The sequence below is a fragment of the Amyelois transitella genome, chromosome Z, assembly GCF_032362555.1.
Source record: "Amyelois transitella isolate CPQ chromosome Z, ilAmyTran1.1, whole genome shotgun sequence".
Lineage (NCBI taxonomy): Eukaryota > Metazoa > Arthropoda > Insecta > Lepidoptera > Pyralidae > Amyelois > Amyelois transitella.
Window position 1 is genome coordinate 10,011,707 of NC_083535.1, and position 243,793 is coordinate 10,255,499.

Consider the following 243,793-nt stretch of genomic DNA (forward strand, 5'->3'; position numbering starts at 1 on the left):
GAAAAATCTACGCTCGTGATACTAAAACAGAACACGGTATATTTCGAGCCGCTGTCTTCAAAACACAGGTTACGTTAATGATTGCTGACCTTCAAAATTTGAAGTGCAAGAAGAATTAGGCTATTGGAAATGCGATTATTACTATTACTTCCATGCTATATGCAATTAGTTTGTCCTGCTGCTGCTTTACTTTCCGTGCATATTGTTAAATTCAATCAATGCAAATGCTTATAAAGGCAATGGGCTATCTAGAAACCGACAAGCTTGCTTTAAAAGAATTATGAATGTGGATGAAGCAAAAGAAAAATATGCAGGGATATTGTATGATATTATATAATTTAAAAGATCGTACCCGCGGCAGTTGCGAGTCCAAGATCAAATTTTCCTTCGACGTGCATTTCAGGGTAGCCTTTGTTGAATCACGACCCAATTTGTTGGTTGCGACACATTCATATTCACCTGAATTTTCTTCATAACAATATAGAATATCCAAAATAACAATTCCGAAGTCATGGAAAGTTCTGTATCTGTGACCGTGTGGCAGTTTCTTGCCATTATAGAACCATTCAACTTTTAGATCTGGATCATCTACGGGTACCAATCGGGCTTCAAAGTGAGCACTTTGACCTTCGACTAATTTTGTAACGTCTTGTATTTGTGTCAAGAATTTCGGTGGTTCTGCTGAAGCAGTAGATTGAGTTTGTTGCTGTACCCCTTGCAGACTTTCCAACTCCCTGATCTTGGTCAATGAGTCAGGCTGTAAGCTATCATAGTAAACTCCACTCCTGCCGTAACAGTTGATAGTTGCTTTAGTAAAATCTTCTCCATATTTATTGTAAGCTCGACAAACGTATTCTCCTGTGTCATGATTCTGAGTATATGCTATGTCGAGAACTACAAAACCGAAATCAGAAACTGTTTTAATCCTGTTCGAGTGACGTAATGGTTGACCATTATGATACCATTCTATCTTCATATCTGGATCATCTACAGGAACAACTGTACATTCAAAGTGAGCTGACTGACCATCCTTAAGTCCATCAATACTCTGAATGTGAGTAGTGAACCTTGGCTTCTGTCCTTTACTTTTATCGACACACTCAAGTTTAACGCTTATTTCAGCCTGACCCCAACGATTGGTAGCTCGGCAAGAGTAAGTACCAGAGTCAGTAGTTTTAGTTCCAAGAATTTCCAGGACTACCATGCCAAATGCATATACGGTTCTAATCCTATGACTAGCTTCTATAGTCTTTCCATTATAGAACCATTCAATGGTCATACTTTGGTCTCCTGTTGGTATTAATGAAGCTTCATAATGAGCTATTTGGCCTTCACTTATATCAATTATGTCCTGGAACACAGTTGTAAATTCAGGTGGCCTACCAGTATCGTCATCAGCTTTTTGACCTGGCTCTCTACGCAGAGAATCTTCGAGGTTCTGAATTTTCTCTAAGCCTTCTGTTCCCTTTGGATGTTGAGTCCTTTCAATAAGATTTTCTTTACTACTGCAATATATTGTAGATGAAGTAAACGCTTCGCCTCGCTTATTGTATGCCTTACATGTATAGATGCCACTATCTCGTTCATAAACGTCTATCAAATCAAGAGTAACAAAACCAAAGTCGCTTGTCAATTTAAATCTAGAACCTTGTTCTAGTGCCTTTCCATTGAAATACCATTCTATCTTTAGATTTGGGTCATTTTTAGGTTCAACTTGCCCTTCTAAATGAAGTGCTTGTCCTTCAATCAACTGGTGCTCGGCAGCAATTGGTACAACCCACTCTGGTTTAGGATATTCAGCATCAGGTACCGAGGGTCTCCTACCTTTAGATAATCTAGCTTCTTCTGCTTGTTCAACAGCATCTAGACCAGCTTTACCTTGTGGATGCTGGGTATCCAAATAAATGTGTTTATCACCAGTACACCTAAGAGAGCCTGAAGTTGTGGCAGAACCTTTGCTGTTTGTAGCCTTACAAGTATAGATACCGGAATCCTCTTCGTAAGTATGTGTAATATCCAATGAGACGTAACTGAAATCATGGGTACTCTTGTACCTTGTACCAGAGGGTAATGGTTTATTATTAAAGAACCATTCGATTTTAAGTGTAGGATCTCTCGATGGTTCTACATTACATTCGAAGTGAATATTGTCGCCTTCTTTGCATAATATATTATTTAAGTGTGAAATAAATACTGGCGTCTCGTAAACTGGCTCAGGAGACTCTGGTTTGAGAGCTTTAGGCTGTTCCAAAGCGCCTATTCTATCTAATGACTCTGGATGAAGAGACTCTCCTAAAAGCCAATGACGATCTTCAATCTTAATTGAAGCCGTGGAAACAGCTTCTCCCGCAAGATTTGTAGCTTTGCAAGTATAAATACCGGAATCATCAATTCTCAAACCATTAATTGAAAGAGTCACAAGGCCAAAATCAAACGAACTCTTTAAGCGTGACCCAGTAGTTAAAGATACTCCATTTTTGAACCACTCGATTTTTAAATTAGGATCGGTACGTGGTTCAACCTGGGCTTCCAGATATACATGTTGTCCTTCAACCAATTTATCATAGCTCTTGAGGTGTGTTGTAAAGATTGGAGCTTGTTGAACGCCGCTGTCTACAAACATCTCTGGAACTTTATTCATCGCCGCTTCTTTAAGTTGAATTTGTTCCCAAGATTCGGGTCTCATTGCTTGGTCAACAATAGTTGATTTGGTTTTGACTTTAAGAGAGGTTGAAGATACTGTACTGCCTGCTCTATTAATGGCTTTACACATATATAGTCCAGCATCTTGAGCGACCACCGAATTAATATCTAATGTGACAAATCCAAAGTCATGCGTTGTACGGAATCTAGACCCTGCAAAAAATTAAGTCGAAGATTTTATAAATTATGTTCATTATTTATTAAATATTCTTGTAAGATTGTGCAGATGTTGTACAAATACTTACCCATCTTAAGTTCTACGCCATTTATATACCATTCGAAACGCAAGCTTGGGTCACCTACGGGAACAACGCGAGCTTCATAATGTGCATGCTGTCCTTCCCAAAGTTCAGATGGTCCTGTAAGCACTTGTGTAAAAATAGGTTTTTCAAATTCGCGGTCAGGCTCCTCGCGCCTCTTAGGTTGGGGTTCCTCCAGCTGTTGAATCTTTCTCATGCCCTCTGGGTGTTGGGTATCCAATTGAATAGCCGCTTTAGCTGTTGAACGAAAGGTATATATAGCTTATGTTATTTTATGTACTACTATTACAATATAATAAATAGAACACGAAATGTTCCCACATGCAAGAGTAGAACCCTATGGTTTCCGGCACTTTAGAATAGATCCACTATATCTTTCCCATGGATATCGTAAAATACGACTAAGGGATGGGTTAATAAACTTGTGATTGGTCTTGCAGGCGATGGGCTAGCAACCTGTCACTATTGAAATCTCAATTTCATTATAAAGCCATACAGCTGAACGTGGCCTTTCAGTCTTTTCAAGACTTTTGGCTCTGTCTAGCCCGCATGGAATATAGACGTGGCTATATGTATGTATGTAGAAAAGTATCACTTACTTTTTATTCTCATAGCGGCGGTTGTGACGGCCTCTCCTAGTAGATTGGATGCTCTGCACATGTAAACACCTTCATCTTCATCACGCACATGGGTTATGGTCATAGATACATAACCAAAGTCGTGTGTTTTGGTTATTCTAGAACTATCTTCAATAAGTTTTTCATTTCGGAACCATTCTACTTTGAGTGTGGGATCACCAACAGGGATAAGTCTACAGTCAAAGTGTGCAGTCTGTCCTTCTTGAATGTTGTCGATGTTTTGAAGAGGCTGCGTGAAGACAGGCCTCTGCCTTGTAACTGGTTCAGGTATTTCGGGGCGTTTAAATGGTTCCGCTGATTCTAGCTCTCGTATTTTCTCTAGACCTTCAGGACGTTGTGATTCCGATATAATACTACCTTTTGCGGTTACAGTCATAGATATTGCTGAAGTGCACTGTCCAAGAGCGTTAATAGCCTTAACTGAGTATTCGCCGGCATCTTCAGGTACACAGTGTTGAATATCCAATGACACATAACCAAAATCAAAAGTGATATGGAACCGTGACGCAGATTGCAGGGCTTTGCCATTATGATAAAATTCTATACGTAGATTAGGATCTTGTACAGGCTCAACTTGACATTCGAAATGTGCTGTTTTGCCTTCGAATACATGAGTTGTTCCTCTCAACTCAGTAACAAATCTAGGCGGACTAATCTTAGGTTCTTCAACTTCTAATCTAGTATGGTGACCTTGTGCTTCTAACTGTCTTATTTTTTCCAAGCCATTCGGATGTTGAGTGTCGAAGATGATACTTCTATGCCCTGTATATAAAGCAAATAAATTTGAGAAAAAATCCTTAATTAAATTCGTTTTCTAGGTTGGACATTTTTCGCTTTAAGAGTTTCGTTAGAGCTAACTAGAAACCTAAGAAATTAAGACATATTGGCCTATATGGCCTTGTGCGATCTAGCACAGGATCATAAAAAATGGTCTTTAAAATCATTTCTAATATTTAACCCTAAATAGATTGTACATTACCTGCAACCTTCAACGTGCATGTATTAACAGCTTCTCCAAGTTTGTTTGTAGCTTTACACATATATGTTCCCGAGTCTTCAGAATAAGAGTACAGAATATCCAAAGCAACATAACCAAAATCATGAGTGGTTCTGTATCTATGGCCTGTTTTAAGTTTTTGACCATTGAGGAACCATTCGATCTTCAAATCGGGATCGTTAATCGGTTCAACTCTACACTCAAAGTGGGCATGGTCACCCTCCTTTAAGTTTTCTAAACTGGTTAATGCAGTGAGGAACACTGGCCTCTGCCCTGGTTTTTCTTCTTCAACAGCTGTTGGTCTCTCATACCGCTCTAGCTCTTGAATCTTTCTTAATCTTTGTTCATCCAGAGTGTCAAGATAAAGCCCAGATTTAGCTGAAACAATACACATTATATTCGGCCACGTGTTTATTATATTTACCGCAACGACGCCAAACTTTAAGTAAAATTTTTATCTATATCATCTTTGTAGATTTATACATTGTTCATTAGGTGATTTGGGGCCAAGGGAGAAGACTAACTTCTCACTTGGCCCCCAATCACCTAATGAGACTCAAGACCCATTGTATAATTATTGTATACCCATTATATATTTATCAGTATTTTCACTATACGTACCATTTACTTTCACTGAACTTGTGGTTACAGCTTCACCTACGGCATTAGTTGCTTTGCACATGTAGGTGCCAGTGTCTTCAGCATAAGCATATAGAATGTCGAGCGCCACATAGCCAAAGTCGTAAGTGGTCTTGAAGCGGTGGCCTTGTTGTATTGGACGTCCATTGCAGTACCACTCAACACGCATTGTTGGATCATTGACTGGTGTAAGAGTAGCCTCAAGATGTACTGGTTTTCCTTCAGCTACTTCTGCGTTTTTGAGAGGCTTTCCAAATTGTGGTTTTTCAGCAACAAAACTTTCATCACGTACAACTTTTCTGTATCTGCTGTCATCTTCGAGATACTGAATTTTTTCTAACGCGCTTTCGTGTTGAGTGTCCCTTATAATCGATTCCTTGGCTGAAATTCAAAGTAAAATGCCATAAATGCAATTACAATTAAAGTGTTATGTTTTAGGAACTTTTCAAATGAGAACTATTTATTTTACTTGTCGCTATACTCACATTGTACATTCAATTTTATGGACGAAATAGCCTGTCCCAAATTGTTAATGACCTTGCAAGTGTATTCACCAGAATCTTCTCCATAAACTGTAAGGATATCAAGAGCAGCAAATCCAAAGTCATATGCTGTTCGGTAGCGGTGTCCACTTTGCAGTACTTTTCCATTAAAATACCACTCAACACGCATGTTCGGGTCTGGATAAGGTTCGATGCGACATTCATAGTGTGCGCTTTGGCCCTCTACAAGCTTTGATGGCCCATTTAGTTGAGTGACAAAGCGAGGAGCTTGATTAACTGCAACATCAATGTCTTCTCTGCGCTGATAACGTGACGAATCTTCCAGTTGCTGAATCTTTTCCAATGCACTTTCATGTTGTGATTCTAATTGCAAGGATGCTTTGGCTATAACGGAAAAACATGTGATAAATAAAATCTGAATGCAAAACAAGTATAATAATCTGAAAGTTTGAATAATCATTTTTATTTTCATTATACTTACATTGAACAAAAAGCGTGGATGAGGTGACAGCTTCTCCTAGTTCGTTAATTGCCCGACAAGTATAAGTACCAGAATCTTCAGGATTAACATATTTCATGTTGAGAGCTACATATCCAAAGTCGTGCATTGTAGTAAGCCGGTTTGCTAAAAATATAAAAAAAGCAACGTATAAAATTAAGCACTATAGCTGCCCGTACTCTAAAATATTAAAGTTAAGTTTACTTACATGCTTCAATTGGTACGCCGTTGCGTAGCCATTCTACTCGGAGTTTTGAATCTCCTACAGGAATAAGTCTTGCTTCAAAGTGTGCAGCTTGATTTTCAGCTACTCTTATATCTTTCATTGGCATTGTAAACACAGGTGCTTGACTTATCATTTCATCCTGTGCACTGTGTCTTTGATATCTAGAAGTATCTTCTAGTTGATTCAGCCTTGTCAGAGCACCTTCATGTTGCGACTCTAAGTAAATAGATTTCTTGGAATGTACGATTGCTATACCAGAAGTAACAGCTTCACCGAGAGCATTAATAGCCCTGCATGTATATGTACCAGAATCTTCAGGTAAGCATGACATAATATCTAAGGCAACAAATCCAAAGTTGTTTGTTTCTGTAAACCTGGATCCACTCTTAAGAGGTTTATTGTTGTGATACCACTCCACCTTCATCGTTGGGTCAGATACTGGTATAAGTCTACATTCAAAATGAGCTCTTTGACCTTCCTTGATTTCAATGTTTTTCAAAGAAGTAGTAAATATTGGTGCTTGTGTCGTGACTTCGTCAATGACATCAGTTCTCTGGTATTTAGATCTGTCTTCCAGATGATGGATTTGTTCTAATCCAGCTTCGTTTTGAGTTGCTCTTACAATATCAGCTGTACTTCTACAATTCAATTTGCAGCTTACTTCGTCTGTACCTACTAAATTTACAGCTCGGCATGTATAGATCCCTGAATCTTCGGCAATCAAGTCTATAATATCTAGAGCCACGTATCCAAAATCATGTATAGGTCGGAATCTGTGACCGATGGTGACTGGTTGCCCGTTCTTGAACCACTCAACTTTTAGGTTGGAATCTGTAACTGGTTCAAGTTTGCATTCAAAATGAACATGATTACCTTCGATAACATTATCAATTGATTTAGGTTTAGTGATAAAATGAGGTTTAATATTGATAGATTCATCAATTACTTCGGACTTTTTATAACGCGAAGCATCTTCTAAGTATTGAATCCTCTCAAGTCCAGATGGATGTTGCGAGTCAAGAATTAAATCCTTCTTTGCAATAACACGAAGAGCACAAGATGTCACTGCTTCTCCAAGCTGATTAGTAGCCTGACATGTGTATACTCCCGAATCCTCAGGATAAACACTTAATAAATCTAGTGCCACATAGTCAAATTCATAAGCAGGTCTGAATCTGTGACCTGTTTTAATGGGTCTACCATTACAGAACCAGTCAACTCTCATGGTTGGGTCTCCAACTGGTTGTAATCTGCATTCTAAGTGTACATTAGTTCCCTCAACTGTCTCGATGTTATGTAATGCTCTGGAGAACTGCGGTGCTTGTTGAACTGTGATGTCCTCTTGTACTTGTCTATTTCTTCGTGCAGCGTCTTCGAGCATCTGTATTTGCTCAACCGCTTGCTCATTTTGCGTTTCAGTTAGAATGTCGGAACGTTCAATAACGCGTACCATTGCTGATGTGTGCGCTGAACCTAGATGGTTTACTGCTCTTACAGTATATTCTCCAGTATCAGAAGATGTAGCATGAATAATGTCCAATGCTACAAAACCAAAGTCATAGTAAGTTTTAAATCTGGAGCCTACTGTAATTGCTCTGCCATTGTGGAACCATTCAACTCTCATAGTTGGGTCACCCATAGGTTCAAGCCTACATTCAAGATGAATGTTTTTTCCTTCAGATACGGGTTTAGGATCTGATAAGGGTTGTACAAAAATTGGTTTAGATTTCGAGATCTCTTCGATCTGATACATAGGTTCCACAAATTTAGATTCTTCCATTTGCCTTGTTTTTTCATATAAACCACGATGAATACTTGAAGTGTCGATACTCGAACGTGCTGTAACAATTAACAAATAATTGTCAAGATTTTTTTGTGTTACGAAATCAGTAAAAATTATAATATTAATTACAATTAATTATATTAGTAATTACTTACTTTCCACCGTCATGGATGCACTAAGTTGAGCTTCACCAGCGGCGTTACGAGCTACTACTGTGTAAACACCAGTATCTTCTGATCGTACGCTCGAAATATCTAAGGCGACATAACCAAAATCGTGGTATGTCTGTATACGATTAGCAGTCTTAATTACTTTTCCATTGAAGTACCATTCAATTGACATTGTTAAATCACTCTGTGGCTCTACTCTTGCTTCAAAATGAGCACTTTGTCCTTCAACAATTTTGTTTGTGCCTTTCAAAGGTCCCAAAAACCGAGGCTTCTGGGTCACTTTGATATCTTCCTCAGCTCTTCTTATATATCTGCTGGAATCTTCAAGGTGTTGAATTTTTTCCAACCCACCAGGGTGTTGTGACTCAGCAATAATATCTTTCTTAGTAACAATTGAAAGATTTGCACTAGTCGTTGCTTGCCCAAGTGCATTATATGCTCTGCAAGTATAGTGACCTGCGTCATGAATGGTCACTGATTTGATAGTCAATGCGACATAACCGAAATTAAAGAACGTAGTTATTCTCGAACTAGCTTCAACAGGACGTCCATCCTTTAACCATTCTACTCTTAATGTTGAATCTCCTACTGGCTCCAAACGAGCCTCAAAGTGAGCGAAACCTCCTTCCTTAATATTAATTTGATCCCTTATCGGAGTTTTAAATTCTGGTCTCTGTGTACTTTCAGGAACTTCTTGATAATATTTTTGGTGTTGTTGCTGTTGATAAGCTTCTAGTTGCTCAGTCTTCTCAATGTATCGCCGCTGTTCTGGAATACCTAGATCAGCAGTCACAGTACTTCTAGCAGCTACTTTGATGGAAGCGGTACTGATAGCTTCACCTAATTTATTAACAGCCCTCACTGTGTACGAACCTGCATCTTCAGCCCGTAGGTGCAAGATGTTAAGGGAGACGTAACCGAAGTTGAAGATTGACGTGATTCGCGAGCTGGCTGTAATTGGTCTGCCATCTTTATACCATTCCACTCTCATAGTAGGATCACTGACCGGAGTCAATTGAGCCTCAAAATGGGCATTTCTTCCTTCTTGTAGCTCACCTAAGTCTTGTAACGGCCTAATAAATTGAGGCCTCTGTGAAGATTGCTCTTCGAGTGATTCTTGGTGTTGATATCTAGAATAATCTTCTAACTGCTGAATGTATTGCAAACTTTCTGGATGTTGACTAGTTCTCTCGATTGTAGCTCTCGGAGTTACTTGTAATACAGCTTTAGTCTCAGCAACTCCTGTTGCACTAACAGCTCTACATGTATATTCTCCACTATCTTGAATATTTAGACTGAGCATATCAAGAGAAATATAACCAAAACGGAATACTGAAGTAAACCTTGAACCTGCGGAAAGTATAGAGATAAATAACATTATTGTATTGCATTCTTAGCAGTTATTTAGCTATCGTACAGTAACATAAATGTTTACTTAACATAAATTTACACAGTTGAAGTAAATAAAAATTATACTTACTTGCTTCGATACTTTGACCATTCCTTAACCACTCTATCTTCATCGTTGGATCGCCGACCGGCTCTATCCTCGTCTCAAAGTGTATTTTGCCACCCTCCATTTGTGTTATACTTTTAAGTGGCACGATAAACTGTGGCGGAGGATAGACGCGGTCTTCCTCTCCTGGAGGAACGTAAGGTCTTGCTCTTTCCACATGCCTTAAATATATAACTTCTGGACCAGGTGCAATCCTAAAATGAAAGTAAATCTTATACTGAAGTAGACTGCGTGTTTTCGAAACCTGACAATTTTGTTAACAAGAGGTTCTAGTGGTGGTCACTTTATTTACCTAATTCTCCCCACTAGCAGATCCAGGTTGGACTCTTAGGGAGTGCAACCGAAACAGAATTCCATGATATGATAACTTTTATTTCTATTTTTATACCAGTAGGTATAAAAATGTGTCATCGTGTTAAATAAAAAAGGTGTACAAATCGTGTTTAATAAAATTGTGTAACCGTTTTTTGGAATTCATAAGAAAATTATACATTTTACTTACTCAGGTTCAATGATCTTCGTAGGCCGGGGTAAGTGCAGACGCTTTTGCTCGGGCGGAGGCTCTTTTGGTACTTCTACATAGAGCCTAGCCCGAGTAGCGGTGGAACCTGCGACGTTTTGAGCGGTGCACTGATACCATGCCGCATCCGACGCCTTGGCACGCGAAATATCCAACGTCGAGGCCCCACCATCGGTATTGATTCGTAACTCGGGATTGGGTATAACTTGTACGCCGTCCTTCTGCCATGTGATGCGTGGTGTCGGTGTACCCACTGCTCGCGCATTCAGCGACACCGGTTCCCCTTCACGAACGCTGATTGTACTGAAACGTTCTATGAACTTGGGCGCTACAACTTGTTCCTTTTCAATAACATTCAGTCTACACTGGAACGAAGTTTCTCCAGTCTTATTGCGGGCAACACACGTAACCACACCACTATCTCTAAGTTCGACGTTTGTAATCATAAGTGCATGATTACCTGACTCGTTTACTAATATCTTATGATTATAATCGTCTCGTATTTGTCTATCGTTAATGAACCACGTGACTTCTGGGTAAGGTCTGCCAGTGACGCGGCAATCGAATCGCGTCATTTTGCCCTCCGTGACATCGCGATCTTGGCAGACTCTTACAAATTGTGGAGCGAGAGCTTTTTCAGTAATTTCGACTCTTTCTTCTATTCCTGTTTGTTGTGAATCAATGATATACTGTGATTTATCTTGAACATATGTTTCTTGTGGTGATTCTACAGCGAGGTAAGCAGAAGTAACAATGCATCCATTAGGGTTTTCAGCTAACAATGTATAATGACCGGAATCAGACTTTTGTGTGTTTCTTACCCTAAGTGTCGTTTGATTGTGAGTCGTAACGATTTCGTGTTTATTCGAATTAACTATTCTCTGCCCATTTTTAAACCATGTCACCCGCGGTCTGGGGTTGCCCGACAGCTGCACTTGGAACTGTGCATCAGCACCCTCCTGAAGTTTGGAGTTTCGAGGTTTCTGTGCAATCTTTGGTGGAGCTACAGCACCCAGAGACCTGTCGATTTCTGTGCTCACTTGAATATCAGTCTCACCAAAATACCTCTTTGTGATAGATTCTCTGAATGAAACTTCTCGCAGGAGTCTGTATTCAAAAGTATCTACTTTGAAATCTTCTGTGGAAGAGTAATCATTTCCATTTGTGTAGGCAACTTTCTGTGTTTGTCGGGACTGTTCTGTACTATACCCCTGTGTACCGTAGGATTTATGTTCCACACTTTCGCTAACGTGTCGGTAGCTTTGTTGCTGTGATGCCTGGTGTGCCGGTACGGGGACGCCCTCAGGTTGTATATAAACTGAGCAAATAGCTTCCCCATACTGATTGCGGGCTGTACATGTATATTCACCCTCATCACCAGGTCCTATCTGTTTGATCAACAACGACACGTCACCTGTTTGTTCATTATAACTCATACTGTACTTATTGCATTCTACCAACGGTGCCTTCTTTCTTGTCCATGATACTACGGGTGTTGGGTTTCCTCTCAGTTTTCCTTCGAATTTAGCATTGCCACCTTGTGCGAACCTCGCATTTTTGAATATTTGTTCAAAGATCGGCGGTGACGGGTCACCGGGCCTCCCCAGGGTGATAGGCAAACGATCACCAGCCGAGCTCTCCACTGTAACAATAATAAATAATTCGTTTACATTTTATTCAATCTTTGTTTTACTATATTTAAGAGTTGACATGTCAAGAGGATTTCTGGAAAATACCATATGAATGGAAATTGATAAATTTTGGGCGGACGGAGCCATGATTGTCTAGTATTTTAAATAAGAACAGATGCCAAGCTTATGTGTGATAGTATGGGCTATATTTTTAACTAGCTTTAAAAAGTAGCCTATGTTACACCTGACGGTTTGATTATAAAATATCATCAACATCGGTTAAATAATAACAAATTAATTTAATAACCACTGGAGCTACTTAAATTTATTTGTTACAAGATTATTTACAATGTTAGTATGGATTTTTAAAGTATACCTTTTGATGATTATTTACAATTCGCTAATTGCTATGAAGAATCTCACCCTCGCATTCGCATAACATCTAACTTATTTTTGTAAAAATTTCATAAATCAGATTTCATTGGATATGGTAATCGCCAATTTTTCCTGTTCAATATCGTTAAACTACTTATATACTTACTTATGTACCTCTTATATACTTTCATTAATTAATTATTAACTTCAAATTGTTTAATAAAATTGAATTTGTCTTGTGTTCTTGAAGGAGTATTTGTGATTATGTTTAAGTAAGCGTTGCAGGAAGGACACCCCGGGATCTGAACCATGGAACCGGAATCCGTGCTGGCATTCCAGCGCGCTGCGTGAGTCACGGCTAGCTGGCACGCGCGCTCTCTTGCGCGGCTATTTCAGTACCTCTTGGGATCTTGTTTCGGTGCCCATTTTTAACTCACAATACCTCATTCATAACATCAATACTCCTACATCGTATAATATTTTTATACAACGTTGATTGTGTAATGCCGAAGAAATGTAGAAATACTTATTAGAAAGATTTTTACGAAATAAGAACGTGGGGAAAATCAAAGACCAACAAGGCCGGTTGTAAGGTCGGTTTTTAAGTAGATTCATTCAGACTTCATTTGCCTAATAAAAACTACCTATGATTTTAATTAATAAAATGTTTTAATTTTCATCTTTAACTTATCCGCTTTGAAAAACAAAATTATTATTTATATCATGTCTTCAGTTTTCCTAAATACCTTTACTTTGCACGTACACAAAATATTTCATGATTCGGATCTGCGATACTCGATCGTAGAAACGCAAGAAACATATGTACATGGGTGGTAACTGGTTTTGTGGACATTAGCTACTGTCGTAAATTACCACTAAATATTATTGGTAATACTTAATTGTGTTTATTTTACTTCTAGGTAAATATTTTGATTTCTGAAAATAATGCTGATTTCTACCTTCATTTTTCAAATTTTAAGAATTGATTTTAAAAATAACTCGATATAGCAATTAAAATAAAACCTGTTATGATTATAAACGTTATGATCACGTTAAGAATATTTGTTTACAAGTCTAAATTTCTAGGTCAAGGTCATGCTTTAAGCACTATAAATCAATCTTTTCAGAAACCATAATTTATTAAGTACATTGGTACTTATTTTTTTTAAACCTATAGAATGTTCTTTTTTGCAAATATTTTTTCAATAAAAAAAGGATAATTTAAAATAATAATAAGGTATTATTAGTATTAGGTATATTTAATATAGAGAAATAAATCTTTATGTATTTGAAATGTTTGGCTACGTAGATATCCTATCACAATGTGCGTTTACATGAGGCATTAGATATAAGAGTTTGGCAGACGACCAAATTCAAACAGACACTGGGTCATACGGCATGCTTATATTACGAAACACCTCTGCAGATCCTTATTTGTGGATTATGCAACACCTCTTTTTAATAATTTCTAACCAAATAATAGAAGGCATTCGTGTATTTAATTGGTTTGTTAACGAGCGTGTTGCTAGTAAATGCAGCTAACAGAAAAATATGGTCAATTTAAACTGTCCAATGCGTTTTGCCCAATTCATTACATTGCTTTAAAAATATATAAGGTTTAAAAAAATATGTAATAAAGTGCCAGACATCTAAAGAATTAAATTATTCTATTATTTTACTGTTTTATCATATGTATTGATTGATACCTGGCATAACTGATTATGATTAAAAACTTTGGTTTCTATTTTGAATACTTCTCGTTTGTAGAATGGATGAAATAATAACGCAAGTAAACCAACATAGGTGTAAAACCGCAGACAATAATGTGCCAACGTCACCGCATATTGGAAACGCACGGTTTGTTATCATGGACATTTATTATATACACAAATAATAACCACAGGCGGCATTACTCCCGTAAACGTGTTTATACTGCTTATTTATCTACAGTTCAATGGGCGTAACAAATAAAACTTTGCTATAACTGTACTTGATATTTTGAGCAGATAATATAATTATCGCGAAATTCATTGTTTATTTTTTTAAATTGAAATAACTTTCCTTTGCAAAAAATGGGTTTGATTGATAACTTGCACCACTGACATTTCTTTATTTTGCTTTATTTTGCTCGTGATCTTCCTGCTAAAAGGCGCCTGATTCGCATTGGCACAGTTGTAGCAAGTTTTTGAACATCCCACCAGAAAAAGGAAAGTATATAGCCGGTTAATTGTATATAATCTAAAAAGATTTCTGCCTATTCGTATAAAATACGTTATATGAGGCATTATAAGTTTAATGGAACATCGAGCATGCCAAGCCACGGGCGCGCCTGACCCACTAGCGCCATATGGTCAGTGCCCCTCTATGAATCACGTAGCTGTACTGTATTAACAATACAGCCTTCGAGCCACACACGGCGAACCAGACAACTAGTTTGGGAATATATAACTGGTTTTAAAAAACGTATTCAAAAAAATCCTGAAACCGTAATCTTATTCTAATACTTAAACATAACATAAAATCACGCCTCTTTCCCGGAGGGGTAGGCAGAGACTACCTCTTTCTAATACTTAACTTCTTCCTAATCCTAATATTGAAATCGTAGACATTATGATAAAAATACAATTATATATTAAAAATAGTTGTGGTAATTTTCCATTTACCCGGAAAAAAGCACCCTTATAGTTTCTTATCGTCCATTTTTGTAAAATGTATGGTGGTGTATGCAGCGAAAAAAAATATAGGTACTCCTTATATGATTCAATAAAAAGTTTACCGAAATGTATTTTGGACAAAATCAATCAATTAGTGTACATCATCGGTTCATAATATCGTCCTCGAAATTAGCACTGTTCATCCATAAACGTTCAATAATTTATTAATAATTATTCACTCTCTTTTCCAGGTACACATTATGTCCTTTCTTCGGGTCTGCACATGGAGTGGCCACAACATTGTATGTAATAAGGGTTTTAAGACTGTGTGAATTGATCAGAGACTGTAATTGATTTACTGTGCTGCTAAATAATAAAGAACTTTCTTTCTCTTTAACGTACATACTTACTTACAGGGTAAACCTCAAGGTTAGAGCTTACAAAAGAAAAGAATAAAGGCCACGTTTATCTCAAACATTTAATAAACTAATGGTTTTCTAGTTTTCTCAAACGGCTCTTCAGTTTGCCTGATACCGAATTATCATGTTGTTGTCTGACGTTGGATAATGATCAAATCATTCACTCACGATTGTTTGTAGTGTGATGTGTGAGGGTATGACGCGATCCAACCTAATCTACAAGTTTACGTTTCATCCATGTTGATGCATCACATGCCTAGTTTATCATTTTTCAGTCATTTATATTTACTAAAATTGGTCTCACTTTTAATAAAATACAAAAAGGTTTTAAAAACAAACTACCAGACTACATAAAGAAGAAATACATTTTTGAACCGTTTTTAGTTTAAAATTACTTTATACTATTGTCAATTTGTCTAGTAACATAAGGTTAAACATATTAAAATGCCCATTAATCAATATTTACTTTTTTTATTTTTTCAAATTACTGCTCCAAACTGATTGAAAGTAAGCTGTGTTTTGATCGACACAGATAATAAATAATATCAGAAAATAAAATCGTTTTGCAAAACTATTCTTTCCGCCATTAGCTTCAAGTTAAAAAAAATAAACTTTCTACTTAGATACACCCACCCAAAGTGATATTTATCTTCAGAAGTCAAATAAATCCCGACAGTACATAGTTATCTTTTGATGCCTGCCAGTAATCATTTAATTATGCCGCGAAACCACCGGTGCGTTAACATAAGGCACGGTGGACGCACACAGGGAAGTACTTTCTTACGCTTGTATAATCTCTCATAAAGTTTTCTCATTCAATTCTTACAAGAGTAGCAATCTAAGGATTTATAACAATATCATCGACTAAAATAGTTGAATCAATACTTGATCTTTTATCGTTAGTCGATTTGCAGTTGTTAAAAGTATTAAAGTGGAAGAATTTATAGTATAAAAGACTTGAGTAAGTTGATTCGTATCCAGTAGAGGTTGTCGATTATTAAAATGTCAAGGAAAGTGATGTCGAAGATGAAATAAATTACAAAAACCAGACCTCACAGTTAAGAATATTATGATATTTGTGGACAAATTAACCTTTTTAAATAGCTTACTGTTCATGTTATCTTAAGTGGCGATCGGGTTTTTATCGTTTATAATTGACGCTCGCTCGCCGCTGAAGAAATGGGAAACGGTCTCGAGGCAATATATTTGTTTTTTTTTCGCCTGCCTTGGCCAACTCGCTACCGATATAATTATCGGTATTATAATCATCAACCGTTAACGACTGATCCAATTTCATGATACAAGCTATATTTACAGCAAACCTCTGATTACCGATGCGCTTGTTACAAATTCAAAAATTTAATTGTACTAATTAGATATCGACGATGCTAACTTACATTTTTTTGTGGTTTTCTGTCGAAATTTGATAGTGATGCAAAATACGATCGTTTAATAATTCTTTTTGCAAGTTTCATTTTATGCTTTAGTGTGTAGTCCGCAGCTCCACCGGCGCGTTGGTGGTCGCTTTTCGCGTAACCTATGGAACGTACAATTATACAAGCCTATATTGGATTTATAGTTAATTTTATAGTATCCTATCCCCTTTTCTCAATAGAAATATAATAGATATAGAATAGATCAATATCTATATACTAATAACATAACTTCTTTTCTCTTAACCGATTTCGACGAACAAAGTTTTGCCGTACTAGCGTAGGCGGGTATCCTGCATTTTGTTTGCTACGTAACGGAAATAAAGGCTGCAGCGAATACGGTAGCTCCTCACGCGGTCCTTCCGTGAAACTCCAACACATCTGTAGGCAACCTTCTTTATATACGCCATAACAACGGTTGCCATGATGTTGTTTGATAGAAAGATGTCAAAATAATTTTTATGGTTAGATGTTCTTAATTTTATGTTAAAAAATATAGTTATTTTTAACTGATTATTTTCTCCTCTTTTCCCCTTCTATCTTCTGTAGGAATTAAATAACTTTATAACTATACTTCCTACACATCCAACGCAGCATATTTATTTCCTAGACACGCAGGATTTGCTCGTGTTGCTTCAGCACTTGCCACGTCACGATGCCATACCACAGGCCAGGCCTAATAATGGATTTATACACCTATCATTTTAGTCTAACCGGCTTTCTGGGGTCACAGACGGCCCAAACCGCTGTTATGCGGAATTTCACGTCGCAATCGATGCCCCCAGATGCATGGAACACAGATCCAAGTATTTAAAATGATATGTACGTTTGACCAGGTTATCCCCTATCGTCTTCGCCACATTAAGCTTCAGACCGCCGTTTTACGCGATCGATGTTATATTTATTGACGATGTAAAAGTTTGTTACTGTGTTTGTCGGTCCGTCTTTCACATCAAAACCACTGAACCACTGAAACTGCTAAGTACGGTAAGGGACCTTTCACGCGGGCGAATCTGTGGACGAAAGCTAGTTTCAACATATCTTAATTAAACTTAGATCGTTTGTATAATCTCAACTAGAAATATTTCTTTTGTAGGTTTAATCACCGTATTGTGTTATGTTATTGGCAGATGAGAAGTATAAACGTACTCAAATGGTGCTGTCAGGGGCAGCATTTTGATACAAAGCACTCGACAACCGCTGCGGACCGCCCGCTGTTTGCGCTTCAATGAAGATCAACTAAACTATGATAAATAGCGTTTTATTATTTAATATGTTTAGTTGCGTTAAATATCTATATTTTCAGTAATTTCACCTAATTGTCCATTTTTTTAGGTAATGAAATAAAGGTAAAAGAAAAAGTAATTCATTATGGCATTGTTTTCATAGCGAATAAACAGGTATGTGTAAAAATTCAATTTTTACAAAACAGATATATACCTACATACTTGCAAAACAAAATCATGCCTTTTCTCCGCTCTCTTCATCTTTCCACTTGGTATTGGCATAGCTCTTTTGTTTTATCCATATTCATCATGTAACTTCATCGATCATGGACAACGAGCCGAATTGATCAAAGAGGTATCTGTTCATCTAGGCCATCCCCTTCCACCGTTCCCATTCACATTCTCCTTAAACATTTGTTTAGTCATCCTATCTTAACCTACTGCAACGTGCTTTATCCACTTATCTGTTCGTACTTTACGGCCACTTTTGTATACCTAGCTAATTTGTATAACAAAATTTCCAAAAATCTGTCGGTAGCCAAAAAAAAATTTGTGATACAATAAAAAAAAATATGCATGAAAATGGTAGTTACAAACTCTTCGCGCAAGTATAGTAGCCACTTTTTAGAAAAAAGCATTTAATATACATATAATGTACAGATATTTTAAGGCAATGGGTAAATATCACGCACGCGTGACACTTATGTATGTTGTGCGTGAAATAACTCATTCAAGATGCATCAATAGAGAAACTGATTTCTACGCACGAGAATTGCGAAACCAAGATGCCTTTTGAGTAGTGTTTTTACTGTTGGACATCTTGAATTTAAACCAATCGGAATAATTATTTCGTTGATTTAAAAATAAACTGTAATTTCGTTGTAATAAACTCTGCATTTACACATACAGGCTGTTGACAGTTTTTTTGATATCTTTATTTATTCACCACATTCGTTTGTTTGCCACGTTCAGCTATTTGGCTTTTTGACAGTATTTGATAGAATTGAGATTCAAATAGTGACATGTTGCTTGCCTATCGCTTAAAAAAACCCAAGTTTATAAAGCAATCCCTTAGTCGCCTTTTACGACATCCGTGGGAAAGAGATGGGGTAGTTCTATTCTTTTTTCTATTGGTGCCGGGAACCACACGGCACTTTCAGCTTTATTAAGGGAATTTTTTCTTTGAGACATGTCAGTACCTACTTATTAAGATGAAGTCTCGGACCATCCTTCCGGAAGAGAGACGTAACTTTATGTAGATGTATTACCGGATCTAAAACCCTACGATGTAATGAATGGAATTATTTCGTAGAACATGACACATTCAAACAAGCATAAACCTCACCTGATTTAAATCTGTTACCGCACCCTTATTGCGGTGAAATTAAAATATTTTAAGAGATTATCCCATAGTTATGCTGTTATGTAATAGTTAAGTCTGTATTCATTGTTATCGTGTGAACGCAATTGTGGAGCGTGCCTAGCTGCCGATTGTAGTCACGATCTCTAAATGTTGACATTCCAAAAGGTGCTTTCGATTAAGTAGGTCCATGTTTAGAGTTTCAATGTAATGGTGTTCGGTTAATTTTTTGCTCTTTATGGAGTATTGTCTTATAAACACAATGTTTATTTTGAATTTAAGTACGCAATATGAGTAATTAGGGAAACAGAATGTGTTTGTGAAAACTTTTGTGAAATTAAAAATTAAATGTGTTACTATTCCAACTGGTTGCAAAGTTAAAGCTAGAATCTTTTTTATGATCAACAGTCGTTTTCGAAAGTTATGTTCGTTATCGATATTGAAACGTAAAAAACCAAAATTTCGTCAATATTTCCGAAGATTACCAAATGAACGTTTCGCTAATTGCTTCGCCAACACGAAATCCGATATAACTTTTTATCATCAGTGCAATCATGCAAATTACTGATCCGAACTGTAAATGTATTTATAACATACGAGTCAATAAATACAATAATTGTAAATATTTTGTAGATTTACATACAAACACATAATCACGTCTTCATCCCTAAAGGGATACCCAGAGTCTCGAAAAGACTGAAAGGCCATATTCAACGCTATGGCTTCATGATGAAATTAATAATGGGGGAGGGAGAACATAATTTTGAACATCTTTAAGTAAATTTAATGTAGCGCACATTAACTACTCTAAGTAGTTGAAATAATCGTTATCTTGTTGAACATTTTTATCACAACATCATACATTACTAGGTTTTTGAAAATACCAGTCCCGCTCATATATGCAGTGGTAAATGTTTCTCAGCTGGGGTCTGATACTAATTATACCCGCCGTCGTGATCCGACAGACAACGCTTGGCTGGGGGCACCAGCAACTTGTACCGGTCCACAAAACAAAAAGACGATGTTTTGCTGAGTGTAAAGTTGCCACATGCACATACCGCATGGGAACAGGGGAAAGTAGTCATTCTTGCATTTTTAACGACGCGGTTGTATTTTTAAGATAAAGGCTGGTAAAAGTAACTTCGCTATAAACGTCAATAAAATACATAGGGTTGTACCTTTATACACATATTTCTTGGCCAATATTTACAAACAAACTTATAATCACGTCTTTATTCTTAACGGGGTAGACAGAACCAACTACTTGGTAATCAGCTTAGCGTTTCGATTATATCTTTTTCATAAAACTCATTCATTAGGCATAGAACAATGGCAATAACGAATTAACTAAACATATGACCGCAACATTTCTGATGCTCGAAATCGACGCTAATGAATGATTCAGCATTAAACTAGAACTTGCTGGATAATTTCACTTCGTTCCAGTGCGGCCGAAAGCCTTAACTTGCGCTTTCATTGTGAAACTTTATTGGCATGACCAGGCGCGACCGCGCATGATGACAGCGATATAGCAGTTTTAACCTTTGTGTGTGGCGTCGACAACCATGAAATCTCGGTGGGTGAGCAGTGACCGAGTCTGCAGATTAGGTTGTTATATTTTTCTTGTTAGAGATAAGCCGAGGGCAGGCACCGCGACGTGCTACAGTTAGTGTTACGTTTTAATGAGCGCCGCTCCAGCTACGCGCCAGACGGAACCGCGAGAGATGACCGACCATAGCTAGCTGTTTTGTCGGCCGATGCCCAAGACGACGTAATTTCAATAGATCTATCTAGTTCTCTAGGAAAGTTACTTGTAAAAGCAGATGATCAGATGATTACGTAGCTTAATATAAAATCAGCAACAGTAGGTAATATTTGCTAGTATTTTACATGCTTCATTTAAAAAGTAGTTTTAAGTGACCCTAACGTACGCACTACATTACACTCAATGACTACTGTTTATGCAAAAAGTGAATGTGGTACGTAAACAAGTATTATACAGTTTCTATTCCGCGCCGATCGCGAAGAAAGAGTGAAAACGCATCCAATGTCATTTCGCGTGCGTTTTTCACGTTGCATAGTATAATTACGCTATTATTGTGCAGTTCTCAGTCTAACATAAAAATAGAAAACCATCAATTAAGCCGATGATGCGCAAAAAGCCGCCCCGTCTTGTATTACCTAAGCTCTGTTATATCAATGTCATTGATTTCCATTTCCTCGTTCATAGCGTTTATTCCTTTAATTGATTTATTCGATTTTCTTTATTATTTTCGTTCATTTTAATAATAATATTTTGCAGACATTTTCCATAATACTGCACTGCAATAAGAAAATATAGATAATAATAAGAAATAGTGTAAGTATTATTAAATACTTATAAAAGAAATAACGAATAAAAATAAGTTCCCCAATGAGAAAATAACGAATTTTAATGTCCATGTTTGTTTTAGGTCAGTCATTAAACAACCTGATTAGGTACATATTATTACTTTATTATTACAGTACGACTTTTTTCGAGTATTCAAAAATATCTACTTACTTCGACTATATTGACAAGAATTAAGATTATGGCTTAAGTACATTTTGATGGCTTACACTTTTTAGTATTGTAGACTCTATTTAAAAAATAAGATATCAGAATCATTATGTTCTTTATTTTGTTATAGAAAAGAAGATAATTGTAGAAGCGCTTATTAATTGGGTCAGAATTATCCTAACTTACAAAGATCTAAAACAAATTTGTCCAATTGGCATTGGAATTTCCATGAGTCATAGTATTCGTTCTGTATTTTAGTAGTATAGTTTATACAACTGCTTGGCTCTGCCTTAGTGTTCATTGTTTTGACTTTAACTGAAATATTTTTTATTAAATAGCAATTGAAAGCATTTTAAATCTAATAACTTCAATAAAATTTTAAATATATCAATTTATGTTAAATTTATTAACAATTCTATGTAGACAAAATTTTTATTCGAAAGGTTTTAGTCACTTTGTAAGCTATAGAATTGAGAAAGCCAAGTGCGATTGAATTTAAATTGAGGTTTAAAATGTAAAGATCATTGAACCTGTAGTTTAATTAAACAATAATATAATGAGCATAAAGGCCAAGTTAAATTATATATTTTTGATAATTACTAATATATCAGATCGTATGAGGAACTCATTCAGAACTTTTTGATCAAGATCTAAAAGCCAATTTTTATTAACGTGTTCTTGTTTATCGTCATATTTTTTTTCTATATTAGTGAAGTCGCTCAAATGTGATGTTTCGGGTCTGATGCGTTTTGCTTATCAATTAGCGGTTATCGCCTTTCGTGAGATTGCTCTTGCATACCGCCACAGAACACCGCTGTACGTGGCTTCACCGTACTCTTGGCTTTGTGCGATCATAGAGTCAAATTGTTTGATCAATTCATATTTTTTCTTTAAATATATATTTATTAATTATTTAAAATATTATTGTCTGTTGAAGTCAATAAACGTTTTTTCTTCTTGTTTGCTATTACAAAAGTATAAATGGTGGTCACAAGATCTTAACGTTGACCCAGTTGCGCTTATTGGAAATTTATAAAAATAAATCCTTAAATGGGCACATATTCGTTCGACAACCATATAGGGATTCATGTTTGCGCCTTATAAGTAAACATGTTGTCAATGTGTGAGTTCGCGCTGCAACCTCAATGGGGAGGCCAAGAGTACTCGCTCGACACCGTCCATTTAGGATATTCCATAAAAAGCATCGGCGGCCAAGCGCCAAACGCAACCTCAACTTTTTATTATGAAAGTAGCGAGTTTACTCGTACCCGATGTTTATGTCAGTGAAATTTCGCCTCTAATTTTTGAAAACGCCGAGCGGAGACAGTGAGATCATTTCTCAAATTGTAAGAAGAAAAATAAGCGTGAAAAATGTGCGAATGGTAGCAAGAGCGCATTCCTGAAATCCGGCCGGGCGGCGGCAGGCGGCAGACCCGGCGCCCACGCGAGCCCGAGAATAGCCCCGCTATCTCGCTCGCCGAGGAAAAGCGCTATGCACAAATAGAGTTACGCACCAGGAAAGTATAGGAAACCAAAGACACTCGCAGGCGGCTCGTCGCGCGGGCAGCCTCGCCGAAGCTACCGACTACATCACTAACATGCGCTGAAGGGGTTGTTTAATGACGGTGACCTACCTTAAATCAAAATCATTCGCTTTGCTAAACTATTTGAATTTGAAAATACAATGAATATGAAATGGAATGGATAAACATATATATATAAATAAGTGAACACCGACCTTGTTGCTGTGTGAGCATCTGCCGGGTGTAGTGGTGTTCGGTGCGCTGCACGCGCTCCTGCTGCTGCACGAGCTGCTCGCGCCGCTCGGAGCGCTGCTCAGAACGTTGCTCAGAACGCTGCTCGGAGCGCTGCTCCGACCACCTCGACTGCTTCTCCATCACGCCGCAACCGGCAGCACAACGCACAAAAAAAACTGTCACTCGACGTTACTGGTCCTTATATAAACGTCGTAACGGCGTTCGCCTAATAAGTAATAAATACGCCACTGCGAAAAACTTATACTAGTCCACGGGTTCATTTAGCAGAAGTCAAGTCATTATAACCCAAGTCTAACAACCAAGACGTCGGTCGATTGCGAATAGTTAGCGGATAGTGCGCAGCTGAAGGATCGCGCACTGCGCCGGCGGCGATCGCTGCGGCGGGGGGCGCCACGACCGAAATACGCAGGTTATTTCGAGACGAGCGCACTCCCGCGCGCCCTCCTCCAGCGCTGCTCTCCGCGCGCGCTTCAATCCGCGCAACCTCTCCTCGTCCCGCTTATTTTGCATGCCTCCTATCTCTATCTTCATGTTCTGCAGGACTCATACTACGTAATGCCAAGTATTCCACTCATTACACTTTATCTGCAATCAATCATATCAATGTTGAACACTGCGGTAAAGATGATTAGGAATCTTAAATAATCTACATTTCGAATTAGAATCTAAATTTGAAATTGGTACACGGCAATTGAAATGTGAGTGACGGCAAATGGAATGGATGCGAAATGGATATTTGCGTACAAAATGAACGGTATCGAACCAAATGAAATGCGGTAGACCTATCGGAACTTCAATTATCGGATGATGCTCTGTGGTTTAGTGACATTTGAACACAAACGTAAACTACGATTCATGTTTAGCATGGCAGGAGGCGCCAGTTAATCTAAATGAAATATTGAAATAAAAAACAAGAAAGTAAGAAAGTTTCTTACACAATGCTATGTCACTTAGCGTGCCGCCGAGGTCTTAAGAATATAAGTCGTCACAATTATCCCAGACCTAATCAAACGTTGTAGTAGCATACCACGACGGAAAGTTATACAGGCTATTGCAACATATGTATGTGTTAGTTCTTTATTTTTTCTTTATACTCAGAAATATAATGCTGAAATGATTGAAGATTCAAAAAGATTTATTATATTCATCAAGGCACATAAACAAATAAGGCTTAGACACTTAGATGGCCGAGCTCAACCGCATTGAAACGGAAATTAAAGGGTTGGGATCCGGGAAAAAGGAAAATATGAACTATGATTGACGCGAGCCGTGATTATATTTCTGCAGTTTTTTTCAACTATACCTATAGTACATGCGTCTACTATAAAATTAGGTCATATGGAATCGGATAAAAGGGCTCTTTTGTTATATTTTTTCTGCACAGACTTTACACAACTACCTACAAGAAATAGTACATAGTATGAAAAAGAAATAAATCCGAGAAATAAGGTAAGTAACCACATTATTTATAATTAAGTTTATAGCTACATACACAAATTATACCATAAGTTATAAGTACCTACCTACTCTATTTTTATTTCAAGGTATTAATGAGCCCGAGTGTGACAGAATAGTACTGCTAATAGTTAATTCCAGACAATATGTGGCTGTATGAATAATTTTGTTGTTATTCTATGTATATGTATGTGGCGTATGGGTAATGAATGTAGTGGCATACTGAAAATAATGATGAAGAAACTTGTATTTCGCAGAAATCCCTTCAGAAATTGTTGCGGCAAGTAAAAGAACTAGTGGTACTAGCATTAAAGAAGTTATAAGTTAAACGAAAAAGAATGTCCCTATGCTTTTTGATCAAGTAGAAATGGAACAAAACTTCTGCTATACTTTTTTTAAATACATTGAATTTTTACTTAAAGAAAATCATCTCATGATTGCTAATACTTGCATAGCTGCAACATATTATGATAATTTATTGCATTCAATATCAATCACGCGCAGATCAGATTTCGTAGCTGCATGCTTAAAAATTCCAAACATTACATTCTAACTACTAACGATAGATGTGGAGATTTTACAGCTAGTCCACTTTCCGCCACGTGCAGTTGATGCCAAATGAGAAAATACTTCAGAGATTACTCTTTCTGTAAAGCCTGTACCAGTATCATACCTTACCTGTCCTTGTCACCATTTTAAACACTAGCAATTTACGCTCGCTTTTCGCGTAACCTGTGATAACTACAACTATCTTATCCAGACCTTTAATAAGCTTATTGTTAAATCTATAGTACCACATTCGCGTGCCAATTCGATAAAGACTGAAGTATGTTTTTGTCTTTATTGAATAGAAAAAAGTTAAAGTAAATTTTAAATTGACCATTACTTCTTTTTACTCGAAACAAAGTTTAGACAACGCTCCTTTAAATTATTAAACCACTTGTAAACCGTTCAAATCCGTTAAGTAGTTTCAAAGTTATAACTTACCAGCAGACAGACAGTCAAAGCTAACAAACTGTTTTTGGAAAAATCTTTAATGCACATTTTGGTTTTATACTCGTTCTTATACTATCTTATTATATGTATTGATAGGGAGGAATTCTGCATATACAACAACGTCAGGACACTTGATGTGTAACCATGATCCGATAGGGATAAGGACTCGTCGAGAAATGAGACAGGAGTCGCTTTGTGTAAAACCTGAATTACCTAATCTAGGATCGTGTTCAAAAGCGCACCCCGAAAACCTCTACAGAGGGGTGAGGATGTAATCAAGACTTATATCAGGAACTTTGCAGGTTGTGAATTAGATTTGTCATAAGTTTTAAAATAGGTGTTAGTTAACACTTTCGTGACTCCTAATATCTTCGGATTGTTTGAAATATGTACTTCTCCACATCTTTAAGGCGTCGTGCCGTGTGGTTCCCGGCACCAATTCAAAAAAGAATAGCACCACTCCATTTCTTTCCCATGGATGTCGTAAAAGGCGACTAAGGGATAGGCTTACAAACTTGGGGTTCTTTTTTAGGCGATGAGCTAGCAACCTGTCTCTATTTGAATGTCAATTCTATCATTAAGCCAAATAGCTGAACGTGGCAATTCAGTTTTTTCAAGACTGTTGGCTCTGTCTACCCCGCAAGGGATATAGACGTAACCATATGTATGTATGTTAAGGCGTCAATAAGAAAAGATAAAGTTGTCCATTCAGTCAAAAACCATATAAATAACCATGTTTATCTTATCATTAGAAATCTGAAAATTTATTTCATTCCTTCTGTTAATAGAGTCGAATTTCGATGATTCTGATTAATTATGTGTTACAGAAGTAAAACCTATTGCTTAAGCTTGAATTGTTGTTTGCGCCGTGCCATCAGATTATATTATTCCTGTTCCGAAGGTATTTCAGAATGTGAACACACGTTTTCCGATAACCCGGAGCAAACAGTTCAAAGCCGGCAATCAAATGCCGGCTGCCTGGTCACACTGATCCAAATCGAATATTGCGGCCGCCTGGGCTGATTGAATAGAGTATCAATTATTGTTGCTTATTGGGTATAACGAAAAGTTATTACAAAATATAGTATCGTTGAGTCCCATAAACGCAAGTTCTGAACTTTTTCGGGGCAAGCTATAGCTCATCGTCTATGTAATTTTTCCCGTATAAATTTATTTATCCACTAGAGGCCGCCCGCGACTTCGTCCGCATGGAAACCCTATCAATCCCGCGGGAACTCTGGGATAAAAAGTAGCCTATGTGTTATTCTGGGTCTTCAGCTACCTACATACCAAATTTCATGGTAATCGGTTCAGTAGTTTTTGCGTGAAAGAGTAACAAACATCCATACATCCATACAAACTTTCGCCTTTATAATAGTAGTAGGATACTTCCATTCTTATATTTTGCCGTAGGGATTCCGGCACTTTAGAATAGGACCACTCCATGTCTTTCCCATGGATGTCGTAAAAGGCGACTGAGGGATAGGCTAATAAACTTGGGATTCTTCTTTTAGTCGATAGGCTAGCAACCTGTCACTATTTGAAGCTCAATTCCATCATTGAACCATACAGTTGAGCGTGGCCTTCTAGTCTTTTTAAGACTGTTGGCTCGGACGAACCCGTAAGGGATGAAGACGTGATCATGTGTGTGTGTAGTACATAGATATAAAAAAAGACCTAGAATTGCTGAATATAGAAAAAAACGGTAAGTTGTAATATAAAAGTTTCAGTAAAAGTAGTTTTTGTACTGATAGCTGTGATTATTCTAACAAAAATTGTACTTTGTAGTATATAGGTACACACCACAAGTCCTCCTCCCTTATGGATTAAACTTAATCATTGTTATTTAAATCATTGTTACACCAAAGAAATTAATTATCTGTTTATTGATACAAGATAACAGATATTATATCAAATTGGCTTCTACCTGCAATTCCGCCCGCGCGACTTTAGCGCCACCTAGGTACATAAGAATGCAGGTCTTTCGCAAATCCCACGGGAACTATAGTTTTCACCGAGATGAAAGGTACCATATGTCCTTCTTAATTATATGGACGCGAAATTTCAAAAGGATTAGTTCAAAAATAATTCGTAAGGAAGTAACAAACAAATTTACTTTCGCATTTAATATATTAAATATATAATATATTAAGTACCTAGTTGGGATGGGCATGGGCAGACTCTGTCGCACTGCAATCTTTTCCCGGCAACCAAAGTGTGTAAGAGAGTGATGAAGATTCAAGCGACAATCATCTGACAGAAGGGCAAATATCGTCGGCGCCATAAGCATGACTCAGTATGTAACCCTTTTTCAACAAATGCCCTTCATATTTACTTATACAAACAGATCCAAAAATATCACCGCGTCAACGCGTGAAATATACTTGTTGCAATTGATTCATCGCTCGGTCACTGTAGAAAACGAAATTATTCCTATAAGTAAGTGTGGAATCATCTCTGACGCATATTTTGCAGTTATTTTAAGCCCTGCATGAGTCCAGGCATAACAACGTGTGACACTGCATGCATTAGGGTTTTGTTTCTTTTTTCGATACAAGTTTTTCTCGTAGCTTCGGGGAATGTGACAAATTTGAAGCCATCTACAAAAACGCAACGAAATTAAAACCACCTACAGTAAACAACGAATTAAATGCCACATAAAAAAGGCTACGAATTTAACACTGCCAAAGAATACAGGTGTTTTGCAAATCTCACGGAAACTTAAGAGTTTACCGGGATGAAAGATTAAAAAAAACTCTTTCTTACTTCAGACGCTTGATTATATAGATATATTTAAAAAATATAAATTTAGTAGATAGCACGTGAAAAGGTAAAACTAACAAATAAACTCACTTTTGCCTTTACAGGTAATATTTCTTGAATACAAATTTATTAAAATTTATGAACAATTACATACACAAGAAAAGAGATAAAGGGAACGTTGGAATGAGAAGGCATATCCGAACGCGATAAATCCCACTAGTCCTAGGTATTGTGTTGGTACATGGTAGGACAAGACGATTTTCATCCAGTGTAGTTCTGTTCTACGTTCTAATCCCATCGTTATAAGTAATATGTAGTGTTTATGACGGAATCAGAACAATTAATTGGCATGTCTGTTTTATTAATTAAAATAACATATTTTCTTTATTCTGTGTATCCCGCTAGTTAAATATTTTGGATATGCCACTGGTCCCATGGTGGGAGAGCTGAGACGATTTCATTAGTGTCACTAGTCCCATTAGTCCCAAATCCCATAGACCCCATAAGCTACTGGGACATAATCGTCTCACTGGTTCCACCATAGCACAACTCAATGGTACAATTGAAATGTACCATCATCAAAACAGCAATACTCTTTACCGACAAGCTTGCATGGAAAAAAAATGGACAAGCGAAAAGATAAACCTCTGTATACACTTTCGCGAAAAGTGCACCATCATCATCATCAATCCTTTTCAGGCCGCAGGCAGCATTGCTTTTTTAATAGATTGTAAGTATTTGTTAATTAAAACGTGTAAGAAATCTCTTGGATGCATTAATATGTTAGTCATCACATTAAAACAAATATGCAACATAAATTAAGACAACGTTAGACATTTATTGCGGTAATAATAGAGTAGTTTACGTTCATATTACCTATATGTACTTACACCTAGGATTGGATTAAATATGTGTTAATTTAAATCAAATATTTTTTTATAAACCACAGAATTATGAATTCTTACTACTAACGTCAAGATAATGTAAAAACACCAAATTCATTTTGATTTAAGTATTTATTCATTAACTACATGCCATTTGATCTGCGTCTCTCTCCGTCTGTTTTGTGAGTATGATCAAAAGGATTTGTGTATATACTAAAATTCTTATCTTAAGATAAGAAAGAGCGGAACAATTAACAAATCTGCATCTGCACAATCAACGCCAAAATAGTGAAAATAAGTAGGGGTCATCGCCAAATACATTCAGAGTACATCATACACAGAGTCAGTCATTGTAACTTCTATTTTCAAATAATGAATAATGTATGTCAAATTATTTTCATTATGAACAAAATGACATTGGAGCCCCGCCCAGTGCCCAATACACAACAGCTGACCGCCGGCCATTTTTACATTACTCGTAAACTAGTGACTCAATTTGAGACAAAATGATGCCAAAAAATAGCCACATAACAATGGCTAGAGGTATATGTTTAGAAGCTATAAGGAGTAGGGATGACTTACGCTTCATGACCTGTCTGAGCCAAGGGAAGTGTAGTTGCGTTTCAGAAAGTAAAAGATATAATAGCCGTCTGTTTTTCGTCAGAGTAGAATATGACTATTCAATTTTTTTATGTGATAAATGCACTAATTGTCATGAATGATCTTTATAATGAATGTCTTTTATGAATGTGGATGAAGCGAAGGAAGTATGCAGAGATCGTGGCACGTGGAAAGTGGTAGTCTCTGCCTACCCCTCCGGGAAAGAGGCGTGATTTTATGTATGTCTTTTATGAAAAACCCCGTAAAGCTAAACTGTGATGCAATCAAGAATAAATATAAGCTACGAGACGGGGTATAAATTTCAGGCGTTTAAAAATATGACAAGCTCTGCTGCATAGGACAATTTGTAAGAAAATTGCATATCCCATATATCCAGACGGTGATTTCCATAATTTTTCAGGTAAACCTTAGAACATAACACCTGGTAACGACGCCTTATTACATAACCTGTTGTTCCAGGTAGCGTAATTCTTGGTTGCTAGGTGTGCGGTATTAATAAGTGGGCTATATTAAAATCTCTCTGAATCACGGCCCGCATCGTGTTACAATCTTTGTTTTTCCATTTCATTGCAATGTGTATTTTCATCATTTAACTCATGTAGCTGAAGATGCACACACAGATCTTAAAGAATTTGAGAGACATTCTCTTCATCTTCTTTCACCTGTAGCAGTCCTTTAAGTTTATTTTGCTGTAATTTGTCATATTAACATTCGTGTCATGCAAATTATTACAAATACTGTGAAATGTAAACCCAGGTTTATAAACTCAACTAGATACATTTTCCGGCTAATATTTTAATTGTTATTTAGAAAACGACTTTTTCGATAGTTTCCGAGATTTACCTATAAAAATAGGAGCAACATTACAACAGTAATATTTTATTACATATAATATAAAATATATGGTGGCAGGATATGTGTAACACAAATCTAATTAAAACACTCAAAATCATAAAGTGTGATTGTGAATCAGCTTCTTCAGGACAACTTATTTGGCAGAATAACAATATCATAATATGAATACTACATGGTTTACGGAAATATCTCAGCCAACCAACATCTTATAGGCAACTACTATAATTAAAAACAAGAAAATGTGCTACCCACTTTATTAAACTAAACAAAAACTTGATCTGCAATTATTATGGATTGGAAATGAATTTGACATGAAAGGTGTTTATAGTTTCAGCAAACTAGCAAACTTCAACAGGTAGGAATGCGTTGTTGGCAATATCCGACTGTGGGTGGGCAGTATTCTGGGCAAAAACTGAAAAACAGCATCGCCCACCACCCCACCGACACCTGTGACTAACAGGCGAGCTTGCGTAATGCTATCTCCGTGACACCTCGAGAATTTCAAATTGATTCTCTTGAAATCTAAGACAAGTGTTTTTTTTAAACATTGACAATGCTTTTAAGATTAAACTCAATTTTTTTATTGCGTCAACAGTGTTTTATCGTTTCCCATCGTCAAATCAAGTCCCGATTTTCAGCGAAAGTGCGATTATATCCAGCAAAAAACTAATAAGCTAAAGTTGAAATATGAACCAGCTTGCTAGCTTTTCGCAGCTGGATTTATTCTTTACTTTAATATCTAACATATTACAACTAATTTTACTTTGAATGCCTATAAAAACTATTTCAGAGAGATATGAAGTCAAAAGTGCAATTCTTAGGTTTTCAACACATTTCTTAAATAAAATAATTCAAAGACAGAACCCAGCATATAAGCAAATGATTTGTTTGAAATAGTTACAAAATGAAACTTTAATTTTGTAACTAGTTAAGTATATTTCGTTATTGTATTGCAGCCACATAAATCCACATAAAATTTAATCTATTATTTGAACACTGACTAGAAAAAAGAATAGGACCACTCCATCTCTTTCCCATGGATGTTGTAAAAGGCCACTACGGGATAGGCTGTTAAATAGGCTAGCAATCAGTCACTATAAGAAATTCAATTCTATCTTAAGCCGAACAACAGCTAAACGTAGTCTATCAGTCTTTTCAAGACTGTTGGCTCTGTCTTCCCCGCAAGTGATACAGACATGATTATGCATGTATTATTTAAACACCATCATTGTATGTCTCAACAAATACAATATGTAAGGAATCGGACAAAATCGTAAACTAGAAGAGAGCTCCCAGAAATAGATATGTTACAAAAAATTGGTATTTGTTATTCTAACGGAAATAGAACTCGTACTTGAGGAAAGCATTCTAGAAACCAATCGCCAGGAATACACAACTGTGTGAAGCTGACAAACGAACTGCTATTCAGGCTCTGTTGCAACAAGCTATGCGTCGTCACATATTTCAAGCTATATATAGCATATCTTGTTGTCTTCAGACACATGGTCACGTCTATATCCCTTGAGGAATAGACAGGGCCAACAGTCTTGAAAAGACGGAAAGGCCACGTTCAGCTGTATGGCTTTATGATGGTATTGAGATTCAAATCCTGTTGTCTAACCTATAAAAATTTGTCACCAAGTTCCTTGTTCATTCATTCCTATATATATGAAATTTCATTAAATATACTTAGGTGATTTCCTCTTAAAGGCGATGGGCTAGCAACCTGTCACTATTTAAATCTCAATTCCTAAGTAGGTGTATTAGATACTATTGATAATTGTTACACGAATGTTGAATACAGATTCATGATTATTTTCCAGCTTAGTGTGGCCGTTCAATTATTTTGGAACTGTTGGCTTCTACAGGATGTAACCGGGGGATTGTAACGTCAAAGAGGTCCGAATCAGGTATTTTTCTTTGTATCCAAAGCAGAAAAATACCTAATTCGGACGTTTGACGTTGACAAGACAACAAATGGCTAAATCTTTTGTGATGAACTTTTAGTGCCTCAGAAAGTGGCCAATTACACAATATTTTTAAAAATTTTCATTACATACAAAAATATTTTTCAAACCTAGCCTTAATTTATATATATTTCTCATAAAAATATGCATTCAGTAAAGCTATTAAATATTACTATCATGCGAATCTAGGACAAAAATATTAACGAACGAAAATTATTATGCTCTTTGCGTCAAACGTCAAACGCATTTCTGCGCAAAATCTTTTGAAACAAGGCTCCGTTGACACTCGATTTTATTATGGCACGTTTTCTGTCGCCGAAAATAAATTTAGCAATGACAAAAATATATACACTTTACAAAACAAAGAAGCAATTGTTTTAGGTAATACAATCTCAGATTTGTTACACCATTTTAATTATTTCAAAGTATAAGTTGTCGTTTAGTGTACACTAAGAAAATGGACAAGCAGTCTAGTCTAGACTGAAATAGTGCTTTTCGAACTGCCAATGTCGCTTTACCGCACTACTACCGAGTGAGAGTAGGCACGATTATAACAACCTTATTAAAAACCAAAGTCTGCACCCTCATATTATCTTTATTATATAGAAGATAAAATTGCATTGCGGACACGAATTTATTGTTTCCTAGAATCTACAGCTTTTAGTACCGGTTGTGCTTTTTCTGAGTGGAAAGGTCTTCGCAATGCACTTTAACTGCAACCATGCACAAATGATAAGACACTTTAACCAGCGTGGGCTGGAGATATTTCCCAATTGTTGCCAGGGGCAGTTTAAAGGGTCTAAAAGTTATCCCTAAGAGCTTACCTCGTAGTTACACATTAACGATATATTACAAATTTCGACATAATACGTTTGTTGCCTTCTTATACAGAACTCGCATTGCAATAGAAAACCATGAGAATAATAATTTTATTATTTCAGTGCTTAACCCCTAAAATAGTTCTATTGCGGTTGCAGTGGTTTAGTAGTTGCGATTTCCATTGTTTGAACTTCGTCGAAATAAACTTTGATGTGGCAGAGAGGAAGTTTGTCAGCCTTGCGCCCGCTATTGATAGTCACATTAAATTATTTTAGATATTAGGTAAATATAACACAATACAAATATTTAGGTTTGGTTGGAAAAGATACTACAAACTGCTTTTAACATTGTCATATTATTATGTGCCGTGTGGTTCCTGGCACCAATAAAAAAAAGAATAGGACCGCTCCATCTCGTTCCCATGGATGTCGTAAGAGGCGACTAAAGGATAGGCTTATAAACTTGGGATTCTTCTTTTCGGCGATGGGCTACCCAGCAAGGGATTAAGACGTGATTAAATGTATGTATGTTTGTATGCATATTATTATAACATATGATGAAATGATATTGGGACTTTTATTTTAAAAGAAGAACAATTTTTAGACACAATGCCTTGTGTCTAAAAATTGTTGTTTTTTGTCAGAGTAGAATAGGACCCCTTCCTTTTTCGATCCTTTTTCAGTGTTCTATCTGTAGAGACTACTAAGAAAAGAAAGCTCCAACAAGTACAAAGTTTAACAGTTGACCGTACCTTAGTGGTAAATACTATGCTGAAATGTTTACCATGTTTTTCACTGCTATTTAATAAATCAATGTTTCAATTTAAAAACAAATTTGTACTAAATGGAGGATAAACAACTTCAAAATGAAAGTTACAGCAAATAACACCTCAATATAAAAAAAAATCGCAAACAAACAATTTTGTGTTTATTCTAACTGGAAGTTTTCACATTAATTGGTGCAACATGACGCAAACACGTAGGCGTAGCGAATAATATTTATTGGAGAAATATTAGCAAACAGAATCTACAAGAATAGGCACGGTAACTTATTTTTGTTGTGTCTGTGTAGATCAAAACCATTTGTGTAAAATGAAAAATGCTGTATATATTAAAAAGTATTTGCACTTCTTGAATGCTACAAAGCGTTCCACTTTGGGTGGGTATTATCCTTTTTATCAAGAAATCGCATGTTTGTCTGATTTCTTACAGTAAAAGTTTTTATCCTAGATCAAAACCTCATATCGTTGGAAATCTGCCCGTAAGGTTGGCATTTGTTCAAAATGTTTTGCGTTGTACTAAGGTGGTCTTCAAAAATGTGATATATTCTAGGAGTGATAATATAGGAATCTGAAGGATCGCTAGCTGTACTGAGCTTTTTGATAACGCTCTTACCAAATATACATTTTGTTAATTAACATGTAATTACCATCCATATCAATACTTCTTACTAAAAATAAATAAAAATAGATTTGTGTTTCCAAACAAAACCTCAAAAAAAAACTAAATCAATTTACATTATATTTGGCATAGACGAAGGCCAAACTTTTTTTTCAAAAAATGTACAATTTTACTTCTGAAAGTTAGTCGTCTTAGGATATATAGAGCAAAAGCTAGTCGTCTTAGGATATATAATCCGACTGGATTCTAATATTTCATTATTGCCAGGAATGCCAGGATGCAGAAATTCATATTTCTTAGCGAAAATTTCAATATGATGAAATACGAAATGGAAATTCACGTATGATTTGCCAGGCGCGCTCAAATCAGCCAATTTAGAACTTATACGAGAATGAAGGTGTAGAGGACGCAGTGAACCGAGGTAAGTATCAATCTGGTAGGATTTGCTGAGAGTATTTTATTAGAGATACTAACCTACGACAATATTTATAGGAAAATAAATAATCATCTTAGACCTGTTTACATTTTTATTTTATTGAAAGAACTAGCTGTGCCCGCGACTTCGTCCGCGTGGAATAGTTATTTTGGTCATCATTGAAGCCCTCAAGGATGAATAATTTTCTCAGTTTATTTTCACATATTCCATTATTTCTTCGCTCCTTATAGTTGCAGCGTGATGTCATGTAGCCTAAAGCCTTCCTCGATATATGTTCTATTCAACGCAAAAAGATTTTTTCAATACGAACCAGTGGTTCCTGAGTTTAACGCATTCAAACAAACAAACAAACACTTCAGCTTTATAATATTAGTATAGATGTTATTAGGTATAATGCTATCGTACAATGATAAATGACTTTGAATTTTAAATTTCTTGAGTTCATTCAAACGACGATAACTTTTTTTAGTGAACCGATTTTGATGAAGCAAACTTTAAATATTTTTCTGAGTTTAAACAAAGCAATTGGTAAAAGTTTTAAGTAAATCGGTTTAGTACTTTCGGAGATAAGCGTGAAGAATCATACATCATACATAAAGAAAGTGAGACAAAAAATAAAAAAAAAATTGCTTTCTTTTATTCATTCTAAGTGTCCCTCTATCCATTTCAGTCAAAAATACTAAATGTACAGATAAAATATTTTTAACTGTTTTATTATACGTAAAGATTATAAACGTGATAATTGGGGCGTACATTGAATTCGGAATTATGTAACACTAGAAGGGGTAAGTGATAACCGATGATAATCACCACCGTCAGTCACCATAACGTATCCATCTTATTTTACAGCTTTATAGCTAGCTTTATATCTATATACACAGGCAGATGAACTACGTAAGTACGTTGCGAGACGGCGGCTCATCATTCCCATTGTGTCAAGTAAACATGACATTTCTTAGGTATAAATTGTCCTATATTATTCCGAATTCAATGTACGCCCCAATTATCACGTTTATTATCTATACATATAATAAAACATTCTTTAAATAGGTACTTATTTTTTTTTTATATATAAAAACACGAAAAAACGAACCAAAAAGATATGTTTTTTATTACATTTTAATTGCTGATTTCGTTAATATTTGACCAACTTTCTGGATGCACGTTACATACAGCGGCAGTCCAGAAATACAGGAATACTTGCAATAAGTTACGGCTTCTAATGTGAAGTCTGGAGGCGCCGCAGAACTGTGAAATAAATTTCCTCACTTGACGAGCTCCGGGTTAAATTGTAATTGCGCATAAATTTTCCTGGACAAACTCACAATAGTGCTTTTAACAAGAATAGTTGACAGGTTAGTACGAGTAACTAAGTAAGTGAACAACTCTACATACAGATATAAAATCACGTCTTTATCCCTTGCGGGGTAGACAGAGCCAACTGCCTTGAAAAGACTTATAGGCCACGTTCAGCTGTTTGGCTTCATGATAGAATTGAGATTCAAATAGTGACAGGCTGCTAGCCCATCGCCTAAAAGAATAATCGTAAGTTTATATGAGCGTATTTATACGAGTATATCTGCTGTTACCTTCTTTCATAACTAAGAATCCGATTGTAATAATGAATTATACTTTTGCCTCTGTGGCGCAGCGGTAGTGCACTTGTCTGTGACACCGGAGGTCCCGGGTTCGAATCCCGGCCAGGGCATGATGAGAAACGAACTTTCTCTGATTGTCCTGGGTCTTGGATCTTTATCTATATAAGTGTTTATTATAAATATAGTATCGTTGACTTAGTATCTCGTAACACAAGTTTCGAACTTACTTCGAGGCTAATTCAATCTGTGTAATTTGTCCCGTATATATTTATTTATTATTTATTTTATTTATTTGCCATCCTGGCGTTGGACAAGCTTCTCTGGGGATGAGCCTGAGATCCGTCTTTATTACCGATCAGTAATTAAGTAAGGTATACATAAGGCGCTGCCATCTGACCTTTGCAAGTCTCAATATAACTTAGGATATTGGATTATGAAACTTCAGTTGAAACGTATAGATTTCCTACCGTTTTCTTTTTCACCATAACGGTATCGGTTAGAAATGGAATTAATGTAAATAACTCAGAAATGGAGTCACTGGTACCATACATTGCCGCGGTAGCGGTTGACCCTGTGTATGATACAAAGCGTGATGCTTCTTTATATTTGGAACAAATGAAGATTTTTTTCGTTTATTTGTTAGGATTAGGATTCGCGTGAATCAGTGCTAAAATTGGACGAGGCGGTACGTTAAGTCAGGCCCACTCGCGCAAAGCTAATTTTAGGTTCCGCTGTAACTTGAGAATTATGTGTTTACTGGTTTTTCAATGATAAATTTTCTGAAATTGTATTTTATTAAGTAATTAAACAATAATTACGTTCACACTTTTAAGTTACCTTTGTACGTATCTACTTACTTATTGTGCCTGTTCGATCGTATGGTTATTTTTTGGTTTAAAAGGTAGATATCCCTTCGACATCCACGGAAAAGCGGTCCTAATCGAAAGTGCCAGGCACTACATTACATATTCATATGAAGATTATCTCTTACGGGATGGATAGGGTCAGTTCACAAAACTTAAAGGACACGTTTAACTGAACAGCTTAAACTTAATGGAAACTACATACTTAGTACATCGATAAGATTGGAAATATAATGCCCTGAAAGAATTTAAACAACATACATACATATAATCACGACTATATCCCTTTCGGGGTAGACAGAGCCAACAATCTTTAAAAGACTGATAGGCTACGTTCAGCTGGTTTGGTTCAATGATAGAAGAGGTTCAAACAGTGACAGGTTGCTAACCCATCGCCTATGAGAAGAATCCCAAGTTTACAAGTCTATGCCTTAGTCGCTTTTTACGACATCCATGGGTAAGAAATGGAGTGGTCCCATTCTTTTTTTTATTTGTGACGGGAACCACACGGCACAATTATAACAAAAATGTTTATTTTATGATATAAACAAAAATTGATCTCTGTATGCAGATAATCCCAATGAATAACTTTAAAACTGGTTTCTTTAAAATCATTTAAGTATTAATTTATGGTAAAGAATCAAAATTTGTAGATCACAAAGAAATACAAAGCGATAGGTTGCTTTGATAGGGATTTCAAAAGAAGAGTTTTAGAAAAAGAAAAGCGGAAAAGAAAACCATGTCTTTATCTGTGAAGGTAAGGGATGATGTAATGAGAGATAGCAATTCTCTCAAAAAGTTTGATTGTAGTCAATTATTGATTTATTCCTCCCCTAAGAAGACCGTCACCAAACTCCTGCATCTCAAATTAAAACTCCCTGCGAAGAATGCATGATCTCTTAAACCATAAAATTTATTATCTTAGAATACTAAATGTTTATGTGTGGTAAGTAAGGAAAAGGGCATTATAGGGCACATATCACGCAGGCAGAGCCACGGTAGGAAGATAGTTCTAAATATATTTACAAATTATAAAAAAGCGTAGAGCGGTAGCCTATGTTGAAGTACCTAACCTACATTCATACACACAAATCATTATGATGAATCTCGAAGTCATATTACAATAACGTATATTTTTAAACACTGACGTAACATAAAGATTGGAACTGCTATGACTCTAAACAATTGTAGTAAACATAAAATTTTCTTTTGCTATTAATATTTTTAGAGAAATTAAGTAGTGAATCGTTATCCTGTACCATGCTTACAATTATTTCCTCTCTCATTTTGCCGTATTTTTGTTTGGTTCCACACTCCTCTGCAATATTTTGGCTCCGACGGCATAAACCCGATCCTTTTATTAATTTCATACTAAAGAAACATATTATTCCCTTCAGTAGGTACTAATTTATTTTGTCGTTAAGACGTAACGTGACTTTTTAAGGCAAATGTTAAATTTCTTTCTTTTTCGTACTCACATAATATTATCTTAACAAAACCCCCGCTCGCAATCATATTCGGTTAGTCCGCAGCATACTGATTTTAAACAAATTGTAAAAGAAAACTCTCGCATCACAGCACTGGTGTTGCGTTGTTGCATTCTTCAGGGCCAGGTCAATAATTATGCCCGTAGATTTTGAAGCAAAGTCCTGGTTGGTCCTTGATCCTCATGGTCCAACTACATGTTTTCATCCAAGTGGATATACGGAAAACTTAGCATGCGTTGTGGCAGAATAATAATAAAAAGCACACATGTTGTCATAACACTTTTGAGCACAGATTAAACCAAACCGAAGAAATCAGTGGTCAGTGTTAATGATTTTTGGGAAAATTGTTTAAAAAACTATTGTTATCTTAGTCTTTAAAACAAAGTGTTGAGGGTTGAAAATAGCGTGGGCGTCGCTAAGTCGAGTTTATGCGCAATGTCACCTTGAGCAAGCGGTATAGTTTGGTATTTGGGCGCTGGCACTCGTCCAGCGGGATTTAGGTCGGCTGCGCGAGAGCATCGCACGAGATCGACAAAAAGCATAAAGTTGTATTTTTGTTGAATTTATTATTCGCTCACTTCAACAGTGTCATACATTTGAAAAATGTGTCCTCTACCTTAAAACAACAAAACTACCTTAGTGCCATTGTAAATAACTATTTATACTATACTATATGAATATTCATTACAAAACACAATTTGCACTATGACTGTCTTTTTTATATTTAGCGAACTCCAAATTATTTTTAATTACACTGGCCTACTAGAAGCATTGGTGTTGTCATGTTAAGGAGCCTTCCTTCAGATAACACACTTCATACGAAACATCTATATATAAATCCTTAAAACAACTTTTGTAGAAGCAATAAATTAAGAAGACTAGAATGTTCTCCAAACAATGATGTCCTCGGGCGTTGTTGTGATTGTAGAGCGCGATAAATATCCACGACGTTAAAACGGTTATAACTTTGGGATCCGCCATTATAACGTTGTTTATACGCCGGTCAGAAACACAACTAATATACCACGCAAACATAAATAATTATCTCCCTCATCGTGTCTTATTCCTGGTGCATCTTCTCTCAGCTTTTTGTTACAAAGCCCAAAGTGTAAAAATTTTAGATAGTTTAAGGAGCGTTTGGTTGAACAGTTAAGATGCCTGAATAAAAAAGCGTAATATACATCTTCAAATCTTACGGCGGCCATGTACAAAGATACATCCGAATCACTGCCAAATCCAAAAAGTTTACACGTTCTGTCGTTATGTATTAATATCATTAATACATATAATAATACAATAAATAAGTATTAAGCAATATATAATAATAATAAATAAGTATTTTTCAAAAAAACTGACAATGGTCGATTAAGGAATTATAACCGAAACCAAAAAAGAATCGTATTTTTGTCTGTTTGTAGGTCTGTCTTGCTGTCGTTATAACTTCGAAATCACTCAACGGATTTGTATGCGGTTTGCACGAGTGAATAACATATAATTTGAAGCGTTGTCAAAATTTTATTTAGTCAAAATCGGTTAAGGTAAGAAGTTATGACCAATCGGATTTTCTTTAAGCACTGCTTCAAAACTTAAACAAATATGAATGCTACATAAAACTATTTAACTAAGATTAAATTATAATTTCTACAATGATCGAAATAAAAAAAAGCAAAAAACACTACAGCCTCTATTAAATTTTAATAAATTAACATTGACCCTGGACGTTTAATTTACTTACATAAATCTCAATTGATCCTAAGCATGTTTGTAACCTCTTAATGCTTTTTACACTCAACCAATATTTATCCTTTGCATGTAGTTAATAAGGATTTTTTCTAAACGCGTAACTTTTCAGGAATCCGTTAATACCGCAAAAATTCAATACATAACGCATACTTGGGACTGCAAAGTTATTTACTATTGCCGAGGGTAATTTTCGCGAAAGAACTCGCGGATAAATTTTATTCCAATAATTTTTACTTATAAGAAATAAATTTTTCCTTATCAAATGAAAAATATGTCCCTTTGAAAAACAACGCAAGAGGTTTACAGTAAAATGTAAATAACCCAAAAAAAGAGTCATTGGTAGGTTAGGTACTCATAGCCGGTGTAGGATTTGAACTTGTGCCTACACATGCACTGTTCGCATACCTACTCAAATAAAAGTCCCTTTCCAGCGCATCGTTTAATTATAGCGCGCAGCGCAGCGCATTATTTAAGATATTATGTTAATTCGATGTACAATGTTGACGACGCTTAAAATATATACTGCTCGGCTTAGATTATGCGGATGGAAAAGTATGTAAGATGTTTACAGACATAATTTTTTTCGGAAATTTAGGTTTTCACACCTGTTTCCCCTAGGTGAAGGCAGACAAAAGAAAAAGTAATGAAGACAGATGGCCCCACGTTGATCAGTACATCCCATTCCCTTTCGAAATCCCGCTTGAGCATCCCATATTTTGTCATCAGTTTCATTCCTGACTCTATTAATCAATACCTTAGCATACAATTTGCCGACGACGCTAAGCAGGCTTATACCACGATAATTTTTGCAGTCCAGCTGTGACCCTTTTCCTTTGTAAAGTGGCACGATAACAGCCTTACACCAATCTTTTGGTACTCGGCCGCTTCCCCAACACAAATTGAAAAGGCAGTACAACTGACTAGCTACTACGCCTTTTCCTGCTTTAAGCATCTCGACCGACACTCTATCACACCCAGCAGCCTTTCCCGCTTTCATACTCTTAAGTGCTTCCACAATTTCGAACATTTCAATTTCGCCTTCCATCTCATTCTCTTTTTCTTCGCTATAGCAGAAATCTTTCTTATTTCCTTCCTTTTTTTCAAATAAACTTTCAAAATAGTCCTTCCATATCTTTAGTACACATTCTTCTCCTTTCACAACGCTACCATCCTGGCATCTGATCCTAGTCAGCTCTCTGGTTATAGTATTTCCTCGGGCTGACCTTACGGATTTCCAGAATACTTTCAGATTTGACTGAAAGTCTTCTGATAGCCTTTTATCAAAATCCTCTTTATACTCTTCTTTCTTTCTAATCACAGCTTTCTTAACCAAATCTTTCATTTTCTTATATTCCTTACGTGCTTCATTCACATCTTCATCTATAACCTCTTGCATTCTTAAGTTAGCTTTTGCTGCTAACAAATCCAGCCATGCTTTCTTCTTTAATCGCACAAGTTCTTGCACATCTTTACTCATCCACGCATTTTTGTGATTTTTTCCTTTCCTTCTTCTACTTACACCACACACTTCAACAGCTACTTTCACAATTCTTTCTTTAAATTCCTTCCATCCATCTTCAATATCGCTCATTTCCTCTAAATCTTCAAATTCATCCTTCAGTCTATTAATATACTTCTTACCTACATCCATATCTTGCAAATTTTCTACTTTTACTCTTTCCAAAGCGCTGGTTTGCTCCCTTACCCTGTGCCGCCAGCGATTGAAGATACCCCTTATCCGGGATATCACCAGTAAATGGTCCGAGTCAATGCCAGCACCGCGATATGCACGGGTATCCAGCACTTTGTTCTTCAATCTTTCATCTACAATCACAAAGTCTATCATACTTTTTAAAATACCTTCCACTCTTGTGTAGGTGTGGATCTCTTTATGTTGAAACATTGAGTTCGACACAAAAAGATCCCACTCTAGACAAATTTCTAATACACTTCTTCCATTATCATTCACCTTTTCGTCACCAAACGCACCAAGCACCTTTTCATATCCATCACGCTTTACACCCACCCATCCATTAAAATCACCTAACATAATAATCTTCTCATTTGGCTTGGTAACTTTCAATACTTCTCTTACACTATTCCAGAACTCCTCGTTTTCGCTTTTTGCTGATGTTGTACCCCTCGAACCCACATCCCAAGGTGCATAAACACCTAGAACGAAGATCCGAGTGATTCCAACTTTCAGCCTAATCCATAGCAGACGAGGGCTGACACACTCATACTCATTCACGCACTCAGCCATTCGTGCAGAAAGAATTAGACCGACCCCTTGACAGCCTCGGCTGGTACTGGAAATTCCAGACCAATACGCCGTGTAAGGGCCGTGCTGCGTCGCGTCGCATCCTTTCCGCTTCGTTTCATTCACGCACAACACATCCAAACGTCTTTCATCCATCATCTGGCATACTTCCTCAATCTTATCCTTCATTCCTCCTCTTACATTCATCGTCGCAAAGCGGCTTTCAGCAGACCGCATACCGCTCCCGCCGGGAACGAGACGTGATGGGGTGCGGACACCATCGCCGCCATTTATATGCTTTTTAAGGTTCATAATGCGATTCCCACGAGACGCTAGGGAAAAATTTTGTCCGCCCCAGCAGAGCCCCGCATGCCAGGGTAAGGCTAGCCATTACCTGGGGGTCGCCCAACCCCATGGCGGAAGTGGCACGCTCGAGACTAGGCTCGCCCCTAGCCATGCATCCATCGGCGCGGCAGACCTTAGATTGGCAGGGATTTACATTAAAGAGGAATCCCAAGTCTATCCCTTAGTCGGCTCTTACGACATCCGTGGGAAAGAGATGGAGAGGTCCTATTCTTTTGTAATGGTGCCGGGAACCACACGGAACCACACTAAGCGTTAAAAATTTATAAAAACCCATGATGCAGTGATAATGTCATCGTACCAGTAGTACGAACTAAATTAAATGTTCCTACAGCAAAAATATTAACATGTCGGTCACATTTTCTTTCTTCTACATTTTATTATTTTCGCCACCTGTCGTGATTCTCACGTGAAATTTAAAGAAAAGTTAATCACGAATCTCTTAAACTAATAGAAGTTCCGCCTAGTTTGTAAGTCCACAGCACTAGGAAGTTACCGCGATACCTCGAGCAAGTCTTAATCTAGTTATAAGTTAGCGACTTGTTTTGCTATTTCTTCTAAACAACTAACTTTGCTACCGTAGGAAGTTTCACTTGATAACACAAGATAACTTGACTTCTCAGTAAACTTTCTTAACTTGGGGTCTAGACTAGTTCATCGTAATTAAATTAAAATTGAAAGACGAAGTCGAGATTGTGTAGAGTTTTACTGTGCACCAAACCTTAAACCAGTCTTTCGGACTTCCCTCTCCATCTCCAGTATTACTCCTAATACAACAAGTACACATTTACTTTCATATTGCACCTACTAGCGCCATCTACCAAAAACTCATAACACTACAAACTTAATGCCAGTTAACACCATCTATTGAGAAAACTAAAATAAACGGATTTGTACTCAGATTCAAACCCAATACTTTTTCACTGCTGCTTTACCTCTATTGTTGCAGTTAGGAAACAAATATAACATATTCCTTTCTCTTGGCGAAAAATGACCTAATGACGTAAAAGTTGGACTGGAGACTAATACTCGTATCCACGAGAAAGTTAAGCCAATATTTTACGTAATTATACACAATCATTGAAAATCACATGAAACAGGAGATTAATTTGGCAATAATGTTTGTTTATTTGTGCATTATTGATGGTTTTTAATAGCCAAAGGTTGGGAGGAATCGGCGGTCATTAATGAAATCAATCGATCACACGGATCAAGATCACATCCGGGCGAAGTGCGTCTGCGCGGTGGCGGCGGTGCGGTGGTGCGCAGAGTTATTCCCAGAGCGTTCGGCGCGGCGGGCGTGCGGGCGGGGCGGGGTGCGCGGGAGCAGCGCTCAGTGTGTCGGCGCGCGCCGCCGCCGCCATGGGCAATCAACACTCCGCCGCACACATTGCTAAGCCCAGGAAGAACGTGCACTGGAAGTCCGCAGGTAAACACCCTCTGACCTTTAGCCTTGCCGCGAATCCGGTACGACCGCCACTAAATATCACACCGCATTCGACACGAACCGAGGCCCCTGACTACGTTGCTATTTTTAAAAAGACTGCGCGCTGCGATTCCTAAAGCGTGGCACAACAAAACAAATCGTAAGAAAGACTGTTCGCTTTCATGTAACGACTATCGGGCGTATAATTTTGTTAAGAGATTTATGCCAAATGTCTTTATGTCTGCAGCCGGGTGCTTAACTATAATCAAAAGTATACCTTATTCATTGATGTTTTCTATAATTTCAGGGCGACCAGCACCGCCTGGAAAACCGGATATCATTCCTATACTTACTGACGATGAGCCGAATGCCATTACTCTACGGTGGGCGCCCGCAGCGCACGATGGAGGCGCGCCGCTGCAGGGGTACCAGGTGGAGTGCAATCGCCTGGGCTCGCCCGACTGGATCCGCACTGCACCGCCGATTGTTCTTCGACCTGAGCTCGTGCTTACGGGGCTGGAGCCTCCACATCGCTACCAGTTCCGTGTGGCAGCCCTGAACGCTGTCGGCCGTTCAGAATACAGCGAACTCTCCGACGTACTTACGGTTAGCTTCGAACGAGGCGCTCAGGAAGCGCCCGTCTTCCTCCAACATCTCGACGATATTACTGCCCTTGAAAATGATAAAACTGAATTCCGCGTGTCATTTACCGGCGCGCCTACTCCTACTATAGCCTGGTTTAAAGATGACTATGAAATATTCAGCAGCCGACGAACAGCTATTACGACCGATGAGTCTTCTAGCGTTTTGGTCTTTCACCAAACTCTGGCTAGTGACGAGGGTGAAATCAAATGCACGGCCACTAATCGCGCTGGACACGCTGTTACCAAAGCGCGGCTGGCCCTCGAAGCCGCACCTAAACTACGCTATCCGCGACAGTACGAAGACGGATTACTCTACGAAATAAACGAAACGGTTTTCTTAAAAACTACAATCGTAGGAAAGCCAACGCCGATAGTCGAATGGCGACATGATGGTCAACCGATAATAGTAGACGACCGCGTAGAAATTACGAATACACCTAAATATTCTGTGCTAAAGATTCACTCGGCGCGCAGAAGTGACCGAGGAGAATATCAAGTGCATGCAAAGAATAATATAGGCGAAGACACAGCCGCCTTCTTGGTAACGATAACGGCGCCACCAGACCCACCTAAGCGCGTGTCGGTAACACGACAAGTAGACAAATCTGTCACACTGGACTGGGAACCACCGGAAGACGACGGTGGTTGCCGCATAGGAAATTATGTAGTCGAGTACTACCGCACGGGATGGAACGTATGGTTAAAAGCGACGACTAGTCGAAAGACAAACGTGACGCTCTTCGATTTAATCGAAGGGAGCGAGTACCGTTTTCGTGTGAAAGCCGAGAGTCCTTATGGTATGAGTGCACCGAGTGTAGAGTCGGCGGCTGTCAAAATACCCGGACGCGCTGTGGACGTAGAATTCCTGGCGATAGAGTCACGGATTATCAATGAAGTATTAACGAAAGAGGAAGGCGAGGTGCCTCGGGTGTCGCCGGTGCCGCGCCGTAAACGTGCAAACACCGCACCGGAGGCGGCCCCGCCGTCCAGGATGCCTCGTACTGATTCCAAAGACCCAGCCGGTAGCAACGAATTTATGCTCGTATTGTATCCAGACAAGGACGATAAAGCGGGTAACTATCCAATTTTATTAATTTTACTTAATAGCACCTAAAGCTAACTGACAGGCTCTCTCATCGTGTTTTATGCCTGTAATCTATGTTGGGTTAAGTTCGCCTGGGTCACGCAAAGTAGACGGAACTCAATTCCTGATATAACTTACAGGAGATCGTGGTCATAGGCGGATAAGACAATAGGTGGACACCAGACTCCTTTCCAGGATGCAACCAAGACAAACATCAGGGCATCAGACAATAGGCGGTTGCTTTGTTTTTCTGTCGAAAGACCAGACTTTTCTCAATTCACTTTGTTTACCGTAATTTCTGATAATAGCTAACAGATTCAGGCGATTGTTTGTTTTACGTTTTCTATGAATAAAACTTGCCAAGCGAATCTAGACTGCATAAAATTGAGTAAACAAGCCTTGTTTTGTCTTTATTTTTGCTAGTAGATTTACATGCTAAGCGAAATGTGCATATCTTATGTATAACAGACTGATTTATTCGTATCAATAAAAAAGGGTTTTATTCGCCACACACATCTCAAGCAAAATGACCACTGAAATAAGTATTTAGGGATCGTGACATGTTCTGGCAGACTTTGCCAGTTTGCCCACTCGAGTGTCTTTTTACCACTATGTATGGTAAAACGACACTGCTTTGTGAAGATTTCTGAGGAATCAAAATCCTTTAAATTCTCAAAGATTTGGTTATGTTTATATTCTTCTAGACTACGCCCGTGGCTCCGCCCGCGTATTATGAAAAGAACCTACATGACTAGAATTTTAAATCTCTATAAGCGGTTTGGGATGTGCGTCATAATGTCAATCATATAGTCAGCATTTCCCTTTATGAAAAATGAACTTTGTCACAATTAATATTGTTGCACTGGCTTCCACTAAGTTTCCTTTATTATATTTTATAGGAAACATATTATATTTATTTTTTTGGCTTTATAATTATAAAAATTTCTTTAAGTCCTTAAATTTATTATAATTTTATTGTATGAATTCTGAACTTTGTAACTCTGCGTCGAGTTGACTTTAATTTTGCATGACATAAATTGTCCGTGGCTTTATGGATAGAACCCGGGTCGTGGCGTGCGCATATTTAAACTATAAATACGCGGCGTCGCTCTAACTACCCGGAGGTTACGGAACTTTGTGCCGTATTGTTGATCGTTTGCAGCGACTAACATTTTTACTGATACTTAAATGGTCGTTTATTTGACTAGACTTATAGAAAATGAAATTACCTTATTAGATTCATTACTCTGCATTAATTTCTTTCAAACATCGATACAAAATGCCTAGAAATAAATGGTAATAGGACTAATATGAAATAAAAATTTAAATCTGATTATTGTGTTATAAATTATCAAATCAAATCATGTTAAATAAGCTTTACAGCTTCTACTTAATCAATCTTATTATACGCAAAACTGATGATGTAGAATACAAATCCCTTCAATTGACATGAAGCCAAATAAACGACTGCAATTACGACATGATGAGTAATTAATTTAGGTATAAGGCGAATTGTGTACATTTATTTTGGCAGCTAATAGCTCATTGGATTATTTGAACATGCAAAAGCGAATGATATTATTTGAACTCTATTACGAGTGAAAATTAAATATAAAACAATTATTGTTTTCAGAAAAAAGGAAATCCTTTCAACTGGACCTGGAAGACGCGCTGTCTCCGCCGCCGATATCACTGTCAGCCCCGGAATTGAGCTCTCGCTGCATAATGCCATTCAAGGCGCTCCGAAATGCCGTCAGCTCTACGGAACTCCTCCACGAACGAGCAATGGCCCGCTTCTACAAAGCTGTGCAAATGAAGGAGGAACAAACAAAACAAAAAGATGACAAACCCTCCAAAATCGATATCAACACTGACATTCCGTATACTAGCCACGCGAAGACCTACGACGTTCCAGAAACGAAAAAACTCATAGCAATACAATCGATACCAAAAACACCAGAGATTTTTATCAAGACAGATTCAATCGAAGATAGACACTACAAATACAACTCGAGACAAGCTTCTCACGATTCCGAAACTTCGGAAAACAGATGGCAGCAAAATATGTCATTTGATGAAGATTACACGGCCAGCACTGTTTCGACAGATGGAGAGTATTCAGATGAGGAGGGAAGTTACAATGGAGAGCTTGATAGAAGAAGTCAATATTCAAATGAAGAAGATACCTATAATCCAAGAAATAAAATGGCACGCCATTCACCTTCTTGCGTAGCAGAAGAAGTTGAAGAAGAAGAATCCGAAAAAGAGATTTTGAAACCCTTACCTCTCCCTGATCCTAATTTTGTTCCTAAACCAATATTAAAAAGAAGAGAATTAGATTTACCACCACAGACTAAACAGATGCAACCAAAAATTGATAAAGGGATGTCAAATTCAATAGATGAAAAATTTAAACCTGTATTGAAACCCAAGAAAGATGAAAAAATGTCTATGTTTAAGAAATTTACAAAAATGCCCGTACAGAAACCTTTTCAGTTTCCAAAGATACTTTCTAAAAAGGAACCTGAAAAGCAAAAAGAGGAAGAATCTCTTCCAAATAACACAAATAAAATGCCTAATAAAACAGAGAATATTCGAGATAAAGTAAGTGATGAAGGTAGAACTGTTATAGACTATTACACTAATATAGTCAAGGAATATGGAAGTCAAAAGAAACCTACTACAACCCTTTACACTACAACTGAGGACCTTAAAACTGTAGCGGAAATACAGGAAAAAACAGAAGTAGGAACAAAGGATCCCATGCCTGGCGGAAAGAAGGTAGTTAAACAGAAAAAAGCAAACAGTAAAAAAATAACAAAATCTAAGCAATTAAATTCAATCGATAAAACAAATTCGAAGCAGATTTCTGGTAGTGAAAGACCTAAAGTCGTAAAAAAATTAAACTCTACGCCACACGCGCAAGAAAAGCCAGTCAGTTTACAAGACCGTAACAAGAAGTGTACCCAACAAATAGTTCTTAAGAAAACCGAAAGAGCAACGATCGTAATACCAATAGATTACCAAGAGCTAGAACAAAAAGCTAAAGTAACTGTAAGATCCGCCATCGACTACACAGTGGACATGTGTCTGTTACTCTTGGCGTTCTGGGTTTACTTTTTCAAAGATGAACGGCTCGCTATCCCCTTCCTCATTCTCATTATCTACCGACAACTGCAAGAAACCTTCCTGATGAACATCCCCGACTGGGTCAGGCGCCACACTCCCAGCTGGATCAAGAAAAAGATTTCTTGACCGATTCCAAAAGACATATCGTGCGATAATCTGATTGAATTGTGAACATTGTATGTTGAGTGAGATGTGATTTACTTACTTTAATATTTAATATAAACTTCTTTGTGTTTACGAATTCCTACTTTAATTAAAATAAAAAATTATCTAAAACAAGTCGGTCATGAAGTCATAAATAAGCCAATTTCTTGAAAATCTGTTTGTTACAAATCACAATGTTAGAATCCCGTTTGTTTACATATTTTTTTCCTAAATTAGCACGTTCAATATCAGAATTTAGAATTCCATGTACCGACTGTTTACTAAATGGGCCGAAGCGCAAAGTTGTTGACCCTAAGTTATGTCATATTCGAGATAAAGGACTAGTTCTTGGTGTGTATTATAATGAAAATATTTCAGTCGGTGAACGTGCAATCCTTACTGCTAGTGCCCAAAAATATGACCAGAAAGTAGGTGGCAAATTATGGAAAGTGCTTAAACTAGCCCCCATACCGAGACTTGGTGAACACAGGGTATTTTTCGACCTTGACTCAGATTATGCTTTCGTAGCTGTGGCCGGTCTAGGCTCCGAATGTCTAGCATTCAACGAGACGGAGCAGTTAGATGAAAGCAAGGAGGCCATACGAATAGCTGCCGGCATAGGCGCCAAGGCGTTGCAACAGATGCACCCGAGGCATATTGACGTCGAATCATTCGGCAACGCTGAAGCCGCCGCTGAAGGCGCCTCTCTGGCCACATGGCAATTCCGCGAGTATCGAGCTCCAGACCACGCACGCAAAATACCTATAACAAGACTACATCTTTATGACGACTGCGACTTCGTGGGTTGGAAAATGGGCCAAGTGAAAGCTGAAGCACAAAATCTAGCTCGTTTTTTACAGGAGATGCCTGCAAATTTACTTAACCCCACAAGTTTTGCGAAAATAGCAGTCGATTTACTATGTGAATTGGATATTAACGTGGAGGTCAAGACACAAGGATGGGCGGCGAGTCGAGAGATGGGTGGATTTGTCGGTATCGGTAAATCATCAGTGCAACCTCCACTTTTTGTAGAAATAGGTTATTTCGGTGGAGGACCATGTTCCCGGCCCATAGTGTTAATAGGTAAAGGTGTAACTTTCGACAGTGGAAGTCTAGATTTAAAATCGGCAAAAGATTTAAAGTACATGAGAGGTGACATGGCGGGGGCCGCTTGTGTGTTAGCGATCACGAGAGCTGCCGCTAGATTGAAGTTGCCGGTGAACATAAGAGGTATATTACCGCTTTGCGAAATCATGCCCAGCGGGCGCAGCCCGAAGTTTGGCGATGTGTTTTCTAGCGCCAATGGCAAATCCATTCACCTTAGATTACCTTCCAAGGAAGGGCGTCTAGTCATAGCTGACAGTTTGGTATACGCCAGAAAATACTGGCCACGATTCATCGTTGATATTGGAACAATGTCAAAAGAACTGCTAGATACATTAGGCGGTGCCGCATGCGGATTCTATACGAATTCGGAGGAGCTCATGTGCTACACTCAGTCTGCTAGTAGCCAAACGGGCGACCGGATCTGGCGGATGCCGCTGTGGAAATACTACGAGCAGCGTGTTCTTCATTGCAGTACCGGTGACGTGGAGAACACAGCCGCACACAAGTTCGGGGATTCTCCCAATTGTGCCGCTTTTCTCAAGCAGTTCATCTGCGACAGCAACTGGATGCATTTCGACACTTACAACATCATGTACAGCAAGGGCCACGACTTCGCGTACCTCGGCCGCGGCATGACCGGACGCCCCACCCGCACCGTCATTGAGCTTATGTGTCAAATGGTGGCCGATTCTAAATTGTAAGGTGAACTGTTGTAAAACTATTCGTCTACTTTGTAAGAAACAAATTTTCGAAAATTGTCTTATATAGAAGTTGTTATTAAACTATAAACCATTATTAATTTATCTTATTTCTCCCGTTTCCCAGCGTACTAATCATAGGAACACCTACTCAAAATTTGACCACTTTAATGGATTTTAAAATAATTATCTGACATTATTTCCTAATTCGCCACAAAGATGCATTGCTTTCATAAAAAAATATTGTAATCTTTTTTTTTTTTTTTTTTTTTTTATAAATAAATATATAAATATATACGGGACAAATTACACAGATTGAGTTAGCCTCGAAGTAAGTTCGAGACTTGTGTTACGAGATACTAACTCAACGATACTTTATTTTATAATAAATACTTATATAGATAAACATCCAAGACCCAGGCCGATCAGAGAAAGTTCTTTTCTCATCACGCCCTGGCCGGGATTCGAACCCGGGACCTCCGGTGTCACAGACAAGCGTACTACCGCTGCGCCACTGAGGCCGTCAATCTTATAAATTATAATTACTCAAAATATTAATAAATACGGTGTCCAGGGATATTATTTATTAAAATTATTTCAATATAAGAAACGTATATAAAATATGAAGCAGCATTATTAAAATCTGTTTGATTATTTCTTAACATATTGGTAATTTTGCGGCGAAAATGTTTGAATTCCCTTATATTGGGAAATCAGTTGCACTTTTTGGTTGAATATTCTGATTCGATCACATCAATTGGTTATGCATAACTCTTATCCTTGGGCATGTAATCGCTTTCTGGTGTGCGTGCGCGCACATGCCGACAATCTGTCTACTGCCCGACGACAACACAACGTTTCCCCTGCATTACATGCGTAGCACTGTTCTACAGCGCGTCGCAACTCTTCGCAAGGATTACTGAACTTAGGAATTTTCTCAATAACAATATCAGCTAAAGCATCTAAAGATGCAGCCGTATGCCGCAGCTCATTATAGAAACATTTCAGTTTCAAAGCGTTCTTACGAACAAGCGCGAGCTCACAATTTTTACTATTAAGAGTGCCGTCGATTTCGCCCATCGTATTGAAAAACTTGTGAAACTCTTCGCAGTCACACATCACTAGAATTTTGGGAGTTTTGTACTATTATAATAATAAATTTTAATATTACGAAATGTCAGTATTGAATTGTCGAAATCATAGTGGCAATGAAAGACATTTAGGCTTCACTGATCCAGACTATATTTATTTAAGTAGCAATTATAATTAGAAAAATATATTTGACAAGATTTTTATGGCACATAGTGATTCGCTTAGTCGTTTCTAAAACAAGAACTTATACTACATTTGTTATAAATATGTTATTATTAGGTCAAATGATAAAAATAATATGTTTATATTATATACAGAATATACGACATACAATCAAACATATAATCAATTTGATAACAAAAAATCCATATAAATCTGAATAATATTACAGATTTTAAAACATTCAGATTCCTATGGTTACGACGCCTCGCAATAGATTTGTTCATTGTTTTATTAAAAAGATCATCTATATGTCATATGCCACATATGCATTAATGACTATATTTGAGCAGTGACTATCTTGATATAATTATTCTTACCATATTTATTACTTTGTAAAATTAATTAAAAATAAAGTATAGGAATGAGTCAATGTTCCGCTGCAGTTATCTTACTAAGCTTAAAAGATTCGTCAAAACCACGTATTCTTTACCTATGGTTAAAATTTACTAAAATAGTAACAAACATATATTTTTTATCAGTCATGTGAGTATTTTAGGGCAACGAATACCGTGAATAATAAAAAATACGAGCAGACACCGCAACCACATCTGCAGACTTCAACCAAATTTGCAACAAATGCGTCACAAAGTCCACTACATATTTCGAAATTCTAATATCATAATCTGATTCAACCAATATGAAATATATTAAAAATATATTAACTTTATAAAAGGTGTAACAAAATATAAAAATATATTAAATGCATCATATAGTTAGTTTTATTAGGAACTATATTCTCAACACTCTTTCTCTGTGCTATCGCCGTCTATATAAATATATTAGACAGTAATTACTGCACAACGACTTGTTAATTCGTCGTTAAAACATCTAACTACGGATACGGTTATATAATATAACAATTTCATACCCCTTCATCTTTTTCTAATTGGCCTGATTTGAAAGATTGTATGGCAACAATTGTATGGCACAATTATTTCTCGACTGGTATAAAAGTCATACAAAATCTTTCTAACAGATTAAAAATCATTATTTAAAGTTGACATATAGCTGTTGCACTGTATTAGTCCAAACATTTGTTTGACACACAATTTTGTAAATGTCGTATAAAAGTAAAAATTTTCAAGTAAACTAACAACTGGTACTAACAGCTCACAAGTAAATTAAAATCTAACTACTAGTATAGTCAACAACTTAATAAAGTGCATTGGTTATGGTGTATGAATATATCATTATTTTACCATATCAAACGACGAATAATATACATAAAAGCGAATTCTTAAAACATATTAGCAAAAGCCATCATTTTATTATTTTTCAACAGAAATATAGTTTAATAAATATGCGAAAAAATTTTAAATCGTGTTTTTAGTTTATGTTGTTGACTGTACTAAAGTGAAACTAAAATCTAACTACCAGTACTAACAGCTCACAGCTCGTTGTGTAAGTCTTCAGGCAGTTGTACTATATCCGAATTCTCTGTGTCGCTGATGTAACCTTCCTCTCCGGTGTAATACGTAGGATAGACTAGAAGGGGAGCCGCTGACAGTGCTATGAGGTCGCGCTTCGGAAAATGAGACTTCCAAGTGTCACTGTGGAATGGTAAATCAATGTATTTATTTTTTACATAGAACATACATATAATCAAATCTAAGTCCCTTACGGGGTAAACAAAACCAACAGTCTTAAAAAGACTGTAAGACCACATTCAACTCTTGTGACTTTGTGATGGAATTGAGATTCAAATATTGACAGACAGTCTAGTGCTAGCCCATCATCTAAAATTATTTATTTCTATGCACAAAATACAACCTACCTATCCATTAGGAGGACTTAATACAGTAAGTATTACGTACAGTCAACCACATATACAGTTACCCTATACAACCCTATGACGCGGAAACAAAGGCGAGTATGCAATCAATTTGGGAAGATTAATATACAAAATTCTAAAATATTATTTATTATATTTAATTGTTGTTGACTATATCAGTGAACATTGGATAAAATATAAAAGTGTTATGTATAGCTGCGAAATTATATGCCGAGAATCATGTTAATTAAGTTGTTAATATCATATTCCGCCATGAGGATGACTATGATTTAATCCAGCCAATAAGACCGACTATAGTTCACAGCTTTAATGTTGCTAGTTAAAAAATTCTGTTATCCTTTTCCTGCAAACTAGATTAGGTACAAACATTCCTAAAATTAGTTCGAAGAAACTCACTTGGGATGCTGATCGAACATGATAGGCAGAAACTCGTCGACGGGCAGCATATTCTCTTTGGGACCGGCAGCCATCAGTTTCTTGGCACCGCGTTCAGTCACTATATAGCCTAGAGTCCAGTACGAGTAGAGCGGCCGAGTGGTATGCTCCGTTATGTATTCTTCGTCTCCACCAAGCATTACTTTCCGGCCTAGATATCTGTAAAAACAATTGTTCAAATTACATATAACAGCTGTCATTTTGTGTTTTTTTTTATACTATGGCCCAGAAACTGAATGCGAACAGCTATAGACCGAGTTACATGAATATACATACATGAAGTCATATTACCTTAAAATGGTAAAATAACAGTGCACCAGAGGTGAAGACAAGGAGTTATGTTAGGAAATATAAAAGACACGGCAGTCTATATATATTATAAATAGTGTTGTTAATTCTTTTACGTAGTGTATGAAATTCACTCATTAAATTCATAAATATCTTCTTCTTTATCTTGGGGTTAATCTCGGTTACATCCTTACCCCTCAGGAGAGGCCTGGGGTTCGCCTTTACACCACGAATATACCCATATGCATGAAAATTTGTACACTGCATATAAATATAGCCTTTGTGAACGTAGCTGGAGTGAGTTTCTCGAGACTCAAGTCACAATAGGAAACACCTTCAGCCAATTGGAAAACCATTGCTAAAAGCGTGTTCCGTTTTAGCCTACTATTATGCCGTAGAGAGTTTATTAGACGTCGCCACAACTGCTTTGCGTGATGACGAAGTGTACGAAGTATTTATCAGATATTACTTACAGAAGGTCCCAGTCGATATCCTTGACCTCGTCCATGAGCCCGAGGAGCCGGTGCCGGAAGTACGGCACGAAATGTACGTCATCTTCAAGCACTAAGGTTTTCGCGTACTTATTCTTTATTATCTGAAAAATCAGTGTGATGAGTTATTATATTATTAAGTATACAATATTTCTAGGACGTTAAGTCATAAAGAATAGGTACTTATATTAAAAATAAATATTACCTCTTCCCAAATGTAATAATGGCTCAGGAAGCAGCCAACCTCGCCAGCCTTCATCGGTCTGGAAATATGGTTAATGAATTAAGAAATTGTAAAACAAGAAAGTAATAAATCCCTTTTAACTTATATTGTTGTCAACTTGTTCTGTATATGGAATCATCAATGAATAGATAATAATTTATGTTAACATACTAAAAAAATACTCCATTAAGTATTAATTTTACGATAATTTATTTAACATTTTTTCATACCTTTTGTGATAGGGATCTTCGTAATTAGGCATCAGAGTAACAGAGTATTCTCTTAGATCATTCAAGTCCAATTTTCTGAAACATAAAGTTAAATCTGAAACATAAAGTTTATAAAATTGTTGCGAAAAATCAGTCTTAATGTCAAGACTATTTGTAACTTCCATCATGTCCAATATCCCGAATCCTCAATATCTCCGTAAAAAAATACACTATAAATCAACTAGAACTTTAAAAATTCCCATTGCATGTCAATATTAAGCAGTACCTGCTGAAAACTTATTCTTTTTTTTCCAACATGTAAGACACAAAAGCTTATCTGTATTTAAGAAATGCTTTGACAGTTCCTTGTAAAAATACAGATTTAAATATAAGAGTGAAGTAAGGAGTTAAAATTAAAATAATATATACCTTCCGTCAACAGCTTGAAACAGCTTAACGTCCATGCCGAGTTCTTTGAAACTAAGCTCCATCAGCTGTCTTCTCTCCGGTCTTCTTTCCAGGTTGATCATATAAATCTCATCTAACCCAAACTTCCACTTCTCCGGATATTTCACATAATTCTGCAAGGGCGGGTCCACGGTCAGCGGTATACTGCGACCAATAGCTTCCAGCTTAATGTTGAGGAGCTGTTCATTGTCTTTTGTAAGGTCGTCTGTTTCCTCGAGGGGAACCAGGACAAACCCGTAGAGATGGTCGTTGCATATGTTTAGGGTGACTCCTGTCGAAAATACAAGTTTACATGAATGAATCATGATTAATGGCTATTTATGGCACTTAAGAATAGGACCACTCCATCTCTTTTCCATGGATGTGGTAAAAGACTAAGGACCTATCCCTAATAAACTTGGAATTCTTCTAGTACCTATGCAATGGACAAGCAACCTGTCACTATTTGAATCTCAATTCCAATATAAAGACATACAGCTGAATGTGACCTATCAAAGCCTTTCTTTCAGCCAATGTGGTCTTTAAAAAAAATAACTTCTACCTCTACTTGTTGAATCATATGCAATAAATATACATATACGCCCAAATCAGCTTTAAATTGAGCTTTAAACGTATGTAGGCTAGGCTACCAAAGTGTAAAAACATGGTGATTAAAATCTGCAAATAATAAATAGTATTTACCACTATTCCTAGCACTTATTGCGAATGCTATGATGTCATCCTGCGGTCCGTCGTACTTTTCTATTTTATTAGGGTCGTAGGTCAGTTTATCCGCAACGTTATGCCGCAGTGATATCAATACCGCCGTGTTAACCATTGGCACCTCGTGACATGACTGGTTCTCTCGCCGCAAGATAGGCTGGTAGTCGTCTGTTCTTTGGTAATAGTAATTCGCGGTCATGCCACACCTGAAAACAGTTAGTTAGTTGCTAGTATTTTCTAGGATTTAAGGCCAAAGTCCTTCCCAGCCCAAAGTGACAACTTTCTGTACAACAAATAATCAATAGGTAGTAGTAACTTGTGTTGAAGAAGGTTGGCTTACAAAGGTTGGGGAAGTTCAACGGAAAACCGGGTCGTATAGGGCTCCTTTCCAGATAATTCAGTACGCAAATGGGACGAATGTCCGGAGGGTGAATAATTAGAAAGCCCATACCATCGTCGCTAAACGATAGAATTGGGAACATGTTGTTGAGAAGAAATAGAAAATTTATGTCTTCCTATCCCTCTTTTCACTTAATTTGGCTTCATACATAGAAATATACATGTACCCTTAAAAAATGTGCAGAATGTGCTCAGCAAAAAAATTAAAACATTGAAATGAGTATGACATATCCCTTGTTGTGTAAACAGAGTTAACAGTCTTGTAATCTCTAATCACAACTAGCATCATGTCATAAATATATGTATAAATAAATATATATAGATAATACCAAATGCAACTCGCTCATGCAAGTGAAATATATTATGCAAAAAAAATTCTGTTCAATTGTGCTAACTAGCCATTTGGTTTTAATATCACCACTAGTCTTGTTGCTAAATGGCAGTGTTCAATCTAATGGCTTAATGCAAATTAACAGCTATTTTAAACACTTGTATGCAACAAACGTAAATCTGTTACGATCAATATAGTTATTTCGTGCAATTCCAGTGGCCGTGCTCCAAGCCAATAAAACGGTCATGTTTATGAACATACAATAACATTTGGTGTACATAAGTACATTATAATCAATTCCATATCACCTGCTGAGTAGACAGAGCCAACAGTCTAACAGTCAAAGGCTGAAGGGATATGTTCAGCAGTATGTCTTTATGATTGAATTAAGATACAAATAGTGATACGGATTACTAGCTAAAAGAGAAAAAAAAATAATAAAAAAAATCTTAAACTTGGATTTTTTGTTAAGCTTTTCTCTTAGACGCCTTTTAGGACATCAAAGAGAAAGATATGGAGTCCTCCTATTATAAACTGAGAGGAATCACACGGCAAAATGTTCTACATACAAATAATTGTCATAAGAGCAATTGAGAACAACTGCAAATAAATTGATAAGTGAAATGAAATGATCAACAAATGGTGTAAAATAAAAAAAGATCAAATAACAAAAGCACCTTTTGCTACAGCATGCTCAAGCATTACATAGACAGTGCATGCATGCGGTGCTAACCAAAAGTTGGAGTAGAGTCCGTCAGACAACAGCATCGGAGATATTATAGTCATGTTCTTTCTCACTAGCCTCTTCAGTGCGTGGATATCCGTCAAAAACACGTCTGCATCAATCATCTGAAAGAGGATTAAAAATGGTACCGGAATATGCAAGATTTGCAATTTATGACCAACTAGCTGTTGCCCGCACCTTCATCTGCCATTGGTCTTTATACTTTTGTAGTACATTGTACATACATGTAATCAGTTCTATAGCCCTTACAGGAGAGACAAATCACAGTCTAGGAAAGATTTGATAGGCCACATGCAGCTGTTTGGCTCAATGAGAGAATTGAGATTCAAAAAGTGTCAGGTTGCTAACCCATCGCCTAAAAGTAGAATTCCAAGTTAATATGCCTACACCTAAGTCGCCTTTTATGACTTCCATGGAAAAGAGAGTGGTAATATTTCTTTTCTCTTTGGTGACGGGAACGACACAGCACTTTTTTTGTACACTAGCTAGAATTTCAAAAGAAGCATAGCATTTACTTTTTTTTCTAGAAATTCCCACAAGAGCAAAATGCCAGGTTATGTCTTGTATTTTATAAAATCCTAACTAAAATGCATGAGTTCAATAGATTTCTAATTTTTTTATAGCTCTTATCAACTTTGTCTGCAGGAAAATGAATCATACAAAGGCATGGTGAGTTTCGTATGTCACAGGTTATTGAACTCATAAATTCAGACAGTTGACCCTTACAGATTTTATCAGTAAACTAGATGCTTTTGTTATTACAAGTATATTGGATGAAAAGAAAGAAATGTAATATGTATGTTATGTATGAATAAAAAAAATTGCTGTATATACAATTACTATATAATTAAAAAAACTAATAATTAGGTAATTTATTTCTGTCAGTTACGTCAGTAATTGAAGTTTTGTATATAGATTGTTATGTCACACTCATAAAGCATAATGGCCTTAGCGGCATGCTGTCGACTTCGTCTGTCCTAGGTCTGACTGTCTTGGGACAAATTGGATTAAATGTGTATAATAAAATGGCACAGAGCAGCGTGCCACCAGTCATGTTATAATTATTTATAATTAAACAGCTGGACAATACTGTACATATGCTACAATCAATGGTAAAATAGGTCATAATTCAGTAATTTTATTACTTTTTTAAAGAAATTTATAAATACATACATTACATACATACATATGGTCATGTCAATATCCCTTGCGGGGTAGACAGAGCCAACAGTCTTGAAAAGACTGAATGGCCACGTTCAGCTATTTATAAATGTTGCTATTTTATCTAAACTATTTATCATATAACATTGTTGACCAGTTGGTTGCCCAGGAAATGGTGTTTCATTATTTTATTTTCTTATTACATGCTCTATCAAATTGAAAGCTATTTTGCCACTTTGATATTGGTATCAGTAAAAGAATAAAGAGATTGACTAGACCTTCCGAAATCAAGCAATTTATTTTATACAGTAAACATAGCAGGACATTGTTTTTAGCAGAGATATTGTATACTTACAAATAAATAGTCAGCCCACATTCTTTTGGCAAACTCAAGTGCTTTTTCCCTGAGTGCAATAATGTGACGGAATCGTGCTTTGCTCCAGTGAGTTGGAGATTTCTCCTCATAGTGCAGTCTCGCACTTGTAGAATTTTTGGTAATATACACACCATTGTATTCACTTGCATAGTTCTCTGCCCACGTCTCTAGTATTTCAATGCTGTTATCTTCATTATAATCACTGTACATCCTGTGGAAATACATAGTGAATTACTGAAACAGATGTTGATAAAATAACAAGTGCAATGGCCATTAGATGCAAAGCAATTGCAAGAAAAGTTAGTATAGTAGTAGATACTTATATTAAAATAATCTTTATGTAATAACTAGTACTTTAATATATAGATTTTCTACGAAACAGGAAGTAAAACCGCCAAATAGGTCACCTCTGGAATCCAGTTGCCTACTTTTCGTAGTATAAAAACCATTTATTACACCAAGGTCTGAAACTTTTTCAGCATTAAAAATAGAAGATCAACTTACCAAATGTATACTCGATCCTTGGGATAGTCTAGATTGCGTAAACAAGTTAAAAAATAAGGTAAGGTGTGAGCTTTGTTTCTTACAAGAACAGAAATGCCTATTGTAGGCCATTTATAACCAGAATCATGGTCAAAACACTCATAATAGTTTATTGAATAAATTCCTAACAGAGCAATAATAGCATATATACGCATTCTGGTCTGCACGATTTATTAAATAACAAAACACTACTAAAATTAAATTTCTTGAAGTCCCGTCCGGTCGGCAAACAATAAATCTTGTGGTCTTGGACTGTCATCTCGTTCTAATTATCAACAACAACCGCGAATATTTAAATCGACCAACCAAAGAGAAGCACCAACTCTCAAATAAGTAGTGACAGCTAACAGTTACAGTTTAAATGTAGACGATTCTTGAATTAAATAAATTCAGGCCGCGATATGAAGCATTTGCAGCCAGATTATTTTCAAATTTACAACAGGTTTTAAGTGCATTAAGAATACCTGCGAAACCTGACACCTATATTTTTGGTGCGACAGAATGCAAAGACCGTAGGTGGCAAGTGGCAAAAATATTTTAATTAATGGTGTAGCCTACCCTATTTTACGAGAAAGGTAAAATTTTATAAATATGTAAGCTACAAATATTTTTAAAATCTGTGACATATTTAATACAACAACATATTTAAAAACATTATTCAACATACTTATGTACACACACAACATATTATGTATTTTATTTATTACAGTACAAAGACAACAAAAAATCCCGAAAGGTAATCCTTGGGTTCCACTTTTACCTGTAGATCCCACCCATGAAGTCAACTAAACTTTATAAAGATTATTTGGCGGAAACCCTAACTGCATATTGTTTTGTTGACTAATAGCGACATTTTACCTGAAAATAAAATGTTTATTAAACATACTTACCTTATTCGAAGCTTATTATATGAGAGAGGGGCAGCTATTTCCGGTCCTAGTACTAGTCTTGACTTCCGGTTTAGGTCCACGCATCCCTCCTTCCGTCTCCTACCACGCCTCCCCCCACCAAGCGACACTAGCGCCACCACAGGCAGTTGGATTTTGAAGTCCAATATTTTCCTCATTGAGTAGTTTTTATAACACCAGGTAGATGTATAAACTAAGCTTCGAATAAGGTAAGTATGTTTAATAAACATTTTATTTTCAGGTAAAATGTCGCTATTAAACAGTACTGTACCGTTATTCGAAGCTTATTATATGAGAGATTTGTCTATTATCGCCTGGTGGTCGCTAGGGAACGTCAATGTGATCAAAAAGACTTTAAAGTCATCGAATCTATATTTTTATTAAAATATAGGTAGATGGTATAGGTGCCAGCAGTGACGAGGCATAGGTGATTATTAATGTTTTATTGTAAATCAACACATTGTTACTATATGTAGACAAATATATAAATTATAACAAACAAAATTATGAAAAGAAAATATGAAATCTGAGCATATGATTTTCTAATTTTGTGTATTAATCAATCATCTGTAGGAGTAAACAAAGCGGAAATAGAGTGAGCATGTGCTGAGGAGGGTGTTAACTCTCTCCGATAAAATCTAAAGAACGTATTAGCAGATTTCCAGTTTCCCCTGGAAAGTATGTCTTCCAGTTGGAAATTTTCTATCCAACTCTTAGATGCAACAGCTGATCTCAGACTTCCTGGAGTGGCTTCTATTCCCGCGTCATTAAGTAGTTTCTTCACCCAGCCTCCGATAATTGTACGCGAAGCGGGTTTAGGGGTTCCTGTTATGGTTACAAAAAGACAATCACTTTTAGCCCGGGATCTTCGTTCTTGCGTAAGGGCAATTAGATGTTTTACCCAGTATACTGGACAGAGTAGGTTATTCTCCTCATTCGGCATCAATTTCCAATTGGATTGTCGTCTTTTATCGGTATCGGTTTTAGAGCCGAAGGCAGGTGTGAAAATTATTGCATCTTCTGACACTGAGTAGTATTCAGGTGAAATTCTTAGTAATGTGAGGTCATGCACTCGTCTTCCTGAACAGAGTAGAAGAATGGTTGCTGTTCTTTTTGCTGCCTCTAATATCTCAGATTGACCGGTCGCCTTTATGCTCAAAAAGCGAATGAGGATATCCGTATCCCAAATGGGTGGTTTACTAGGTCTAGGGGTCGCTAAAGCAACGGCTTTTAGCACTTGCTTTACCAGGCTATTAGAGCTTAACTTCTCTTGGCCTTCTGGGTTGACAAATGTAGAAATAGCAGATTTATGGACAAGAATAGTGCTAAGTGAGAGCTTTTCTTTTTGGTGTAAGTCGGCTACGAAACGCGCAAAATCAGATCCCGATGGATTATACATATCAATACCTTGTTCCTTTGCCCACTTTATCCACCTCTTCAATGCGGGCCGATAAGTGTTAAGCGTGGACCTACGCCAACTTGATGACAGCAATTCACGTTGTTCTGTTGACCAATTGGTTAAGTGTTGACTCCACCCCCACATTTCCATATCTCCTAAGTCATTTCTAATGCTTTGGATGGAGGTAGTCCTGTCGATAAGTCTATCAGAACTTAGCGTAGATTTATTACGATGAAGGGGACAGTCAGATAATTCGCTGATGCGTTGTTCAGATGTGATGGAGGAAACACCCATGCTAGGTGGTAAGTCCATGTTTTGTTGAATGCATCGTGAACTTGCGCTCTGTCGAGCAATGTGTAGGGAACTACGTGAGCCCGACGTGATGTGAGTAGATCGATTACCAGATAGCCCCACTTTTTGAACACCTTCAGAGTCATAGCAGATTGAAGGTGAAGCCATACTGGGGAGGGTGCACCCCGTGACAGACAGTCTGCTTTGCAGTTGAAACTTCCTGAGATGTGGTAAATATTCAGGTGAATATAGTTGAGTAGTTGAATTGCTGTTAAGCAAGTAAGTTTTATCAGGGCTGTGGATTTCGTTCCCCCTTCCTTGCGGAGGTAGGAAACTGTTTCGTTGTTTCATTTCATGGCCAAGGTCGTAGAGTTCAGGTGCCGACCGTGATCTTTTAATGCATTGATAATAGCGAGCATTTCCTTCGAATTGTAGTGGAGATGCTGCGGGTTCGGTAACCATGTACCTTTGAGCAAGTCCAGTGCGAATGTTGTCTGGTTGCGTAATAATGCTCGATCCTGATTTACTAAAAGGAAGTCGTTTAGATACACTAGTACTAGAGTTCCTTCGTTTTTCAGTTGTTGTGCGATCCAATTCGTCATTGTTGCAAACACTTTTGGAGCAGAACTGATCCCGAAGGGCAAGCAGACCATTTGTAGGAGCTATTTGCAAAAAATCAGCCTTAGGAACCGTCTGTGACTCCTGGCGATAGGTAAGTGGAAGTAGGCGTGATGAAAATCGATATTCATCATCCAGTTGCCCGATTGAATGAAATTTGGTACCTTTTGAATGTTTATAAGTCTGAACTTTCCCGGACAAACAAATTTGTTCGGGTTTTTTAGGTTGAATATGGGCCTTGACGTGCCGTCGCCTTTGGGGCATGGAAATATTGTCGACACAAAGCTGGGTGTAGACTTTACCGTTTCCAATACTTTGTTTTGCTCTAAAAGCTTTTTTATAATGGCAGCAGCTTCGCCTATGTTTCGAGTTTGACGTCGGAAACTTGGCATTCTCGGTGTAGGCCTTGATCGAAGTGGTATTCGATAGCCTTTTAACATGTTGAGGATGTGAGGCGGCGCCCCTCGATCCTGCCAGTGACGAGGAAACAGACTGAGCTGACCGGCACGGAAGGCCTGAGAAGAGTCAGTATCTTTTATTTGAGTCTCTCCTATCCCGGCGGGATGAGGGAGAGAAGGATCTGTTACTCCTGGGTTTGTCCTTGGGTCCTTGTCCTGGGTTTCCTCTTTGACTCTTATTTTTTTCCTGAAAGGAATACTCTTTTGTCTTCTTTGACTGTGTACCTTTTTGCTGGCTGAATTGAGGCTTTTTCTGGGTTGTGCCATGCGCTGATGTCCCGGGACCGTTCTGCGGAGCAGAGTTGCGATCCCTGGTTTTCTGCCAGAAGACTTTCCTGATGCCGCCAGCTTTTTCCAAAGCGGAGCTAAATCTTTCAGTTTCAAATAAGTTCGAACTTGATGGAGGTATTTTCCGTAGACAGCTTTTATGAAGCGGATCCTTCACCAAAGAGAGGATATTTTCTCTGCGTTGCTGAATAATCTCCGCTCTATGCCCACAAGCTAATTGCATGGTCTCGTTTGCTGCTTTACTGTAACCACTTTCTAAAAACATGCTGTTTAATTTTTCGTGAATTTCGGTGTATGATAGTGAACCATTTTGACTTGCTAGTAAAAGGAGATTTTGCATCTCTATTTGTAAGGCCTTACCTTGTTGTAACAAAGCAAATGTGATGCCTGCAAATGCCTTCTCCATGTTGACATATGATCTGGAATTGTCGTATTGCTTTACCTCATCATTCGCTTCTAAGCTGGTAAAACCCGGAGAGTGCAAGCAGGTTCTCTGTACGTCAGCATAACGCACACTGTTCCAGTCAGAGCTGTTAAACCGCTGTAGTTTCATTAATTGTTGAAGCATATGATCAGGGGTGTTAGGGATAGAAGGTTCTTTGATTTTAGTGCTCAAGGTAAAATTGAGCTTTGCTTGGTTAGAATCTGGACAAGAACCATGATGTGATTGATTGTCTGACTCATATAATTCCCCACTGACATAAGGGTCAATTCTATCATTACAGGATGGAGTATTGTGTATGTTAGTTGTAGAGGCTACGTGGCTCTTAAGTTCATTTACCTCCCTGATCAGCTTTTTAAACATGCGGTTACTCACGTTAAGCCTCTGTCTTTTCCTCTTTTTGCGTCCATGATCATTTGATGAGCTAGATGAGGATGAACTGGAGTCTGAACTCGATGATTCAGAGTGCTTCCTTTTATTTTTCGCTTTCGGGCGATCGTTTCCAATTTCACCAACAGTACGCTCTGTTGGGGTTTCTTCATTCATACTGAAAGAAACTCTGAAAGAAACCTTAACGAATTACGGGCTTTGAACCCGTCCGTGGACGTTAGATATGACAAAGGAAATAAGTTAAAAACAATTTACGAACAAAGCGTTTGGAAAAATAACCAAATGAACTGACAAAAATATTGAAGGTAGTTTTATATTTTATTAGATAGGTAAACCAAAACACTATCTATGAACTGTATCACAGTTAGAATATCTGTTGTTTCGAACAGATACGGAAGTTTTAAGGAGAAATTAATAATTTAAAAGTACTCACAGTTTTTTCGATATGAAATACCTTTTACAATTTCTCAAATATTTTTCCTTTTACAATTTCTCCTAGAATATTTGACTAGTACCGATTATGCGGTCACAAATATGCGTAATGCGTATTGTAGAACCGTCTCGGACGGAAATAAAAACGCCAATGAGGAAAATATTGGACTTCAAAATCCAACTGCCTGTGGTGGCGCTAGTGTCGCTTGGTGGGGGGAGGCGTGGTAGGAGACGGAAGGAGGGATGCGTGGACCTAAACCGGAAGTCAAGACTAGTACTAGGACCGGAAATAGCTGCCCCTCTCTCATATAATAAGCTTCGAATAACGGTACAGTACTGTTTAATAATTATAAGCGCGGATTGTTGATTATTGTGTTTATGTATGTATGGACAAGTGAGTTTTGGAGAGTGCTACATTATTGGATATAATGACTTCTGATATTGTCTGCAGTTCTGCACCCACAGCTAATACTAAAATAAAATTTGTCTAAACATGACACTGGTAGAAATAACCTTATGAAGAATTTTGATTGACAAAGGCAAAATCAAAAAAAAAGGAACATGAGATTGACACTAATGACAAGACAACATAATTTACTTTTTGACTTCACTTCCAATTCAAAACAATTACCTATATAGATTTTAAAATGTTGTAACTATGATAAAAACCAGCAGCAAAATAGTAAAGTTATGAATTTGACATAAAAAAATAGTAATTTGGGCCAAAATGTATTCAATAATTTTGTTTCTGCTTTGTTCTACATCTGTTTTTTGTGACTACGATGAAAATACTACATTTCCATTAGGTATATTACTTGTACTTACTGTTCATCACATTTTATACATTATTTAGAAAAAGTTGTACCTGGTATGAAGGAGTAGGTAGAGTCTGATAATTCATAAAACAGAACAGCAGCAGTATGCCCTTATGATGTTAACAGTGCCCCATTGAGTGCCATTTGTTGTCCTCTGACACAGGCCAAAACAAGAAAAGCATTAACCTTTGGACTCTTTCAGTATTCTTCTCCAAAAGGCGCAAAGTTATAAATATTTGTGCTGTTCATAGTTTTGTGCTGCGGCCTTTGGACAATTTATTATTATATTATTAAATATTTTGTTTGTAGAGGACTTCAAATGCTCTTTGCCTGATGTCACAAGTGTAGATTTAAATTTGGATATCACTAGATTCAGATCGGATTTCTCCAAGATATCTGAAGTGAGTTCATTGTTTTCCTACCTGGCAGTCTTTATCAGCTTTGAAAACTTTTTGTGTTGTTCAATCTGAACATTACTATTTCTCATTTCTTTTACTTTTTATATATTGCAGCCTTTTATATTATTCAGGATGTAGCCCTCTACTCTTACCCTGTACTCTTATTCAATCTCTTCCTTGCCTTTTTCATCCATCTTATTGGGATAAGTATTTTGAGTAAGATTTTCAATTAAGATTTTTTATTCATCAATTTAAAATAACTGACTTTAATATAACTATGTACTAAATATAATCACATAGCATTGACATCATTTTTAGTTTGGTATTGCAGTCTGCAGGCACAAAAGCAGACATTATTTTTGCTTGGCAAATTGTTTTCAGTATATACCTACCTTGTAGTGCCTGTCTAGCATTTATTATTATTTGTTGTTCCCTTCTACATGATCAAGAGCATGAGAGGCTTCTTGTTTCATGAAATCTTGCCAGGATATAAATACTTCTTCCACAAAAAAGATATTAAATTATTTGTTTGCTCTTGTTGTATTTAATAAGAAATATGTGAAATAAATGCAAGAAATAAAAGTTCACTTTCTTAATGTTATTTGTTGTTCTATTAGTTTTATGCATATCTAGCATGCAATTTCAGTAAATATTATATTGCAATTTAGAAAAACCAATCATTCATTGAGTCTGACTGAGAAAATAATGAATAATAAATAATTATTGAAAATTGAGGATCACAGTTTATTTCAGGTTAAATTCCCGGGATTAATTGGCCCTCTGAATGAGCGGCTGATATGTAAAATCAAATGTATTGATGGAAATTGGGTTGGACCTTTGTGTTCTACATCTCCAGGTGAGTGAAACTGTTCCTACAAGCTGAATAAAAAATTGACGAGATAATATTTCCAACGAATAATATAAAGCTATAGGGCTTCTCACAATCTTTTCCAGACCGGGCTTTTCCACCTATATATATGGAGATGCAAACTTGTATCACCAGACTGTTTACCCTGAAAAAATGATATTAAAGGCATACATAATATTTATATGAAGTTAAAGATATAATGATTATATATTTCAGATGGCCGATTTCAACCAATTTTGCGAGAATGCCTTTACCGTAATGATCATCCTCTTTTGGCTATCTCCTTCAAGAATTCTTCAATTGATGTAAGTTCATTCAAAAATTATGTATACTTTGTTAAATTAGTAAGAATAATTAATTAGTTAGAATTGGAATTTAATAAGTATTTAAGTTTATCTATTAAGCACATAGAGTCACATTTTTCAAATCACAACATCTTTGCAGAAAGATACACATTTCCCGCATGGCTCTGTGATAGTAGCCCGCTGCAGGCATTATGGACTGTACAAATTGAAAGGAGATAACTTGTTGCGCTGCGAGAACGGGGAATGGATGCCGAAACTTCCAGAATGTGTGCCCACGACCCTAGTGACAAATTTTACTGGTAATTTCTTTTGTTGAGCTGTCTTCTTGTCGCCTACTCTATAAATTTGATTAATTATTTCGAAATTGGCGTTTTCTTGATGTTACCGTCTAAGCATGGTATCTGCTGAAGGATGTATTTACAGCTTAAAAGTATTTGACAAAACATTTCACTGTATAACCAATTAATATAAAAACATTTTTTTTTTTTAAATAATTATTAACATCACAAAACACTCCTTAAACTTCACATAAACTTTGTTCTGTTTTTAAACATAAATGTATGAATTTAGGTGACGCGCCCCCAACAATCCAGTACACAGTGGTGAGTGGATCAGCAGTGGTGGAGCCGTCTGGGGAACTGTTCGTGTACCCGGACAGCACAATCAGACTCGACTGTATGGCCCCTAGGGCCCTGGGCGAGCCAGACTGGAGTTGGACGCAGGCTTTGGGCAAACACAATGCTGGTAAACATACTTTATACTAAATGACGTTGTAAAGAGATTATTTTTTAATGTTTCTAGGCTAATTAGGAATTGTTGAAAAGTTACTTTACTTTCCTTAAATGCTGTGAAATGATTTGGTTGGTTTCGCCGATGGCTGCTTCTCTAGTGTCCAGCTGTAACAACTTGTTCTTCCTGGCTATAGTTTCGGTTGCATCCTCACCACGCCTGGATTGGATGAGTCAGGCTCAGTCGGGTTTGAATCCCGGCCAGGGCATGATGAGAGACGAACTTTGACTGATTGGTCCAGACCAATCTTGAATTGAAGACCCAGGTCTTGAATGTTTATCTATATAAGTATCTATTTATTATAGAGTCGTTGGTTTAGTATGTCGTACCACAAGTCTCGAACTTACTTCGAGGTTAAGTCAATCTGTGTAATCTGTTTAATACATATTTTAATACATTTTCTGCTTTATATCCGCAGCGTGGTCACCTGACGAGGGCGAAAAAGAGACCCACTACAGGCTGACCCTAAGCAAGATGTCGGCGAGACACAGCGACCAGTACACGTGCACGTCAGCGGGCGGGCACACTAACACTGTACTCGTTAAAGTTGTTAGTGAGTCCTATACTGTTTGCATTATAACATCAATAGACAATAACAGCACAGTGTTCCCATGGAATTTTGCATTTCCCCAAGAGGTTGGGATTGTTCTTTATAGGGAAGGGCTACCAAACTGTCAATATTTGAATCTTAAAATTGTCATGTGTGTGTGTGGTTCCCGGCACAAATAGAAAAAAGAATAGGACCTCTCCATCTCTCTCCCATGGATGTCGTAAGAGGCGACTAAGGGGTATGCTTATAAACTTGGGATTCTTCTTTTAGGCGATGGGCTAGCAACCTGTCACTATTTGAATCTCAATTCTATCTTAAAGCCAAATAGCTGAACGTGGCCTATCAGTCTTTACAAGACTGTAGGCTCTGTCTACCCCGCAAGGGATATAGACGTGATTATATGTATGTATGTATGTAAAATTATCATTAAGCTAACCTACATCGTGGCTTTTTAGTTTTTAAGAGACAGTGGCTCTGTCGACCTCGTAAGGGATAAGGCCGCGATCCCCGCACCTCTGTTTCCCGATACATACAACTTGGGGATTTTCAAGGCAAGAGTGAATAGGCGTTGTTTGAGTTTGCTTGCAACACCTTAGGCCTTATCTTGCTTTCCATCAGGCTGATTGAGGTCAAACGCACTCAAATTATTAAATAAATAAATACGTGTAGGTATATGTAGTTTCGTATCCGCGATATATAAGTTGAATCAAAATGGCGGCAGTTTAAGCAGATGCTATTCGTCGAACACCATACTCTCATACATACATACATAAAATCACGCCTCTTTCCCGGAGGGGTAGGCAGAGACTACCTTCCACTCGCCACGATCTCTGCATATTTCCTTCGCTTCATCCACATTCATAACTCTCTTCATGCAAGCTCGGCGGTTTCGGGTACCCTAATAACTGAAGATAAGATTCCTTTGCCAAGCAGTTTCGGCTGTGCGTTGTTGGGATTGAGAAAACGATTGTTGCAATGTGTACCACTGCTATACAACGGGATTTTTTTTTCCCATTGAGTAACAGTGTTACAGATCGGGGTGTGACTGAATGGGAACAAACCACAGTTTCATAGTTAGTTTTATCTTGTTTATCTTGTCTCAACATTCAATAAAACATGCTATTTTCAGATGTAGTGTGCCCTCCGGCCAACATTTCCTCAGCCCACGTGCGTCAGTTCGCACAAGGCAACAAATTGGGACATTCAGTGCACTTCAGCTGCCAACCGGGGTACCACCTCAACGGTTCTGCTATACTCACCTGCATGGGCGATGGTGAGATTATTTCTTTTTTTTTTTCATTAGAGTCTAATTTCATATCTTGGATAACCCGTCTGTTTTCTTGTTCTACGAATCATTACTACCCATTTAGTAAAATAGAAATCAATTATTATGTATTCTTTCCCTCTGTTCCTCACGTTAAATGTCTCATAGTTTTTTGAGAGATAAATATAAATAAATATCGTTATCCCTCTGACATTTATCCAGATTGCATCATTCTTGGTTAACGAATGCGCCTCTGGCAATGATTATCATTCAATAACGTTTACCATTCTTCCTGGTAAAACATTTATAAATTTCAATTTTCCTTTTGAACGAGAACGTATACGTTTACGTGTGCAAAAGTCGTGTGGTTCCCAGTACCAAATAGAAAAAAGATTAGGACCACTCCATGTGGGTGGCTGTGGTGATAACTGGGCATGCCATATAGATTATAACTAAATTAAAATTATCTAAATAATCTCTTTTTACTTAATTGGTCAAACCGTGTAAAAATAAATTTTCTAAATAATCTCTTATAATGTCATTGGTCAGCCTTATCTCCTACTTGCGAGGAAACATTCCGTCTCGCTGTAACCTTCTTTGGCCCATAACTAAGAATGGTTTAGTTAATCCTTGTTTGGTTCCATACTGATTAAAGTTGTCTAAACAATCGCTTATAGGTCATTCGAAATAATTTTTATAAACAAACAATCTCCTCCAGGTCATTGGTCAGCCTTGCCCCCTACTTGCGAGGAAACATTCTGTCCCGCTCTAACCTCCTTAGGGCCACAACTAAGCGTGGTGGAATACAACTCTTCATTCGGGGGGCGCGCAGTGTTCCAATGTTCCTGGGGCTACCGCTTGCTGGGAGCCCCAGGCCTGGAATGTGAACTGGATGGAAGGTGGTCTGGTGGAACACCGGTTTGCATACGTGAGTGTATTGATTTTCTTTATTATTTAATTATAGTACAGATATTCAAACGAATATCTATGGTTTTTGACGACCGATGTTACAAGTTTTTTTAAATAACTTCCAATTAATTTCAATCTCAATTCTATTACACGATAATATGGCCCGGCTTCGCACTGCTGGGATTTATAGATATAAGCCTTCTTCAGAAAACCCTCTTTACAATTTTCAAACTGGAACAAAATTTGTTTACCTTCCGAAATTAGCACATACGTACAGACAGAATAAAAAATAGGGAGACTTTATAATATGTAGTGTAGTAGTAACGAAATCTGACAATTTTCTCCACAGCTATATATTGCCCCGACCCTATAGTCCCCGAGAAGGGTATACTCCTAACGGAACCATCTACCAAGCACGGAAAATATGTGGTCGGTGACCTCATGATCTACTCCTGCGAGGAAGGATACGAAGTGGTGGGGGAATCGTCTATTGTCTGCACAGAAAACGGCTTCTGGTCCCATCCACCCCCCTTCTGTCTACCACCATCGGAAATATCCAAGTCTGATACCATATACATTGAAAACACTACTCTTGTACACTTTGAAGATTAGTTTTATCATTCCAAATTTATTGTATTGATATTAATATAAAAAGTTGAATTATATATAAGTATATTGATAAAACCTTTACTCACTGTTAAATTATAAGTTAGGTTCTTACAGTATTGCAGAACGCAATAATAGAATGTGTTAAGTGTGAAAAATGATGGATTCTGAAATATGTAGATCTCCTTATTATGTTACATGTAATAATTATCGATCATGTGTGTAGAGTGATAAGCGTTAAGGAAACGAGTGATTAGTAATGATCACAGCAAGTGAAAATCTAGTATCTGCCTACCCCAATGGCAAACAAACATGATAAAAAGTATTGAATGCTAAGTGGACAGTGTCGCAACTGCAATAAGTTATTTTTTGAAAAATAAAAATTACTGTGTGTTTCTTACCTTTAAATCGAGGAAAACGTGATATGAACCACCTCACATGGCATCTTATGCCATTCCAAAAATATTGTGCGATTCAAAAGTTTAATACCTCGTAAGACAAGAGAATTAATTTCTGTTATTAAAATTCTCTTGCGACTTGTTTGACTACCAACTAAAATAAGCGTTCAAATGTTTTATTTCATTTTCTATGTGGTATGTTAAACAAATGAATAACCAAAAGTTGTTAGGTATAATATCTAATTAATTGTAGGTAAAAATGTATTCAATAGTCTGTGTTATAAGTATTTGAAGTTTATATTTGTTATTTAGTGTAATAAATTTGTTTATCTTATTATTTTCTTTGATTTTCTCATTTTTTCTACATCTATTTTATGAATCTTTCTAATATCAAACTTTTTCATTTACGTTATCAGCAAAGATTAAAAGGTTTTGTGTTAAACAGCAGAGCATTAAATGCTTTAAGCATCTACAGTATGTGCGATAATAAAACAAAATACATAAGTTAAATATTTGTCTTTAATTCGTTAACGGACAACAATCGGATGTAATTGTTCATTCAAAATATTAACAGTATGACAAACAAGGAAAGAAAGAACGAGTTAATCTCACATACATTTAAATTGGGCAATAGCTCCGGCCCATTTAACATCCTGGGTGTGCTATACTACATGTGCTGCGGCGGAACTTAAATCTAGTACATCTATCATATATTTCTATGCTCTTTCGGTACTTATTTTGATTCGAATATTGAGATCGATTTAAATGAACAAACTTTAATTATGAAAGCGAAAGACAATGATGATTTATTTATTATACACCTTACCAAATAATAAGTACCTACTTATAAAGTGACATGATTTTCTCCTTATATTTTCTGTTATACGAGCTTAAAGTTGGGTCTTAGATTTAGAGTCGTATGTTAGTCATTTTATATATAGCGAAATATATATAAAAATATTTAAACCTTATACAATTAAATTATAAGAATAATGTAAGGCTGTCGATATCGTGCGCGATTTTTATGTTAAGTAGGTAGAATTATGTATTACCCACAAAATCGATATGACATTTTATTAATACAAATACATCCAAAAATAAATGAGCACGATTCTCTGAAATTTTTTTCACTAATTTCACGTAATCGTCATCCACCAGACTGGCATTTGCCGTGAACAGTTAGCGCACGAAATTGACAGCCCATATCAAACTAGTAGACAGTTACTGATTAAAAAAAAAATAGAACAGAGATTGTGCTTTTGCGTTCATTTTTGTCGATCCAAAAGGTTAAAGCAGAAAATTTTAAAGTTCGATTAGTTATTAACTTTAAAGTTTGTTATACTTACAACGTTATATCTTATTGTTGCACATGTACCTACGTTGCACAAACAATAGTAAATATTATGCTTATACAAAACATTCATTTTTATAATATTTTATGCATATCAAGAAATATAAATTTATAGTGAGGCAAAATATTCATAAGTAGTTTTTAGGCACTCGTAAAAATAAATATCGGTATTATGTTACACTAATCAGTCTTACGATAGGCACCGCATTATTCACAACAATATTATTGGAAAAGGACTAAGTGTTATACAAATTGTTACTAAACAGACTTACTGTCATTACTAGTTCCCAAAGCATTTGTTTCTTACGCAATGTAAATAAATAAAAAAACTACTTACAGCACAGATTACTTTCGATGAACTTATTATTAATAGTAATATTATTTATTCAGCTTGTATTCCGCACTTGAAGACATTTTTCTTAAAGTTTTGACTAACATTTTGTTCTTATAAACGGTATAATTGTTTGGCCTAAACAATTTATGCGCATAATATAGTAATTATATATGTAAGTTTAAACCTTTTTTATAAATATATTGTCATTATTTTTATGTATGCTTATATATAAAAATAATGACTAAGTATTAAACAGTTTTCTTTAATAGATCATCCTAAAAGCTAAACACAAAAAATAGTATGACTTTTTTCAAATTATTTGAATAGGTACCAAGAACTGAGGCCCATTTATCTGAAATACAGCGGATTAAAGCACAAACAAAGCAATATTTATAATACGAGTATAAAGTTTACATGTAAAAAATTTATACAACAATTATCCAAAAAAAAATTTATACATTAACAACATAAATGATTGATTAATAATAAATTTTATTGCTTATTTAGCGGATAATTCCGTCTGACCTCTATTGCATTTGTTTATAAAGTCACGAGGTTAGGTATATATTGCCCCGACTGTACAATTCAACGTCATACAAGAAAATATAACATGTAATACACTTGGCGGCGTAGACTGAGTGTGCCTGGTACATAACGATAATTAGTTTAACACATTGATAATCATGAAATAATCATATTATCTGCTTCTACACTAATACTTTAAACAGGAAACATTTGTTTCTTATCTCGTTTAGTCCTGGTTTCGACCTCGCCAGAGAGGAGTCCAGTTCGCCTCAGACCGTGATTCTGGATGGGGTAAGTCATCCTATTACACGGAACGAGGCCGACTGGCCTCTGCGACCCTGAATAGGGATCTAACTTCAATCATGGTTACAGATCTAGTTGCCTGGTTACAGAGCCAGTACAGGTATCTGTACCTTCCATCGCCATAAGAGAATAGGTTAGCATTCAAACTAATATACGCTATATTATTGAAAACCTCATTCAAAGATTGTAATTATGTAGAAAAAAAATTATGGAATACCTATTAAAATTAAGACAAACTCATAAAATTTACTGTTATACTCGTATTTTCTATAAAATCTTGAGTTAATGCAAGTTTGTAAATAATATCTTGTTACATAAAGATAGCATAGTCTTATCACAAATACTTGTTCAATGCTGAATGAGATTTTACCTTGACTGTATAACAAGTTTAAATTGTCCAGACTTATCTGTACCATGTGGACTTAATAGCATTAAAGTCCACCTAAGTATTCTTATTTTCAGATCTATGATTAATTCAGTTGGTTGGACATTCACTTCTCAATTAATTTATACAGCAAATGCAAAACTACAGAGCACATAAATATTATCTACGACAGAAAGTTTCTGCTCTATTCTTTAAATATTGTATTTTTTATATTTAAAAATTAAAAAAAAATACAATATTTTTAAAAATATTTTTTTTTCCTCTAACGACATACATATTGAAAAAATATTTCAGCTAATTATTAAGTCAAGAAATTATGTTTTTCAGTTTGGTTTAACTATATGGACCATTTTTTGTATTATGAGAAACTTTATAACATTTATTAAGTACTTACTTATTTTACAGAGAAAAAAGGTTATTTGTTTAAATTATTGGTTTGCTTTGCTGGTTTCATTTCAATACTAAAAAGTGAATGTCTTGGTCTATCTGATGTGATCGCGATAAAATGACTGACGACATTATGCAAATACAAAATTTAAAATTATATCCAAATTAAGTATTAGACCAGTTACACCAGTTAAATAAAGTAATAAACCTCAATTTTTTTTACAGTAAATGTGATTTCTCAAAACATACTTAAGTTATAATTACTTATTTAATAATTATATTAAAGCAACTTATTTAGAAAAACAGCACTCTTTATGTATTTCGGCAAATGCTTATATATATTGTATAGAAATTCTATTCAATATTTTAATAACTATATCGTCTTTTTATTATAATTTAGCACCTAAATATAGTCTAAGATATCAATAAGTTATTTTGTCTGCAGGGCTAGCATGGCGGGCGCGTCCCGTTTCACGTCATAAAAAACAGCGATTAGTTTACCGCGCGACAAAAACGTAGTCGCGCGTGCCATGCTAGCCCCACTGCACAGAAAACATCTTATAAATTCATGTAAGTAGGTACCTATTGTCTTATTTTCTATGCTGTTGTTTACTGGGTTCCTAAGTTATTTTAGAAGCAAAATCCAAGATAAAGAGAATTACATGTTCAAATTTTATACAAAATTGGCCACAATATATTTAAGTACCTAAATAAAGCTACTTTCTATATCTGTTAAAAATATAATCTATCATCTGTATAAAACGGCTGTATATTCTAGAAAACCTCAGACTGAGTTTACAACTGGTTTTAAACGTTACCACACAAAACACATACAATATATATGCAACAGACAAATGACAGCTTATAAAATATCACAACTACGCACTGAAAGGCACTATTATTGCAAATAGGCTGCATAAATGTCCCAAATACTGATTTAGCTTTTTATACATATTGGGACTATAAAATCTATATAGCAATAACTTTAAAACATCAAAAATGTGCCTGTTCTACTGCAAACTTTACAAATATAATCAGACAGAACAATGGAGATTGCATGGTTCCATAAATTGTATTGTCATTTAAATAACATCCCATTTACAGAGAAGTGAAACCACTGAGTAGGCTACATTCAACTTGGCTGACTTGTGTTACTAAATTGCAACATAAGTACAACCAAATAAAGCAATATGTCTAAACATGTACAGTGAACAGTACACTTCATTTAATTCTACTTTTCAATAGGTACAACATTTTAGTTTTCTACTTAAGGTGATTCAAAAATTTAGGGTTATATTTAGGTTTAGTATGAAAGGTTATTTTGATTGAACATGTTTAAAATTTAGTTATTAAAAATACAAATGCTTTTTTCACAGGAATGTCTCAGGTCTGCTGAATTCAAAAGAAGACATATGCTATATAAAAACAGTCAGTTACATCACTTACAAGCTTTAATTGAAGTGTTGTAGATTATCCAAAAACCAATAGAATATGGTGGCATTGATATATGATTGCCGTAACGAATAATATTTGGAGGGATGTCTAGATTTGGTGACTCATAGTAGAGAGGCCAGCCATTCAACATAACTCTAGTTGACTTTCTATTATTGGACGGGGCACTGATGATGTACTCATCTATCCTTAAATTATCTCCATGTATAGCAGTGCCATTCAGAAGGAATTTTGCTTTAGCCATTTCTAAATTGACAGCATAAACTGTTATGGCAGATGTATCATTTGTATATTTTCTGTTGGCACAATGAGCATACATCCTTTGATAGCGTGTACAATGGCAGTCTACATGCAAAACTTTGTTTCCAACTAATCTCTTATATAACACACTCACCCACCAATCTGGAAGTGGCTCTAAATTCTTATCAATGAGACTATAGTTCCCTCCAAAAAAGCTTTGACGGATTACTGTAGTGATGTTGTTTAGTGCAGCAAGACCCAACTTGTCAACCCACAGTGGGGTTGCGGCATACGAGTTTGACAATCCTGGAGCCCCACCTCCATAAGAACTACTTGTTTCACTCAGCCACATAGGAATGTGGGAATATTTTTCAGTATGGCTCCTCATGGTATGTATTTGTTTGGCCAATAAATCAAATGTCTCTGGATTCCAAAAGTCTTCCAGTTTTGCTGTTCTACTATTTAGATAGTACTGATGCCAAGAAGTTACATTAATGTAGTGAGAAGCATTATGCAAAAACTGCACCATGTACTCAAGGCACTCTGGGCGATTTGGCTGTGGTCTTGTTGTATCAGGGCCCACCAGCAATGAATGTTTATAACCAGAGTGGTTTAAAAGTTTGCGTAATTTTTTGAAGTCTTGGGCTAGCATGGCAGGTGTTATAGTTGTATTGAAGACATGTTGGTAAGAGTTAGGTTCATTACCTAGCTGCCAATCGATGTGGTAATTTTTCTTCTTAGAGTATTGTAGTAGCTCTTTAGCATTGATATCATTCCATCCATGATTTGATTCTCGTATTAAAGCATTAAATGTAAACAAAAGCTTTATATTTACAGCTTCACAAAATTCGTTTATTTCAGTCCATTTCTCACCTGTCATAAGAAAGAATGGTAAAAATTTGTGTTTACATAACCTTTTAACAGCTGGACACACAGACTTTGCTCCTTTTGGGCAGTGGTCACAGGAGGCCACAATGTCATCAGGGCTGAAAATGAGACGCTCTGACATGGTGCCGCCAAGTCGAAGACGCGCTGGCGACAACGCCGCTGCCATCTCGCGAAATCTAGGATTCGTAAACTCCACTTGGTTTTCTTGAATTTCGGAAGCATCTATGCCGATACTCACAAAATCTTCGGGCAAATGTGCTATCACTTTTTGATTTTCATCAATATTAACGTAGCACTTCTCACCAGAATTATATTTTACAAATAAAACCATCAGAGTAACATTGCAACAAAATGCAACTGCACACACAGCCACTAAATATCTTTCAGACATCATTTTTGTAAAATTTTGGTTTATAGAAAATTATTTAAGGTGCTAGTGACTGCCTAGCCTTGTCTTCACATAATAAAAATGCTTTTGAGATCAAGTTCGCTGTTTGCAATCTGAAATGAGATTATCAAGCAAACGAACGCGAAACACGAACAAACGACAACATCACACACACACAACAACTGACACAACTAGTGTTACCACGCCTATCGATAATTGAGTAAAAGCAATTGTATCGATACTATTGATAGCTCAGTTACCGTCATTTCCATTGACACCAAACAATACTATCTAGTACTGAATTAAAGCTTAATTTTGAAAGAATTATCAATAGTATTGATAGTATTGTTGCTAATAATTGCAATAACTATCGATATTGTAAATTGTCAGAGATACTCTGATGATGTTTAAAAAACCAAGTGGACTGTTTAAAAATTATATTGGACAATGATAATGTACAAAGTAGCTGCGTTACTTTTTGTATCCCAAAGGCTAGGTCATCGGTCGGCCATATATCCACTCAACTTCCGTCAGCGCGTATGTAGTGATAGCTGACCAATCAATGCACTCCCGTGCGTCTTGGTTATTTGTCGCCTGGGTGGAGCGTTCGAGAAGGCCGCGAAGATCAATGAATTCCGAGGTCAACTATCGATAATGAAACAATCAATAGTTTTGCAACGATAAACTTGACACAACACTGACTGAATTGTCAGCTTGACTTGACAGTTTGAATTGAACTGAACTGGCAGGTTTTGACTTTGGCAGCTAACCAACCCTTTTCCTGTTGATGTTTGTTTCCGAAAACGGACTAAATTTTCAACCTTGACATTGGCAAAATCATCGCTTTGTTGAACAATGGAGCCCAAAAAATGAATATTACAATGTGAAGTGAATTAAAAAATATGTATATGTATAATCATACCTCCTTCCCGCAGGGGTAGGAAGAAACTACATCTTTCACCTTGCCGCAATCCCTACATACTTCTTTCGCTTTGTCTCAATAAAATATCTTTAACCTTTATGTAGAATTGTTTCTTTTTTATCTAGAGCTATTAAGTTTCTAAGTTGGGTAAGAAAATAAATAAAAAAATTCAGGTATGTGACGGTTTAATCTGATTTATTGATTGCAGAATGAACTTTGATTGAAACCACATCTAAATGTAGATATTTTTTTCACCAGTTATACACTTAGATATTGTAAGTACATTGGCTAAATTCACAAAATACATATTGGTTAAGTAATATATAATTATCCTAATGAATCATACAATTTCAAAAGTACATAAAATATATGAGAGAAGAAACTTGAACTTTGTGGGTATGTGACTGCATGCTGTTTTTACTTTTATTTAATTTAAATATTTTCGTACACACTGATAAAAATGTTTTATACAAATGGAAGTACTTACTAAAAATGTGTATGACTCTTTAGTAGGAAATACATAATTGTAAATACATCAAACATAGGTATATCCAAAGGTATGGTCCAATTTTGAAACAAACAGTAGGTTAAAATTAACGAGGATTCAACCAGCAAATTAACATGGCGCACAAAAAAAATAAAAATCAATATAAAAAATATGTAAAAAAATGCTCAGAAGAAGTTTGGGCACTACATGCATAAATATAGACGTAGCTTGATAATAAATTCGTGAAGTCACTTAATGATTTCCATTTGAGCCCTTGTATCACATGTTGTCTGTAGGTTTAATTATCATCTTACTCTACACAATTTGAATCTGGACAACAGACGCCTATTATTTTGGCTTTATAGTTATCATACGAAATGAAAATAGGTATCTACTTAATGTTGGTAATAACGAAGTCGTCAATTCTCCGAAATTAACTAAAACATCGAAATTATTAAGCTACATATATTATGAAAACAAAACCGTTTAAACTTCAACATCCTCCTAAATAATATCTATTATGCCGAAAAGTCTTAACTAGCAGTGCCTTTGTCAAAAGGGAATGGTTAAGTAGTGGACACATAAGTTGTTAAAAACATTAAATAACAATTATCGAAGAAATTTAATCTCAAGGAACCTTCAGGTTTAATATAACTAAAGACATAGGTTGTTTAAAGATAATTTGTAAAATCCGATAGGTAAAGGTTTTACTTAAAATTAAATTTAAAATTATTTGTAATGCTTTATATATGTGTCAACTATAGCCCCCATATTTAAAGTCTAAAATCAATGACAGATACACCAACAACATAGTAAACTAAGTACAAAAGACTCAACAAAATTCGTTACAATGACTCTCATGTAACCTTAAAAATATGTAGTAAAACATTTACCGAATATTAAAATTCATAAAATTTTACTGATAATTGAAAGGTAATTTTGACAGGGGTCCAAAAATGAATTTGGTACAATTTGGTATCCCACAACAAGCCAGCTGTAAGAATATCTCAATTAATATGATAGCTTAATTATTATAATGGTACATTCCCTAGTTTCTACATTGGTCTGGATGACCAACGCTGCGATTTAGAGTTCATCGTGTTTGGGGCCTGAGAATTCCTCGTGGCTGATGAAGCCGTTCTTATCCTTGTCTTCGTGTTGAAAGATCTCCTCGACGAGTTTATCGTGGGACTCGAGCATTTGCTTGATATCGTCGCTCATTTCAGCGCCATCGGGGGGAACCATCTGCTTCTTCAAGTACTCGCTGACCTGTGAACAAGTACACACACCGATTTGATAAAATTAATCGGGATAAAAATTTTTAATTTTACCTACCATTATGCAAGATTTATCATATATGATATTCCCTGAATTTCTGATAATAATTTTTGATTTAAAAAGAAATTCTGTATACATGGTATGTACTACATAACTTTTGTAAAGAAAATCGCCTCCAATTGATATCCTTATTTTTTAGTTGGTTAAAAACATGAAATCGCTGAACTCCGTAGTAATCAGTTGCAAAAATAATTGGTTCATAGATTTTGATTTTGGTTCATAGTTTTTGATTGGTCTGTATATTTTCGTGATCATTATAATAAAGCGTTTTGTCTAAGAAGGTGCTCTAACATAATGTAGATACTCGTACATAAATATTAGTGCAAAAGATTTATAAATCGGTGGAAATAAGGGGAGCGAGAATAAGTGTGTCATTGTCGGTCAAAGGTACTAATATAAACGTGACGGCTGATCACGGCGGCTCGCGTCTGTTTGCTTACGGTAATACTAACGGCATCTTCTATTGGCAAAGTGGGACAGACTGTACTTCAAATTTGTAATGTCATACAGTGTCTTTCGGCGTTATTAGACGAGTTTTTAACACGATTTATTACAATATCAATTATGGTAAGATGTAGGGATAGTTACAGTGGGGCAGGCCAAGAACATTTTATAGCCTGGGCCAGTGTCTTGTGGATACGAAATAAGAAACATAAATATTTCGATTGGCAGGTTGGCATATCGCTCGCTAATTATAAAGACTTTATGCGTATAATGTACATACTACATGTCCTTTTACAAATTTATTATTTTGTAATAAGTAAAAGTGTTACTGTTTATAGAAAAATAAATTAATACCAAAAAGGGAAAACCAATCCCTGTATTTACGTTCAGCTCATTTGTTTTTTTTTTTTAAATTTAAAACCTTTTTTTTCTTCTCATAAATACCAACTCTCTGCTTCAACTACCTACGTGCGGTCCAAATTTCGTAAGAGAGTAGCTCCTGGTTAGAAACTTCTCATCATTTTAAGGAAATATTGTTGACCCTTCACCAGTGTCAGAATTGTACCTACTTACAAAGTCTATACGTTATTTTAGAGAGCCTGGCAAACTTTTAAACCTAAGTTCATCAAAAATAAATAGTTATTTACATGTAGTAAACAACTGAAATCATAAGCCAATGTTAGTAATCATTTTGAAAGCAAAGCCTGCTGTGAACCGAATGACTCAGAAAGAAGGAGTACAAACGCAAAGGCCCATTCCTCGCCACGCCAGTCATGCTCCTTGTCGTTGCCCTGCACCAATGACTGACCTCCTCTCTCGAAAGTTCTTTATCCCCATCTGTGTCCATGGCTTGGAACGCTAACTCGATACTCACTTCTTCGCGAGAAAGCATGTTGTCTTTGTCGGCATCAATCTCTTTGAACACATTGGTGGTGGGGGGAGAGTCACCGATGTTGATCAGCTCCACTTCAAAGTGGAGGGTCGCGTGGGGAGGGATGACGTTCCCGGCTCCTCGCTCGCCGTAGCCCTTACTAGACGGAATGGTCAATTTTCGCTTCTCACCTGAAAACAGTTATGTTTTGTTAGTTTTGTAGGAGAAGAGCATTTCAATTTTTGAATCCCAATATTCGACGTTCGATACCTTGGAAGTGGAAGGATTTAGTAAGAGATGGATGGACAGCGTAAAGGTAAGTAAGAGTAATATAAGAGTGGCTAGTGAGATGGCAAATGAGAGAAGAAATTTCAATAACTAACATACTGTGCGACTTCACGATAAAGAAGATGTGCCTACGATGGCCTGTATGTTCCTAACTCTGTAACACAGGTCCCCGGTTTAATTCTCGGTGAGAACATGATGGAGAAACGGCCTTTATCTTATTGGTATATGCCTTGATTATCTAAGTGTTTATTATAAAATATAGTAAACATTTTGTTCGTATCTCATAAAACAAGCCTCGAACTTACTTTGGAGCTTGCTCAAATCTGTGTGATGTTTCCGGTGTATGTTACTAAAATATATTTAAATTCTCTTTTTTTTTTGTTGATAAATAACCAAGAATTCTTTTATATACTTACAATACGATGATTACCCTACAGTACGGAGATAAGCGCTAATTTGACATGGATTTTTTTGTTTGAAGAAAACCCATTGATATCTCATGAGGATTTCGTAGGTATGTCATAAATCCAGGATGTAATAAAAAAAGAAAATTTGTTATATATTTGTTTATCCTTTAAATGTAAATTGTATTTATCTATATCTATGGACTTCGAACTTTCGGATTCTAGCTTGGCATGAATTTTTCTACATATGGTGTAGGTACTTAGTCGATTTATTTAGGTAGGTAAGGTATGTACCTATATGTAGGTATGTACTGAAGTACTGAAATATAGGTAAACAGTCTTGAAATCTTAATACTTAGGTAAGTACTTCTTTTTTTGGGAAATTTACATATATTCATACATACATATGATCACGTTTTTATCCCTTACGGGTTAGACAGAGCCAACAGTCTCGCAGACTGAAAGGCAACGTTCCGACGTTGGATGGCTTAATATTATGGAACTGAGATTCAATAGAATAATAAATCGCTTAAATGCAGAATCCTAAGTTTATTGTCCTATCCCTTAATCGCCTTTTACGACATCCATGGGCAAGAGGGTGAGTGGTTCTATTCTAAAGTGCCGAAATCCACACGGCACAATTTGAGTTCGTTTGGAAATAATGACGTTGAATGGCTACTAAAAATTAGATTTTGGTTACACTTACCAACACACATGTTCAAAAGTCCCTCATCCCAGCCCTTGATGACTTGCCCCACGCCAATCTGGAAGGTGAACGGCTGATCGCGATCATAACTGCAACAAACAGATTATATTTGTTATATTTATATGTATACACCTAGTCATGAAGTTGAACGGCTGTTTTAACCTCTTGGCTGCGACAGGGGTCCTTTTAAAAAGTCAACTGAGTTAAAATTTTTTTTGTTATCCTGACTCAAAAGTTGGAAAAAGTTAAATACCTATATATTATATTGAAACTATGGGTCAATATATTATTAGGTATAGGTATATTCGAGTACATAGTAAGGGGACATGTTGTTACTTTTATAAATAAAGGTACGCATAGCACGCTTGGCATAGGTATTTGTAACGGTTAAAAACGATTATTGACGAAAACTATAGAAACAAAACGAATTATAGAAATATTTATCAAAATAGGCATAAATAGACAAATGTAAATTCATAAAAAATAATAGCGTTCGTGAATGATGTAGGCTTTTTGTTATATATACAAATCCAATCAGTGGTTTATTTTTTTCGTGTAGATATACTATAGGTACATAATCATAACTCGGTAAACTATAGCACTGGTTTGATGATCAGTATTTTTTTGTGGTACGAAGTCAACTAATTGTTTGTTAACCATTTGTATGTCACGAGAGACAAAACAATAACCAGTACAAAGCTCAGTATTAGTTCACTTCAGTGGGCTATTCACGAAAGGAACTGCTTAACTGCCCTTTCTGTATATCGCAGAGGTAAGCCGGAGAAAGAGAGAATATATAATATATCGTAAACATCGTAGTAGAAGATACTCTGAGGTAAAGAAGAAAGTTAGAAAGAGAGAGAAGATAAGGTATCTTGCCCACTCCTGTGAATAGACCCACAGGTCGCCGTGCTTCTGTCATATTAATTATGATAACAATATCCTCTATTGAATGTTATAACGCACATCTTGAATGCCCTGAAAGGTCTTCTTGTATAACTTAATTGTCTTAACATGTTGAATTACACTGAACATAATTAGTTTAGTTTCAGGAAGTAAAATGAGGATTAAATTATCCCTTATATCTACTGCCAATAAGCGAAGACGGAGCAAAAGAGGTATGCAGTATATCTTAAAAATTTTGTCTTTGCCTATTATTGCGGGAAAAATGCATAATATTTTGTTTAAAAAATAACTTACATAAAAAGTTCATAAATGACGTAAAAAATCACCAATTTTTTTGTATATCCACGTAACAGTGTCGATTCAAAAACGTTGGGATCACTCTAAAACATCGCTCTAAAAAAGGAATGGAGCGTACACCGCTAATTTAGAGGGAAACTCTGCGTAGAGCGGTTATAACCAGTAATTGATCGGCTACCAGTTCTACAGGAACAAAGGCCTATATAATAGTTTCTGTTATCAGATTGTCTAGTCACTACACTAGCAATATACGACCGGCGTACGTTAAATATCATGAATGCAGCATTGTCTAAGACTGAATTAATAGAGGCTAAGGCCTCTCACCAAATTTAAAAATAGATCTCAACCTACTGGTTAGAATCGATAAACTAAAGTTAAGTGTTGAGACAAGTTGTGAGAAGCGTTTATGTAGTAATTAGGAAACTATTGTACTCTCATATTTTATTACTTTTATAATTAAATTAAGATTAATGGTAGGTACTATAATACAATGGTTATAGAAGTGCGTCGCCTTCTGATATACATAAGTGTATAGAACGTCACCAACAATGGGTAAAGTATATATTTTACCACTCTGAAGAAATAAATATTTTTCATTTTCATTAGAGAACACGTTAGTGCTTGTAGGCACATGAAAATGTTAGTTTTAAAATTTAAGTTTTGCTCGCACATGTAGCAGAGTTAATCCTACTACTATTATAAAGGCGAAAGTTTGTATGGATGTTTGTTACTCTTTCACGCAAAAACTACTGAACCGATTACCATGAAATTTGGTATGTAGGTAGCTGAAGACCCAGAATAACACATAGGCTACTTTTTATCCCAGAGTTCCCGCGGGATTGATAGGGTTTCCATGCGGACGAAGTCGCGGGCGGCCTCTAGTTAAAAAATAAAAATCCACCTACATTAATTATCTCATTGAATTATTTAACAAGTAATACGTCCCGGAAATGCTTCGTCTAAGGCAAAGAAGATTGAAAAAGATGCTGGAAAACATGGATAGGATGTTTATACATGGACAGTAAATGCTTAATGATGGAATTGAGATTCATACAGCTCCAATCATTTAATAAATTATCCGCGTTTTATCCTCTTTAGGAAATCTTTCTATGCAGCATTACCAAGTATAGCAGATACGTAAATAACAAATATGTAAATTGTTATTGATCAAGCTTATTTTTAAAAGCTTCGTAGATGCCGTAGCGGGATCGTAGTGAACTCGTAGCACTCTGGATACCTCGTAACGTTTTTAACTTTGGATTTTTACCTGTCAAATTAAAGTCATTGTCAACAAGAAGGTGTTCTCTGTCACCTACTTAGAATTACTAATCATTTGAATTATTCTTTTAATCAGTTATTATTGTTATCTTGTAATGTCTCTTATAGTCTTAGAGGATTCTTCTTTGAAGTAGACTAACTGAATCTCAGCAGCCAGCCAGTTGGAAGTGGCCTTTAAGTCTTTTCGAGATATTGGCTGAATCTACCCCGTAAGGGAAAAAGACTTACGCAATTGCAAATATTACTCACTTATTGAGAAGGCAGTGGACTGGGCGGGGCAAGTCATCTGATCCGACCACAGAAATAAATAATAAATATATTCAGATACAATCCATGGATCAGACCGATGTTGCATAATATATTCTGTTGTGTTTATCTTAATGTTGCAACAAAACGGAACTGAAATTTTCATTTATAAAGGCTTATACTAAGCAGTAACTAGTTAAGAGAAACTGATGACAGATCCAAATTGGGTCTGAGATAAGTCGTGTCACAGACTATAAATGGCTAAGCTAACACAAGGTTTACGTACGCGCACTAACTAATACCGTTAGAATTATTCCTATATCTAAATCCTACACTAATGGTTAGACGCTGTTTACGTCACTATTTTACACAATCCAAACCCTGATAAGGATAATTTTGAATTAATTCTGGTTCCGACTGAAAAGCGACTGTGGAAGAACATTTAAAGTATCGTCCTATGCCTCGTAAGCGAAAGGTTATTTAGAACTAGAGGCCGCCCGCGACTTCGTCCGCATGGAAACCCTATCAATCCCGCGGGAACTCTGGGATAAAAAGTAGCCTATGTGTTATTCTGGGTCTTCAGCTACCTACATACCAAATTTCATGGTAATCGGTTCAGTAGTTTTTGCGTGAAAGAGTAACAAACATCCATACAAACTTTCGCCTTTATAATAGTAGTAGGATAGGATTAACTGCGTTGTGAATCATTTCTAGGTAGCTTAAACTTATGAAGTGCTTTATGAAGTTTTCATGGTGGAGGAATAATAAGAAGTAACTGAAGCTAAATCGTCAAGATGATGATGATCAGGGTTTTTTTTATGCGGAAAACAGATAGGTATATCATTTTTTTTTCAAATACAGGCGAAATTGCATATTCATTTCATTCATCTTATTAGGATTTTACAGAATTATTTCGTATGCGGTATATTTCTGATTTCGTTGATTGTTTACTCTTATGAATACAGATAGTTATAACAGGGTTGTATATTATTAAATACCCGGGCACAAGCTAAAATATGAAGCGTTCCATTTAAAATAACCCAAAAGCACCATACAATTGCAGTTATTTCGATCAACGCCATTTTGCATACACATCAATAAACTTTGATTGGCATCTGACAGGCGTTATTTTTAATTAAAATCCGTAATCCGTAAAGTTTTCCCGGGTGTGGATGATTGCCGTGTGGTTCCCGGCACCAATAGAAAAAAAAGGACCACTCCATCTCTTTCCCATGGATGTCGTAAAAGGCTACTAAGGGTTAAGGCTTATAACCTTGGGATTCTTCTTTTAGGCGATGGGCTAGCAACCTGTCACTATTTGAATCTCAATTCTATCTTAAAGCCAAACAGCTGAACGTGGCCTATTAGTCTTTACAAGATTGTTGGCTCTGTCTACCCCGCAAGGTATATAGACGTGATTATATGTATGTATGTGGATGAAAGCGGGTTGCAATCAACATAATTTTGGGCATGTAATAAAATTATGATGGTTTTCCCACTGCTATTTTAAGCGGAACATCGGTTTACAGTGGGCTGCCCGCCCACCACAAAGTCAGTGTAATCAAATTTTTGCAGAATTCACCGGTGCCTCGCCGCCCGCGCCCTCCCCGCCTGCCGTATCGTTTGAAATATGAAAATTGCACGCGTATTGTAACAGTTTCGCCCTAATTTAATATGGTCTGCAGTTCATTTTTAAAATATTTTTCAAACATTTGGAAGCTTTACCTTAACACATGGTTTTGTCAACTACGTTGTCAATAAGTATCTAAGCACCTGCGTGGTGACGCACAGTCTAGACTGTAGGCCATTTCACTTAGGTGGTTTATCAAGGATATCTAACAAATACGGGATCAAAGATTGTTGTAAATATACATACACACATACGATTACGATTACGTCCTTGCGGGGTAGACAGAGCCAACTGTCGTGAAAGGACTGATAGGTCACGTTCAGCTGTTGTTTGGCTCAATGATAGAATTGAGATTCAAATAGTGACCGGTTGCTAGCCCATCGCCTAAAAGAAGAATCCTAAGATTATAAGCCTTATAAAAAAATATTTTTATTTTATTATTTTTCACTTGTTTATTTAAATTTATTTTATTACAATTTTATAATATTAATATTTTTTTAAATAAAAACATTATAAAAATAATTTAGTTATTATTTTTATTTTTAAGTGTCATATCATCGAAAAAGTATCCAAAAAATATCAAAACCTTTTCGTAAATTCTGTTTCCTTTACCTAACCTTTAAACTTTGTGTAGGTATAATTATATCCATATTATTAAAAGCCACGTAACTAAATTAAATTAGTTGATGCAATGCAGGGACTGTACAATTTATAAATAAAATTTTAGTTTGTAGGTAATCATCTTTTTTCTTTCCTTTTATAAGTAGTTTAATTTTAATTTGAGTTTATTTTAATTAAGTTTTCCATTTCATAATTCATTTAATTACTGCTCAAAACGAACGACAATATTATGACCAATATTATGTGTTAGTTACAACGGGAAGCATGTTTGAAACAAAAGTGAAATGCAGAATCAGCCTGCCAGTTGGCGGTACCTAGTGCACTTTCACCCGATGCAGAGTTGGTCACATGCATTGCGTAACAACTGCATACCAAGTGAAAAATAGTTTGCGCAATACTCCGTGCATACTCATGTAAGTCGCCTTGGTGTGCCCCATGCAGTGTATGTTATAACTAGCTTTCGCTCGCAGCGTCGCATGCGCATAGGTATTTTTCTCTTTATGTATATGTCTCCTATTCAGTAGGAAGTATGTGTGTGCAAATTTCATGTCTTTTAAGTTTGGTCAAGTATACATAATGCTTGAGGTTTGACTCTAAGATAAAAGGTTTCCTTAAAATTACCGACAGCGGAAAGTGGTCATGGGGTTCTGAAACTTGGCTGAGGGTACACTAAGAACATGATTAGACGAGAGAGAGAAACTTCACCTCTTTACCACCTTATAAATTCTTCGTTTTTTATATTTATCATTTGAAATAAAGATATTTTACAGCTACCCAGGATTAGGGTCAAAAGACGCTTCCCAGGCTCGGCTCTAAAGAGGTGAAGAAGTTAAATTACAAACACGTGACGTTACAATAACAACATTTCTCAATATGTATAGTAACCAAGTATGATTTTGCTTTTAAAGCAGGCTATAGGTTAAAGGTGAAATTTCCAATCAACCTGCAGAGCTTTGTAATTCTGTTTGGAACTACTGCCATTTGCTGTTATATATGAACGATAAGTTTATCATAAAAACCTATGCCTATCTAAATGTACTTTTCAAGATCCTCTGTGGAATTTAACATTGAACTCGTATACAAACACTGAGTAGGTACTTCAGGTAAAATTAAGGTCTTACGAACCAATCAAAACAGACTTAGCGACTCGAACTTGGTTGGCGTGTTGCTTATATCATTAATTTTCCTAGCAGTCTTGATGTCTCCTGCATCAATTACATGTATATTTCTATTATTATTATATTGTATTGTGTGTATTATTAGTATATTTGTATTATATTGTAATTGTATGTTCGTAAACTTGGTGGTTTAAACACCGTTGATATTTCAGCTTTTCCATTGACCCAAAAGACTTTCAGATTAAGAGAAAAACGCTGTTAGATTTTAACATAAAAAGACATCAATGCCCATGAATATTTTTCATTTTTAATAATTTTTCATGTTCTATTAAGAATAATACTGCTTGGAACAAATAAAAAAAGCCCATCTGGAAGGTGCAGTTTCCATTGAAACTTAAGCTGATGCCCCCAAGGCAACAGGAAAGAACGAGCAAGTGTTTATTCTTACACTTAACAATGGTAATTTATTTTTTCTTACGGCTAATTTGACAGGAACCGCTTCATCTTCAAGTATCATATAACAACAATAACAAGAAATCCTTGGTCGTAAGGATACTGCGCAGTCTAACTGAATGAAAATCGTTGGATTTTGATGTTGATTTTAATGTAAAGTAATTGAAATACCGCGTAACCTTTTCACAAACATTAGAACAAATAAGTATATCATATCGAATTACTTTCTTTACCACAGAAGGCCTTTATAACAAATGATCATTTTTTTATAATTGGTTACATGGGTAATAATTTGTTATAGGGAGAGAAGCAGATGAGGTTCTTCAGCGTTCCCACGGTCTAGGAACGGCAACGAACAATCAAATTGTGAAAGTGTTTGTCTGCAAAAGTGGTGTCCATAGTGATTTCCATTAACCGCTTTGATGAGTAGGTAGGTTCGATATTCGATACTTTAATGTTTTTCTAGTGGTAGATACCTAATTATTTCTGATTTTTTTTTATAACAAAATAGTTATAGCGCGTCTTTGGCGCAGTTGTACGAGAAGTATTCCTATAACTGAATTGAGTATAACCCTTTCAACTAGTAACTTAACTTTTATAGTATTTTCTTTGACAGTCATTTTTATTCAGATTTTAATCATTAGAGTGAATGGAAAAGTACTAATGGATAAGTACTGGATACGTTACTTAATCATCTTTTACAAATATAGAAATGTGAAATGTAAATAATAAAGAAAAATTGTGAACTCTTTTTTTGAATTGTGAATTGTAAGTCGTACATGATTATGAACAATAAGTAATTATGAAGTAAAATTTTTTTGTCTATTCTACATAGTGATCTATTTGCTATTGTTTTATACCTTTATTTCAAATTTGATCTGCAAACATGCTTATGGCCATAATTTCATATTTTGAAGTTGAACTCAATAAAGTTTAAAATAAATAATCAAGTTTTCATGGAATTTCAATAAGATCATTAAGCCGATTCTTGTGAAACGTTAAGTCGAAAAAGCCTTTATTATCAGACATTTTCTCGTGAACCTTCAATTAAATGAGTGAGTTATTTTTAGGAAAATATAAATTTATAATTCACTATGAGCATAATAATAGATGACAAGTTTTAAAACTACTTAATGTAAATTATACAAGAGAATCAATGATTCAGAATAGGAATTGATACTCCAGTCAGTACTTCATTACTGAAACGCAGTAAAAATCATTTGTTTAAGAATCGTCTAAGAATTAAAAGCAAATATAACAGTTTGCTGAACAATTTCACTTGTTCTATATTTTTTTAAACAGGGAAATTCTTAGACGAATTTACCTTAACCGAATTGGGGGCATCCTAGCGAAATGTCAAGTAAATAGTACCTTAAACTAACGAGATTGCGTGGAGAGAGTCATGAATGTGGATGGGGCGAATTAAGAAGTAAACTCGTACAAGGACCATTGAAAGAGGTAGGTGCAATAAAGACTTCGAATCACCCAAAATAGAAGTGTCTTTTGAATTTGTAATATTTAAAGTATAATAATATGCAGGTTTCTGTGGATAGACAATTAGTATCCAATTAGCATCAGGAAACGTGTGAGACAAGAAGACTTGCATCAGTGCTCTAATTTGTGGCTGTAGGTATGTCGTAAATTAATTACATTTACACGAGGTTTATAACTTGCACTATGTTTTATACTAATAGGCATATAGATATTCCAAAATTCATTTTTCACTTCTGGCCGCTTCGGCAAGTGAACTTCGTCCCAATGGACCCAAGGCGCCCATAGTAAAAAATCTCAAAATGACAACAAATGATGGTGGACGAATCATTTGAAGCAGATATGTATTAAGATGTATGAAACACTTAAATAACATGCCTGCATGTGTCATTCGCCCATTTGCCCGATTGTCTGCTGATTTGAAGTAATTTTCCCTTAAAAAAATGGGACCCGGAAAAAAAAAATCTAAAAAGACTAAAATAAATACCCATCAATGGGAACCTACCTAGTTTTAAAACAAACAGAGCTAAGTACTGCAGGCACTCAAAATCACTCTGTCCTAATCCTTTCATAGGTTTGATGGATGCGTTAGGCACCTACAGATATTCACTTAAAACTAATTTTTTTTATTGGTTTGTTTCTAGTGGATTACTTCCATTCTCTTCAATCTGAGACAGAGAGAAATGTGAAATACATTTGCTGAAATAAAATCATATTTTTGGATACACACGTTAGTACTGCGTAAGTAAGTAGCGTTTCTTGTTAATTTTTAGTAGTATCTTATCAATTATTCCATCCTGGACTGGTAGTGAAGACACAACATAATGTGCACCAGCTGCTTCTCTGACTGAGACATAAACTTGGGATTCTTCTTCCGTTTCAATATCATTGTCATTATTGCCCATACAGCTGAATTTCGAGTATTTTGGATCTGTCTACTTAGGGAAAAATACATCACATATGTATGTATCAATTGGTACCTCAAAGTAAATTATAATCCAAACTTATACTTAGTTTTAGGCTTCTTTAAGACCCAAAGGCCAGATAATTATATTAAAAAGTGTCACAGTTTTATTATTTTCTTTAATAAAGTCTAATATAAGTCATCTCATGCTCCGTACATATAATCCATGAAGTAATCAAATCACGCTCCTTGTGGCATCTAGGCCAGCGGAATTTTCAATCCAACCTTAGTAAAAGGGAATGTTATAAGGATTTAAGCAGATAATTATTTTCTGAAGCTATATTAACTATCTCACTATGATTGAATATCGCTAGAAGATATTCTCTTACAGTCGCAGGTAAATTCTTCCAAAGGAGAAGGCTTCCTATTATACAATATATTTTTTATTATAAACCACTTTCATTGAGTATTACCGTTGCGAATCTAGGCACGCGGGTGAAAGTGTCCGCCAGGAACAGGTTCGAATCCGACTGTACGACATTCACAGCATAAGGCAACAGCCAAATATCAATCATAACTGTTCGTATTAATTGGTATATTATAATATGGATAAGAGTTAACGTAAATCAAAATTATTTCTTAAAAGTACTAACTAAGTAGGAAAAGTACCTAAGAGCTACTTAATAACTATATCAAATGATAATTTATTTCATAGTTTTCGATTAAATTATTATATATCTATATATTATTTTCGGCTCTTAACTTGTATACTTATATGTTGACTAGGCCGTAACGTACCCAAGACACTGGTCTTTATAATGCGTGATGCATTTCTTTCGTTTTCACATTCGGCGGCAGCCGCCAGGCGTCTCTGAATTTTTCACTCCCTCCCACACCGCGGAACTTGGTACTTAATAAAATATAAGACAGACTTCGTCACATCAGAAATAAACTGTATTCTTTGCGATTGTATAGGGAAATCTCTAGTGGTTTAAATTAGTTTGTAACAAATTTTTATTCCTAACACCTAGTAGTTACGAGACTTGAACTTATTCAGAGACTGATAAGTTGAATCCAAATAAATAATGTTACTTTCTTCATTCAAAATTTAGAGTTCTTAACGTGTTAGTCCACAAATAGTATCTGATGTAGGTATTTCAATGGATCAGAATTGAGAGCAGAACATGGTTATTTTTTATCCATTGTCACAGGCGATCAAGGAAATAGAATCCCTTAAGTAGAACCGATTCTCCCCATGTAATTGGCCTGCTCATTTTTGTATCCTGATATTTTTAAGGAGGACGCGTCCATCACAAATAAAAAGATGATGAACGCATTCTTATATAAGGAAATTCCCAAGGAAATCTGGTCTAACGACAAATTGATACATCACTCACTAAATTACACTTTTATTCGAGAGCAGACAATAAGAAAAATCACAAAAACACCTGGGCCGGCTGAGACTGGGAGTTATTAAATCGTTCCCTTGCGGCAATAATCCGGGATATTTACGAGGTACCCATAAATATCTATCAGTTACTATGACATACTGAAAGGCATTATAGTACGTACTTATATGCCACAGCGAGGTTAAAAATATATTATATATATAAAAATAAAAGTAATTTTATTAAACACTGATTTATAGTTTTGATTTTATTTAACAAATATACCTACATAAGATTACAAAAGTATGTAATAAATAGCTATAATAATAAAATGAAATTGGAGTCAAGATGGGAAGTGAACAGAGACTAAAATGGTTTTTTTATAACTGAAAATGGGAGCGATACAAAGGATTATAATTAAATGATAAATAAATATTAAAATTTGTGATCTTGTGTTTAATATAGAAACATATAAACAAATAAAATAGTTACACAAATGAGCCAATTAATGCAGAGAAACCAACTAAATGAACGTAAAGGCCGTCGTTACACAAGGATTAAAGTTAATCACGAATCAATTAACATGCAATTGGTAAATTTCGAGTTATTCTCGTTAAATCATTGGTTATCAAATCTGCCTGAAATATTGAATTACAAGCTTTACCCGTAGCTCCAACCGCATTAAATTAATGCGAATTTAGCGCAACCTACAAAAGAATACAGGTTTTTCGTTAATTCTACGGAAACTAAATATGCGGTATCATGTTGTACCCATTATTAAAACAGTGACTATTGTAGTAGTTAGAATTGAAATGTACAAAATAATATGCAATAAATAAATGGAACTATAGTTTTTACCGGGACGAAAAGTATACCCTATGTCTTTCTTCAAACTCTTATAAATCTCAAGAAGATTGGTATAGAATATAACGCGTGAAGGGAAAACAAACAAACTTACTTTCACATTTATATTTGTTGGGATTGTTTTTTGAACATAGATGCGTGTTTACTGAAGACGATGTTAAGATAAAATTAAAACTTCGATCGGTTGATATGGACACGGACAAAGGCGGCGCGATAACGTCTTTCTGAATTTTTAACGTGGCGGTTAGTGCATCCACATGTGGTAGCCGCCGCCACAAAATGTTATTGGACACAGAAGATAATTTGGGAAAAGTTTGTAATATAGGCTTACTTATTTTTAAATATAATTTTATTTCAATTATATAGTACTAACTGTGCCCGCGACTTCGTACGAGTGCAATAGTTATTTTGGGCGTCATTGAAGCCCACAAGGAGGAATATTTTTCCCCGTTTTTTTTTCACATTTTCCATTATTTCTTCGCTCCTAATAGTTGTAGCGTGATGATAAATAGCCTAAAGCCTTCCTCGATAAAAGGTCTATTTAATACAAAAGGTACTGCAGAATCCCTGTCTACGTAGGTCAGGACCAAAATTGTTGCCTACTGAACCAAAGAGAAATAGAAAGAAAAATAATTATAATGAATACAACACCAGTGGTTAAAAGCCACTTAAAATTAAAGTATTTACAGAATTGAAAAAAGAACATTATCGATATTCTATTGGAACTTAAACAGTTCTCATGACGACGGGCTTTCTCTATCCTCTCTTTATTTGGTACCACCAGCTCGCGAATCCACCAAATTTAATATTTATAGGTGTAACACACCTTGTTTTTGCTATGTTATGAGACGTCCCAGGTTTGGGATCGTTTTGTCGACCGCCTGATAACTTGACTGTTCGTAATTGAATTCTTTACATCGCCCGCGGGATCAAGTTCTGGATTTGGGGTGTTTGTAACTGAATTCAGTTTCGGTTCGTGTATCAGTGTGTAAGCAATAGTTTGTTTTATGTGGAACTAATATAATCTAATCATCAATGGGAACCTACCTAGTTTTAAAACAAACAGAGCTAAGTACTGCAGGCACTCAAAATCACTCTGTCCTAATCCTTTCATAGGTTTGATGGATGCGTTAGGCACCTACAGATATTCACTTAAAACTAATTTTTTTTATTGGTTTGTTTCTAGTGGATTACTTCCATTCTCTTCAATCTGAGACAGAGAGAAATGTGAAATACATTTGCTGAAATAAAATCATATTTTTGGATACACACGTTAGTACTGCGTAAGTAAGTAGCGTTTCTTGTTAATTTTTAGTAGTATCTTATCAATTATTCCATCCTGGACTGGTAGTGAAGACACAACATAATGTGCACCAGCTGCTTCTCTGACTGAGACATAAACTTGGGATTCTTCTTCCGTTTCAATATCATTGTCATTATTGCCCATACAGCTGAATTTCGAGTATTTTGGATCTGTCTACTTAGGGAAAAATACATCACATATGTATGTATCAATTGGTACCTCAAAGTAAATTATAATCCAAACTTATACTTAGTTTTAGGCTTCTTTAAGACCCAAAGGCCAGATAATTATATTAAAAAGTGTCACAGTTTTATTATTTTCTTTAATAAAGTCTAATATAAGTCATCTCATGCTCCGTACATATAATCCATGAAGTAATCAAATCACGCTCCTTGTGGCATCTAGGCCAGCGGAATTTTCAATCCAACCTTAGTAAAAGGGAATGTTATAAGGATTTAAGCAGATAATTATTTTCTGAAGCTATATTAACTATCTCACTATGATTGAATATCGCTAGAAGATATTCTCTTACAGTCGCAGGTAAATTCTTCCAAAGGAGAAGGCTTCCTATTATACAATATATTTTTTATTATAAACCACTTTCATTGAGTATTACCGTTGCGAATCTAGGCACGCGGGTGAAAGTGTCCGCCAGGAACAGGTTCGAATCCGACTGTACGACATTCACAGCATAAGGCAACAGCCAAATATCAATCATAACTGTTCGTATTAATTGGTATATTATAATATGGATAAGAGTTAACGTAAATCAAAATTATTTCTTAAAAGTACTAACTAAGTAGGAAAAGTACCTAAGAGCTACTTAATAACTATATCAAATGATAATTTATTTCATAGTTTTCGATTAAATTATTATATATCTATATATTATTTTCGGCTCTTAACTTGTATACTTATATGTTGACTAGGCCGTAACGTACCCAAGACACTGGTCTTTATAATGCGTGATGCATTTCTTTCGTTTTCACATTCGGCGGCAGCCGCCAGGCGTCTCTGAATTTTTCACTCCCTCCCACACCGCGGAACTTGGTACTTAATAAAATATAAGACAGACTTCGTCACATCAGAAATAAACTGTATTCTTTGCGATTGTATAGGGAAATCTCTAGTGGTTTAAATTAGTTTGTAACAAATTTTTATTCCTAACACCTAGTAGTTACGAGACTTGAACTTATTCAGAGACTGATAAGTTGAATCCAAATAAATAATGTTACTTTCTTCATTCAAAATTTAGAGTTCTTAACGTGTTAGTCCACAAATAGTATCTGATGTAGGTATTTCAATGGATCAGAATTGAGAGCAGAACATGGTTATTTTTTATCCATTGTCACAGGCGATCAAGGAAATAGAATCCCTTAAGTAGAACCGATTCTCCCCATGTAATTGGCCTGCTCATTTTTGTATCCTGATATTTTTAAGGAGGACGCGTCCATCACAAATAAAAAGATGATGAACGCATTCTTATATAAGGAAATTCCCAAGGAAATCTGGTCTAACGACAAATTGATACATCACTCACTAAATTACACTTTTATTCGAGAGCAGACAATAAGAAAAATCACAAAAACACCTGGGCCGGCTGAGACTGGGAGTTATTAAATCGTTCCCTTGCGGCAATAATCCGGGATATTTACGAGGTACCCATAAATATCTATCAGTTACTATGACATACTGAAAGGCATTATAGTACGTACTTATATGCCACAGCGAGGTTAAAAATATATTATATATATAAAAATAAAAGTAATTTTATTAAACACTGATTTATAGTTTTGATTTTATTTAACAAATATACCTACATAAGATTACAAAAGTATGTAATAAATAGCTATAATAATAAAATGAAATTGGAGTCAAGATGGGAAGTGAACAGAGACTAAAATGGTTTTTTTATAACTGAAAATGGGAGCGATACAAAGGATTATAATTAAATGATAAATAAATATTAAAATTTGTGATCTTGTGTTTAATATAGAAACATATAAACAAATAAAATAGTTACACAAATGAGCCAATTAATGCAGAGAAACCAACTAAATGAACGTAAAGGCCGTCGTTACACAAGGATTAAAGTTAATCACGAATCAATTAACATGCAATTGGTAAATTTCGAGTTATTCTCGTTAAATCATTGGTTATCAAATCTGCCTGAAATATTGAATTACAAGCTTTACCCGTAGCTCCAACCGCATTAAATTAATGCGAATTTAGCGCAACCTACAAAAGAATACAGGTTTTTCGTTAATTCTACGGAAACTAAATATGCGGTATCATGTTGTACCCATTATTAAAACAGTGACTATTGTAGTAGTTAGAATTGAAATGTACAAAATAATATGCAATAAATAAATGGAACTATAGTTTTTACCGGGACGAAAAGTATACCCTATGTCTTTCTTCAAACTCTTATAAATCTCAAGAAGATTGGTATAGAATATAACGCGTGAAGGGAAAACAAACAAACTTACTTTCACATTTATATTTGTTGGGATTGTTTTTTGAACATAGATGCGTGTTTACTGAAGACGATGTTAAGATAAAATTAAAACTTCGATCGGTTGATATGGACACGGACAAAGGCGGCGCGATAACGTCTTTCTGAATTTTTAACGTGGCGGTTAGTGCATCCACATGTGGTAGCCGCCGCCACAAAATGTTATTGGACACAGAAGATAATTTGGGAAAAGTTTGTAATATAGGCTTACTTATTTTTAAATATAATTTTATTTCAATTATATAGTACTAACTGTGCCCGCGACTTCGTACGAGTGCAATAGTTATTTTGGGCGTCATTGAAGCCCACAAGGAGGAATATTTTTCCCCGTTTTTTTTTCACATTTTCCATTATTTCTTCGCTCCTAATAGTTGTAGCGTGATGATAAATAGCCTAAAGCCTTCCTCGATAAAAGGTCTATTTAATACAAAAGGTACTGCAGAATCCCTGTCTACGTAGGTCAGGACCAAAATTGTTGCCTACTGAACCAAAGAGAAATAGAAAGAAAAATAATTATAATGAATACAACACCAGTGGTTAAAAGCCACTTAAAATTAAAGTATTTACAGAATTGAAAAAAGAACATTATCGATATTCTATTGGAACTTAAACAGTTCTCATGACGACGGGCTTTCTCTATCCTCTCTTTATTTGGTACCACCAGCTCGCGAATCCACCAAATTTAATATTTATAGGTGTAACACACCTTGTTTTTGCTATGTTATGAGACGTCCCAGGTTTGGGATCGTTTTGTCGACCGCCTGATAACTTGACTGTTCGTAATTGAATTCTTTACATCGCCCGCGGGATCAAGTTCTGGATTTGGGGTGTTTGTAACTGAATTCAGTTTCGGTTCGTGTATCAGTGTGTAAGCAATAGTTTGTTTTATGTGGAACTAATATAATCTAATCATCTGTGAATTCAGAATAGAATTTGAATAAATGATTTTTTGCTGTGAAGTAGAAGTATGGTTGAGTATGAGTCTTAAGTCGATATAATAATTACTCGTATTGTTTGTTAAAAGAAAATGAGTATAAGAAGAATATTTGTTTTTGTTTAGCGCATTCTTACAGACTCACAGCAGTGGCTTAGTTAAGAATACATTTTTCTAGTATTTGGAAAGATAAGCTGGAAAATTGATTTAGGTTTTACTATTTTATCTAAGTTCCTACTATATTAAAACTACTTACTTACTTTTATTTGAAAGCCACATCTCTACAAAACCAAATTCTAAACTAATAGATATTGCTTCTATTTGTGTTCGTTTTTAAGGTTGATTAAATGAATAAAGCTGTGGATACCAAGCATAATAAAAAAGTTTCCGCATGTTCACTCTATTTCATCATGCTTTTCACTGGCATGATTAAACAGACGCGGCTCGGCGGCTTCAAAGATATAAAACTTGGAAAAAATACTGCATCGTTCGTTGATTAAAGTTCATAACGTGAAGCATTTTAGAGTTCCGTGGATTATAAATTCTCTTTTCGATTTTGCTATCTGCAATCTCTTTTGAGCATATTATAAATTATATTTATCTCCTTTCCAATTTCTATGGCCACGTAAGATCCATGTTCCATCTTTATGTGTTGGTTTCCTCGCGATGACATCGGTCAGCATTCAAACTAATGTCATAAATTGTCATAACTCAGAGAAGAGTCATTGGTCGCGGCAGAATTTGACCCTTTTCACGGCGCTTTTCAGCCGTCCTACCTTAATTGTTCGACCACTGACGCTCTTATAAGTGTGGTCAAATTCTTAATTAAATTTTAACCTTGTAAGTGTACTGCAAAGTAATTTCTTTTTATTCTGTTTAAAATTATTTTTACAATCGTTTCAATTGGATATTTCTATCTCAAAGCTATTGAAAACATTAATGTGTTTTCCTCGAAGATACCTGTACCATTTTCTCCGGGACCACAATATTTTCCTCAAATAGCCATGAAATGAACGAGTTAAGGATTGAAATTGAAATCAGTTCCTCTATCGAGTTTACTAGAAACGCAGTCCTTTGTTCCTGTTAACAATGGCGGTATAATATTAAATTTCCTCTCGAAAATATTAAGTGAACACATGTTTTTTTTTTTAATTTATGTTGCATCTCACAATTTTTATGTAACTTTGATTTTTTACAGTTTTAAATAATATTTTTTTTTGGTTTTACAATCTAGGCAAGGATGTAAGGATCATAGTAGATGGAAGGCTTTAGCCTGCTACCTTAACGAGGAAGATCTTTTAAATATAATTTCCATGTGTTATACCTAGGTATATAAAGCTTATACATATAATTGAAAGGTTAATTGGGCGAGTAAATTAATATAAGTTACTGACACATGATAGATTTTAAGTAATATGCCATAAAAAAGATTAAATGTCAACTTTCTAAAATCGATAATTTTATTTTGATACTTCACATGACTAATCAGATTATTTGTTGAGGATAAAAATCACGTAACATATTGTTGCATCATAGCATATGTTACTGCAATCCTAATTATGCGATTGTGCAAGCGTTAGGGTGTCGTCCAGCAGTGAAGAGCAATTTTACGTTGCTGAGGACGTGTTTTATATGACTGTAAAATATTCAGACAAGATAAAATAAAATAGAAATAAGTAGTGTCTTTGTACTGAATTTTTCTTTAGTAAGTTCTATTTTTTTTTCCTTGATGTATATAAATATACAAATAAAACTATAAAATATCATATAATAAATATATAAATAAAATGACTAGGTACGGGCGGTATCTAGCTATTTTATTTAGATATTTGATCAAAATCATCTTCCTGGTCATCTCACTATGAGGAGCCTCGAAGTTTATTTTTACATCGCTAATGCAATTTCTATGGAAACAGAAATAAGTTTTTGCTTACTGTAAATTTGCAAAAGAAGTATGCAGGGATCGTGGGAAGTGGAAAGATTAGTCTCTGCCTACCCCTCCGGGAAGAGGCGCGAAATATAGTCCCTAATTTGATTAAGGTTCTTGTACTAGTTACTATACAGCTCAATACAACACGATAGATATATTTATCAAATAAGTGTAATTTTTACGTGATTCGTAGCGTGGCCATTGCATACGTAGTCTTGCTTAGCTTAACTATATTATGTCTGTGATGGAAAAGCAGCTTTATGCGAAAGTAAATATGCAAAATGGCGACGACATCTCCGGCATTATTAGTACCTTGAAATAGCTTCGTATTCCGTTCCTTACATTAACACCTTTGAAATAGAACTTTATTTTTAAACATTTCCCGGAAATGTTCACTTCAGTTATAATAATCCTTCTGGCACTCTATCCCGGTGGCATCTTCTTTGAGAACCGTATGAGGTCAGCGTATTAAATAGATAGAGAAAGAGATGTGGTAGTCGATAAAGAAGATAAATTTTGAGAATGATGAATGTGAATGAACCGAAAAACTGTAAGAAAGATGTAGCCTTTGCCTATTCTTCCGGAAAGAAATGTAATCATATTATTTAAATCTTGTTAATTCATTACATTTTAATTATGCACCGTAAATAAGAATTATTTACTGAAAATATGTCCTATAAATACGAAGTTAGTAGTGCGTGAAGGTAATCCACTGCACGGATAATCCAAAAGACGTCAAATGCAGACTCCTTTCGCAAAACATCCTTGACAATATTGATCCAGCAGACCGCAGTTTCTCAGAAAATGCCTCTGAGACTTCAGTCAGTAACAGCATTACGGACAGACAAAGCCTTCGCTTGGACACTCGATAAACAGCGAAATATGAAGTTTATCTAGCGGTCCACCGCGCCGTACAAATGGACTAGAGTACAGATACTATTATTTTCTCTTTATATCAAAAGTACCAGGCAAGCGAAGCTGTATATCAGTCATTATTGAGATAACAAGTATCCTTGCGTTCCAGTAAGTACAACGGAATCTAAATAATAACAAAAAAATAGAAAAACTGGGTACTGGGAATGGGCAACAAAATTATGCGCGACACTAGTGTATGTTTGGTACTCGTTACTATAAATATTTTAGTTTCACGATATTTATTAATTCGACACAAAACAAAAGTTACTCGGTAATATTGAATCTGTGAATTTATGAAAAAAAATTGACGAAAATGTGTCATAAGACAGTTTTACAAGTTGTTATAAATGTATTTTTTGACATAAGTAGAACAAACTTGTAACTTCAGGTAAGGTAAGATATCATATGATGGATAAATAAAATGGTTAAATAAAATATTTTTACGAAAACCCGCATTTTGATACTTTCGAATGGACATGACGGCTCATTTGTTACTGTCTATAATTTATGTTCTAGTATGTTGGTATTTTCAGAGCCAATGGAGCCAATATATGGTCATGTAGAATTTACGGATAATGATCAGCCACTCTGCCGATGCGAGTTTTGATTTGCTATAAGTTTGGTAAGTCATAGATATCTTACTAATTAATCAGTCTGAATTCATAGAAAATAATAACGGTAATATAACGGATAACAGGATATATTAACGGAGTGGAAAACGAATTAAGTAAATTTATAATTGAATAGCCGCCTCACAGGCGGTCATCGTGTGGAAAGAAGAAGCATCTTCCAACTGCACCCATATATCATTCCTTCGTAACTAAGTGAGACAGACAAATTGCTTACTAGTTTATATAATATTTATTGGACAGGGTGGGCGATCAATCAACCGAGAGGCTGTGATCAACACACGCCCGTCTACGTGTTTTTTTTTCAAAGAGATCCTTCACTTCAAATTTTATTGACCCATTTACTCCGAACGCCTTTTGGGATCTCGTAAGTTACCTTTTCACGGAGTTGTTACTGGTTGCTGGAAGTTGCTTGCACTCTATGTTTTGGTCAATGATTCGTTGAATGCTATTGAATGAATAAATAAAAAATATTCATTTAAATGCTATACTATTTCTAATTATATTTGAACATAAAATCTTTTATTTTAAAATCAAATAAAAATGATACAAAAAAAAAAACAGCGATCAAAAGAAAATGTAAAATAAATTCAGACAAAATCAGGAACCTAGTTGTGTATGCAAAATGTTTAAAAATAAACCCTACTAACTACTTCAATTCGAGGTATTTGTACACAAAACTACACCATTGTTATCGTAACAGGCGGCAGACGCGGTTGCTTCTTCTCCTCTTAGAAGAGGTCCCTGTCAGTCCTGTTTTTGTACAGAACGACTTCTAATCCTAACCTTATCAATCTTGGCTCAAGGTTTTTACATTAGCTCCTTAGGATATCCACATACAAACAATATCAAACGCGAGACTTGTATTTTCTGCACAAAATAAAGTTATAGATATATTTTTAATGCGGTTAACTTTCGCAGAATAGTGTTTTACCGAATAATTTGTAGTTGGTCGGCGTCGGGGGCTATTGGCGACCCGGGCTCGATTCACGTACGCCAAACTTTTAAAGTGTTAAAAATTTAGACCCCTGTTATTTATTTACCACCATCTGGCCAAGACAAAAATATATTCCGTTGAAAATTTCGACTACTTACTAATTAGAGTTTTAGTTGGCCATGATTCTACAGTGGTTTGTATTATAGTTATTTCATTTCTTTTTATAAAAGATCCGTAAAAACAAGTTTATTCTGATTACATTTCATCAAAAATAAGAAGTAGGAAGATACATCGAAATGCATACAGTATGTATAGTTGTGTGCAAAACCGACCGAAAGAGATGGACGAAACTGAAGGAAGCCTACAGTTTCGTCCATCTCTTTTCTCATAATCCCCATCTCAGGTCGAAAATGGCTAAAAAAGAACTATTTAAAAAGGATATAACAAAAGATGCAAATGCAGAAATGCCTTAAATACATAACAATGATACGATAATATTATCTCAGTTTAAACTTCGAACACGACTTTCTCAAGATAAGGAACTTAAGCTTAAATCTGTGAGGACTTGCGGGAGAGTCTCCCGTGTGTTCGATCGGTAGAACAACACTGCCTGGGGAATTGTCCGATGTAACGATGACGGCCCGCGGGAACATGCTGTAAAAGTCTCGCCTCATAAGATTTCAAATAAACTCTTTTACTTATTAAAAATAAAGTGCTGAATACTTTTACACACTAGCCATCGCGCGGGCCTTCGTTTTTCTTGAAGGTTTCCTGTCTAATTCGTATAAAATGGATAGATTTTTCAGTGCATTTGATACAAAAAAAAGAAAACGTAACCATAAATATCTCTTTTCATAAGCATTGATAATCAGTTTAACACAGGCTATGCATGTTATTTTCTATTAAAAGCAATTTCGGTCTGTTTGTCTTGCGGAATTCACGTCATACCGCCCATAGCAGCGATAACATGAACTATGCAACTGCAGTTTTACGCCGCGAATATATGTAGAGGTACTTTATTTTCAGAGCAGACACAGAAACGCACAAGGATAGCGATCTAGCCGAACAATGGCTCGGAAGCGAAGCCCTGTCCCGTATTTTAAAACGGTCTGATAACTTTACAAGCTGCAAATTTGTTCCGCGTCACAATTACATAGGATAACTGGATTACACAACGACAGAAACAAACAGATGCGCTTACGGCGCGGCGAGGTGTATCGTCGTGAGGAAACCTGCGCCTTCAGGCGACTTAATGTGGTAACCACCATGATCAAAGCTAGGTTATAACTGTGCAAATTGGTTTACAGAAGTCGGGCGGCAGTGTAAATACTGATTATCCTATTAATTTATTTGGGAAACAGTAATTACAGTTACATTCAAAATGGCAGTGCTGCTAGCCTTTGGGAGGTACACACCCGCAGGCTGATGCTATGCAGCGATTGTAAACAATTTGTAAATAACACAAATACATGATTTATCTATCTATCTACATATATGTATCAGTGTGAGATTATTGTCACGATACTGAAGCCAGAAAAGATTTAACCAGTAATCCCGCTCTATTAATATCCAAGAGGATGATTATGATAAAATGACCAAAATATGACATGACGACGAAAAGATGATCTATTTATAGTAAGCAGCGTTTAGAATTAAAGATTTTATGAACTTACAAAATTGGAGAATAGTTCATGGTTGTAAAAGAACTAACTACCTAAATATATATGTCCCCTCTGCGATAGTGCTCCTTGCAACAAATGGCTAATTAAACTCCCCGTGTAAATTACTCTAGTCTCATTTCGTTTTACTTATTAAAATATCAGATATTCGTAGAAGGTTCAGTATACCTTTTCTATCTAACATCTGCATATACTCGTCCCACTATGAAAATAACCAAACGCTTACGCACAATCTACTTTGAAAACTTGACCCGCGTTTGTAAACTTATGATGAAATGTATTTCAACAATTCAACACGCACCAAGTATTCCGGTTAAAAAAATACATGCACAAAATAAACAGTGAACAAAATAACCATTCATCTTAAACATTTGTCAAGTAGGCTTACGTTAAGTTAGAGGGAGAGGTGAAAAAAATGTCCGCCCGTTTCACATGAGATATTCACCCGTTTAAGAATTCGCATACGGCTTTATGTGAAAACATGAAATGTGCGTATTTATTAACCTGCGGAGAAGAGGTTGCGCTTTTCTTTGCGTAAAACGAGGCTTTGTAATGTACCCCGAAAGTGGTATGAATGAGATGGGCTGTGGGCACAGGGTGCTGTTTAAGTCTGTGTAATGACTAAATACATACATACATAAAATCACGTCTACATCCCTATCGAGGTAGACAGCCAGCAGTCTTGAAAAACTGATAGGCCACGTTCAGTTGGACTATAACTAAATACACTGGGATTAATAGGAATCGATGTAATCCTGATGGGGCAATGCAGAAATACGTTGCTTTTTGTCTGTGAACGAAATGGAAATTTGCTAGTGTGAAAAGTTTATTCACTAGATGAGATGGATTTTTGTTTTGGGAATTTCCGGAATATGTCACGGCATAAAATATTTTGTAAACTTTTGTACCATAGCATTGTTATAAAGCATAGTAACAGATACTTGCTTGATTTGGGCCTTTAATTGCAGTAGTTAACCCAAAAGGTCTTTCCCACACAAGGAGGATTGGTAAAAAATTACGATAGACAGCACTATTTACGGAAATCATTACTTGCAGAAAACTTAAAACGCACTGTCTAAAAAAGGTCTTTACCATAAAAAGACGGCTTACAAATTTGTCATTAGTATTGGCCACTAAATTAAAAACAAAAAAGAAAAAAACATCCTGTAACCTCTCTGGACCACGACACGAAGCGAACCGAGGCACAGACGCAGACGCGCTACCGTCGCGTGCAAAAGTGCTCTTAATTATTTACGTAGCAACCGCACTCCTAAACGCTGCAGCCACAGAGTTAGAACAGCTTCCACTGCTGCAAAGTGCCGTCTGGCTATTGAGTGAACGCAATTATTAAGAAAATATCGGGACGGTTTGATTAAATCCTAAAATTAACAAATCTTTCTTTATTTAAAAAAAAAAAACGCTTTCTTTTATTATCAATCACACACGTGAAAATTTGAAAAAAATAAATTCGATAAACAAAAAAGAAAAAAACATCCTGTAACCTCTCTGGACCACGACACGAAGCGAACCGAGGCACAGACGCAGACGCGCTACCGTCGCGTGCAAAAGTGCTCTTAATTATTTACGTAGCAACCGCACTCCTAAACGCTGCAGCCACAGAGTTAGAACAGCTTCCACTGCTGCAGAGTGCCGTCTGGCTATTGAGTGAACGCAATAATTAAGAAAATATCGGGACGGTTTGATTAAATCCTAAAATTAACAAATCTTTCTTTATTTAAAAAAAAAATCGTTTTGTTTTATTATCAATCACACACGTGAAAATTTGAAAAAAATAAATTCGATGAACTTCGCACTTACCAAATTTTACTTTGCGGTTGTACTTTCAAATTAGGAGTTTAGTCTTATCAAGCAAGTGGTGGCATTCGCTTTGAAGCACCAAAAAATTTCATGCCATGTTTGCGTTCTATCCCATAATTTACTCTAAGGCGCAACGGAGCACCAACGACATCAAGATTAGCTGTAGTGTACAGCCTACAATTTCTTTGCCGCTTTTCCTTAAGAACGTTACTTTTGAAATCAAATTCTCTTAGGACGTGGGTGCCGAAAGGACAGAATTCTGTAGCCAATCGTCCGCAATAAAACAGGCAAAGATCGCAGCCTCAAACAACGTTCGTGTTTTATTCAGGAGGGTGGAGTTGGGCACATGTGTCCACTGACAATTCAGGCGACCGCGACCTCGCGACGAGATCGAAACAATGTTGTTTATTTCTATACAGAACACTTGGGACTTCGACATCCCAAGTTTACAAGTAGGGTTGGTGATATAAAGATTTATTTACTTAAAAATCAATGGCAACTGTGCTGAATTTTTGAGAACTCCTAGTAACCTCATTATCAAGATCAATCCGTTAGTCAGTTACACAGTTTATTACCTATACCTAATCTAACTAAACTTTTCAATATGAGTAGATATGCCATATATGTTTCGCTTTTACTACGGGCCAGTTTTAGTGGATAATATTAGGCACGTAACATCGCTTCTTCGAACACATCGAAGTGTAAAATATTACATCTTACTCTTACGCATGCAGATGGGAAGTGAACTTACGTATAAATTTTTATTTACGACCCTTTTGGGGAAGCTTTATTTCATGAAATAGTTGCAATAAATCGTGCCGAATTAAAGGAAAACTTAAAATTTGCAAGTGCTATTAGTTAACGAATTTCTGGTACTAAGTATAATTCAAAGTAAAAAAACACTGGGAGGACAAAAATAAGAGGTTTTTAGACTGGTGGCGTAACAAAAACAAAGGAACTGGTAATTAATACCGAGCATGCATTGGTTAGATCTCGCTTCAGTTGCAGAGTCACCGCCGTTACTGCTTGATGTTAATTTTTGCTAAAAAGCAGTACAAACAAATACTGAGAGCAAAATTTTTGCATCTAGGGTAAAGTTTTACTCGCCTGCTAGTACCTAATATCTTCTTAAAAACGTTTAAAGTTATCGTTATTCTTTTTGAATTAATTATCGTATTCAAGTATGAATATTTATCAAGCAACCTTGAGAGAAATGAATTTTCGAGAAAATGCAACTTATTTACTCCAGATGTTCTTATTGCTAAACTAGGACTCGCCGATAGCCGCGTTATTCAAAAAGTTTCATATGAAGCTATCCGTCAAAAGTCGCAAAGGCTCGTATTTCACGTGTTGACGCTATCCCACTCGTATTGGAATGACCTATAAAATGCTATTTTACATGTACCGACCTACACTCTTTATATTAATACAATAGGAAGTTTGGTAAGTGATGTAAATAATCTGTGACTAAATTATATAAGGACTCTGTATTTAATGCCTTCATTTGTTTTTTTTTTTTACTTTTTTTACCAATTAATGAATGTTATTGTATTTGTCTCTTTATATTAGGTTGATTAAAGCAAAAATTTCACTAGAAGAAATTTTTATAAATTGCAATCTCAATAAAATCAGCGTATAGAGGGCGTCCATCAGTAAATTATGCGAGTGACCACCATGACATAAATCTTTACATTATATAAATCTTTATTAATATTATAAAGCTGAAGAGTTTTTTTGTTTGTTTGAACGCGCTAAGCTCAGGAACTACTGGTTCGAATTAAAAAAATATTTTTGTATTGAATAGAACATTTATCGAGGAAGGCTTTAGGCTATATAACATCACGCTTCAACTATTAGGAGCGAAGAAATAATGGAGAATGTGATAAACAAAATAACTATTCCACGCGGACGAAGTCGCGGGCACAGCTAGTCGTAAGTAAAGAGTTGATAGATAAGTGTAGGTATTTTAAGTTAAGGAAGTATGCAGGGATCGTGGCAAGTGGAAAGAGGTAGTCTCTGCCTACCCCTCCGGGAAAGAGGCGTGAGTTTATGTATGTATGTATGTATTTTAAGTATTTCTATTTCATTTATAACTTAGCTGTTTCGCTTTTTCTTATGATGTGAAAGGGACAGCGATAGTTTTTCACGCGATAAAACTTCGTCGCGCGTGCCATGCTACAGGGGCTGGCCATTGTCCCGAATTCGCCTCATTAAATGGTCGCACCAAGAAACATCTAAGTAGGTGAAATATGAAAGAGCTTGGTAAGTTTTAATTCTGTCGATTCAAGTTCTTGGATGGCTCGTGTTAATAATTCAGGGGCGGGAGGGGGAGACCACGTCGTTACCGGTACTCTTGGAGGTTACTGTTGCCACACGGATGTAGATAAACTAGATGTGACTGTAATGAACCGGATGAAAAAAAATTAAACGCATTATTTTGGTTGGTGTTGTGTGTAGGTAATATCTTTATGACACAGAACAGGAATAGTACAAAATAGTTTGTGTTATGATACGCAATTCTAACAATATATAGCTGTGTACCTTGCGGCGAATTTAAAACTAAATGTAGATGTATTATATGGCTTCATCAAATATTGGAAACAGGAGGATATATTGGATACCACAAATAATATATTTCGCATATTGGTGTATTTGTAGTTTTGTGGCTGCATGCGGTTGCAGTCAGTTAATGAGATTATTGATAGTATATTAATAATAATATATTACCAATATGAACAAACAAGACAAACGAAAGAGTGCATCAATAATGCATAAAAAGAGTTGTAACTGAATATCTCCCCATAAGAAGAATCTTTGCTTTAGCGAAATTTTTATACTAAGTATACTTGTTAGGCTAGGTAGGCTTATAAAAACAACACCCTTCTCTCATTTTTGCATCTATTGTCCTCCCTTTTCAATATATTTAAACAAACATTCGAGCACGAGTAAATTGCTTTATGGTGTTTGTGTTTCTATTACCTATATGCGAAGAAATAAATAAAAGCCTCATCTAGAATATTGTATAGTGGTGGGCACTGCCTGTATACGGCACGGTTTACGACTGTTGCCCCGAGTTCCCGAGTGGAGTCATGTAGCGGATCGCACGTGAAGCCTCGTGTCAATTACATAACGCCTTTCTGTGCAGTCGGCAAATGCGAATCGCTTGCCTTTTTCAATTTATAATAGAACAATCAATCGAAGTCAATGCATTTATTATAAATTTTGTACAATGATTAAAACCGTATTGTATCCTATTTTATATTGGGTCAAAAGTCTAAATCAAATAATGCATTAATCATATCAAATTAGGTACAGGAAAAACAAACCAACAATTTAAGCAAATAACGTCTTTAAATTTTAAAGGTCCCAGCTGAAACGCCGCGGCCCGGTGGCCATAGGCTGTAAAGTAAGCCCGTTATTTTTATATCCCTTTTAATTATTAAGGCCTGACTGATATGAAAATGCCAGTGGAGCCTCGCTTTTAAGAAAATTTCAACCTTGCTAAGGTCTTTCGGGGTGACATTGACTTATTTAAAAAGCCGATTCCGGTTCACCTTAAACAATTAAAAAAATGTTGACTTTTAAAATATTCGCATCAACCGAGCCTTTTACAGACAGATGCAATATAAATGAGGAAGTACGTATTTTCCGATGATTCTGAGCCCCCACTAAGGTTGAGTGGCGCATCTGAGACAACTAATTTATAATTCGCTTACCGCGGCTGAGGGCGGCCCAAAAAAGCAATCGCTGAAAGCCTATTACTTCGTGTTTTCCGCAATCTAATACCGTATGCCGAGTCTTTATATTCTGCGCGATACATCGTGTGGGATGTATGTGAGGCAATAAACAAGTTTCGATTCGAGTGCGCGATGGATAGCCTGTGTTTTTTTCAATATTAAATATTAAATAGAGGCAAAGCCCGCCCGGGCAATAAAGTTTGGCCGGTATGTATCACCTGGGCCTCCGCATGTTCCGCAGCCGACAATCTTATTTTATTGGCTAGTGTTGGGATCAAGCGCATTTTATCGACATAAATGCATTACATTTGTAATGTCAGGAGTCACTAGCGACCTGTGCCGTTGCAGGTTTATAGTATCATTTGCACCCGAGCAAAAGATGCAATAAAACGTCAGGTGTAAATGGTTTATACGGCTGTGAAAATAGTACCAAATCCATTTTGGTTCAGCAAACAGATGTAATAAGGACATTACCTCAAACATTAATAGATAGCGTGTTTCAACATAAATTAAGTATCTATGCATTTCGGCAATATGCAGAATATCGAAAAAGAAAACAAATAGTTTTATAAGAAATATTCTACTTATTGATTAATTACAATAGGCTAAAAATACTATAATTAACTAAAAAATATTATACTCATAGATAAGTGCACTTTTGTTTATAAGCCGTATTGAGATAATGTTCATCTGGCTACTGAAAACTAGCTCATCATTTACCAATAGCAACTCTAGTTAATAACGATATACTTACTTCATAATTAAACCTCAGTGGAACTAAGATGGAGTCAATTCCACCGCAGGTGCATTACTGCAATGGATACTTCGGAGTTCCAAGGCGGGCAAAGCTTTGATACATTTCAAAAGGTTTGTATGGATTACTACTCTATCCGGACGACAAACTTCTAGGGAACTAGAAGGACTAAGATTTCTAAAAACACCGGTCAAGTGCGAGTTTAGTTGGCGAACAAAGTTAACTTAAGTTTGATATTGCACAGCATAAAAAGACCGTAAACTTATTTAATAAACTAGTTATGTCCGCGGCTTCGCTTGTGAATTTTTTCGCGCATGAGTTTTTTTCATAACTATTAGCTTTGTTACTTTGTAAAAGAGTTATAAATACGGAAAATACATAAATAAAAACTTTGATTGACAAGATGATTAACAAGATTTCAACTAAATACCTGTAAATAATCCTTTTTACTGGCATACAATATAGGTTCGATAAACGGACAAAAATAATCCTACATAATGTTCCGATTTTCTCATATATGGTATTTTGAAAGGTATATCTATAAGATTGTAACAAATTTTGTATCACGCTCAATTATGTCGTTTCATGATTTCTTGTGTGTATCGTGAGTGAGTATGTCTTGCCGTTGAAAGAAAGGATTAAATGTACTACACTACGTCAATTTTTTTTAATTTCTCTTACCAATAAAATTACTGCTTAAATATATTTAACTAAGATAATAACAGTCTAATTGACCACACATAATATCAACAATATACCCTATATATTATAAGAACCTTATGAATATTAAAGTAACAACATTTTTATTCAGATTTCATTCGAGTCGTGTTATGTGTTCTCTCCTTATTTTGCATCTATAGGGTTTAACCTACTCGGAATGGCTTCATATTGCCAACTTACACGCATAAATTGTACCCAATCTGTATCACTGTAGGTCGAGATGGGAACGCGGCCATTCAGCGGACCCCTTCCTTGTTTAGGCTCAATTCGGCCTCTTTTCAGTCAAAGGACCCCTGATAATTCCCGAGTTTATACGAATGTATGACATTTAGGAGTAAATCAACATAAGGAAAGGGTCGGACAGGTGAGTATTCAGTTGCCAATTTTACGACGACGAAAAAATAAGATCTGCGGCGATTTTCCAAATGTTGATATGGCATGTCTTAACTTCTTTCTGTCCTCTATCTTTTCGAAAATCATAGATAAAAATAGAAAACTTAAAAGAAAGATAAAGGAAAAAAAAATAGATTCGAGCTAGATTTTAGGCGCCTATTCTGCGATGGATTTATAGTCCGCCGATTATCAATAGTCAGCCAAAATCAAGTTTATTTCTGCAAAAGATAGCTTCGTCTTGTAAAGAATTGAGTACACGCGAAAATAAGTATTTGTAGTTTTTAAATCTGACACAGTTTTTAAAGAGCCTGATTGTGGATACCGTAACTCAATGTGAAGTATTAAGTTGTTCTATAATGGCAAACAGAGCAAGGCACATACCTCGTCCGGGGAACACAAAACTCGCGTCTGGTCAGTACAGGTATCCGACGGCTCCCTGCCATCTAACAAAAAGCATACATCTGAATTTTACTTTTTTGTTTTACAAAAACGCACAGCCATTGAATTCGCAGTTGCAACCTTCGCTCAGCGTCAGTGTATGCTTTTTGGTAGATACGAGAAATAAAATGTGAAGGGATTTCACTATTTTAATTTTAATGTAAAACCTTGAATGTGTATTATCAGACAAATTATTAAAAGATAAGCAGTTGAAGGCAATCGCTAAGCCATCTTAATCATTGTTCTTGTAAGCATTGTACGTACGTATAAGTAGAAACCTAGTTACTTGATAATATAGCTTCTTATAGAATTAGTACCTACCTATTATATCCATCATGCCTATTTTACTAGTATGAAATCGAATAGAAAATAAGTTTTTTGATTTGTCAAAAAATTACTTAATATCAGAAACAAATATATACCTATACCTACAAACATGGCCTGTTTTTATGCAACAATGTATTGGAGAGATTATGTGACACTTTGTTATTTGATATCTACGCATCGTAACCTTAATGTATCGACCTCCTTATCAATGGCAAGTAACAGCTCCCAAAATAACGCATAATATCATATTATATCATTACATACCGGTGATCAAACTGACCTTCATAACTTGATAGAAATGTATGATTTGCAATAAAAATCGTAAACTTATATAAACACTGTTAATTAACTCTGATATCTTGGCCCATAAATCAAATTTAATCTCACGTGTTTCGATAAATTGCGTGAAAAAAATAAAACAAATCGATTATTTTTCTCTATCCTACCATTCCCAAAGCACCACGTAAGTGGTCACTTGGAAATGCGATAACAAAATGGAAGATTAAAACAACATGTTCAGTTACAAGGTGTCGCGATTACTTTTATTTTTATTGCCTTCACTTGCACCAAATGGAGATTATTTAATAAAACGAATAATCGTTGTAGAACCCATGTATGCATTATTTTTACAGCATAAGCTGTTACTTTGAATATAATACGATTTATAAAATGTATAAACCATGTATGAAAAATAGGAACGTCAAGTAGTACGTTGTTACCATACAACCCTATTTAACCGTCTCCATACCTAAAACATTTTAATGTAATAGCTTAGAAACTGGTAGAAAACTAAAACCTTTGCAAAATAATGTAATAAAATACCTATTATCGTAAATATCAAGAATAACGATAGCTTAAGTCGTTAATTTTCAAAGTAATAATTAGGAAAATGTTTACTTATGAAAAGACTCATGTTCGGAAAGATTTCTGAGTGCCTGATAAAGGAGCCGTGAAATCGTTTTCAGCACGATATAAGGAACGTTACATTTTTGCTATTAAAGATATTAATAGAAATTGTATGGCAATCTAAGTTAGTATTTTCATCATGTACAAATGTTCTTGGAGTAAATCTTTCTGAAAGTCTACCTACGACTTTCACTTTTAATCCTTCCATCGTCATTTAATTTTAAGTTATTTCATTTAGGTAGCACTAGTTCCAGATGCTATCGCAAAAAAAAAACCTTTTTCTTAAAAAATACTAGTTAGTAAATGGGTGAGGTGACTGATTATGAGGCATGTCATAATTTGTTTCAAGGCAGTCTGAATTTGTAGGCATGCGAAGATGTAAATGAAACCGTAGGACGTTAACTGCCCGTATTCTATTTACCCTCCAGAGAATAGGGTTCAAACACAACTTCGAATCCAATTGATAGTTCTAGACCACCAAGACATTAGCCCATTCAAACTGACAAACTGTTGATTTGTATGTATATTAGCTTAGTCCTCTGCCATCATAGCGAACTCCAGCTTGTAGTCTTTCTTGCTTCCCGGTTTTTGCTTCAAAACCGATTACCTCGGGTTGTTCTACACCCGTGAAATAATCGGATTGGTTTGTCAGTTAAATACCTAATACACTATAACTAACGCGACCATTTTTTTTTTGCGTCAGAGCGGGACGCTTTCAGAATTTTGTACATAAGTAATTAAAAAAATATGCTATATACTTAATATATAAGTTAATTATGAATAATTATCTATACATATAATAAAACAGTAAAAATATTTTGTCTGTACATTTAGTATTTTTGACTGACTGTTCTCGTCAGCGAGATTTGAGTGCAATGTTGATATAAAAATTTAGTTTGTTTGCAAAAGCGGGACATTTTTGCTCTCGCTGGGGACAGCGGGACAGGCAGCCTGAAAGCGGGACAATCCCGCCGAAAGCGGGACGTATGGTCACTTTAACTATAACTAAAATAAGGACGACCAGGCAAAAGGTCAGGTCAAGAGTATCCGAAACCGTAGAGCTTGCGAGAAGAGTGTTATGAATGTGGATGAAGTGAAAAAGTATGCAGAGATCATGGCAAGTGGAAAGATATAGTCTCTGCCTACTTCCCAGGTAGTAAAAAGACGTGATTTTATGTATTGATACTTTTATTTATTTGGCGTGAGTGTCACAGGAATTTTTTAACAAGAATGATCGAATAAGTATCACCTTTGACTGAGTTACCTACATTTTATAAATAACATGTATTAATCACATAAGTAATTAAGATATTTCTTACATCATACGGGGTTGTAATTGGCAATGATTGGTCCACGTATGTATGTCCAACGCTGTCGTTTTGCTCTCACAAGCAAGACAAATTGATCGGTCGCAGGCGCAGCCAATATGCGACAACTAACATAAAACATTCTGATTGAATTTTATGATTAAATTATTACTTTCTGGAAAACACACGCGTTATTAGAAAGAAATCTAATGAACGAGTAACTTTTTTTACAAATATAGAATTTCGTAGGTTGAATTCAAAAGTGGTTATTTCGCATTCTTTTAATTACACTCACTAAATTTCCTAATAATAAAGATACCCAATTTATACTGTCGGCATATATGTGCATACCTGCTAAATACATAAACAAAGTAACTTTGCATTTAGTTATCACATTAATGAATGTTCTCAAGAGACAAGCAAACAATAAAGCGCATATTAATTCGCGAGAGTTAATAAAACAAACTTTGAATACTCTTGACGATCAGATACCGTATTAGTTTGCAGAAATAATAATTGCATTATCAAAAACCTTGAAAACGCGCTTTGTTCCCTCAACAATGGCGGATACCTATTCCCTCGGTATTTAACAATGCAACGAATGCATTTTAAAATAAATTAAGGCCGAAATGCGATTCGCACAATCAGCGATGAGCACATGTTACGGGTAAATGCTGACGAGTGAATAGGTAATAAGTATGTTTCATATAATTATTGGCTTTACAGATTACTTATACATGTTTAAATTCTGATTAAACCTAGGTTTTATTAGCGAAGTCTAAGCACATGCACGACAAGATAAATCAATGTGGATGAAGCCAAAAAGTATACAAGGATCGTAGGAAATGAAAAGATGTGTACCTAAGTTTGTACTGCCTACCGTTCCGGGAGTGGCGCGGTGGATGTATGGAAATTTACCATTTAGTAAACAATTAATAAGTATACAGCCAGTTTATATCAACAAGGCGTCAAAAGATTATATCTTAGAATCTTTTGAAGTAAGGCTGACAGGCTAACTAACAGCTCACATAAAAGTAGTAGGTAATTTTAAGAAAGGTACTTTGAAATTTAACAGATAAATACCTATGACAAAAAATATCTATCTATATATCTAAGTGAAAATCATATGCTACGCACAATTTAATAATATTGATTATGTAGCTATTGAATTGGTGAAATAAGAAATACTTTAAGGTGGACACAATTTAGTTTCCACAAGAATTCTCGACTCATACTTACCGGATACTAAGTTTAAAAGTTATATATTTTCAACGTTACTTTATGGGAAACTTGGAACAAAAACTAAGTGTTAGTAGGGCATAAAGTTCGCGCAGTGCCGCTTGCATTCGACTGTTAACTGCTGTTTTGAGTTCCAGCAGCAGAAGTTCCAGCAGTGCCGACATCTAATATATTCAGAGAGAGTCCACAACTTCTGTATTGATAGGTGAGAAAACATTACTTTTTCAATTCGATGAAATATGAACTAGTTCGAGTCCGTTCTGGAATAGAATAATTCCAAACTACTAAAAATTTTATCTCCCCTAAGTTTTTGGATAGAACTCTACACGTCTGTGCGCTAGAATTATGAAAATATTTACCTACCATACACACACACACTTCATAGTAACTATCTATCTAATAGGTAGAAACAAATACTCTGATGTTATCTCAGGTAACTATTTATATCAATATATGTATACCAAGTATTATATATATATATATATGAATAATTCATATGAAGGTGGGTACTTCTTGTAAGTTTAAACTTGTACAATAAAAGATTAGTCAGAGCGAGTTTTCAAATCCCGGACAGACCGAATTGAAATCATTTTCCAAACGTGAGATCGCGCGACGACGGTTTCCACCGTAAATTTTAGTACATTTGATTGCATTTGTAAAGCGACATTCGCATTAAGCGGATCCATTCGTTTACTTAATTAATTACACTGGCCATTTTGTAAATCCACACCCGAGACTTAATTTTCTTTTAGATTGCGAAGTTTCTCATTAAAATGGGCGGCGTAACACAAATATAAAGTAATCAAAATTGGTAATGAAAACGATTCGATTTGTAGCCGATTTGTGGTATCGTGGCAGTCGCAAAATAACGAGAGATTAGATCTATGAAATAGGTAGTATAAACGTGTTAATCATATTTCTGCTAGTGAATGATAATGGATTTAAGTTGGTTGCGATGATAAGTTGGGCAATTGATACCATGGAATGCGACTTAAAGAATTAGGTTGCATAATCCAAGTTCATCATTATATGAAGTACTTAGTGTCGTAGTGACAGACAATGCTATACATATTTGAATATTTTTAATAAAATATTTTATTGTGTAATATCCCATGCAAACAAAATCCCCTTAACTTCATATGTAAAGTTGATTAACATACAGACGATTTAATAGTTATTCCATACCGAAGCCATCCTCAAATATAAACTATAATGATCTCTGCAGAAATTTCAGATGGCGCTCGTTATAACTGATGTGTGTCCCGAAAGTGAGGGACGAATGTGCGATAAGTTACGGACGGTAGACCAACTTAAATTACACTACAATGGGACCAAGTGACTGCTTAGCTACGACACCCGGTCGACTACGCTCACTTCTGTGTTCAAATTTAGCGTTGTCATTGAAATTGATTATAGTGTTCCAGCATTCTGGCGTTTCCCTAAATACGTATCATGGTTGACTCAGTATTTGAACAAACGATAAAAGTTTTTTATTTTTTTTTATTTTTTTTTGTAGTTCATAAAATCAACACAATATTTTTGTACTAGCTCTTTATTATTTAATATATTATTATATATTGTACAGATCTACTTAGATCAGGCCTCTTAGGTAGATAGAGACTATATCTTCCTTAATCCCTTATTCCCTGCATACTCATTTTGCTTAAGGTACTCTTGTCTTGACCTTTTTTTTCTAGCTTACGTCGCCGATTTGATTAAGGTACGTTCGCCTTAGTCTTCCACTTCCGATGATCATGTTGAGAACATGATCAAATAAATCTAAAAAAATGATAAATGAAGACTAGGTTTGCAGCGTACGATATCTATATTTTAATGTGATAAGTCTGTCTATTGTTTTTCTTTTCAGAAACCATGGTCCATGCCAAATTTGTTTCCTAAAGACGTAACTTTTCTATGTCTGTAATTATAGTTAATAGTGGCGGTTACATCAACTTGTAATTAATTATTATTCAACGGTGCCATAGTTAACGGTGTATGTTGTATTTATATCTTAAATGCACTTTCTCCTAACGTAAGATGTTGTATGTTTAATGATAGTGGGATTTACAGGTTGACAACTTCACTAATTTTGCATCATTTTTAGTTATCTATTTACTACATAAAAGTTACTTTTTTTTTTATTTGAACGTTGCTGCTTTTTTTTCCGTATCGATTAAGAAGGCCAATCAAGAAAAACGAAATAAATCTTGGGATTCTTCTTTTAGGTAATTGATTAACAACTTGTTAACTACATGAATTGAGCCGCCGAGCTTGCATGAAGAGAGTTATGAATGTGGATGAAGCAAAGGAAATATGCAGAGATCGTGGCAAGTGGAAAGAGGTAGTCTCTGCCTACCCCTCCGGGAAAGAGGCGTGATTTTATGTATGTATGTATGTATGTAACTACATGAAGCTCAATTCCATCATTGACCCATTCAGCTGAACGTGGCCTTTCAGTCTTTCAAAACATGACTCTCTCTACCCCGTACGGGTGAAAAATATCAACTATCTATTCTTTTCTGTTTCTTTCTATATCACACACTCCAAGGAGCTCCAGGTGCAAAGTTGTGCATATTTTATATAGTATTTTCTGATATAACCAGCATCAATATCCGTCCAGAGAGGGTTTCGTTATAACCTTCGGACTTTATGGACTACACAGACATTTTATTCCCAAATAGTCTAGTAAATAAGGGTGCGTATATTGATACAAAATATATAAAAATGTTAAATATTTAAGTTTACGGGAAATGCTTATAACTTTGAGATATTTTTTTAGGCGATGGACTTACAACCTGGATCTAAAATATCTGCTAAATATTGTTTAAAATATTAAAACTCGCATGTGGCACATACTATATTTTGTATAAAATATTGCATATCAAGCAACAACAGATGTATCTAGAAGATTATAATTTTATTGTTAGGTAATTTTACCCTTGATTTTGTAACCAACAAAATTTTTTTGCTACGATTCTTCTTTCCTAAGTGTCTAAATTAAAATAAATCATTGTAAACAAGAAAGTTAAGTAACATTACGTGAAAATATTTGTTGTTATTTTATTATAATTAAAGAGAAAGTCAATGGTTTTCTTTAAACGTAGCTTGAGAATTATGGTTAGATGGGTAGTATTTTAGAGGCAAAACGCGTGAATTGAATTTTAATTACAATTTATGCTCCATACTTTCTAATTGAGTACTTTGTAAAACCTCTTTACCATATGTTGATATGTATTGTATATATTTTTAATAATTTAACTACTTAAGTTGGTAGACAAAAAGAGTCGATAAAAATAAGAGTGTAGATACGAGTAGGTATGCTCCGTAAGCACAGCAGAAATAGACTATAAGATAGTAGGACATTTCAAGACTATTGACAAGGCATTTTATGAACATTGACACTTTTGGTAACGAAATTATTGTAAATCTTTAGAAAGGACAAATGAAATACCTTTCCACGTTTTTCATAAACAGTTGTCACATAGGTGGGTTACATATTTCTTAATCTGGTCTTAGATCTAAAAACAATACAAGTCTACTTACAAACTTATTTGCAACTAAACAGAGATGGAAATGCAGTGAAATTGTCTTTATTTACAGTGATTATTCCAAAAATGTTTCAGTCATACGCACTCTACCCGACGTGAATACTTTATACATCCTAATCAAATACATGATTCCTTCATCAAGGTGTTATGTATGTTCACCGTCTTATAAAATATTCCCTTTCCAAGTCTCACCTTCCAGTATTATTAACTTATAGGCATTAGCGCGTGTTATCGTACCAGTGAATTGAGTTTATGTAAATATACATTCACACGTTTCATCCCTGACAGGGTAGACAGAGCTAGTCTTGAAAATACTGTAAGGCCACGGTCAGCTGTACGGAATAATAAAATCTAGATTCAAATAGTGACAGGTTGCTAGCTCATCACCTAAAAAGAATCCCAGGTTTGTTAGAAGGGAATTAGCTGGTAGGTACGCACTTTATGTTTTTTCTTCGCTACAAGACCAGCATGAAAGCCTGCACTAGATGAAGCTCCTATTTCGGTAATCGCCTTTTACGAGATCCATGAAAAAAAGATAATGTGATCCAATTGTCAAATGCAGGGTGCAGGCCATACGACACTACTTATATACATTTAAATCAAAATTATAAGTACTCAGGGATGATGACAAGTGGAGAGATATGGTCTCTGAAACGTCATTTTATGTGGTGCTCTTTATAAATAAGATTCAATTGTTCCAGACAGACAATGTTCTGTATGTTCACTTCTGAGAAAAAATGTAAGAAACCCAGACTAAACTGGCCAAACTTTCCCCCTAACACATTACAGTAGCCGACGACTACCTTACAGCAAAAAGTAAATGCGCACCAACTTATTTCCTTAGTTCGTAAAAGTTTACTCAAAGATATCGCGCGACATGGCACCTAACAGGATATGACAGTAAAGTAAGTATAAGAAAGCTATGGAAAAGTTATTTACGTAACCAGTCGGTACAGGATTATTTTATTAAGAAATTTTTTGCCGCAGAATTAAAAGTACTGATATAACACCTTATCCTGAAACCCTAGGTTTCTTGCAGGGCAGGACAAAACCGGAACAAAAAAGTGGAGCCTACTAGCACAGGCTTTTATAATTGCCTGATAGGAGACTCCAACGCCTAGTTACTTATACGAGTAAGATCATTATTCTGTATAACAAAATCAATATTTTTTTATGGTTATATGTGTACAGTGAATATGGTGGCAATATTCTAAAACAAAGATCGATCAATTAGGTACTTATCATTTGAACAGACAGCAACTTTAATTTTTTTGTTTGAGTTAATTATACCAAAATTACGTTAACCTGTATTTTGGTTATAATCCGGAGAAACATTTGTAAAATACATAGCTCTGTTACATGCGGTTACATAGCTAAGCAAAAGTTTTTCAACAATGCTAACTTAGTTGCATGAGCCACGGCAACTTAGATCAGCAGCCGTAGGAGTAGAATGTTGATAATTAAAGGGCAAATTTTCGCAGTAAACGATAATAACAAAAGTTAGGCGTGTTCCTGTTGCAACTTTCTTAGCTAATCATGCGTCTTCAGAATTTCGCATACATGTTATGCGGAAACTCAAATGATTCCGCGCCTTTATACACAAAGTTTATACACGGATAAAATATAAAGGTAAAAAAAAATTATTTTAATATTTTATATATTTTTTATACAGACACTTAGAGAATTATGTACTTTTAAGTCACCATGTAAATTGAAGGTGTTTTGAGCACAACGCAACATGCCATTTTGAATAATTTGCAACGCACATCCACGACGCTGTCAAAGTTCACCAATTTTCGCGCCATTTCCTTTAGCTTGTTACTTTCCATAGGGAATTTTGCAACATTAAAATTATTATTAACGTCAACTTTTCTGCCTCGGATCTTCGTCTATTTTGTTTATGTAAAATGAAAAATTATTGAAGAAAGACTGTTAATCAGAAATTTGATTTTGTACCTATGTACGTATGAATAAAATAAGTTTTATTTTACGACTTTATAACTTGGTAATACTTAAATTTTAACTTACTTGCGAAGTTAAAAATAACTCACCAATCCGTACAATGCCTAATAAGATTTCTGTGACTGTTTGAAAAATGTTCTATTCATATAAATAAATTTGTAATACTTATATGTTTATGTGGTTGTATCTAACTAACAAACTGTTTGCATAAATAAAGACAAATCTAATCATAAATAAATAATTTCTAACATACAGAATTATGGATGTTAGTTCAAATGGCATAACCGCAAAATAATTTTATTAAGCGGTTTTGCTATTTTAGCTTGTAAATGGAACATACCTAATACATACTTAACTTTCCTGATATGCTAGAAATTTATTCTAAAATTTACCAAGAATTTAATTTCATAACCCAGAAAATCAAGCCGTTTTTCATTTTACTTTCACGTTCTAATAAAGATCAAAATATAAAAAGAGGGATTATCCTAGCTCTATCTGAGGTGGCTATGTGATCTTACCGAAACCAAACCGGATAGTGTGACACTAAACAGGAGAGAAAGTGGAAGGAGTCGCCATCAACACTCGATTACAGCACGAGTGGGTAATTCTTTAGAAAGTTATTCTCCGAATTTGGCAATACCTACTGCTGTTATGCATGTAAGATTTTATTTGAGTTTTCTATAATCTATCTCAAAGTACCTATGATAAAATTAATCAAAATGAAAAAAAATAATAAAAGTAAGTACCTAGGTAGCTACTTATTTAAAACTTTTGTCTTACATTCATGCCACTTGAGTATCATTTAGCTTGTAGGTAAATAGGTAGGACCTCCACGTATCTGACATCGTTTACTAAGTCGACAAGGGTAGGTACCTACATAGTCAAAGGATTACTAAATTTTTAAAGTTTTCAAGATTTTTTAAAATCTATAGACATAAAAGAAAGATTTGCTTCAGTTTAATTTTAATTGATGCAAATGTAAATAAATGAGAGTAAAGAGTGGTATACTGTTTTTAATTTGGTAAAACGATAATGTACATACAGAGTACGTCTATTGATAAATGTGGCGATAACAGTAATCAGAGTGGTATCTGCTTGACACGTAGCGGGTCAGAACATCCGTGCGATGTTCCATTATTAATAATAATAAAAAAATACTTTTTTAATTTCAATGTAAACTTATCCAACGAGCTTGCATGAAGAAAGCAATGAATGTGCATTAAGTATGCAGGGATCGTAGCAAGTGGTGAAGATGTAGTCTCTGAATACCCCTTCGAGAAAGTGGCGTGATTGTATGAGTGTAGATAAATGTAGTTTTAGAAAGTATTGGGATTCATTATCCTGAACTAGTAACTTCAAACATGTAACTGCTAAGTTAAAAGTTTAAACCAACCAACCAAATTTTTATATTTCGTTTTGTAAAATTTTTGATTCGTTATATTTAAGTAGTTTTTATTTTTTACGAGTACAATTCACGTGCCCTCTTAAGTATTAAGTAGGTATATATTTTATTCCAAAGACCCAGAATTGGAATGGCAAAGAATAGGTTTAACTAAACTTAATTCAAATAATGTCATCTTCCTACTGGAGATTTTCTTAGTTGAATTTTCACTAAGGAGAAGTATTTTAGAAAAAAGTCACTTGACTTGAAGTGTGGATGTACGGAACTGACATTTTATACATAAGTTAAAATATTTAAAAGAAAAAGTTTACTTACTTACATATGATTAAAGATATGTAGGTAAGTTGATTTTTTCATACTTAAATTTACCTACATTTGCGAAATACGATAACAGTTTGTGAAACGGATCAATTATTTTTCCAAGAAAATCATATATGAATTTAATGATTTTACACTGTAACCGGGTTAAGTGGCAAACACGCATATGTGGTTTGTAATTATATACAGAAGTAAAACTCATAGCTAATAATAACGAGGCCATCGCTCTCATATTTGTGTACCTGCTTACTTAGGAGTAAATTCATGGGCGACACCAAATAGATGTTTCTACTATGAGTTGCCGGTACAACTCATATTGAGAATTATTAATTTCTATTTTGTATACTTACTTACTTGAAAGAGTTTACTTTTGTATTGAAAGGTGACACTTCGCTGCAGTACCTACCCACGCGCTCGTAGGTTTTAAATAAAAAATGTAGCTGGAAAAAGTTTATAGCAACAAGATCCCATTTTTCATTACGCTTTAGACTGGTACTAAATAGATAAAGTAAATACTCGTAATTGTAATGTTAGTAAAAATAGCACGCTTGCAAAATTTGTTCGCAAATAATATCTTACCTGGAGTCGAACTTGTGACCGTCGTCCAAAGTGCCTGTGTAGTGCATGGTAAGCATATCGCCATGCTTAGACTTTACGGTACATCCTTCTGGAACGCTAACCACGTCTACCTTCAACTCCTTGACCTCTTCCCCGGCCAGCGAAGCCCCCACGAGCGCCAATACCGTAAGCACATAGCGTAACGTCATAGTGAAGTTACGAAAAGTTATTGCGAGGGAAATGCGAGCGATCCGTTAGGCGACTGGAAACTAACTGAACGGGCTCGACAACTTCTGCTCGGATAAAGTTTGCCGACTGCCATCATTGCATCGCAGGGTTATTGCGCCGTCTTGCTCATATGTGTCAAATTTAGGTTGTTGAGAGTGAGTAGGATATAATATAATCAGCGAGCGTGTTTGTGTAGGTGACGCGACAAGTCTCTGTAACTGCCACGCAAGCGATGACGTTATGATCATCCGCGGTGCGTTCCACTTTTTCCAAAACTCGCATACTCGTAAAATATTGTCGAATAACACGTATGCGAAGCGACATGTGCATGTATCACTCACATTTCGTTAGCTCCATTTACATCTACGGCCAACGATTTATAATTAAAATAATTACATTTATTTCGGCGAAAAAACTGAGTAGGTATGTACCTACCTATGTTTATATGAAAGTGTAATATATAGTCCTATCTACACACAACAGTGCAGACATTTAACTTTTCATTAAGATTTATATATTATGAGATTTAAGAAAAATTTGCGACAATACAATTCTCATGCCATATGCGAAGGATCCATTTATACTTAGTTGCCGTTGAAATAAAATAGTTAATTGAGTAATTTTTGTTTAAAGTAATTTTAAAAACTTATTGCAGTTAAGTATAATACTAATCCTCAACAAGAAATAAAAGAGTAAAATGTTTAAGGTTAGCTATTATTTTTTATGACCTCATGAAAACATGACTATCTCAAATATCAATGTTCAATCATCTCAAATAACAAAAAATTTATAAAATTGTATATACAGACAGATTGACACCGGGAAAACTTTAGAGAATTGTTTGCGACGCTAATAGGTTAAAGATATTACTTTATTTGATAAAGATTAATTATTAAATTTACTTCCATTTACTAATACAAACTAAATTAATTAATACCTCCAACAAGGTTGGCATCAGACAGAATTTACATTATTCTTTACATCAATGGCTTTGTATCGAAGAACAATTAATATGGAACAATGGACCTGTAATAGTTCCCTTAAATGTTTACTGTTACACAAATTGATTTGTCAATAACACGGCCAAACATTTTAAGGGACAAAACACAGGGACCGTCACGTAAATTAATTAAATAGATTCTTGTTGCTTTGCGACAGCCATTAATTAATTTTTATTTTTTATTATAACACGGTGTATATGTATCACTTAATTTAATAGCTAATGGAAATTGATTAATGTGCAGCTTTTTATAAGTTTTTAATTCAATATTTCCAACATTTCGTATGAAGAATATCTTTTATGTTAAGCTTTTATTATATATGTATATATATATATATTAAATTAAGGTAAAAATAATATTGTTCATAATAATTTATTATTTCTACGGTTGTTATTATTTTTTCTACAGTAGGTACTTTATAACTTCTTTTGATAATATTATTAAGCTTCGAAAACAAGTTGAATAAAATCAAGCCTCATCCGGAGGGGTGGGCAGAGACTAGATACATACATCTTTCCCCTTGCACGAGCCCAGCATTCTTTCATAACTCACTTCAAGCAAGCTCGTCAGTTTCTGGTAATCTTGACCATGTGTCTGGACTAGGACGCCCCTAATTTTATCAAGGTACGCAAAAGGACACTGAAGTGCACATTACGAAAACCCCTGTTTAGTTTTCTTGATTGAATGTAGAATGCACGTAACTTTAACTAACTATAACTGATACTAAATGTTTTTGCTATTGAGACGAAGAAATTTCTATGAGTATGTTACTTGTAGTTTTTTCAGATTTGAAAAGTATTGTTTTTGAGCCAAAAGGTGCACTTATGTGGTGCTCTGCGCCTTAATCAATGTTTTAATACGTGTAAAACTAATTCAAACATGTTTGTTTTATTCTAAAACTGTGAATTACTATCTCTAATTATGACAATGTCGTGGGCAATTGAAATATGTAATGTATATATAATAAATAATGTAGTAGTAGAACATTTTATGTGAACGGCAGTGGTGAACGGAATAAATTATTTTTCTTTAAATAAAGTTAATGGAAATAAATACCTACAATATAAATGAACTTAATGGAAATAAATACAACATATATGTGTGAACTTACATAGATAAGTTAGACATAAGTTCACTTATATTATTATGGAGTGAAAATGAAGGTAAGAAAGGAAAAGTTAGAGAGATAGGTAGTGTGACTTAATTTAAAAGGATTTAAAGCTAGCCAGTATCGAAGCACGCCGGATAGAGTTTTACAAGGAGTTCTGAGGTGTAAAGGAATGCAAGTTAAAAGTTGTGGGAACCTTTGGTATCGTCATGCGAAGATTCTCTGGGCTGCGTAGAGCATGATTATGTTGGAACTGTTACTTTGAAGGAATCGGAAGCGGTCAATGTAGGCACATAATTTAAGACACAATTTACATACATATACATACACATATAGTCACGTCTATATCCCTTGCGGGCTAGACAGAGCCAACAGTCTTGAAAAGGCTGACAGGTTGCTAGCCCATCGCCTGAAAGAAGAATCCCAAGTTTATAAGCCTATCCCTTAGTCGCATTTTACGACATCCATGGGAACGAGGTGGAGTGGTCCTATTATTTTTATATTGGTGCCTGGATCCACACAGCACCCAATTTACAGTACATCAGAATTACTTAACTAAGTCATCGGCACATGTCCTTGGTAGGATTTTTACTTTTGAGTCATCTTAACCATTCGACCATTAAAATGGATAAGTGCAGTATATTTCAATAAAATTCAACTTTTGATCGGTGAACAGAACTAGGCTATATTGCTTAATGCACGAGGCCGGCTGCTGTCTCATCTCAGCGCCTGTCAGACACGGAAGGGGATCAGGTGGCGCACTTACTGGTAAATACAATGATGCTGTTGCATACGCTTCCAAGTAGAGTGAATAAATTCTGAGGAATAGAGTTGTAATACTAACGTAATTCGTTTACCAATTCGAATTGTCCCTAAAATACAGGTTTTAGATGTACCAGCATTTTATTGAAAAATCGCTGTTATAGTAATGGCAAGTAGGAATTAGGGAGTCCTACCTGGCTTTGAAGGTTGAGGAACTTACGTGCTTATGTATATACCTATAATCACGTCTTTATCCTTTATGGGATAGCCAGAAACAAAACCAGTCTCGCAGACTGAAAAGTCACGTTCAGCTGGTCTCAATGACATATGACGCCATATGAGGATCTTACACAAAAAAATTGTGGTAGGTACTATTGAAACTCACTATTGTCATGCGGTATCGAAACAATTTTAATGCCTTCACAATCTTATTCACCGCATTATGGACTAAACCTCAAAACTTGTCTATTCAATTAAATTCGCATGAAGCGACCTTTTATAAACACCGGAAATCCATAACCACAAACATATAAACTTTCACATTCATATGGCAGATTATATAATAGAGTCTGGGTATGACAATTTATTTTTATAAATGTCAGACGAAAGGAGGCTGTTTGCATTGCACAGTCAGCCCCTGCTCTTCTCAAGTAGTTAGCCGGAATAGAATTAATTTGTCTGCTATTTTTGACAATAGTCCATTATTATTAACGTCATATTCCATGAGAAAACTTCGCTAGTCGACTTCTTCTTGCTCTGTAGGTAAAGTTCTGTTTCAGATTTAAAAAGGAAATGTAGGTTCAATAGTCTAGGAAAGACTCAAGGGTCAATTACATTTCTCCTTTTGTCAAGATAAATGCGAAAATAGATAGATTTGGTCAAGGTAAAAAAGTAGTAATGAAGTCAAGAAATTAGCATTTACTTAACGAACTCCCATTCGTAGCTTTATTCCCTTGGGAATTTTCAAAAAAATTATGAGCAAGGTAATTATCCTTCTGGCGTTAGTCTTTCTGTTCCAATATCCATTTGCTTGAATGTGCAGATTTCCTCTCCAGGCACCTTCCTCTCATACATTTAGTTAGACAAACAGACAACACTTCGAAACTGGTACAACCTTGTTAAACTCAATCTAGAAAAAATCACACAAACAAACCACTTATTCTAGTGGCGGAAAAAGCATTTCTCGTTTCTTTGAATTCTGAATTTGGAAATTGTACTAAAAGAAAAATAAGTATAAACGTCTGTCCGTCATGATTATGTTTATGTAACATTTATAATGACATCAGAGGGGATGAGGATGACTGACGGTGACACTCACGACGTCCCACGACGAGAAGATAATGCTACTTAAGATATGGAAGAAAATAAAAAAGTACTTTACAATTTAATTATTTACTCATTCTAGGTTTACATATTGGGAACTTCGCGGCTAAAGGTCAAAAGTACGAGTACCACCTCGTGACTCGATGTTCTTATCGTTGCAAGTGGAAAGATGTAGCTTTTGCCTACCTCGGTTGGGTAGGTACTGGGTATACTAAAACTACCCACTCGTACAATTTATTTTTGGTAAAAAAACTTTCGTCCACCGTCAACGATTTTATCCGACACATGGTAGATAGCGAGTTTGATTCGGTTAGAGGTACATAAGTTAACTAGGTACCTACCTAGTCACAAAACCGCAACATTTAATAAGAAGAACAATAAAAAGGCATTTGAATGGAAGAGAGATGAACATGTAACATAGGTTTGTCGTGAGAATCTTCCTCGGAATATTCACATTATTCTTGCTGTTCACACGCGCTTTCTTTTATTTTTACTAAGTTTTTGATAAGTAGTCTGCTACCGTCCACAAACATACTAAAGTTACGCCTCTTTCTCAAAGAGGTAAGCAGAGATCTTTCCACTTGCCACGACCATATACTTACTTTTTTTGCTTTAAGTGCCTCTCTTGTCAATAAACTAGAATACCTCAATTTAACTAACATTTTCCTAGTAACAGAATTCACCTAACCGTACTCTACATTTGGGTCCCGAAGCAACAACAATATTTTACTGTAACTTAGGTAAATATTGAGTAAATAGACAGGCGAAGAGAAAGTTCATGAAGCAAATTTATGAAATGTATCAAACGGGCCGGGTGTTGGATAAAACACCACTTACAGGCGGTACATGTGATAAGAGATGAGCTTCGACATTCTTTGGTTTGTAGTGTTTTAATAATTTTTCGCCCAGAAAATTGTGACTAGAGAATAGATAAAAAAAATAGCAAATGCCGTGTGGTTCCCGGCACCAATACAAAAAGGAATAGGACCACTCCATCTCTTTCCCATGGATGTCGTAAAAGGCGAATAAGGGATAGGCTTACAAACTTGGGATTCTTTTTTAGGCGATGGACTAGCAACATGAAAATATTTGAATTTCAATTCTATCATTAAGCCAAATAGCTGAACGTGGCCATTCAGTCTTTTCAAGACTGTTGGCTCTGTCTCCCCCTCAAGGGATATAGACGTGACAATATGTATGTATGTATAAAAATTTTTATATACCAACCCTTACGGAGTAGATGATAAATTTAAACAAAAATAAATGATGATGATCATAAATGAAATTCTACTAACTTTTCGTGAAAACACAACCTCAGTTTAATAAATCACAATAACATCCTCTTGTCAATAATGTTTTTAGTTTGTAATTTAGAATAGTTTTTTTATTATTATAAAATAGATAATTAATATTAGGTAGTGTATATTATTTAATTAGGTATATTTGATTAATTGTATAAGGTAATATATAAATTTTGACTTAATGTAATAAGTTTTTAAACTAATAAATCCTCTTGTCTCTCGTCCCCTATACCTCCCGTAATTCAGCATGGCGGATATCCATTGAACTTCAATCACTTTGCCGGAGCGACGGAACCCTTCGGTGTAACGAAACGCTTGCCAGCTTGGGATTCACATGTTGTGCATCGATAAAATGAGATATAATGAGCTTCCTTACAAATATATTTTCGTGTAGTTACACAGGTTTATTTAATTGTTAAAGTTGTTGCATAGTCTAGAGGACTAGATGGGTAGGTAGGGGCACTTAGTTCCAGTCCTGTCCTACCCTAACAGATTTTTAAATAAATTTCGTTAAATATTAAATTAAAAATACACATTATTGCGTCTTTATCACTAACAGGTAAGACAGAGTCTGCAAAAGACTGAAAGGCTTCAAGAAGCAAAAATTTAAATTCTGATAGTGACCGGTTGTTAGCCTATCGCCTAAAACAAGAAAGTATAATAAATGATACTTAATACTATGATAGTATCTACTGGTATTTCCCATACTTTCACCCACTGCTCGGGCGGGCACCCAGGTACTTTTCGAATAATATGTTATAACTAGAGAGAACTTCTGCGGTTCGAGCCGCGAAAAACAAAGAAACTATTTTAATTCCTTCCCGCGGGAATTTTACCCTCTGTTAGTGCACTCTACCAAATTTTATCTCTCTGTAGACCTGGGGGGTTGGGCTGAGCGGCTGTGTTAGTCAGTCATTTGTCCATAAATATTTTGAGTCCATCTTTGACATAGGTAAATACGAGTAAGAACGCTCGCCTTCGATCAAATATAATAAAAACTTTTTTATACTTGATCGAAGACGCTCGTCCGCTGCCCCGTCCTCTAGAAAAACTTTGAGAAAAACCAAATGACAGTTCTTCTGTCACTGTCATTTTGAAACATGTATGGTGTTGCAAACCTAACGTTAACGGCTTTCGTTGCTCTATCTTGCGCTTTTTGGCTATTTTCAGAGATCATAATCTGAAATTTAACGTCTAGCTAAAATTACTTGAATAAATATACAAATATATACGGGACGAACGATTCCATTCCATTTATAATAAAACTAATTTTTTACTTAAATTTTTTTATTCTATTCTATTCTAACAACTATAACAATACTTTATATTAATTTTTTCGGATATTGCATATTAACATTTCTATTTAAATTTTAAGTTTGAATTATTGTAGAGTGCCGTCATTGAAGAAAATGCTGCAGTACAGTTAACAAGCAGTGAAATTTAAATTTACATACATACATATGGTCACGTCTATATCCCTTGCAGGGTAGACAGAGCCAACAGTCTTGAAAAGGCTGATTGGCCACGTTCAGCTATTTGGCGTAATGATAGAATTGAGATTCAAATAGTAACAGGTTGCTAACCCATCGCCTAAGAAAGAATCCCAAGTTTGTAAGCCCATCCCTTAGTCGCCTTTTACGACATCCATGGGAAAGAGATGGAGTGGTCCTATTCTTTTTTATAGGTATAGGTTCCAAGAACCACACGTATTAAAATCAAAATAAACACGTATTTAAATTTGACTACAATAATAAGGGTATTTAAATAGATGAATGAGAAATAACAGGGAAGATTGGAACAAAATTATGAATTTCTAATCTTTGATGCTGCGTATTTCTATTTAAGATAAATCAAACGCTATTGTATTTGAAAATACCTGTATTTATTTATTGGCAGCACTGAATATGTAAACCAGCCACACAAAACAGTTGAAAAAGTTGATTTGTTTCTAAAGGTATAAGAAAGTGAAACTGGCGAAAAGTCACAGAGTAGAGTGCCCTAAACGGCGGAGTTTGCAAGAAGAGATTTACGAGGTGGATGCAGCGAAAAGTATGCAGAGATCGAGACATGTGAAAAGATGTAGGTAGTAACTGCGTATCCCTCCGGAAAGGAAGCGTGATTTTTATGAATGTTTTCATCATTGAGGCAATCTGCATCAAATGTCATGCCCAAATCTTGCCGTGGAGTGCTTCAACATACATACATAAAATCACGCCTCTTTCCCAAATGCTTCAAATGGGACTAAAACCTATTTGCCTTTTATATAGAATACTAGTATGCGTACGGAGAAACTTTGGTTGAAATTTATTCGAAGTTAGAAACAAAGATAGAATAAGTAAGTATCTCTGTGCCAAATTTCGTCTTATTTCTGAGTTTATTCTTTAAAAACAAAAATATGAAAGCACAAAATTAAAGTCTACGGAAGAGCTCCTGGTGGCCACTATCTGTCGGTATATGTACTTTCGTTATTGCCATTAAATTTAGTTTAATAAAAATTTATTTGAAGCTTTTTTTTTAAATTGCTAATGTGGCGCTTTTTTTGTCCAAGTTAGCGCATTGTTACAAGGCACAGATAACAACACAGCTTATTAGTTAACCCTAAGAAATTTACTAATAATCGAAAGCAATTACACGCTTAAAATTTTGTTAATAAATTTATGCTAAAATTTATTACAGAAAAATTTTGGTACCTACTACCTATCTATCTACCTACCTATTTGTTGAAGTGACCTCACCCAAATGAAGTACCTCTTTTGCCATAAAAATAAGAAATGTTCTTTGAATTGTTGCTAGCAACGAACCAACGTTCGAACCAAAGTACGTTTATGTTTTATACCTACCCATTAAAGTAACGTTTCACTTGGTAAATACAATAAAGTGCATGGTGTGGTGAACCATAATATCCTTCGGTGAAAGTACTAAAATCTTTACCTACTCCTTGTTTTTCCAGTGCTTATGATGACTGGCAAGCTGGGAGAGGGACTTTATCACAAAGGCAATGCAACCTATGTCTTATCAATCACCATTTCTCAGGTAATTTGTGATTACTATTGAAGTTCTCATTCTGAAGAAATAAGCACACAGAGATGGTGAATAATAACATAGAAACATATAATCACAACTTTATTCCTTATGGTGTAGACATAGAAGCAAGGATCCTGTAAAGACTGGAAGGCTAGGTTCTGATGTATTGCTTTTTGATGAAATTGAGACACATATATGGCTTCAAAGAAGAATCCACTTCGGGATTTCTTCTGTAAGACATAAAAAGCTTTTCCTTTAAATGTAGATTGTTATGGCATAGTAAATTTATTGAAGTTATAATTTATGCTTTTGTTCTTATTTGCAGTCATAGTTCGCAAATCTTTATAGCTTGCAGCAACCGCTGTCACTCACACAATTACACAAATAATACAATAAACAACAATTCTGGTTATAGCCACTAGTTGTATTATTTCACAAAGCCCATTATATTACAATTTTATTAGTATAATAATAAGATTATAATTATATTACTCAATTGTTTTAATTATTGTTTTTGAATCTTTTTATTTGAATTTAAATACATAAATATATATATCTGTATTTCATACTTATTTGCCATTGTTGATTGCTATCTCTTTCTGTTTTGTTTTGTTATATTTTATAGAATAATAAACTGTTTTACTAAGTAATCATTGGTATTAAAGACTGTATTCATTTGATGGAATATTTATTCTTTTAAATATGCATGTGTGTGTGTTTGTGTGTATCTAGTGGAACCACAGTGCATGCTATTTCAACCCATAAGAGTTTAAAAACTATGACTGCTGATATGAGTGTGATCATACACCACATTCATCTATATTTTATCCATACTGAAATTATTAATAGGAAAAAACTTTCATATTTTTCAGTTATATATTGACAAGATTTCAACCACCTGATTTACACCTGGAATATTATGCTGCTTGTGGACCAGGACCTTAGACCAGGTTAAAAGTAATTCAGGAGATTTCACCTGCCCATTGACTAAAAACCTACATAATCAATTCCATCATAAGAAACCTAAAAATGAATCAGTGTGAAGTTAACACAATAAAACACGACACACATTTCATTGTTTCCCTTTAATTGTTATTAATGTTGTAGCGGGAGCGATGATTCGGCTCGACCGCCATCAAAGGGAAGATCTTCCGCCAGGCTAGGTGTTATGCCTGGGGAACCGCGGCTCCGAAGATGTTGTGTCGGAGGTTGTATATATAGCTCCAATCCATGAAATCATTGAAATCGCGATTTAGATTCCTCGCTGCTATTGGTTGAGCGCGTCAATTTCTTCGCGATGATTGACAGTTGTTGTGTGATTTGATGTTGTGACGAGTGGCGTAGAGATGTCGCCACAATGTGTTTTATAAGTTGTGGACAAAACATTAAGCCATGAAATGCAAACATTTACCTATAATAAAATTATATGTTTATGAAGGAGATTTGATACATAAATTATTTTGCACACTTGCCCCACATTGATATCACAAAATATTAATAACGCTGAGGAAGAGATTGACTGAAAGTCATTTACGCCCAATATCTATACTCAAGAAAATGATACTGTGATCAATAACAAAAATAAGTATTTAGTAAGAATTTGTTTGTAGGAAAAATCTTAACATCAAACAATTTTTGACTATGCTTGCTGAGATAGTATTTTTTTCTATTTATGCTATGCAGATAACATAGCAAGAGAAATGTTGCAAAATATGTATCAATCATCATAAGCACTATGAATTATTATTATGCTAATATTGTTGATGTAGTAATGCCAACAGTGATTAATATAACTTTGTAGAAATTTCACTTTTATTCGCCTGACGCGACATACAGGTTCTACCCTATGAGTATGTTAAGCTGCATGGAGAAACTTAATCGTACTTACTGGAGTTGTTCTCAAAATAATGTTCAAATTTTAAAAACTAAATGCATACCAGAGAACATATGGAAAGACAGAATCCGAAGATGGGAAATAGGAGTACTTTTGAGTGGAAAGTAAAGTGTTGTCTTTTTGAGAGGCCCTGCAATATGTTTATGTTAGAATTTCTTGAATTTTTGTATCTCTGTCAGGCAAGGATGTAAGTACTATCAAATGGACAGACTCCAAGGCTATCACGAAGCTGTTTTTATCGCCCTATAAACGATCGCTGTTTGGCTTTTTTTTATGACACTAGCTGCGCTCGCGACTCCGTCCGCATGTAATAGTTATTTCGGGCATCATTGAAGCCCTCAAGGATGAATAATTTTCTCCGTTTTTTTTTCACATTTTCCATTATTTGCAATTTGTGATGTTATATAGCCTAAAGCCTTCCTCGATAAATGGTCTATTCAATACAAAAATATTTTTTCTATTCGATCCAGATGTTCCTAAGACGCGCAAGTGTTTAAAAAAAACAAACAAACTCTTCAGCTTTATAATATTACTAGAGGCCGCCCGCGACTTCGTCCGCATGGAAACCCTATCAATCCCGCGGGAACTCTGGGATAAAAAGTAGCCTATGTGTTATTCTGGGTCTTCAGCTACCTACATACCAAATTTCATGGTAATCGGTTCAGTAGTTTTTGCGTGAAAGAGTAACAAACATCCATACATCCATACAAACTTTCGCCTTTATAATAGTAGTAGGATATTATGATATGAAACAGAATAGGAATAGTGCGATAGAAACGTTACCCATGCCATTCTAGTTACCATTATCGGGATTTAACCACAAGGCCCGAGTATCTTTTTTCCTACTGGCTTATGGTCCCGGGTGCATCCTCACCATTTTGGAGAGGAGCTTTTGACCATGGATCCTGGATTGGGTGTAAGGTTTCACACGAACGAACCTTTCCTTAACTGTTTTTAAAGTTATTATGCAGATATCGTGGCAAGTGGTTTATAAATACCTACTTACATCGATAAGTTCAACATCATCAACTATATCGAATAGCTGCCATTAACTATTATGTAAATTCGTAACGCTTGAGTTTTCCACTTGACTGGTAAATGCTGAATTAACAATGCATGGGCACGCCTGATTTGAGCGGAATTTATATTCAGTTTACTCTTACCTGCCTTGCCTTCAGCTGAGCTGATTGCTACAGGCGCGATTGTGCAAACTTCGAAATTTTAAATTTCGAAACAAATATATTTTTTATATGAACTTTTGTTAAATACCTACGTTTTGTTTATACCTACTAGTCTAAATAAAATGGATAATTTGAGTTTTGTCATTGATGAGGATTTGCCTGTGGTGAGACGGATTAATACCGAGCACGGTGTTAATTGCGTCGCTATGTACCAGAGTGGTGTGAGGGCGCCCAGTTGCTCCAGAGGGTGTTACATCGGAACTTCCATTGCCGTATACGGGTAGTAAGTATCTATAACATAGAATAGAATTCAATTAGAATACTAAACTTTTACGGACATTACGCTATTAAGCTAGAAATGGATATATATTATAAAGTTTATATTACTTTACCCCTATTTTCTCTCTATATGTATGGATGCGATAATCTCGGTAAGTTATGACGGATTTTGTATAATTGTTTGAATGTTGGAAAGAGGGTTTCCTGAGGAAGATATATATTAAATGCTACCCGTTCGAAGCCGGGGAGGGTCGTGAGTAATGGATATAGGCCACTTTCGCGTTCCATTACTCTTTCGTGAATAATCCCACAGATCTTACTACCACTTTAAACACGCATGATACATATAGTAGGTAATAATTCAGTATTATTTATAAAACAACTGCAACAATCAAAAACTCGTTTATTTATTTAAATACATACAATGGTCGGTTTTACTTCTAAACGCATTTATACTTTTATGTCAATTCATAGATAAGAATTCGAGGCCTTACCCGCATACCAAAGTTAAGACTTAGGAGTCATACCTTAGCATGAAAAGCCGGTTTCAGTTCAAAGTGCCGTCAGCGCGTTGATCAGCACAGGCCAGTACATCACGAGTGCCGGAGCGGATGAGATGAGTATTGCATTTTGTTGCCGCTTTGGCAACTTTTCACGAATGGTACGTTTGAACTGCGTTACTATGATACGGGGCTTCCAACGCACGTTTGGCTGGCACTGATTAAAAGTGTGATTCTAAAACCAGCCTACTGAGGCTGCGCAAATGTTTCATCAATTTAAACTCTCAAAAATTACTCAATTTTGTTTTTGATGCAAATAACTGTAGTACTGCGAACACAAATTGCAAGCCTACTGATCATACTACAAGCTTGTGCTGGCTACGTCATTGAACCTCAATAGTTCCATTGTGTTCAGTGAAATGGATTTTGCATGAACTAAATTGAAGTACACCTTCTATTCAAAGTGTTATTAGATTCTGTGGAGAAGTGAGTAGCCAGCTAGCAGCTTGAGCATTCTTCGGTACTACATATTGACGTTTATACTTATTACTGTCAAATGTCATTTTGAAAGTAGAAATAGAAAAATGTAATGAAAACAGAACAACAAAATTCGTAACAACAATTCAATGAGTATCGACATAAAATATAAATAATATAAAACCTTAGTTAAAACCCACACCCATCTTTTAGAACATGAGAGGTCTTTTTCAAAACTTTATAATAGAGATACTGTCTAACATGATTTCTGTAAGTTTCCGTCGATAGAGAATCTTCGTAACATTTTACTTCATATAGAAATTATTATTATGTAGCCACAACTACTAAAAATATTTTTTAAGACAATATTCCTTGACGAATGTCTACATAGTTTTTATTATAACTTCCCGGGTTGTAAATTAAATAATTGACGTATTTGTACACGCATGCGCCTTTATTCCTACGCGAAGTGAGCTGCAGCTGGCTGTTACAAATTTGCTCTACGTCCGTCATGATCCAGACTTGTCGGCGGCTCCTTAGTGTTCGGTGGTCAGTCAGGCAGCTCTGATAACGTATTGAACTCAACTTACGATTATAACTTTATCTGCAGCTTGAATTTAAAAACAACAACAACTTTCAAAAGGTAAGAATTTTATAAATTTAATCATCCCTAAAACAGATCCCTTTCCCACTTGCCTTGCAACTCAGCTGTTCACTCGTAACTACTTGTAATAGTGAAGTTAGAATTTTACTTTTTAGTTTGTTCTAGCAAAACTTTTTGGTGAACACTTTGAAGTTTTTATTTTAACAAATTTTCTTTTAGTGTTTCTTGCACTTGCATGATGTAACTTTTATTTCTGTGTTTGGGATGTATATCCTGTTTCTGTTTTTGGTTAAGTGGGCATGCCTCGGCTGAATGGTGGGTCTTACACATCTTTGGACCAAGTTTACAAGGGCACAACCTTGCCCAACAAAAATGAAGATTTAAAGAAAATTCTTCGGTTTGGGGGTGCTAAGAAGAAATTAGAGCCTTTATTACAAAAGAACACTTCAGATATGAAAGTTGTTCTAACTGAGTGAGTAGTTTGTGTGCATGATGCTTTAGCCACCTATACCCATACCATTTTTAGACAGTAATTATGAAAATTAATAGCAGTTCTTTTAAATTTTAAACATTTTCACTTGATTCAAATCTAACAGGTAGACTTTTCATGACATTGAAAATTAAGCTTGAATTTAATAAAAATGCAGAAAATTAGTAACTTCATGTCATGCTATTTAAAGAATGAGCCACCTGCGTTAGCTCATGTTGGGTAAGCTACAGCCACTGCACTATTTCAGAGAAGCGGAAGCTATCAGCAAGCCAGACAAAATGCCGACCATAAATGCTGAAGAAGCTGCTCTCCTGGGGTAAGTATCAAAAATATTGGTTTGCAGTCTTAAAAAAAATTAGTTTTATCATTTCATTTAATTTTATTTTATTAAAGGAAACATACTTATTAATATTTAAATAATAACTTTATAAAATTTTTCATGACTTGTCAAAAAAATCTATACTAAAGTATATTAAGGAAATTAAAAGACTCATTGATTTAAACTGAGCGGGCGAAGCGAGCATTGCCTACTAATGGTACCAAAACATTTTTTTGTATAGGTATATATAAAGCAATAACTTTCGAACCGCTGGTCTGATTCTGACAAGGATTAAAAGGTCAATAGGATCTTTAAATTATATCAGTGGCAACAAAATCATATTTAAACTTTACAATTAAGTAATACTTGAGAGTAATCAATTTGTAAAAAATAAAAGTGTTCACGCGTTCGTCGCAAAATTCTTATTTGTCGTGTTAAAATGTTTATTTGTAATTACTCAAAGTTTCTCGAAGGTTCTCTCCTTTGAGAATCGAAAATTAGATTATCGTAAATGAAAATAATTAATAACTTGAGTGTAGATATAACAAGCAAACTTCTGCTCTTTTTATTTATAAGCGCGGCTTATCATTATGATTGTTTTACTCAATTTTCCTAGTTTGGAATTTAAACTTTCCCCCTTTGAATATTACGTATCCTAGTATTTCTAATGTGTGTCTTCTTTTGACCAACAATAGCCGACTCTTCAATCGCGGTTGTTAGCTTGAAGAAGCTAATCGTATTAGCGGTTCCTTTGTGTACATAGAAGTACTCATACAAACACATAGATATAAATCACATAGAGTCATGTTCGACATTGCCTTCTATAAACATTTCATATGAAGTCAATATTTGTTCACACTCAAGACATATTGCCTCTTAACAATATATAGTAATTTGATTTTAGTTTTAAGAAATCTACCCTTAATAACGTCATAACAAACATTACTTATAATTAAATTCATTGGAATATTAGAAATCGTTAAATTTGAGTCAATTATGTAAGACGATAATTTCCTTATTTCCTTTATATAGCAGGGAATCTGTAAAATTAAATCACATTCTGTAAAATTAACTTCCACATCGGAGATTAATTTTAAATATCATTAACGTTGACATTTAAACGATAGGTACCTAATACCTATCAGAAAATATCACAGTTTTACGAAATGTTCATATAGTGAAAAATTTTAGAATTATTTAGGGTGTTATTACCTACGTTGACAGGTGAATAAAAAACTTTTTTCGTACAATTTTAATCGAAAAGGCATTATAAAAATTGTCTTCTGAAAGAGATTTTTCGGAACCCTAAACCGATGAGCTTGCAAGAAGTGAAGCGAAAGAAGTAGGTATATTAGTTGGGCAGTTAAATAGTCCCTGCATACACCCAGGGAAAGTTAATTATATGTACTTTTAGGAGAGACATTTTTAGCACTACTTCTTTAACGGTCATATTAAGTATGGAAGCAACTCGAATACACCGACGCAACCAGGTCACACGAGGTCTGCAACGGAAAACGGGGTCAGGAATGGACATGTGGCAAATAGTTGTTCTTGATACGGTCTCTGGCGAAGGCGCGTAGTGTGCTGTGACCCTGAATACATCGGGACAAATAAATGATTTAAACAAGCATTTTCTGATTGTTCTGGATCTTATTTTTCTTTAATGTATTTTATTACACTCTTACTTACAGTCTTTAAGTTATACCTTATATCCTTTTTGAAAAACAAAACATTTTTTTCATAATTAGAACAAAATTAATAAACAAATGATAAATACTCAGTGGATGCCTGTTTTTCACCTTACCGGGGAAATTTAATACGTGCACGTGCGCTAAGTGCATTCCAGACCAACATCTGTGGTTTATGGTCTGCATATCTAATGTATAAGAAATATAGTGGTATTGATGTATGTGTAAACATTTTATCATGCTTCTTTCCCCTCAAATAAGGAGGAAGATAGGCTAGAGATTATGACAACATCTTTCTTTGTCGACTTCTGTAACGCAGCGGCGGCCAGGGCACGATTGGGCATTGTATGTTTATACATTATAAAAAATTGTTCGCTTCGCATTTATAATATTAGTATGCGGATTTATTACTCCAATGGATTCAATGGAAAAAAAAAATCTTGTTGCTTATTATCGTTAAAAAGAGCATCAATTGTGCAAATCCTTTGAAACTTTCCAAAGCTGTCTTGTTTATTATGAATTTAAAGTTAAAAAAAACCCGAATCGGTCATTTAAAACAATACATACTTAAAGAAACGAGTATTTCAAGACTGACTTTTTATGTTGAAAATATGCGGGAGACAAACCACGTTAACGTTTACACTTAATGTGCACCCTTCCTTTCTTTCACACTGGGCACCGCCCTGTTACTATTTGTGGTCAGGGTGTGTCATTCCGACAATCTAGCACGAACCAGTTTTATCCTGGAGAAACTAGTTGGAGGAATTTCCACAAGTTGTGTCCCGAATGGCTCATCCTTTAGCACTGAGGCAATATTCCTACATAACAACTTAGGTATTTGCGCTATAGCTGAGGACACAGTCTTAGCACAGTTCTGTGTTCGACACGCTTGGAACTTCATTGTTAATGTAGAAGCTTGAATTTTCAGTGGTCAGAGCGTTATATATCCAGCATTTTCCAGCATCTTATTCTCTCTCACGCAATGTTTTTGTGGTTGCCTGGAAGACATTGCATATTGCAATAAGGTTGCCTTTTGTGCATCATGTTAAAGCTTCAATCAATTAAAAAAACTGAAAAACAAAAAATATGTACATTTTATATAATTTCTATTCTTAGTGGAATATATGTACGTAGTTTTAGATACAGATGACTAATCGAAACTATTGCTAATTAAGGGAATTTCCAAAATTTCAAATAAACATATTTCTTAACAGTCGCGTAACGCAGTCTTTAAAATATAATAAAATTGAATATGTAGGTAAGTAGTATGATGTTGGTTGCGAAAACATACCACATAATTTTCAAATACATACTTCACGGAATATATAGTTATAAATACCTAGATATTAAAATGTAATAATATTTCTACATTTCGCACCAAAACACGGGGACATCAATTTCACTTCGTCTGTGATCATCCATCATTTGTCCAAGTACACCATTATATTATTAATCAGTTTTTATGAACACCTGAGAAAGTATAAACGTAGAAATTTATATCGATATTATGCTCGTACAAATGTATGATGATTTGATCACGTTTTAGTCAGTCAGTTTACAAGCTTTTATCCAGTGTTGCAGACAGAGCCAACAGCCTTGACAGGACTGAGACATATACATACTGCACATATACATGCTTAATGATAAAATTGAGATCATGCTATGTATTGGGAGGTAAATATTTAGCATACTTACTAATTTAATAAATCCGAAAGTCTGTGACTATATACACAGTACCAAAATTTTTGTTAGTTACTAGTGTGTTATCTACTATCTACGGATTTGGACAAAATTTACAACAATATACGTACATATCAGTGAAGCCGCAGATGAAAACCACTTTCTTATTCTAAAATGGAAGTCCGAGCAATTTTCTTGTTATGCAATGGAACATATTTTATTCCATTCTATAGAAGGGTATATCATTATTTTCCGAATATTTTCTCTTTGAATTATTTAGTCTAAAAGTTGGTAAAAGGTCACAAGTTCATTCGAACACTTTTGCCATAACTTAGGAAAAAATATACGTGTGCTAAAAATAAGCTATTTGCACTAGTGCTGCTATTTATAGAATAAAATCATACGTTTGCCGAAGATATCGCTCACAGCATCATAGAACGAAATTAGTTCATATTTTTCTGTTTCATTCAATCATTAATGGATATTTTCACTTTAGTTCTAGATTATAATAATACAAAAGTTAGGTATAAAGTAAGTATCTATAAAATGTGTAATACTATGAGTGTAGCTGCTCAAATTTGCGCCATTTTTGCCTAAAACTTTATGAAATTTTAATGTTTGTTCTTTGAATAGCGTTGGGAGCACTAGGAGGAGTTACGAAATTCCTACGAAACGTAAAAAAACTTATGATTGTTCCCATTGAAGTCGCGAGCAAAAACAGGTTACTGTCATGCAAGTGGCCGAACGGAATATTTGCAGAAACTTCTTGTACTACATATGTTTGCAGTGTTGTGTCTAGTTTTTATGAGGAAAAAAATCAAAGGGCCATTTTATTAAGTAACCTAAGAGTATATCAAATGCTGGTCATAGTTAGTTTAAAAAAAAATTGAAACGATAATAGGAATCAACAAAGAAATGGTTTTCAATAGCTTCAATATTTTCTTCGTTTTTCTTGTCATCTAAATTATGCGACGCATAAAAGACTCCAGGAGCCATTGAATCAGATTTTAATTTTCCTCACAAGGACGGAAACTTGATAAAAAGAAGTATTTTTGCTGAAGAAAATTTTACACGACATGAACACGGTAATCAAACTGTAAAATTTTTAGTGAGAGCATCCGCTTTTTAGCAAGTCGGGGGAATGCCAGCTAAAATATTTCCGGCTATATTTTGTTATACTTAACCAGCGACCTTGCATCTCAGACTGGAAATGTCATGTAACCAAAGTACCACTTAACATTGTAAAAAATGTGCGCTTAAAGATTTGGCACACTTATTGCCATATAAATTGACCATGCAGAATGCTTTTCAATAGCACTTTGTGGACGTCTTTTCCTCAATAATTATGATTTACACAAATATATTTCAAAGAAATTAAGATATCTTTAATTTAGTCTTGTATACGCAAGTAAATTTAAATAGCATTTGTATAGTAACTATTCGCAACGAAACTATTATATGTACATAAGCTAGTTAAACTAGCAAAAGTTGTTTGGGATGATAAGTCGGCGGATGCCTGACACACATCTTGGAAACTAGCTGCATCTAACTTCTGGGAACACAAGAACGTGACATCGCGTATGTTCTCAGAAATAACTTGCCGACTCTAAGCAGAATAGCAAATGTATAACTCTCGTACTAAACTAAACTATACTATAGTACTTTTCAATACCATAGAATGAATATTAGATAAAATAAATTACATTTTTTAAATGACGCTGAAACTATAAGTTATCTGCGCACGAAAAGCTGTCGAATAAATCTCAGAAATGATAAGAATTGTAAAAACGATACGGGGTTAAAACTATTAGTTGTGACGTCATATTCACCAGTACTCATATGTACATGTTACGAATTCTAAGGGCCCCACTGTTATTACATAACAGGGTCAATTGATTCAGTTCCATAATGGACAAAAGCGTTACCTGCGGGTAGGACTTGGGATTGTAAACTCGGAAACAAATCCGATTACGGTTAACTTAATCCGATTACGAGTACTATTGATTTTCTTAGCAAATATTGTTCTAATAAGATTTGTAAGTTTTCGATTTGTGTTCGCTGGTAAAAGTACATAGGTGGTTGGTACAGTCGTTCACAAATTGAAAGTGGCGCTAGCTTGGGTGCCCCTGGCTGACTGCCAAGAACCTGGGTCGATGCCGAGCCCCAAAGGTGGGAGGCTCCACTTGAACGTCTCGACCTTATTTCCAAATGTTTAGTAACTTTCGCTTTTATTTTTAAAAACAGTAATATTATTCATTTATGTTAGTACCACAGACTATTGGTACAATTATTAAAAACTAACTGTTAACCGCCTGCGGTAAACTATGATTCCTGTTTTTCCGTTACCGTGGAAATTTTCAGAAAGTAGCCTATTTTAATCCTTAAAATCTATCTCTTTGCCAAATGTAGTCAAAATAGGTCTAGTTTATTAGTTAAAAACAAATAACAATCCAAAAATTCTAACTAGTAATTAGTAAGGATTTGGAAAATCTTTTATATGCAGGTACCACACCGTCCATCAGCGTGATACGCATTAAACGTTATAACATTTACGCCTCCTTCAATCACAATATAATCTAATAAGTCGTAAGAGAATAATGGTTTTCTAAGAAGTAATTAAACTGCATTGCGCGATACAGAAATTAACTTTTTTTAACTCCAAGCAGCCATACCTATACCTCCTAATAAAAGCTACCTAGAAACGAGGTAAATAGGCTTTTATCGTAACGCGACAAAAATATACGTAAATTCTTGGAACGCATAGCGTTGATAACATGGCTCTTTTTAGCAAAAAAATCGCCGACACGTAAAAAGACAAAAATGTGCATCGGTATTTCTAGAACAATATACAAAGAGAGGAAATATTTGTAATAGCTCGTAGCGTTCTACGATTTCGTATAGTGCTACGACTGCATAAAAAGCTTCATTGCGCACTTTACACTCAAATGCACTTTTATAAAATTAAAATCAATAGGACTTAAATCTTCTTAGCTAGCATAGTTTTAATCAGCGTTAAATGCTTTCTCAATTTAAAATAATTTAAGGTTGTGGAAATCTTTAAGTGCTTAAATGAACTAGTTGGCAACTTTCCGTCATTATAATAATACTTAGTTGATTTCTTTTCATACTTTTCTGCTAAGTATTACTGACAGAAAGGAATACCTTTGACTTGCTGTATTCTAACTGTGGTTCCTACTAACCACTGTAGCAGTTATTGTTTGAAAAATAAAATTGGAAGTTTACTTTGTTATACCTGAAAAGTGCCAGAGCTTTCAAAATGCGTATGCGTAATGATTACGTATTTGGTACGATTGATTTGAACTTTTACTCTGCATATAATTTCATGTAATGTAGGAAATAATAGGGTGGGCTAGGCGTGTTATATTGGTCTTTGTAGTATGCACGACACTAATTGGTACTGGTCATGACGTTTCTCGGAAATTTAAACTATAAGTCTGTTATATTTTTTACTGGCAATTCACAGTGAATAGAAGATTTATAAATTTTTTGAAAATCGTCTGCGTTGTCATTTAGTTTCCGTAAGAAAAACTAATTTGAATTCGCTTTGAATAGTTTTTTTTCAATTAGAGTTGAAGTCACGTTTTGCTAATGTAGAAACGTTCCGATAATTGCGGAGGTAGCTAAGCCTCTTCGGATTGCTGTAGTTCAATCTGAATACTAAATCGAATTAAAGAGAGATCGCTTTTTTGCTGCATAGTGTTTCAAGTCGAGCTGAAGAATTTAAAGCTAACGTCATCTATACCATACTATCCGTACACCCATGCTCGCTAGTATAATAAAAATAAATACCCCAATTTTCGTTTGTAATTAATAAAATTAATAAACCCAATAATTGGTTGAACGATTTCTATTTAATTTGGTAGGCTTTTAGGAGGTATTTACTTCTAATCGGCTTTTATTCCTAAAAATTGCACGGGAGCGAATCATCGCGCAAAAATTATGTTATAAAGATTCGAAACGTGTATAAAGGGATCTTCGATATCTAATAATATTCATTCTCTTCCTGTGGTTATTTAAAGAATTAATTTAAATAAACAAAATAAGTCACCGGCTGACCGATTGACTGGCAATATCAACTCACATCTCAAATTACTGCGTGTAGAGATTTTAAATTTAGCGTGTAGGTTTCTTACGTGGTCTAGGGGTGCTACCAAAGTACGATGAGGTTAAAATTATGAGGATATTTCCTTCAAGGCGGACGTAGCCGCGTGCTATTCCAGTAACAAGTATACATACATAATCGAACATATTTGTGAGAAAGATAAACGCCTGAAAGTAAGATCTTCGTTTCCTTTGCAAGTATAAATAGGGATAAGAAATATCATTTCCATCTTTGCGCCAAATAGCATGTTCTTCCGAGAATCTTTGAAAATCTGCTCTGAATAATGCATAGAGACAAATCTCAATCGATGACTTTTTCAATAGTGGCGGAAGTGTTAGGTTTTGTGAATTTGAAATGTGTAATATAAGTTTTGTTATTGGTCATCCATGTTTTAGTTATTTTGAACTTTTATTAAGCATCTGAGTAAGACGGGATCTTAAAAATGTAAAGGTTATACAAAATGATTTCTAAATCGTCGAATTTTACTTAAACAGTATATCTAAGGCTCTTGCGCTACTGAGTGACTGAATGACAGTCAACGGACAGCCGAAACTACTGACAAAAGGGAGCTAAAATTTGATACAGGTATCATTTACATCAAATTTAAGGAAGTAGAGACAAAAGGTTTATTAGATATGTCGAAACGCAAATTTTACGAGATTTTTGTATTTATCCGGGTTTTGAAGCTGCTAAAATGTAGTCAGATGTAGGGATGTGATTAAGGGCATTTCGTAGTAAATAATAACAAAAAACTAAAAGAACCTCTGCTCATCCGTCTGGAACACGGACTTAATGGTTTGGAAGCTACGATGACAAAACTTATATTTAACGGAATTATGGTACAGAATGGACACTCGAACCTCCAACAGAACTCTCCCATAGGATTCTGATGACGCACACGCGTTTTTATGACGGTTCACTTTTATTTTCTTGATGAAGTTCTATAACTGGTCAATATGGACGATGAGAATGTTCAGTTAGCAAGACTTGTATTTTAAGAGAGGTGTTTTAAAAAAAATATATATGCAAACCCATATTACCGCCACTGTCGAGTATCGAACTGGTAGGTTTAAGTAGATTTAATAGAAATTCGTGCAAATAAAAAAGCCCCATGTCAAGATATAAAAGTATAATTAAAAATATAATATAAATTTCAATGACCACGTTCTATTTAAAATATAAATTTATTCAAAATTATTTAGCCATTTCAGATCGCCGCTATGATAAACGAGTTTCGAAGTAAATGCATGATTGATATTAGTTTCAGATGCTAATTAGTTTCTCTTGCTGTTTCCCAGTTTGTAGAAACCGAATTTAAATTTCAACTGAAACTGCCAATTAGCCGCGTATTGAAGACCATTGATTTGATTTTAGTATTTGTCGAGCGAAATTAATCAGTTTTCGAATCAAATTCCTTGCCATTAAAATATAGCACTCGTGAAGGTTTTATGAATTGAAAGATCTTAAAGAATACGTAACTTTACTTGCAATGAAAAAGCTAGTGTTGCAGTCTCATAGCCAAAATAGAAATAAGCGAACACTGCATCTCTTTCCACTTAACTGTTCTTGTCCTTGACGATAAGAGTTTGTTTATTTTGTAATGAGTAGGCAAAAATTAGTAACAAGTATATTTCACACAATGTTTTCTCGATTTCATTTCTAAAAGTCACTTACTTCGGATATCAGTGATACTCGTAGAAAGTCAAAGTTCAGAAATTGCTTGTGTATAATAATTGGTTGGTGCAGATATACTTAAAATATTCTTTTAATAAAACTTGTTTTTTTTATGCATTTTACTGAAGAAATCAAATAAATGTGTCATACCGTAATGTAATGTACACGTTTAGCCTCGCACAGTCATGCCATCGCCGAATAGTTGCCCAAATCTCAACAGTCTTGAAAAAACTGATAGGCCGTTGAAATGTTTGGCTTAATGATATAATTGAGATTCAAATTGTGACAGGTGCTAGCCCATCGTCTAAAAGCAGTATCACCCAAGAATGCAAGTTTGAAAGCTTATCCCTTAGTCGCCTTTTACGACATCCATGGGAATGAGATGGTCTTTTTCGTTTTTATTGGTGTCGGGAACCACACGGCAACATTGCTGACTGCGCGAGCGACATTGCGGGAAATGCTTATTCGAATATAAAAACTATTATTTGAAATGAATAAAATGTATTTTTGTGTAATCAACAACAAAATGTGAACTTTGAACATTGTCAACAGTATGTTGTCCGTTGACAGCATGGATGACATCGAGTTGAAAAACATCCAGCTTCAGTTCCCGAGCGCGCGACGGTTCAGCGGCGTGGGCAGCTGCTCGGAGGTCCGGGTTCGGACCGACCGCGGCGACATCGTCGTGGCCGTCCAGGGCGACAGGGCCAAGCCGGCTATCCTCACCTACCACGATCTGGGGCTTAACTGTAAGTATAATATTATTTTTTTCATTAGCTGGTGCGAAAATGCAAAAATAATGTGTCATTTAGTATAATTTATAATTGCGTGGTTCTTATTTCTTTTGTGATCTAAAACAATAAGACTTTTTGTCGGATTGTAAACATAGGCTTGTACTTAGTTACGTATCGCAGGTGGAGTTGCTTTAGGGCGTGTTTTCAACAATTCCAGTTTAGTATGTAAAATTATTTTGCACGCTATGGGAAGTTTCGTGGCATAAACAAATATTTTTTAAGTTTGGCTTACCAAGCCTCTTTGTGAGCGTCGCTAGTCGACTCGGTAAGGTGAATAAAATGCGCGCAGAAAAGCACAGGTTCAAATCCCACGTCGGCCATGTACCAATGACTCTTTTCAAAGTTATGTACATTAGTTTGCATACTAACCGATGCTCTTTACGGTGTGGGAAAACATTGTGAGGAAACCTGCACATTCATGTGGCAAATGCATGTGTAACCTTGAATCCAAAACAGGTTAGGTTTACCTGGAAAGGTTGCGGAGGTCAGATTGGAGTCGCTTCATGTAAAAACCTGACTCACCCAATCCATGGTCAAAAGGCATACCCCGGGTCTTCTCCAGTAACGTGAGTTTGCAACTAAAAAGCCAGGAGGAAAAAGAACCAAGCCTCCTTGTGGTAATGATAAAACTACATATCGATTTTCTGTTGTGTGAAACATATAAAAGAAAATCTGTATCGTATACATCAAACAAGAAGATAATCTTTAGGAGCGTAGCACGACCACTTTATTCTATGACTCTCTTGAAATACATATCCGCTCCGTTTGAGTGCTATATTTATTTGACCTTTTATTGCAATCGGGTGTGAAATTGCTTGGCATACCATTCAGGGCGTCGAGTCTGTAAAAAATAAATAGTAATAGTGTGTCGATAATTTCAGTGTAATCATTATCATTATGTATTCAATTCTTCTTCTAATAAAACTATTGATATAAACTACAGAATGCCAAAAATTGTTCCACTGATAGTTTTTTTTTTCCTGGAGTAACTCCCAGTCTCAGTTATATTATGGATGATTAAGATCATGGTACTAGCTGCATTAGATGACTGTACCTATTCCCTCTGACGCCTTTTACGATATCTACAAGAAACAGATAGAGTGGTGCTATTCTTAAATGTCGGGATCCACACAACGTAAGTTACACTCTGTTTACTGATATTCTGATATTTAACAGACCCGAAGATATCAGGGAGCTATACGAGCGGACTTGGAAATCTCTAAAACACCCGGCGTTCGACTACTTTCCTGTTGCGACGCCGACACATTTCCCTTTTCTTGACCTATTCAAATTTCCGACTTATTGCTCTTACTCGAAAGCGTTTGTAACCTATTCCAAATTTGTTTGGTTTCCACTTTCAATATATGTTTGACTAGCAGTTACCAGCAGCCTGCAGAATAGATTTTATTTCCTGAAATATTAAATGCCGATGGTTTTTGTATGCAGATGATATATGAATGGTAATGTTTATTAAAAGGTCCGTTAAATAGTTGAACAATGATTTACCAACACAAATACTCCTGTTTAACCCGCCAAATAGTCGACCGATGAAATTCCAGCTGAAAAATTTCGCTGATGCGTAATATTTTAACGAATTGTTAACATCGATGTTGGAGCTAATCATACGTATCTGAAATACCAATTTGTTGCGGCAAAGGTTAACCGTCGACTGTTTGCTGCTGTGCTATCAATTCTGGTAAAATGAACATTTTGATGTGTGGTTTCTGGCCCATTGTCCCGATATGTTTGTTGTTTATCGAAAATTTACTATCACAACACATAGGTATTGTATGTTTTACAATGTTGATTTATTTATTGTGTGGTTGTAAAATACAGTTTGTGAACCGATTGTCAATCATTTTACTTTTATAGAAAGAATAATAGTTTGGTCTAAATGAAGTGTTTGAACAATATGGTGAGAGCGCAGGAAAATTAGAGGGGTGGTGGCCTTCGATAGATTCATGGCGAGGAGAAGGGGAGGCTTGGGAGGGAAAAGTCCCAGCATTAGGACAGAATAAGCTAAAAAAGTGTAATAAGATTGTCTGCTCAGAACTTCGGCGTACTGTCTGTGGAAAAGAAGTGACGGACTGACATATTCACTACGGGGATACGGAAGTCGATCACGAATACCTTCGATACAGTTTTCAATAATCCAATTTATCCACCGCTCCGAAGGGCCAGTCCCACTACACTGGGGAAATCACACGATTCAATATCCAGTAAACAATATGATGACATGGAATAGTCCCAATTTTTATTATTTATGGTAGTAGCTAAATCTTCCACACGATTGATTTCAAACTTACTCCGAAAGGTTTTTTTTTACCAGTAACATTCCACTCTTGTAAAATATTAATCATACTAAATTCATACCAATTTTTCATAAATTAAAAATGTAAGTTTTCAAGTTCAACGATTATTTTTATTCCACTGTATGTAAGTACTAGACTCACGATATAAAAATTTATGTGATTCAAACATAAAGAAACAGTAGTTAGTTATCTAACCTTCCGTCATTTTGTTTCGCAATCGGGGTCGAAACGTATTTCTTTGAGTTCAAACTTCTACCATGCAACGAGGAAAACTACAGGGCCGTTATAATGTATTTTTTATATTAACACTAAATGTTTGGTTTTTAACATAACCACTCTGACGAGTGAATGCTTTCGACGGCCCGGGAGCGCTAACAATGCTGAGATCGCAGGTTGATCTGAACTAATTAATGAAAACTAATGCGCGTTCGTCGGTTAGCGGTTTGGGTATAATAATCACTAACTTTGTTTAGTTTGAAATTCATGTTTAAATGCATATTTGGTATGAGCTCCACTCCTAGACACAGTATTCAATTTAATTTCAAATTACACACACGGTAACTTGTTGGTTATGAAAGTTTATATTATTCAGTTTACTGAACCCCAAACAAGAGGTAGGGTTGTTATAAGTTTCAATTGTTTATATGTGTCTATCCGTGTCAAGCTACCAGTGGACCGATTTTAGGCTAGTAATTTTAAATACAAATCTTTATTGAGACGTTTAGCTATGGACGATGGTTTCAGCGGCAAAATGGTATCATCTCTTTCTCTCACTCATCTTTGCGCATTGCCTGTTGTAATTCACCTGTTCTAATTCCACCATAGTCCAAACACTAATGGTGGAACCTAGGGTCCGCTTTTCTACATTTTTCTTTCCACTTTATCCGGTATGCCGCGACTACAGTTTTCAGACCATAGGCACACATCTTTAATGCCCTCAATCAAGGGTTAGACCAAGCTGGAGGGTTAATTAGAGAAATTTCCACATATCATGATCCCTGCATACTTACTTTTTTCGTGAATATAAACGCTTAATCCGGAGCCCGAACATAAAGCATATGCACCCATCCCATCCCAGACACTATAACTCTTCACATTGTTACTCCGAGTTACCACAGATTTCAGCTTTTGGTGAAGCGTGTATGCAAACAATTTTAGAAACTGATATCATACCTTCATCATATCCTTTTCTATGATTATTTGTTCTCTTTGTATGCCACTCTTACCACTACTTAATGGGTGTACATAACTAAACTACTTAATTAATATCCACTACAAATGAAAATCACTCCGTAGCTGCCTAGCGCGAATAAGTGACAGCTTGTTGAAATTGCTGAAATTGAAATTTGCCCAAATTTCCGATAAATTACGAGCTGCCGATTAATATGTCGCCGGGGCAGCCAGCGCGGTGCCGTGTGATTGCGAATGTGTTATGGCTTTGTCGTATAGTTCGCGTCGATGATAGTTATGGTTTAGGTAATAAAAAAATATTTCGGTGACTTGTTGATTTTTTTTTCGTTTTATAATGAATTGTGGTTTCCAATACGAGCGATAGTGGTCTAGATATCGATAGCACTTCCAAGCAGACAAAATCACACACACACACTTCTCGTCTACTTGAAAACTCGATGGAAATCCCATTGTACTGCCATTTGTTCTGACCGGAGCCACAGCTCATCGTTTCTTTACCACCTTTATAAAAATACATCTATTTAAGTTTTCAATTAAAAATTCACTCTAACAGCGGCGCGCTTGAATCTTCTTCCAAAAATTGTATGTTAAGTGACACCATTTCTTTTGATTTTCAATATATGTATTTGGTCACATTAAAGCTCTGTATAATCTAAATAACATAAATCGTTATCATATAATTCTTAATTATAGAAAAAATATTTTATCATTTGTATACTTAAAATACCTTTGTATTATACCCGTATATTTGTATTACTTTATAATTTTTAGTTTATGATCAACGTCTAAAAACATTAACGCAACGTCATATGTATAATGTCCCCGAACTAAACCAAAGACATTTTTAATACGTCTGAAGCACCTAGCTCAATTTCCGTAAAGTTTTGCATCCAGGTTGTCTTCTATCTACCGTCTTTGTTTTTCAAAGCCATAATTCTACCCTTAATCTATAATTAATTGACAAACTTGAAATTAAGCACCTGTACCATGAAACAGGAAAGGCTAAGAGTTGATGAGGCGTATATAATTTATTTCATCGACCGTCAAAACTGGCCTTTGTCAGCAATAGGCGCTGCGTAGAAATGTTCCGCCATTATTTTCCGTGTACATCAGCTTTACAAATGTTTTTCTCAATAAACGCCAAATTTATTCTAGTTATTTTGTCTATTCCGTGTTCTTTCACAAATATAAACATAAAACACGTTAGACACGTCTACCATACGAAGGTGGTATATTTTCTGTGCGGCCCGCTGTGCTCCTCAGAACCATAACAGAAACTCATTCTACGAATTCATAAAAATAAATGAAAAAGCATATAACTATTATTATTTGCACTTTTCTAACTTTATAACTTGATCTGATGAAAAGAATTATTTATTACAGCTACAATCAATCTTTTCAGGTTTGCTATTGATTGTCAACTGTTTATCTTCGTTGATTGGCAGGTGACGGTTGCTTCTTTACTTTTTATTCCCTTGTTGCCATTTCTCGCCAGTGTAATGTCTAAAGATAATATTTGAAAACGGTCCATCGAGAAAATTGTCTTTTCACAATACGTTTTATTCTTTGAACTTTGTTCATTGTTGTATCTCGTTACCATAAAAATTAATTAGGTATGCCTACCAAATTTGCAAGCGACATTTTTCTATCTCATGTTGAATTTCGTTATTTCGAAAACCGGACTTTTAAAAGTCTTACACATTTTCAATGACTATCGCTGTCTGATTTTATTCTGTGAAAATTCACGCTAACATCTAGGTTCTGATAAATTCTCTTAAGTCGTCACAGCAAGTATGGCTGCGCCTGGCTCGGAAGGCGTCGGGGCGACACGACCGACACCGTCGGAATTCAAAGCGTACCTAAAGTTTCATTTTCATTCACATCCAGACAATGTTACGTAACCGTCCCCTTTACTCTCACGAGGCTAACCCTAGCAGCGCTCACCGTTTGGCCCCGATCCATTGCTCGTTTTGTACAAGAACTCGTGACACCGTAAGATACACTCAATCTTTATACACGATCAATTCGCCTCTCTCGTTGTATTATTTAGACAAAAGTAAGAAAAATATATCTCGGATTTAATATATCGTCTGTATTTTATGATGCAGTCGTCTGGTATTCGTTTCGAACATTCCATGTATGCTTCCTCGCGAAATTGTAATATGTATTTGTGAGACGCTCAATAGAGGCTGTAGGCATTGTCTTGAAGAGCACATATTGTTATTTTGGTCTGGTTTGTTTGTTTAGCACAGGCACAATATGAGCAGAACAGGCATGAACACATTTTATGTAAAGAGCTAAGGTTTTATTTTCTGTCTCCGTCTGTCCGAGATGTCACGAATGAAATATGATGTCCTAGGACAACCTGCCCCATAGACTGCATACCTAGCGATAAATTGTTGCTGTCGTTCTCTTTTTCAATAATGTAAGTACACCAATCAAAAGCAGCATGGAAAATAAAGGGTCACGCAAAATTTTCTAAAGAAAATCTGTATTTCATGTAATATGACTGCAATTGGAATTCGCAGGTGTATTCCCCCATATTTTTGTACATTCTTCAAAGACGATGCTCCTTTTATCCGAACCTCAGATGTTATAAATTCAATAGTGACATCTCTAGTCTTATGTCAAAGCCGAAGTGCATATTGCATGGAAATGTGAAAAGCCAATGAAATGACGTGAATGAGATTGGTCTCGTAGCGCTGCATACGTTAACAGGCTTTGATTCAGCACTGATTCTATGTATGGGACGGAATCTCATTACGGGGTGACAGGGCCATGATGCGAGCAGATTACATGTCGTTACAAATGACACATAAACAGTATTATCTGGACATTTAATTAAAGTATTTAAGTTTAATCAGTCCAACTGTAAAGCTAAGTTCACACTTTAAAAAAATCCAGAATACGCCCACAGTTTCGCTTTCGTACAGCAATAAATTAAATTCCATTAATAACCCTTCACCTGGGAAATCCTGTTTGACCACATCCTGTGCACTACATCAGATACCTATTTTCTTCATGAATTTCTACGTATAGCGGTTTGGGATGTGCGTTGATATGTCAGTAGATTTAAAAGACATGCTTTAAGTTTTAATAAGCGTTATCTATTTTCCTCAAATGGTAATACATTTGCTTATCTATGTCAAAAATAACAAGTCGGACTTTAGATAAAGGATGACGACATTATTAGCAGAGAAATTCAAAGGCGGGAGCCTTATAGATAGGGATATCTTATTCTGAGTACCGTCGTGAATGCCGCCTTTCAGTCATCTGACGGGGTGAAAAGGATCTGTAACAAGTTATATGGGTTTTAAACGCGTCGCGAATGCCCCGCGCTTAGTTTGTGGGTCAAACGGAATGGGTTCGTTCCAACGATGACGCATGTTTGTTTTTGATTTTGATGTGATTAGATGTTTTATCATAAGCTTTAAGGTATAAACTTTTAAAAATTAGCTCAAAGGTGTTGTGGTTGTTTTCATAAGAAAATTATGAATCTCATAATTTTAACTTAATTTTTTTATTATTACTGTCACACACACACCAAGTTCCAAATCCAAAGTCTATTTTAAAAACCGAATGAAAAAAAATATATTTTAGTCTATATGTGGTTCTTGCAAATGAATTCTACATCAATATTTCAAAAAATGCACAATCTTTTTTTTCCTTGCACAAACGGATATCAAAATTCGACGTTATTCGTCCTATTTTTTTTTTCAAAAGCTTACGTACTGCTATTCGGCGAAGCTTTTGTTTGTCAAAAGAGCTCAATTATTTCCAACGCACAAAGGACAAAAATATATGATAGAGTACGCGAACGTGTATTTATGTGACATGCTTTCGATTTGTGTTAATTTGGGGTCGGATTTTTAGTAAAAATATATATTTTGTTTACAGTGTTATCTAGAGATCTTAATCACGTCAATAATTTTGACGCAAAGATTATGTCAAAACGATAAATGATCCAAGGTAAAATTTTATATTGTCCCAGACGACTTTCCTGTATTTTCAGTAACTATAGAAAACTTGGATCATACGTTACATTTTTGTTTTATAAAAGGGAACAAGTTTCTATTCGAGAGATGTACCGAGATCTCCATCAAATATGCCTAAAGCGCGCGGATCGCTCGCGAAATTCCCTTTGAAAATTATTGAACGGAAAGTATCGACGCCGCCGCTTCCCTTAAAGCGGAGATTGTTCAATGGTCATGAATATTTATTATGGGTAGACGATACGAATTTTGCCCGGACTAATTTGCTTTTGTTCATACAAACTGTTAAAACGAAGTGATGATCTATCTACCTTCATGCATCATATTAGCTTTCATTATAGGAACACTGTTAAAATTTCAACAACGGATCTTGATTTTTTTTCTTTTACGAAGGAATAAGCAGTGACTGCATCTTTCCACTGAATACCGTTGAACGTATTTTGTGATCAACTAAAAACGCAAAACAAACTAAGCTTAAGGGCACCGAAAAATTTTACATTAAAAAAATATATAAGTGATTGGCATTGGCTATTTCAAAAGTGAGCAAAATGGCAATTGCCCTCGTTAGAATCGTCATTTAATTTCTTATAATATCCGTGATGTACCACGCCCACATTACTTCGTCCCGGGAGATCAGAGCCAACGGTTGAAAATATATGTTTCGCAGAAACAATGAATAAAACCCTTCTTCTAATAGGTCTCAGAAAAGGAAACCTAACAAAAAAGTCTCTGTAACATAAGGAATCGATTAAAGTGTAAAACGTGAACATGAAGTTAATGTCTATGATAATATGATATCTATGATATAATGATAAGATATATCTATGTATAGCTTTGTGTATTTGGACACTCATGAAAAGTTGTATTTTAAGTGTCTCTAAAGCAAGGTCTAAGGGATTTTTTTTTCTTAATAAAATTGAATTTTTAGCTTTAAAATCAGTATTTCTTATCTATAATGTAATAATTATAATAGAAAATGTAAGAAAGTTGTATACGTTCGAAATCCTATGTTCACAGAATACACTATTATATTACCTCATTTACACACACTGTGTAAAAATCTCTACAAATTGAGGCAATAGAATTTAATACAGAATTGCTCTGTTTATCAAGTGAATGCACTTCTCCAGCTTCATTACCATAAGAATCTCGGGGTGAGCTGCCCAGACACGCTGCACAATAGCTTTTGTCCCACTGCCACGCCACGTGAAAAGTTGTTTGCCTTATTGAGCTCAGTGGATAGCGTGAGAAATACTGAAAAATGTTTTGTACCAAAGGAATTTTAATAAAACCTCGGCATAAATACATTTACTAGTAGCCACCGTTATTTTTAATCTCTTACACAAAGCGGGGTGCTAGCCGTCTTGTGGAAAACAGGGTTTACGCTCTGCCACCCCGGAATATTGGCAAGAGATGGATTCTTCTGGTTTAGTGAAACAGTCTGCATCTGATAGAGTATTATTCGATTAAGGTCCGCCGCTAGGTGTTTTCCATTGTTCGTATACTTTTGTAACTTTAAACTGTTTCTCAAATCTGGATTAGCTTTATTGTTCTTAATTAAAGGCTCCGAAAATAAAGATTGATATTTCGTTTGTACCATTACATTGAACAAAGGTTTTTTTTTTACTTTCGTAAACTCCCATATCACAATCAAATCAGAAAAATACACAAAAAATATTTGTTATATTTATTTTTATGTGCAATAACGAGTTTACAAACAAACAAACAAAAATTTTTGAAATGAGAACCTCCTCATTTTTCAAATCGGTTGCAGTTGTTACGACGATGACGTGATTATATAATCCTATCCTTGAATTCAAACCGCAAACACCTCATAATTTTCGTGTACATTTGGCTATTTAACGGCTTGCATTGCGAATTTTACCGGCATGCAAATGCAATTCAACATTCACCAACACTGCATTGCGAATTTTGAAGAATTTTTGGGTTTTAAAAAGTTTACTAGCATTTTAGTTGTTGCTTTGAAGCTCACCAAAGATGGATGAGAGGACGTAAATCATATCTCTACTAATATTTTAATTAGGTTAAGTTTGTAACTTTGATTGTTTGTTTGTTTGGAAGGGCTTGTCTTCGAAGTCACTGAACCGATCATGAAAATTCTTTCACTGTTAAAAAGGTACGTTACTTGCAGGTCTAAAAGGCTAGAGCCATGGCGTGCCCAGTGTATTATTCTTAAAGATTTGACAAAGATCCTACTATCGAGTTCCTGAGTGAAACCAATTCAAACTGAACGCTAGTTGTTAGCACTTTGATTCTATAGTCATCCCCGACAGCACAAGAATGGAAATCTCCAACTGTAGTGTACTGGTAACCTGATATATTTATAGATATTTATAAATAATCATACAATAAAACCACAGGATAGCTTGGACACGAATGACATGTATTTTCAAGATGCGCGCGCATGGGACGCCGCACCACAGATAAACAAGAACATAACAAGAAAGAGTTTGTATAACATTTCAAACTTCTTTGAACATATATATCATTCCTCCACACTTATTTTAAGAACCTGTTGAAAATTATGTACATTAATCATAATACTTATTAGATACATTTAAACTAAAAATAACAACTTGTTAAATTAGTAGATATTAATTACAAATACTTTCTGTAATCAACCCGTGGAACATTTCGTCTAGGGCGAGTGAGAGTTTCCGGCGGATCTACCACCGTTGCATCGCTACTGACGCCCTGCACTTGCTCAGAACTATGCTCGGCTGAGGAGTCATTTTCAATTTCAATGATTCTCTCACTTTCCTCCTCCTCACAGTCTCTGCCAACTTCCCTGTCTCTATTATTTGTTACATGCTGAGGTTGTGAACTCATTTGAGTTTCATCACTTTGAGTTATCGCAGCCGGTTCTTGGGAAGAGACAGCAGTAACAGGACTCGAAAAAGAAACATCATCAAGCAGATGGCCATCAGCTACTTCATTCTCACCGCCGGTATAATTAAGCAGTTGATCAACATGCCTGATACAATATTCATCTAAACTATCTATAAAAATTTTGTACATTTTGTTACCTACTTTCTCTTTAATTATTCCTAGTTGCCAAGTTTCCATCCGCGCACTATACCATCGGCACCACACCTTGTCTCCTATACCAAACGATCGCCTACCCGGCACAGGCACTGAGCTGTGCTCTCTTTCCGATGGCAAAATAAGGTCGAGACGAGTACGAAGTTTACGACCAAACATTAACTTGGCTGGCGTTTCTCCGGTGGTACAATGCACGGCATTTCTATAATTGAATAAATATCCTAAAAGATGTTCCTGAATTTCGCACAGACTTAAATTTTCTTTAAGTATACATTTTAACATCTTTTTACATGTTCTGACAGAGTTTTCGGCTTGTCCGTTACTAGGAGGGTGGTAAATAGGTGACGTCATATATTTGATACCATTTGCTGAGCAAAATGACCTAAATTTGAGAGAATTTATTTTCGTGTCGTTGTCAGATACTAAGACGTCTGGAATACCAAAAGTAGCAAATAATACTTTAAGCTTAGTAATTAAAGCGGTCGTTGAAGTTCCATTGTGCATATACAAACACTCCAACCATTTGCTATGTGAATCCACAACCACCAAGTATACCCTTTGCCCTATAGTCATATAGTCGATGTGTATGCGCTGCCACGGGCGGGCGGCGGCGGGCCAGGGCGCGGGCGGGTCGCGCGGCGGGGCCCCGCGCGCCGCCACGCACGCCGCACACGCTCCCACCCAGCGCTCGATGTCGCCGTCGATGCCCGGCCACCACATTCTACTACGAGCATTACTTTTACTCTTGGTTATACCTAAGTGGGAATCGTGCAATTCCTGTAACATCTTATTTCTAAGCTTTGAAGGTATCACTATCCTATGTCCTCTCAAAAGACAACCATTCTCAAACTGCAAATCCGATTTACATTGGAAATACGGTAAAACAGACGTACAACTAATTTTTCTGGGCCAACCATACTGCAAATATTTTACTACAGTCATTATGGTTTCATCTTGTTGGGTCGCTAGTATGATATCTTTCAAGGCGGTAGCCGGTGACGCCGCGTCCAAAAATTTCAGGGCATAAAGACTGTCGACATCCTTACCATTTTCGTCGATTGACTTTACCTGTAAAGGAGCGCGTGAAAAAAAATCTGCTACTGCATTGTTTTCGCTAGATACATATTGTACTGTATAATTATAAGCCGATAATATAATCGCATACCTTTGCAAACGCAAGGCTGTAGTTATCGGTATACCGGACTTATTGTTAAATATCGATACTAGCGGCCTATGATCCGTTTTTAAAATGAAAGGATCATCACGGCCATAAAGATACTGGTGAAATCGCTTGACGCCAAATATAATGGCGGTCGCCTCTTTTTGAATTTGGCTGTAATTTCGTTCGCTAGCCGCTAGGGATCGCGATGCATATGCCAGGGGCCGCTCGGCGCCGTCAGCAGCCCGCTGAGCCAGCACCGCGCCGAGCCCGGCCGGGCCGGCGTCCACGCTCAGCACGAGCCGCGCGGCGGGGTCGAAGTGCGCCAGCACGCGCTCCGAGGCTAGCTCGCGGCGCACGGCCGCCATGCTGCGCCGTTGTCGCTCTCCCCACTCCCACGGAACATCACTTCGCAATAGCTCGTGAAGAGGGTTCAATAATGAAGACGCATTAGGGATAAAATTTCTATAATAGTTAACTACACCTAAGAACCTCTTTACCTCACTGACGTTAGTCGGGTCTGGCGCGTTTAGAATAGCCTTCACTTTATCGGGACAAGTTTGAAGTCCTTCCTTGCTAATAACATAACCTAAGTATTGTACGCTTTCCTTGAAAAACTCGCATTTTTCTTTTTGAAGTCTTAATCCAGCATCATTCAGCCTACTCAGAACTTCGTGCAGTCTCTTTAAATGAATATCCGAATCTGATCCGGTTATACAAATATCATCCAACCAGACACTTACCCCTTTAATGCCTGAAAGCAACGACTCCATTGACTTCTGAAAAATTGCCGGCGCGTTCGCCAAGCCGTAAACTAAACGAGTATATTTAAAAAGCCCTTTATGCGTATTAATTGTAGTGAGATCCTGAGACGATTCCTCTAATAAAAATTGATTGTAGGCATTTTTTAAGTCAATTTTACTATACCGTTCACCACCTCCAATTTTCGCGAACACTTCCTCTATACGAGGTAACGGATATTTATCAATAATAAGATCTTTGTTTAATGTAATTGAAAAATCACCAGCAATCTTGACTTGACCATCGCTTTTTAAAACGGGAACAATAGGTGTAGCGTAGTCAGAATGGTTAACGGGAACAAGAATACCTAACTTGACTAATCTATCAATTTCTTGTTCTACTTTTTCTCTGAGAGCAAAGGGTACACTTCGTGGTTTAAAATATTTAGGATTGGAGTTATCCTTAAGCTGTAATTTAACTTTAAACTTATTAAACGCACCCAGCTCGTCACGCCACAAGTTCGAAAACTTTGCCAGTAATTGCTCTAACTCATTCTTATTTGTAACAGAGCATAAGCCGCTTGTTATCACTAAATTAAATGCAGACATAAAATCCCTACCTAATAGAGGAGGACCTCCATTTCTCACTACAAAAATCTTTAATTGCTTTTTTGTATTACTATAGAACACTTCAATAGTAAAATATCCTAACGGAATTATTTTACTTCCATCATATAGGCACATTCTTAAATAACTCTGGTGCAATTTATAGGTTGAAAAATATTTTTCATACAATTTCTCGGAAATTACGCTATTACCAGAGCCTGAATCTAATTCCATGGAAATAATTTTACCACCTAAACAAACATCAATCAAAATTGGCTTATCGGTTACATACCTCAAATTAAAATTTTGACATTCCTCACAATTCAAGGCAATGTTTTCAGGGGCTTGATATTCCATTGTCGAATTGCAATGATGAATCTGATGGTCGGACGATTTTTTAGCCGCTGTACACACTTTCTTCAGATGGCCTTTGACACCACATTTCTGGCATTTATAAGTCTTGTAGCGGCATTTGTCACTTGTGTGATTTTTTTAATCCGCAAACCAAGCAACGACATGATATATCCGCTACGTCGCCGCGCGCCGCGCCGGGCCGCTGTTGATCGCCTCGGCCGGTTTGAAATTTTGCTCGCAGTATCGGCTCTTCCTTCAATATAGCAGATTCTTCTTTACACATGACTTTCGCCTGCTTAGCACAGGCCGCTTGCTCCGCTAACTCTATAGCCCTCGTCAACGTCAGCGTCGACGCATTTTGCTCAAACAACTTATCGCGTTCCGGGCCGGCGCCCAAGCCGAGGACGAAACGATCCCTCAGATTCGTTTCCAAAGCGGTGCCAAAGTCGCAATAGCTTGCCAGACCTCTCAGTCGCGCCGCCCAGTCTCCTAATTTCTCGCCTGGACTTCTACTAGCTCCGTAAAATATCGCCTTGTCAACAAATGAGCCTTGTCTTGGTTTAAAATGACTATCGAGTAACTCAATTAATCTTGTGAAACCTAATGTGTCCAATTCCAAGGGATACGCTAAATTACGCAACAAGCGATATGATTCTTCATCAAGATGAGTTAAAAGAATACCGCTTTGGTTTTCTTCCTTAACGCTGTTGATCTTTATAAATTGCGTCAACTTACCCTTGAATATAAGCCATTCGCTTACTTTGTGATCAAAAATCGGTAAGTTCCCTAGGAATGCCATTTTCCTTCAATATTGTGGATAAATTGATCCCATTCGTCGCCAAATGATATATTTATAGATATTTATAAATAATCATACAATAAAACCACAGGATAGCTTGGACACGAATGACATGTATTTTCAAGATGCGCGCGCATGGGACGCCGCACCACAGATAAACAAGAACATAACAAGAAAGAGTTTGTATAACATTTCAAACTTCTTTGAACATATATATCATAACCACACATCAATTAACTATTCGGGTGGAATTATCTTAATGGCTTTCACGAACAGCATTCAAACCCATTCCAAAGTTTAGGAGTCAGCAGTCTACAGGACAAAAGCGATTTAATCGCATGTATTTTGTACGAGATTTTGTCAGCCACTTCGTTGTTGTGTAACAAATGTTACGAGAACAGTATATTTTATTAAGTTTAATGCTAAAAGAAAAGCTTACCCTGTCTTTTTTATGTTATCATAATTCTTAGAATTATTCTTACGTAAGACAAAATCTTATTAGCAATACTTCAATGTTTACTCCTCTTAACTGGGATTATAACATCAATCGATAAAAAAACACTTGATCGTTTTCAAGTTTCAACCTACGTTGGATAGACAATAAAATATTATTTTGTTGATATTATCCTTCTTTTTCCCTTTTCTGCTCTAAGCGATGGTCTTGCTTCTTATGTGAGTGATGTTGATTATGTATTAGTCTGATTATTAAATTTAACATGTCATTATCCACCTGACGTATTTTTTTTCTGGTTGCGTCCGAGAGTTATACTTAGGGTCTGCTTATAGGTACTACGACACTAGGGTAGGTAAGTAGATAATGACACGAAGCGAGCTCTAGTCTGATTTCAGTAGCCCTGTCAACTGGGGATTAAGCTTAACAAAACTGGCGCAACCTTTATCTATAAAGAGCGATAAAGATGAAGAGGTCAATCTTAGGGGACTTTTTTTCACTAGATGAAAGTTTTTTTATTTGCGAAAATAGTTTGAGTGGAAATAAAAATTTCTGAGCAAGTTTATTGCATGAATAACTTCAACTTTTCAAAGTAACCTGAGAAGCGAAATGTATAATATATTTTACTAGCGACCCGCCCCGGCTTCGCACAGGTGCAAAATTATAAATGTTATTATACTTAAAAACCTTCCTCTTGAATCACTCTACCTGTTACAAAAAACCGCATCAAAATCCGTTGCGTAATTTTAAAGATTTAAGCATACAGACAAACAGACTAAAATAGCGACTTTGTTTTATACTATGTAGTGATTCCATACACACACTGAGCGATTTGTTGAAATTGCTTCATATGGAAAGTTTAAATTTTAAGTTTTGCAACTTTATATTGGCATAAATCGTCGGAAGTTTGAGCTATAGTTATTCTAAAATTTTATCTTGTAATTTTAAGCCACCTATAAATCGTGAATAAAATAATTTTAAAAAGAAAATGTTTTTGCGCAGACATTTGCTTCCAACCATTCTTCAACTTCGTGGACATGCGCGCTCTGCTGGAAAACTTCTGCGTGTACCACGTGAATGCGCCTGGGCAAGAGGAGGGTGCGCCGAGCTTGCCCGAAGAGTGAGTTTTTATTTTACTTTTTCTATTTATTAGCACACACATGCACACAGAGAAATGTCGGAAAGCGGACCTCAGGACCCCGAACATAATAGCGGTAGGGGCAACTGAGAACACACAAAAAGAGAGGGAGAGAGACGATACATAAACACACACAAAATTTATGTAGATGTCTAAATGCTGAAATTGACATTAGGGCGTAGTGACGAGTTGCTAGCCCACCTTGAAGAAAAATATCAAGTTTATAAGCTATATCCTCGATTTACTTCAACAATCCGCTCAGGAAGAGAAGTCGCTGGCTCATTATGCTTTATGTCAGGCTACCGGACCAACGTAGTAAGTAATTATTATTGATAGTAATTTTATTATTTGAATATATAAACAAAAAAATATTTTTAAATACATACAGGTCAAAATACTGTCAAGGGATAGTGGCAAGTGGAAATAATTTAGTTTCCCCCTCCGAGAAATATATGTATATGTATGTATATTTGTTTAGACCTAAATTACTTAATAAAATATGTATAATTGACTGATATACTTTAATCAATTTCAAAAAATGCGAATTATTTATTTATATCAGAAATTTAAGTTGGAGGGCCATATCTGCCGTTCTGTGATCGATGTATAATTTTCAGTAGTATTCCTCCGCTTACTTAGCTAAGCAAGAAAAGCAATTAACATAAACGTGTTCAGAATACAGAATGACCTCTTTGGCCGCGAAACTGGGACAGGTTGGGACCAAAGATTTAATTCACAACTTTTATTAACTTCCATGCATATTTTCTTATTTTGAACTCTTGTTCTTAATTACTTTTTACGCTATATTTTATGTCATACCTAAATGTGTAAAATATTACATCGAAATCTGCTCAAATAGTACTTTCTTGCATATTTTTGTAATCTTTTTTCCGGGCCCTGTACCTGATGAGGAAGAGACAGTCCCTGTAACAAGATAAATTATATGTCCATCTAACTGCCAAGTCAAGATAAGCAAGTAGGTACTTGCTAATTCAGGAAATTCAGCATGAATTTTCTTTTTTACACGTGTTTATCTTGGCCACTTGAAATTGCACTTGTTGCTTCCATTGTAGACCTTTTTTTCTCCTGAAACAAGCAGAACTAGAAATATAGATGCATATGAAGACTGTTTATTTAGATGTGATGAGTAAAATAATATTAATTAGTAAAATAATAATTTGGTAAAATTTTTACGAGACATACTCAAATATATCTCATATATATCCTACTCAATTCAATAAAGCAATTAATTAATTTTCTGATGATAATCAAATCTTGAAATTACTCGTACCTAATAGTAACATTAACCGTAACCTAATAGCGCTTATTGTCAGGTAAGCAGAGCAGATCAAAAAAAAATTGTTTAATCTGTTCACGGCACGAAGTTTTAGCCTTGAATACATCTCTAGTTATCGAAAATATACAAAAACCACAAATAAAATCCACTGACCATGGTATCTCTACTGCTGCTTTTCGATCATGTTAAAAACTCAATCTTTTTGGATATTGTGGCACCTGATACGGAACAGCCTAAATAAAATTCGTTATTATTTGATATACGGACAAGGAAATTCCTAAAAAGTGGAACAACACCAAAGCGTTCCACAGTAGCTACGTCCCGGGTACACACTGCGCCCTAGAAATCAATTTAGCATTACCGTGACATTCTCGAGAAGGTTAGACATTTGGGCAAAAATGTACATGCTGTATGTATATGACACGAAATCTAATATAGGCGCATTTTACGCCCCTGGCGAGGATGTCCCGTCGCGAGATTGCGAAATGTAATTTTAAATGTTTCACGGTAAATTTGGGTAAGCGGAATGCTTGGATTTTTTCTTGTTTAATTTTGTCATGGTTAGGGCGCGACTCAACAAATGTTGATAATAAATTTTGATTTACAAATTTTTATATTTTAAACCAACTTTAGCAAGAGGCAGTGAAATACATATTATTAAAGGATAATAAATTTTTCTCCAAATTGACTTTGAAGGCAAACCACTATCATGAAATTATGACAAAAGTGCTATTTAACCATTTAAATCACAACTTGCTTCGTTGTGCAAGAATTTATGCATGTATTGCGAAGTCGCAAGCAAAGGGTAGAAAAATATGATTCCGAAGGACAGCTGGTTTGTAGCTTAGAGATCTGGAATTTAATAATGGCGCCGTGATTACAATATCCGTTGCTTACAGCCTTTGAAGCCTAGATTCCCGCCTCCAGCTTAAATGAAAACTCCAAGCCGGAATGCCGGGAACTTCGTAATCCCGTTTTATTCTGCCGACCGTACTTTCATATTTTTCTCAAGGCCCATCACGCCAGCAATATAACTTCAATCAGTTTCAATTTAAAATAACTGACTGGATATAGAAAACATTTGAACTGAAACGTTGTAGATGCTTATTTGAATTAATACCGCATTTTTTGTTTTCCACTTCACTAAATATTGTGTTATAAACGTATTCTTAAAAACACAACTATGTCTCTCTGTAACTCACTATTATTGCTTCACCCACGTTTGCTAACCTTTTTATATTTGTTTGTTAACCTAGTCAATTTGTTTATCTTTTATATTTTTTGCTCTCCATTGTTTTGATGTCCTTTACTTATAGTTAAGATATCCAAGCATTCTGTAAGTTATAGCTCTATAAGTCTAAAAAGTCAGTCTCCTTTTTATACTTAAGCATAAAGACAACAATTTCCCTAAAGAGAACATGTGGGCTCGAGGCTGAAACAAATAAGTAATTTCCTCGCGTCGGCAATTATAAGTTGACACCAACTCGGCCAATTAATTAGAAACACGACCGAGTATACGCGATTACTGCCTCGTCTGTTACGTCTTTAAGTTCCAAGGAAAATGTTCTCAGAAAGAGTTTCTCTTGTAAAGTAAACGCACTGGCTAATTGGCTGAGATAGAAAATATCCCTGGTTACAGACAATGTTCTCGACAACAGGGTTTCGCAACGAAAACTTGTACCTGCTAATTGAATTAACGATTCCTGATTCAATTTAAAGGCTTTCCGAAATCCGGACTAATGTGAAGTAAACCGTCAAAGGAAATAATTTAAAAATAGAATTATGAATGATTACCCGTAACTACGAGCGTGTAAAGCGAAAGAAGAATGCAAGGATCGTGGCAAATGAAAAGAAGTAAAAGTCTCTGACTACCTCTACGTGAGAGATTTTATGTACATACATATGTATGAAATAAATAAGGTCTATTTTAGTGTCATACAAACAAAGTATTTCTTTATATTTTCGGTCTAGCAAAGTTAAAAATGAATTGCAAGAAACGATTTCAAGCGGAGAAAGTAAATATTTAAATAGCTTTGATGGCTGTTTAGCAAAACGTTCCTACTGTACGTTTAGGCATTTCTAAGTTAATTAGGCAGGAGGATCGAGTACTAAACCTTTTCTTTTATTACCGTTGTTCTAACACAAATAAATGCTTTTTATTACCATCAATCATCACACGTGCGCGCATAATTTTATCTCAATCAAACGGCGCCGTAGATTTGATTCGCCGAGGCAGGTAAAATTTAATAAAGGATTGTTACATTTCAATGATATTCATATTATATGTAAAACGGTTTCTTATCCATACTAATATAATAAAGAGAAAAGACTTGTATTTATGTTTTTCTTAAATACTTCTTTAACAATTTAGTGGATATTTGGTAGGTACAGATACAGACTTCTATTTTGTTGCAAAAGTTATTCCTTATATTTTCATACCTATATTCAAACCTGTGTGTAACTAGGTATCGGGAAATAAAGTTCAATCAAAAGAGCCGCTACAAGCTCCTATTGTGTACTTCTACGAAAAGAGGCACAGACACACGGCTGTACAATTCACGGGCTATCGGACCCGCAAATCTTCTTATCTCCCTACCTGGGCACGTCTTCAAAATGCTCTCACATTATTGTAAAAGATGTTGGCGCGAAACAAGGACCTTATCGTTTTATTGGGATTTACTTTATTTACTCACCTTGATCTTCGGGTGAAGCTAACTGAATCACTAAACACAATTTGTATTCTAGTATTTCTTGGTGCAATAAAGAATATTATCTAGCATAAGTTTTATTACTGAAACAGTCCAAACAATGAATTCTTATTCATAAATTTTGAAAAATAAATACCCATGTCAGCTTCTCAAATTGCCTTTGGGTATTAGTAACCAATACATTATGTAAGACCGTAAAATAACTTCAGTGGAACTTCGAACATGTCAAAACGGAGGTTATTAATTGCACGTAATACTTATAAAAACGTAGCGCGACCACCTGCGTCTCTTGGACATTTCACATTGTTAGATAATACGAGTAATCAGTTGGTTTTTACAAAGTTTATCTCAATGGTATTTTTTAATTATACATACATAAAATCACGCCTCTTTCCCGGAGGGGTAGGTAGAGACTACCTCTTTACTTTTTAATTATTTCACATTAAATATAAAATTGTTTAATATTTATTTTGATAATGGGCATAATATTTCGTTAACTACAATTTACTATTAGTTATTTAACATAACCGGTTCGAACCCATACATAGGACCGCTCTTATGGACGGATAGGCAAAGACTACATCATTTTTTTTCCGCATCTTCATTTACGCCATTATTTCAGCCATGCTAGTAGTTTATGGAACTCATGAAGTGATGCTATTTATATCACCGATTTTTTCACATTTTTTTTGCTATACGTAACCACTAGCTGTTTCTTGTACCTTAGTCCGAGAGAACAATGCAAACAGCATCAAAGTAATAATTATTACTTATAGGTTACTTGACAGTTACAGTTATATAATAAATTAATCTCTATAAATTTTAACATATTATGTTATTCCAATGTCTAATCTAAATTTAAGGAAAATCCATTCAGTAAGTAATTTTTCCGTGAAGAGTAAAATAAACGCACATTCAGATATCCGGATAAACTTTCGTCTTTATAAATATAAGCTGGATAGGAGCAGAGATATCCCAGTCGACGTCAGTAAATGCAAGAAGCCACCTTGTCTGATCTTCGCCAATCTACTCGTCAGTAAATATTTAAACTGGCACAATATGAACTAGCCGGTTATTAGCGGTTCGAGCATATCGATTTTCATCAACAAAAGACCACCAAAATTAGAGCCATTATTTTTAATTCTCCACAAAAAGAGGAGAGTTATGGCTGTGGCGGTGCCATTTGCTTTTTTCCCCATTTATTTATGACTAGCATTTGCCTAGAGCCCAATGTTGTAATTAAATATACTTCATGCATTAGTGAGTGGCTGATTGAATGACATTGCACAGAAATAATAGCTAAGTACCTACTTAAAATTAATTTTAACACTGCAAATACATATGTAAATTAAGCTTCTATAATATTTTTTTCTGTGTTTTACCGTTTGTTTAAATGCGATCCGTACACTTGGACATATTTTTAAATATCGATAAATAAATGTGAATAATTCGTGACAGACAAAAGGGCTTCATAAAGTCGCCGATTGGACCTTTGAATACAAATTTATTTCTTAAAAAATGCACCTTTCAGAAAATTCTAAATCATGGATTAAAGTGATATTAGTGGACATAGTGGGAAAACAACAATAAGTAGTAATAGATAAGTTGAAATTTGGCATGAAGGTATATGTTCTTTGGGAAGTGTAGGCGAACACTAGGAGATGTGAGATACCAAAGTTTCAATAAAAATAGCGAATAATAATTAGTTTTACGTTGGCGGAACATTTTCTACTAATTAAGTATATATTTATCTAGATGAAATCCCAATAATATACTTCTAACTTATTAACAACATCCAACAAAGATACCACAAGGGCTTAATTGATATATTAAAATATGTTATTATAACATTAGCTTTGACGAAAATTATAATGTTTCGGCTTCATAAAGTAAATGACACAGTTAATTTTCGATGGAAGAAATTGAGTGCTAGAATGGAGGCGGTAAAAGCGCTTACCTGGCGTCAATATTCGTTACATTTCAATGCCTACTAAAACCACCTTTATTATATGACAGGCCCAAATATTTTTAAGACAACATCTTTATTACAAGTAGTATTAAGTACTAAATAAATATGTAGTTTGAAAACCTTTTTAATAATGACGTTTAATTTAGCTTATCTAAAAATCATTAAGTTGGTAAATGATTTTAACTCCTCATAATTATGTATATTAAAAAAAAACAATACATACCAAGAAAACATAATTGATTGAGTTTAAAAATCAAGTCAAAAATTGCTTCCTACATGGTTTTTTATAAAATTGTGCAATATCGTACAACCACTGGAACCCCTCTGGCGCACACGGCGTCAACGGCCGCAATACTAGCCAATTGCCATTGCAGGCAACTGTGACGTCATTGTGACGTAAGTTTTGTTACACTCCGCTAGTTGTGTGTCCTTGCAAACAAACGACTGAGGCCTTGTGGGCCGTATTGATTTTTTTTGTACGGCACGCGCCTCCGACTTCCAAATAGCATTTGAATAATTCTTTCTTGCGATCGTTTTTTGGATCCTGAATAGACGGAAAGTTCAGTCCTACTCAACCCGTGCTGGGTAAGAACAGCGCCCGCCACACGGACGCTTCGCTACATATGAATACTTTGACTTATGCGATATGCTACTTCGCGAATAGTCTGCCTTAGCTTGATGAAAAAAATATTAGTTTTGTCAATTACACTATTTGCGAATAAGAATTGAATAAATACTTTACATCTAATATCGAAACAAATTTTTTTTTTAACTTTGGTTCTTAATTTGTTCAGGATTACATTTCTCGTAGCTCGCTACATAGTCAATATTTGGAATCAAATAGAATAAGATCATGAAAATGTGCTATGATTATAAAAGTTAATTATCTCGCTCTCTTCCCTCGCTATGTCACCAACTTTATTGTTATTATGTCACGTATGTCAGAACAAGGATATTGCCTCACGGCGATCAGGCGAGACCTTTAAAGTAATTGCAGGACATGATGTAAAAAAGGACGGCCCTGATGAGTAGGTACCAGACACGTCCTTGTAAGGTCATCGGTCTTGCAGTCCTTGCTAACTCCTCACTAACTCCGTCCTGAGTGAAAATGACATAAATATGATGAATAAATTATCTTCTTTCCATTCTCCACGATCCCTTTACGCTTCTTTCGCTTTATCCACATTCGTACCCCTCTTTAGTAGCACATCGGTTTCGGGTACTCTTGACCTGATCTTTTGAAAGATATAGTCTCTGCCTACCCCTCTGGAGAAGAGGCGTGATTTATTTATCCACACTCCACACTAATAATAAAGAGGAAAGATTTGTATTTTTGTATGTTTGTGTGGAATAAACTCAAAAACTACTGGTCCGATTTTGATAAAATTTGGCACAAATATAGAATAGACCTTCAAAAGTGACATAGGCATAAATTTGTTTTGAAATAAATTTATTTCAAAACATAAAACACAAAAATATGTCCACCCGTGCGAAGCCGGGGCGGGCCGCTAGTGTATTTATATTATCAATAATTATATTGTTTAACTATAATTCACTCGCGGTTCTTCCAATGTAAAAGGAAATATCCGGGCAATTCCTTTTCCCGTAGGAATTTTGAAAATAAAAAACTTCCCTTTGTGCTCCTTTAAAGCTTCTTCCCAAAAAGCTTTGTATATTACTCCTAGGAGTGTCGACTGTTCATCAGTCACTCAATAACGCAAAAGTTTTATATATATTGATTAATTGATTGTCTATATTATCTTGTTGGTTAGTGCGTCAATCTTTAGATTCGTGACTTTACCTAAAGCAAAAATTTTACGAGCTTTTGCGTTAAAATTGTGATTTAAGCCACAAATCCTCTTAGATGATCCCCACCGCATCGCATCGCGTGGTAAGGAGGATTTCCGGACTAAAGTCTACAAATTCCTTTAACCAGTTTTGAAAATTATACTTTTTAAATTAAATTAAGATAGGTAAGGTAAAGAAAGACAAGATAATATTTAAACGAAGATCAAAAAAGAGGACACTGAATGATTGACTGAGATCATGTGTTATTCTCACACAGCCCAATCTACTGCGTTTAGATGTAAGAAATTCTTTAATGGTCTGGAGGTGCACTAAGCGAGTATTTCTCTAAAATCCCACGAGACCGGATATTAACAGGATTTGTGCTATTATTTAGGCTACACTAGATTTAAAAAATCAAACTTAAAAAAGTGAAATGCAATACATTATGCCTGTATTTTTATAAAAAGTATCACGATCATGGTAGAAAAAGTGCTGAAAAATAATAGATACAGAGTTTTAATGAAATAATGCATAACGTCGAATTTCTATTTTGTGTTTTAAATGCGAGATCCGATATTCATGACAAAAAGGCTTCTAATAACTTTGCCGGCGAATTTGTTCATTTCATAAAAGCAGTAACAACCTACGGCAATGTTTCACTGTAAAGTTTCAGACTGAAGTCAGTTTATGTACTGAATAATAAATTGTACGATCGGTTCGCTGTAGGGGTGAATGGGTAGGCTTCCGAAGCTTTGTATAAACAGTAATTATAAAACCTGTTGGATTTATAATTATTTCTACTGAAACAATTATACAAACTTGAATAATTGCCTATTATTTTATGCCTTTTTTATAATTAGAGTTAACAATTTTTTAATACTTGTATGTTTAATGTATTGTCTTAAAAAGGGTTTACGCAGGCAGCCTAGTTGGATGACTTACCACCCGGAAGACGTTTTTTTATTTTTTATTGAAACTAAATTATGCTCCGTACCGCCTGCGTAGAACTAAAAATCCCTCATGTTATCGACTATATAAGGCCATAGAAAGAAATGCCTTATTAAAAAATCTCTAAACCCAGCAGTTTCGGCTGTGCGTTTATATGTCAGTCTGTTTCCTCTTCCATAGAAATTAATGAATGATCTTTCTAGTGCGGCCGATTTCAGTACAAACGCTTAGTAGTTACTACTAATAATAATGTGATCGAGTCTCAGAGTATAATTTGCCGTTTAATGGGCGTTTCGTTGCACTGAAATTGTATTTCTCAGAAGCGAATTTAGACAACTAAGACGGAACTTATGAAGTAAGCGACATGGATAACACACAGGCGTTTCCCCGCGACTCCGCTTGCGTTCATCGGCGTTTATGGCAAATCTCACGGGAACAATTCTTTTCTCGGATGAAATAATAACCTCATGTCGTTCGAATACTCCTATTAACCATGTGTGTGTCAAATTTCGTTAAAATTTGACAAGAGCGTAAAGAGCGGACATAAATGTTAAAGTATCGATGATTCATCTCAATATACATATTTTACTTACTTTATAAATCGTTGTAAAAACCATTTCAAGATAAGCATTATCTTTAAGAGAAAAATTACAAAAAGAGTAACGAAACGAGCCAGTTTCTTATTTGTAACCTTCATTTCAGTTATATCGAACAATTTGAATTTGTGGTAATCAAATTGCACCCACAATAATTGGAATGTAAGCAGGTAATGGTACAATATCCCGTGTTAATCGATTTCCGGCTTTGGCGTAATCGATTATGCTGCCTACTACACAGACTAAATATCCATCAGTTCAAATCCAGGACTACGCTACGGTCGGCCCAGCCGGTACGGATTTGCTGGAATATTCTAGGATATTGACGTATATGACAGATCAGACCACTGACCACACTAAGCCGACAGACGGATAGATCCACTTAGAGATTATTACTATAAGCTTGACAAGCAATATTGCACTTAATACACGAATTATCATGATGATTGAAATCTGAGAAATTAAATTGATGCTCAGAGAAAATACATTCTTATGGTCCCCAAAATGATTGGATAGTCACGATGTATTTGATATGATCAGTATCAAACTCTTATTTAATACACAATATGCCTAAATTTATTGTGCAACCTGTGCATGATTACAATAAACCCAAAAACAAAGGTCATTGGTCTATGAAAATTGATTTGATTTTGATCTGATCCACAATAAATTATAACTTAGGGTTTCCTTTGTTGTTTTAGCCAAACAAGACAAACTATAGTGCTAAATCAAGAGCTAAGCTGCCTAAACTTATGAATACATATTCATTGCACAGTCTTGCCGATAAGGCCTGGGCCACGAGTAGGCTTTTTACGTGAACCTAACTTTAAAGTGTATCGTTTCTATATAGCGCAAAATAAAAAAAAGCAAAACTAAATACACAAATTTTACCAAAAAATCCTTTATAACAGACCTATCGGAAAAAAATAGTATTACAACTAAACTCTACAAAATAGCAACGGAAATGCACTGCGGATTTTTGAAGCAGCTTAAAAAACGACGTCTGGAACATCAGTAAACACGGAGAGCTCATAGTACGTCCATTTGTGTGCTCAAGCCATCCACTACCCTTCTACTCGTATCTCCATTTCTAATTTCATCCATAGAAACCGGGTGTCGGCCCGGGTCGTGTGGCAATCACTTAGATCCTCGAATAAATTAAGAGAGTAATACTTTCTTCTCGTCATTAAAACTTTCCGCCAGTAATTTCCATCGAGCTGAAATATTCAGTAAAAAATTTAACATTTCAAAATTAAATAGACCGAGTCACGCGAAATGGAAAGAGGTTAAGCTCAGTTCACATAAGTAAGGATTTAGTTCATCGGATTGTCAGTGGATTTTTTATTGAATTTCATTCGCCACGTGGCTGAATGGTATCACAGTGACGCTACCGATACCCGGTTACTCCCTAATGAGTAAGGACGTCATTTTTTTATAAGATACTCACATTTTTGCTTCATCAATATGTACCTAAGAGAATCTCTCTCTCTCGTCTTTTAGAATTAGCGCCGTGGCCTATGAACTAGTCAAATGTAAATTTGACTTTAGTTCGGCTCGCCTTCAAATATACGGTTAATGAACTCGTGTAAGCTCCCTTGGCAGTGGCGTTTGAATGTTTTCCTTTACCTGCAAATTAATCTGCATACGTTTAATTACCCTTTATTTTTATGGCAGCCGCACCTTAAAAGGTTACGCAACATTTGGTAAAAACTCAGAAAGACAGTAAGAAACCGTCCTTGTTACACGTGTTGCGACTTTACTAACAAGAAAACAATGTAAGTCGTTAAAATAACAAGACAAGCATCGTCCCATTTGACATACCTATTTTCGTCGTAGAATTTAATAAGCAAAAACAATCTTGAACTCATTTCATTAAAAGTTATATGTGCATTGAACAAGTGTACGTCTTCCACTTCATATTTTCTGTATGTCTTCTTTACAAAGTTGATATGGAGAATACAGAAATAAACTAGAAAATAGAACTAGGCCATATTACAGCGCAATAAATAACTTTGTATATCGATGTGATCAACCTAGTTTAGCGTGCTGAATAAATCTCCATATGGTCTGAATACACATTGGCGATGCTAAGAAGTTGTTTAGTTTAAGATATTACAAGAAGGAGTTTTAACCCTCTTTTTTAGTTAGATTGACCGCCTTTCTCGGGAGGTCTCGGGTTCGAACAAGACCTTATCCAAGTGTGCGGCGGTCTGCTACAATGAAAACCTTCTTGGCTCCGTTAAAAGTGGCAAGTTCCCAAGTCTAAAATTATTATTATCTACCAAAGTATGAGCTAGACTATCAGTCTGATACTTTAACCGTCCGTATACCAACTCTTAGCCCCATAACATATCTTTCATTATTATATTTCCGATTAGAATCTAAGCTGTCTCAATTCGGAATCGGCTGAAGACAAAATTAAGATACTTAAACAAACGTCTGCCTGCCACACCCTTATATTATAGAGGCTTATATTTATAGAGGTTAGTTAACAATTCATGATTTAAAAAGGACATTCTCGTAGCTATCCATTTAAATTAGTTACAGCATAATTCGCTGTAAATATATGTTCCCCACAAATTTCACGTATAATGGTGGCCACTTCACTTGTCGCAATCGGGTGAAGCCTTTCAATACCGCCCACACAATCCGATCAGCTACGTTAAAGAGACAAAGAATGAAAATATGTAAGTATTTGTAAAATTCTTCCTTTCTTGGGGACTAACTGACAAAGAGCGCACAGCCCAAACCCCACTGGGTTTAGAGATCTGAAATTTCACATGTGGATTCCTTAGGTATGAGTTCTAGGTTTAAGGTTTCCTGAAATTTCCACGACGTTTAGTGTTTTTCAAAACGAACCAGAAGTCTTGACAATAGCATCTCTCTTTATCGCCACCGGTTTTCCTCTGTTGCTGTGACCTATCCATGATCTCCAATCTAGTATTTACCGGGTCCATCTCCTTTTTGAGTATGTTGCCGTAGTTGCATATTCTTAGCAATGTTGCTTCATAACCCAGAATTCACAAGACTATCTAATATAGGGATGGCGAAGTTTCTGATGTTTACACAAAGGCAACTGTCGTTTGACCTCCGCAACTCAAACACTGGACCAGTACAAAACTTGGGATAGGTATTTGTAGGGTCGTCCACGGATAAATTTAGAAGAAATCTTTTGTCAATATTACCAGTTTCAGTATTTCCTAGATGAAGTCGTCAGACTTTGTGTTGGCGGTTTATTTGTATGCGAGACATGAACAGATACGTGCGCTTGTTTCGTGTCGCAAAAGCTAAAATGGGTTCAGCGTTCGACACCTATTGCATTGAGTCTGGTAGCTTTTGAAACCATGGCACAGACTAAACAGAGATTCCTCTTGTCATTTCTGAGTACAGAGCGCAGATGTAGATTAGGATCTTTTTGGACAAAATTGTAAGGAATTAAAGATATAGCCCATAAGTTGCTAGGTACAAACCTATGCACACGTCTCATTCTCGCATCGGAAGGGTAGACAGAAATTACCTCTTTTCTTCTATACATACATACTTCCTTTGCTTTGTTCACATTCACTTTGCTTTGGTTTAGAGTACTATGTTCACCTTTCACCAGGACGTTCCCGTAAAAGATTAATTTTTTTCCTATGAAGCACTCACTGCATAAATGTGTTTATTTCTTTAATTGATTTTGCCTTAATTTTTCAATGGACCATTTCCAAATATAGTTCTTTTTTTCAGACTTCCGGAGGCTAAAGAGAGATTATAATAATTCTCACTGCGTCGTATACTTATGTTTCAATTTCGAAACCATACATAAATTCGATCTTTCAGCTGCTACTCACTTCGTTTTCACACATATATTGTCGCTAGTAAAAAGTGTCATAAGGCTAGAAAATTCATAAGGACTAACATAGTGGAAGTCCATCAAATGGCGCTTTAGTATGAACCGTTCTTGAATTACGTATGTATAGTTTATTGACCCGATCGACATTCTAGGTTTATGGCTCTGACGTCTTCGAATATTTCCAATAACTAGTCTTTAAACGGCTTATGGCGCAGTTCAATTAATTTTCTTGCAGGATGACATAAAAACGCACGGAATGCTCGCTCCTTCATCCCGATCTAGATATTGCACCGCTCGTTGAGGTCTTGCCTTTAAATAGGGTCGATGCTATTTAATTGCAAGGTCCTATATATCATAGCTGTATGATGTAAAAATATTATATATATTTTGCATCACTTACTTTTGTCTCATATATTCGTCTTAATATTAAGAAAATGTACGGTAATAATGCCAAAAGAGAACTGCAGAGATAAAAAATAATGAGCAAGCTCATTTTCTTTAGTTTGTTTTCAAGATAACAGAATAATTTTGTTAGAATTTATTTGAAGTGTGTATTTCAAATAAAGCCCACTAACTTATATATGATAACAATACTTATATATGAAAGAGAAACAAGAAATAATAGGAAATACCTAAGTAGGTATGTATTGATTCTCGGCATTAATTTTAGTGTGCAATAAAAAGATTTTCATTTCATATTTGTTCATGCATGTTCAGTGGGGGCCAGCATCGATTTTATTGTAATAAAAAAAGCATCAATACATATTACATTTATTTTTTGAAAAGATATCTGAAAATTGTTGCGCTCAAATATATAACCTGTTAGAATTAACGAGATTCAAAGCTTAAAACGTGACATATATTGCATTTCAACAGGTGCGGATTTCATTCGTTATTTTTAAATTTGAATGATGTTCTCGTTATATTTTAAAGAAATCGGAATATAAATTATTCTGATTTCTACGGATAATTGTCATCGGTTTTGATGTTTGACCACGTAAATATTTATTAGGTACCTATTTTTATTTCTGTGGTTTCGACTTATATGTGTCTTTGTTCTCGTATATGTTTCTCCTTAATATTTACACAAAATGTGCCTGCTGAAATGCTTTTTGCTCTTTTCTATTTTTTCCGGATCTGTTATCTAGAATATCTGACGTCTTTATTCTTAGTTATCTTAACTACGTTACGGTTTAAATGCAAGTTAAAAAAACATTGGATAATAACCCACAACCCACGTAGAAATTAATTGATAAAAGAGGCTTAATCGTCAACCGATCTATGGATTAGTATTGTTTCTCAAGTTTCAATTTACGTTGACGATACCCCGATATAGTTTGAATTGGATTAATTGTGTAGACCTCGGTGTAACAGTTGAGTAGGAATATCTCGATATCGGATAGATTAGTGCTAAATAGAATTACCTACACGGGCAGTATATCCCACGAATTGTGTTAGACAAACAATACATACATATGTATGTATAGTCTAATTAACCGTACGTCACATAATTGGCTAATGTCTGGTCAAGTTTAATGTATAACAAAAAAATTTAATGCTGATTGAATGAATATTTAATCTATGTAAATACATATGTAAAGAGGACACTGATATATAAGCGTACGCCAAAACCGCAGGGTCTAGATATGATTGACAGAATTGAGCATCTAAAATTGCACAAAGAGAGTATTTTTCAAAATTCCCTCGGGAAAGGAAAACTTAGCATAGCGTGGACGGAGCCGCGGGCGTAGGTACTCTAGTTTTTTATAAGTATAATTTGAGCCTTAAGATGAACGTGTTAAGGGTGAGATTTGTGAAGCAGTAAAAAATCAAATATTTTCAAGACCGTTCGTTTTAACATCTCGTAAATCCATGATTATAGCCAGGAAATTTTTCGAGACCTTGTCCATAATTTTAAGCTGCTTTATGACCTTTTGAATATGAATTACATTCATAACCGTGACAAAGCACATTTGTGATTGCACATTCGCGCTTTTGCAGTAACTGTAATAATGTTACCATAATGATGTTTCAATGAAAGGTTGCCATGCATAATTTTATTTTTGTTTTAATTACTGGATAATACGTCGTGTTCCAAATAATGTAATCACGAGTAATTTTATATGTGAAATACCGACAAAGCATTAATTAAAGTAAATTATTTCTGATGTCCTTTTTTCAGTTGCAAGCAAACTGCATGTCCAAGAGTCGCTTTCTGCCTCTCGAGGGTCCTTACCCTCGCGCGTCCTCACCAGTAAAATGGAAACTGCGATAGTCCGGAGTATTGGGGCATTTTGCATATTTCATCGGTAATAAAATAATTTTGTAAAAAAAGCTTTTAAAAACGTGATGATCGCTGATTTTCAACATCATCAATATTATAATACCAGAGTATGCCAGCGGCTCCGCCCGCTTACTAAAACTCTCGCTTATTTCCGTTCCCGTTAGAATTCCGGGATGCCCAATTTTATTTCGATAGGTCCAGTAGTATGACAGACAGTAATGGATCAGTCCATCAATTACCGATACATACAAATGATTGACTGGATGACTACCCATCCAGGAAAGAAGCATTTGTATGTAACATCATAAATATGAGAGCGTTAAGGAGTATGATGGGTGTGAAATTGAGTGACAGGATAAGGAACAGCGTGATAAGGGAATGTTGTGATGTGAAAGAAGATGTAGTTACAGGAATAGAAAAGGGTATGTTAAGATGGTTCGGTCATGTGGAGAGGATTAATGAAAGCAGGTTGACTAAGCAGATATACAAGGAGAGTGTGGAGGGAAAGGTCGGAGTGGGAAGACCTAGACGAACGTATCTTGATCAAATTAAGGACGTCCTGGTAAAGGGTCAGGTCAAAAGTACCCGAAACCGCCGAGCTTGCATGAAGAGAGTTACGAATGTGGATGAAGCGAAGGAAGTATGCAGAGATCGTGGCAAGTGGAAAGAGGTAGTCTCTGCCTACCCCTCCGGGAAAGAGGCGTGATTTTATGTAGGTATGTATCATAAATTTTTACATACAATATTTTAAATTAATTACTTTTTTACATATCATAACTTCAGAGACTCCTTATATTTAAATTATGCATATATTTAAAGCACTTCCAATAAAAATTGTGTAGGTATACTCCCTCTTAACTCTTATCGATTGAAGTCAATTGAAGGAGTACGAGAGTGGATTGGGACACATGAAGTGAGTTAGCAAAGGGAGACGTGATCCCATATTGTTCCTCCTTTTGATAGGAATACGTACGAACTCTTACCAACAGATTATTTCGGCGGTGCCTTAGATATTACCCAAGCGGCACCATTACAAAAGAATAGGACCACTCCATCTCTTTCCCACGGATGTCGTAAGAGCCGACTAAGGGATAGACTTGGGATTCCTCTTTAATGTAAATCCCTGCCAATCTAAGGTCTGCCGCGCCGATGGATGCATGGCTAGGGGCGAGCCTAGTCTCGAGCGTGCCACTTCCGCCATGGGGTTGGGCGACCCCCAGGTAATGGCTAGCCTTACCCTGGCATGCGGGGCTCTGCTGGGGCGGACAAAATTTTTCCCTAGCGTCTCGTGGGAATCGCATGGATGCAAATTTTTTGAAAGAGCACCTAGATGGCGGCGATGGTGTCCGCACCCCATCACGTCTCGTTCCCGGCGGGAGCGGTATGCGGTCTGCTGAAAGCCGCTTTGCGACGATGAATGTAAGAGGAGGAATGAAGGATAAGATTGAGGAAGTATGCCAGATGATGGATGAAAGACGTTTGGATGTGTTGTGCGTGAATGAAACGAAGCGGAAAGGATGCGACGCGACGCAGCACGGCCCTTACACGGCGTATTGGTCTGGAATTTCCAGTACCAGCCGAGGCTGTCAAGGGGTCGGTCTAATTCTTTCTGCACGAATGGCTGAGTGCGTGAATGAGTATGAGTGTGTCAGCCCTCGTCTTCTATGGATTAGGCTGAAAGTTGGAATCACTCGGATCTTCGTTCTAGGTGTTTATGCACCTTGGGATGTGGGTTCGAGGGGTACAACATCAGCAAAAAGCGAAAACGAGGAGTTCTGGAATAGTGTAAGAGAAGTATTGAAAGTTACCAAGCCAAATGAGAAGATTATTATGTTAGGTGATTTTAATGGATGGGTGGGTGTAAAGCGTGATGGATATGAAAAGGTGCTTGGTGCGTTTGGTGACGAAAAGGTGAATGATAATGGAAGAAGTGTATTAGAAATTTGTCTAGAGTGGGATCTTTTTGTGTCGAACTCAATGTTTCAACATAAAGAGATCCACACCTACACAAGAGTGGAAGGTATTTTAAAAAGTATGATAGACTTTGTGATTGTAGATGAAAGATTGAAGAACAAAGTGCTGGATACCCGTGCATATCGCGGTGCTGGCATTGACTCGGACCATTTACTGGTGATATCCCGGATAAGGGGTATCTTCAATCGCTGGCGGCACAGGGTAAGGGAGCAAACCAGCGCTTTGGAAAGAGTAAAAGTAGAAAATTTGCAAGATATGGATGTAGGTAAGAAGTATATTAATAGACTGAAGGATGAATTTGAAGATTTAGAGGAAATGAGCGATATTGAAGATGGATGGAAGGAATTTAAAGAAAGAATTGTGAAAGTAGCTGTTGAAGTGTGTGGTGTAAGTAGAAGAAGGAAAGGAAAAAATCACAAAAATGCGTGGATGAGTAAAGATGTGCAAGAACTTGTGCGATTAAAGAAGAAAGCATGGCTGGATTTGTTAGCAGCAAAAGCTAACTTAAGAATGCAAGAGGTTATAGATGAAGATGTGAATGAAGCACGTAAGGAATATAAGAAAATGAAAGATTTGGTTAAGAAAGCTGTGATTAGAAAGAAAGAAGAGTATAAAGAGGATTTTGATAAAAGGCTATCAGAAGACTTTCAGTCAAATCTGAAAGTATTCTGGAAATCCGTAAGGTCAGCCCGAGGAAATACTATAACCAGAGAGCTGACTAGGATCAGATGCCAGGATGGTAGCGTTGTGAAAGGAGAAGAATGTGTACTAAAGATATGGAAGGACTATTTTGAAAGTTTATTTGAAAAAAAGGAAGGAAATAAGAAAGATTTCTGCTATAGCGAAGAAAAAGAGAATGAGATGGAAGGCGAAATTGAAATGTTCGAAATTGTGGAAGCACTTAAGAGTATGAAAGCGGGAAAGGCTGCTGGGTGTGATAGAGTGTCGGTCGAGATGCTTAAAGCAGGAAAAGGCGTAGTAGCTAGTCAGTTGTACTGCCTTTTCAATTTGTGTTGGAGAAGCGGCCGAGTACCAAAAGATTGGTGTAAGGCTGTTATCGTGCCACTTTACAAAGGAAAAGGGTCACAGCTGGACTGCAAAAATTATCGTGGTATAAGCCTGCTTAGCGTCGTCGGCAAATTGTATGCTAAGGTATTGATTAATAGAGTCAGGAATGAAACTGATGACAAAATATGGGATGCTCAAGCGGGATTTCGAAAGGGAATGGGATGTACTGATCAGGTCTTTTCCTTGCGGTGCATAGCCGAAAAGTTTTTGGCCAAGAGTCAAAAAGTCTATTGCACATTCGTAGATCTGGAAAAGGCCTATGACAGAGTTGAGAGGAATGAATTGTGGTCAGCACTTTCTATGCATGGGGTGAGCAGTCTCTTAATACGAGCACTGAAATCCTTATATGAGGATTCGAGTGCTTGTGTCAGGATAAACGGAGCGCACACTGAGTGGTTTAAGATTGAGAAAGGCGTTAGGCAAGGATGTGTTGCGTCACCGTGGCTGTTCAACCTATTTATGGATAGCTGTTTGACAGATTTGAAAGAGTCTAAAAGTGGATTAAGGATGAATGAGTTACTCGTCAAATGTCTGCTCTATGCCGACGATCAGGTTATACTGGCGTCATCAGCGGAGGAGTTACAGGAGATGGTAAACTGTATGCATGAAGCTTTAAAAGAGAAAGGAATGAAAGTGAACGTAAGTAAAACTAAAACACTGGTTTTTGAAATGGAGAAAGAAATGACAGCATGTAATATTTTGATTGCAGGAGAAAAAGTGGAGCAAGTGAAAGAGTTTGTATATCTAGGATCAAAGTTTACATCAGATGGCAAGTATGATAGTGATATTGAAAGGAGAGTGAACGCGGGGAACATGGTGAATGGAGCTTTGCATGCCTTTATGAGCAGTCAGAAACTATCCAAAAAGGCTCGACTGGCTGTGCACAGGGGCGTGTTGGTCCCGACATTAATGTATGGGAGTGAAAGTTGGGTATGGCAAAAGAAGCATGAAAGCAGAATAAATGCAGTGGAAATGAGAGCGTTAAGGAGTATGATGGGTGTGAAATTGAGTGACAGGATAAGGGAATGTTGTGATGTGAAAGAAGATGTAGTTACAGGAATAGAAAAGGGTATGTTAAGATGGTTCGGTCATGTGGAGAGGATGAATGAAAGCAGGTTGACTAAGCAGATATACAAGGAGAGTGTGGAGGGAAAGGTCGGAGTGGGAAGACCTAGACGAACGTATCTTGATCAAATTAAGGACGTCCTGGTAAAGGGTCAGGTCAAAAGTACCCGAAACCGCCGAGCTTGTATGAAGAGAGTTATGAATGTGGACGAAGCGAAAGAAGTATGCAGAGATCGTGGCAAGTGGAAAGAGGTAGTCTCTGCCTACCCCTCCGGGAAAGAGGCGTGATTTTATGTATGTATGTATGTTTATTGTTTAAATTGGTACAATAACGACCTAAACATTTGACGATCCTACGGCATACTACAAATAATTCACTGGCCCCAGAACTAATATGTTACGGCGAGGGCAAACATTAGTTAAGGGCGAACAAATTAGTCTTTCCATCCTAAAGGGTTCAGCTGTTGTATGTCAGTGAATTAACCTTTTTTTAAGAGATAATGGAAAAAAAATATTTAGGTCATTACAATGAAACTTTTTACTATAAAGACGATATAGTTGTTTCTTACTTTGATTTAAAGATAAGATTTAAAACTACTTAATTTATTTACTTCAAATTGAAAACGCTATTTATCTGTTATATTTTGGCTCAAAAGTTTTGTGCCTCTACCCTTTTGAATGGCCACATATTTCAAGACCGTCTCGGATGACCATTAATATGAGATTCGTGAAAATGTCGCTTGTCACGTGTTCCCCGGGAACATATATTTGAGGGATAAAAATTCTCAAGTGGTCTTTTCACTGATCTCTTCATATTATTGTACCAAAAATTTTGCGACTTTGAGGTACACAAACGAAATATTCGCATTTGAAATAACACAGTAAGTACCGTATGTGATTCTGGGAATGGCAAAGTTAATCTCTGTGTAATTCTGGGGTCGGAACAGTTGCCCATATCAGAATGGTCTTTAGGGTTGTCTATTACACATAGGGTAGGAACACGTCAAAATGAGGTAGGTGCTGACAAGCAATGAGTCACGACCCTAATGGTTAGACCATTACTTCACAGCTATCGCGGAGGTGAATTCACATAAGTGTTCGGCGAAGCAATAAGTGCCGAGATAGCATTTATTTATACCTGCGCCATCTGCAATTGGCGATCTAGCCTTCGTGTGATTACTGTTGGAGTCGGAACCTCTATTACACTAGCTAGGGATGACATGTTTTTTCTTTTCTACGAGTAGTTTACCATCTTTCATTTGCAAAGGGCCGCGACCTATGCGTTTTTGTTTGTTATATGTGTAAGTGACCAACACTGGTATCTAAGATTTTTAAGGAGACCTGGATTAACGACTGCAGTATAATAATGACAGACGAGACCGACGGCTAAGCGTGCCTTTCAAATTATATTATATTTATACATTGAAAAATTAACTTAAAAATAATCGAGTCCCCAAGTAGAAAAAAAACTAAGCTCTACAAACGCCTTTAAAATGAACTCTAACTGAAAGGAAATGCTATTTAAATTCAACTTTAGTATTCAAAGCCTCTTAATAAGCTGCGTTAATGAAGAAACTTGTGAGAGCTTTCAAATAGTTGTCAGTGTTGCATATGAGCAAGAACATTTCTGAATAATCCGCATCGAGAAACTTTTTAAAATATGTAATTAATTTATTACAGCTTTACGTAACCCGCAGAATAACTTAAATAAAAGTTTTAATCATACATCACGCAAGGCTCATGCTCCGCTGTCACACGGGACGGGAATAACGACGTTCCGTCCCTGGTCAGGTCAAAGATGGAAAGTAATATTTTTCGTGACCTGGGTCTAAGATATTTTCACACATATTTATTATGAAGTATAGTATCGTTGAGCTGATCGTACATATCGTACATAACATGTCTCGGATTTTCTTCCCGCCTAGTTGACAGCATTTTATTGGAGAGATAAGCCGCCGCACAAGGACACAAATAATGTTCAGTAAAGTATACATTCCTCCGACACAAAAGAAATATTTTCTGGATGTTTGTTTATTATTAAATATAGCTTCGTAATTTTCCCTTATTTAGGGCTATCGGTGCAAATTGTCTGATATACTCTATGTGCGCCATTGTGTCTGACCTTTGATGAAGATAGGAACAAGTTTACACGAAGAAATCGTCCCTGACACTTGTACTCATAACTTGGTGAGACAACAAAAGCGTAATATGATGAGCCATACATTGTATTACATGTCTAGAAGGCGGATATCCGCCGTCGCCCGCTATGTGACCATAATACGATCGTGTCCTTCATGGTGAATGTGGTTGATGAACGAAGGCTACACCTACCAGGCGCTAATGTATCCACAAAACTAATGTGACGACCATTTTTCCCCTAGACACAATCAATGAACCAATACATATAATAAGACAGTAAAAATCGAGTGTCTGTATAATCTATATAAAAAACTGATAGGAGGCAATTAAAGAAGAGTAAAGTATTTTTTCATTTTTTTGTCGTCTGTCTCGTATGTTATAATTTCGAAACTTCTCAACGGATTCGAACATGGTATTCACAGGTGGGATTACATAAATATAGTTACAGTTGTTAAAACTTTGTTTCTTCAAAATCGGTTAAGGAAAAAATAAGATATGATTAATTGAAAAATTACTTCAAGCACTACTTCAACAGTTAAACAGTGTTGAATTCAAATTACATGACAGTGCTCGTATCTCAATTCCATCATTAAGCAATGCAACTGAACGTGTCAGTCTTTTCAAGACTGTTGGCTCTGTCTAACTCGCAAGGGATATAGACTAGACATGATTACATGAATGTATAAAAGCTATTTTGAATTAGTGAAAAAATTAAGTTCATATTAACGGGACTATGAAATGGAACCCTACTTAAAACGGGTAAGTGAAATGATCACCGATCGTTAGGCCGTTACCAGGACACTTTATAAACATGCCGCACCCTAATGATACTAAAGTTATATTTTGCTTAGTAAACGCACTGAAAGTTCATTTGTCAAATATCAAATACTCCGACATTTCACCTACAATAACTTTAGAATTTGAATAGTTTCATTAAACTATTAACTTTAGAACAGTTTCATTAAAAGATCGATTTTGAAATCTGCAAAATTAGGCCATTCATTTGGATACTCGATTCAGCTTAAGCGCAACAGCTTTTTAGTACCGAGCTATATCCACAAAATTATAGTGTTAAGCTCTCGGATATATCGTAACTGTAACAGCCCTTTTATACTACCCTAGAACTAGAATCCTTTGTAAAAAGGCCTGAATTGTTTTGTTATTTTTTACAAACTGAGTTCTAATCAAATGTAGCGTTTATGTCATGTCGTAATAAGTGTAGAAGACGCAAAAATATATTTTTCTCAATATGTCACTACAACGCAAAAGAAACGAAATCTCACGACTTATCAAATAATTGATATTATCATGTAATGATTCCTACTAAATATTTTAAATATGAAAAGCCAGTAATGAAATGCCACACAAACATAACGTAGGAGTTGATCGTAGAAATTGTAATAATATAACCCATTAGAAGTCCCTTTTGAATTTGAAACTATAGAGTATCGTCTTGAATCGCAGGCAGTTTTGGCGCAGTTTTAAATTCGTTAAACAAATTTCAGTATTGAGATATGAAAATAATATGTCAGCAATATGAAGACGTTATTATGTCACAACAATTAGTTTTGATATCCCAATCACCAGTAGATACTTACCGCTTCTATAGTCTTATATTATTCTAAATTCTATGAACGTGATTTTGTCGGTCGGTCGGTGCGCCGCAAGTAATTTCTCGGTAGAAACGGCCCGAGCAGATAAGTCGGAACACTGTACTGGAACTTGAGCTTTTGAACGAGTTTCGGGTCATGCTGCTGCGGAATTTGTGAGTCTTTGTCACAGTTGCCATTTTCATACGGACGATCCGAAGAGGATTATGAAGTTGTAGATATTTATAATTCTTTAAAAAAATTTATAAACATATTTATTTTGTTCTATTGATTTGTACTTAAATGATATATAGGTATATTGGACACATAAAACAGTTCCAGACTTGCGTTATGCTATTTCATAAAACTTCAACAGTGTTTTCCCCGCGAAAGCACAACAAAACATACAGACAAACTGGCAAACTTAAAATATGTAATTAATTATATTTTTTCTTTTCACGTCGATATACAATTAAAAGTATATGTAATCTGTATAGGTACGATGCTTCAGCAAGTGCATATGAAATTTTATATTCAAAATTCTCTAACGTTTGCTGAAATGCCCTAAATTTCCTTTAAAATTCAGGCCAAGGACAGTAAACGATATTTCCTGGAAAACAGCCAGTTAAATTAAGATATGAGATGCTTGTCTATTTGGTAACTTTCGCTGAAAATTGAAGCGCAAATTAGGAAAATGTTTTCAGTGTCGTCCCTCTCAGGTAACATTGAAAACGTTTGTGACATACTATGCAGATAATCATTTGCATTTACTCTAATATAAGTTGACAACAGAGACTTTTGTTCTGTCTAAGACTAAGACTAGATTTTTTAAGTTGAAGAATTTTTAAAGTTTGTCTTAAAAACGATAAATTGGTATTCCGGGAGTGCCATCGTAATTTTGGAGAATTCTTTCGAAGTACACCGTCAGGCTTAGAAATTTACAATCTCTTTGTAGTTTCGACTGTAAAACATAATAGTTTCTCCCCGCGAGAATACTTTTATCAAAGCACTGATACTTTCATCAAACTTAACTTGTAAATATAAACTTACTAGTGTATTTTTTACTTCAGAATAGTGTATGTATAATTAAAATTTCAGACATAAGTTCTATTTTAATACTAATATTTGCTTAAGTTAATTAAGCTCCCCCCTTATTCGTTGCGAAAATAATTTTGTATAATCGATATGCTGGCGATCAGAGTTCATTTATAAAAGTCGCAATCACCGATGGAGTAATCGCGTCTGCGACCAATTCTCTTGGGAAATTAACCACACTCTAGCCTTAAATTACCTTGTGGCTTTATAATTACACCATCTTAGATAAAAATACTGTTTTAAATTAATGCTTTGTCATCCATTAGCTTGGGCTTAATTTATTCAAATTTTCAAACAAAGGAGTTTTTTTTTTAACTATGTAATTTGTACTGTTACTATGTATGGCAATACAAATGTAGGACATCTCAGTTCTTCGCTATATTTGGAGCGTGCTTATTTATATTATTTTATATTATTTAAATAGATAAGTACTTTATGAATAATTACACTTATTTAAAATCCAGCTAATGTGGTTTTATAAGAGAATATTTTTAAAAATTTTTTTGGAGTCCCTTTTAATTATTGAAATCATGTCCTTACTCTTCCAGGTTTGGCAAGAATATCATTATGATATTGCGTTAACCACAAACATTAACAAAAAATATTGGGGTTCATAACAAAATTATTTAATTAAATGGTCGTAAGCATACATTCGGACATCAGCTACTCCCGAATAAAATGTTTAAAACAAAATGCCATTCTGAATGCTCAATTTCGTGAAACGTTTAAATCTGTAAATCCACGCGTTGCTACGGTTAAATTCAATTTGTGTAATGAACGCGTGTTTATGTCGTAAAAGGTACTATTTATAGAAATGTTAACTGTGCCCGTGCGGCGTACCAGCTCCCAATTGGATTCATATTTCACAAGCTGACGAAAGACAAGGTCGCGAATTGTTTGTAAGACTGCTGTGTACACGATATCCTAGATCCATTGTTAAGCCTGCGAGCTAACTGCGACCGACCGTTGCCACGACAACGACGCTTCACAACACTTCATATTTCTGCATCGATATATATCCGCATTTACGTAATTATCATGTCAATTTCAGTTTTTGGATAAATTGGCTTATATGTTTGTAAAATGATTCTAATGAAATTGTTCCATAATGAATGCATATAAACGTCAAGCGTCGACTTCGATCCCCAACAAGTTTCAATCACCAAGTCACGCAATCTATCGGACGCATGACGGATAAGTTCACACCGGAAAGGCTCGCTCATCACTATAGTCACCAATTCTTTTACGTAAAGCTTAGTCATATTTATTCTTCATATTTGATTCGCCCTCTTAAGCTTATTTAACAACATTATATTCTCTCATGTTCACATTTACAAACAGCTTATCACATATCCTTACAATTGGAAATCCGGCTCGGGTTCTGATCCTCCTCAAAACAAAGTTTGTTTGGTATGTCAATGTCACCCAGTTTATTTAGGACGGCATGTTACAAGTCTAGAGCGAAATGGCGAAACAGAAATACTACGTGTAACCTTAATACTTTCCCTAAAAATATTTTTATTAAGATATTTTAATTATTGAGAAAAAAAATTATTTCTTACATCACAAAAATCTCGAAAGCAAATCTCAAATCTTAAAGATGTTGAACAACGTAAACAAAGTCATATTATACTTTAAAGCCGACCAAGTTTTAATATAAATTGGAACGAGAAATATACAAATGTTATTTTTATTTACCTTATAAATACTATTAAAGGAATCGTACACGGACGTGGGTGGGAATATTCAAGCCCCCATTTTGTCGGATATAACAACAGTCCCTCAATAAAAAGTCGCTCAAGCTTACACCAAAAGCAATATTACCGCATATTGTTCGTGATGTTAAACATTATCACATTCAGAAGTATATCTCCCCTTCAGGTATTTTGTATGAACAATCAGATCTTTTTACTTCTTTTTTATAGTCGATAGGCACTCTCACCAAAAAAAAAAGTAAAACAGTATGAAAATAAATTCATGATCCATTCAGAAGCTAATGAAGTTTAAGTTTGGATCATTGACATGACGAAGGGGAAGGAAGAAAAAGAAAAAGAAAAACATTTTCACAGGTAAATGATTAGGAAGCGCATTTTAATGCAAATTTTCGCACATTTATATTATTAGAACTTGTTAAATGAAAATGTAATTGAAGAAGTGTTTCCGTGAGGGTAGGTGTATAAACTGCATTAATGGGCGAGCGACGCGACAGTTCGGCGCCCACATTGCGCATGTCGTGTACATGTGACGTAGACACTCTGACGAACAACAAACTATTACTCATCTATCGCAAATGTTTCTTTTTATTGTTTCATCTGTTTTATTTTCTGATCAATCAACACGTTATTTTGTTAGGTAAGTATTGTTAGCCCCACATCAGGCGCCAAATAATATATTGGCGCCCAACGTGATACCTACACTAAACATCGAACCGCTACAATAATTCGTCATAGGCCTTATTGCGAAGCTACTTTTAGTACCCTATAAAAGCAATATGACTCTTCAAATCAAATTGATTGTTGACTTTTGATTTGATTATTTAAATAATTATTTGGAAAAACAGAATAGAATCGACGGTTGGTCGTTCCGCAGTGTTATGTAACCTGCCGCTCGATATAAAGAGTACGTAGAACGGGACGGAGCGGCGCGGTGGCTACCAACTGACGACGTCTGGTCAGAATGTTATGCCTTAGGAGACTTTGTAAACCACTCACTGGAAAATTGCTTTATCAAGATCCTTTCCTCCGCCTCACCGTCATTTGATTGAAACTGTTCAGTTTTGTATATAGTAAAGCGGAACATTTAAAAAGGTGGAAATCTTTTTGCAGCTACACTTTGTTATTTAGTAAAACATTAAAATTGTACCTTATCAGATAAATATTTTCTCTGAGTAATAAAACACAAACATTTCCCGAAATAGCGAGCAGCCACGTGACTTACAAATTAAAAATATGATATGGTAATCAAGCAGCTTTGTTTGGAAAAGGTTACATAATGAAGGAACAATGTGCCCCGGGCCTCACCCCCACACAGTAGGTTGCCACTCGTGGCTGGTAGAGAATACATTACAATGTCTATAGAAATTAACTGGGTGGTACTCATATTTACTACGTACATGTAGTATAATTCATTCATTTGCCAGCGCTGTGTTATGTAATACAAACTCCGTATAGCAGCGAACTACAATTCACATATTTTCGACTTTTTCTTGAAAAAGAATTTGCATTAATTTCGTACCCGTAGATTTACAGCTTAAAAAATTGCTTAAAATAAATAGTGAAATTAATAAATACTTACACGGACTAGCGTGCTTGTGTAAACAAATTGAAATTGTTACTGAGAGTTATTTTTTCTGCCAGTTTATGCCAGTTTATTTTATTCTAAAACAAAACTTTTATGAATACTTTTAACAGAAGTTTATTTGATATTTATATTATTTTTGCCTCGCATCACGCAAATCTTTCTAAATAAATTTTATTTGTAATTATAAGTTGTTCTCATATTTGTATTTCTATTGATTGAACTAAAATTTGGCGCATGTCCCATCTTGATGACGGACTAGAAATTGCTTAGCTAAGAACTAAAATTATTCCTCACTTGTAAACATATAAAACGGAATTAATATGCTTACAAAGTTACGGTCAGAACCTAGTATACTAAGCAAACAATAATATTAGGTTCCTGTCTAATTTAGCAAACCCAACATGTATTTGGCGTTCTACAATAGATAACATAAACTTATTTGGATGTTTGAATTGGACAATTAGGTACCTAACTGCTGGATTCAACTTTGTTTTTGACATGGGTTCTTTTTCACGTCAAAAATTCGAGTAGCTCGCTATCTTCGTATTTGAGGTTTCACAGGTGTCTGAAGAGGTTTCACCATTTCTTTATTTTCTATCATCATAGTCATATTTCTTTCTAAACAAACTAAACCAGCTCCTTCAAACATCCTGATAACAATGATAACAAACATTACGTAATAAAATGGGAATCTTACAATATTAAAGCTCTTATAGATTACAGTCCAAATCATCATTTGACTGCATAGTCGAAGTATATTTATGTATTATTATATAAATTTAAACACTACATTTTTAATATATTTATTCGAGCATATGATACGCGAAATGGCGAGATAGTCTAGACAGACTATCTCGCCGTTGCGCCTCGGATTCCACAATAATATTTGTGAGATTTACTTCTTTGTAGTCAATAGTATTTTTGTTCCAGTTACATATATCCGACGATGGACGAGTTGGCCAATCAGCTGAACTACGTTCTTGGCCACTTCGGGATCAAGACCTTCATCGGGTTTGGCGTTGGAGCCGGTGCCAACATCCTGGCTAGATTCGCGCTTGCCCATCCACAGAAGGTAAGGTTTAAAACACAAAATTATAAATAGTGTCAAACAACCATATGATGACATACCCAGGAGGGGTATGTCACCCTATATGTACCCTACTTATTAAGTGTAAATGTCGTGGACGAAATAATAATGCATAAATGAAATGTATCTATGCGTTCTTTTCAAATAAATGATCGTACTTTCGGTAATAATCGTTAGAGAGGCTGATTCAGCATTCAGTGGGTCCATAAGAATAAAGCTGTCATCTGATATTGATGGTGATGTTGACAGGTTTACCCAAAATTGTTTGGAAAATTACGAATTTTCTAAAAAAAACGGTTATTATGACCACAAAATTATTATTACCACAATTAACTGAAAATTTTATATTTTTAAGTATGCACAAAAAAATCGATGTGGCTGAAACGAAAGAATTATGCAGCTTAAAAGGGGCCGCTGAGAACTATATGGCCGGACAATCTGAAGAAACCCAAGGAGATCTTGGAGGATTATTGCTCTCGATTGAGATCAATGGCGATCATTCTGTTCGCCGAGAAGACTTAGCACAGGGGGAAGAATAGGCAAATAAGTATGAAGAAAGACTTTAGTTTAAAGAAGTGGAGAGCATGTACGAATCGAGAAATCAGCGCTAATTTCATTAATAATTGCTCAATTTTAGTTCTAGGCCTATTAGGACACAGGATATTTCTTTTATATCTTTCTGATCATAAAGTTGGCCCCTAAAAGCAGGAAATTAATTAGGACACGCGCGTTAAGGGGACAATTTATATGATATTTGCCGGTGACGGCAAACAGTCCATATTGCTTCCGACGCGACTTAGGGTCGGATATGAAACTTTTTCATTTTACAACTAGCTGTTGCCCGCAACTTTGTTCGCCGTAAAAGTAACTGACAATCACAGTACAAAAAAATCTGACCCCCTGTATTGCCTCCTCAGTGGGGAGGGAGGAGAATTTTTTGTAAGTCACCAATTTTAAACTTGGACCTAAAATATCTGAGAAAACTGCATTCAAATCGGAGCAATAGTTTTCCCGTGATGCAAGCATAAACATAAAGACAGAATTTTTAAAAGTCACATTTTTTGCTTATATTTTCCTTATAAAGATATTTTGCCAGTACCTTTTAAGTACAGTCATCGGTCAGTTACTATTTCACATGGATTTAGAAAGCCATCGATTCTTTTTTATTATTATATGTATGCCTCGTGTCAATTTAGGTCTATTGGATTAAAACTTATAGTATATATACTTAATTATAAATGGGTTACACAGAGCCAATATAGTCCCGAGTCTCACAAGACTTAGGCCACATTTAACTGAATAAAAAATACCAGTCACTTTACACGATTAATTAGAATACACATTTAATTAAACGCCCTCATGCATAAAGTGGAAAACCTCATTAGACTTTCAAAAGAAAACATTCGTCTTGGTTAACCTTAAAAGGGGTTAATGATTACATGTGTTTGGAAGTGAACAGGTCAAATCTTGTTAGTAATATGAATTAAAAATAAAATAATCTAGCGAAACGAAATTTAAAAAAGAGCAACCTGTTATCAGCATACCTACCTACAGAAATAAATCAGCAACACGAATTAATTTATTTTTTATTATTTTTACGTAATACAGCACATCAAATCTAAATTATTCCATTTCTGAAGGTACTTACTGAAATAAAATTAAACAATCTTGAAATGTCTATATAGGGAAAATAGATTTGTAAAATGTAGTATGGTTATTAGCAGAAGTAAATCATTATGACATACATATAATCACGTCTATATCCCTTGCGGGGTAGACAGAGCCAACAGTCTTGAAAGGACTGATAGGCCACGTTCAGCTATTTGGCTTTAAGACAGAATGGAGATTCAAATAGTGACAGGTTGCTAGCCTATCGCCTAAAAGAAGAATCCGAAGTTTAAAAGCCTATCCTATATATGACATCACACACTTTATTTTGTTTAAAAGTGTATAATTCGCGTTTAAATGTCTCAAGATTGTTGTTTATATATTACTTTAAAAATGTGGACTTAGAATATATTGTTATTGATACAATTTAAAAATTGTATACAATATATTATACTTCAATCAAAATGTATATTACTAGAATCCATGTCAGTTTACAGAAACGGATTAATTATAGAGAGTGATGATACTAGTTGATTATTTAATAATACAAATAAAATACAACAAGTTAAATTGAAAAACAGTATTTTATCTAAAATAAATATATTTTGATGACCATTATACAATTTTCGACCTGTTTTCCATTCCCCAAAAGGACATTCCCTAGTATTATGTAAAAAGAAAAGGTAACTGAATAACTCATCCATCAATACACCATTGACAGACTTCGCAGAAATTCGCCATAACAAAAGTTAGATACAAACAAAATAATTTAAAACGACATCCTCATAATTCATCCATAGTCATCCTCTTAAGAGCTTCGGTATCGAATCGAAACATGAAATTCCAACTAATATAATAAATGCGAATTTAAGGTTATTTCTGAACCAATCGGCTTGAAATTTTGCGAATAAATCCCGTTAAAAACTATAGATTCCGTGGGATTTTTGAAAAACCTGTATTCTTTTATAAATGGCGCTAAATTCGCTGCAAGTAAAAGCTAATTTGAAATAAATTATTTCTATTCAGGTTTGTAGTAACCATATGTTTGCTTTTCCGGTTTTATCCACTTTGTGTGCTGAAATCACCCAATGGCAAGTCACTTGGGTGATCAAAATCAACAAGATTTGATTCCATATTTCTTGTTTCCTGTAATCACCTTGGAGATCACAATCCACAAGTTTAAAACTAGCGGTCATCAGATAAGAGTCGTTGATGTAAGAACTTGGCTCACCCAATTCAGGCTTACGGTCAACGGTGCTCCCCTCGTCATGTAACCGAATAAGTAACGTTAGGAGATAGAAGGTAGCTTCAAAGGAAAAATATCTAACTCCCCACGGGAGTACAGCCATAAACAATAGCTAGTAGACCACGTCAAGGCTCTGCTTAGTCAGCTTAAAGGAGCTTAAAGGGAAACCCTGATGGCCGGTCACCATCCGGTTCGGTCCGGCTACTTGAATTAATGCGATTAACCGCACTACTGATATTGATTTTGTCATATTACATCAGCCAAAGCATACTCTGCTACATCGCCAGTTAATTCGTGATCGAGCCAGTTCGCAAATATCCCGGTATATTCTCTTCTCCTGATGTTTGCTCCTGTTGCGTCCAACCTTGGGACGAGCCTGGGGCAAGTCCTTATTACAGTCTTAAAGGTGTTTATATTCTATATAAACAATCACTGAGTGAGTGAAAATACGTAGTCTATGCAACTCTTTTGTCCTTCAACTATGTCAAAATATAGGTATCTACCTACTTGCTTAAAGATAAACACATCACACTCTCTCATTTATCAATATTAGTATGGATATATCAAAAATCTTGACTATAAATATGAATAGGCAATAGAAGTACTTATATGTGTGTGTGTCAAGCGGAATCATTAATTCTTTAACTATCCGTCCGATAAAGAGATGTATACATATCTAGAATGTGTTTGTTTTTAACAAACATACATTTGTATAGTCACGTCTTTATAGGGGTAGGGGGCAGGGTAGATAGAACCGCCTTTAAAAAACTGAAATGCCACGTTCCGCTATATGGTATAATAATGGAATTGAGATTCGAATTCTAAATCCATCGCCTAAAAGAAGAACCTCAAGTTTATTTGCCTTTTACGTTTATTTACCTCAATCGCCTTTTACAACATCCATACGAGAGAAATGGAGTGGTCCTTAAATGCCGGGAGCCATACGGAAAACACTGTTTTTAACACAATATGTGAGTTGAACCCCGGGAATTAAAACATTGTTATTTTTTAATGGCTTAATGGACTGTATGATGGATCCACTAGAGTTTCATCATATTGATATTTAATTGGTAAGCCCGGCTTTTTGTTAATCTTTGTTTGTTTCGCTGCAGGTGCTTTTAATATAATTAATTGAATATTCATTTTCAGAAAATTTCATTCAATTTGGTATCTTTATTTTAACATGAAAATTTATTCGAGGTTGATTTTTCGAACGCGGTCTGGTGTCGCGCATTTTGAAACTTTGCGAATTATTTTACAACATACATATGGTCACGTATATATCCCTTGTGGGGTAGACAGAGCCAACAGCCCTGAAAAGACTGATAGGCCACGCTCAGCTATTTGGCTTAATGATAGAATTGAGATTCAAATAGTGACAGTTTGCCCATCGCCTAAAAAAAGAAAATCTCGAATTTGTAAGCCTATCCCTTAGTCGCCTTTTACGACATCCATGGAAAAGGGATGGAGTAGTATTCTTTGTTTGTACTGGTGCCGGGTACCACACGGCAACCGGGTAACACAACATGTAAGTAACTTATAAGTAACATAAAAGTATAAGAGAGAGAGCATATTCGTGAACGTACACCGAGCTCACGCCCGTCACTTTTCATATAAATTTATCACGGAAATATTCATCTTCCATTTATTTTACAGCTAGACTCTTTAAATATAAAGCTGACTGGAGACGGCGGGTTGTCTAGTTTTCAGCAGACGTAAGCCCGCACTTAACACTCCTAAGCGCCAATATCACCGCTCAGAGGGCCTGACATTTTAATGAATTGACGTTTCTAGCATTGAAACCTACGCCATTAGCACCCGTGTTACCGTCACTATTAGGCCCACTTTGTCTTGTAACGGCGGAGTGTTGACTCGTGAAGTGCACTTAGGGTTGCCCACTTAACATAAATATAATCAAACACCTCCTCATTGCAAACACGGTCGGGTAATGGTTTCTTTTTATATTGAGTTTCTATGTTTAATTTTTGTACAACACCAAGGGGATGAATAATATTGTTAGTCTGAAATATATTCACACACAATGAAATAACATCTGATTCCGAAAAAATAACATATTCTGTATTTTTACTTGTGTTTTGTTTTAATTACGCCAATATTTTCTTTATCACGAGAGGTTCGTGTAATTTATTAAAATATTTAGGTATAACATATGTAATGATAAACATTTGAAACTGAACTACACAAAACATATGGCATTTCCAACATACAAATTGATTCGCTTTGTATAAACTAAAAATGACGGTAGCTAAGAGTTCCGTTTTATATCCTTTGACTATAAAGAGAACCAGGAATTATGTGGAAATTCTTTTGAGAACTGTCGTGCGAAGTTTAAAGTTGATGCGCGCCGTGGAAATCTTTTCAGATTGTTATGAAAGATGCCCTTTTATTTTCGATTCTAAAATACTACTTCTTTCTCTTTCATATTAAAATGAACATTAATATTTTTTGTGTACCTGCTTTGTTTCTATCTAGATGTCATGTCACTTGTTAATTTGTCTAATTTAATAAAATATATACAGGTATTATTATGTTAATCTTAACATTTATCTTAAATTTTAATCTTAAATTTTCGGAAAACTGTAGAAAAAAGTGTAATTATATAATGGTGGTATGTTTAGACCGCCGAGATGCGGTACGATACTGCTTTGGTAAGTCAAAGTTTCGGTCCCGTTTCCAGGGGAACCTAACCCATATTAAATCATGGTTACACAGCCAGTTATGTGGGGATGTTCATATTTTGTCCAATATTCTTCCTCGCCGTAAGAGTATCGCTTAGCAATCATAGTAGTTTGAGGTTTAAACCTTTACATCTCGCCATAATGTTCGGGCACCTTAACAGTTTTACCACCGATGCTCTAAATTTTAATAATTTGTATCCTGTGTGAACAAATAACTGGGTAAAACTGGCGCAGCGCTGTAATGACATAGTCATTATGTAGAGTGAGTTCATAAAGACAGTTACTCATAATACCAATCCCTGGACTTCGGCACGAATATAAATTTAGACAAATTTCACCTTATTCCTTTACATTATTTGTTATATTTGTGTAACACGTCAACATTTTTGAGTCTATCAATATTACATATAACTGGATTTAATCTAAAAAAATATACGAATTTCAATAGGTATGTAAAAAATGGCATCTAAGCCTTTCATTCAAGGAAAATAAAACTCTTTTCTTGGTCTTAGTTTAATACAGCGATTTGACGCTGCTTTGTTTTCTGTGACAAATCAATTTCAATACTGTAATAAACGCTAAAAACATTAATAATCCAAGCTTCAGAGTCCACCTGCTGTTGTCAGCAAGTTCTAAATTGTTAACACCTACATTTAGTCTATAATGCTGTGGCATGACGCTTCGTTCTCAATGACATGTGACCTGCACCATGATAATTCAGTCTCGACACCGTCTAATGACAATGTAATTTCTTTTGAAATAAACTATCTTTTATTAAACTGTGTTCTAAAATGTGTACACTATCCTTTATTCTCCATAATGCAGTGGCATGACTCGCACATCGCCCGCTCCGTTCTCTATGACACGAGACCCACTCCGTGACAAGTCAGTCTTGACACTGTCACAAACAGTAGTCCGCTGGATGACAATGTAATTTTCTCTATAATTCAACTATGTTCTCAATTCGAATACACTCGGTATGAGCTCCGGGGTTAATTTATGCGCTCTCTATGGTAACCTATTCTGGTACAAAATAGTTCACGTCGATTTTTTCCTGTTACATTACATTATCTGACAGATATTTAAAACGTTTCTTGTGGTGATCATATCATCATGTGGAATTTTTTTTTAATTAAGTATGGGTTAAGACCCGGTAGAATAGAAACGTGGCTTAATGTAACATAGTCGCCATAAGATATCACATTAAATATGTAAACTGAATATAATCGCGTGGGTGTCGTCAGTCACGCACGAGGAATACGTTCTATCATTTATGGATGGGATTGATAGAGGGTATAGCTACAACAGACCCAAGTACATGGAGGCGAATGATTTTGATTAGACCTTGTGATTGTCAATTATTTCTAAGTTAACGTTTATTGATGAATACATAATTTGATTTAACATCCAACAGTGCGTAAGTAATGAGACATTGATATAGGTTAATTTGGTAAAACGTTGTACTTGTTTATTATTAACTTGCTAACTTATGAAAAATCACTTTGGTTTTTTGTTTAGAATTGACAGATTTTTAATTGTATAATGGCCAAAAGCGAAAAAAATATATAAATATAGTATAATATAAAAAATTAGAATATAAACCACAAAGAATCCCATTCCCGAGTGATTTTCAGCAAATCTTCCGTTTGTGCTCCCAACAGAACATTACACCTATAGTAATCTCATATCGTATGTGCATGTAATACTGTATTAGCAAATAATCTGTGCGTTTTCGGACAGTTTAACGCAAAAGTGTATTTGTTCGCAGGTGGACGCGCTGGCCCTGATCAACTGCACTTCGAATCAGGCCGGCTGGATCGAATGGGCTTACCAGAAGCTGAACAGCCGCTCGCTGCGCTCGCGCGGCATGACTCAGGGAGTGCTCGACTACCTCATGTGGCACCACTTCGGACGGGTATGTTCTACTTGTATTAATTTCAAGAGAGTAAAAAGGAAATTTATTAATGTCTTAGGCCGGCTCGATCGAGTTGGTTTACCAGAAGATGGAAAAACATATGTCCGTTGATCGTTGCAAATTCACGACTGAATATTTTGAATATAAAAGGAGAGCGAATTAGTAAAAGATAAAGCCCTCGAAAATAATTTGCGAAATGTACCTTTACTCCTTTAACGCAAGAAATTCCTGCTTTACTCAATATCACAGTCTAAGACTATTCTTTACGTAAAATTACGGATATATTTGTTAGGGAGTTGTCCTCTTAAGTTCAAAGGAGGATAACTCACGATCTTATCGATGCGAACAACGAATTGAAAAGTTAAGCCTCGTCCATATCGAGTGATATCTTAACAGAACAAAGTTATCTGCATTTCTAACATGTGAACAAGATTTAGTATTTTGTGCAGTGGAAAAGATCGATCACGAACGTTACTGTATTTTTATTTGTAACTTCAATCCCAGAGCAAAGTTGGAGCTTATTTTCTTTATAGTGGGTATAATATACATGTAATAGGTATAAAAGAGAATCAATCTTAACAACACATATTTTGTATATTGGTACCAGCCAGTTTATGAGTAGTCGGAGATAAACATAAAAAATATTAAATTGAAAATCCGCTTCTCAACTACTTATATATCTATTAACATCTCGGGAAATCACTTAAAGTGATTGCTCAACATTACGTTTTTCTCCCTTTCGGGGTAAGTAGCTAATAGTCACAAGATGTTTAGCTGAATGATTGAATTGAAATTCAAATATGATTAATAACCAATCGCCCAATAGACGAATCCCAGATTTGCAAGCATTTGAAATATTCGAAATGAGATTGAAATAATAACAGGTTGCTAGCCCACAGCCAACAAGAAGAATCCCAAGTTTATTACCCTTTCCCTTAGATGCCTTTTACGACATCCATAGAAAAGATTTGGAGCTATCCAATTCTAAAGTGCCGTGGGCGATCCGCGGTTACCGGCCAAAAGCTACTTAATTGCAATTGGGTTTAATAGCAATTGCTCCAAATTGACGTAGTAGGTACACAGCACACGAGCGAGGTAATTTCTGGCCGGTATAGCAACGTGTCGCCCAAATTGCATTCCCTGGGGAGGCCGTGCGGAATCGGGCTAACGCGTATCAAACTCGCATCATCGCTCGCTACGCTGCAATACCGTTCCGTACTTCACACGTGTACATAGTTGCGTTTTTGGTGTTCCGTAACTATAAATTATATAGGGAACACTTTATCATGATCTTTGTGGCATTTATCCCGATAGCTTGGGGACAGTAAGGAATCTATATGCCAAACTGCAAGTCCAAGAGGTTTGGGCTTTGCGTTGTCTGTCAGTAATGGAAGTGTTTTATATTTTTGTAAATCTGTAAAATCAAGCAAATTTTCACCATATTGAACAGAAGAGCGGTCTGACGTTTTAACTAATGCTACATGTTGATCGTCATTGAAGTTATTATGTATTTCCGTCGGTCTGTTACTGTCAATTTGCTCTGAATCTAATGGACCGATCGAGTCAAAGGAAAACCGGCAAATATAAGTGACCCCGGCATGCACGAATTAAAAATCTTTTACGAGTCAAACTGCACATCAAGTACAGAGATGTCGAGTATTTACGGGAGTAATTGAGCATCTCTCGCCTCCGTGAATACCTACTCTTCTTCCCTTTATGGATCCATTTCCTTACTAAAATACTGCATTGTTATCCAAACTTTATCTCATTCACCGTTTTCAATTAAACTTGCCGTATGTTTGCCAAATATGAAATTAATTGCTTGGGAGGAACTTTACCGGTTTACGCCCAATATTCCAACACGAAACGATTATAAGAGCATCTCAAATGATAATGACTATAAATATATAGATAAAAATCCATTAGGGTTTCCAAAACATTTCCAAAACATCGGTATTCGATAGTAGCATTGTTGCTCAGAAATGAGATCACGCACGCATTCCTTATTTTATTCCATTCTGAATATAATACAAAGACTTGAACTATATAATATACTAGTATACCATGATAAGTTTCCCCTTTGAGCTCCCGTTCATTTAGTCCTAAACATTTCTATCTGAAATATGTGTCACGTGTGATGCATTGAATAGTATATTAGATTTCATTGTCGGAATCGTGTTACGTGTATTGCTTTATAGTGCAATCAATCTGCAAGCGATTGCAGGCTCTCTGTTATAAGCAGTCAGCTACGAAATGTAACTCAAAATATGTGTTGTACAAATGTGAGACGTTTTGAATAGACTATTCATCATTTAAAATATTTTTGAGCTAATACTGCTGGGTAAACGCCTCCATTTCTGTTCGCGACCAATATCGTATGTATACTCTTTAATATTCGTCGTCTAACCACCGCTCTCGGACAACCAACAGTTGTCTGAAGGTTTCTTCACGATATTTTCCCTCGCCTCAAGGTGACATCGCGCTGAACTAGAAACGTATGCATTAATGCAGTTTTTTTCGTCTTATTCAAAATTTATAAAAGTATTTCAAACAATAAATGGACATTATTATACTGTTAGTTCAAATATGTAGAAATTTTAGAACCTTAATGTGTGCTATATTGGGATTCTTAATTTTTATTGTGGTATTTTTCATGAATTGTTTTGTGTTATAAAAGTTGACCAATCGTGTAATGCTATGAACAACATAAAGTCAAAGGTATGATGAATCCTCACAATGAATTACATTTTTCTCACTTTAGTGATTGTTGTTAAAAACTTTAATGCGTCATCTTAAGACGACGATAAAGGTTATGTAACATATAGTCCCCATAGTTATGAAAGTAATATCCGTGCAATAGAGAGGAATTTATTTGTTCGCTTTTACCTTTTGACCGTTCGCCGTTCGTCTACCTACCTCTCCTTTGTTGTTTATAGCAGACATGTTTGATAGTTTAATTGGAAGTTGGTGTGCTTTGCAAACTAACTGAGCGCCTTTAGTGAACAATCAACGGTTAATAACGTACCACTAATTACTGCGAAATGTATAATGTGGTCTTCGCAACGTTTAATAGACGTTTTACACTGTAAACAATAGGTTCTCGTGAATAGGGTAAGTTAATATCATCTATTTTGGTTTCTATGGATATGAATGCCAGAAATGATATGCGAACCAATGGACTGATGATATCAAGGACAAGATAGTGAAAATAAAACGTCCAAAGATTTGCCTTTCAACATATTTTTTTTTTTTGTAAATTTTTGTGTGATTAATTGAACTCGATCTCTCCTACTTTCTAACGTTAGTACCAGCATGACCAGGACCTTACCTCTTTGGAGAGGTGAGGTCCTAGTCCGTGATGCGCCTACAGCCATAATCCTGAAGCCTAAAGGTATGCAAGGTATGGTTTAAGCAGATGACGGTGGTGCTCTTGAAAACCGATACATAATACAATATAAAGAAAAAGTTTTGTAGGGCCGCAAGGCATGCCGGCGAAGAGTGTAACTGGGAACAAGTATAGATAATTAGAGATTTATTTGGAGCTGTTATACTTTCGTTTTAAGACCAAAATCATACTGCTTTTTTATAAATAGTGAGGGAAAATATTGGACAATTTTGATGCGTCTATCAAAGCTGTCAGATGAATCCTCGCGGTGCTGTCACGAAAACTGCAGCCGAAATGCATGTTAATTCCTTTTACTGCCCCGCATATTGGCACGTTACGTACAAACGGAAAGCACTCTATTTTCTAGTGCACTGAATCCAGTTCACTTTGTGCGCTCTTGTTGGCAGAGAGTTCGAGTATATGTACGGACATGTCAAGCGAATGACCGCCCGCGTGGAAACCAGTGGCCGGTGTAATTAATGTCGCCACCATAGTAATGTGCCTTTATGCGAGTTTTTAAAATGTTTGTCTTTAAGAGATTGCGACTGGCGTTAAAATGCAGTTATTGCGAGTTTTGGCTTTGCGAATATTGTACGCTAAAATGTTTTTCCATACAGGTCCATGTTGTGCTTGGATTGATAGTTGTGAAATTGTTGCATATTTTTATGCCCACTAAATGTGACTAATCGCTTAAACAACTGCTTTGGAATACATTAAAAAATTTGTAAGAAATCTTAATCGTCTGAACCGATTTTAGTGGCATTTGGGGACAGAGACAGATGAATTTTCAGACAGGATTCTAAATTCGGGCATGAGGTGTAATTAATATTTATGAATACCTATTAAGTAAAAAAATAAATAAATTGAAACGGCTGGTTAGTAGAACTTCCCCGGACTACGGTTAATATCAACTCTCACTCAAATCAGCGTCTTCTGTCACCCAGATTTTTGACATTTTCTTCAGTATCAGATTCATTTCAGCATCCCGAGAAGTACCACCACTACCTTGATATTTCTAAGATATATGGCCTTGTTTTTTAAAGAACATTGCACTATGGTTTTAGCTGATGTAAAGCCTCCTCCTTCACGTTGTTGAAATATCGTTAGCTGTACGCGCATACCAACTGTAGTCTTTAAATAGGTATCATGTGAAGTATCATAGATCAAAAAATAAAAGTGCCCATTGTTTCAGTATCCCGACGAGCGCAACCACGACTTGGCGCAGATGTACCGCACGTACTTCACTCGCAACGTGAACCCGACCAATCTGTCCATGTTCATCGACTCCTACGTGCGCCGCAGCGACCTGGGGATCACCAGGGAGAGCGACTCCATCAAGGTCCCGGTGCTGAACATCACGGGAGCCTTGTCCCCGCACGTGGATGATACGGTGACCTTCAACGGCCGCCTTAACCCGACCAAGGCTACGTGGATGAAGGTAATCTATTTTATAGTCTCTCTGAGCCAATAGATGAGAATCACAGGGTGATAACGTGGACCCAATAAACATGTTCATCGACTCCTACGTGCGCCGCACTGAACTGAGAATCACCCGGGCAAGTGATTGTCTGAACAACATGATGGCCCAGGCTACATGGATGAATGTAAGCATTATTATAATTTTATGCTCTCTATGCATTCATATAGGTATGAGTATCGCATAATTGCTTTTATTATACAATTCATAATTAATCCAGAATTATGCGACATCCACAGACGCAGCTTATCACATTTTGATTTAATCGATAACGAAAAATTTTAATTGCTATCTGTCAATATATAGCGCAATTTTTTAAACGTTTGTTGATCTTCCAATTAGTAAAAATTAAAATAAATATCAAAATATTGGTCGTAGTATTCGTTAATTTATTTTTTAATCTACTGTTGCTCTTAATTTTCTTCGTGGTTTGCAGAATTTCAAACTTACATAGTAACCATGCGGAAGCCTTGGATTTAAACGCTACGCCGATAAACTAATTGCTTTTGCTTTGTACATTTCATTTGCAGAGCATTTAATTAATTTACATAATTCAAACTGTATTTGCAAACTTATATTACGAACGCAAAAGGATAATAATATGTAGCGAAGCTGCAGTTAACAGCTTGGTTCTAAATAAACTTTGTGCCCTAAGATTTTTGCTGTAGTTATGTTTAAATTTTTTTTAAACAGTTTTATCTTAAAATAATCCGTCATTTCTGTTTTTCCGTTATATTCCGTCGATTTTTATGTTATTCCAAACGAAGGGCCATTATTATTTTTCTGTGATAATCCTCTTGAATCTAAGAATAGAATCGTTTTAAGAGTAGCTTATTTTCACATATATACACATATCTTACTTTTCCACATCGAATTAAGGTATGCTATTATTATGTAATGTACTCGAAACAATAGGAATGTTGTGTCATCGTCTTAATACCAACTCAGTTTTAGGCGCAATTGTAAAGCTGTCAAATAAATTTCTCGTTACCGTGTCGTAACCATCAGTTGCGAAGTTACCTATACTTCAGGTTTACATATATTACTTATTACATACATAATTATATCAATTTTCGTTAGGTATATAAGTAGTATAAATAACACAAGTTGGCGTATAAATTTCAGATCTCCGACTGTGGCATGGTGCTTGAGGAACAGCCGGGGAAGATATCGGAAGCTTTCCGTCTGTTCCTGCAGGGGGAGGGTTACGGTAAGTAGACCAGCCCGCCACTATTGCCACACGACTCATACGAGGAACCACTTTTATAAACACCTTGGAAACCATACAGCCAAAATAACACTTAAAAATTATATTTAAAAAAGAATTATAGGTTTAATTTTTATGTCATTAGATAATAACAAAGATGGAGGAGTTATTCTTAGGACTGAAAAAGAAAAATTCTAAAAAGAAATTACTAATAAATGATAATATTTATAACGATAACAATAATAAATATGGCGCTCGTATTTCAGTTTAAAACTGTTTCTTAGACCAAGCATATATATTTGCATTTTACTTTTTTCTAGATTCATTTTACATAAGACTAACATATAAATGAGTTGATTGAAATATATTTTGTATCTGAAATCGTAAGTTACTAATGATTTCATACTCGTAACGTTAGACATTCATGATATGGGTACGGTACGGAATTAAACTGAAACATTTTATTAATAAGATTCATCAAAATGTTCATGTATTATTTGTGAATTGTATGGTTCTATGTCTGTCATTAGTTAGACATGGGTAATTAGGACAACTTATGAGTATTAGTTATTAAATTTTTTATAAAGAAGTACGTACATTCCTGCATAAGGATCAATTTAGGGCATAACTGCGCTAATTATAATGTTAACTCAACTCCAATTATATGTGAAAGTGACTCGTGCAAATTGCGTAATATTCACAAAGAATTACATATTACATTTACAAACGTGACTTGTGCGTTTCACGAACGTGATTCAGCATAAACTAATATTCTGCTTTAATAATAGGTAAACGATTGGTGTAAAGTTTATTACAGAAAGTTATTCTTTATTATTAGTTCATTATAAATTACTTAGGAATTATTTATTAGTTTATTATTTTTTAATTAATTGATGCTTTTATTAGTTATTCTTTACTTGATTTTATTTTGTTTAAAATACATTTTTATTCGAGTCTGGAGTTGCGTTAACATCTATGGTGTCATTAAAAATAAATTCACACTTTCTGAACTCACACATCACACACATACACAAACGGGCACATGTTGGATCGTGCCAATACCTTACAGGAACCTGTATGTATGACTAATATAAGTACGTATGTCATAAGCGAATGTATGAAACATCTTACGTTAGATATTTTATGCTTTTATTGTTAATTTATTACTGAACACCGAGATGAGTTTTAGTTTAGAATACACTGGGAGTGCAAGCTTCGGCTTCGCATCGCAAATTTTTTTAAACACGCATATATGAATTGATACAATATCTTATGCATTATTTGTCAATATAATATAGTGGCCAATTATTTTTTGAATTCTTCTTTGATATTATTAATGTGGTTTGATAACTAATTAATCACGATATTGCATCAAATTCAATACTTAATAAAATAAAACAATAACAATTCTACCGTAGTATAGATTTGTTTCTATTTTATATTTAGTTAAATTTTTTAATAATACTAAGTGATCTTGAAAGATTTATATTTTATTCAATTCAAGACGGTGCATCGCTACATATTGCAAATTTGTTAGTTCACGACCAGCTTTGTTTGTAACTTGTGAAGTCATAATGTTCTAGTCGTAGATATGCTATTTAATTAGAAAACGCAAGCATGCATATTCAATTTAAAAGAAGTTAATATTATTTCAGCATGTTTTTGTTAACAGTTCGGCAATTTATATATGTTTAATTACATGCTCAAAATATTTTTATGGTAAGAAAATTATCACCACAGGAGAAGAATTGTCAGAAAAATTTAAACTGTGCGTTTTCTATTTATATAGATATCTGTATCTTTTACGTCATACATCGTTTTACAAATTTTCAGCATGTAGCCCGCATGCCGTCAGCAGTCCGTCTCTCTAAGCCTGGTATAATAATGCGAATCGCTACTCGTCTCAACCCCAATTTTTTTATTTCCCCCGTTATGTTTGAGCCTGGATATGCCTTACGTTACGCGGCAACCCATAATGACATGGTATGTACTGGAAGAGCTTTTGATTATTGCGCTTGAATATAGATCAGCTTGTTGGCAAGATGTTGTAGTGTAGTAGGTGTCTCCTTGGTTACACAGTGCTGGATTTACCGAAAATCATACCCAATAAAGGCTCTAACACACAATTCAACAGAATTTCTTACTTGTTTGTATGTCAAATGTTACGTCATGCTATTTAGCAGTGAGTGAGAGGAGCTAACGATGAATAACCTTAACTGTTTAAAGAGTTCTTTTTTAAATAAATGCGTAAAGCTACAGAAAAAAATCTCAGTTCATCCGGCACTGCGCAAATAACATTCAGTCTGATCGAGACTTTTCATAATCCCTACTTTATGTTCTGTCGTAAAATCGTGAGTCTTCTTGGTGTCTTTCATATCTTTCTTTTTGATGGTGTGCAGTGAATAATATATATAAAAAATATCAGTTTGTATTAATAGAGATTAAATTATCAACTAATTAGAGTAAACGGCACAAAAATTAATTTTGTCCTGAAATTTATTGTAATTTGGAACAGTTTGTTTAGCAACATTTTTAATGAGCTAGTATCCTCCATTCATGATGTCAGTTTGATAATTGCTAAATTGTCAACATTGTCACATCACAAAAAGACCTAACATTTTATTATACTTTCTAGAAATCGCTTAAAATTTAAATGCTCACTACATTTATTTTTATACCTCTTAAACTAAGAAATTTTACATACATACATATAATCACGTCTATATCCCTTGCGGGGTAAACAGAAATTTGGTGATCATTTATCCATTTCGGAATGAATTTAAAATTTATTAGTAGTAAATGGGTGCATTTCTTTAATTAGTTAGTTGTTTAAATACTAACCTTATAGAATCCTGTCTTACCGTCGTCGTATCAAGATTCCGAAGCAGTATGATAACAACAGGAAAAGTTATTTCATTTTTATTTTGTTAACATTTTTGCGAATAAAATGTAACTTTGAGTTCCTTATATTTTAACATATTCTTTTTATACATACATACATACATATGATCACGTCTATATCCCTTGCGGGGTAGACAGAGCCAACAGTCTTGAAAAGACTGAATGGCCACGTTCAGCTATTTGGCTTAATGATAGAACCGAGATTCAAATAGTGACAGGTTGCTAGCCCATCGCCTAAAAGAGGAATCCTAAGTTTATAAGCCTATCCCTTAGTCGCCTTTTACGACATCCATGGGAAAGAGATGGAGTGGTCCTATTCTTTTTTGTAATAGTGCCGGGAACCACACGGCACTTCATTCATTCATTCATGCATTCTTTTTATATTTTATTCATTATACATTTTATCATGTTTGTTTTAAGTGTGTGTATAGTGTACTTGCACATAAGGCTATAAACCACCCACTCACTTTTTGGAATAGTTGACTTTTTTAATTTCTTATTTACAAAAATGCGTTATGTTTTAATTTATCATAATAATAAGACAACAGAAAATTGTTTGTTGTGCTTTCTTTTCAATTTATAGTTATATAAAATTATTTCTTTCTCTTGTTTGGTCTTTATCATTAGTTTAGTTATTTTTAAATTATTATTTGGCTAACCGAGCGGCTATACATACACTAGGACTCACGTTTAATGTTTTATGTTTGTTTATTTTGTTTCGGTCTCACCCCACCTCGGTAGCTGTTTTGTCACTGCAAAAAATAATTACTCGCCGAAGTAGTAACGATTCGCAGAGCGCCATGACCAACGATGTGCCAGATTGTTAAGGAGCTTGCGTACACACAGTAAGTATTCCTATATTTCTTTATGTCTACGTACTTTGGAAGTCATGGTAAATTGAATTGGGTAAAAAGTTGTCTAAATTAAAATCTCATATACCTACATAAATTACACGTATATGAGAGATATGTAGTTAAAATGATTTTGTTTATTTTACGAATTAATTACCAATGTAGTCACTATTTACCCAACTTTAATTTTTTTTTTTTGATGAATTATTAAATCCTACGGCATTTTGATGTTTATCGTTTGATAGTTGCTATGTCTTTGTTGCACTTGCATGCTTACGTCTTTATATTGATGTCTACTCGTAGCACGTAGAATAATTGCGGGGCATATCTAACAATGCAAGTAATTCCTCGTATTAAGTTTAAGGTGACATAACTCGTCATACTTTTTAGTCAAGCAGAGGAATCAGGTGGACTCTGCGTGCTTCGGTGCGGGTAAATCTGCCAATAATTTTGAACCAATTTTCCTGTACCGATTGAGGTACTCTCTCCATTAACCCTAAACTGTGTCACACAAAATACAAGATGACGTAACAATTATTGTGTGCATCCACATAATATCACATGGGTATCAACTGAAAATCCAAATTACATCTCTTAATACCTAGTTGTAAGAAAATTGGCGAATTTGTATTTAAGAATTGTATTTACTAAACTATAAAATAGTCTAACGATTACTTCTTTTCTACGTTCAAATTCTTATTTTTATATACGGTTCGGGCTTACATTAATGAATACGCTATCGCCAAGTTTTGTGATTTATATATATAAACTGCCTATGTACAGTCCGAACAGCTTACGATATTGATTTTTATTAATGCCAATATTTGAAATTTATTTCCATGTTTGGTGTTACAATTACCCTTGTTTAGACATCACATCGCAACTAAAAAATGCATCATAATAATTGTACCATTCATTTTATATCAATCGGATATCTCCAACGCTTTGTCATTAGTCTATCTGAAAACTATTCGAAGAGCAATCACTAAAGTCAAGATGTTTTGACATTGTAATTGCTAAATAGACAACAAAACAAGTATTCGTCAATTCTAAACTGAGCCTTCAGTAAATCATTATTATGCATTCATTTTGCGTTGTGATAATCTGCCGGGGTTGATCTTAAATATAACAACTACTAACGTTTGAACTACGCGGTTGCAGTGGCGCCCCTGTCGCCGACGAAGATAGTGGCGTTCCGCCGGCTGTCGGACTCGGAACGCCGCCGCTCGTGCCGCCACTCGCCCGTGATCCGCATCACCGAAAATCCGATCTCGGAAGCGGTTGTGTGTTAAGCACTTTACGCTCGCTCGGGCTCGCGCGCAACAACGCAGAGCTAAACTAAACATGTTCGCTTAATTATCTATGAACGAACAAGGAAGAATGATGGTGATCCGTAGCATGATCTAAGTTAAACTGTTTATTGTGTCGTGTTTACATGTAATTTTTATTTCCTTTAATACAAAAATGAAAACATTATAAAATATAATCGAAAATATGACGATGGCCATATCAGACTCAGAGTAGCAGTGTTTAAGTTTTTAAAGAAGGTAAATTTTTATTTAAAAAAAAACATAGCTACCATTGTCTTTTATCTTGAATAGATCATGGTACGGATAAAGCGTTGCAGCTAGACAGTAGATACTTGCTGCAACGCGCAGGTAATGTTTTTTATTTTGGTAACAGGAATTTTTAAGTATTGACTTATTATCTCTATACTTTTTATTTATGTTTTTATGTTTGTAGTGTCTTTACTGAGATTTCGAATTACTTTTATTTGCAATGAATAATAACATAATGTAGACCAATTGCATTCAGCACTTGCGCACATGTGGCATCAATAAATATAGTTTTACGTCTAACAATGCATTTAGAACCTACTTTTCAAACAAGTCTTGATTGTATGTAGGTAATATAATAAGTAAATAAGGTATGGTGTACAGCAGCGTTAACAACAATAAGTACTAAAATTTATGTAGTATGCAGGAGATTCGCTGTGACATATGTATGTAAACGAATTGCACCAGGGAGGTTCAACCTCTCTCTCTCAACTCTCTTAACATTTAGAGAAAAACTAAACGCATTTTTAGTGGCTGTCATAACTCACGTTGCTGTATACCGCCCTCTGTAAAGAGTGTTAGGGAAATGAATCCGGAACCAAAGATTTAACATAAGTGTAAGTACATATCTGGGGAGGGAAGACGTTTGATGGCAGGGCCGCGCGAGCCAAGCGGATAGGTTCCTCACGCCAGTGAGACGCACTGTTGACGTTGTTATACCTATCTATATCATTATATCATTTAAGGAAAATTTTATTAGTGCCCACTTTACATAATATATACATCTCTAGACAAATTCTGTTAGGCTATTGTAACACTTATTACGAATCGGTTAAAGTAAGCGGGGGTTTTGTAATTTAGAAATAAAGGAACATGAGGGCTGGGGTGCAGTTCCCAAGGGAAATGGTCGCATTTGAATGTCTTATGAAGATAATAATTATGTTGATGTGATGCAAAAAATAATGTACTGTGTCAGCCAAGTGAAGTAGTAGACCAGATTTTCGTCATTCACTCAAATACGACCATCACACCGGGATGCACGTTAGGTGCTATGCTAAGACCAAGATAGTTTTTCAAAATAAAAGATCGTCTAACGAAAAGTCTTAATAAAATATTTTGCAAATGTAAGTTTTTTTAATGAGCTAATATTAAATTACTTATAACATGTAAAATTATTACGTTAACGATTATTATAAAGAAATCGGGCACCTATGCATGTGCATTGTGCATGAATTCCGTGATTTATTTGATTTACTTTTAAGACAATTTAAACTAAGGCCTACGATGCGTGAATCGAAGCGTTGTGATCGTTTTCTTGAGTAGGTATTTATATATAGATTATTTTCAATTTTTAAAAGTTTATTTTGATGTGATTAAGTATTATCGGTTATACCATTAATTAAGTTGAATTTAGGTAGTAATTTATTTATATATCTCTAAATATAAGTACATTTCACCGCTTATAGTTGTGAAGCTACATAGAACAATAAATACTATTTAATCGCAGTGGCTTTTCGAAGAGCAGTTTATACGTGCTGAGACTGTTGCCGAATCTCAGTGTAGATGTTATATGGAGATAGAAGTCCTAGAGCCGGATCCCCACTCGACATCTGCACACTCCGTCCCACTGTGACATTCCTCAAAACTATCAGTTCTCAATTTCCTCAGTTTAAGCGGTTACAATGAAATTGTATTACGAGCTATGCTAATAGAGAATAAGGTTAAACATATGTAAAGGTGTTAGTAATATAAGCTTGGAGAAGTATATTAAACGGAGTATTTTTGATGCAAGTGACATATTTCTAGATTTTTGGTAAAAATTTTGAAATCAACAGTTAAATATTGGCGGATGCTTGGGCCTTGGAAGAGCTTGCATCAAAAATACACGTGGATTTTATAATGGCTTGTCTTTGAATAAATATATATTAGTAATAACCGCATAAATTGTAGGAAGTATCAACCCTCTTATAGACCCTTTGTACAACTGTATGTTTATCTAGATTATGTTGTACGGTGTATTGACGGTTACAGTATCGGGGAGTTCTCTTCGTGTTTAGAATAGTAGATCTGTAGGAGGATCCGAGTAGTTATAACGTTCGTTCCAACCATAGAAGTTTATATGTATGACGTAAAACGGTTTTCAAAACATTCCGTTCTTTCCGAATAACTGCAACGGTTTTCAAAATAAACATCCAAAACTGAAATTGTCGTACATTTAAATTCTCAAGTTGCTATTATATGCTTAGTAGTCCAAAATATTCTTGTGAAATATTATTACAAGAATATATTCTAGAATAAACATTTCATCATGTTAAAAAAATGTGTAGTGATTGAGATCTGGTCTTATTTCGAATAACTTGTGTGAATTTAACATATGGGTCTATTAAAAGGTGTTTTTAATTATTATGTTGTTTTATTTAATAATTCCTATTTTTACTTTATTCTAAATCGGCATGTCCACGCCATATAAAAACAGGAATATCTGCCCACCCCTCCGGGAAGGAGGCTGCCTACCTGTATTTATGCACTTATAACACATTAGGTTTCAACATTTTACCCACTCCATGCCTACTTGAATGTAGTTCCCGACATTTCGGTACAAGGCAAACTATTTCTTTTCCAGGGATGCCTTAAATAGGGGAATGGGCACATTCATCTAATGAAGCTTTTACCGTGATACAATATGGGTTATGTTCTCCTGCAAAAGTGCGGTCGGTGATTTGCGTAAAAACCCGACCCATCCTGGGCATCATGAAAATGCGCACCCCGGGCTCTCTGTAGAGAGGTGAGGATGTAACCGGTATATTGATGCCAGGAGGAAGAAAATTATCATTATCGGTACTGTGACTGCTTTTGGACCACTTTGGTTAAATAAAATAGAAAAAATAAATACTAGATAAAATGATAAATTGTCCAGTATCAATTTAAATTTATTAAAATATCGTACAAGAAAAAAAACAAATACAAAAATAAATTGTTTCTTTAAAGATAGGTATGTAAAGATAACAATACATATCTATGATCATCAAAAATGAAAAAAAAAACAAACCATAGGAATTCCTAACGGTGTAAGCATAAGAAATCTGAGAATAATTAATATTTTCTTCATTATTCCGATATGGGGTAAACAATATTCAAAGAACAAGATCATTACAAACGATTTAACTATGGGATTAAAATTAACACAACGTTACGTAGCCAAACTGTTTTGTTGATTGAAATTTAACAACTCAATTTTTCTTATTCAATACCTTTATTATTCCCAAATTTTCCTATACTTAAATTTTACACTATTTAAGTTTGACAGAAAATTACGATTATGTTTCATCTAAATGAACAGTTATATTATGCTAAGGCAAAAACAAATTCCAATTTCTACGTGAAATGGTACCAAATGGTCTAGAAGGTTATTGGTAGTCTTCAAAGTACATGTCCGTGTTTAACGTTCTCACTTATTTTATTAATATTTATTACTTACTAACACATACAGTTTTTAAATCTTTGTTGTTAAATTAATCCATGAAAAATGTTACAAGTAGCTGTGTTACACACAATCCATATACCATAATTACAATATGCTTTAAATATATTATTAAGCTAACTTTATTATCTAACGATTAATATTTACATACATATAGCTCAACTCTCGCTTATAATGGAGTAATTATAGAATCAGTACTTCTCCGGACATACATATGGACACAATCTAGTCAAATAGGTATTATTATTAGTATAGTACTATTTATTATCAGGCAACATTCGAGTTATGACATAACGCGGCGGACAGACTGTGGCTTAAAAAAAGTTAAGCATCACGCTATAGAGTATTTAGAGTGTGTGCGTGAGGCGTGCATATATGCAGTTGGCTATACTAATGGTGTTTCGTTTTGCCGTATAGTAAAACTCCGTCTGCCTTTTCTTCCGTCTTTTTTCTATGTCTATGTAAGTATTTATATTTATTAATTCCGGCAACATGCGACGTGCATGGCAGAGAAAAGGACAGTAACCCAACCGTATATTCTTCTATTTTAACACTAATAATAAAGAGAAAATATTTGTATTTTTGTAACGAGCAAAAGCTTGTGTTTAATAACTTTGAACCTTGACTTTGGTCTCATAGTGAGAAATTTGATACTGAAAGACTGTGTTCAAAAAGTATTTCCAACATGAATATAGAATTGAGCCCGTCTCCCTGTGTTATGCTCAACAATTAATATTACATTATGAAAATATTTCTCAAGAATTCAGTACTACAATACGAAAATGTCAAATGTTGCCTAATTTACACACAAGAGTAGCTTAATGAAAACATTGATTCTAACAAATCACATAAGGAAGGAAGCGAAAACTCGACTTTGCATTCTAATAAGCACCTAAAAGCATTTTAATCTGGTTTCTTTATCACATACCGACAGAAAATAAATGCAACGTCGAGTTTACCCCTCGTGAAATGAACAGTGTGATACATATAAATATGAACCCAGTAAGTATTTTTAGGGAGTTTTATTTATATGATACTCACTGCAAAGTAAATAACGTACATATTACAATGTACTCAGTTCGTATACTGCCCCCGATCTCGTTTGTAACTTGAGCTGAAACGCATGAACTTCGATCATTGTTGTTTTTTCAATGAGAATATTGCCATTGTCTTAAAAACGTACTTAGGTATTAGTGCCTCGTAGAAGACGACTAAGGGAATAGACACATAAACCTAGTGCAGCTTTTTCCATGATCCAATATAGGCAAGGTACCCCTGCAAAAGTTGCGGAAGTAGGACGGCAGTCACTTCAATGGTTAATTGGCGCACTCCGAGCTCCTCTCCAGATGTAACCGGGATACAAGTAAGAAGGAAATACTCGTAGAAAAATCTACCAAGCCATTTCCCGGTGTAGAAAAATGAATGATAGAAGATCAACAGAGTTTCAGCTCAAATTTTAGCGCGATTGGGGGGCAGCATACAGAGACCATTGTCAAATCAGTGATTGAAAATGATGATTAAAATAAAAGATATGACGATTATGAGGATGATGGCCAAGTAGACTTTCTTTTTTCGCAGCTTGTTCTGTAAACAAAAACATTTGATAAAGATCACTATACTAATGATATCAAAAATATTTTCTTAGCGTTTCCGATTGAAAGCTGAAGTCAAGAGTATTACTAGAGTGGAGAAAGGGAAAAAACATGTAGGGATCGTGGCAAATATAAAGACACTATACTGTTTACCTACCCCTACGGGAAGTAAGCATGTTTGCTGATTTATGTGTTTAAAGAATTTATATATTTCTCATAAAAATAAACATATATTCGCTTACAGAGAACATTACAGATAGCATTCATTACATCTACCTACAAGTAATTTACTTACCAAAACATGCAAAGTTGACACAGACCGACAAATAACAGGCAATCAAGGGGAAGGCTAGCAACCTATCACTATCTGAATCTCAATTCCGTCACTAAGCCATCATCAGTCAAGCTGAACATGGCTTCACTTTGTCAAGTTAAGTAACAGCTATAACCCGACCGTAATACGATGAATATTCTATTCTGCAGTACAGGAAAGAATGGGACCACTCCATCTCTTTCCCATGTATGTCATGGGAGGCGACTAGGGGATGGGCTTGCGGAATTGGGATTCTTTTTTCGGCGATAGGCTAGCAACCTTTTACTATTTGAATCCCAATTCTATTCATTAAGCCAAATAGCTGAACGTGGCCGACCAGTCTTTTCAAGACTGTTGTCTCTGTCTACCCCGCAAGGGATATAGACGTGACCGTATGTATGTATATATATTCTATACAGCTTACTGACTAAAACTGGACGCTAGCTGGCAAAAATAATCTCATGAAAAAAATAAATAAAAACAATGTAACCTTGTAATTGGCGGCCTCGTGGAGCTGATGGCGGCCGGCCTCCACGTTGTCGGCGGCGTACTCCACGTGAGACTCGATGGAGTCCACCACCACGCCCTGCGCGTGGATCATCTGCCCGAGGTCCTTGAATATCTGGTTCACGTCCGTTATGTCGTTCTGGAAAACAAAAAAGTTGCACCTGTGACCGTGGACAGTAAGAAGCGTACAAAGTTTCCACGGAACAGCTTTGGCTCTGTCTACGCAGTAAGGGACTTAGATTATTTTAGGCGTGTATAAGTCAAAACTATTGGCTCTGTCTACCCTGTAACGTATGTTTCTACAGACAGCTAAACGTGTCCTTTCAATATTCTAAGTCTGTTGGCTCTGTCTAAAAAACAGCATTATACGCATGTATGTATGTTTTAACGGATTCTCAGAGCATCATCAAGACAGACTCAACATTGTCAGGGCCCTATGATAAGGAATAATTATAAGACTTTAGAAGTAATAGAATGTCGTAACTGATGGTTCTGACACCATTTGCCGAAAGTCCGTTATGTCGTTCTGGGAATCCTAATGAAAAAATATTCAGAAATTACTTAGATATTTCTGACAGATTTTCAACGGTGCCGAAAACTACATAGGACTTGACCACGACACATTGTTCCTATACTTTCGAGTACATAGTACAATATGTAATTTATTGTACCGAGTTTCATAATCGGAGCGGCATAACATTTAGCTTAATGTAACAATCATCAAATAACACTAAACTCCAGTCATTCCCATAGACAATGTAAAGGAAATGAATCATCAAGGCTATCTCTCCTTACTATCACTCGGCATCTCAACTGTATTCGTTGAGTTCATGTCCAGTACTACTTTAATCATTTATGAATAAAATTGGTGTAACGCTTAATTATTGGTGAATCACGCGTTAATAGCAAAACGTAGTAGAGTTGATCATTTGAAAAAGTTACGTAGTTGGACTAGTTGTACTTTCTTTTAATAAATTTAAGCTTTTATATAGACATTATTTTGTTAAATATTTTACTAGTTTTAGAAGTTAAACCCATTAGTCCCGGTGATAAAACTCTTATCGACTGCAATAAAGTTGAATTGTTACCTAGAAAACGCAAGGCTACATTAATTATTTTCATAACTAAAACTCTGTTAATTAACAAAAAAAAAATGTTATCATCTTATAAAGGCAAAAATGGGATATTTTTTATAAAAACGCCTGTCGAAGAGATATGATGCCGATGATCACTTTATTTCAATGTTTCTAAAATAATTTGATTGGTCATCATTATAACACGCGGGGTGTCTAGTAAGATCTACATATGTCTGTGATTTATGGTTGATATATCTTGACCCATCGATTAATTCTTGAGAGTTTTACTTTTGCCATTTAAATTACACACGAAACAAAGATATACGCTTTTTAAATATTTCAGAATAATTTGACATAAATATTACCAAGAGACATTTTTTCATCAAACTACTTAATGTGGCCATTCAAGTCTTTTCAAGACTGTTAGCTCCGTCTACCCCGCAAGGGATAAAGACGTGATTATATGTATATATGTATGTACTAACCTCGAGCTGCCTGATGTCACGCTCGCGCTCCTCCAGCTCTTGCAGTGACCTCTCGCTTTGCATCGTCAGCTGTTCCTGCTTGCGGACGCCCGCGTCGCCCATCTCAACTAGATCTTTATTACCTGTGGGATCACCATATTCATTAAAAAATATTCAATATTCAGATTGAACCGTTCGTTGACACTAGTATCATGGTACAGTTACTAACCCCAGGAAAGTTTGAGGCTCGTGTTATAGACACAGGTCTATTAAAAAAAAAAATGTTTAAAAAAAAATTAACAATTATTTAAAAAATACCCCTAAAATGGCGCCCAATTGTGAGTCATACCATGCTGGAATTGCGATAGCGGTAAGCCAGACCAAATGATCCTTTCGGATTGTCTTCTTGTAAACAACTAATCAAAACTTAAACAAGCAGACACTAAGTTAACGTAAAAGTTACTTTACCCGCGCATTGTTCAAATACTTGGCTCAAACTATTCTGTGCTTATATTGATTTGTGGCTACATGCAACAATGTGCTGCGAATCCCTAAGTTTGACAACTTTGAACCAGAGAATACAAAACTATTTTCGGATGCCAATCAATAACTTGTAAGTAAGCGTAGTTGTACTCAACAGTTAGGTCTGGGGGCTTTCTTAGTATAAATAACTTTGTACGTTAACACCAAAATGATGGGATTGCAATATAGTAAAAAATCAAAAAGCTGTCTTATTTAATCAAGCTAATCTTCAGATCTCAGATATTGCAGGAATTGAATATTCCTTTTTTATTAAAGGACATTCGAAATCCACCTCTTTTAAAATTATTTACCGAGACCAAGTGAAATCAGTATATAAGATATAAATATACACAAAAACCTTAATAACATCGATCATTATAAAAACCAAGACAAATATTAATGGGTGAAGACCTCTACTTACGACAAATCGGAACCTTTCATTTATTGGTAAACATAATTGATAAAATACTCAGTTGGAAATCAAGCAACATGATGGTAACACCATGATCCAATATGGGTTATGTTCGCCTACAGATGTTGCGGCGTTAAAATAGGAGTGGAGCTAAACCAACTTTCCCTTTCTAGGATCATGTTTACAGTGTGATCCCGGTCTCCTCTTCAGAGAGGTGAGGATGGGACCCAGACTAACGCCAGGAGCGATAACTGATATACTCACCACCCAAAGCGAAGGGGTCCCCAATATTGACGGACTGGGCTTTTACTTTCTTCACATCTTCCTTAGTCTTCTGCGCGGCCGACCTTTGAGTGGCCTGCACAAAAAACATAGTTGGTGTCGCTAGTTAAACAGGTATGAGTTGATTGTACAAAATTATATTATGTATGATGAAATAACACCTCTAGTATATATTTCACGAGGTAAATTTTTGGATGATGAGGACAATTTGTCATTGTAATTGGTGATAGATAGCGTCTAGTTTAGGGATATAGAGTATTCAATATACAAAATTCTCTGTCAGAGTTCCGTTTATTAATCAAATGGGTTTATGACACATTTTGAAATCCATGTCTGTTGCCTATACCTACCTACATACATATCTATATATATAAATATGTATTATATTAACATAAATCAATCTTTTGTTCCTATTATCACTTTGGAAATTCTTATCTGCGCATTACTAGTAGATAGTACAATCTCACATAAATCTTACAAATGAGCCAAAACAGAGATATAGAATAATTAGTGAGCAAAAAAGGTAATCAATTCTGTTTTCAGTAAGAGGATTATAATAATTTCAATAATGGGTTGGGTGCCTTCATATAGGATTCCAAAAATAATACAATCACTGATTCAGTCTTTTAAGTAATTTATTTGACTGTTAAGTAAACAATAAATTAAAATTTTGAATTATTTGAATGTTGTTTAAATATTTACTATCTAATCAAGTGTCTTTAAGAGACATCCTCGCAAGTTTGGTTTAGTTCTGCAATGTACATGTACTTAAAGAATGATTGAATAAATTATTAAAACAAAATCAAACCTGGAATGCATTGAGTGTAGCCATGTACTCCTCGCTGAGACGGTCTCGGGACAGCTTATTGGCCGGCTGGTCAGTCGGCATCTTCATCAGGTCCATCAGCAGTAAAGATGTGTCCTTGGCCAGCTTCTGGGTATAGTTTTGTATTTGACGTCTGGGGACAAAATACACAATTTCAATCAGAGCTCAAAAGTAAATTTCTCTTTTATCAGTTAAAACTGCTATTACAAAGTTCTTCAATACATAAAATTTTAATTATTTGTACAACAAACAAGTAGATGAAAATGTATGAAAATAGAGGATACTTATATTTTACTAGGTCCAAAAAAATCAATTTATAATTTTCTGATTAGCTACAATATTACAACAAACAAGTAGATGAAAATGTATGAAAATAGAGGATACTTATATTTTACTAGATCCAAAATAATCAATGTATAATTTTCTGATTAGCTACAATATTACAACAAACAAGTAGATGAAAATGTATGAAAATAGAGGATACTTATATTTTACTAGATCCAAAATAATCAATTTATAATTTTCTGATTAGCTACAATATTCTATTGCCACACATTGATCTACAGCCAAAACTGCCACTTGAAAACATTATATAAGAACTTACAATTGATTTCTAAGCTCTTGTGAATCCTGCGGAGTTTGCAACTGGTTGACCATCTTGGACATTGAGGACACTGTAAAAAATAACAAATACATTTTTTGAAATTTTGGGAATGTCTATAGCAAGGGTCAAACACACAAATGTCACTCAACTTTTATGACAATTGAATTTGAATTATTTTTGGAGTGCACATTTTTATAGGGGCTCAAGTTTAAGGTTATAAATAATAGTCATTCTAAATATCTGGCTAATTAAATGTGTAACGAAGTTTCAATCTGGTCTGGTTCAAAGGTCAAGCAGGACTTATTCCACTGTAATTACCTTAAATTAAATTGACCTTAGTACCAAGATCATTAATGAAGAGCATAAACACCAAAGTGGTGATAATATTGTTAATATAACATATGTTTATATCCTCACCTCTGAAGAAAAGCTCAGAGAGTACTTCTATGTAACTTTATTTTTGTTGTCTTTTACATAATGGATATAAGGTAAATTTTTCAATAATGGAAACTTCCTTTTTGGCCGCCATGGTAACTCTGTTTCGCAACTAGTTGTTAAAAAGAAGATAATGTACAAACTGATGCAGACAAAGCACTATCATAGAGTCATGAATATAGTTATAAATATACATACATACATAAAATCACGCCTCTTTCCCGGAGGGGTAGGCAGAGACTACCTCTTTCCACTTGCCACGATCTCTGCATACTTCTTTCGCTTCGTCCACATTCATAACTCTCTTCATACAAGCTCGGCGGTTTCGGGTACTTTTGACCTGACCCTTTACCAGGACGTCCTTAATTTGATCAAGATACGTTCGTCTAGGTCTTCCCACTCCGACCTTTCCCTCCACACTCTCCTTGTATATCTGCTTAGTCAACCTGCTTTCATTCATCCTCTCCACATGACCGAACCATCTTAACATACCCTTTTCTATTCCTGTAACTACATCTTCTTTCACATCACAACATTCCCTTATCACGCTGTTCCTTATCCTGTCACTCAATTTCACACCCATCATACTCCTTAACGCTCTCATTTCCACTGCATTTATTCTGCTTTCATGCTTCTTTTGCCATACCCAACTTTCACTCCCATACATTAATGTCGGGACCAACACGCCCCTGTGCACAGCCAGTCGAGCCTTTTTGGATAGTTTCTGACTGCTCATAAAGGCATGCAAAGCTCCATTCACCATGTTCCCCGCGTTCACTCTCCTTTCAATATCACTATCATACTTGCCATCTGATGTAAACTTTGATCCTAGATATACAAACTCTTTCACTTGCTCCACTTTTTCTCCTCCAATCAAAATATTACATGCTGTCATTTCTTTCTCCATTTCAAAAACCAGTGTTTTAGTTTTACTTACGTTCACTTTCATTCCTTTCTCTTTTAAAGCTTCATGCATACAGTTTACCATCTCCTGTAACTCCTCCGCTGATGACGCCAGTATAACCTGATCGTCGGCATAGAGCAGACATTTGACGAGTAACTCATTCATCCTTAATCCACTTTTAGACTCTTTCAAACCTGTCAAACAGCTATCCATAAATAGGTTGAACAGCCACGGTGACGCAACACATCCTTGCCTAACGCCTTTCTCAATCTTAAACCACTCAGTGTGCGCTCCGTTTATCCTGACACAAGCACTCGAATCCTCATATAAGGATTTCAGTGCTCGTATTAAGAGACTGCTCACCCCATGCATAGAAAGTGCTGACCACAATTCATTCCTCTCAACTCTGTCATAGGCCTTTTCCAGATCTACGAATGTGCAATAGACTTTTTGACTCTTGGCCAAAAACTTTTCGGCTATGCACCGCAAGGAAAAGACCTGATCAGTACATCCCATTCCCTTTCGAAATCCCGCTTGAGCATCCCATATTTTGTCATCAGTTTCATTCCTGACTCTATTAATCAATACCTTAGCATACAATTTGCCGACGACGCTAAGCAGGCTTATACCACGATAATTTTTGCAGTCCAGCTGTGACCCTTTTCCTTTGTAAAGTGGCACGATAACAGCCTTACACCAATCTTTTGGTACTCGGCCGCTTCTCCAACACAAATTGAAAAGGCAGTACAACTGACTAGCTACTACGCCTTTTCCTGCTTTAAGCATCTCGACCGACACTCTATCACACCCAGCAGCCTTTCCCGCTTTCATACTCTTAAGTGCTTCCACAATTTCGAACATTTCAATTTCGCCTTCCATCTCATTCTCTTTTTCTTCGCTATAGCAGAAATCTTTCTTATTTCCTTCCTTTTTTCAAATAAACTTTCAAAATAGTCCTTCCATATCTTTAGTACACATTCTTCTCCTTTCACAACGCTACCATCCTGGCATCTGATCCTAGTCAGCTCTCTGGTTATAGTATTTCCTCGGGCTGACCTTACGGATTTCCAGAATACTTTCAGATTTGACTGAAAGTCTTCTGATAGCCTTTTATCAAAATCCTCTTTATACTCTTCTTTCTTTCTAATCACAGCTTTCTTAACCAAATCTTTCATTTTCTTATATTCCTTACGTGCTTCATTCACATCTTCATCTATAACCTCTTGCATTCTTAAGTTAGCTTTTGCTGCTAACAAATCCAGCCATGCTTTCTTCTTTAATCGCACAAGTTCTTGCACATCTTTACTCATCCACGCATTTTTGTGATTTTTTCCTTTCCTTCTTCTACTTACACCACACACTTCAACAGCTACTTTCACAATTCTTTCTTTAAATTCCTTCCATCCATCTTCAATATAGTTATAAATATGTATGTATATTTTTCAGGGCCAAAATGAAGAAAAACTTTGTAGTCAAAAAAGCTATAAAGTATAAACTTTCCATTAAAAATTTTATTACTTTAATTTCAATTAAATCAATTCATCATTACAATATATTCTCTCGTCCACATTTCTTATTCTACGTTTTTTACATATAGTGAAATTAAAACATTGAAAGGAAATGCTGCAATGCAACATTTCTTTTCATTGTTCTTCTTCACTAATGCTTTAGAAACGGCTCTAAACTGAGTTTTGAGTTATTTATTTGATTTCAACCAATGGTATGAAACCAAAAGATATGAGTAATATTTGAAATGTCCCATTATAAATAAAAAACTTTGAATTTATGAAATTCACATCACATCTACAATTATCCATTTTAAAGTAGTGGCATAAGGTTGTGTTTAATTTCTGATTCAATAAACAATGCACATTATCCCTAAGCTAAGTACATTCTGCTGAAACTCTCAGGTAAATTAGCCCCTTGTTTACACAAAACGATAAAGTCGTAGAAAGTACACAATGCGATTACTCACCATTTTGCGATATCTTGTTGATATTACTTGCAATCGTTTGTGATTGTCGCTGAAAGTTCCTTCCAGCATCGTCGTAAGACACGCCTCCTTGGTATGACGTCTCCATGTTTCACCTAAGAAAATAAATGCAACACATTAAACACCTGTATGTTAATAATAACAAGTCATTTCACTACGGAAATGGCTTCAAATAATCAACTTACCCTAGAAATTACAATATTAGATTTATGACGTACAAACGACGTAAGTTTCAGTTTTTTATTCGCAATAGGGACAATCAACAACAAAGCTATATCACACTTGGCTAAACTTTTTATCAGTAATGATTACATATATCCGTGGACTGGCACTTGTGAGTAGAACAGAAATATGAAAGTATTTAGAAATAATGACGAGTACTTAACAAAACTTCACCAAAAACAAGCCCGATTGACTGTGACTGAGCTCAGTTTCCTGAGGAAGTCAAGTAAATGTCAAATTGACGTACATAACATGCATGACAAATGACAAAGTATCATAGACCAAAATGATGCCTCTTTCTCGGAGGGATAGGCAGAGACTACATTTTTTTGCGAGTAATCTTTAAATGACCTTTTTTAAGGCTTCCCCGATATAATCAAAGAACATTAGCCTCGGCCTTCTCAACAACATCAACTTCTCCAAAGGGCCTCTACGTGTTGGATTTATATCCCCACGCAAGCCTCTCAAAAATCCGGGGTGTATAGACCCGTGAAATATAAGAGGAGAAATATAATATACAAAAAATTAGGTCCTTGATTTAAATTGTAAACCTCCTCCTTTTTATAAGTCGATTAAAAAAAGTCTTTGTAAAATAAATGAGTACCTATATTGGTAATAATTTATCTGAGACTAAACCTTCCTTGTGCAAGTCGAAACGTTGGACTAACGTCATCAATATTCCATAAATCTACCGAATATCAATGTTTGTCATCTTGTACATTCGGCCATTATGTTACTTTTCTTCTCAATTTTATAGGTTTATATTTTGTCTATGGTACAAACCAAACCGTCACGTACACAACCAACATAATAAGTACGTAGTAGGTATGTCCGTACATACATAAATATAAGTGTTCTACTACTATTGTGTGTATTTGTCTTCGTGTCCCTATCCTCTGTTTTTTATTTAGGAATTCTTATGTTTTGTAGTTATAATAAAAATTAGTTTATTTGATAATGAACTGATCGACAATCGAACGAATGTACGTCAAGTATTCCTTGTGACAATGAGCTTAGTATACAAGCAAATTGCATTGTGTAAGGCTTGATTGGCTGTCACGGAATAAATTGCAGCAGCCGAAAAGTGAAAATGTTCGTGGCCGAGTCCGTTATCTTGTGTGATGTATGAGTACGATAACGTAAGAAAGACTGATGAAGAAGAAGAAGATGGAATTCTGAGTTAACTATTTAGGTAAGCATCACGCCACAACATCGTCCATCAATAAATAAAATTCGTCTACCTACAGTTATTTACTTTTATTCTTTTTCATTACCAGCTGGCTGTCTCGCATACCGCGGCACGATGGATCCCTCAATATTTTTGCAATATACGCCCCCGAATGGGCTTCCCCAAGAGTCGAAGTTGGCAACTTATATGGTAGGAAGGTATTTTCTTGAATAAAGTAAAATGTGGAGATCAAAATCTTACAAGAGTAATGTTTCAGAATCGTTCTACGTCGACTCCCACCAGGTCTCTGAACCAAGCATTAGGTAAGCTCAGCTTGGAGTCTTCCCCTACTGCCATCAAAAAGGTAAGTTTCATTATGTATATTATTTTTGGTTTACACGTAAAATATCTTTCTTTCAAAAGGGAGTATTTGACAAATCATTAGTTATTCTTTTTTTAAATTATTTATTTCAACTTTTTTCTATACAAACATTTTTTCAGGTTCTTATTAGTGAATTTGTGCCGGTCAACTATTATAGTCCCACAAACATTCTCCCGGACTCCCCTGAGAGCTCGCCGCCATCCACATTGGCTGCTGTTCCCCCAAACACACAAGTGCATCAGGTATATATTTAATAATTTTCATTTCATCATTCAAGATATATTAGGCAATGTGTATGAATGTTCTTTATGTTCAATAAACTGATTGTAAATAATAAACATCTCTCTTATGTTAACTTAGACTAAGTTACCTTTAATATTAAGAGATAAAATACTTGAATATTAAAAATAAGAATATGTCATGTTCATCTTCCTCTTTATAGCCCAGGTCCATTGTATGTAGAGTCAGAACAGTGCATAAAATTATAATGTTTACATTCACAATTTTTCAATTGCAGTTTTTATGTTCCCAGGAAAATGTAGGAGGTACTACATATTTTTACTCTACCAATTCAGACAGTCTGAGCACATCAGGGGGACTGAATTCTTCATCATCTATTGGTAAGAATATTAACATTAATACTGTTTGTGTTTCAAAGTATTGACTCAATTGTTGCTGAAACTTTGAAACTGCTGTAATTTTTTTATAAATAATATCCACCAATGCTCAAATATTCCATCTCAATTCATAGTGTTATACATGTCTATTACAACATATTTTGTTTGAGGAACACACACACTCATTATTAGGGGAACTAAAAAATCCGCAGGTAAAGCCACATTGTCTGAAGGTACATATAATTCTTTTAAGTTCTTGCCAACTGTAGCAATTTATAAAAACTGATGAATGTGTGTCTTGTAACTAAATTTTCTGCAACTTCACTGCTATTATCATTCTCAGAAACCTTATCCTATTCCCTTACATCATGATTATGTATAAATAATTAGCATACTTTTTCAAAGTAATTCAGTTAAATAAAAAGGAGCCATAACACTTTTTTGAGTTTTGGATTCAACTTGTTGTTTGATTGCAAACCAATAGTCTTACATTGAGGGGAAACAACGATGTTTAACCATTAAGCAATATTATATGGTTTAGGTTTCCCTTCTGAGACAAGACTGTTCTGATTAAGACATAATTAGCTTCATGTTAAAACCTAATTTTGTCACTTCGGTTCTCAGGCTTTTCCCTAGAAAAGCGAGCATCGACACACCGATCTTAGGCTAGGATGATGAAGATATAGAAGGCTATTCCTTCTTTTTCCCAATAATTAAACACACATCTATTCTTATGAAAATAAATATTGATTTTATTTTTTTAGGTGGGGCTGACACATGTCTTGGCGCTGTAGGTCCGAGCGCGGCGGCTTCGCCGTACGCCTCTCAGATCTATGCTGGTACACCGACACACTTGGGACCTGGTCCGATGACTTCTAAACCAGGTAAAGCATGAAGCAATATTATCTATTTCATAGTCATAGTCATCATATTACGTAGTCACGTAAAGGCTATGCGGTCTTCTTGAAGGGTGATGGGAAATCATTAATGCTATTTGTACTTTGGAGAATGGTGTTTGAAACAAAATATCGCATCCTCATTTTAACTGTTTTAAGACTACTTAGCCACGAAATTCCTGTTAGTCCTAGCCTTGGCCACGGTTAAATGACAATTCTTGAAGTATCCTGTGGATGTCCTAGAAGGTGATGAACAAAAGCACTGTCCAATTCTTTTAGCAGTTTGGTTAAGGCATCTTTAAACTATGCCAAATCTTTTCACAGCAAGTTAAATATCACAAACTTGATGTAATTCTGAAGCTTACAGTTGAGAATGAAATCCGGAATATTAGAAACTAGCGACCAGCCCGGTTACGCACGGGTAGCATTTATAGATATAAATCTTCCTTAGATAATTTTCGTTTCAAACATTAAGAAATTTGTCCAAAACTTTCCGAGATTAGCGCATACAAACAAATAGAGAAAATAAGGACTTTATAAAATTAAGTGATTAGGTACTATAAGTTAATAATTTAACCGAATAGTTCTTTTATGAATAGCTCAGCGAACTACCAATGTGGTGCGATGTAAATTGCTTTGTCGGAGAGTCACTTTTATAAATGTTTTTGCGAATGTGTTAGTTTTTAAGCTGACTACTACTAGCCGTATATAGTACCTTTTTATCGCGATCGTTTTGTTATGAATTTGAAGAAACCTTCAGACATTGGTAAGGTTCCCCTTTAAAGATTGCGAAAAACACTTGTGGTTCGCTTCGTATAAAATCTTGACCCAATGCAGGAGCAATTATTTATTATGAAAGTTGTAATTTTATCAAAATCTTGTTTCATCAACGATGAATCTTGTTAATAAGCTTATAAAACTTTTCATTATTTATTGATTTGCAATACTTTTTATGTGGCTCACATGCAAAAGTAATCTTCTAAGGCTTAGTTACTTGATATGTTTTATAAATATAATATTCCGTACAAACTGTTGCTCGCGACTTTGTCCGCATTAAATCTTTATAAATTATAACGTATTCATTTTATTAACTTATTTACCTACTGCAAAGTTTCATGAAACACAGTTCAGTAGTTTTTGCGTGAAAGAGTTACAAACATATTCGCATCCTTACAATCTCTCGCATATATAATTTTAGTAGGAAGTTGGCTTTTTAAGTAAAGGAAAAGGTGTTTGATATATCTATAAACTTTCAGCGTAATCCGTTCAATTTCTCTGAAATCAGCAGCAGAAGGCGGCGGAAGTCCGATTTCAGGAATTCCAGACAAAATTATTTTTACTTTATTTATAAAGAATTTCAGTCATTGTTAAAGTATAACAATAGGACTTGACGCAATAAAAAAAACAGGCTAAGCCGTGGTCAAAAACTAGATACATTTTTATCTACCATGCGGTGCTTGTAGCGAAGATAAAACGTGGTGTGTGCTAGTTTCTCCTCTTCGCCAGCAGATTGTAAAAGCCAATCAAGGGAAAGGGTAATTAACTCGGGATCATCTTCGATGCGATGGGCTACAATCAAGTCAGTAAATAGCAATAGCAGCAATCATTTAGCCATCCTGCTGAACGTGTCCAGTCTTAACGAGACTGTTGGCTCTTGTCTACTTCGTAAGGAATAAAGACGTGATATGTATGTACGCTTTATAAGACAGTACTTAGTTATAATTTATAAGTGACTACTAGCTGTCTAAGTTAGTAATAAGCTATTCAAGGTTTATGCCAAGTCGTGGGACTTGTCAGCATAAAACTGTAATATCAGACAGCAACCGTTACATACCTAATTCGCATTTATAACAAAAGTAAGGATATGATTTAAATCAGTTAAGCCGTGAAAGCATGACAGACTTTTGCAATTATTAAATAAGTTATTGATGGACTTTATGGAATGCATTCAACTGTTCATTATCTTCTGCTACCTAATGACTACGAGTATATAATGACTTCTATGGAAACTGCACGAATTGCGAAGTCGTACTTGTACTTTAAAATAATTGCCTATGCATTATTCCGCTCGGCTCTTACACTGCGTCGACGAAGGTCAAACGATTTAATGAATAAAACGGTATCCAATGCTCGCCGTTTATTGTATTAAGGCTCGTTGAACCATTTATAGACACCGTTGATTGTCGTCGTGCGACTATTGCCTTGAGATTTCCTCTTTAGTGTATGCTTGGATACCTATGCACTCCCTCAATAATTGGTTGGAACTCATCCTTGGTTCAATATTTTATACTTCAAGCTATTGTTTGTTTTGTTGTTGGAACATTTATACTGTCATGTCAATATTATTGCTAAACGCTCTTTGCGAAATTTATGTACGAAAAATACACTTATCAACCTCCTGGCGTTAGTCTCAGCTTCCTCATCTCTTCTGGTGAGCAACAAGGGGTACGTCTTAAAACCGTTATACTGGACGGAGAGTCAGGGTTTACAGGAAGCGACTTCCGACTCACCTCGTCAACCATTGCATAGAACCAAACCTATTTTGTTTCACGGTTACATTTGATTTTGCTTTATAGAGATATTTATACAGTTAGCGTTAAGTAAGGATAATTGAAAATTTCCAGGGGAGCTAATGTTTATTTTATTATATTCCTTGTTGCATTGCATTCATTGCTGTAGGTTACGAAACTCAAGTTTAGATAAAAACGCCTGTAAATTGGTACCTTGTGCTTACATATCTCAAAAAGAGTTTTTCATTGGGCTTTATTTAGTTGGTGCTGGTCTGCCAAACTATGAAAAAATCAATTACTTTTATGTACTATGTTTAACGTAAGAAATGGATAAATACTTGCCACGCCTTTTCTGATTTTCGGTATCAATCTGTACCCTTATTTACTAAACTGTTTGTAGTTTTATGCCTTCACTGGGCTGAGAAATACGTAAAGCAGTAGAACATTTTTATTGTCTATATGAAAATGCAAGCGAAATTTTGTTGTAGACTTTAAGAATAAATGGACAAGGCGCTTGTAAATCTGTTTTGCTAAGCGAATTTAGGATTTTAATTAGTTTCTAATCCCGATATTGTTCAAGTTATCCCTCTCGATAACCTTAATGAAAAAATATTTTATTATCAACATTACATCTTAATTTGAATTGTCTTAAGGTGACGTAATGTGTATTTGTACTCACAATATGTGAGGTCTACTTTATATATAAGTTCCTAGACTCTAAACACCTCTGGCGAAAATGCGCGTAGTTTGTAATTTGACATAATATTACTGCTATACGTGTATGATAATGTAATTATAAAATAATACGTAATGTTTATAGTTTCTAATTACCTTTTCCTTTCTTTCAATGCCTTTAGGTCTGGCCGCCTCGTTCTACATGCCAGAGACAATCAGATCGGAGGTGTACCAGAGAAACGAGGATGTGTTTCTGCAGACCGATCTCCGTCAATATCCAGGTAAGATTTTTAACTCGTTGTGTTCTCGAACTTCGGGTAGGTACTGTGTTGTATGAATATGTATACGTGAAACTTTCAATTCTTCTGGAGAGATGTCACATTTCTATTTCGCTATTCGATCTCAAGATCTAACAACAAGCCTGATTATAACTGCTCTGCCAAGAGGGTGCAACGAAAAATCTGCAATATTTTATTTTGCAGTTGAAATAAACTATATTTGACTCCCGATCCAGGATCATGACCAAGGGTTCATCTCGAGCTTCTCTTCACAAAGTTCAGGATGTAACCGAGTCTAACAAATATCTATAAACAATTTGTTTCGCAGACTTACCAGAGAACGTAGAGATGTACTCGGAACTGACGCCCCTGGAATCGGCCGCGCCCCACACCATGGCTACGTCATTCCGCGCCACGCACCGTCAAAGCGGCGACCATTACGCTTTACGACGTCTACACGCGTATGGCGCCATAGTCACCAAGCGACTCGAGATGTGGAAGCAGATTGACCATCCCAATGTCGTGAAACTACATGATTATTTCACGACTAAGGCTTTTGGCGACCATTGTGAGTAATTTTAGTAGCATTGCATTCAATCTTCTCTACAGAGAGATGTGTTACGAGAAGAACTTGTTCAGAGTTAAGAGAAGATGAATTTTTGGAGATAACAGTTTAATCCGTATAACCGTAAGGTATATTTTTTATAACGTAAGGCAAATCCTTTTTACGGACGACCCCCCAGGTTTTCACGGGAGAGCGTATTACTCCTGGCACCTAATGTGCCAGCCTACCACACTAAAATCAAGCCATGTCTTGATGGAGTTACTTGTGCTCCTCATTTTCAATTTTGTATTAATTGATACGACACTTAAATTCTAACTAGTATAAACCTATTACCAATCGAATCTATTTATTTTTCGAACAGCGATGGTGCTAGTTTACGACTATCATCCCGCGTGCGTGACCCTAATGAACAAGTACCTTGCCGGTGGAGCCACCAACCCGGTGCAAGATGCCAACGGAGCCTTCCACGACCCCTTTTCTTCGGACCCAGACGCCCCACGACCGTACACTCATCAGGTACTTAATAGCCTGGCTACACGTATTGATGAGTGACATAGTGTTTAAGTGAATTTTAACTAAATTATTGTGTGGAAATGATCACTTTATCACATTCACAAGTCGTGTAGTAAGTTAAAAATTAAGTGATTGAATTGCATAATTAAATTCTTCTAGAACCATTAAAGCATCGCGTGACGCAAAAATTTCAATTATTGTAGTCTATATTCCCAATTTGTTGAAATTACAATCTTAATGCGATAGGCTAGCTACCTGTCACTTTTTGAAGCTCAATTCTATTAAGCCAAACAGCTGAACGTGGCCTATCAGTCTTTATAAGATAGAGCAAGGGATATAGACGCGACTGTATGTATGGAAATGTACGGTGCGGAGATAAGACGGGAGACGCTTCGTACAAAAATCTGACTTCTATTCCGAGTTGTTCATGGTCAAAGGCGCAAATCGGGCTCTGCACCAGACTAGTAAGGATGTTACTTGTACTCAAACCAGAAGACTACTTCTCTCTTCTTAAGAGTATATTTACTAGCATAGTTTTTCTAATTTGACCGACTGCGCAGAAAAACGCGATGCTTCGAGCGGTCGCGTGTGGCGCCTTGCTGCCGGAAGCGGTGTTGTGGAGTCTTTTGGTACAACTCACGGCCGCGCTAAGATCCATACACTCAGCCGGCCTCGCTTGCAGGTATTATACATATTTGTATGAGGGTTTTCATAATTTCCCTCATCAGACTCAACTTACAAACCGAAAGACTTACGGTGAGGGAAAACATCGAAAGAAAACCCGTACAAATTGGCAACTGGTTGCGTAAACATCTTCTAATATGGTTTAGGTTCCCCTGTTGCGGAGGTAAGATGAGAGTCGCTTCGTGTAAAAACCTGAGTTTCTCAAACCGGTCATAGTCATAGTGTGGCGACTGACATTCCTCGACAGATAGGTGGAGTCCAAGATGATAGTAAAAAGAGTGTTTTTCCAAAATTTAAGATGTCAGTTTGATGTCGTTGGGTTTGCCATGTATCCAATATTTTCATTGGTCAAACATTTAACACAACTCACCATTTCTCAAATCAGGATTGCCACAATGTATAATTTGACAGAGACAAATGACCTCAAGGTTCAACTTAATTCAATATTCGAGAATATTCGTCGTTGTTTGATGTTTGCCGTTATCCTTTTGCAATAAATTATTCCTTCCTGTTATTTAAAGATGGGTTGGTTTGATCCAATAGGGGTAAGGTTCCCCTTCAAAGGTTGCGGAGGTCAGATGGGAGTCGCTTTGTGTAAAAACCTGACTCATCAAATTCAGTGGCCATAGTCTAAGGCATACACCGGGCTCCTTTACAGAATAGTGAGGTTGCAACCAAGACTAAAGCCAGGAGGAAGAAGAAGAATTTATGGATAGGTTATCTAATGTTAATGCTTTTAGTACTAAGTTTGCATGTTGTAGCTTTGAAGCTTAATAAAGTTTTAAATAAATAAATATTGCGAGCAGAACTCTGGACCCGACTAAAGTGGTGATGAATGGGTGTCGAGTCAGAGTTGCGTGGAGCGGATGCGCGGACGCACTGCATACTAACGCCAATGATGTTCAACAGGTAAACAATTGTATACTACCTTACTTGGTCTTTACTAATAATATTAACATTTTAAATGCCAAAGTTTGTATGTATGTGTGGTTATGATTACTCTTACACACAAATGTTCTAAACAGCTTTAAAAAAATATTTTCAGTTATAATTTGTACATCAAAATTAACATATATATTTATTTTATACTGATCAAAATAACACTTGTGTGGAAATATGTGTTTTAAAAATATAACTTATTTCTTTTTAATTTTAGGTTTACATTGGTACGTAGTTTCAAGTTTGATTTTACCATGAGCTTATATCCAAATCATTTGTATCACTTGATTTCCATAAAATTACACTTCATGATTTGTGTAAATGAAATTTTGACCAGTTTTATTTAAAATCTGCTGAAACCTTGGTTTGTGCACAAGTATAAATAATAAACATTCATCTTTTTTGTATTCGTATAAATAGTATGTACATTTTATAATCGGTAAACAAAGGCAATATGATGTTGTTTTTGTGCAAGCTTACATTATAATTCGTGAATAATATGCCGTCTGCGCAAACCCAGCTTCGGCCAAATAAAATGTATGCACATACATCATTCAGAATATAGCTTTCGAAAAATTAAAACAGCATCGTTGAAATAAAAACTTTTGTTAAAAACATGGACAAGAAAGGTTACAGTAACTTGTGTGACAGTGTTTCAAATTAAATAAAAGCATTTTATTTAATTTAAAACACTGTGGTATGAATATAATATAGTAGAATGGTCTATTTGAGATTTACTGGTCTTCAAAGTTTATCTTAAACGTTTTTTCTACTATATTTTACACAATTCAAGTCACAAATTTGAGGGTTAGCTCTGCTGTATAACTTGCCTGTATGTACAACCATCAGTTTGCTTGTTGTGTGTGATTTTGTCAGGAAATAACTTCTTTACCTATTGTTCATAAGGATACCTGCACGTTCAGGCAGCTGGATGTATCCCATGTTCAGGTCAAAATGGCGTCACTTTGTGTAAAAACCTGATTCACCAATGCAGGATCATGGTCATAGGTGCGCCCCGGGCTCCACTGCAGAGAATTGAGCAAGCAACAAAAACGAACGTCAATAGGATGATCAGAGGGACAAACAACACCAATTTGCATGTGATTGAATCAGCGCCACCTAGTGGTAACGCGATGGCACTAATGCCTATCGATACAAAATTCGCGTTTACTCGATTTAATTCTCATTTATACTCGAGTAAAGCAATTGGCTAAGTATTTTTTATTTTTTTCCAAAGAAAAACTGTATTGAAAACAACTTTTTATTTTTTTAGTGATTAATGGAAATTTACATGCTTAATTTATTTTCGTATTCTTTGCGTGACGTCATGTTCATAGTAGAATAATTGCGTTATTTGTTTTATCATGCTACTCATTGACTTACAAAAGATGTCGCACTGTTTTGCGGAATATGACGTCACGTGGAGGTCGACACAAATCATTTCTTTATCTATAATTTTTCCAAATAACTGTAAATATTAGGGGAACAGCAAGATTTTTTGACATGATTGTGGTGTACCAGGCTCAACAAGAAGACTTGACGGCGCTGGGCAGGCTGGCGTTGGCTCTGGCGTGCCGCACCATACACTGCGACAATCTCTCCGCTTGCATGGACCTCGTTGCGAGAACTTACTCCGCCGATCTCAAGAACCTTATACTGTATGGGTTTTTGTTTTATTTTCTATTGGTGGAAGTCTTTGGAAGGATTTTTAAGTTTGGTATTTGTAACAAACATGTCTTTCTCTTCACACATACAAAATATGGGGTGGGGTGTCAAATTTAGTTGGCGACTGTGGGCTCATGTTTTCATACAAAGTACAACAAAAAAGTTTTATAATAACCTTAACATTTAAAAATATAATATGTGATTTCTCGAAACGGGAGCGAAGATTCGTGCTCGACTGCCACAAGACACCCGAAGATGTCCGGTTATGAATTCCATTTTCTTACATAACTGTTTTTGACATTATTTCATGCAAATCCAATATATCGTATCGTATAGATATGAATGAAAAAGTAATTTGCTTGAAAACTTGAGATAACGTGGGAGACTTCACCAAACCATTAATTTGAAGAAAAAAAATAATAGGAATTTTACGTGAACGGATGAAATTTCGTGTGTTTTACATGATAGCTATGATCTGGTATGTTATTGTACAATTTTCGTATTCTCACTTGATTTCTTTTGTCCCTATGTTTGTATAAAAATGTCTATCTTATATACCCGTATGTAAAAAGATAAACGTAATTTTTTATTTGGCGAAAGTATAAGCTGATAATTTTGAGAAAAAATGTAATCTATGTACTATAGTAGTGATAAGTACTGTTGATTATTCTATCAACATAACGCTTTCTTATAGCATCTCAATTCTGAGATTTATTTGTCAGCTCTTTTTAACTGCGCAGAAAATTCATGCCATGCATTTTCCCTTTAGTTTCAAGTACTGTAATTTCTTTTCTCCTGTTTGACAATCTAGATATTTGTTGTCTACGTCAGCGGCGCGACGGTCGGTCACAGATCTCATGCCTATGATTGGAGCGAGATTTTATACGCAGGTAAATTTATTTTTGTTATATTATTATTATTCCTTTGCCGCAAACGTAGGCATCGCGATTTTTTTCAGCGTCATAGTTATTTTTTTACTTTTTTTCTTGCCATAGGTCCACTGGAAATTTATTGTTGAAAAAGATCCTTTATGTAATTTTCTATTAAACTTACAAAGATAATTTAATTTTAATAAATTATTTCTTTATTTAGGTGGAGGCTCTAGAACGGCGCGCGGACGCATTCGAGGACCAACTCGCCCGCGAAATAGACAACGGGCGATTGTTACGAATTCTCATTAAACTAGGAGTTGTCAACGAGCGTCCCGAGTAAGTTGAACAATACTTTTCTCTCAGCCCTAGTACACCAGTACGCCCGTTGCCAGAGACAAACCCTTTGTAGTACCTAAAACCAGAAATGGACCAACCACAAGGTATAGCAGTTTATCTCTTTCTAAACTAAACCTAACGCTTCATAATCAAAGATATGTGACCGTTATATGTTGAAATTGTCCTTTAATTCCAGACAATAAACCACCCGGCTAAATGTAGCCTTCCAATCTTGTAGCTATCGGTACTGTATACCTCGTCGTATAATTAAATCATTTCTCCCTAGATTGAACATGGACGCGTCTTGGTCGGAGACGGGTGACCGTTACATGTTGAAATTGTTCCGAGACTACTTGTTCCACGCGGTCTCGCCCGACGGTAGGCCCTGGCTCGACCAGGCGCATCTCACGCACTGCCTGAATCAACTCGACACTGGATCGGAAGCTAAGGTAAACACGTCAATTTGCATACATTTTAGACACATCAATTATCATAGAGAGTGAGCCACATATTAAATACGGGTAGCTGAAGACCACGACCCTGGATAAAAGTTCAGTTTTTACACGAAGTGACTCCGATTATTATTATTGTTATTCCCCGAACCTATATAGATCACGGTTACACTTCCAGTTGCCTGAATGTGTTCAAGTTACCTCACGATGTTTTCCCTCACCGTAAGAGTTAGCAATCAAATTAGTATATAACTCAGAAAAGATTCATTGGTATTATAATTGGCCGTGGTAGGAATTGAACCAATGCCGCCCTGTGCATCGCGTTTTAACAGATTTATTGAAATATTTCTAACACAAAATATTGTCGACAGGTGGAGCTAATGTCGCGAGACGAACAAAGCGTACTGGTGGTTTCGTACGCGGAACTGAAACATTGCCTAGAGCAGGCATTCGAAGAGGTGATGCAAGCGGCCGCGTCCCCAACCTAGGCTCTGTCCACCCTGGCGGCCGCTGTAGACGCGTGTATATTTGTCAATTCTGCCGCCTCTAGTTCGATCATTCTACTATTCGGTCCCACAAATTTTAATGACATAATTAATCCTGATTTTGGCACGTAGGATATTTTTTTATGTACGTTATTTGGAATGATTATTTAAGCAATATATTTATATTGCAAATTTTGTCATCAAAATTTGTGGGAACCATTCTAATGTTGCTGTAAGCAGTGGTAAACGCTCAATTAAGATGTTTGCGCGTTTCGTGTGGCTGGTAGGGCATCTTACATTTATATGTTTTGATCATACGATGAGTTGTTATTATATTCACAATTAATCACATAGAACATTTTAAAATGGGCGTAAACAAAAAGATTAATCGTGCATTATAATTGATCAACGATATCAACTTTTCTTATTTATACATATTGCAATTTATTGAGGGGAATGAAAATGAAACAGGAAACATATACGTATCCGTATCAATGTATTTTAAGCCATGATCGTAATTAAATGCCCCCTAAGGATATCAACTGAAAAAAAGTAAAGTGTATGCAATCGCGACTATTAGGTAAAAAAATATTCAAAGTACAAAAAGAGTCTTCTTGTATTTACATTTTTACAATAAAGATAAAACATACAACATACATACAAAATTTCTATCGTTGTTTATTGCTTAGCCTCCTCTACAAAAAGTAAGTAAAGGTGGAAATGAAAATATGTTACGAAAAAGTTAAATAATATGTCAACTGTTGCATACAATTTCGCCAGACGGGGGATAAATACACACATTAAACAGCCCATGTTTGAACAAAAGAGTGTTCCTTATCTATATTGAGCGTGTATTATCTGCTATGAAATTGCGATAGTGTCACTTTCGATAAGACGAATGTAAAGATGTGATTGCAATACAATTTTCAATGAACTTAAGCTTCCAACGCAGCTGGTTTTTTTTTTTAAATTATAAAATGCCGCAGAATTTCACATGTAAATAATTAAAAGAGACTCGATAATTTGCACATGTATAAATCAATGAATCACATCTGATTTTAGTGTCGTAATATTGAAAGTTGAATTTTAGATGATGGTAAATTCACCGATATATATTTTTTAAATAGTAATTATTGGTAGCGTAAATACAAGTTACAATCTCCAATATTTTATTTCTTAATAAACATAAATTTTAAAATAAAGAAAGATAAATCTTTTGATTATACAGAGTTTTTAGTCAACAACATTTGGTTGTATACTTGGGGCTGTTCTTTCAAACAGGTTGCACTTTTGGGCCTATCTTGATGTTTATCTTGTATATTGCAAATAGTGTAAAACTGCGAATAGCTATGTCAATGTCAAAAAGTTATAACTTAAACGTCCTTTTTTAGATTGTGTCTTAAAGAGAGTAAAATTTATCCTGTGATACAGTATTGGAGAGACAAACGATAATTGAATTCATTAGCAATAAGCTACGTGGCCTGCTATATATACAATATGATGCATAAACGATCTTGATTCTTATTTGACTGATTACAAGACTTAATATTAGTTTTGCTGAAAGTGAGCATTTCTAATTCTATTGATTAAGATTTCGAACAAATTTTATTACTATCCTTTTCTGTTTCTATTATTCTTGGGTGAAATAATGTGAGATGGAAGTTTGATGTTTGGGAACTACTGAAAGAGAGCAATAAATTACAATTTTCAAATCTTGTTTATTCTTCCGAACATCATTCTACCACCAATTGTACGGTATTTTACCATTTATATATATGCTCGTTTTTTTTTTCAAATTTGATTTATCGAATTAATTGTTGTAGCAGAAATATAAAAACAATGTTTTAAAGTAATATTATCAAATTTTAAATAGACAAACCAAGTTAT

At 35.6% G+C, this 243,793-nt stretch overlaps 10 protein-coding genes, 1 long non-coding RNA gene and 1 pseudogene across 30 annotated transcripts in view; 6 read left to right on the forward strand and 6 right to left on the reverse strand.

Moving 5' to 3' along the window:
- Window positions 1-15,678, forward strand: part of LOC132903951 (uncharacterized) — a 107,280-nt gene extending 91,602 nt beyond the window's left edge. The window contains exon 3 of the long non-coding RNA XR_009657535.1: window positions 15,366-15,678. This is a non-coding gene — a long non-coding RNA (uncharacterized LOC132903951). The remainder of the gene's footprint in view (window positions 1-15,365) is intronic.
- The window catches only part of LOC106133798 (titin), a 114,326-nt gene extending 90,134 nt beyond the window's left edge, over window positions 1-24,192 (reverse strand). For all 8 annotated transcript variants that reach the window (XM_060953659.1, XM_060953663.1, XM_060953662.1 and 5 more), the window contains exons 1-12: window positions 23,830-24,192; window positions 10,437-12,096; window positions 9,899-10,128; window positions 8,404-9,768; window positions 6,448-8,304; window positions 6,222-6,365; window positions 5,723-6,124; window positions 5,220-5,618; window positions 4,581-4,976; window positions 3,563-4,363; window positions 2,949-3,200; window positions 353-2,856 (exon numbers count right to left, since the gene is read on the reverse strand). In XM_060953659.1, the coding sequence (XP_060809642.1) occupies window positions 353-2,856; window positions 2,949-3,200; window positions 3,563-4,363; window positions 4,581-4,976; window positions 5,220-5,618; window positions 5,723-6,124; window positions 6,222-6,365; window positions 6,448-8,304; window positions 8,404-9,768; window positions 9,899-10,128; window positions 10,437-12,096; window positions 23,830-23,989 (10,170 nt within the window). In that variant the 5' untranslated portion in view covers window positions 23,990-24,192. The remainder of the gene's footprint in view (window positions 1-352; window positions 2,857-2,948; window positions 3,201-3,562; window positions 4,364-4,580; window positions 4,977-5,219; window positions 5,619-5,722; window positions 6,125-6,221; window positions 6,366-6,447; window positions 8,305-8,403; window positions 9,769-9,898; window positions 10,129-10,436; window positions 12,097-23,829) is intronic.
- A 21,247-nt stretch (window positions 24,193-45,439) lies between these two features.
- LOC106134039 (uncharacterized) lies at window positions 45,440-50,903 on the forward strand. Its single transcript, XM_013333988.2, has 3 exons — window positions 45,440-45,808; window positions 46,113-47,522; window positions 49,167-50,903. Exons 1-3 carry the CDS (start codon window positions 45,742-45,744, stop codon window positions 50,786-50,788), a joined length of 3,099 nt encoding a protein of 1,032 aa, XP_013189442.1. The 5' UTR covers window positions 45,440-45,741; the 3' UTR covers window positions 50,789-50,903.
- Window positions 50,904-51,000: 97 nt separating this feature from the next.
- LOC106134040 (cytosol aminopeptidase-like) lies at window positions 51,001-52,695 on the forward strand. The gene has a single exon (XM_013333989.2). The coding sequence runs from the start codon at window positions 51,001-51,003 to the stop codon at window positions 52,612-52,614; it is 1,614 nt and encodes a 537-aa protein (XP_013189443.1). The 3' UTR covers window positions 52,615-52,695.
- A 1,156-nt stretch (window positions 52,696-53,851) lies between these two features.
- On the reverse strand, window positions 53,852-62,324 carry LOC106133840 (glycosyltransferase 25 family member). Its single transcript, XM_013333680.2, has 10 exons — window positions 62,050-62,324; window positions 61,525-61,756; window positions 59,997-60,112; window positions 58,513-58,739; window positions 57,793-58,102; window positions 57,385-57,459; window positions 57,137-57,194; window positions 56,914-57,035; window positions 56,114-56,311; window positions 53,852-55,475 (listed from the first exon to the last, which is right to left on the reverse strand). Exons 1-10 carry the CDS (start codon window positions 62,241-62,243, stop codon window positions 55,313-55,315), a joined length of 1,695 nt encoding a protein of 564 aa, XP_013189134.1. The 5' UTR covers window positions 62,244-62,324; the 3' UTR covers window positions 53,852-55,312.
- Window positions 62,325-67,940: 5,616 nt separating this feature from the next.
- Window positions 67,941-74,511, forward strand: LOC106133993 (locomotion-related protein Hikaru genki). Its single transcript, XM_013333923.2, has 10 exons — window positions 67,941-68,120; window positions 68,439-68,530; window positions 69,281-69,383; window positions 69,612-69,700; window positions 69,840-69,999; window positions 70,271-70,444; window positions 70,908-71,042; window positions 72,169-72,312; window positions 73,022-73,231; window positions 73,562-74,511. Exons 1-10 carry the CDS (start codon window positions 68,042-68,044, stop codon window positions 73,822-73,824), a joined length of 1,449 nt encoding a protein of 482 aa, XP_013189377.1. The 5' UTR covers window positions 67,941-68,041; the 3' UTR covers window positions 73,825-74,511.
- Window positions 74,512-74,750: 239 nt separating this feature from the next.
- On the reverse strand, window positions 74,751-80,655 carry LOC106134035 (heparanase). The gene has a single exon (XM_013333983.2). It carries the CDS (start codon window positions 80,473-80,475, stop codon window positions 78,940-78,942), a length of 1,536 nt encoding a protein of 511 aa, XP_013189437.1. The 5' UTR covers window positions 80,476-80,655; the 3' UTR covers window positions 74,751-78,939.
- A 910-nt stretch (window positions 80,656-81,565) lies between these two features.
- On the reverse strand, window positions 81,566-127,687 carry LOC106134032 (FK506-binding protein 2). Its single transcript, XM_013333980.2, has 4 exons — window positions 127,416-127,687; window positions 85,930-86,018; window positions 84,535-84,722; window positions 81,566-83,147 (listed from the first exon to the last, which is right to left on the reverse strand). Exons 1-4 carry the CDS (start codon window positions 127,601-127,603, stop codon window positions 82,965-82,967), a joined length of 648 nt encoding a protein of 215 aa, XP_013189434.1. The 5' UTR covers window positions 127,604-127,687; the 3' UTR covers window positions 81,566-82,964.
- Window positions 127,688-140,574: 12,887 nt separating this feature from the next.
- LOC106133960 (protein NDRG3) lies at window positions 140,575-218,284 on the forward strand. 10 transcript variants are annotated; one of them, XR_009657530.1, is made up of 12 exons: window positions 140,575-141,115; window positions 141,371-141,548; window positions 141,814-141,882; window positions 151,603-151,799; window positions 167,514-167,631; window positions 196,235-196,376; window positions 203,713-203,859; window positions 208,437-208,682; window positions 209,847-209,931; window positions 211,762-211,911; window positions 213,571-213,674; window positions 214,842-214,857. XR_009657530.1 is itself a non-coding variant. In XM_060953504.1 (11 exons), the coding sequence occupies exons 3-11, from the start codon at window positions 141,376-141,378 to the stop codon at window positions 214,970-214,972; spliced, it is 1,308 nt and encodes a 435-aa protein (XP_060809487.1). In that variant the 5' UTR covers window positions 140,575-140,742; window positions 141,083-141,115; window positions 141,371-141,375; the 3' UTR covers window positions 214,973-217,633. The 10 variants fall into 10 exon arrangements, 8 of the variants coding, with proteins under 8 accessions (XP_060809487.1, XP_013189326.1, XP_013189328.1 ...); XR_009657529.1 differs by having other exon boundaries at window positions 211,762-213,674; window positions 214,842-214,885; XM_060953504.1 differs by lacking the exons at window positions 211,762-211,911; window positions 213,571-213,674 and having other exon boundaries at window positions 140,575-140,742; window positions 141,083-141,115; window positions 214,842-217,633.
- Window positions 161,959-166,208, reverse strand: LOC106131099 (uncharacterized protein K02A2.6-like; annotated as a pseudogene).
- Window positions 218,142-229,105, reverse strand: LOC106133859 (syntaxin-7). 4 transcript variants are annotated; one of them, XM_013333709.2, is made up of 8 exons: window positions 228,833-229,105; window positions 228,630-228,742; window positions 225,316-225,385; window positions 224,694-224,844; window positions 223,868-223,961; window positions 222,691-222,812; window positions 221,113-221,268; window positions 218,142-220,301 (listed from the first exon to the last, which is right to left on the reverse strand). In XM_013333709.2, the coding sequence occupies exons 2-8, from the start codon at window positions 228,733-228,735 to the stop codon at window positions 220,215-220,217; spliced, it is 786 nt and encodes a 261-aa protein (XP_013189163.1). In that variant the 5' UTR covers window positions 228,736-228,742; window positions 228,833-229,105; the 3' UTR covers window positions 218,142-220,214. The 4 variants fall into 4 exon arrangements, 2 of the variants coding, with proteins under 2 accessions (XP_013189163.1, XP_060809484.1); XM_060953501.1 differs by lacking the exons at window positions 228,630-228,742; window positions 228,833-229,105 and adding an exon at window positions 225,733-225,871; XR_009657527.1 differs by lacking the exons at window positions 218,142-220,301; window positions 221,113-221,268; window positions 222,691-222,812; ... (1 more) ...; window positions 228,630-228,742; window positions 228,833-229,105 and adding exons at window positions 225,733-228,232; window positions 228,456-228,614 and having other exon boundaries at window positions 224,780-224,844.
- A 547-nt stretch (window positions 229,106-229,652) lies between these two features.
- On the forward strand, window positions 229,653-242,262 carry LOC106133857 (PAN2-PAN3 deadenylation complex subunit PAN3). The gene is made up of 16 exons (XM_013333705.2): window positions 229,653-230,061; window positions 230,147-230,247; window positions 230,315-230,401; window positions 230,539-230,661; window positions 230,952-231,039; window positions 231,801-231,920; window positions 235,300-235,398; window positions 235,724-235,963; window positions 236,322-236,476; window positions 237,034-237,155; window positions 237,964-238,066; window positions 239,618-239,754; window positions 240,573-240,651; window positions 240,854-240,969; window positions 241,256-241,418; window positions 241,793-242,262. Exons 2-16 carry the CDS (start codon window positions 230,173-230,175, stop codon window positions 241,907-241,909), a joined length of 1,824 nt encoding a protein of 607 aa, XP_013189159.1. The 5' UTR covers window positions 229,653-230,061; window positions 230,147-230,172; the 3' UTR covers window positions 241,910-242,262.
- Window positions 242,263-243,793: the final 1,531 nt, after the last annotated feature.

What these genes read in the sequence shown, in the direction of transcription:
- LOC106133993 (XM_013333923.2), top strand. Translation starts at nt 68,042, where the DNA reads ATGTATTCAATAATTTTGTTTCTGCTTTGTTCTACATCTGTTTTTTGT. An exon ending in TTTGGGCAAACACAATGCTG is followed by an intron (nt 70,445 to 70,907) that starts GTAAACATACTT and finishes TTATATCCGCAG; the next exon opens with CGTGGTCACCTGACGAGGGC. An exon ending in TGGAACACCGGTTTGCATAC is followed by an intron (nt 73,232 to 73,561) that starts GTGAGTGTATTG and finishes TTTTCTCCACAG; the next exon opens with CTATATATTGCCCCGACCCT.
- LOC106134032 (XM_013333980.2), bottom strand. Translation starts at nt 127,603, where the DNA reads ATGACGTTACGCTATGTGCTTACGGTATTGGCGCTCGTGGGGGCTTCG. An exon ending in GGTCACAAGTTCGACTCCAG is followed by an intron (nt 86,019 to 127,415) that starts GTAAGATATTAT and finishes TGTTTGTTGCAG; the next exon opens with TTATGATCGCGATCAGCCGT. An exon ending in ACTTTTGAACATGTGTGTTG is followed by an intron (nt 84,723 to 85,929) that starts GTAAGTGTAACC and finishes AACTGTTTTCAG; the next exon opens with GTGAGAAGCGAAAATTGACC.
- LOC106133857 (XM_013333705.2), top strand. Translation starts at nt 230,173, where the DNA reads ATGGATCCCTCAATATTTTTGCAATATACGCCCCCGAATGGGCTTCCC. An exon ending in ACGCCAATGATGTTCAACAG is followed by an intron (nt 238,067 to 239,617) that starts GTAAACAATTGT and finishes GTGGTGTACCAG; the next exon opens with GCTCAACAAGAAGACTTGAC. An exon ending in GATCTCAAGAACCTTATACT is followed by an intron (nt 239,755 to 240,572) that starts GTATGGGTTTTT and finishes TTGACAATCTAG; the next exon opens with ATATTTGTTGTCTACGTCAG.
- LOC106134035 (XM_013333983.2), bottom strand. Translation starts at nt 80,475, where the DNA reads ATGATGTCTGAAAGATATTTAGTGGCTGTGTGTGCAGTTGCATTTTGT.
- LOC106133840 (XM_013333680.2), bottom strand. Translation starts at nt 62,243, where the DNA reads ATGCGTATATATGCTATTATTGCTCTGTTAGGAATTTATTCAATAAAC. An exon ending in GGACTCTACTCCAACTTTTG is followed by an intron (nt 58,740 to 59,996) that starts GTTAGCACCGCA and finishes AACTGTTTTCAG; the next exon opens with GTGTGGCATGACCGCGAATT. An exon ending in ATGTTCGATCAGCATCCCAA is followed by an intron (nt 55,476 to 56,113) that starts GTGAGTTTCTTC and finishes ACCATTCCACAG; the next exon opens with TGACACTTGGAAGTCTCATT.
- LOC106134040 (XM_013333989.2), top strand. Translation starts at nt 51,001, where the DNA reads ATGTTAGAATCCCGTTTGTTTACATATTTTTTTCCTAAATTAGCACGT.
- LOC106133960 (XM_060953502.1), top strand. Translation starts at nt 141,376, where the DNA reads ATGCCTCGGCTGAATGGTGGGTCTTACACATCTTTGGACCAAGTTTAC. An exon ending in CCACGATCTGGGGCTTAACT is followed by an intron (nt 151,800 to 167,513) that starts GTAAGTATAATA and finishes GTTTTTGCGCAG; the next exon opens with ACATTTGCTTCCAACCATTC. An exon ending in CCTGCAGGGGGAGGGTTACG is followed by an intron (nt 209,932 to 214,841) that starts GTAAGTAGACCA and finishes ACGCGGTTGCAG; the next exon opens with TGGCGCCCCTGTCGCCGACG.
- LOC106133859 (XM_013333709.2), bottom strand. Translation starts at nt 228,735, where the DNA reads ATGGAGACGTCATACCAAGGAGGCGTGTCTTACGACGATGCTGGAAGG. An exon ending in CAACAAGATATCGCAAAATG is followed by an intron (nt 225,386 to 228,629) that starts GTGAGTAATCGC and finishes TATTTTTTACAG; the next exon opens with TGTCCTCAATGTCCAAGATG. An exon ending in GTGACATCAGGCAGCTCGAG is followed by an intron (nt 221,269 to 222,690) that starts GTTAGTACATAC and finishes TTTGTTTTCCAG; the next exon opens with AACGACATAACGGACGTGAA.
- LOC106134039 (XM_013333988.2), top strand. Translation starts at nt 45,742, where the DNA reads ATGGGCAATCAACACTCCGCCGCACACATTGCTAAGCCCAGGAAGAAC. An exon ending in CGTGCACTGGAAGTCCGCAG is followed by an intron (nt 45,809 to 46,112) that starts GTAAACACCCTC and finishes CTATAATTTCAG; the next exon opens with GGCGACCAGCACCGCCTGGA. An exon ending in AGACAAGGACGATAAAGCGG is followed by an intron (nt 47,523 to 49,166) that starts GTAACTATCCAA and finishes TATTGTTTTCAG; the next exon opens with AAAAAAGGAAATCCTTTCAA.